The 288,358-nt window shown below is 41.8% G+C and overlaps 2 protein-coding genes across 12 annotated transcripts; one reads left to right on the top strand and one right to left on the bottom strand.

The window, feature by feature from the left end:
• The first annotated feature begins 105,247 nt into the window (after nt 1–105,247).
• Nucleotides 105,248–230,173, top strand: STX18 (syntaxin 18). Of its 9 annotated transcripts, none has more exons than XR_002302292.3 (12): nt 105,248–105,752; nt 138,468–138,535; nt 160,937–161,052; nt 161,140–161,217; nt 171,674–171,740; nt 174,386–174,498; nt 211,452–211,543; nt 218,994–219,052; nt 222,130–222,199; nt 223,238–223,318; nt 226,882–227,036; nt 228,554–228,845. XR_002302292.3 is itself a non-coding variant. In XM_020813302.3 (11 exons), exons 1-11 carry the CDS (start codon nt 105,576–105,578, stop codon nt 226,975–226,977), a joined length of 1,017 nt encoding a protein of 338 aa, XP_020668961.1. In that variant the 5' UTR covers nt 105,248–105,575; the 3' UTR covers nt 226,978–230,173. The 9 variants fall into 9 exon arrangements, 6 of the variants coding, with proteins under 6 accessions (XP_020668961.1, XP_072857138.1, XP_072857137.1 ...); XR_013545562.1 differs by having other exon boundaries at nt 223,205–223,318; nt 228,554–228,691; XR_013545561.1 differs by having other exon boundaries at nt 223,205–223,318; nt 226,882–228,845.
• Nucleotides 227,509–257,027, bottom strand: NSG1 (neuronal vesicle trafficking associated 1). Of its 3 annotated transcripts, none has more exons than XM_020813312.3 (5): nt 256,729–257,027; nt 256,004–256,155; nt 249,407–249,523; nt 233,638–233,748; nt 227,509–230,466 (listed from the first exon to the last, which is right to left on the bottom strand). In XM_020813312.3, the coding sequence occupies exons 2-5, from the start codon at nt 256,130–256,132 to the stop codon at nt 230,266–230,268; spliced, it is 558 nt and encodes a 185-aa protein (XP_020668971.1). In that variant the 5' UTR covers nt 256,133–256,155; nt 256,729–257,027; the 3' UTR covers nt 227,509–230,265. The 3 variants fall into 3 exon arrangements, with proteins under 3 accessions (XP_020668971.1, XP_072857142.1, XP_020668972.1); XM_073001041.2 differs by having other exon boundaries at nt 256,631–256,970; XM_020813313.3 differs by having other exon boundaries at nt 256,596–256,872.
• Between the last annotated feature and the right edge of the window lie 31,331 nt (nt 257,028–288,358).

The following is a 288,358-nucleotide window of genomic DNA, read 5'->3' as shown; positions in this document are numbered from 1 at the left end:
TGTATGCCATATTTTACTTGTGAATGCTTGCAGTGAGAGATCTTGGGCTTTTTTCCAATTTTTAGCTATTTCAGATCTTGCGGTGCCTATGAGATTTGCAATTAATTCTTTATATTGTAGTTTCTCATTTCCCCCCGTGAATAATGAAAATAACAATAATGTTTCATTAATCTCTATTTTTTGATTAGTCAGTGTTTCTATCCATTTAATTACCTCCAGCCAAAAAGTTTCTATTTTGGGGCAAGAGATCTACATATGTTCCAGAGTTCCCTTTTGTCCGCAGTTCCTCCAACATTTATCAGATATATCTTTATTAATTCTGTGTAGTTTTGTAGGGCATAGATGCCATTGGTGCACTACCTTTAGAACCGTTTCTTTTGCACTTGCTGAAATAGATTTATATGGATATTTTTTCCAGATTCCTGTCCAAGTTTCTTCAGGTATATTAATATTTAAATTTGTTTCCCACACTGTTTTAGATCCTCCACCTTTTCCATATTCTTTTTCAATAATACTTTTATATATCAGTGAGGTTAATCCTTTCTTTTTATTTTTATCTTTTTGTATACAATATTGTTCGAATTCGGTTCATAATATTCTCTCTTTAAGTAGTTCATAGCTGTATGAACCTTTGCAGTATCCAATGCTTCTAACTCTGCTCTAGTTTTTGTTAATTCATTAAGTATATTCTTGGTTCCTAGTTGTTTATGTTGTTCTGTTAATTTTTTTATTTTACTTTCTAATTGTTCTTGGAGCTTATTTCGTTCTTTCTTTATTCTAGAGGTTTCCATAATAAAAATTCCTGTTAGGTAGGCTTTTAGGGCATCCCATAGCAATGCTGATTTTATTTCTGCAGTATCATTTATTTCATAAAATTTTTTAATTTCTTTCTTTATTTTTCCAATGATTTCTATATTTAAACACACATTAGGGCTCAATCTCCAAATTCTAGATTTACTCCTTACTTCACTAACCCAAGAAAGTTTTAATGGTGCATGATCAGAGGCTATTTCAGGGGCAAACTGTATTTTGTCCAGATTTGGGGCCAAAGTCTCTGATATAAGAAAGTGATCAATTCTTGAATAAGTACAATATCTTTTAGAAAAATATGTATATTCTCTCACTTTAGGGTTTAAATACCTCCAGCCATCAATTAAACCTGATCTCTGTAATAGCTTCTTAATTTTATTACCATCATTTGATACCTTTCTATTTTTTTATGTTGTATCGATTTTGTTTAAAATACAATTTGTGTCTCCGCCTAGGATAATTTCTCCCCAGGCAAATTCTTTCACCCTTCTTAAAAAGCTCTGCATAAAATTTGCTTGACCTATATTGGGGGCATAATAAGAACCAATAGTTAATAATTTGTCTTCCAATTTTCCTTTTACTATAACATATCTGCCTTCAGGGTCTCCCATATAATCAGTCACTTCAAATTTTGAGTTCTTCATAAAGATTATTGCCACCCCTCTAGCCTTATTCGTTCCATTTGCTATATATTCTTCACCTATCATTGGGTGCTTAATTATCCCTTTCTTGTTCTTATTTTGATGAGTCTCCTGTAACAACAACACATCTACTCCTAATTTTTGAATAGTCTTAATGACTCTATATCTTTTCACTGGTGAACCAAGTCCATTCACATTATAAGATAAAATCTGAAGATTATCTATCATTACAGAGGTACATTCTATATGCTTTCTTTACAAATATATTCTTTATCAATATATGTCTAATAAATTTTATATATGTTGTGGTATACAGTCTATATTCGTGTTTTACTAAGCCAGATTGTCTAATTCGTTCTGATTTTCTTTTCAGTGTCACCAATTTTACTGTGCCTAATTCCCTCCCACCCTTTTCCACCTCCCCCACCCTCACCCTGTTCCAACAATGGTCAGCGAGAACAAGTCCCCAGCTCTTGTTTGAGCTGTGCCCTGTGGAACTATAGGGAGCCAGAAAATTTAACATTCCCTATAAAAGATCAGATCTTTCCCCATGCCCGCTTGTAAGCAGCCCCTTATCTCCAAGAAGATTTATGGGGGTGCCGGAGACTGGGATGTGTATGAAATCCAGACAAACCTCTGACTGCTGAGCAGAGCCACTTAGATCTCAGCCAGGTCCTGTCTAGACCTCTTCCTCAAAAGCCAATCTCCTTTATTAAGAAAGCAACACACACAGACAAATCCATGAGCTATACTCAGAATAATCTGGCTCTGAAACTTTGGTAGCAAACACACGTGGCCAATTAGACATTCAGCTAGTCTGTGCAAGAACTAATACATGCAGATTTAATCATTACTGCTTTATTGAAAAGAATTGCTTTAGAAAAGAATTCAGTTGATAGTGAAATAGTTTAGTAGGTACATTTTCATATCAAGGCAAACGGAATACTCCACTCCCCCACTCCAGCTGGAAAAATAAAGAAATAGAATTATGCTAACTAACAAAAAGCATAACATAGTCCATCTCACGTGTCTTGGGTCTTCATAGGTTGATGCTAGATGAAAACCAGTTGACTTCCATCAGTCCATGGTAGGAAAAATAGTCCATTATGGGAAAAGCACGTGTCTACCCTTTCTCAGTCTAACTCCATCTTTTACCAACTCCTCACTAACTTCCTTCTTCTTCCCAGAATTCTTCATAAGGAACACCCCCTCCTGGGTCTTGTTGTCCCGCCTAACTTTCTCATGAAGCTTCAGTTGTTATCATACTTTGTGGCAGAATTATTTTGACTACGAAAGTCTCTGCTCTCTGCTCATCTTAGCAACGAGATAACCAGAGAGCGAAGCTTCTCTGAAACAGCATGAAAAACTTTCCTACTACAGAGCAGACTTTAAATCAAAATGGATGCTATTGGGACAATCTTAGGACTACATATCCCATTCTAATATACATAAAAACACAAACACCCTTTTTATCTATACATATATTAATATAACATATTACAACTTATCTATGTTTGTAACTGTTGTATCTCTTACTTGTCAATACATTAAAGTGTTCTAAACATATATTCTAAACATTCTTAAATTTATATGCTTCTTATCTAAAAATTCTAAAGTACCTTCTATCATACATATTTATCTTAAATAGCATTTTATAATATTTTACCATCATATAAGCGTGAACTATAATAATACATTACACTAGCTTGTTTTATATTTTTAAATGAGTTTTGATAGCTAGAAGTCTATATATATATAAATCCTTCCAGCTCTTTTACTAAGTTCTGGGAGTAACTTAATTATCTTCCACAACAGATAAGCTCCCATTTAATGACCTTGGGCATGCAGCTGTATGACTTATTTCGCCTTTCTCTTCCATTGCAGCTGCATTTTTTCTGTGTAATCTGTTTGATTTCTCTGTTCATCTTTAGTCTGTTCTCCTGGAAAGGGAACATTCAAATCTTGAAAAAGGTGTTGCAATTCCTCTATATTTGTCGCTGTTCTTTGTTTATTTCCCATCATAACCAATAGTCCAAACGGATAAAGCCATTTGTAGATTATTTTCCTCTCCTGAAGAGCTTGTGTGTAACTCCTCCATTGTCCACGTTTATATATTGTCTCTGCAGCAAGGTCTTGAAAAAGTTGAACTTTTTCCCCTTCGTATGTTAACTCCTGCAATTTGTTTAGAGCACGGAAAATGTCTGTCTTTATTGTAAACAATACAAATTTCTCCAGTATGTCCCTTCTCCAGTTCTTTGATCTTCTCCCGACCCGATGAGCTATATCCAAATCCTTTGGAGTGATCTCGAGGTCTGGGCAAAATCCTTGAATCCAATTTAAGATTATTTGTTTTAAGTCCTCCTCTCCTGTCTCAGATTCCTTAAAGTGTCTCAGACGGATGTTATAATGTCTCCCGCGATTCTCCTGCTCTGTAAGTTTGTCTGTTAATTGCTGCACTTGCCTTTCCAATAGTTCATTTTTTGTTTGTAAATTCTGTACCAGTTCAAATGCTGCATCTGCTGTTTCTTGTATTTTGCTGATATTTGCCTTGACCTCCATTAAAGTTCGTTCTAGAGGTGCAATTACTCCCTTCATATCGCTTTGTAAGTCTTTCCTTAATTGTTTCATTAGCTGCCTCATCTCATCCTTATCTTTATTAGGTTTTTATCGGCCTCGTCCCTTCGCATTCGCTCTCGGAACCTGATGAGCTGGATGGCTTTCCGTCTTCATCTGAGGAGACTGCGCCTTCAACAGGGACTCCCTTTGATGTCTTCTTTTTTGTCTTCCCCATATCTAGGCAGCTTAGAATGTTTTAACTCTCAGTTTATAAACATTCACGCTTAATTGTTTATTTTCTCAGGGCTTTGAGCGGAGCTGATCTATGCAGCCATCTCCGTTGGCTTGCAGACTGTGACGTGTGCCATGACGTCACCTGCCTGTCTTGGCTAAGGCTGGAGTTTCCTGGCCTATGGCAGGGCAGGAGGTGGGTCTTAAAGGGGTGGAGTTTGTGTATATAAGGGGGGTGTGCTAAGAGGGAAAAGGTTGGGTTGTTGGGGAATTAGAGAGTGAGAGGGTTAGATATAGGTTAGGTAACTGTGTGTTAAGTAACCAAGAACTGTGCAGGGTTAAGGTCTGAGAAATATAGTTTGACAAGTGATTCTTTCATTCATTGATTTACATTTTATTTTATGTATTCAATAAAACACAATTTTTATTTTAAAATCCATACATAGTCTGAAGTGTCAGGTTTATGTGTGGTTGGTGGCAGCGAAGTACTGTGTGTGTGTGTGAAGGATCGTGACCTGTCATCTCGTGTGGTGACGTAGAAGGAGGTGGCAGTCGCGACAAAACTGGTGCCAGCGTGTGGGATACGAGTTGTCCAGTTGCCCAGTTGCCCAGAAAAGCCTTGGCTAGTGTGACCAGAGCAAAAGGATTTCAGTGAGGTGCACCTGAAGTGGGTGTGGGTAACTCTCTAGGATTTGTCTCCAGGGGGGAGCAGATCTAGTAGAGAGGCACCTAAACTTCAGAGTGAGGGAACTGACTTATGAGCTCTAGAAGGTCCATTTTTGTGAGGGAGATTGGCCCAAAGTAGGAGGCTGTTGTGACTTGGTCTGAGAGTCCAGAGTTAGGAGAACTCGGAAGGGACAGACAGACCAAGGGCAGCAAAGATTTGGGATCTCTCTAGTGAACTACAGAACCTGAGAGAAGGTGAAGCTGTGGTGGATTTTGAAGTAGAGCCAAGGGCAGAAAATTAGGTAAAAAGGTAAAGGTTCCCCTTGACAATTTTTGTCCAGTCGTGTCCGACTCTAGGGGGCGGCGCTCATCCCGCTCTTCAAGCCATAGAGCCAGCGTTTGTCCGAAGACAATCTTTCCGTGATCACATGGCCAGTGTGATTTAGACACAGAACGCTGTTTACCTTCCCACCGAGATGGTACCTATTTATCTACTCGCATTTGCATGCTTTCGAACCACTAGGTTGGCGGGAGCTGGGACAAGCAACGGGCGCTCACTCCGTCGCGTGGATTCGATCTTACGACTGCTTGGTCTTCTGACCCTGCAGCACAGGCTTCTGCGGTTTAGCCCACAGCGCCACCACGTCCCTATGCAGAAAATTAAAGTAGCTCTAAATCTGGCAAGAGGCCCAGTGAAGGGGCAGAAGCCATTAGAGACTACAGTAACAAGCCTAGCCATATCTGTTTGTATACCCTGTTAGAGAGTGTCAGACCTTAGCACAGGAAAGGAAAAAGTGACGTTTTAAACAGAGGCTTGAAAATATAAAAGAGCCTTTTGTGTGATTAAAATGCCTCTCACGGGCAGTCAAATGGCAGAAGTGAGTGAACAAAGAGACCAAGCAATGTCAGACTGGTCTGGGGATGAGTCAAATGGTGAGGGAAGAGTTGCCTCAGTGCAGGAAGAAGCCAAGGGTGAACAGTTATCAGAAATTAAGAAAATTCAATTAGCCCAGGAACATGAATATAGGATGAGACAAATAGAAAAGGAGGAAAGAATAGAAAGGGAAAGGATTGCCCTAGAAAAAGAGGAAAGAGAAAGAGAGAGACAAAGACAATTTGAACTGGAGAGGGAGCGTATGGCTTTTGAACTTAGGAAATTGGAATTACTGAACCAAAACAACAACAACAACAGAGATTCTGGTACTGAACCAAGCCAGTTATCAAAATCGGATTTGAAGAAATTTCCTACATATAAACAGGGGGATTGTCCTGAAAACTTCCTTAAAATCTTTGAACGAAGTTGTGCTGATTTTTCTGTGAGGGAAACAGAGAAAATGATAATTTTGAGGTCTCTCCTGAGTGGAAAAATGGCTGATGTGTATGCTGATATGCCAGTTGAGCTCAGTAAAGATTATTCAGAGTTCAAAAAAATGGTTTTCAGTCGATTTGGCATTAATTCAGAACATCTTAGGCTGAAGTTCAGAAGACTTACTAAAAGATCAGATGAATCTTATACCCAACTTGGTTTTAACTTAGAAAAGTGTTTAGATCGGTGGCTTGAACAGGAGAATGTAAAAACTTTTCAGGAATTGAAAAATGTTGTGGGCCTGGAGCAGTTTTATTCCTTACTCCATGGGGAACTTAAATTTTTAGTTCAAGAACGGAAACCAACTGATGTTAGAAACGCTGCCCAAATAGCTGATTTTATTTCTCAAATAAGGGGTCCTAGTTGTTATGAGGGGAGAAGTGTGAGGAAAACATGGGACCCAAAGTTCTCTAAGGAACAAGCACAGAGACAGACTAAAGTGGGCGGCCATTTTAGTGAAAAGCCCTCAGAACAGGGCCAGAACAGTAAACAGATTTTGGAGGGAAAAGAGAAACTTGAAAGATTTGATGGGAAAAGCTCATGGGGGGAGAGAATCTGCTTCATTTGCAAAAAGAAAGGCCACATTGCTGCACAATGTTTTAATACAAGGCAAAATAAAGAAATTCCACCTCAGAAAGTTAATGTAAAAGAAGCAAAGGCTGTATTTTGTGTTCAGAGTAAACCTCAAGCTTCTTCTAATGAAAGTTCTGTTGCCATGGAAATCCAGGCAGAGGCAGTTAGGAGCTCTGAATTGGATACATTGAAGGAGCTACCTCTCGCTGAAGTTGTCCACTGTTATTACATAGAGACCAATGGTGCTTTATTGGAATCTGCTGGGGACAGGATAAAAGTCTTTGAAAATGACTATACAGCTTTGAGAGACTCTTGTTCTCAAATTTCTATATGCCACTCAGACATAGTACCACAAAGTTGTATGATTGCTGACCAGACTCTATCTGTGAAAGGGATTGGGTCAGAACTAGTTTCACTACCTGTAGCTGACTTGAAAATTGAATATCAAGGTTGGAAGGGATTGTGGAGAGTAGGGGTGTCTTCTGAGATTCCTACCCCTTTTCTTATTGGTAATGACTTAACAAAGCATGTCAAGAGTGCCCTGGTGGTAACACGTTCACAATCAGTACAAAGTGAAGCCAGTAATGAGACTGACTCTCAAGAGCCAGAGAAATTTGTACCCCAACCTGAGGCATTCTCAGTTGAGATACCTCAGAAAAGCCTCTTTGTCAAGGAACAAACAGCAGACCCCACCTTAAAAGACTGTTTCGGAAAGGTGACTGATAAAGATTTATCACCTGAGTGCCCTGAACGTTTTATTATTAAGGGTGGTTTACTTTATAGGGAAAAACTGAATAATATTTCAAAAGGGGGGCCTGAAATTAAGAGACAGTTGGTGGTGCCTGAGAAATATCGCCCTATGATTCTGGAAAAGGGACATGCAGACATTTTCTCAGCTCATATGGGGATTAACAAGACCAAACAAAGAATAGCCCAAAACTTTTACTGGCCTGATATGGGTAAACATATTAAGAGTTTCTGTCAAAGATGCCATATTTGTCAGAGACAGGGCTCTAACTGTGATAAAACTAGAGCAAAACTATGCCCATTACCAGTGATTTCAACTCCTTTTACACGTCTAGGGGTGGATATCATAGGTCCATTGCCCAACGCCACTAAGCGGGGGAACAGATTTATTTTAACTATAGTAGACCATGCCACGAGATATCCAGAAGCGATCCCATTACGTAATATAGAGACCCAGACGGTAGCAGGAGCCTTAGTAAATTACAGGAGTAGGATGGGTTTTCCTTCTGAGATAATCACAGACTTAGGAACCTCTCATACATCCAAACTTATGAAAAGGTTAGGCAGGGGGGTCATTCACATAAATGCCCTGAAGCCTTATTACAGAGAGACCATCCATGTGCAGTTTGCAATAAAAGAGGCTGATAAGGAGGAACATGGGTTGCCCTTCGGGGAAGGGAGGGGCCCACAGAAGTTCAATCCACAAGAAGTGCAGATCAGCCCTGCTCTATCCAGAGAACAACAGAATAGTTGTAGAACTCTGATTACAAAACCTCAAGAAGTGTTCTCAAACAAACCTGGTGTTGACAAGGAAGTGCTACCCAGGACTGACACTGGGAATGCTTCTCAGTCTGTAACACCATATAGAGTAAGAGGTTATTACTTTGACAATATTCACAGAACGCTAGACGAAATGCTAAACGATCAAATTATTGTACACTCATCTAGCGCTTAGTTAACCCTTGTAGTTTTAATAGACAAGCCGGATGGCAGTGTCAGGTTCTGTGTGTACTACAGCAAGTTATATGCAGTAACTAAACCTGATGCTTATCCTAGGCCTAGGCTTGATGACCTAAGTAAGATGATTGGAGGTTGCAGAGTCGTATCCTTTTTAGGTCTAACCAAAGAGTGTTTGCAAGGAAGAAGTGATCCTAAGGCCCAAGAGAAAAGCACATTTGGTAGTCCATTTGGCCTGTTTGAATTGCGAGTCCTTAGTTTTGGCCTGAGAAACTCACCAGCAACATTTCAAAGGCTCATGGACCATACTCTGAAAGGGCTTAGTGACTTCACAGTAGCTTATATCGATGACATAGGGGTCTTTAGAAACACCTGGCAAGATCACCTACATCATCTAGAATTAGTGCTACAAAGATTGAAAGATGCTGGCTTAACCGTTAAAGCTAGTAAGTGTCAGCTAGGTAACTCAGAGATGAAGTACCTAGGCCACATGGTGGGAGGAGGCCTAATCAAACCTTTAGAGGCCAAGGTAGAAGCAATCCTGAAGTGGCCCAGACCTACCACTAAAAAGAAAGTGAGGTCCTTTCTAGGTCTGGCAGGGTATTACAGAAGGTTTATACCCGGTTTCAGTGAGATTGCTGCACCTTTATCAGACCTGACAAAGAAGCAGAGCAGCAACAGCGTTTCCTGGTCGGAAAAGTGCGAGATGGCGTTTGGACAGCTGAAAGATGCTCTAACCAACCATCCAGTGCTGCATGCTCCTGACTTCAACAGAGAGTTCATCATCTACACAGATGCGTCTAATGCCGGTGTGGGAGCGGTACTGTGCCAACAGGATGACAGCGGAGACCAACATCCAGTGGCGTACCTGAGCAAGAAGTTGCTTCCCAGGGAGAAGAATCTTTCTATCATCGAGAAAGAGTGTTTGGCGATCATCTTCGCGATCCGGAAGCTGAAGGCTTACGTCTGGGGTCGACATTTTACCTTGTGCACTGATCACTCACCTCTATCGTGGTTGCGGACTATGAAATCACAGAACAGTAAACTGATGAGGTGGGCGCTTCTTTTGCAGGACTATGATTTCGAGGTTAAGGTGGTCAGAGGGACTATAAACTGTGTGGCTGACGCCTTATCCAGAAGACCGGAAGACGACATCTAAAGGACTTATGGACTCTGTGTATGGTATATGGCAATGTAAAGTGTTTGGAAAGTTATGTATTGTGTTATGATAAATGTTTGCATTGCATGTTTTTATTTACCTGTATGGAGGAAGTGTAAGTATATTTGTAGTTGTGTTAAACTGTGTAATAAATGTAATGCTTTATGTTTGTTGCAGTTGTTTTGGGGAAAAAGCACCTTAGCTTTTCCCCACAAAACAACTTATTAAAGGGGGAAGGTATGTGACGTGTGCCATGACGTCACCTGCCTGTCTTGGCTAAGGCTGGAGTTTCCTGGCCTATGGCAGGGCAGGAGGTGGGTCTTAAAGGGGTGGAGTTTGTGTATATAAGGGGGGTGTGCTAAGAGGGAAAAGGTTGGGTTGTTGGGGAATTAGAGAGTGAGAGGGTTAGATATAGGTTAGGTAACTGTGTGTTAAGTAACCAAGAACTGTGCAGGGTTAAGGTCTGAGAAATATAGTTTGACAAGTGATTCTTTCATTCATTGATTTACATTTTATTTTATGTATTCAATAAAACACAATTTTTATTTTAAAATCCATACATAGTCTGAAGTGTCAGGTTTATGTGTCGTTGGTGGCAGTGAAGTACTGTGTGTGTGTGTGAAGGATCGTGACCTGTCATCTCATGTGGTGACGTAGAAGGAGGTGGCAGTCGCGACACAGACCACGCCCCCATTCTTTGATCTTCCTACTCTGCTTTAAAGTCTGTCAAGTTCCAGATGATCCAGCCAGAATCTTGTCCACTTTTTGGCTTAGTTTGGCACTAGCTAACGTAATGCATAGGTGAGCTAGTGCTCAGAGGTTTTCTCCTAGTCTGTCAAAGCAAGATCTTCAAAATAGATTTAACTCCTGGAATATGAAAACATCACTTAATCAGTTGTGTACATTTTAAAAAGTAATAGTGCCAGAATGCTACCCTGTGAGAGACTGTCCCTTTGGCTTCTCAGGGTGTTTTTGATAAGAAAATGTCTGTAAAAGTGATAGGCAGAAAGCTTGGAAACTGTTACCCAGAGAATAGCCCTCATTCTAAAGAAGAAAATTTTGGTTCCTTTGGATATAGTTATATATTTGTAGACACTCAAAGCTACATTCAAGGTAACAAAATAAAATGGATAGGCATTCATAAACAATCAGTTGAAAGCAAAAAGCTAGCAGTGATTATGGAGGGTGGAGACAATTCATTTGTAGTAACCTGCAAAGTTTGGGCTATGCTTGTCTTTCTTCCTGACTGTAATGTGGCATACATATGTAACAAGTGTGAACTAGCGGCACTGTTAGAAGAAGAAAAAGTGAGAGAACTGGAGCAGCGAGTAGCCACACTCAAGGTTATTATTATTATTATTATTATTATTATTATTATTATTATTATTATTATTATTATTATTATTATTATTATTATTATTATTATTATTATTATTATTATTATTATTATTATTATTATTAATAATAATAATAATAATAATAATAATAATAATAATAATAATAATAATAATAATAATAATAATAATAATAATAATAATAATAATAATAATAATAATAATAATAATAATAATAATTTATTGTCATTGTAAGTATATACACAGTATACCCATACAACAAAATTCACAGACACCCAGAGACCAGATACATGCACACACATAAAATTCCCCAAACACTCCCCACCCACTAAAAGTCCCCCACTAAAAATACAAACATCTACACCGCAGGCCAAGTAACACAGTCCAACTAATTATTCACTACTGGTGGTCTTTAAGCTCATTATTAATTGCAGTTATAGCTCTGGGATAAAAACTATTGAGAAAACGTGTGGTCCGAGTCTTAATTGTTCTATATCTTCTGCCAGACGGTAAAGGAAGATGAAGCACATATCGACAGAATTCTTGAGCAGCAGGTGCTGTCACAGGGGGCACTGGAGATAGAAGAAAACCAAAGGAAAGCAGTGGAGGAGAGTGCTGAGAAATGTACAAACATAGTGGAGGAACCACCATGGAAAAGAGTCACAGTTAGCAGCAAAAGAAGGAGAAGAAACTCTTCACCAGTGGAACTACAAAACTGTTTTCAGATTCTTGAAGAGGAGTCAGCCAGATAGTATGCAGAGGAGACCCCACAGGAGGACATGAAAAGGGCCCAAGCACAGCTAAATACAGTAACTGAAGCTGGACCCTACCAAGAAGAAGAAGAAGAAGAAGAAGAAGAAGAAGAAGAAGAAGAAGAAGAAGAAGAAGAAGAAGAAGAAGAAGAAGAAGAAGAAGAGTTGTAGTAGGAGACTCCCTACTGCATGGAATTGAGACTGAAATATGCTAGGAAGATCCATGGACTCGCCAGTTATGCTGTCTCCCTGGAGGTCAGATAAGGAGTTTGGAGGAAGGACTACCATCACTCGTAAAACACACAAATACATATTCCTTTTGTCTTGTCCATGCTGGAACAAATGACACTGCCAAGAGGAACTCTGAACAAATCATGTCAGACTTTGAAGTTCTGGGAAGGAAACTCAAGGGCTTTGGGGCCCAGATAGTTTTTTCACTAATTTATTTTTTATTCCTTTTCAATCGGGATAGGATTGGGGATAGTGGGGTGGGGGAGTGGACTTGGGTAAAATTCCAGAGAGCAAGAGGGTACCAAGCCCTATGAGGAAATACTGAAAGAACTGGGCATGTTTAGCCTTGAGAAAAGAAGACAGAGGGGTGATATGATAACACTTTTCAATTACTTAAAAGGCCATCAAGTTCAACGCCCTGCTCAATGCAGGAATACAATCAAAGCATATCTGCCAGGTATCTAAGTGTGGCGATCTCCTCTGAAGCCCCTATTCTCCCAGGTCTCACCATTCTTGTTCCTTCGTTGCTACCAGGTATTGCTGCCTCAATACCATTCAATCAAGGAGATGTGTGTGCTTTTAAAACTTAACTCATTTATTAGATCTGGGAAGTCAACATATGATTAATATTCAATAGGAATTCACAGGTTGCTAATCACTTGTATTTGAATCAGTTCTACTTTAACTTTAAATCTCCATTAATTCTCTGATCCATTCAGCGTTCTTACAGATCTCTAACTCACTACCAGTTCACTTTTTAAGTTTCACACTCTCTCACTACCAGAATCTCTCTTCATACTCCATACACCAGCCTTTATATCTCACCCCCTTCCCCCTTAGCTCTTCCTTCCGCCCTCTCATTGGCTCCCACTCCCCTGTTCAGCTGTGACAGACAGGTGAGGGCGGGGCTGTTCGCTTCACACCTCCCCCCTTAAAAAGTTGTTTCATGGGGTAAAAGCTATAGTGTTTTACCCTCATGAACAACGAGGAGCTTTACAGTAGCTAACCATCCACTACACAACATTACAATCAAAACTTACCACCTTTGAACGTAAGTAATAATTAAACAACTTATATGCATGCTATACATTAACTTTGTAATCCAGTTACTACACTCCTCACCACTTCAATCATTTACACAGCTGCTTACCCAACAACAACACATAACACTTTTAATATTTACCCACATTTTTGAACACTCAGCATATAACATTTAACAAGGTGCAAATCAACATTTTATCACTTTTGCTATACTAACAAAATCCATTTCCTTCTTCTTCAATCTTTGGCGCACTTCGCCAGGTTGTCTGCCACACCATTATGAGTCTCTTTCATCCGCACTTCAATCTTTCTCAGTCCAAGCTGTATGGCCTAAGAGTTCTCTCTCAACTGCAGGTTATCGACCTCTTCGAAAGTCCAAAACCGTAGTCATAGTGGAGTAGTAGTGCTCATACAGGAAATGTCCTACCCTCCTGTGTGGCTTGAGACATGGTGAAGTCCACCTCCCTCTGCACCTTTATGATATTCACGACTTCTTGACAGCTGAGGTCCCTCACCAACCTGCAGCTTCCCTCTCAGGAACAACCTAGGATGAAGGATCTTGCAGTCATCCACCTGGTTCAGCACGACCCCTATCTCGAATCCGGACCCCTCCATGATGGTGACACCTCTCCAGCACTCGGACCCTCTCTGTACGTGGTCAGCCCCTGGCGCAGTCTTCCATCTCTCTTTCTTCCGTGTAGTTTTAGCAGCTCTACAGAGTTTCACCTCTCCCTCTGGAGCTGCTTTTGTGATGTTCTTGGATAAATCCTTTAGGTAGGGCCTAGCAAGATTGAGCCTAACTTTCAATTCTTTTGCCCTTTGCACCACTGGCAGGGTTAGGCTACATTTCAACCTATGAAGCTTTTGATAGGTCACCCCTCTGCCTTCCCATTATGGCCATGCATGTTTTCTCAGGGTCTTTCTCCTTCTCTTATCTTGAATCAACTTTGCTTTCTGGTCCCAAAGTTTGGATAGATCGGTTCATCCTTTATAAGGTGTAACCACCTGTGGGCGTGCATCCCCGGTGTTAAACCCGTGCACTACACCCTTGGCTACTTCGGGCTTGTTGGCGAAAACCTGCTTGCACTTCATAAGCATGTCTCTAGCTCCCCTTTGTTGTTCTGGGGAAACTAAGGGACTGATTTGGTCCTCCTCTGAGGTATATTTGAGTTCGCCCCACCTTTCCCCATAAGGTAACTCAAGGCTTTCCTTGACTGCTCCTTTCAATGCTAGCAAGACAGCATCTTTCTTCCCATAGAAGGGCTTGATTATTTTCCCCTGGTCCACTATTTTGCTTGTCTTTCCCTTTAACAGTTCAGTGTAATCTCCCTCGTTCACGTGGGAGGTTACTCTCACCATCTTGGACAGGAAAGAGGTTCTTAAACATGTGAAGAACTCAGAAGCAAACCTCATGCTATTCATTTGCTTCAGCAGAGCATCTACAATGTTCTGAGTCTCAATATTACTCGGGGAACTGCTTCGGGATAATGTGTTGCACATTCAGTGATATTCAGAATGATTCTGTTTCCCCTCAGGGTAACTCTGGGCAACGGTCCAACTATGTCCAAACCACTGTGTTGGACTGAGTTGGACTGCCCTGGGAACCTTTCTCTTCTTAGGGTTACCGGATTAAATTTGAATCCGGTCTCTGGTCACCACTTTTGTGGCGATCTCCTCTGAAGCCCCTATTCTCCCAGGTCTTCACGAGGTTCTCGCCCTTCTTATTCCTTCGTTGCCACCAGGTATTGCTGCCTCAATACCATTCAATCAAGGAGACGTGTGTGCTTTTAAAACTTAACTCATTTATTAGATCTGGGAAGTCAACATATGATTAATATTCAATAGGAATTCACAGGTTGCTAATCACTTGTATTTGAATCAGTTCTACTTTAACTTTAAATCTCCATTAATTCTCTGATCCATTCAGCGTTCTTACAGATCTCTAACTCACTACCAGTTCACTTTTTAAGTTTCACACTCTCTCACTACCAGAATCTCTCTTCATACTCCATACACCAGCCTTTATATCTCACCCCCTTCCCCCTTGGCTCCGCCTTCCATGCACTCATTGGCCCCTTCTCCACTGCTCTCCTGTGACGGACAGGTGAGGGCAGGGCTGTTCGCTATAATCTTCTTTCACCTTTCATTTCTCTCCAAATATCCTTCAATTATTTTTACCTTCTTGCTCAATATTGTGTTTCTTTGATGAATATCATTCTGACCATAAAAAGTTTTATCTTTTATCTTATCCATAACCATATTAAAATATTAAAATTTCCTGCCATAATAACATAACCTTTCTTTACCTTTTCCATTTCTTTAAAAACCATATCATTAAAATGTCCCTGTTTATTATTAGCTGAATAAACATTAACCAAAGTATATTCTTCCTGTGACAAACCCAGACCTACTGGGATATGCCACAGTTTCACTAAGCTGCCACCAACCATTCCCTGTAAGAAGTCACACAGACCAGGGATGGATTTTTAACAAATAAAAGAACAAGGTTTATTAAATAACACACAGGGAAAAATAAAAGGATCCAGTGATTAAGATACAGTAACGTGGCTTAGTCTCAATCATACATACACACAGTTTGGTTCACACAGAACACTTAACTTGAAGCACAGACCCTGAACCTATCAGTTCTGGCTAACCATACAGACACCTGAACCTATCAGGTTGGTACTGACTGACACACAGTAGTACCCTGTCTGACACACAGACTCCCACTCAAGCTTCTTCTCTCAGCTCTTCTTTCAGCTCTCCTCTTTCTTCTCCACACACGCTCCACATATATACAGTACAGCCCCTCCTCCTGATGTCCCGCCTTCCACTCCCCATAGGATGGAACTTTCCCTCCAAACCCATGACAGACAGGTAACATCAGTGCTGTATGTAACACTTCCAATCCCATTTTAACTTGTATTATTATATATCTATCATTACAATCTTTTACTACCTGTTTCACTTTAAATTTAAAGTTTTTAAAAATTGTAATTGCCACACCTCTAGATTTAGAGGTTCCAAGAATTTTTTCATATATGTCTATATTGTTCATCTTTTTGTAAGCCGCCCAGAGTAGACAAATGTCTAAATGGGCGGCATATAAGCTTAATAAATAAATAAATAAATAAATAAATAAATAAATAAATAAATAAATAAATAAATCATTGACTCCATCTTCTGATTGATGTGTCTGCTGCAGAAAGACAATGTCCAGCTTATTTTTCATCAGTAGAGCTTCTACTTTTCTTTTCACTATTGATCCTAGGCCTTTCACATTTAAAGTTCCAAGTCTTATCCTTTTACCCATGTGAATTCAAAAGTTCTCCTTCTAATATGCCATGTGTGCAACCTCTCCTCCCACCAAACTAACAAAAATAAACTAAAACATAAAATTGACATAACAACATACAATACTTGACCACTACCAATCCTGTGAACATATATGTTTTCTCCCACTCCACCATATTTCCACATCATAACCACTAGTGTGGACAAAAGGTGGGGGGGGACGTCACTGCCATCCGGCGGAACTACAACTAGAACCTCGCCTCTGATCTTTTTATATGTTTCCTGCATTTCTACTTAATGTTTAATAAAACTAAAGCCCCCTTCTCCACCCCTCTTTCCCTTTAATTATAAGTCAAATAAAAATATTGAAACCCACTTATTAATATTTTTAGTTCTGTTATTACTTTTACTATCTAATATTAGTATATTTAATATAATTATATCTACAGAGTATGTTAAAAAGGTTCAATATAGATGAATAATAAAAAGAGAAAAAGTTGCAAAAATGAAAAATAATAATAAAAAGATTAGAGATTTAAAAACAGGGGGAAATGTTGATCCATTTTCTGCCAAAAATCTGGTTGTTTCTGGTTCAACTTTCTATATTGTTGCTTGAAGTTGGGGTTATCTCCTGACTTTCTTCTTCCTTCCATTGTTTCCAGGCCTTCAGCCGTTCTTTGCCTTCATCGCAAGAGTAGATTTTGAACAGAACCCTATCTTTCCAGATTTTCCAAAAAATATATATATAGGATGACCCCATTGATATTTGAAATTGTTTTTAATCAACACTGCTGTGACAGGTTTCATGGATTTTCTCCAATTCAGAGTTTCATTACATAAATCCTGGAAAATCTGTACTTTGCTGCCCCGATAGACTAGCTGGTCTTGTTTTTGTTTGATTTCTTTCATAAATTGGTCTTTCTTTGTGTAGTTAAAAAACTTCACCACCACTGGTCTTATTCTGGGGCTTTTTGGGTTACCAAGCAAATGAGCTCTTTCTATGTCCTCTTCAACCAAATGCTCTGTACCCATTATGGAGTTAACCCAGGCTATAATCCAACTGATAAATGATTGTTACTCTGACATCCATATCATATGGTCTGATCTCCTTGTGAGATGGACATGCAAGGGGGTCAGGGTCCCCAGGAGGGTGGATATTCCTCGGCAGAAAGTGACCAGGGCAGTGGGTCAATTGGTGATGGCTTGGCAAAGATGGACACTATATTCTGCCCAGATGGAGTGCACTTATCAAATCAGGGTCACAAAGTATAGTTGTACGATGTCAGGAAGGCCTTAGGGAATTGGTTGCAGCAGCAGTTGTCTGGTGGTGGTTTTTGGCATTGGAATGTATCACAACTGTTAGAGGACAGTAAATAGGGGCCTGCATGTCATGGTCAGTATGGAAACCCTAAATGGGAATGGGGGGTGGGCTGTCCCAGCTCTGGTGAGACAGTTTGCCCCTGCCCCTGGTTGGTGAGGACCCATGGAGTGGCATACGTCCGTGTGGGCTCACAGGAAGGATATGGGTGGTGTTTGGGTTCCCTGATGAGAATGATCTAACCCTGTCATGAGTGCTTCCGAAGACCTGGACCCAGAAGGGTTAACTGTGACTGAAGAGAATGTGGACAGATCAGAAACACCTGAACTGCCTCCAGATTCTCCCTCCACAGCAGACAGGCTTTGGGGCAGGCTTCGGGAAAGACTTAGGACAAGGAGATCAGAGGATCGCTCAAAGGCTTTCCACAGAGACCTACGTTCATCTAGTCCTGAGTACTAGCAGAATAGAAAGCTTTCCAGCAGCTGAAGGAGCTGTTTCATTACAAAACAAGCTTCCAGTGAAGCCAGAAACTTCGTGGAAGCAAAGAGTCAAAACCTTGGCTTGCATCCACGTTTCTTGCATCTTGTTCCTGTCTCTGAACTCTGGACTTTGGCCCTGGACTACGCTGTGTATCAGACCCTGGACTTTGACTTCATTCTGTAAGTTGGTTTCTGGACTTTGGCTTTGCATTCTTGATATCTCTGACCCTGGACTGGTTTATCGGACTTTGGCTACTGTAACCACCCGGGAACGTGACAAACCCATTGCTTTGCCAGATTAACTGATGCTGTAATTAATAAAGTTGTGGTCCTGTTATTTTGGAAAAAGGACTAGGGCCTGCTTAGCAGTAGGCCAACAAATACTTTAGCTAAAATAGCTGTGCAATCAAGCACCATTTCACTGTGACAACTCCATTCAATGCCATCCCTAGTTTTCCACAATCTTCAGTAACAGTAAGTCACTGAGCAAGTATGCTCCACCCTGTGGACCCTTTCCACTGAGGATTGCTTCCTACAAATTCTTATACTACTGCAAAATTTGCTGGTACCTCCGTCTTTGGCATGGAGGATACCATTTTGGAGGGATTTGGAATCTGGTTATTCTCTTCCGGATGCAGAGAAAAGCATGGAGAGATCTGCCAAGTCTCACCTCCTACCGTGGAAAAGGAAAATGGTCCATCTGGATATTTCTTGGTTAAAAGAAGCAAAAAATAATATATATATTTTAAAACCCAGTACATGCTTGTGTTCTTTATCAGCTACCATTGATAGTGTAGAGGGCCTATGATATGAGACTGTCACAAGTCAGGGTAAGAAAGAGAGCATGGTAAAGAGGTAATGAGTTTTTGCAGCACCTCCATGCTTAGTATAATGCACAGTCCCACATTACTATTGGCCTGTCATGCTGAGGGACTTTAACATCCATGCTGAGGCAGCTCTATCAGAGGTGTCCCAAGACTTCATGACTTCCATAATTATTATGGGTCTGTCCCAAATAGTATCTGCCCCCACCCATGAAGCAGTTCACACTTTACACATGGTCTTCTATACCAGTGGTTCTTAACCTTTTTGAAAGAAACGCCCCCTTGAGCCATTGAGGAAGTTATCATCGCCCCCTCTTATTTCTTATTATATCTTGTTTGTTTGTTTGTTTGTTTGTTTGTTTGTTTGTTTGTTTGTTTAAGACACTTAAATCCAATGACCCCTGAAAACAAAATTCAATTCCAAGAAAATGAAATGCCCCCAAAAAGTAACATTTAATGATGTAGTTGCAAGCGAATTTTAAGACTCAAAAAGAAATATAAAAAGGGCATAAAATGCAGGAACTAAAAATTTCAAGATGAAAACTCTGAAACTAAATTAAGATAGGAGGAAAATATATATTCATGCACATTGTAAAAAGGCTGCAGCCTTCTTCAGAGGTTTGGCTTGCTCCAGCGCCCCCCTACCGCCCCCTTCTGCTCCAGCGCCCCCACACCGCCCCTTTTCGTTCTACCACCCCCCTGAAAAATGAAATCGCCCCCTGGGGGGCATTATCGCCCAGGTTAAGAACCACTGTTCTATACCAGTGTAGATGTTGATGACTGGAGTCTAGAAGGCAAAGGTAAAGGTTCCCCTTGACATTTAGTCCAGTCATGTCTGACTCTAGGGTGTGGTGCTCATCCCCATCTTCAAGCTGTAGAGCCAGCATTTGTCCATAGACAGTTTCTGTGGTCACGTGGCCAGCACGACTAGACACAGAACGCCATTACCTTCCCACTGTGGTGGTACCTATTTATCTACTTGCATTTACATGCTTTTGAACTGCTAGGTTGGCAGGAGCTGAGACAAGTGATGGGAGCTCACTCCGTCGCGTGGATTTGATCTTACGACTGCTGGTCTTCTGACCTTGCAGCACAGAGGCTTCTGCGGTTTAGCCCACAGTGCCACCACATCCCCTAGAAGAACTATCTGTAATTCCAGTATCATGGGCAGACCATTATCTAGTATGATTTGGTCTCACCGAACCTCAGAGCCTTTACAGGTGTAGGAAAATCCACCCCAGAATGTTGGTGGATCCAGATGGTTTTGTGGATGTCTTTGGGGAGCTTCCTGTCACCTTAACAGGTAACTCTGTTGAATCTCTGATCTCTGAAATATTAAAATGGCAAAAGCCATTATTGATACGATTGCTCCTAAACCTCTCCTCCCTCAACTGGCTCCCTGGATCACTGGGGATGGAGATGAAATGAGTGGGCCGTAGATTTGAGTGACGGTAGCAGAAAACCCAGAGTGAATTTGATCAGAAAAGAGATAGGGCCCATTGGAAGGCCTATTCCATAGTAGTGGTAGCAGCAAAGTCATTCTTTTCTGACACTATTGCACCTGCACAGAATCAGCCAGCTGAACTTTTTTGAATGGTTAGGGGCCTACACATGCTATCCGTCAGGTAGATAATGCAGACAACACTGTCGCTCACTGTGAAAAAATTGCACAACACTTTGCAGGCAAAATTGCTCAAATCTGCTTTGACTTGGATGCTGTAGCTGTTTCAGGCCCTGTGAATGAACCTGTGCCTCCTGTTTCCCCTGTATCGATGGATGAGTTTCAGCTGCTGGGGAGGTGAGGGTTATCACATGCCTGCGGGATCCTGGGGAGGTGAGGGTTACCATATGCCTGTGGGATCCTTGCCCTTCCTGGCTCGTAAAAGCCTCAAGAAAGGGACTGGTTGATTGAGTTGGAGGAGTGGTCAATGCCTCCTTGCAACGGGTTGGATCCCTTCATGCTTAAAGGATACAGTATTAAGACCATTGTTAAAAGAGCCCTCTTTGGACCCCACAATACTGAATAATTACCAACCAGTATCTAATATCTCATTCTTGGGGAAAGTGCTAGAGTGGTTTGTGGCCTCTCAGCTCCAGAGGTTCTGGAGAGTATCTCCACCCATTTCCTTAGTAACCAGCTACCTGAGTGTGATTTTAAGATAGATTGTTATGCATTACTGTTTTGACTGGATTTTTACTACTACTGGTGGTTTCCATTTTATTTATTATAAATAAATAATAAATAAATAAGGGTCTGCCTTTGAGGCTGCTGCGGAAATTGCAGGTGGTGCAGAATGCGGCGGCCAGATTACTCAGTGGAGTGAGAAGATACCAACATATTTCACCCACTCTGGCCGCACTGCATTGGCTGCCCATCCGTTTCCGCATCGACTTCAAAGTGTTGATGCTTACGTATAAAGCCCTAAACGGTTTAGGACCTCGATACCTGGCGGAACGCCTTCTCCCACCAAGGTCTACCCGTGTCACCCGCGTGAGCCAGGAGGTGAGACTGAGGAGCCTAACGCCGAGGGAGGCCCGGAAGGAGAAGACCAGAAATCGGGCCTTCTCGGCGGTGGCTCCTCGTCTCTGGAACAACCTTCCCCCTGAGATCCGCGCTGCTCCCTCGCTGGGTATTTTCAAGAAACAATTAAAAACATGGATGTTTGGGCAGGCCTTCCCAAAAGATAACTCCTGACGATTTTTCCCTTTTCCTATAGCTCCCCATTTTGTTTAGTATATATGTATATTTTTTTTTTGTTATGTAAAATGGTCTTGTGTATATTATTGTATTTCTTTTATGTTGTTAGCTGCCTAGAGTGGTCCTCACACGACCAGATAGGCAGGATATAAAATAAATAAATAAATAAATAAATAAATAAATAAATAAATAAATAAATAAATAAATAAATAAATATTTTTATCCCTTCTTTCATCTTAAAAAGAACCCAAGGCAGTCATATCATTAAAAAGACAGCATGCAGAAGCTAAAAACAGTAGGTATAAAAATATTTAAAAATAATTAAACAAGTATTATATTAAGAACAGTAATAAAGTCAATACTAAAATACATTTAAAACAGAGCACAACCATTCATTAAAAAAAAAAAAAAAAACGCCCACCAGTTATTAAGGGAAAGCTTGCCTGGGATTGACACTTTTTTGGATTTTCCATTTCTCAGGGTGACATTTTTTAAATTTTGTATATTTATTGATGTTTGCCTTAATATTGCCTGTTAATGATGCAAGATGCCTCCTTACTCATTGTTCGTAGTTTTTAAATATCATATTTTAATGATTTTAACTACCATGATATGATCATCGTTTTCAACTTTAAATATTTGTCTTTCATTGTTGTAAGCTGCCTTGGGTCCTTTTCAAGGAGAAAAGAGGGGTAAAATATTTTTTAAATAAAAATAAATAAATACTGTCTTTCAAATATATCCCCTTTTATATACATATAATTCAGAACATTGTGGTTTAATCTGAGCACTGACTGCAACATCTTTGTTACCCTGTGGTGCAACCTGTCAAGCACTGCAGCTACATAAAATATTTTATTTTAATGGGATGATCAGTTCCCCAACACTCCATTCCATTTGAACATGAAGTTTGCAGCATTGCCTTATAGACAGAATTGCTTGCTTCTTTTCTTTTGTTTTATAACATTATTTCTAGGTTTAATACACAACCTTAATAGAGGCAGAGGTTCAATGCTGCTTACTCTTACTAATGAACTTATAATTAAAATATTTAATATTGTTTCAATATGGATTTTTTTTCATGTAAATAGATTTTTTTACATTATATAAATATTTACATTTTTGTAAAAGAAAGATCAAATCCATTAATGTTTGACTCTAAGGCCATGAAGGAATATAATATGCAATAAAATTAGCTTTAAATCATGTAAATATTCCTTAATTCCTTTTGCTTCAGGCAAAAGATAGAATCTCTGAGGAAGAAGATTTTTCAAGCTTAGGGACTCTTATTTACCATCTCAGCTGTAAAACCCACTAAAGCATTGCCATTACCTCTGCATTACTATTTACCAAGAACAAAGGCTTCTCTTAGACCCAAAACCATATTGGTGCAATTAAATTCTGCTAATAACAATTGAGCGTATTTTCATAAGCCAGTGCAAACTGGGGTTTTGATCTTTGATGAAAAGATTCAATCAGGAATTTCTAACACACTGTAATTGTTGTAAAAACTGCTAACTCGGTAAAAGGGCTAAAGAATTCACATCCTTTCAATCGGTCTCCATGAGATCAGTCTCTAGAGCCAACTCTTCAATTACTTTATATATAATCCTTGTTTGATTGTCCTGCTGAGCTCCATGAAGAAAATTCTTTTCAGGTTCTCAAAGTTCATTTGCAGTCTTCTTGAGAAACCCTGTTCATAAATGATTTGTGTTGTAAATGAACCTGACCTAAAATGGAAATGAAAACATATATGGGGGCAGAAGATAAAGCAGAAGCCATGCAGCAACAGGAGTTGAAAGTGCTTATACAGTCTGCTTTCATTCAAATTCTTCACTACAGAGATAACCATAGTTTTCTGTATTTCTGATGGAAAACCTGAAGACTTTGGTGTATGTACAGAAGGGCCTGATGTCATCTTGGAAACTGCTTGCATATCAAAGCCAAATAATGATGACATGACCAGACCGCCTCATTGAACAATTTCTTGGCTTGTTTTAAATTTCCGTTTTTAAAAAAAAGGTTAAATGTATAGGCCGAAAAAAATCCTTAACTTTAACAGCATCTCAGCTGTCAACCCCTGAGCCATCCATCTGGAGGGTGTTGTGCAAGACCAGTATTTCAAGGTTTTTAATTAGCATATAGAATTCAAGAACTCAGTGGGAAAAACTGAACTGCTCTAAATTAGAGAAGTTAGTTGGTTTAGGTATTTTCAGAGTTTTTTGTTTGTTTGTTTTGTTTTGTTTTTTAATAAAGGAGTGCTGCAGTTCTAAACACTTGTCCTAAGCAATGGCCTGACATGCTGAACACAAGGTTCTTTGCTCTATTTTTTTTCCTTTCTCTTGGTTTAAACTATTGTTATGTACTCTTAACTTTCCTGGGTGACAAGATGGGTAGGCTCAATGCTGCAAGGATTGGTGTGCTTGGTTGGGAAAGCACAGGGAGACTGAGACAATTGCAAAATTGAGCACTAATGGAAGTTTTCCCAGGGAGGGCGAAAAAGATGCATAGTGGTATGTTAGTAAAATTTGTATATAGTATGTGGTGCTACAAATCAGTCTGTGCACATTAGAACAGTAGATAAACTTAGGATTTGGAAGGGAGACATGCATTCCCAATGAGAATGTGTGCATTCCTTTAAAAGTTTCTCAACCGTCAACATCAAGCTGGATAGTTCTTACTTCTAAACTTAGTTATTTATCCAGCCAAGAGTATATCCAATTTGTTAAAATTAATCTGAATCTAATGGTCTGACTATTTTCTTTTCCACCAAGCAATGTGTTTTTAAAGGAGCACCAAAATATCATAATGTGCTCTGAATGGAGGACTTTGAACAATGTCTAGTGTGGCTGAGAAGGCCAATTCGAGAGTGACAATGCCTTCCACACTGAGAACAAATACAATCAGTCCCCTGTCCAGCTCCCTGATTTTGCTGGTTTCGGGGCTGCCTCTTTGCCTCGGTCTGCTGGACAAGTGTCTCTTCGAAATGGGGGAAGCCATGACACACCTCCAGGCTGAATGCTCAGATGTCAAGGTTTCCCATCTGTTGAGGTCTATTCCTAAGGCCTTCAGATCCTGCTTGCATATATTCTTGTATCAAAGCTGTGGTCTCCCTCTGGGGCGATTTCCCTGCGCAGGAGATCTTTTGGAATCCAACAGCCATTCTCACAACATGCCCAAACCAACATAGACGATGCTGTTGCAGTAATGTACACATGCTAACAAGTCCAGCTCATTCCAGGACTACTGTATTTGGAACTTTGTCCTGCCAGGTGATACCAAAAATGCATCAGAGGCAACGCATATGGAACGTGTTCAGCTTCCTCTCCTGCCGTGCACAAAGGGTTCAGGACTCACTGCAGTACAGGAGTGTGCTCAGGACACAGGCTCTATAGACCTGGATCTTGGTCTATGCCGTCAGCTTCTTATTAAGCCATACTCTCCTTGTGAGCGTAGGGAACGTGGTAGCTGCTTTGCCAATGCGTTTATCCAGCTCTACATCTAGAACATGACAAACAAATTCATTGAACTTCCTAGGTTTGCACCCTGTCCTCAATCTTGTGCCATTGCTTGAGGTACAGTATGAACACACACACACACCATTGGTGGGATCAATATCTGCAGATTCACGGATCCACTGCCTGAGAATATTAAATTTAAAATTGATTTATTTACCAGAACTGGCAACTAGAGGAAGTAGAGACCATGCTATGTACAGTGTTCACTATTTCCACATTTTCCAGCATCTGCAGGGTGGGGCTTGGAACTGATCCCTTCAGATATTATGTTCCTACTGTATTTTGTCACTGTAATATTGGCAGCCACTGGTGAAGACACTGAATTACACATTACACACTGTCTGCATCCCTTCAAATATTTAAACATGGCTACCATGTCCCCTCTTAACCTTCTTTTTGTACGGCTAAACATTCCCATCTCCCAAAGACACTCCTCATAGGACATGGCTTCCAGACCTTTGACCATTTTGGTCCCCCTCCTCTGGACATGTTCCAGGTTGTCAACATCCTTGTTGAATTGAGGTGCCCAGAACTGGACACAATACTCCAGGTGAGGTCTGACCAAAGCAGAATAGAGTGGTACTATCACTTCCCTTGATCTAGACCAGGGGTCTCAAACATGCGGCCCAGGGGCCATTTGCGGCCCACCGGATGATAGTTTGCAGCCCCCACCTTGCCTGCCCCCTGAAGCGCCCATGTATCCTCTGCTGTCAAGAGTAAAAAAAAAGCCTCGCTTCACTCACTGTCTCTCTTCCAAAACAGCGCCTCTTGCACCCTCCATCCGGAACTGCAGCCTGCCGGCCAGTCCGCCTGTCTGCCGGCTAAGGAAACTCCTGGGTGGCTCCCTCGGGCTCTTGTTCCGCTTGGCGGAAAATCTGATGCGGCCCAGCCTGACCCAGATTCTGCCTCCAGCGGCCCCCAGGGAAATTGAGTTTGAGATCCCTGATCTAGACACTATACTCCTATTGATGCATTGGCTTTCTTGGCAGCCGCATCACACTGCTGATTCATGTTCGGATTGTAGTCTACCAAGACTACTAGATCCCTTTCACAAGTACTGTTGTCTAGCCAGGTGTCTTCCATCCTATATCTATGCTGTTCCTTTTTTCTGTCTAGGTGTAGGACCTTACATTTCTCCCTGTTGAAATTCATTTTGTTAGTTTTGGCCCAGGACCCTAATTTGTCAAGGTCATTTTGAATTTTAATCCTGTCCTCTGGGGAATTAGCAACCCCTCCCAATTTGGTATCATCTGCAAATTTCATCACCATACTCTCTATTCCTTCATCCAAGTCATTGATAAAGATGTTGCATAGCACAGGGCCCAGAACAGAACCCTGAGACACCCCACTAGTTACCTCTCTCCAGGGTGAAGAGAAGCCATTGGTGAACACCCTTTGGGTTCAGTCAGTCAACCAATTACAAATCCACCGAACAGTAGCACTGTCTAGCCCACATTTTACTAGCTTCCTTGCAAGAATATCAAGGGAAACTTTGTCAAAAGCCTTACTGAAATCAAGATATGCTACATTCACAATGTTCCCTTCATCTATCAAGCCTGTAACTCTATAAAAAAAGAGATCAGATTAGTCTGGCATGACTTGTTTTTGAGAAACCCATGTTGACTTTTAGTGATGAGAGCATTGCTTTCTAAGTAATAACAAACTGTCTGTTTAATGATCTGCTCTAGAATTTTTTCAGGAATTGATGTTAGGCTGACAGGGCGATAATTATTTGGGTCTTCTTTTCCCCCCTTTTTGAAGATATGAACAACATTTGCCCTCCTCCAATCTGTGGAGGCACACAAAATTCATAGGCTAAATTAATGTAACACAATTTTACCATTATTTGATCACCTGTAATTTTACACAAATATACTATTCTATTACTTTTTTATAAATACAGTGGTGCCTCGCATTACGGTGTTAATTCGTTCCAGCGAAATTGCTGTAGAATGAAAACATCGTAAAGCGAAAATAAAAAGCCCATTGCAATGCATTGAAACCCCTTCAATGTGTTCCTATGGGCTTGAAACTCACCGTCCAGTGAAGATCCTCCATAACGCGGCCATTTTTGCTGCCCGTGCAGTGAGGAATCCGTCCCAGAAAACAGCGGCCATTTTTTTTACTCAGCGGCCATTTTGAAACCGCCGATCAGCTGTAGGAAAATTGTTGTTTTGCAAGAATCGGTTCCCGAAGCAGGGAAATGATCATCGCAAAGTGAAATTCCCCCATAGGAAACATCGTTTTGTGATCGCTTTTGCGATCACAAAAACTTCGTCGTTATGCGATTTCGTCGTAAAACGGCGTGCCCGTTAAGCGAGGCACCACTGTACTTGTAATATAGTATTAGCCTAGGCTATTCGGTCATAGCCTACCTTCTGTTGATCTCTTCATAAAAACAATAGCTTAGGCTAATCTAACACTGAGGGATGTGGTGGTGATGCAGGTTAAACTGCAGAAGGCTCTGTGCTGCAAGGTCGGAAGACCAACAGTTGTAAAATTGAATCCACACGATGGAGTGAGCTCCCGTCACTTGTCCCAACTCAACTAAGTTACATCTTAGTTTAATTCTATATTATTCAAGCACTATCTGATGACTCAAGCCATTTATATAGTAAATCCCATGGTTCAGTTTCCTTTTGTATTAGACAGTCTTTCTGCACTTCTGATAGAATATCCATTTCTGCCACTTCCCGTATTTTCTCAATGAGTTCCTCTTGTTTCGGTATCTCCAATTTCTTCCAATTCTTAGCATAAAGAATTCTGGCTGTAGTGACTGTTTCGCTATTGTACAAGTCCACCACTTATGGTAAAAACTTCCATCTTATGTTCCACACTTCCAACAGACATTTGACACCTCTGTATAAATCTTTGACAATTTTTTCGGAGTCATATGCCACCTATAAAACATCTTATATATGTTCTTGAAATTTACCAATTTTGTGAGCTTCATGTTATTTTTCCATATTTGAAACCACTGATTAATATTATGTCCTATATTTTGTGCCCACCTAATCATACATTCTTTTTCCATCTCATCTTGCATTTTAATTTCAAGCAAGTAATCATATATTTTCTTAATTACTTTATCTTTGGGCCCAGCAGAAGTTTATCAAATATCATTTGTTCTGAGTAAAAGCCGTCTATTTTATCTTTTCTATACCTAGATTCCACTTGTGCTCTGGACCACCAGTCTAGATATATGTTTTGTGTTTCTAACTCTTCTTTGGACCTTAACTCAGTTAAGGACGAAACATTCTTCTTCTTACACTCTCAACCACCAACCTTCTCTCTCTCTCAACTCCAAACTCCCAAACTCAAACTCTCATCCTAAACGCCAATCTAATCTCTCTCTTCCCCCTGCAGAGATGCTTATATCTTGTGACTCCGCCTCTCCAGCACTCCCATTGGTCCATAAAGATAGGACATTAGTATTCATGACCTGGGCAGACGCTACACTCCTCCCCCCTTAATATGTTTGTGATAGAAGGGGAAACTTAACAGTTTGCCCTCATAAACAAATGAAAATACCTGGAAAAATGCAAATATTAACCTCTTACATTACTTATGTTTCTAAGGATTGCATCACATTACTCTTACATTACTATGGATACTTATTATTTTTACCATCACTATACATACTTCTTAGTTTATTAATATCCAAGCAAATTTTGCACTTTAAACATATTCCATAACTATTACACAAACAGAACAGTTACTATTGAACTCAGATAAAAGCAAATTTTCTCTAGTCATTTGGCCTTCAGGAAAAGGTGTCAGCAACGACATTCTGGGTCCCATTTTATGCTGTGGATTTTAAAGTCAGAGTCCTGCAGAATCAGTGCCCATCTCATCAATGTGCTGCTGTTGGCTCGAATGGGTCTTAGCCATGGAAGAGCAGAGTGGTCTGTGCACAGGACAAATCTTCTCCCCCAAATGTACGGCTTCAGCTTTTGCAGCATCCATATGATAGCTAGACACTCTTTTAGTTAATGGTAGATAAATATTTCTCACCAGGTTGGAGTATCTTGCTGATGTATGTTACTGGATGTACAAACTCGTTGTCGTCTGCTTGGCACAGCATGGCTCCCAGTCTCACGTTCGACACATCCGTGTAGACGATGAACCCATTGTCAAAGTCCACTGCAATAAGGACAGGTCCTGAAGTCAGCATCCTTTTCAGACGATTGAAGGCTACCTGGCACTCTGAATTCCACTGGATGTTTTCAGCTTGCCTCTTTCGGGTTAAGTTTGTTTTCTTTTTGGTTAGTGGCTTCACCATTTTCTCAACCGTGGGGAAGGTAGGCAGTTTCTTCAACCCCTGCAGAACAGCTATGGCTGCGTTCTTCTTTGAAATCTTTTTGCCCTTGCCTTCACCCTCACCCATAAAAATTCGACCGCAGGTACTTTTGTCACAAAGCTCTTCATATGAGGGGGACCACTTTCCTGAGTCACCTCAAAATTCACAGGCAAGTTCCTTTTAAATGGAATCTCAAACACTTGGCTTATTTCAGATTTATAGAGATTTTCATCATCTACTTCTCTCCCATTAATCTCTGGTTTCTCAGGTAGGGACTCATTTTGCAGGATATTCCATGCTTTTGCAGCTGCATGTTGAGCCTTCTCAATTCTAGTTCCTTCAGCTTCCCAGTGCTGTCGTAACAAATCTACAGGTCCTGACCATGCTATTATTCCCCTTTATGGGTATCAGGATCAGTACTTCATCCTTGGGAAAGAATGTTCTTTCCTGGGCCTTTTTATCATTAAGTTTACTATTTCTAAAGAAAAACCCATTTGGCACATATAGTTAACTAAGGCATCTGCCACAGTTTCGGTCTCTATATTTCTTAGGGGTACTGCTTCAGAGAATCTAGTGGCATAATCTATAATCAATAGGAAGAATCTATTTCCTTGTCTAGTCACTCTGGGTAAGGGTCCCACTAGGTCCAGCCCCAAGTGTTGGAAAGGGGTTGAGATCACTGGCAATGGGCATAGCATGGCCCCCGTCTTGTCATTTCCAGTACCTTGTTTTTGGCAAGTTTCACAGCTTTGACAATATTGTTTAGCTTACTTCGCTATCCCTGGCCAAGAAAAGTTCTGTGCAACTCTTTGCTTAGTGCGAGAGATGCCCATGTGTGCTCCAACTACATCTTTATGTGCGTTTTCCAAAATCTTTTCTCTCTGTTTAACCGGTACAATTAAGAGTTTGTGGGGTCCTTCTCCTCCCATATGATAAGTCATTAAAACCTCTCTATACAATAAATCTTTTTCCACACAATACCTCTCTGGATGTTCAGGGCTCAGTGGAATGGGATTCTCCTTAACTTTTTCGAAGCAATCAGTTAAGAAGCTATCTTCTTTCTGTTCCTTAATAAAGGAGGAACTCTTAGGTTTTCTCAACAGCACTAAATTAGCTGTCTCCCTCATTTCAGGATGTTCCCCTAAAATGGGTCTTTCAACTATGATTTCAGTGCTTTCCTCAATCTGCCTCCCCCAAGACCGGGTTACATGCTTAGATGGATCTAAATCAATCAGACAAGGAGCTGGGATTTGATATGACACTGCTACTTTCCATATACCAGACCACTCATGGTACTTCAGTGCCACTCTAGCCATGGGCAGAACTACACTTATTTTACTTTTTACTTTTACTTGATTTATACCCCACCCCCCTAGACAAAGTCTACTTGGGGCGGCTTTTATACATAAAAACATAACAAAAAAATCTTAAAAAACATTTAAAACATCAAAAAAATTAATAATTATATAAATCCTCGCCAAGATGGAAAGATTAAAGAAAAGTAAAGGTCAGTTTAATTGACTGGAGGAAAAGCCTGCCTGAAAAGCCATGTTTTCAAACGGTTTTCAAAAACATCCGGCGAGGGTGCCAGACAAATTTCTGTCGGGAAGCTGTTCCAGAGCCAAGGGGCCACTGCCTAGAAGGCCCGGTTTCTGGTTCTTTCTTTCCAGGCCTCTCTTGGCATAAGGCCCCTCAGCTGTCCCTGCTGGCTGTGTCAGGTGATTCGGGTAGAACTAGGTGGGAGAAGATGCTCTGCCAGATATCGAGGTCCCAAACCGTTTAGGGCTTTATACGTCATCATTAATACTTTGAAGTCAATGCGGAAATGAATGGGCAGCCAATGCAGAGCTGCCAGAGTGGGGGAGATATGCTGATGTTTCCTCACCCCACTAAGGAGCCTGGCTGCCTCATTCTGGACCATTTGAAGTTTCTGCATCAACCTCAAAGGCAGCCCCATGTAGAGAGCATTAATCTTGAGATTACGAGCGCATGGACTAGAGTGGTGAGAGCCCCCCCATCAAGATACAGTCGCAGCTCGGCAATCCGCCATAGATGGAAGTAGGCGGAGTGGGCCACAGATGCCACCTGGGTTTCCACGGTAAGCGCCGGGTCCAGATGTATCCCCAAGCTGCGAACTTCACTCTTTGCGGCAAGGGTTGTCCCCCCAAAAGAGAGGGAATCACTCAAACCGCTGACGGAGGAACCACCCACCCTCAAGACCTCTGCCTTGTCCAGATTCAGCCTCAACCCATTCAGCCGCATCCATTGCAGTACGGTCTCCAGGCAGTGCTGAAGGGACAGAACGGCATTCACTGAAGTAGGTGAAAAGGAGATGTAGAGCTGCGTGTCATCAGCGTACTGGTGGCACAAAGCCCCACACACCCTGGTGACCCCGCCCAGCGGCCTCATATAGATATTAAACAGCATTGGGGAGATGATCGACCCCTGCGGAACCCCACAATTGAGACTCCACGGGGCCAAAACACTCTCCCCAAGCTGCACTCTCTGGGGACGGTCCTCCAAGAAGGATCAGAGCCAGGCAAGTGCCAGGCCACCAATTCCCAACTCAGAGAGCCTCCCCAGGAGGATACCATGGTCAACAGTTGTAGCATTCAGCCCTGCCCTCACCTGTCCATCACAGCTGGGCAGTGGAACATCAGCCAATGAGGGGACGGAAGGTAGTGCAGAAGGGGGAGGAGCTGGAATATATAAAGGGGTGTATGATGAGGGAGAGGGGAGATTAGGGAGATTTTGAGAGAGTGAGTGATAAGTGTGTCTATGGGCCTGTGAGCCAAATAGTCAGTGAGGGAAGAGTGTGTGTGTATCAGTGAGTGAGAGATTTTGATTAACTTTTTGTGATTACCTTACTTTATTTTGTTAAACCAATAAGCAAGTTTTTGTTTTGAAACAACACTTGTCTTTCTAAATATTGGATAAAATTGGTGGCAGCAACTGAAGAAGAAGAGTGAGCACTCCTGGAGGCCTGAGTTGGTAGAGGCTTCAGCATGCTCGCTACAACGGTATCGAAGGTGGCTGAGATATCAAGGAGGACCAACAAGGACACATTGCCCCTGTCAGCCTCCTTCAGCAGGTCATCCAACAGTGTGACCAGTGCCGTCTCTGTGCTGTAGCGTGGCCTGAAGCCCGACTGAAAAGGATCCAGGGCATTGGTTTCATCCAAAAGCGTCTGAAGTTGGTCTGCCACCACCCTCTCCACCACTTTGCTCAAGAAAGAAACATTGGCGATGGGCCTATAATTTCCAATATCATCCGCCGCCAAATTTGGTTTCTTTCTAACGGGCCTAATGAGTGTCTCCTTGAGGGCAAGAGGGACCTTGCCCTCTTGGAGAGACCCATTAATTATTGCTGTGGCCCATTCCGTTGTTATAGGCCTGGCTGCTTTGATTAGCCAGGCCAGGCAAGGGTCAAGGGAGGAGGTGGTGGCCTGACAATGATCAAGCGCTTTGTCCACCAAGTCTGGCATCACAGGCTGAAAGGTTTCAAGAGTCACCGGGCAAGACAGAGCGTTGGACATCTCTGCTCGATCCAATGTATTTGAAAAGGGAGAGAGGTCACGGTGGATGGCCTTCACTTTTGATTTTTAAAATGCTGCAAATTGGTCAGGTGAGATATTAGTGAGAGGCCCATCACCCAGACCAATTCCGGATAGATCGCGAACTATACGGAAAAGTTCCGCCTGCTGATTGGAAGCTTCGCTTATCCGGTCAGTGAAGTGTGATCGTTTGGCAGCCCTTACCTTAGCCAGATTACGCTTAGCTGCGATCCTGACAGCTATCTTATTATAATCCGTCGGTTCCTTTCTCCAAATGCACTCTAGCCTTCTCCTAACTTGCTTCATTGCTTGTAGGTTCCGATTATACCAGGACCTTGGCTGAGCTCTGCGCCTGAGAGGGCGTTTAGGAGCGATCGTGTCTATGTCCCTAGTGGCAGTGGTGAACCAGCCATCAACCAGAGCTTCGGCAGGAGTGCCAGACAGATCAGCTGGAATCCCTCTCATGGTATCCTGGAATCTCAATGGATCCAGTAACCTTAGAGGGCGGACCTTTAAAATAGATCCATGCTCCCTGCGAGGGGGGAGTGCCACTGCGAGGTTACATTTTATTAGGTGGTGATCTGACCATGACAAGGGGACTGACACCAGGTCAGTCACCATCAGACCACACTCACTCCGCTCAGTGGAGAAAACCAGGTCTAGCATGTGGCCGCCCATGTGAACGGGTCTGTTGACATGTTGGGACAAATTCAAGGAAGCCATGGATTCCAAGAACTCAAGAGCCGGACCGGAAACCTCTGCCTCCACATGGATATTGAAGTCACCCAGGACCAAAAGCCTCTGGGACTCCAATAGTGCCATGGAGACAAAGTCCGCCAGCTCCGGTAGGGAGGTGGCTGGGTCGCAGAGAGCGCGGTAACCCAGCAAGATCCCAATATTATCCCTGGCCCCAATCCACACATGAAAGGCCTTCAAGCCCGTTTTTTCCACCGAGGAGCACCTTGTAACCTCCAAGGTATTTCTATAGACAATGGCTACTCCCCCCCGCCCCTCCAGTCTGCCCTGGTGCTGGACTGCATAACCAGGAGGGCAGGAAAGGGTCAGAGGAGAGAGATGTTCCTTGAGAGTGATGTTCTGTTCCAACATATTCTCTTTAGGAATGATGTCTGGGTGACAAATAGTTATTTGGGAACATGTATCTCTAATATCTAGATATTATGTTTATGTTGTCAATAAAAATTGTTTCCCCAGAGCTTTCTGGTAAATCTTGATTGCACTTGATAAAAACACACAGTATCACTTTAGCCTCTGGAAGCTCTGGGCTCTCTGCCAAGTCTATTCCCTTAGCAACAGGGCTGGGATTGGTGCCTTCAACTGCCAAAGGCTGAAGGAGAAATACTTTTTTAGGCTGATTGTAATTACCTTTTGTTGTTGTTTAGTCATTAAGTCGTGTCTGACTCTTCGTGACCCAATTGACCAGAGCATGCCAGGCCCTCCTGTCTTCCACTGCCTCCCAGAGTTGGGTCAAATTCATGTTGGTTGCTTCAATGACACTGTCCAACCATCTCGTCCTCTGTCATCCCCTTCTCTTCTAGCCTTCACACTTCCCCAACATCAGGGTCTTTTCCAGGAAGTCTTCTCATGAGATGGCCAAAGTATTGGAGCCTCAGCTTCAGGATCTGTCCTTCCAGTGAACACTCAGGGTTGATTTGCTTCACAATGGATAGGTTTGTTCTCTTTGCACTCCAGGGGACTCTCAAGCCTCTCCTCCAGCACCACAATTCAAAAGCATCAATTCTTCAGCGGTCAGACTTCTTTATGGTCCAGCTCTCACTTCCATACATCACTACTGGAAAAAGCCATACCTTTGACTATGCGAACAGTTGTTGGCAAGGTGATGTATCTGCTTTTTAAGATGTTGTCTAGGTTTTTCATTGCTTTTCTCCCAAGAAAAGCAATGGTGGCTGTCACCATCTGCAGTGATCATGGAGCCCAAGAAAGTAACATCTGTCACTGCCTTCATATCTTCCCCTTCTATTTGCCACGAGGGGATGGGACCAGTGGCCATGATCTTATTTTTTTATGTTGAGCTTCAGACCTTTTTTTGCACTCTCCTCTTTCACCCTCATTAAGATGTTCTTTAATTCCTCCTCAATTTCTGCCATCAGAGTGGTATCATCTACATATCTGAGGTTGTTGATATTTCTTTCGGCAATCTTAATTCAGGTTTGGGATTTATCCAGTCCTGCCTTTTGCATGATGTAGATAGATAAGGTGGTCAGGCACTCCCATTTCTTTAAGAACTTGCCATAATTTGTTGTGGTCCACACAGTTAAAGTCTTTTGGGTAGTCAATGAAGCAGAAGTAGATGTTTTTCTGGAACTCTCAGGCTTTCTCCTTAATCCAGCGTATGTTAGCAATTTGATCTCTAGTTTCTCTGCCCCTTCAGCAGAAAAATCCAGCTTGTACTTATGGCAGTTCTTGGTGCACATACTGCTGAAGTCTACCTTGTAAGATTTTGAGCATAACCTTGCTAGCATGTGAAATGAGTGCAACTGAACTGTACTTCTAGCATTCTTTGGCAATGCCCTTTTTTGGGATGGGGTATAGACTGATCTTTTCCAATCCTTTGGCCAGTGCTGAGTTTTCCAAACTTGCTGGCATATTGAGTGTAGCACCTTAAAAGCGACGTCTTTTAAGACTTTTTGTCAGTCATGCTTTCTAAGGCCCACTTGACTTGGTTTTTGTTGCTGCCTCTTGTACAATGTTACGAGTCTCCATCCATAGTTCTTCAGGCACTCTGTCCACCAATCAGCTCCAGGTCTGGTTTTTGCTGACTGTATAGAGCTTCTCCATCTTTGGCTGCATAGAACATAATATTGGTGATGTCCATGTGTAGAGTCGCCTCTTTTGCTGTTGGAAAAGAGTGTTTGTGATGACCAGCTTCTTATCTTAACAAAACTCTATTAGCCTTTGTCCTGCTTTGTTTTTAACTCCATGGCCAAACTTGCCTTTTGTTTCTTTTATCTCTTGACTCCCTACTTTAGCGCTCCAATCCCTTATAATGAGAAGAACATCTTTCTTTGGTTTCAGTTCAAGAAGGTGTTATAGGTCTTGATAGAATTGGTCAACCTCAGCCTCTTCAGCATCAGTGGTGGGTCCATAAACTTGGATTACTGTGATGTTGAAAGGTCTGTGTTGGATTCGTATTGAAATGATTCTATCATTTTTGAGATTGTATCCAAGTACAGCTTTTCCCACTCTTTTGTCGACTATGAGGGCTACTCTATTTCTTCTATGGAATTCTTGCCCACAATAGTAGATATGATAATTGTCTGAATTGAATTCACCCTTTCCCATCCATTTTAGTTCACTGATGCCCAGGATGTCAATGTTTATTCTTGCCATCTCCTGTTTGACCACATCCAGCTTACCAAGGTTCACAGGTTCCTGTGCAGGGTTTTTCTTTGCAGCATCGGACTTTCCTTTCACTTCCAGGCACATCCACCGCTGAGCATCCTTTCGGCTTTGGCCCAACTACTTCATTAGCTCTGGAGCTACTTGTCCTTGTCCTCCATTCTTCCTCAGTAGCATGTTGGACACCTTCCGACCTGAGAGGCTCATCTTCCATCCTCATATCTTTTAGCCTTTTGTTTCTATCCATGGAGTTTTCTTGGCAAAGATACTGGAGTGGCTTGCCAGTTCCTGCTTCATGTGGATCACATTTAGTCAGAACTCTCCACTATGACCTGTCCGTCTTGGGTGTCCCTGCACAGCATAGCCCGTAGCTTCTCTGAATTACTCAAGCCCCTTTGCCACGACAAGGGAGCAATCCATGAAGGAATCTGTGAATTACCATTTTTTAGGCCGACTTAAATTTCTATATATTTTTTTAAAAAAATTCACATTGGGCAAAAAACATGCCCTTGTTTACTACAAGCATAACATCGTTTATTTGTCCTATGTTCAGTGTAAAGGGATCTACTATTTTTTCCTTCAGAACTATTTGATTTCAGGGGACTTTGCTCTGGGAACGAATGTTTGGCTTTAAAAGGGATTTTCTTCACTTGAGTATTACTGAGGTAATTTCCACTGGGTTGGGATGCTGTCCTACTGTTCTCCCAATCTTTTCTGTCAGTTTTTACCTCAGAGAATCGAGGATCTTTGATCCCACCAATAGAATTCAGACACTTGTAACACATTGTAGGATCCTTGTCCCTGTCAAGATAACGTAACTTCCCTGGTAACATTGTACAAAAAATTCTAACCCAAACACATTTTTCATTTGGTCTAATGAGGTGGCATGTGTGATGATTTGTGTTTTTATGTGTATTAGAATGGGATATGTAGTCCTAAGATTATCCCAATAACATCCATTTTGATTTAAAGTCTGTTCTGTAGTAGGAAAGTTTTACATGCTGTTTCAGAGAAGCTTCGCTCTCTGGTTATCTCGTTGCTAAGATGAGCAGAGAGCAGAGACTTTCGTAGTCAAAATAATTCTGCCACAAAGTATGATAACAACTGAAGCTTCATGAGAAAGTTAGGCGGAACAACAAGACCCAGGAGGGGGTGTTCCTTATGAGGATTCTGGGAAGAAGAAGGAAGTTAGTGAGTAAGGCGTTGAAAAAAGATGGAGTTTGTCTGAGAAAGGGCAGACACGTGCTTTTCCCATAATGGACTATTTTTCCTACCATGGACTGATGGAAGTCAACTGGTTTTCATCTAACATCAACCTATGAAGACCCAAGACACGTGAGATGGACTATTTATGCTTTTTGTTAGTTAGCATAATTCTATTTCTTTATTTTTCCAGCTGGAGTGGGGGAGTGGAGTATTCCGTTTGCCTTGATATGAAAATGTACCTACTAAACTATTTCACTATCAACTGAATTCTTTTCTAAAGCAATTCTTTTCAATAAAGCAGTAATGATTAAATCTGCATGTATTAGTTCTTGCACAGACTAGCTGAATGTCTAATTCGCCACGTGTGTTTGCTACCAAAGTTTCAGAGCCAGATTATTCTGAGTATAGCTCATGGATTTGTCTGTGTGTGTTGCTTTCTTAATAAAGGAGATTGGCTTTTGAGGAAGAGGTTTAGACAGGACCTGGCTGAGAACTAAGTGGCTCTGCTCAGCAGTTAGAGGTTTGTCTGGATTTCGTACTCATCCCAGTCTCCGGCACCCCCATAAATCTTCTTGGAGATAAGGGGCTGCTTACATGGTCGCAGCGGTGGGATGAAACACGGGCTTTGATTTATTGTGTTTACTTTGGCTTAAGTTGAAAGCAGCAAGCATCTCGATGCATGTGCTTTTCACAGCTGGAAAATCCCAAGCCTTGGCAAAGGGGTTTCTTCCACGCTATTTACTTTGAAGAGCTATAAATTAGCCAAATTGCTTTTTCTTTTAAGCTAAGGGTCTTAATGAAAAGACTTAGCTTTAAGCCAAGTCTGTAAGAACTAATGCTTTGATTATGTAATTGGGCTGTTTAATGAGTGGGCATTTTCATGCAAGTAAACGGTTGCCCTTCTGAAGCTCCAGGATAGGGCTGTTTTCTGCCAGAGTGTTTTATGGCTTTGCCCTCGCCCTACAGTTTCGGCTACAAGGGCAGGGAGAGATTTTTCCTTTTGGGTCAGCTTGACGTCTGCGTTAGTTGCAGCTTGCATGGAGCAACACTTAGAAGGAGAAGAATTTTTGAAGTTGCCTGGAGAACAGTTTGTGACTCAGAGGACAATTAAGATTAAGGGATTGCGAACAGGTGGAATTAAGTACAGTCTCACAACTGAGGATATCCAGGACCTACTTAGATCTGATCCAGATCAGACTTGGTCTAAGTTGCAACAGATGGATCAGGCAGAGGAAATGGCGAGTGCCAGCACTCCAGTAGGGAGGGGAGTGCCGGTCAGAAACATTTCTGATGGGACAGCAGGAGCAGCAGCAGCAGCAGCCGGTGCTGAGGGCCCTGATCCTAACAAGAGTCTATCACCAGTGGATAAGTTAACCCTTATGTTTGCTGATTTTGTTGCTTGTCACACTCAATCTATTCATAATCAGAACATTGCTGATGAGTTATTGAAGCAGTACAGAGAGAAAAAGGTGGAGCGTTTGGTTAATGAGCTGAAGGAAAAAGAGGAGTTTAAGAACTCAATAGCCAGTGTTGATAGAAGCAATCTACCTTACTACCATGATGGCGATGATATCTTATCATTTTTATCGTTATATGAACAAGCGTGTAGAGATCTTAAGATACCGGAGGCCTGGTACCTCAAGCTATTGCGTACTCAGTGTTCTGGGCAACTTGCCAACTTAGTAGCCAAATTATCTGATGAGGACCCTGACTGGCCTATTTTTAAAGAGGTGGTAAAGAGAAAATTTGGTTTTACTTCGGAAATACTGAGGCAGAACTTCAGAAAACTGAAAAAGCAGCCTAATGAGTGTTATTCTGCACTAGCTGACAAAATAGAACATCTAGGTGATCAGTGGTTGAGCTCCTTCGGCGCCAGTACTTTTGAGGATTTAAGAACTGTGTTGTACATGGAGCATTTTCTTAATTTAGTGCCTTCAGAAATAAGGAGTACTTTGTTGGAGAGAGGATACAAAGACTTGCAAACCCTTGCTTTAAAGACTGATGAAATTCTCTCCTTTAAAACGCATGAACCTGCCGTTAGGGCAAAGACTGCACCAGTAGTACCTAAGAGACAGAGTCAGCCTGATTTTAGAAAGTCTTTTTCTCAAGAGCCCAGGCAAAGTTCATTTGAGCAACACAGGAGCCTAGCTCCTAGCCAGAGTAAAACACCTCTTAAATGTTTTGAATGTGGTGGCTCTCATCTGCGACGAGATTGCCCAAGGTTGAATGTGCCAGCTAGCCAAGTTAAGTAGCCAGCTAGAAAAACACCTGTGCCAGCTCCACGCAGATCTAAAGCATGGCGTATGTAAGTTCTGTGCCAGCGGGAACTCAGCAAGTGCCAGCTGCCAGTAATGCAGTTTCTGTGCCTCACCAGTCAAGCATTGTGCCTTCACAGAGTCAGGAAGGAGTTAACTTAACTGTAACCCCTTCGCAAGCCAGTGGAATGCAGGCAGCAGTAAACCAATATGTGCCTAGAGTTTTGGACTTACAAATTGCTTCAATTTCCTCAGAAATTGTAAAAGAGACTGCATCAGGAGAGAAGTTTTCTGTTATGGATCCTGATTGCATAGTACCAACTACACAAAGGGACTGGGCAACCCGCACATTTTCTGAGGTGGTTTTTCTTCACACACCTGGAGGTGATATGGCTTTAAGTGCTTTTCGTGACTCAGGTGCCGACATTTCTTCGATAAGCAAACATTTTCTAGACCCCACCTTGATCTTGAACAACCTGAGGTGTCCAGTAAAAACCTATGGGTCTATAGAGACTGAGCAGAAGTATGTCGCTCTAGCTTATGTAAAAATTACCTACAAGTCCTGGTCAGATGCAAAACATATTTTAACCCATGAGGGAAAACCTGATTTTCTGCTTGGAAATGATCTTGCTTTTTTGGATCACATGCAGAGTCAAAATGCAACTTCGATGTCGGTAGTTACGCGTTCTCAAAGTAGGGAGATGCATAATCCTGAACTGGAGCAGGAATCTACTGAGGATAGCTCAGATGGAGACCTTACCCAACAGCAGCCTCTTGTGACCGAACCTGATAACGCAGCTACAACTGAAACTACAATAGAGGAGGTGATACCTAAGGGATCAGAGGACTTTAGACTGAAGCAACTTAATGATCCCTCTCTAGCTTCTTTGAGGTCACAAGCAGACAACTATGCTGAACGTCCTGCGCATCAGCAAGTTAGTTTCCTGTGGGGAGAAAATGGACTTTTGTACAGAGAATATTTCCCCAAATCCAACTTGGATGCTCAACCTGTTCAACAGTTAGTCGTGCCTACTGAATATAGACTGAGAATACTAGAAATGGCTCATGACCATCCGAGTAGTGGGCACCAGGGAATACAAAAAACCCTAAAGAGAATTTCTCAACATTTTTACTGGCCTGGTATTTCAAAAACTGTAAAGGACTATGTCAGTTCTTGTGACTATTGCCAACGCACAGGCCATCAAACTGACAAGGTAAAGGCCGAAATGCAGATTATGGAAATTCCTTATCAAGTGTTCCAGTGTTTGCAAATGGATGTGCTAGGACCTTTTGTTCCTACTAAATCTAAGAAGAAATACATCATTTCTTTCATCTGTTCTGCCAGTAGGTGGATCGAGGCCTACGCTATTAGCAACCTGACAGCTACCACCATAGCTAGAATAATCGTGGACTTGTGCTCGCGTATTGGAGTACCATCCAAAATAATTTGTGATCAAGCAGGAGCCTTTACAAGTGAACTTATGCGTAAGATCTGCGAGATAAGTGCAATAACCATCAGTTTTAGCACGGCCCATCATCCTCAATCTCATGGTATGGTGGAAAGAGGTCAACAAACTTTGCTTAGGATGATTAAAACTTTGACCCAAGAATATGGAAACATTTGGGATGATCTTTTGCCTTTTGCTTTATTTGCTTACCGTAGCTCAGCTCATTCTTCACTAGGTGGCTTTTCTCCAAGTGAGGTGGTGTTTGGAAGAAATCTACAAGGACCATTGGACTTCTTGAAATCCGATTGGGAAGGTGTGGTTAAAAGTAGTACTGTGCCAGTTGCTGATTTTGTTAGAAAACTTCAAGAGAAACTCTTGGCTGTCCAGGAGTTGGCCAGAGACAATTTGTTGGAGGCTCAAGCAAGTCAGAAGTTCTTCCACGACAAGAGATCCAGACACAGGGAATTTTCTGTGGGTGATTTGGTACTTGTTCTGAACCCACTCAGACCTTCTAAGCTAGAAGTTGTCTGGGAAGGTCCAGGTGAAATTGTTCAAAAGTTGGGAAATGTCAATTATCTTGTCAAAATGTTGGATTCTAATAAGAAACCTGTTCTTTACCATGTCAATAGTTTGAAACTGTACAAAGATAGATCTGCAATGGTTTTTCAATGTCATGCTGAATATTTTCATGCTGCAAATGAACCTATTGATATGTTGTCTGAATTGCAAGATGCAGGTACTTGGTCTGGCAATCTTGTTTTAACAGGTACCGTTGATCAGAAAGAAAGGTTGTTCCAGATCTTAGAACAACACCAAGATGTGTTCTCAGATAAACCAGGTTACACCAAATTGATCAGTCATGTAATAACTACTGAGAACAATGCCCAGGACATACGGTCTAGCCCATATAGAGCAATTGGTAATCATGCTATCCAAATTGAACAAGAGATACAAAAGATGTTATCTTTGGGGGTGATTGAACCGTCATTCTCCCCTTGGGCTTCTCCGGTGGTTCTGGTGCCAAAATGTAATGCTCTGGGTGAAATTCTCAAGGAAGTAAGATTTTGTGTTGATTACAGAAAGTTAAACAGTGTTACTGTTCCAGATCCATACCCATTGCCTAGAATGGATGATTTAATTGAACATCTTTCAAAGGCTAAGTTTATCAGCATTCTCGATCTAAAGAATGCTTATTGGCAGCTCGATTTAGCTGAAGATTCACGAGATAAGACCGCTTTCATCACGCACGTGGGAACTTTCCGTTTCCGAAGATTGCCATTTGGTTTGAAGAACACCGGTGCGTCATTTCAAAGGATGATAGACAAACTTTTACAAGGTTTACCTTTTGCAAGTGCTTATCTTGATGATGTTGCCATTTTCAGTTCTGATTTTGATTCTCACATGTCTCACATTGAAACTGTTTTGTCCAGACTTCAGCAAGCAGGACTGACAGTCAAAGCCAGCAAATGTCAATGGATGCAAGGAAAAGTCATGTACTTAGGTCATTTGATTGGGCAAGGAGAAATTCAGACTTTGCAAGCTAAAGTACAATCTATTAATGATTGGCCTATTCCAAAAACTAAGAAACAGGTACGCTCGTTTTTGGGCCTAGTTGGCTACTACAGAAAATTCATTCCTGATTTCAGTCATTTGGCTTCACCTCTGACAGAGCTCACTAAGAAAAGACAGCCTGTCAAGGTAAAGTGGACACCAGAGTGTCAAGGTGCCTTTGATGCTTTAAAAGCTAAGATTATGGATGCACCTATACTGAAATCCCCTGATTTTGACAAACCATTCATTTTACAAACAGATGCCTCTGAATTAGGACTTGGAGCAGTATTGTTACAGCAAGGAGAAGATGGGAACCTTTACCCTATCTCATACTTCTCTAGAAAACTCTTGGATAGAGAGAGAAATTACGCAGTACCTGAAAAAGAAGCTCTTTCTATATTTTGGTCTCTCAATTTACTTAGACCTTACCTATGGGGGCGTAAGTTTACACTCCAAACAGATCACAGAGCTTTAGTTTGGTTACAGAAGATGAAATCTCACAACCAAAAATTGTTGAGATGGAGTCTAGCATTGCAAGATTTTGATTTTGAAGTTCAACACATTCCTGGAAAATTGAATGTAGTGGCAGATGGTCTTTCTAGAATGTACTGTGAAGATTCTTATGAACCTGAACGTTGAAACAATGTATTCAATAGTGTGCTATGTTTCAGTATTGTAATAGTTAATCTGTAGTTGAATTTTGAGATATAACCAGTTAATTACTTTGAATTACTTTTTAGTTACTTTTACTTGATTTCTTAAAATTAGATCAGATTAACTGCTCTGAATTTTAACGATAATCAGGGGGGGCATGTGATGATTTGTGTTTTTATGTGTATTAGAATGGGATATGTAGTCCTAAGATTGTCCCAATAGCATCCATTTTGATTTAAAGTCTGTTCTGTAGTAGGAAAGTTTTACATGCTGTTTCAGAGAAGCTTCGCTCTCTGGTTATCTCGTTGCTAAGATGAGCAGAGAGCAGAGACTTTCGTAGTCAAAATAATTCTGCCACAAAGTATGATAACAACTGAAGCTTCATGAGAAAGTTAGGCGGAACAACAAGACCCAGGAGGGGGTGTTCCTTATGAGGATTCTGGGAAGAAGAAGGAAGTTAGTGAGTAAGGAGTTGAAAAAAGATGGAGTTTGTCTGAGAAAGGGCAGACACGTGCTTTTCCCATAATGGACTATTTTTCCTACCATGGATTGATGGAAGTCAACTGGTTTTCATCTAACATCAACCTATGAAGACCCAAGACACGTGAGATGGACTATTTATGCTTTTTGTTAGTTAGCATAATTCTATTTCTTTATTTTTCCAGCTGGAGTGGGGGAGTGGAGTATTCCGTTTGCCTTGATATGAAAATGTACCTACTAAACTATTTCACTATCAACTGAATTCTTTTCTAAAGCAATTCTTTTCAATAAAGCAGTAATGATTAAATCTGCATGTATTAGTTCTTGCACAGACTAGCTGAATGTCTAATTGGCCACGTGTGTTTGCTACCAAAGTTTCAGAGCCAGATTATTCTGAGTATAGCTCATGGATTTGTCTGTGTGTGTTGCTTTCTTAATAAAGGAGATTGGCTTTTGAGGAAGAGGTTTAGACAGGACCTGGCTGAGAACTAAGTGGCTCTGCTCAGCAGTTAGAGGTTTGTCTGGATTTCGTACTCATCCCAGTCTCCGGCACCCCCATAAATCTTCTTGGAGATAAGGGGCTGCTTACAGCATGTTCTTGCTCTAACCATCTATTAAGATATTGATTCAAATGTGCTCCAAGCTGGGCAAAAGACTTCTCAGGTTTCTTTGAAATTGCACTAAATTTTCTTCTGAAGTGCTCTGAATTAATCCCAAATCTGGAATACACCATCTTTATATAAGCCTCAAAACCTCTAGCTTGTTCAAGAGGCATCTGTGACTAGATCTCAGATAAATCTCCTCCTATCTGTGACCTTAAAATTATCATCTTCTCAACATATTTAACCCCAAAGTCCCAACAAGCTCTCTCAAAAGAAATCAGGAAAGATTCAGGACAATCTCCATTCCAATACTGGGGAAATTTCTTTAGGTCAGTTTTTGAGGGATTTACCACACTGGAATTATTATTTTGAGCAACGAATTCCAATTTCTTCATCTCAATTTGGAATTGCATTTCTCTTTCCCTTTCCCTTTCTTTTCTCTGATTTTTTCCAATTTTAATTGGTTTTTCAGAGCTCGTTCCTCTAATTGGTTTTTCAGAGCTCGTTCCTCTAATTGGTTTTTCAGAGCTACCTTCTTCAGTTTAAATCCTTGTTCTAGCTTCCATTTTTCAATGGGAGCTTTGGCTATTTCCCCCCCTCTGAGGCAATTATTACTGAGCCCTCAGTTTCTTCTTCAAATTTGAGGGTTCCCATTTCCCTCAGCACCCTGGGGCTCAACTTGTGCATCCATAACCAAGTTTTTACTTCATTTGGGCGGCATAAACAACACAATTTCTTATTACTAGACTGGTTCTTTTCCCTCACAAGAGCCAAAAAGACCTTTCAGTGGCTTTCCTTATAACTAGTTTGCTGCGCTTTTCCAAGCAGCTCACCTCGGCTACTCCCAAGCTCAACACCTTTGCCACAATATTTCCCTGTCTGGGTGATTCTTGTCTCCAGACACCAGAACAACGTTCTGCTTAACTTTTCTTTACTTATAGCTTTTATTATCATCTCATATCTGTATTGATATGTGTTTTTGAAGTTATTTGTGTGTTTATTAGAATGGTTTATGTAGTCATAAGATTGTCTTACTGGCATCCATTTTGAATTAATGTCTGTGTCTGTGACGGGAATTCCACATGCTGTTTTCAACTGCCTAGCTCTTAGCCCTTATCTGGTTGCTAGGATGAGCTGGGGAGCTGAATCTCTCGTAGTCATAATAAATCTGCCACAAACATCATAACACCTGCAAATTCTCATGAGAACTTGAGGCGGGACAAGACACTAGTTGCTTGTTCCTAATTGGTCATTCTGTGGAGGAAGGAGAGGGAGAAGAGAGTTGTAAGATGGCGTTTGGCTGAGAAAGACAGAGAAGAGCCTTTTTCCCAAAATGGATTATAACTCCTGAAATAAAGCCTTTTTCCTAACCTGGATTATAATGGACTGTTGGATTACAATTGGATTCTACCTTTCCTGATGGACTATGGACTATGGAATCCCTGGATATGTAAGAATGCCTTTTCCTTAAGAGAAGGATGGCTAAGCCTATACAGTGGTGCCCCGCATAGCGAGGTTAATCCGTTCTGGATTAACCCTCGCTATGCGGAATGGTCGCTAAACGGGTAGGGGAAACGTATTGAAATACCTTGCTTACTTACCGGTTCAGCGAGGATTCCCCTTGCCGGCAGCCATTTTCGCGCCCTCGCTAAGCGAGGGCAGGGCGCAAAAACGGCTGCCGGCAGCCATTTCCGGGCTTCCGGCGGCCATTTTGGAACCGCCGATCAGCTGTTCGGCGGCTCCAAAATGGCCACCACAATACCCGATCTTCGCAATGTGGGTTTTCCCCATTGCGAAGATCGGGTATGTTTCCGTATAGCGATCCCGAAAAAGGGATCGCTATACGGAAACATCGCTATACGGTGCACTCGCTAAGCGAGGCACCACTGTACTTTATTCTAGCTTAGTATGCATTTCTTGTTTTATTTTTCTTAGCTGGAGTTTGTGGGGTGATCTAGATGTCTTTGTTGGAAATGTTACTAAGTGCTTTACTTTGCAATAAACTGAATTCTATTTAGAGCTATATTTCTTAATAAAAGCAGTAATGTTTAATATCTTATGTTTTGGTCTCTTGAACAGAATAGCCTGATTAATTGGCCAAGTATTTTGCTACCACCGAGCCCATATTTCACCTGAGTACTAACTCATGGTTTGGTTGTGTTTCTGTCTTTTCTTAACAAAGGGGATGGACTTGAGGAAAGAGGTTTAGTGCAGTGGCCTGGCTGAGTTTTGGGCTCATCTTAGCCACATAGGGACTGATTAAACTCTGGAATCTCTCTATTCCCGGCTCATCTGATCTCCCTGGAGACTGGTGTAGCTTACAATATCTATCCTGACTTAGGCTTCCTCTCCATCCGCTACTGCTCTTCTCCCTCAGAGCTCCAGATTTTGAGCTAGCCACTTGGTATTTGTAAATCCTGAGATAAATGGTTTCTCTTGAGTATTTATTTTCCCTGTCTTAGGATTGCCCAGATCTGGGTTTAGAAGCCCCCAAACTAAGTCTTCACCAGGACTCTAATGGCTAACCACTTCTTACCACAGGCCCTAACCTCCCTTAGCTAGGAATACAGTGGTGCCTCACTTAGCGATCGCTCCGCAGAGCGACGAAATCGCTTAGCGATGGGGTTTTGGCCATCTTAAGAGCAATGGGAAAAATCACTTTGTGATGATCTCGGGGAAGCGATCATGGCAAAGCGACCCTTTTTAAAGAGCTGATCGGCAGTTTCAAAATGGCCACCGGAAAAACAAAATGGCGGCCCTCTGTGTGTCCTCGCTTTAGAGGCACCGAAAATGGCCACCGCTATGGAGGATCTTCGCATAAGGTTAGTTTTGAAGCCCATAGGAATGCATTAAACGCATTTTAATGTGTTTCTATGGGCTTTTAAAAATCGCTTAGTGATTAAATCGCTTAGCAACGTTTTTCCTGGAATGGACTAACATCGCTAAGCGAGGAACCACTGTACCTTCAAACTCAAGCCCATTAAATTTTTCACTGGATCGTTTCATATCCCGCCACTAATTTATCAAGTTCCTGCCTGTCCCTTGGTTGATGATGATGATGATGATGATGATGATGATGATGATGATGATGATGATGATAATAATAATAATAATAATAATAATAATAATAATAATAATAATAATAATAATAATAATAATAATAATAATAATAATAATAATAATAATAATAATAATAATAATAATAATAATAATAATAATAATAATAATAATGTTTTATTATGGTCATTGACCCTTGGTTGTTTCACCAATCACAGGGCACAAGCTATGTGTTGTGTCGCTGCCACCAGTTAATTAGATCAACATTGTTTATTATTAAAGATAGAGGTCCAGGCAATGTGTCACTTAAAAAATAACCAAATAGAAGTTGTTTATTATTAAAGGTGATGAAGGTATAATCAATGTCTTTAATTCTTCATAAAACATCCTACTTCATCCACTCTCAACCGCCAATCCTCTCTCTCCACTCCAAACTCTAATCTCTCAATCCTTCCAAAATCGCAAAACACCCATCCTCTAATCTCTCCCTCCTCCTCCTCCTGAAGAGACTCTTATATCTCATGACTCCACCTCTCCAGCACTCTCATTGGTCCATGCAGATAGCATATTAATATTTATGACCTGGGCAGACGCCACAGTTAGGAACACTGAAGATTGTGTTATATAGGAAGACAGTGGCCAAACAGTTTGTGATCAGGGGAAACACCCCTGAAAATTTGTACTAGGCAGGGCCAAGGGATTAAAGACTAACCCCATTTGAAATCTAGGCTCTGCTGTCGATGGAGCGCTTTCACTGTGTAGGTCCATCTGTGGGGTCAAAGGTCAATCAAGAAACTATTTGGATAATGCTATACCAACCTAATGTAGTAACCTAATGTAGTTGGAATGGTGACAAAGAAAATATTTCGCAATAAAAATTTGTTCAAATATCATTCTCATCTCTGTTGTCAAATTCAATCAACATTTCAGTTTGTATCTGATAGCTTTACATGATCTCTGTTATCCCCTCAGGTCATAATCTCAGTTATATTCAGTTATGACATGGAGGCAGGGTGGGATATATTTCATGTGCCGAGTTTGCATGTCTATGCTGGAATTTCCCTTGCATAAGGTTTAGGCCAAGGCAGGGAAAGATTCTTTCAGTTGTGGTTAATGGTGATTTATGGCATGGTGGCTGCGTTTGGATATAATTCACGTGCCGTGTTTACGTTATGGTGGCAGATGGGATCATAAACACGCGCTTTGCTCAAGGGCTAAATAGCGCTGGTAATAGTTTTAAGGAGGCAGACGTGTGAGCAGGCAGATACACGCTGCTAAATAAATGACCAGAGAAACCTCCCTAGCGTGAGGTTCAGACCGAAGCAGGGAAAGTTAGTAATTGTTTTGACTGGGGAAAAACTCCTATGCAAAGGCTCAGGCTAAGTGATGCAAGGAGAGATTCTGCCAGTGGTTTAAGTGTTCTGTGGGAACAGGCATTTTGCTGTGAAAAAGTGCCAGCTCGAGTCATCAAGGTGACAGAGTGGCAAAAATTGTTTTTGGTTGTTGAAGTAGCATGAGTCTATAAGGAGCCAACCAGGATAGTAAAAGAAATTAAAAATAATTAAAAATATAGTTTTAAAAGGAAAAATTTCCTGCCCTAAGCCAGAACCTAATGGACAGATTCCTGGAGGAAAAAGTAGTATCTGTCAAGCTGACAGTTTTATTATTTTATAGCTTCTCCCGGAGATAAGTGCTTCGGCTAAGGCTGCAGGGAGAGAGCAGGAAAAAAAAGGCTTTTAGTAGGTGTTTTTCACTGCCTGAATTAAGTGTGGATAAAGAAATTTTGGAAGCAATGGAGCACAGTACTCTACTGCAGAGTGGAGCCAGACCAAGAACTATTAGTAGTTCTTTACAAATACCCAAGGAATTCCATATGAGAAGTGCAGTTACAAAATTTACAGAAGAAGATGTCCAAAGGCTGAGGCCAGAGAATCCAGATGTATCTAAGCCTCATGGACGGCCGAGAAGGGCACAGCAGTACACTGGGGCGGAACAAGTTCCAACTCAGAAGGATCTGCTAACAGAAGAAATTCTTGTTGATGACCAGAGGTCAGCAGGAGCAGGAGCACAAGCTAGCAGCAGTCCCGCAGATCAAAAGGATGGAAGTTTAAAGCTGCAGGAGCAGTTTACCCTGATGATGGCAGACTTCATGGAGAACCAGACACAATGGGTGAATGCACATACAGCCAGTGAGCTCCAAGCAAAGAAATACCATGAGGTGAAACTGCAGATTTTACAGAGGAAGATTGCAGAGGAACAGCAGACCAGAGACTCTGTAGCTAATATTGACAGAAGAAACTTACCATATTAGGAAGGAGATGACTTATTTTCATTTTTATCACTTTTTGAACTTTCGTGTGCTGATTTGAATGTGCCAACACATTTATATTTAAAAGTCTTGAGGTCTCAAATTTCTGGGGAGTTAGCCACTCTTTTAGCCAGAGTTTCCAATCAAAACTTAACTTGGGAACAGTTTAAACTCCTAGTTTACCAAAGAAGAGGTTTTACACCGGAATTGCTACGGCAACAATTTAGAAAATTAAGGAAAACCCCTCAAATGAGTTATTCTGCTCTAGCAGATCAGATTGAGATGTTAGGCGATCGTTGGTTAGAGGCTGCCAAAGTCAACACATTCAAGGGTTTAAGAATGCTACTGTACATGGAACATTTTCTAAATTTGGTACCACCAGAGCTGAAAAGTAGTTTATTGGAGAAAAATTGTATGGATCTACAAACATTGGCTCTCAAGACGAATGAAATAATTTCCTTTAAGCAGAGTGAACCTACCACCAGAGTTAAGCCTATTCTGGAAGTGCCCAGACGGCAGAGCCAATCTGAAGCCAAGAAGACAGTGGTTCCAGAACCAAGACGGTCCTTACCTGGGGAACGCAGAAGCATGGGCCCTAGCCAGACTAGGTCACCCCTGACTTGTTTCCAATGTGGAGGAGCCCATTTAAAGAAGGATTGTCCAAGACTGTCCATATCAGCTAACCAAGACGGGAAGCCACTTGGTAAAACACAGGTACCTGCACCACGGAGATTCCAGCAGGCACCCATACCCACTCCACGGAAATTCAAGCCAACGACCCCTAAAGTGAATTATCTCAGTGCAACACCACTAGAAATACCAGAAGAAATACCAGAAGAACCGCAAGTCATTAATCAACCAAGGATTGTGCCAAGGATAATGGGCTTACGGGTAGCTCAAGTCTCAACGACAGTAAATCAACAAACACCCTCAGGGGAGAAATTTTCGGTGATAGATCCTAGTAGTATTCTACCTGAAGAGCAGTTTTATTGGTCGTTGCAAAGTTTTTCAGAACCCGTGACTCTACATTTTGCTTCAGGAGATATGACTATAAATGCCTCTCGAGATACCGCTGTGGACATTTCGTCTATTAACAAACGGTTTGTGGATCCGGCACTAATTTTGAATAACCTGAGATGTCCAGTGAAAACATATGGATCCGGAGAAGTAATCAAGCGATTCGTACCACTTGTATATGTGCAACTAAGTTACAAGAATTGGAAAGGTGCAAAATATCTATTAGTGCATGAAGGCAAACCTGATTTTTTAATTAGGAAATGATCTAGCATTCCTTAACCACCAACACACTTTAAAATCAGCTTCCGTACAAGCAGTGACACGTGCGCGAAGCAAAACAATAGAGCAAGTCCCAACTGAAGATAACTCTGAGGAGCATTCAGATGGACATGTAACGCAACATCAACCCCTTGCAGACGAACCGGATAGTACAACCGAGATAAAAACTGAACCAGAGGATCTACTTGTACCAATGGGATCAGAGGAATTCAAACGAAAACAGATGGAAGACCCTACATTGGATTCTTTGAGGTCTCAAGCCGACAGTTACACGGTACAACCGGTACAACAAAAAGTAACCTTTTTGTGGGGACAAAATGGACTATTGTACTGAGAATATTTTCCCAAATCAAATGAACAGGCGGAACCAGTACAACAACTAGTGATTCCACAGAGGTATAGAGAAAGAATTCTGCAACTTGCCCACGATAGTCCAAGTAGCAGACATCTTGGAATCCAAAAAACTTTAAGGAGGATTTCGCAGCATTTTTATTGGCCCAGCATTTCCAAAAATGTCAAGGACTATGTTAATTCCTGTGATTATTGTCAGAGAACAGGGAAACAGACCGACAGTACAAAGGCAGAAATGCAACTGACAGAAATCCCAGATCAAGTATTCCAATATCTTCAAATGGATGTACTAGGACCTTTTGTGCTGACAAAGTCCAAGAAAAAATACATTATCTCATTCATATGTCAAGCCAGTAGATGGATCGAGGCATATGCAAACAGCAACCTTTCAGCTCAAACGATTGCTCGAGTTGTGGTGGACTTATGCTCTCGAATAGGGGTACCTACTCAAATTATTTGTGACCAAGCCGGTGCTTTCAAAAGTGAATTGATGAATCGAATTTGTGAAATCAGCGGAATTAAATTGAACTTTAGTGTTCCTTATTGTCAGTTATTGGTCCCATAAATGAGATCAAAAACCACGAAACAGGAAAATCCAGGCTTCCTTCACTCCCGATTTAAGTTAACTGCTTGAGTCAGCACAGTTCCCGGGACATAAACTCTTGGCAAACCTGCATTTAAGGCTGTTTCGATTTTACTAAAAAGAAACCACTTAATACCGTATCTTTACTGTTCGATGACTCAATTTTGGTAACGTAAGCCAAATTTATTATCTATAGGGAAACTGTTCTGTTCAAAGGACTAGAAAGGCCAATTATTAAACAACATGAGTTTATTTAAGTGAACAAAGAAAACATTTCTCTACAGTTTCATTTCTAAGCAACAGCATAACGTTTCAGCACCTTCTATAAAAATTAACTATTAAACAAAACAAAATCTAAACTATAAACTAAGGAAAACAAACGATATTCTTACGCAGTCCATATTGTTAAATCAGGTTCCTTCGTCTGGATCAAAGAAATTCAACACCATGTTTTCAGATACCCAAAACTCTCTTCATCCTTCTCTCTCTCAGAGTTCCTTTTTCCAACCTCTTGTAAATTTCTCCAACCTGCCCCTTCCTGACATATTCAACCAATCACGAAGGAAAGAATTAGCATAGGGTACGCCCTACTTTCCCACCAACACCAAAGAATTATTTATAATTCAGGTTAGAGATATTTTGACTCTGCCGTGTTTTTCTCTCCAGCTGCAGCGATAAGGTTAGCGACATAAAGCTGAAAATAACTACTAGTAATTTTCCAGAACTTAGCCTGTGTCAGACTCAAAATGGATTCCTCTATGGTTAAGACATGACTACATAACCCATCTCTAATTAGAAAAATACACTTCATCACACTTATCATCCAGAATCTCACGGAATGGTGGAAAGAGGACAACAAACTTTGTTAAGAATGATCAAAACCTTAGTCCAAGAATACAGAAATATTTGGGACGAACTATTACCTTTTGTGTCATTCGCATACCGAAGTGCACCCCATGTTTCTCTTGGAGGTTTTTCACCGAGTGAGGTAGTGTTTGGGAAAAACCTACAAGGACCTTTAGATCTACTGAAATTGGTCTGGGAAGGTGTGGTCAGAAGTAGCACGATTCTAGTCGTGGATTTTGTCCGGAAACTACAAGAAAAACTCCTAGCAGTACAATTGGCTAGAGACAATTTGTTGAAGGCTCAAACAAAACAAAAATATTACCATGACAAGAAAGCCCGTCACCGAGAGTTTGTAGAGGGTGATATGGTATTGGTACTGAAGCCCCTCAGACCTTCGAAGTTGGAAGTAGTCTGGGAAGGTCCAGGGGAAATTGTACAAAAACTAGGAAATGTAAATTAACTGGTGAAAATGTTGGATTCGTCCAAAAAACCAATAATGTATCCTGTAAATAGTTTAAAAATGTATAGAAACAGATCTGCAAACAATTCTGATTGTAACAATGTGGGGAGAAAAATTGAACATAATGTAACAGATCGTTGAAAAATTGTATGCTGATATAATATGGTTACCTTAAATTTCTGTTTAAAATTAATTAACTTTTTTTCTTTTTCTGTATTTACATAGAGATGTACTTAGCTATAAGAAAAGATGTATTACTTTGATAAGTTTAATACTTGGTTAAGATAAATTTAAGTTCACATATAGTCTTGTTAACCTTGCATAATCAAATGTTAAGTTAGTATCAAAATAAGAACAATTGTTCTATATTTTGTATCTTTAGGGGGGCGTGTCATGAATTTGATTATGAAAATAGAATAGAGTTGTATATCATAGGATTTATTTAAGAGCAGCAACGAAAAAGCTAGAAATCCGCTTGTGTCCAGGTGCTAATTAGAGAGAAAAAATGTACAAGGTCAGTTCTTCTCCAGCTGAAGAAAAAAAGAAGGGCAAGATGACCTTTAGCTTATCTCAACTCCGACGGACAAGGACATAACCTGTTAATTTAAGAAAGATGGGAGAAGAGAGAAGGAGGAGGAGATGGACGGAGACACAGCCCGGACGACTGCCGGAACGCAGCATGAATTTCAGCAGAGGAAAAGCTACTAAAGGACTCTTATTTTTCTAATTAACCGTACGATAAAATCCTATTTAGAAATGTAGTTAGATTGGTTGTTATTTTCGTTTTATAGAGGAAATGTTTGTTGGTAACGGCTGGGGTAAATTGGAAATGATTATTTGTGTAAAGATTGGCTTATCTAAATGTGTTTCAAATTAATCTCTATCTTTTTAATAAAATATAAAAAGGCTATTTGTCTGTACGTTGGCTTCTTGAATAGACCGTTAAGCTACTCTAGTTAATTGGCTACTTTAAAATTGATTTATTTAATCAGGCCACGCGCATGCTGCCAATTTAGGGTCCTACATATAAGATAAAGAGGAGTCAATATTCTAGAATGACTAGAAGTTTTTTATTTAAAAATCGTAGCAGACGTGGGAGAAAGGGTGGAAAAGTTGCGTAGGGTAAAATTAAAGGACCCGGTTTTACCTGAGTAGGAACTGTTCATCCTGGACCCCTCTCTGTTACGTGTAAAAGCAGTTTCTTAGGAAGCTCGCTTTTATGGCATCATGTGCCTTCTGTTCACAGAAATATGTTCATATAATACAACACAAATATTGCCATGCGTGCTCTACTTTGAATTAACATTCCCTGGCAAGGCAGCACCATTAACATTATTCATTATACCCAACAGCTTTGAGGTTATCTGAACATAGCTTGCCTCTACTTTTGGAAATAGTGCACACTGGAGAAATTATTTGAGAACACAGTACTATTTAATTCCCATCATTTACAATATCACCGCAGACACCTAAGGCATTCTCCTGGACCTCACTGAAAATTGGGATTTCATGTCTTGATATCAACTTTTCTGTCTGGGTATCTGCAAATGACACAAGAAGGTCTGAAAAAAAGAAACTAGCAAAGACAGCTAACGTTCATTTAAAATGTCTTGCTAAATACCACTTTTGGTTCTATAATAAGGCACGGTGAGGCAACCAACCAGAGGCTGAGAAGTGGAAATTGCAGTGACTCCCCAAGCTGCTCCAGTGCATGCCCCAAATCTGCTTCTCTGAAATCACTTGCCATTTTGCTCTCCTTAAGAAGAAAGCCATATGTGCCACATATGGCTTAAAACATCCCCTGAAAATAAGCTCTAATGGGGTTTTTTGGAGCAAAAATTCATATAAGACCTGTCTTATTTTTGGGGAAACACGGTAATAGCATGATAAAAGATCAAGAAGCATATTTGATCCTTCTTTGAGGCAGACCAACCTCACCACCAACCCCAGGGCTTTTCCTGTCCTTTCCTTTCTCCTGGCAAAAGCTGCAGCCAACAGTTGCATCTCCAGGGAAAAGGCACTAAGGACTCCTTTACAAATAATTGCAGAACCAGGTTTGGCCTTTGTTATTTAATGTTTACACACACCATATGTATTTTCCATTTCGAAGAAAACAGGTTCCATAGGTTAAAAAAAAAACAAACCCAAATTCCTGCTGGTAGTTACTTGTGGGGATGGAAGCAGGGACAGATGAAGAGGACAGCAGGACGGAAGTACTTCTTCATGAACCCTGTAACCACATATGTCTTGTGCCCCCTGACAATTACTGTATCTTGTGTGATAAGGAGTGCCTGAATTCTCATAGGCATGGTCTGTTGTATCAATATCATGGCATCTAGCTGTTAATTCCTTTGAATTTTACCTCTCTGTTTTCACTTTTCTTGTGGGACAAGCACAAAATACCAGCACTTGAAAAAACCAGCCAGCACTGCTATGTATGTGGATGTTCGCACTAAGGTTTAAAGTAGGGATGGAGAAGAAAGCAAGTCCAGGTGGCAATTTATGTACAAGGTTCCAATGAGTCAGTTTGTGTAGGACATGTTCAGTGGACTCTTAAAGGTCCTATATATGTGCCCAGTTTGATTTTGTTTTCATTCCCGGGCTCAGCCTCTGCCATGCTCTCCATGGAAGAGGCAATGGCAGTGGACAGGGAGTGGGTGTACTGGTCCCATAGGAAGATGGAATTGATGCCTCGGGTGGTTCATCTCAGAATCTCAGCATCTCAGAAGCCACCCAGAGACCTTTGGGTAGTGTGGGCGGCATATAAATTAAATAAATAATAATAAATAATAACATCCGCCCCACAGGGGTCATAGATTTCTAGGTGGTTGGTCAGAGCCATCTATCTCCAGACACTGGCCCAGATCTGGTCAAAATTCAAAACACGTAGACAGGGCAACAAAGCCATGGTGCTATAGGGGAGTATCACCCCACAGGAGCATCCACCACCCTTCTTCTGCAAGCTACATGACCGGAAAGGAGGAGGCCCAATGTCTGATGCTAACCTAGAGTAGTCTTAATTGATTAGATAGCCGCCTAGAGTAGTCTTAATTGATTAGATAGGCGGGATATAAATTAAATAAATAAATAAATAAAATAAACCTCTTTATCTTCATGTCTATGCATGCAGGGAGAGTACCAATGTGGAATGACTCCATTTCCGAGATTGGCAGCCTGGCGGATCAAATCCCAGGGGGGCAAGATATTTCAGAGGAGTCAGAGGGAAAAGGTAGTGTTACAGTGGGTTACAGGTCGCTCTTGTGGACCACCTGAGCATCTCTAGTCAATTTCCAGTATTGGAAGTGAGAATCTAGTTACATCACTAACAATTACTATCCCCACCCAACCCCAACCCCAACCCCAGAACCCAGTAGCCAAAATATGAAAAGTTCTGGCTTGCTAGGCAGCACCCACAACCTGAACATCAAAGGTATAGGGCCCCTTTTTTCAAATAGCAATGTGGACATTGGACACCCTAATTTGTCCCCAAAACAAGGCATGTGTCTCTTGTATACAAAGCAACACAGGGAAACCAGTGATGAGGCTGAGGGCCAGCACCTGGCAGCAAGCCTCAATGCATCTCACCAAGGGAATGGCCAGGTGAGAGCCCTGCAGACCTTTACACAACAAGGTACAGGGGAATGTGGAAGGCAAGAAAGAGTAGGCAGAGAGATTGCAGTGACAGAGATGGCCATCAGTGGCATCCCTTTCACTAGTCAGTGATCTGTTCCAAAAGATCTGTTCCCTCATTCTTTACCTTGCCTTTTTTTTTTGTCTCCCACAGTTGATGAATTGGAGCAAAAGGTCAGCTCACTAGAGCAACAAGAACCACCACTGCACTGACAGCAGCTAAAGAGAAGGGGGTTTGGGGTGACGCCACGCTGGAAAGGGGGTTATCGAAGGGGGCAGGGAATTTTACACTCTATAAACATATTTATAAGAATGCTTAGTTTTGTTAATAAAGCCTGTTATTTTGAAACTGGAACTATTTTGGGGGCATTACATGTATAATCATGGGTCAAGACTCACCAGCAGAAAGGAAGAGGAAAAAGGAGAAATAAGAGGAAAAAGAGGGAATAGCCCAACTCAGGCAAAGCAGGGGAATTGGAACAACAATTCCTTTTAGGAAGCAGTCCAGTGGAACTCCAGGGAAGCTTTCAAGCAGTCAAACAAAAGTATATCTCCCAGCGGAAGATTGAGAAAGCAGGCAGTAGGGGAAAGGGGGGACGGGGAGATTTGCATAATGGCAGAAATCAGTTTTAAAAAGGAGAACTGTTGCAGAACCAACAACAGGGTTTGAGATTTTATTGACTAGAGACCTGTTATCTTCCATTTCTGTTTCCTATACTGCCTGTTTATCTCGCCAACCCCCCCCCCCCATTTCCCACTAAAATGGATAGATGACAGGTCATGTAATGTTGATATTTTGGCAACATATTATCAGCTGCCATTCTGCAAAACAGGTTTTCATCCTGCTCTCCATCGCAGGGTGGGTTGGGTTGTGAGAAACCTACTGTGGTACAGATTATTCTAGTACAACACATTAAAGTGCTGGCTTGTGGTCTTCCCTCCAAAAGTGTTAAATCTCAATTTGCCAGCTGTGGCTCTAGTTGATCATGTACAGGCTGCTAACCCAATAGTATATTACATGGTTTGGCAAAGTTACTCCTCATTCATATGTTGGTAGAGTGCTTTCTACATCACAAATTTGCATACTCCGTTCAATGTTTAACAAAGCAAACAAGATATGCATTGAAAGGAGTGTGCTGTTCCTTTTCTCCTTAGAATCAATGTACAAATCCAACCAGGTAAGGTAGGGAGGACTCTGTTGAATATTTCCAAATAGAAAGAGGGCTAGGCCTTTTCCTTTATTAAATGATTTTTTAAAAAGAAACGTAACTGTCCTGCTCCAATTTCCTTTTCAGGCACTTCAGTAGCATATATTAGAATGATTTTAGAATGCCCCTGCAGAATGGTGGTAATGGCTCCTGTAGGCAGGATAGCAAAGCCAGATCATGCCTTTGTTTTTTAATTTCATAGACTCATAGAAAAATCATAGAAGGGTCCTACAAGGCCATCAAGTCCAACCCCCTGCTCAATACAGGAATAGAATCAAAGCATATCTGCCAGGTGATTATCTAAGTTTCTCTTGAATGCCTCCAGTGTTGGAGCACTCACCAACTACTGAGGCTTGCTGTCACACTGCTTTAAAAGTTAGGAAGTTTTTCCTGATACTCAGCTGAAATCTGGCTTCTAACTTGAGCCCATTGTTGCATGTTCTGAGCTCTGGGATGATCAAGAACAGATCTTGCCCCTCCTTTGAATGACAGCACTTCAAATATTTGAAAAGTATCGTATCACCCCTCAGTTCTTCTTTTCTCAAGGCTAAACATGCCCAATTCTTTCAGCCTCTCCTCATAAGGCTTGATTTCCAGCACTTGTCGCCCTCCTCTGAACTTGTTCCAATTTGTTAGCATCCTTCTTGAAGTGTGGTGTCCAGAACTGGACACAATACAAGGTGAGGCCTAACCAGTGGTGAATAGAGGGGCACTAGCACCTTGCAGGATTTGGAAAATATACTTCTGTTAATTCAGCCTAAAATACCATTAATCTTTTTTGTTGGTTCGTATTTAGCTTTTGATCTACAACAATTCCAATATTTGTCTCGTTCATAGGTTACCTGAGCCAGGTATCCCCCATCTTGTAACTGTGCAATTGGTTTCTTTTTCTGAGGTGCAGTACTTCGCACTTATCCCTGTTGAATTTCATTCTGTTGCTTTTGACTCAGTGCTCCATCTTATCAAGGTAATTTTGAATTTTGTTTCTGTCTTCTCGGGTACTGTATCAGCTATTCCACCCAATTTTATATCATCTGCAAATTTGACAAGCATTTCCTGCACTCCCTCATCCAACTCATTAATAAAAATATTGAACAGCATTGGGCCAAGGACAGCATTGGGGTACCCCACTAGTTACCTCCTCCTAGTTAGAGAAGGACCCATTGATCATCACCCTCCAAGTACAAATCTGTAGCTAATTGTGTATCCACCTGACATTTGATCTGTCCAGCCCACACCTAGTTAGCTTGCTAATCAGGAGATCATGAGGCACTTTGTCAAAATCTTTCTTGAAGTCAAGATACACTACATCTACAGCATTCCCATTGTCTTTCAGGGAGGTGACCTGATCAAAAAACGAGATGTAATTAGTTTGGCAGGATTTGTTCTTGTGAAATCCATCTTGGCTTTATGTTATTACTGCCTTGTTTTCTAGGTGCGTGCACAATGATCTGTTCCAGAATTTAGCCTGGGACTGATATCCGGCTGACTGGCCTGTAGTATCCAGGTTCCTCTTTTTTGCCCTTTTTGAATATAGGGAAGATACTGGCCCTCCTCCAATCCTCTGGCACCTCACCCATTTTCCATGATATCAAGAAAATAATGGAAAGCAGTTCTGAGAGTTCTTCAGCCACTTCCTTCAGTACTCTTGAATGCAGTTCATTCAGCCCTGGAAACTTGACATTGTTTAAGGTGGTAAGGTATTCCTTGACTATTTGTTTATCAATCTTGAGCTGCAATCCTGTCTCCCCCACTTGCACTTCTGATTTGTTCGGAAGTTCATAGTCTGTATTATGGGGAAAGAATGAACAAAAGTACGAATTGAGCACCTCTGCCTTTTCTTTGTCCTCTGTTATCATTTTTCCATCTCCAATATGGAGCTGTGCCACTATGTCTTCCGCTTGTCGTTTGCTACTCACATACCTGAAGAATGCTTTTTTTATTGCTTTTAGTGTCTCTAGCTAACCTCAGCTCATTCTCAGCTTTTACCCTCCTAATGCCATCCCTGCATTTCCTTGCTTCTTTTCTGTACTCATCCTTGGTGGCCTGACCTTCTTTCCACTTCCTGTACATGCCTTTTTTGGTTTTTAGGTCCTCCCTGAGTTTTGTTTTGTTTTGTTTTGAAACTACACTATCCTTTTTTAATGCCTCCCCCTTTTTTCTTGTTGGAATTGTTTGTAGTTGTCCCTTTAGAATTTTTTTTTAAAAGACGCTCCCACCCTTTTGGACTGCTTTTCTTGTCCTGCCATGGGACCTTACTTATCCTTGTTCTGAGATTATTATAATTGGATTTTTTCAAAATCCTGCAGATATGTGTGGCTACACTCTGCTTTCTTTTCCTTTGAAATCAAGAATTCTAGAAGGACATGGTCACTCCTGCCTAAATTTCCTCTTACTGCCACTTCCCCCACCAAGTCATCTCTGTTGGTCTGAATCAAGTCAAGGATAGAAAATCCTCTAGTTTCTTTCTCCACTTTTTGTAGGAGAGAAGTATCAGCCACACAAGCCAGGAATTTCTTGGAAGGGCCACACTTGGCAGAATTTGCCTCCCAACATATATCTTGATAATTGAAATCTCCCATCACTACTACATCAACTCCCTTTGACGTTTTGCATTTACATTTTTCCAGTAGCTTTGCAGCAGCCTGTCCTGGTTCCTCAACAGGGTCTGCTGAGCCCTGTAACCCATTTGTCACCAGATGCCCAGGGGCTATAGCATCTGACACGGTCCTTGTTGGGTATCAATTTCTGTTTATTTCCTCTCATCATAATTGATGGTTGGTGGACACAGTTGGTCTGGCTTCTCAGCTGAGACCCGTCTGGCTTGGGAGACACTTCAACATAGCTCTCAACCTCACTGAAACACACAAGCCCCTCCGCCTCAACAAGGCATGTGCCCAAGGAGGGTATTATTATTATTATTATTATTATTATTATTATTATTATTATTATTATTATTATTATTATTATTATTATTATTATTATTATTATTATTATTATTATTATTATTATTATTATTATTATTATTATACCGTCCATCTGGCTAAAGGCCACTACTATGGGCGGTTTACAACATATATAAACAATGCACTTAAAATACAATTTAACAAAACAGAAAATAGAGATAATAAAATGCAAATGAACAGCAGCATCAAAACATAACATATATTTGCATAAAACATTCCAAATATGTAAAACATTAAAAATGCCAGACTTGATCAAGACGGCTAAGCTCAGAGGACTCCATAGTTATAATTGTTTGGAATGCCTGCATAAATAACAGGTTTTTAGTGACTTTTTAAAAACTGCCAGTGAAGGTGCCAAGCGAATTGCAGTGGGGAGTTCATTTCACAGCCCAAGAATGGCCACCAAGAAGGCCCAGTTTCTCATCTCCTTCCTCTGGGCCTTGGGGTTAGCATTCTGAGCTGGCCTGCTTGAGATGTTATTGTAGGACAGGCAGAGCCTGTTGGAAGTAGGCATTCTGCCAGGTAATGAGGTCCCAAACCATTCAGAGCTTTATAGGTTAGAACCATGACCTTGAAGTTGCACAAAAAATAACAGAAAACCAATGTAAGGCAGCCAGAATTGGGGTGATATATTTATTCACTCCACTCAATAATCTGGTTGCCCTGTTCTGGACCTGTTGAAGTTTCTGTAATAGCCTCAAGTAGAGAGCATTGCAGTAGACTAATCTAGAGATTACCAGTGCATGGATCAATGTGGTGAGAGATCTGGTGTCAAGATAGGGGAATCCACCTGAGATCGAAATAGGCAGACTGGACCACAGATGCTGAGTGTCTATAGACAGTGTTGAGTCCAGTATGATACCCAAACTACAAACATCATCCTTCACAGAGAGAGTAGCATCCCCAAAGTAAAAAGAGGCACCTTATCTGCAAACAACCAGAGCAACTACCCAAAGGACCTCCATCTTGTCCGGGTTCAGCCTCAGTCTGTTGGTCCCCATTCACTCCAATACCTCAGCCAGGCACCACTCAAGGGACAGGATAGCATCCACTGCAGAAGAGTGGAAGGAGCAATAGAGCTGTGTGTATCACCTCCCTACTGTTTTCACATAACAACCGTATGAAGCTCAACACCCTTAGGAGACCTTGGAGACTTGCAACCAACCACTAGTTTTGCCACTGACATCTCTGCTGTTGGACTGGCCCTTGAGGAAGAGGTGCTAATGCTGTAATTTTTTAGGACAAGACTAAAGTGTCTTACTCTTCCATGTGGTTTTACCACCCGTAATAGAGGATTGATAAATATGGTGTCAGTTCTACATAGATAAATTAAATATGCAAATACCTAAACTAAAACTCTAGGGGAAAAATAACGTTGTTTTCTGACCCTTAATTATGCTCCCTTTCCAAAAATTAATACTATGAAAAAGGTCTTTTCCTATATACCGAAATAAACACACACACCCTTTCTTGTTATTTGTTGAGATTCCTTATTGTCAACATCCAGGAATTCTTTTGGTTTCAGTAAAAGGAAAGGTGGTCTTTAGCTCGTGTCTTCTAAAATTGTCAGTTAATTACACGGTTGCTTTTAGAGTTTAACTTGTCAAAGGGGTTTTCATTACTTTCAGCAACCTCCCTTCACTAAACACTAAACAGAGCCAATATTAACTGTCATTTAATTATATACCATTTCCCCCTTCAGCTTTTCCAGTCAAAGGGGCAGGTAGACTGCAATCTTATTGGCTCAATCACTGTTTGCACAAAAGAATCAATAAAGATGAGTCACATAGTGTCACCTAGTGTCTGATACGCAAAGCCACCCATTGCTAATTGCCTTTAGAGATGAATGATAATGAAAACTTTGAAGTGATAATCAGTCTAATGAGTGGTCTTGCTGAGAGGGCAGATCATATGTCAGAAGGGTTTGCAGATGCTTACAGGGAAACAAAGCCCACTTTCCTTCAAGAACTGAGAGGACCCTGGCAAGTCTGGTACCCAGAGACCTGCACAATGACAGAGACTGGCCCACAGCAGGACACCATAGCCTGTTGATCACAACTGACTCCATCCATCTTGTTCCTTGTCTTTCAATCAACCCAGGCAGAAGAAGCCCTCCTAGAACTCTCAGTGGTGGCTGAATATTAGGATGTTTCCATCAGAACTATTTACTTGATAATTAATTTGTTCTATTTGGAAAGCTTAACCAAGGACTGAACTTGGCAGATAATATTAGGAAGCCTAAGTAAGACTGGTGTCATTAAATGTAGCAGAGGAGTCCAGCTGCCAAGTAACAATAGTAGAGACAATAAAAGATCATTCAAAGATCAGGGAAAACCAACACCAGCACCCAAAAATGAATGCTATGTTTGGTTTGCCAATAAGAGACTGGAGAGAGTCTGTATCTTAATATTTGAGATCTGACTTTATTTTGGTGCATCATAACACTGTTCAAGTGTTTCTAGTTTTTCTGAATGAGAGAATGGAAAGTTAGATAAAAATGCTAAACATTGGAAAGTTAGAAAGCAAAAACAATGTATATGCTTGCACAGACTAACATAGCTACCTCTTCTAAATGTTTAGAGGTTTCATATACAGATTGCTATAGTTTTAGCAATTATCGTATAGTTATAGGTATAATTGTTAGATGTTATTGAAACAAGTATTGGCAGATACCATCATGAAGGTGGCTCCATCATGAGTAATGGTGAACCATTTTGCTTATATATTTTGCTGATTGATGCTAATTAGAAGGGTCCTTTTTATTTCAAGGTGTGCACATCCTGTACAGAATGATACAAGATCACATATATCCTGAAAAGGAACTCTTTAGTTAGCAACAATCAGCCATGGTCATTGACATCATTTTTGTTCCACAAGTGAAGTTCTGCAACAGGATACTGGTCATTGATTCTTTTGTATGGGGCCCATTGCACATAGCTGTGTGTGATTGTGCCTCTGTGTATCCCCTGATTATTTCACTAGCCTGAGGCCCACGCCACGTTCCCTCCTTTAAGCTGCCACCAGTTGATTTCTGTCAACAATGTTTACTTAGAAAGATTGAGGTCCATAGTGTGTGTGAAGTTTAACAAAACAGGTTTATTGGATACAGTTCATGTAAACAGGTTCTTCAAAGACTTTGAAGTATTTTGTAATAACTTGTTTCACACTTAACTCTCTATAAGTTCCACACTCTCAACTGACCTCTCACTTCAGACTCCTCCAACTATCTAAATCTCACTCTCTAACGCTCAAACGTCTGACTAACTGACTCTAACTGCTCTTATCTGCCTCACCCCTCCCTTCTAGTTTCTCTGGCTCCACCTCCCAACAACTCCCATTGGTGCATGCAAATAACCTCATACATGAGCCAAAGCAGGGTGATCACTACAGTCCTTCCACTTTAATAAGTTTGTTTTATGTGGGGAAACTTACCAGTTTGCCCTCATAAACAAACAACTAAGTATATGCAAAGCCAAAACTCATGTTTATATGGACTACTTTGCGATTTTCATCCCCTCTCTGGAGAATGTAATTGACCAAACTCACTTTGGAGGTCACGGTGTACGGTCTTTCCCAAGCTAATTGAAGCTTATTCCCTTTTATGGTTATTAACATAAGTACTTCATCTCCAAGATAGAACGTTCTTCCTATAGTTTTCTATCATACCAACTTTTCTGTTTCTTTTGGGCACCCTTCAAATTCTCCCCTACTATTTCTAGGGATTTTTGTAAGGTATTCGTCAAATTGTCCAAGTGGGTCCGATGGCAATCTTATATATATTTTAATTGTATTTTAATTGTTACATATCTTTATTGTATTTTAAATGCTGTAAGCCGCCCAGAGACCTTTGGGTAGTGTGGGCGGCATATAAATTAAATTAAATTAAATTAAATTAAATAAATAAATAAATAAATAAATAAATAAACAAACAAACAAACAAACAAACAAACAAACAAATAAATAAATAAATAAATAAATAAATAAATAAATAAATAAATAAATAAATAAAATAAAATAATCTACCACGGAATCAGGGTCCATTTCTTTATAATCCTCCCAGTTCTGTCATAGTAGATCTAGCGACCTGTGTACTATTCTTCCAAATAGAAGTTCAAACAGACTGAATCCTGTGCTTTCTTGAGGAACATCTCTAAATACATAGAGTAGAGTAGAGATTGTAATTTATTGTCCCAATCAGTAGGGTTTTCTCCCACATATGCCTGTATCATCCTCATTAAAGTTCCATGGAACTTTTCTATTAGCCCATTCATTTGTGAATGTAAGGGGATTATGTTACATGGGGAATGCCATAGACTTGCCACAGCCTTTTCATTAATTTAGATGTGAAGGAGGTTCCTAGATCAGTGACTATCTCGGATGCAAAACTCATTCTACACATGTAACTTACTAAAGCATCCGCAACTGGTCTCAGTGCTATGTAAGGGTACTGCTTCTGGGTATCTACTGGCAAAATCAATAATGGATAGTAAGGGTCCTACAAGATCCAACCCTAAATGTTGGAATGGGGATGAAATAATGGGTAATGGGCACAGCTTAGCTTTAGTTTTGTCATTTCCAGTACCTCTCCTTTGGTACATATCACACATTTGACAATATTGCCTAATTTGCTGACCCATTCCTGGCCAATAAAAGTGTGAGCAACCCTTTGTTTCATACAGGAGACACCCATGTGTGCTCCAAACGCATCCTTATGAGCTTTCTCTAACATCTTCTCCCTATATTTCACAGGGACTATTAATTGTCCTGAGATGTCCATCTCCATTCCTATGAGGTGCTAATAAAACTTCCCTATATATCAGGTTTCTATCAACTTTAAACCTCTCTGGGTGTTCAGGTGATAATGGGAAGGGAGATTCTTTGGCTTTTTCTAAACACGGAATCAGGTGGTATCTTCCTTTCATTGTCTAATAAAGGAGGTTTTATTAGGATTTTTCAATAGTACTACTTCAGCCATATCTTCTATATCAGGATTTTTCCTCTAAGCTGAGACTTTCCAGGTTGGTTTCAAAGGCTAGGGATCCCAATCTTTCCTCAGGGACTGTAAACTGCTGACTCTGGGAGTGAGTTACTACATAAGCACTCTGCACATGTTTGGAGAGATCTAAGCTGATCAAACAAGGAGCTGGAATCTGATTGGATATAGCAACTTTCTATTCTACAACCCATCCCAGATAATTTATTTTTACACCAGCCATGGGTAAAGTTACTGAATCAGAACTAATGCCTTTGATGGTAATTGTCTCATTTTCTATCATCTGTTCTCTGGGAACCATGTCTGGGTGACATAAGGTTACATGCGAGCACATATCTTTGAGACCCAGATATTTTGTATCATTGATACCAAACCACTCCCGGGAGTTATCCAGCAATGCCTGGTCTGATTTTATAAAGAAACATTGTACTAGCCAGGCCTCTGGCAGTTCTGGGGTTTCTGCCAAGTCCATTGTCATGGCGACAGAGCGACCATTACTGCTCCACAGGCTTCATATAAAACACTTTTTGGGCTGTCAGTCAACCTTATTATATTTTGTTAATTTTCACACAATTAGTCCAAAAATGTCCCATATCTCCACAGTTGAAGCATTGTTTATTAGCCCTTCTTTCATAATAAAGATACCTATCCAGGTTTCCTTCAGGGTTAATTTGTTTTTGTGGACCTGGTTCTGGAAACATATGTTTAGGCTTAAGCTGGCTTTTCTTATCTGACTTTTGTCTGAGGTAATTTTTATTGTACTGCTGGCTGTTGTCCCAAACCTGTCTGTACAGTTTTAATTCAGAAAGCCTAGGATCTCTGATCCCACTAATAAAGTCAGCATATTCAGATGCTTGTTGTATATTTTTGAGTTCTTCATCTGTTACTAAATATTGAAGTTCCCTTGGTAAAACAGAATAAAATTGCTCCAATCCAACTACATTTTTCATTTGGTCTAAGTAGGTCACACCTTCCTGTTCCAGCCACTTGTTTAAAAATTGATTCATACATGCACCTAACTGCGCAAATGATTCCCCAGCTTTCTTAGTAATGGATCTGAACTTCCACTTGAGGTTTTCAGCATCAATCCCAAATCTGGAATAGATAAGTTTTCTATAAGCCTCAAAATTTCTTGCTTCTTCCAGAGGCATCAAGAATATATTTCTTCCAAAACTCCTCCTGAGACCTTAAAATGACCATTCTTTCCTTGTCTTTAATTCCAAAATCCCAACAAGCTCGTTCAAAAACGATTAGGAAGGCTTCAGGGCGATCTCCTTATCTATACTGAGGGAATTACTTTAAATCAATCTTGGGGGGACTTCCCACACTGGAATTATTATTATTATTATTATTATTATTATTATTATTATTATTATTATTATTATTATTATTATTATTATTATTATTATTATTATTATTATTATTATTATTATTATTATTATTATTATTATTATTATTATTATTATTATTATTATTATTTATTAAACCTCCATCTTTCAAAATCCTGGGGGCTTAGAACACTTAGTTTCTCTGAGACAATAACTAGTTCCTCAGGTGCCTCCTCTTGAACCATTTCCCTCAAACCTATTGAGGTTCAACTTCCTTTATGACTAATTTTTTTTTCCTTTTGGGGCACATATTTGAGTACAATGGACTTTCTTTTACTATTTTTAAAATGACCTCTCTTTCAGCTGTTTTTCTAGTAACTGTGTTTACTCAGCAGCTCTCTCCAGCTGCTCTCCAGCTCACAATCTTGGTTACGATGTTTACTTGTCTGAGCAATTCCTGCCTCCAGACACCAGAATAATTTTCTTTTTGGCTTCTTATTTTCCTATCACCTCAGATCTGTTTTGATTCTGGCTTCCACTCTTATCCACCACTGTTCCCTTTCTCTCACAACTTTGGACTTCGAGCTAAGCCACTGGGTCTCTCAAATCCTGAGGTAAAAAGAAGCTTTTTTTCTTCTGAGTCAGTTTCCTATCTTAAGTTCCCCAGACCTGGGTTCAGTAGCCCCGCTACTAAGCCTTTCCACAAAAGCTCTAGCAGGTTACCCACTTCTTTACCTAATTAAAAGTACCCATGACTCCAGAATATTCACTTTCCAATTTTGGCTTCACTGGATTACTTCAAAACCTGCTGCTGTACACCAATAGTGACATGCCTCTGCGTGTCCCCAGATTATTTCCCTAGCCCACGCCACGTTCCCTCCTTTATGCTGCCACCAGTTGATCTCTGTCAACAATGTTTACTTAGAAAGATTGAGGTCCATACTGCATGTAAAGTTTAACAAAACGGGGTTATTGGATAAAGTTCACTAAACAAGTTCTTCAGACTTTAAAGTATTCAGTAGTTTTGTAATAACTTGTTTCACACTTAACTCTCTATAAGTTCCACACTCTCAACTGACCTCACTTCAGACTCCCCTGACTAACTCTCACTCTCTGACTCTCCAACTGACTAACTGACTCTAACTGCTCTTATTTGCCTCCCTTCTAGTTGCTCTGGCTTTGCCTCCCAACAACTCCCATTGGTGCATGCAAATAACCTCATACATGAGCCAAGACAGGGTGATTGCTACACTGTGCTTCCAGAGGAATGTGTGGGAAGGTAGAACTTCTCTTGAGGAACTTCTGCCTGGCTATGCAAACATATTTAATGTTATATTGGTTTAATCTAAAACATGTTTTTGTGTGCATGAGTGGACCTGTGTGTGCATGATCAACGTAGACTATACCTGTGTTGAATGAGCTCATTGTATATGTAGAGATAGAACAGTTCCCTATAGGCGAAGCTCTCATACAAGAGTGCATTTATCTCTTTATCTGCTCAATCTGTATGCAAAACATTACATAGATTATGATGAAGGAGGAGTGAAAACTGATGGAAGAAACATTAGTAATTTAAGATATGAAGATGACATCATCTTTGCAGAAAGTACAAATGACTTGAAATGATTTCTGATGAAATCAAAAGAAGAAAGTGCCATAGCAGGACTGTAGCTGAACATTAAGAATACAAAGGTTATTACTACAGAAGAACTAGCTAACTTTAATGTTGATGATGAAGAAATTGAAATTGTTAGAGATTTTGTGTATCTTGGTTCATGTATTATTCCAACTGGAGACTACAGCCAAGAGATCAGCAGAAAACAGAGACTCAGAAATGCAGCAATGAAGCAAATCAAGTGTAAGGATGTGTCACTGGACACTAAGGTCAAGATCAGTCATACTCTTGCATTCACAATTACTATGCATGAGTGTGAAAGCTGGACAGTGAAAAATGCTGGTAGAAAGAACATTTATTCAGTTGAAATATGGTGCTGAGCTTTGCTGATACCCCTGACTACCAGAAAGACAAATGTGGCTTCTAGATCAAGTCAAACCTGAACTTTCTTGAAAGAAAAAAAAAGGCAAAACTGAGACTGTCCTACTTTGGTCACATAATGAAAAGGCAAGAACCACGGGGTGGGGGGATGTTGGAAAAAGTTGAGGGCACTCACAAAAGAGAAAGACTAAACATAAGATGGATTGATTCCATAAAGGAACTCACAACCTTGAGTTTACAAGAGCCGAGCAAGGCTATTGAGGACAGGATTTTTGGAGATCACTCATTCAGAGAATAGCTATAAGTCGGAGGCAACTTGAGGGCACATAAAAACAACATGAAGAACCTGTTTTTAATGATACTGTTTTCATTCATCATTTCCATTTGAGAAAACAATAGCATATATCATTTCTTATGCTTTCAAAATTTAAATCTAATGACAGTGTGAGTACCACTACATTTCTTCAGCTGTGAGTGATGAAACCATTGGTGTTATTGCCAGAGGCTTGCTAGAAAAGTCCACTTGAACCATAATATCAATGTTAGGCTGATGGGATTAATCAGTTCTTTTTAACACAATGATTATCATACAGCAAAGGAAGAACATTTCAAAAGGTAATCCAGTCAAAGTAAAGCAAAATCACTTTGGCTTCCAAAAGGGCAATGGTTGAATTATCACAAAACTATCTTTATTTGATGCAGATGTTTATTATGATTAATTTAGTGTGAAAAGGGAATCAAAATGCATATAAAAGACATTGCCTCTCAATTATGTAATAATACACCTCCTCATTACATCCACCAAAGTTGATTGTATTTTCCTACAGGCTATATAACTACAGTTTGTGCCCCCCCATCCTCTCAGAGTCATCTTCCAATATTTTAGATGTATCAAACTTCAGAGAATAAAGCCAAATGACCAGTGAACAGAAGAATTCAAATAAACATCAATTTTACTGTCTCTGTTATGTATATTCTTTCTAATAAGAAATGTTAATGTTGCTATACATATATGAAGGCATCTGTCAAGAACAACAGTTCATTCTGCTTTCTGTTCTTGCAGACTAAGTAAACAACAATCAACAAACATCATTTTTTCCTTTTTACAAAATTCTGCAATGCTATCAATGTTAAGAAGTTCATCTAAGAAATGCAATTAAATAAAATTGCAAATGTATCCCAAGCCACAACTAAAGATGCGTAACTGCCATCAGAAACAACTGCCTATTCTCTAACAATGTAAAACATATGGCATGCTGTTACGGCAATGTGAGTTTCTCTCCTCCAAAAGATGATATCAGTGAAATTGTGAAGAGAAAGAAGATAGTGATGCTGTTTTCAGTGGTAGGTATTTTCTGTGTTTCATAGGCCAAAATCTTCTTACAGAGTTATGGAAATGGTGTAACCTTCGGAAACAAATTGCATTAAACTAATAATATACATTATCATTTGCATGCTGTTATACAGCTTGGTATATCTCTGATGTCTACACTGGTTCCTTAATTTGTGACAATTTGCCTCCAAAAGTTATCTAATTGTGCTAATTATAAAAACATAGAACTAGAACTGGAAGGATCATTAAGTCCAATCTCCTGTCTAGGTGGGAAATCCACAGCTAAAGCATTTGTGTCAACTGGCCATCTGTTAAAAAACTTTCAGCGAAGAAGGGTCTGTCACTCTCCAAGGCAGTCCATTCCATTGCTGAAGAGCTCTCACTGTCAATGGGCTTTAATGGAGTTTAGCTGAAATCACCTTTCTCATTTGAATCCATTATTTTTTTGTCCTGTTTTCTTTAGCTACAGAAAACAAGTTTGCTTCATGACAAGCTTTCAAATACTTAAAGATGGCTGTCACCTTTCACTGCTCTTTTATCCAGGCTAAAGATACCCAGCTTCCTCAGATGTTAATTGCAGGGTTTGGTTTCCAGGTCTCTAACATCCAGGTTGCCCTCCTCTATAGACATTCCAGTTTATCAATATACTTCTTAAACGATGGTGCCCAAAACGGAACATAGTGTTCCTGATGAAGTCTGGCCAAAGTAGTTATGGCCTGCAGACTCCATAGATTAAACACTTCCTCGTCAGTGCAATGTTGATGGACTTCCCTGAAAGCATCTTGGAGTATCGCAGAAAATATAAGACTGAAAAGATTTGGAAGAAGAACAGAGTCTTGTTTTACACCTCTGGTAATGGAAAAAGGATCAAAGATGGTATTGTGAGCTTTCATACCATCATGGAATTCTCTAATGATTTGTTAGACATCCACACTTTTTCATGATTTTCCTTAAACCTTTTCTGCAAACCAAATAAAAAACATTAGTCATATCTATGAATGTTGTGTAGAGGTTGACATTTTGCAGCTGCCAAACTGCAAAGATCATGTCAACAGCTCCTTGTTCTTAATGAAAGCCACACAAAGGTTCTGATAAGAGGCTTCTCTCCAAGTGCCCCATGGGACAATTCTGAAGGAATCTTGCCAGAATTTTTCCTAGCAGGAGTGAGATGTCTCAGCGGCTGACACAGAGTTGATTGTTGCCTTCCTGTTTATAAAGGTAGACAATTGTTGCATCATTAAACTCCTGAAGAATTTTGCTTTGTGTTCATATTTCTTGAAATAAACACATCAATCGCTGGAGAAGTTTATCACTACTTTTTTTATAGATCTCTGCTAGAACTGCATTTGCCTCTGAGACTTTGCCACTGGAGAGCTGGTTTATTTTTGTGTTTACTTTTCTGCTTATTCCAGAGATGGGGGAAGGTTCATTGAACTGCTAATTGGCACTTGCGATAGCCTGCTAATTGTCTCCTCATTGATTTGAAATGTTTTATTCAAAACATTTTGAAAATGTTCAGACTATCTTTGCAAAATCTATGACCTCTTCATGATGAATATTGAGCCATCAGAGCTGAGGAAAAGCAATGTGCCCACAGGTTGGGTGCCACAGATAGTTTTGACTGCTTTGAAAAAAAATTTGTTTGTCTCCAAACAGCAAAGTTTTGAATCTCCTCAGTCTATTCAGTTCATGATTAACTGTGTTGAAAGCAGCTTCATTGGCAGGTGATTTGTTAATATGTTTTACACAGTTAATTTTTTTATCCAAGAAATTTTGCAGTTTCCTTATAGATCTAATCAAATCAATCCTGATTTCTTACATCCGAGAGCTTTTGTGACAGTGGTAAATACATCATAACAGAGAGTTTTCTACTAATTGTCAATGCTTCTACTTTCGGCTGGAATTACACTACACTTGCATTTCATTTTGCTCAATCCTTCATGGCTGAGGTTGGAGATATTCAGCTTCTTTGATGTTTGTTTTCCTTGTGAGTATCACGGCAATTTTATTTGTGTGTTCATTTTGGAGATGAGTAGCTAATGGTCCATCCAACATTTGCTCCCCACTTTGCTTTAGTGGTATGTACATTTTATCTGTCTCTATGCTTAATAATGACATAGTTTAACAGACACCAGTGTTGGGACAGTGGTTGCTTTATTTTGGTTTTGAAGTCAAAATAATGTATTTATCATAAGCAAATCATATTCTCTGCAAAAAAAATGCTATTATGATTTCCAGTGTCATGCTTTCCAATAATTATATTCTGCATCTGGTGATATGAGCCAGCTGAGGTATTAAAGTTGCCAAAGATAATCAATTATCTGATCTTGGCATTTTATCAAGTGGAGAAAAGCTCATCATAATAATTGTCTTTGATGTCATCATTAGTGGTCCTGATTGGAGTGTAACGGCTGATAAGTGTAGCATAACTCTTTCCAGAAAGTGGGACTCTAAAAGTCATCAGATGGTTGTGGATAACATTTCGAAATTGCTACATTTACTGATAATCTAGTTCATATAGCACTTGTGTGTCATGATGGACTAGCACCAACTTCATCTAGTTGTCCTGCTTTTGAGGCACATTTCACTAAATATGATGGTCTCAGCATATTAACATCCTGGCCAAAAGCATCATTTTACCCTCAGATCTGCTACTCCAGGTGTTATCCACCTTCCATGACCCAATCATAATTGGGATAGATTTCATTGGTTTATTTTGTAAGTTCATACCCCAAAATGTGAGATGCCACCCACTACAGTGAACCAGACAATATTTAGAGCATCTTTTCTACCCTCCCTCCTCCACAGAGCAGTTGAGCAATATGAGCCTAAAGAAGGCTGCTCAGACACTCAGTGGGCTGCTGAACTATGCTGCTGCATCAGTCCAGCTGAGAGCAATCCTATACCCTGAGCTACTGCATGCAGGTTTGCAGCTACAGCAACTACAGTATGCCTGCACCTGTTGCCTTGCTTCTCACCCATTGCCATAAGGCTTTTTGTGGAAAGTAGTAAGATGATGAAATGAAGTGAAATAACAGAGATGTCTTCTGCATGAATATGTTTAAAATGAAGATTTGTCAAGCATCAATCTCACTCTTTCCTCCCACTGTCCACCATAATTCATTTGCAAGATTAAGTCAAGACAGCCAAAGCATGGTAGTTGACCAGGATTTCATAAGTACCCTGACTTGGTCTGCACATACCACAAACCCATTGATAACATGGGTGATTTGGCTGGGTCCATAATGGACTCTTCTGCTTTGTTGTTGTCCATGTCAGTCTTCACATCCTGGAATAGGAATGTCTCATTAAATTAGGGCCAAGCTCATTGGCTCAAGTTTCATTTGGTTTAGCTTGCCTGTTGTGCATTGGCCACTGTGCTTGGAGCCACAGATAAGAGTTGAGTGTCAGGTGAAGCCAGTAATTATAGGAGAAGAATAAATGAGTCCTACATTCCAGTCATATACTGTCCAGTATATTGCCACCCAGATGTCCCTGGCTCCAACATGAAGGTGTAGCTTATGGCTATCTACCACCTCTAGTCCTCTGTAAAACAAAATATAAGGATATATGTCAAGTAGTGCAGAAGACATATTGGAAAGCCCCTTGCAGTGATGGAATCCATAACATTTGGGGGGGGGGGAAATAACTTTGACCCACTCTTACATATCTGAATTTTTTAGCTAAATTGTTGGCAATCCAGTTTTTGAACCAAATTTCTTCACACAAAGACTAACCCATCTCTTTTATACATCTAGCAACTGTTCTGATCCTAACCATTACCAACTGATCTGCCTGTTTACCCATAGCTTACAGTTTGTTTACATCAATTAACTTTCAATTTTTTTATAGTTTTCTCAAATTCAACTACATCCTGAAAAATCAATAAAAAGGCTACATTAAGACAACCTGTGGTTGCAAGGAATTGTTCACTATCAATTCCTTCATACATAATCAGACTCAAAAGAACTCTAGAAATGCATTCATTTTCTATATTGATTAACAAAAATGATTTCATTCTATGCTCCATTCATGACTTTGTGAGATTTTAAGGATTTACAAAATAAAAAATAGAATTATCACTTTACTCTCTGAATTCATAATGAAGTGAAGGACAAAATTCAGGTGCAAAGACCTCTTCTCCAACAATATTCGTATCAGAAGAAGTATATTTAGGGCAGTTCTTTGTGCTCTTTGTGGTTTTGTCTGACTTTAAAATCTCTATTTTAGACAGCTGAGTGATAGTACTAAAGCTTACAAGCCTATCAAAAATGAGCTTTGTGTTCACGCTTAATGTACAAAGTCAATATTTAGTTATTTGTAATTTCTCCTGACAGTCTCTTGAACATCATTGCATCTTACAGTATAGATAACAAAATGGATTTTGATGTTGATAAATGTGCTATTGTGTGCATCAAAAGAGACAAATTCTCAGGGGACAGTTACTATGAACTCACTAGAACACTTTATTCAATGCTTAATAATCATCATCAGGTGATGTCAAGTCAATTCTGACTTAGGGTGACCCTTTTCAGGGTTTTCCAGGTGAAGAATACTCAGAAGTGATTTACCATTCCCTTCTTTTGTAGGCATCCTAGGACATGCAGCTTGCCCAAGGCCACACAGGCTGGCTCTTTTGGGATGCACAGTGGGGAACTGAACTGCCAACCTCTGGCTCTGCAGCCAGATACCTAACTCAATGCTTAGAGAACCAGAAAACCTAGAGGTCTCTATGGGTCATCTGATGAAGAAGGACCATAGTTCCATGGAAATAGTTCAAAATTTGGCTATTTGACCCATATAGACGTGGATCAATTTGCCAGACATTGAAACTACTTCAATGGGAGTGTGATCCCACTTTATCAAATGACAGAAGAAAAATTATAAAGGTTGTGTACAAAAATAAAGAATGAATTTACGAGTTTGAAGTGAGAGCCAGCATACATTAATGAAAGACTCACAGTGCAGGGATGCACAGCTTGAGAAACCATAGACAGATAACACCCTAGTTACCTTTTGGATGATAATTTTAATAAACAGCAATCAAACCTGTGGCTTAAACAGGAGTCTTCAGGCTAAAATAGCAGGATTCATATGCACAAACCAATATCAAGTTAGTTGTGCTATCAGAAAATAACTTTCTTTGGGCTTTGAATGATATGAAGTAATGTGTAAGCGATATATTTATGGCTCATCACAAATACAAGGAAACAATACATCGTATCATAGCTAGATGCCCTAAACTAGAATCAACAAATTATGTGTGCAGGTATAACTGTTTCAAAAATAATTTTAAGCAGTTAATCCTGTTTGCCCTTTTCATATGCATTTGCTTTTAGCTCCCTCTAGTGACCTTACAAATAGATGGTTTATTTTCAGCTTTACACAGTTAAGGATAAAGAGGCCAGAGCATAATGCTTGTTTTATAATACACTAATACTCCACCTAAATTTCTTGTATATCTTTCAAACTTTTTTTAAAGAATCCTGATAATCCCAACTTTTATTTAAAGGAAGTAAAGGCATGGTCTACTGCAACATTCTTCTGTGCAGGGAAAGTGTTTTGAAGAGAGCTGTACAAACATGCCCAAGAGGTTCTGCTTCAAAGTCAAATTGCTAGGTGAAAAAGAGTGGAAAAATCTTTCTGATATTCAAGAAAGACACTGTTAGTTTTCTCTTGCTGAAAGAAACCACACCACAATGAATTGGAGCTTTGCATGGAATTGGATCACAAAATGGGGTGTCTTCTCTGGTCTAATATATACATGTTAGTATATATTTACTTTTGCTTTTAACAAAATTCTACAAAAAGAAATATTTACTTTGGTAGACACTTTGTGGGTGAAGATGTGCTTAAATGTCTTCAGTACCAGTTCTTAGTCTTTTCCTCTGAAAGGCGAGAGGAAAAATTGCAACTGAAAGCCATATCATAAATTAGTCCCTGAACAGAAAGGACTTGACATTCATAGAAGGACAAAAAGAAATGTAGAAATTATATTATTTCCTGGTCTGAATATGTGGATTAAATGTTCTAATAAATTTGTTAGACTTTTAAGTGCCACAAGACTCTTTCTCTGATTGAACTAGTACATAAAATGTGACACAGGCACAGACTAGAAACAGGTATTTGTTATTATTCATGTCCTTGTATATTTACTATTAATGTAGCTAATTGAACCAGATTTGCAAGAGACTAATGGCTTATTGTCTACTTAATAACATCAAGAAGTATTTTAGCACCTTTTAAGCTTCATTTTGGCATAAGAGAACTTGAGCATTTTGGAGTCCTGTCATACAAATAGGGATACAAAAGCTAGAACAGAAATGGAATGTAACTTCTTTTAGATCACCCATCCTAAATCATCAGTATTAATCTTGATTGAATCCCATTTCTGTTTATTTATTTATTATTTGAATTTATATCCTACACCGTCTGGCAACCAGGCCACTCTGGGCGGCTAACAACAATATAAGGAGAGGAAAAAAATAAAAACACAATAAATATAAGTTAATACATAACAATTGAGGAAATTAAAACAGATGGCAGTAAGGTGGTGGAAAGGGTGATGGAGAGGAAATTAAAAAGAATGGTAAAAAGGAAAGGCAAGATCCTAGTGCTCCGGGAAAGCTTGGTGGAAGAGCCAGGTCTTCAATGCTCTTTTGAATCCGTCCAGCAAGGGTGCCAGATGAATCTCAGTCGGCAGGTTTTTCCCTAGGCGGGGAGGTAACCATCGAGAAGGCCGGGTTTCTAGTTCTTTCCCTCCGGGCTTCCTTTGGGGTCAAGGCCCTCAATCACCCTGCCTGTGAGGAATGGGCATTACGAACAGATCTGGTTGGGAGCAGGCGTTCTGATAGGTACCTAGGTCCTAAACCATTTAGGGCTTTAAATGTTATCATCATAACCTTGAAGTCGATGCAGAAATCAACTGGTAGCCAATGAAGGGCAGCCAGAATGGATGAGATGTGCTGAAATGTCTTCACCCCAGTTATTAATCTGGCCGCTGAATTCTAGACCAGTTGAAGTCTCTGCATAATATATGGTGGTTTTGGTCTAGATGGGTGGGATAAATAAATAAATAAATAAATAAATAAATAAATAAATAAATAAATAAATAAATAAATAAATAAATAAATAAATAAATAAATAAGTAAATAAATAAATAAATAAATAAATAAATAAATAAACAAACAAACAAACAAACAAATAAATAAATAAATAAATAAATAAATAAATAAATACATCAGCCTCAAGGGTAGCCCCACATAGATAGCACTGCAGTAGTCTATTCTTGAGATTACAAGGGCATGAATCAGTGTTGTGAGTGTCCCCATATCTAGATAGGGACGCAACTGGGCAATTCTCTGGAGATGGAAATGGGCTGCCCAGACCACAGATGCCATCTGGGTTTCCATGGTGAGATCCGGGTCCAGGCAGATGCCCAATCTGCAAACCTCACTCTTCGTGGGAAGAGTCACTCCCCCAAAGGAGAGGGAGTTCCCCAACTCCCTGACACCAGGGCTGCCCACAGGCAAGATTTCTGTCTTATCCAGATTCAACCTCAGGCCATTTGCCCTCATCCACCCCGGAATGGTCCCCAAGCAGCATTCAAGGGACAGAACAGTATCCACCGCAGTTGGAGAAAAGGAGAGATAGAGCTGGGTGTCATCAGTGCACTGATGGCACTGAGCTCCACAACGCCGAATGAAGTCATCCAGCGGCCTCATATACTGTAGATTTTAAACAGCATTGGGAAGATGACTGACCCCTGTGGAACCCCACAATTAAGGATCCACAGGGTGGAAGTCATCTCACCAAGCTGCACTTACTGGGGACAGTTCTCCAAGAAGGAACAGAGCCACGCCAAAGCGAGACCACTGATTCCCACCCCAGGAGGATACCGTGGTTGATGGTATCAAAGGAGATATCGAGGAGGACCAACAAGGATATATTGCCCCTGTCAGCCTCCCTCAGGAGGTCATCCTGCAGGGCGACCAATGCTGTTTCTGTACCATGCCATGGCCTGAAGCCCAACTGAAATGAATCAAAGGTGTCAGTTTCCTCCAGGAGGGCCTGGAGCTGATCGGCCACCACCCTCTCAACCACTTTACTCATGAAAGAAACATTGGCGACGGGCCTACAATTCCTGATTTCGTCCGCCGCCAAATTAGGTTTCTTTCTAATGGGCCTAATGAGTGTCTCCTTGAGGGCAGGGGGAACCATGCCCTCCTGGAGAGACCCATTAATTATTGAGGTGCCCATTCTGTTGTTACCGGCCTGGTCACTTTGATGAGCCAGACTGCACAAGCACCCTGGCCACCTCATTGGACATCTCAGGTTGAAAGCAAGTTAATCATACCGGGCAAAATGATGCACTGGACATCTCAGCTGTCTGTAAAAAGGGATCAAGGTCCCTATGCGGATGGCCTCCACTTTAGATTTTAAAAATGCCACAAATTGGTCACAGGAGATACTAGAGGGAGGCCTATCACTGTGGCCAACTCTTGATAGATTGCATACTATATGGAAAAGTTCTGCCTGCTGGTTGTGAGCTTCACTTATCCAGTCAGTGAAGAATGCTCTTCTAGCAACCTTTACCATAGCTAGGTGAATATTAGACCCAACCCTGGTGGTTTTAAATTAGTTTCTGTTGGGGCCCTTCTCCAGATGCTCTCTAGCCTTCTCCAATTATGCTTCATGGCCCTCAGCTGCTGGTTAAACCAGGGAGCTGGTCTGGTTCGGCAACAGAGAGGGCATTTAGGTGCGATCATGTTGCCTGCCCTGGTGGTGGCGGTATACCAGCCATCCACCAGGCCATTGACAGGAGTGCCAACCAAGTCAGCCAGAATCCCCCGCATGGTATCTTGGAATCTGTCAGGATCCAGTAACCTCCGAGGGCGGAACACCTTAATGGATCCAAGCTCCCCGTGGGAGGGAAGTGCCACTGAGAGGCTGCATTTAATTAAGGTGGTGATCCGACCATGACAAGGGGGCTGATACCAAGTTGGCCACTATCGGAGGACCCTCTCTCTGCAGATCCAGCATATGGCCGCCCACGTGGATAGAACTGTTGGCTTGCTGGATCAAGTCCAAAGAAGCCATGGTTTCCAGGAACTCATGAGCTGGGCCGGAAACCTCAGCTTCCGTATGAATGTTGAAGCACCCAAGAACCAATAGTCTGGAGGAGTTCAACAATGCAGTTGTACCTTTTGTTAATATGCTGTTTCTCCATGAATTGTAGCAACATCATCCTCAAACTCAGATATTATCTGTTAGTCATGACTCCCCAGTGTTGGTACACAAAGCTGGAGTGCTTACTTCTATTGGCAAGAAGCTGATATACAAGCATTACATTTGTGATTCATACACATCAGCAGATGGGAAGACTACAATTTTTTTTTAGAAAATCTAATCTAATCTAATGGCAATTCAACCCCCACTTACTTTCTTCCTTTTGAGATGCAGCACCAGTAATTATAGCAAATGTTACATCAGCTTGTGGGACTAAGGCTGCAACTGATACTGAAAAATCCAAGACATTCAGAGATGCTGATTGTTATGGAATTTAGCACAAGAAAGTCTTTATATTCCTGAAAGGTAGTGTTATGCAGGCACCATTGCCTGTGATAGGCATCATCTTCCCATTATGATTGCTTACAGATGTTGCTGGGCTTTATAGTTTCAGGGGGAAACCTTACAAAATCTGTTTGATGACAGGGGGGAATGACTGCCCTATACTTCTGTTTTCATCGAAAGTAGAGGTGATGTCTTTTCAATTTTGGGTGTGTCTTGAAGTTTGATGTACTGTATCCTACTCTGTCAGTCTTTCCAATGTCCGCAGATAATTTCTAGAATTAATTTTGAAATCTGTACATGCACAGTTGTTATTTTTACTTTAAAATACTATTGAAACTGAAAAAATGTATATTTTGTGAATCTGAACCTCAGAATGAACTTAAACAGTTTTCCTTGATATAAGCATCCCAGCTGAGAGACATACATATTAAAATGTATATTAAAACACATTTTACAGCTGTTAATCTGTCCTCACATTTTAAAGCCAAGAGAAACATTCTGAAATTTAATTGGTGGCTTAAAAATTGCTAGTAAAAAGACAGTTGCAGTCCACAACATTCCTTTTTGATATATTTGTCAGGGATGCTTCTTTGTTGTTTAGTCATTTAGTTGTGTCCGGCTCTTCGTGACCCCATGGACCAGAGGACGCCAGGCCCTCCTGTCTTCCACTGCCTCCCGTAGTTGGGTCAAATTCATGTTGGTAGCTTCAGTGATACTGTCCAACCATCTCATCCTCTGTCATCCCCTTCTCCTCTTCCCCTCATACTTTCCCAACATCAGGGTCTTTTCCAGGGAGCCTTCTCTTCTCATGAGATGGCCAAAGCATTGGAGCCTCAGCTTCGGGGTCTGTACTTCCAGTGAGCACTCAGGGTTAATTTCTTTCAAAATGGATAGGTTTGTTCTCCTTGCAGTCCAGGGGACTCTCAAGAGCCTCCTCCAGCACCACAATTCAAAAGCATCAATAATTCGGCATTCAGTCTTCTTTATGGCCTAGCTCTCACTGGAAAAACCATAGCTTTTACTATGCGGACCTTTGTCGGCAAGGTGATGTCTCTGGTGCATCTGCTAGACTGCCTTTGGGTAGTACAGCTATGAAGGCCTTGCATCAAGAGCTTTTGGAGGCTGTTGAACACAGCGTCTTGACTCAAAGTGGAGCTAAGCAAAGGATTACTTATGGTTCTTCACAACTAAGAAGGGAATTACAAAAGGGCAGCATAATGGCTAAGCTCCCAGCAGAGGACATCCAGGAACTACTTGGATCTGACATAGATCCAACTTGGTCTAAATTGAGGCAAATGGAGCAGTCAGAGGACATGGAGGACACCAGCACTCCAATTCGAAAGGGTGTGCCAGCCAGGGACATTTCTGATGGGACAGCAGCAGCAGGCGCTGTGAGGCCAGACCCTAACCAGAGTCTGTCACCAGTGGATAAGTTAACCCTTATGTTTGCTGATTTTGTTGCTTGTCATACACAATCAGTTCATAATCAGAATATTGCTGACACTGTCTAGGTTTGTCATCGCTTTCCTCCCAAGAATCAGGCTCTGGCGGATGGCCCATGTCGGCAAACACGGGTTCGAAAACACACGTGTAAGCTTGGACAGAGAGCAATCAGGAGTTTGCACATGCTAAAATGGGCTGAATGAGTCCAAATTCAGCTAGCCTTGATACAACACTCCTTCTCGCAGATCTGCCCACATAAGAACACCCTGGTACTCTCAGATATTATTGTGAAAAGGTCAAGTGGGCTTTGTAGTCCTTAGACTTAACTTGCACCACTGACAGGACTCTAAGTAAGCTAGGCCGAGGCAGCACTCTCAGATGACCCTATGACAAGTGTACTGTTCAGGAAACCAAATGAGTTTTATAATCTTTATTTTATTAAAGAAAAAGCATGTTACTAGATATCAAAGCCAAATTAAATCAAAACAAATAAACTAGCATTGTGCTGTTTAGTTACACAGATGTAGTGAGGCAAAGAAAACATGAAAAATATAAAAGAGTTCAAAAACCTTACAAAAACACAAAAAGCCATTAAAAAGAATAAAAACAGTTCCACTCCAGTAATCCATTAGTAAAAACAAAATAATCCAAATAGGTTATAAAAAGGCTATAGTCCTCAGTGTTCCTGTGGAACAAAAATCCCTAAACAAAAGTAAAAATCCCTTATATGTCCCATAGTCCTTAGAAAAGAAAAATCCAGTAAATACACCATAGTCCTTACAAAATTACAAGAGCATAGTCCATATGGAGTATTCCAAGAAAAGAAGTCCATAAAGAATATTCCATAGAACAGTCCATAGAAAATAGTCCATGCACAGTCCTTAGGAAAAATCCCATAAGTCCAAAAGTAATCCAGCAAAGCATAGGAACCAGTCCATGTAGGTAGGCCACCAGTCCGTCTCGAAAGACATTAGGGTGAGTCCCAAATGGCTGAAGAGTAGGTCACGAATGACTGAAAGGTCGGTCTTGGAAAGACAATGTCCATAGGCAAAAAGTTCCTTTTTCAAGAGTAACTGGCAAGGGCTCATCGCACCTTCCCACGATGTCATCCAATCAGAGTTCGTTACTAGGCAAACAGTCCTGTTGCACCACATGACTTCTTTCTCATACACAGCAGATGTTATTTGGGTTTACTGTGGTTTATCAAAGAGTCACAACAATTCCCATCTATCTAATCACACAGAGTCCTTTCTCAGGCTTTCGGAATAACATTCTCTCTGCTCGCCTAGAAAACAACTTGTCAGCATAGCAAAGATACTTTATACAAAGAAACAAGATGGAACCTCTCTGGCTCATTTCTTAATTACAAAACCCATATGCCTTAAAAGATTTTAACTCAAAAACCCATCTCATCACAGCCCACACATCACTCCTGTCAGTCATTTGAGAGCTCTATTGCAGGAGCCTATGACAGGACAGGAGGGGCGGAGTCAACAGAACTTTGTGTAACAGAAAGTCAGTTAGGAAAAAGATGGTGAAGCATTTAGACAATTAGGGAGGAGATTGTGAAGTGTTTAGACAAGATATTGGACAGTTGGTTAGTTAGTAAAAGGTAAAGGTTCCTCTTGACAATTTTTGTCCAGTCATGTTTGACTCTAGGGGGCGGTGCTCATCCCAGTTTCCAAGCCATAGAGGCAGTGTTTGTCCGAAGACAATCTTCCATGGTTACATGGCCAGTGCGACTTAGACACGGAACACTGTTACCTTCCCACCAAGGTAGTCCCTATTTATCTACTTGCATTTGCATGCTTTCAAACTGCTAGGTTGGCGGGAGCTCGGACAAGCAACGGGTGCTCACTCCATCGCGTGGATTCGATCTTACGACTGCTTGGTCTTCTGACCCTGCAGCACAGGCTTCTGCAGTTTAGCCCGCAATGCCACCACGTCCTGGATTCCCACCCCAGGAGGGAATCAGGGACGTTAGTTAGAGAATATTAAAGAGTTAAAAGGAATTAGAATTACATTGACAGTCAGAATATAATGAGATCTTGATTGAACTAACTGAATACAAGCAAGTTTATAAGTAATCAACTCCATGTTTATTGAATGAATGATTATAGAACATCTATGATTTTCCTTCTATGATTTACTTACTACTACATAAATAAACCTGGTTATATTTGGCATCAAGCGTGTGAGAATCATAATTGATATGGTGAGGATAATATCCTCTGGTGGCAGCGAAAAAGGAGGAAAGAACCAGTCATGTCCAAAGGTGAACCTGGGTGAGGGGCAAAGCACACAGGGGTCACTGGGGGTGCACGACAAAAGTGGCGGCAGTGGTATGGGATTCTAAAGGAATGAATTCCAGTGAGCCTAAATAAAAAGAAACATATTCTGAGTCTGAGGAACCTGATAGCCGAAGGCTGTGGAAGTAGAGAACCCTAGGGCTCTTGGTGAGCAGCTTGAAAAGGGACTCCAGTTCACAGACCTTAGGAAAGGCTAAGGCAGGGAAAAGACTCTGAAGAAAAGTGTTGGTTAAAACGTTTACCTCACACTTAGAAAGGAAGGGCCTAGGGGCTAGCTTTAGATCCCCAAGCTCTGAGAAAAGGGAGCACTGAGGGGACCTAAGTGGAAGCCAGGGGCAAGAGAAATAATTGGTGTGAATGAACATAACTGAGGCTTACAGAAGAAATATTTCTAAAACAGCTGAGTGTCTGGAGGCAAAAAGTAACAGGGTCTCAGACACAAGAACAGCTAGGCCAGGTGCCTGAAAATATAAAGTAGCCATCTGAAGCTGCCAGTGGAGAGCTACTGTGTCTCAATCTCTCTCTAACTCAGAAAGGAAAAAAGTATTTTAAACCAAGGCTTGCCTGGCTGCCTCTGAAAAAAAAAAAACAACCAACTTGTCTAAAGAAACACATAAACACATGCCTTCTAAGAGAGGGGAAAAGTTTGCTACGGAGGGGGCTGCTGATGTGCAAAGTTTACCTCAGCTCTCTTGAAATGATAGAACAAGGGGAGGCTCAGGAAGAGGAAACGTCAGGGGGAGAAACTGGATTAACCTCACAAGAATTTGAAAGATGGAGGTTACAGCAGGAGTTTAAATTAAAAGAATTAGAAATAAGGACTAGTGCTGAAGCTGAAGCCCAGTTAGAAATAAGGACTATGGCTGAGGCTGAAGCCAGACAAAATGAGTTAGAAATGGAAAGGGAAAGAAAAAGCCAGAGCTGAGGTAAGACAATTACAGCTCAAAGCTGAGGCTGAAGCCAGACAGAGTTTGAAAGAAAAAAAGAAAGAGCTGAAGCAGAAAAGAGACAACTGGAAATGGAAATGAGAACAAAAGAAACTGGGATCTCTAAACAGTAACAACAGTAATAATTCAGCGGCTGAGGGGATCTCAAAAGTGGACCTTAAGAAATTCCCTCAATTTAGAAAGGGTGATTGCCCAGAAGCATTCTTAATCCTGTTTGAGAGAGCCTGCTGGGATTATAATGTGAGGGAATCAGAGAAAATGGTCATTTTAAGAATGCAAATAAGTGGGGAACTTGCTGAGATCTATTCCCAAATGCCCCAAGATCAAGCAAAAGAATATGAGGCATTTAGAAAACTGTTTTTCACAAGATTTGGAATCAATGCTGAACACCTCAGGAGAAAGTTTAGAGCATTGACAAAGAAACCTGAGGAATCATATTCCCAGTTAGGACCCAATCTAGTCAGATACCTGGAAAAATGGTTAGAACAAGCTAATGTTGAATCTGTAGAGGATATGAAAAATATTATAGGGCTAGAACAATTCTATTCGGTTCTGCCTGGAGAATTAAGGTATTTAGTCAGAGATAAACAGCCTAAAACAGTTCAGCTAGTGAGTGAGACGGCTGATTATATTTCAGAAATCAAACACCTGAAATTTTCTGAGGTAAAATTTGGTGGTAGAAGCTGGGAGGACAGAAAGAAAGAGCCCAGGGATTACCCCAGAAACAGACAACTGGAAGCCATTTTAGGGACAAACCCTCAGAGCAAAATCAACAGAAGTACAAAAGCAGTGAAGGGAAGGGAGATACACCCTCTTTCTTTGAACAAAGGGCCCTAAAAGCGTGTTATGGCTGTGGAGAAAAAGGGCACTTCATTTCTCAATGTCAAACATCAAAGAATAAAGACTTTAGTCTACAGAAAGGAGGGGGAAATGTGCCCAAGAAAGTGTACTTTATACAACCACAGTGGGAGAACACTGAGACGCAGTGACTACTAGAGCAGAAAGTCAGGAAAAACAGATGCCTTTAGCCAATGTTGTGCAGTGTTATTTTATTGAAAGCAACATGGAGCTGCTCCGTTGCTCTGGAGAAACTATTTATATAAATAATACTATCTAGCTTTGAGAGACTCATGCTCTCAAGTAGCTCTATGTCATTCTGATATTGTCCCTCAGGGAGATACCATGAAAAATGAACAGATAACCATAAAAGGGATAGGGGCTGAATTAATTACTCTGCCCATGGCTAAAATACACATGAAATATCAAGCGTGGGATGGAATGTGGAAGGTAGCCATCACAGATCAAATTCCTACCCCTTGTTTGATTGGGTTATATTTATCTGAGCATGTTAAGAGTGTTTTAATAACTACTCGCTCCAGATAGAAAAGATGGCAACACCTGAAGAAAAATGTGAGCTCTCTGATGAAGAAATAGGAGAAAATGAAGCAAATGAACTAGCTGAGATAGTGAATCTAAGAAATCCTCATGAAAACAGTTTTAAACAAAAACAAAAACAGGATTCTACATCACAACAATGCTTTAAGTTGGCCAGAGAAGGACCAATAACCCTTGAGTCCCCTGAAAGATTCTTTGTGGACAGAGATCTGTTATATAGGGAGGTCCTGTTAAATCCAAAGAGGGGAGGGGAAAGCATCCACAGACAACTGGTCATCCCATTTAAGCAGAGGGAAAAGATTATAGAAAAGGGACATACAGATACCTTTGCTGCACACTTGGGAAATCACACGTACAAAGCAGAGGATAGTGCAAATTTTTTACTGGCCTGGGATAGGGAAGCAAATAAGGTCATATTGTCAAAGTGGTGACATGTGTCAGAGGCAGGGTACTGGCAATGAGAGAACTATAACTAAATTATGCCCTTTACCAATAATATCAATCCCATGTCAACGCAAAGGCCTGGATATTGTGGGACCATTACCTAAAGTAACCGGAAGGGGAATATCAGTAACTTCCAGATTAATGAAAAAGCTGTGGCAACTTTGTGGCATAGCTCATATTACATCATCCCCATACCATACTCAGACAAATGGATTAGGGGAGAAATTTAATGGGACCCGAATGCGAATAATCAGAGCTTATACAGCTGAAAACCCCAATGACTGGAATCACAAAATATAACCCTTTTTATATTCATGCCGGTCTGTATCCTAGGTAAGCACTGAGTTCAGTCCATTTGAACTGCTATTTGGAGGGAAAGTGCGGGGACGCTGGGATCTACACAGACAAAATTGGGAGAAACAGCAGTGAGAATACCCAGAGACAGTGATCCAGTACATAAATAATGAATTCCTTACAACAGTCTCTGAAGTTAGCTGCAGAAAACTTGCAGAGCCAGCAAGGGAAGCAAAAGTTATGGCAAGGAAAAAAGCCAGAGAAAGATTGTCTAGTCTGGGAGAGAAAGTCCTGAGGCTGAGGCCTATAAAAGGCAATAAGATACAAATAAACTGGGCAGGTCCTTTTAGAATAAAATCCAAGATGAAGGAAGTAAATTATATAAGTCAGGAGGAAGGAGAGGAAGATCAAAGAGTGGTCCATGTGAACTCGATCAAGTTTAGAGAATTCCCTGTAGCAGACATCAAAGATGTAGGGATCTATAGCCAGACATGGACAAATCCCCTATACCCTAATGAAATAGTGCTACTAAGCATACATGAGGCTGGATTAACAATGGAGGCTAGCAAATGCCAGCTGGGTAACTCCAGGTTAGCAGAATTAGGCCATATTGTTGGGGCAGGCATAGTCAAACCCCTTATTTCAAAGATTAAAGAAATCAGTAGCTGGCCTAGACCAACAACAAAGATCAGATCTTTCTCAGGGTTAGTTAGCTATGAGAGGCACTCTATCCAGAACGTCAGTGAAATAGAGGCCCCTTCATCGGACCTAACCCATAAAAGGAAAGCTGGCGGGATCCAGTGGTCGAGTGACTGCGAGGAGACCTTCGAGAGGTTAGAGACTGCGCTGATGACCAGTCTTACCCTGAGAGAACCAGATTTCCATCGAGGGTGCACTGTCCTCACAGAGGCATCCCACATTGGACATCAAGCCGTGCTGAACCAGGAGGACAACAACAGGGACCTTCATCCAGTGACATTCCTGAGTGAGAAGCTGCAGGCTGGCGAGAGAAACATTTCCATCATAGACCATGAGTGTCTGGCAATTGTATGGTTTTTGCGGAAACTCGGACCATACATATGGTGAAGACCTTTTGTTCCATGCACAGACCATTCCCCACGATAAGAAGTTGAAGAGATGGGCCATACTCCTACAAGACTGTAACTTTGAGATCCAGAGTGATAAAGGGACTCGTGGTGGCCAATGCCTTGGCAAGAAGAGCAGAAGATTGACAAAAGGAACTGATGTAATGTGTAACTTTAATGTTATAAAAACTGCTCTAATTAAAAGTTCTAAGTGTGTATTCACTTGAAAAATAATTAAAAATGTAAGTTATATGTGAATTAATGGAAAGTAATAAAATTTTTGATATATGTAATGTAAATATAAAGTGATAATATTCATGTGCTTTAAACTGTAATCGAGTAAGTATACATGGTATATGTTTAACTGAACAATATTTTAAAGAAGATATTTAAAATATGGATAAGTTATCTAATGCGTTGTCCATGAGCGTAACCTACTGTAGAAGTTAGCCCATGATTCAAACTTTCCAAGGGGGGAGGTATGTGATGGACAGCCCACACATCACTCCTGTCAGTCATTTGAGAGCTCTAGTGCAGGAGCCTATGACAGGACAGGAGAGCCGAAGTCAACAGAACTGTCTGCGACAGAGAGTCAGTTAGGAAAAAGATGGTGAAGAGTTTAGACAATTAGGGAGGAGACTGTGAAGTGTTTACACAAGATATTGGACAGTTGGTTAGCTAGAGAATATTAAAGAGTTAAAAGGAATTAGAAGTACATTGACAGAATATAATGAGATCTTGATTGAAGTAATTGAATATAAGCAAGTTTATAAGTAATCAACTCCATGTTCATTGAATGAATGATAATAGAACATCTATGATTTTCCTTCTATGATTTACTTACTACTACATAAATAAACCTGGTTACATTTGGCATCAAGCGTGTGAGAATCATAATTGATATAGTGAGGATAATATCCTCTGGTGGCAGCGAAAAAGGAGGAAAAAACCAGTCAAGTCCAAAGGTGAACCTGGGTGAGGGGCAAAGCACACAGGAATCACTGGGGGTGCGTGACACAGGCGTCTTTTAAATTTGTGGCTGCTGTCATCATCTGCAGTGATCATGGAGCCCAATAAAGTAAAATCTGTCACTGCCTCTATTTGCCAGGAGGTGATGGGACCAGTGGCCATGATCTTAGTTTTTTTGATGTGGAGTTTCAGACAATTTTTTGCGCTCTCCTCTTTCACCCTCGTTACAAGGTTCTTTAATTCCTCCTCAATTTCTGCCATCAGAGTGGTATCATTTGCATATCTGAGGTTGTTGATATTTTTTCCAGCAAACTTTATTCCTGCTTGGGATTCATCCAGTCCAGCCTTTCGAATGGTGCATTCTGCATATAAGTTAAATAAGCAGGGAAACAATATACAGCCTTGTCGTACTCCTTTCCCAATTATGAACCAATCAGTTGTTCCATATCCAGTTCCAACTGTTATTTCCTATCCCACATATAGATTTCTCAGGAGATAGATAAGGTGGTCTGGCACTCCTATTTTTTTAAAGAACTTGCCATAGTTTGCTGTGGTCCACACAGTCCAAGGCTTTTGCGTAGTCAATGAAGCAGAAGTAGATGTTTTTCTGAAACTCTCTGGCTTTTGCTTTACTAGCCACATATCTCTCAGGCAGTATCCCACATGTGGAATGTTATGAATGCCTTATTTCTACTGGTTCCTTTTTTATTTCAAAAATTGACTCACCCTCTTCTGACTCAGACTCACTTCTACTAGCTTCAGCTTGCAAATGATCAGGGTTTTGGCCGTGCACCTATAGCTCAACGTGTTTGGCTGATTTGCTAGAACTGCTCAAAGGAAATATAATTTCCAAAGCTAGAAGATCTTACCAGTTTGTTGTTCTGGTCTAAAAATCTAAACCCCTTGAAAGTTGGATCATAACTCAGAAACTTCATCTTTCTGGCTTTTCCCTCCCCTTTTCACTGTAATACCTTTGAGATATTTACCCATGCACTGCAACCAAAGGTTTTCAAATGACCCAAACAAGACTTTTTGGTGTATAACATATAGTATGGGGTCTGGTCTATAGATGACCACAGCCTGTTAAGCTAATAGTTTCTCCTCAGAAACCATTACTCATCCCTGAGTCAGCTAACAGGGAGTCCTTCATGGTTTGCAATTTCCCAATATAGCATTCTGCAACCCCATTCTGATGTGGAGAATAGACATATGTTTTTTCTTTGGCTTATACTCCTACTCAGCTACTGCTGAAAATTTGCTGCCAAAAATTCTGATCCTCTGACAATCTGCAGATGACACACTTTGTGATTATATTTTCTCTCAACAAAATGTATTCATTGTTTGAACTCTTCAAACATTTCTGATTTATGTTGCAGCAGATACACGAAAGCAAATGTTGTGTGGGAGTCTACAATCACCAGTATGAAACATGAACCTCCCATAGAGGGCATTAAAGGACCAATACAGTCTGCATGCACAAGCTCAAAAGGTCGTTTTGCTCTTTGGCAACTCTTCCTGCTTTGTAGGACTGGCCTTAGACTTGGAAATTTGTATGTGGCACAGTCTAAATAGTTATCAAAACTCTTTACTATAAGACCTTTAGCCATTTTTGGCATTTTATCAAGCTCTTTAAAACAAACAGGACCTAATTTTCTGTGTAGCAGATGGATACATTGATTGTGCTGTGGCTTATCCAAGGTTGTGTTTGCCCTGATACCTTTTGTGTTTTCTTACATGACATAAAGACAGTGGTGGGATTCAGCCGGTTCGCACTGGTTCTACAGAAGCGGTACCTAAAGTACTATCGGTTCTGCAGAACCATTTGCTGGCCTGCTGAATCCCACCACTGGGCATGCCTGCTGGTGGGCGGGGGCGCACCTGGGGAGAAGAACTGGGCGCAAGCCGGGGAGGCGAGGGAGGGCCATCCCCAAATATGATTTGAAAGAAAGATGCTGGGAAGGCAGCCAAATTGATACAAATCCGCTCTGGCCCGCGACGGCTCTGAGGGGGGTGGCCGCTCCCGTCCCTCGCGACGCTCCACGGCTGCCGCCATCGCCTGCCCTGCCCTGTGCTTTTCCCTTGCCGCCTCTTTTCCTTTCTTACGCTGTCATCTTCCTTCCTTCCCTCCTGTAGCTTGTGTTCTCCCTGTCAAGTCTTTGCCCCTTCATTCTTCCTATCTTTTCTTTCCCTCGCTGTTTCGCGCCTGCTTTTCCTCTTCTCTCTGCCTGCCTGCTTACAGTCACTATTCCTCTGAAGGGAAGGGAAGCAAGTAAGACACAATTCCGTCAAAAAGATGGGGAGATGCAGGCAGGCAGAAAGACGACAGGAGTGCCCCATTTGCTGAGGGAGGAAATCTCGCTTGTTTTCCTCTTCTGATCACTCATGGTTTTTCCCACCGCATTGTGATGTTCCCTTGATTGACATGGGTAATATCCAAATACATGCTTAACCCAGGCACAACTTGGTGGGGGTAAGAGCAAAAAGTGATCCAACCAGGCCTTTAGGTTGGCTGGACGACATCCCCTTAATTGGCTGCTTGATCAGGAACCCCACTGAGTGAAGATGGCCCGAAGGGACCAGAAGGGACTCACCTTTTGGTCCTGGAATCAAAGTGTGCTGTTTATATATCATCCCATGGCCTTTCAGGGATTCCCAGTGTGAGGTAGTGGACAGAGTGATGGACTAGAACTCTGGGGAACTGTGTTCGAATCCTGAATAGGCCGTGGACATTCACTGGAGGGACTGGGACAGGTAAAAAAACCCACTTGGTCCTGGAATCAAAGTGTGCCGCTTATATATCATCCCGTGGCCTTTCAGGGATTCCTAGTGTGAGGAATAGAACTCTGGAGAACTGGGTTCGAATCCTGAATAGGCCGTGGACATTCACCGGAGGGACAGGGACAGGTAGAAAAACCATTCCTCAAATACCTCACACCATGAAAACCTTATTAGGGTAACTAAAAGTCTATTCCGACTTGACAGCACAACACACACACACACACACACACACACACACACACAAACACACCGCTCAAGGCACGCGCTGGGCAGTTTATGCAGGCTACATATTGCCCCCTCAGCCAACTGGGTACTCCATAGTTTTTCTGCCTGCACCTCCCCATCTTTCGGCTAGAACTGTATAGTACTTGCTTCACTTCAAGGTAGGGTCCAGCCAGCCCTGATTTTGCTGTGTGGGCTCTGGACCCCCAATTACACCATGGCAAAAACTGGCGATGAAAACGGGTATAAATCAGCAAGGAATGCAACCCTTTTATTATCGCCTTCCCAGAATGGAGTTGATGAGGTTGCTTTCTCTCCAACTGTCTGGTGATGAGATAGTGGCCACCTTTACCCTGTCTCAGGGTGCTTTTGGACCAGACCGAGAACTGGGACCACGGAGGTCTCCCCTCCCCGGGCTAAACCACGGAAGGCTAAACTGCGCAAGGAGGTGGCTTTGAGCTTCCAGAGGAGTTTTCTGCTGTGCAATCGCCTTGGTTCTCTCCTGAAAGCTTAGCAAAATCAAAGAGCGTCCTCTCCCATCGGCTGTTTGTATTTGTCCCTGCAGGACTGCCAAGCAAGACAAAGAGCTGAATCCAATGTTTAGTCCCACCTAAGGAAGACCTATTGAATCAGCAGGACTTGCATATGTGTTGCCTACATAAACCTCAATTATTCAATAGGTCTCTCCTCCGTGAGACTAACCAGCAGATTAAGCTCAGAGTATCTCCAAATTCCGAAAGTAAGGCATACTTGGGGGTTAATTCTGTTTAACACTAATGGTTTGTCTTTGGAAGAGGTGGGTGGGTCCTTATTTAGTTGTTATTGTGGCAAAAAAAAGGATGATTGTGTGGCAACAGTTTATGATTAATTATGGACTGTTTTATCCTCCCAGATGGGTCACAATCTTTCTAAAATTCAGTCAATTTTATACTGCAGTTTTATTATTGATGAAGCTTCAATGATATCTTGTTAAAATGGTCAGTAGAATATAGAACCTGTTGTTAATTTATTTGAATCCCACCACTGCATAAAGACCATTTGTTTTTTTACCTTGACCATAAATCTTGTCATTTTTCATATTCTACTATTTCAAAACCTTCGGTATCTAAGCATGAGACACTTAGAAAAATCTAGTGTGGGCACATATAAAACTTGCTTCAGAGACATAGTGAGAGAATAAAAAACACTGTCCCTCCTCCTTCCACTGGAGCATTCTGGCTGTCTGCCAAAGCCACATGGTCCTTTGGAGCTGGACCTAAAACAGAAAAAAACCCTCTTTATTATTGCAAATATGGTGGCTAACACTGCTGTCCAAGATCCACATTGAAACTTTACTGTCATCTGGAATTGACAAAATGACACTCTCTTCTGTAGCTTTCCTTTTCTCCTGGTCTCGGCTTTTTCTCTCAGCTTGCATTGCTTCAGTAAATGGTCACTGGAGTCACAACGAAAACATCTCCTGAGAGAAAAAACTTTCTCTCCTGGCTGCTCCCCCACATTCTTTGGTGCTGGTGCACTGTTTGCAGGCTGCTAACAGATATGCTTATCAGCTGTGATTTTTTTCTCCTCCCGTTTCTTTTCTTCATCAAGAAGCCTTCCAGTTATATAGTTCAAAGACAAATGTGCTTCAGACATTGATTACCACCTTGCCACCACTAAATAATGTGAGTCATATAGCGAGCTGAGAATCACATACACTTTGTGCAAATCTGGGAACTGCATCCCACTCTGTTCAAGCTCCTGAAACATCATGCCATCTAGATGAGCTGACACCTTTTCACCCAGTTTCAGTCTGGATCTGTACAATTTTTTGTCAATTTTCCCCCCCAAAGAACAAAAATAGCAAACATAGCCCTCATGGCGAAGGAACTTTTTTAAGGCACTCAGACCCTTGCCCCAAGAATAACACTTGGGTAAAATATAAAAGGTTTATTTAAAAGAGTAAAAAGTTATAAAACAAAAGAAATACAAAAAGATACAAATTGTACTATTAAATGCCAAGCATCTAAATATTAACTAAACTCCTGCAAGTCTTTCCCATAAAAGAATAAAATGATTAACTAACTAATAATTTTACTGCTGTACTTAATTACCATGCTATTGCTAATCATTGCAAAGTCTCCTAATCAATCAAGGAAGGCTCTTAACCTGTTACATTCTCCTCCTCCAATTTACACACACACACCTAACTCCCATTTCTATAACTTAAATCAATGTCTCTTTCTTGATGGTATCCAATCAGTATACAGTATACAGTTCACAAGTTCACACCCCTTTTGTAACTTTCCACCATCCAGTCTCCCCTTCCCAAGCTGGCAAGCAATTAGAATGGAATTCAATGTTTATCAGTCTAAAGATGGAGCTTTGTATCTTCTTGTCTGAATGACATAACAAGAATTGGCTCCCAGGCCAAGATTGGAACACCTGTGGAACTCTGAAAAACAAGTACTACAAAATTCATATCCATACAATATTAATCAAGAAAGCGGCAAATGTCAGGCTACAAAACAAAGAGGTTTGGAGCAAGAAGAGATGTCACCAATAAAGACTTAAAGTGTATATCATGGAGCTATTGGAGCCTCACCTAGAGTTCACTTGGCCAGCTGGGGAAGGAACTCTGTTGCAGGATTTGGTCTGTTGGTCTCCTAGGAGAAAAAGCTTTCCCTCAAAAAGATCCATTACTCTTAAGGAGGCATCTTCTCTGAAACGCATCTTTTCCTGCATTCAAGCATTTGGGGACTTCGACCCAGTGTTGTGTCTTTCTCCTGCAACGTTCTTATGGGTGGTCCAGCCTCTTCTGTTAGCTCAAGCAAAGAGCTGCCTTCTTAAAAGAATCATAGAATCATAGAATAATGAAGTTGGAAGGGGCCTACAAGGCCATCAAGTCCAACCCCCTGTTTGATGCAGGAATACAAATCAAAGGATATTTGCCAGGTGGTTGTCTAAGTTTCTTTTGAATGCCTCATGTTGGAGCACTCACCACCTCTCGAGGTAATTGGTTCCACTGTCATACCTCTCTAACAATTAGGAAGTTTTCCCTGATATTTAACAGAAATCTGGCTTCCTGTAACTTGAGCCCATTGGTATGTGTGTTGCACTCTGGGATGACCAAGAACTGATCCTGCCACTCATCTGAATGACAGCCTTTCAAGTATTTGAAAAGTGTTATCATGTCACTCCTCCATCCTCTTTTCTCAAGACTAGGTAAAGGTAAAGGTTCCCCTTGACATTTAGTCCAGTCGTGTCCGACTCTAGGGTGTGGTGCTCATCCCCGTTTCCAAGCCATAGAGCCAGCATTTTGTCCAAAGACAGTTTCTATGGTCACGTGGCCAGCGCGACTAGACATGGAATGCTGTTACCTTAAATTAAAAACCTGCAGTGCCACCACGTCCCTGTTTTCTCAAGACTAAACATGCCCAATTCTTTCGGTCTCTCCTCATACGGCTTGGTTTGCAGCTCTCTGATCATCCTTGTTGCTCTCCTCTCAACTTGTTCCAATTTGTCAGCCTCTTTCTTGAAATGTGGTGTCCAGAACTGAACACAGTACTAAAGGTGAGGCCTAACCAGTGCTGAATAGAGGGGAATTAGCACCTCATGAGATTTGGAAACTATACTTTTGTTAATGCAGCCTAAAATAGCATTTGCCTTTTTTATAGCCACATCACACTGTTGGCTCATATTTAGCTTGTGACCTACAACAATTTCAAGATTCTTCTCACTGTAGTATTGCTGAGCCAGGTATCCCTCATCTTGTAACTGTGCATTTGTTTCTTTTTCTGCGATGGAGTATTTGCACTTATCCCTGCTGAATTTCATTCTGTTGTTTTCAGCCCAGTGCTCCTGCCTATCTAGACAATTTTGAGTTTTGTTTCTGATTTCCAAGGTATTAGCTGTTCCACCCAATGTTGTGTCATCTACTGTACAAATTTGACAATCATTTCTTGCACTTCCTCATCTAAGTCATTAATAAAAATATTGAAGAGCACCAGGCCCAGGACTGAGCCTTGGGGTACCCCACTTGTGACCTGTTCCCAGTTAGAAAGGACCCATTGATCACCACCCTCTGAGTACAATTCTGTAGCCAATTGTGTGTCCACCTGATACTCGATCTATCCAGCTCACACCTTGCTTGCTAATCGGGAAATCATGGGGCACTTTGTCAAGAGCTTTGCTGAAATCAAGATATACTATGCCTACAGCATTCCCTTCGTCTATCAAGGAGCTTACCTGATTTTTTAAAAAACCCAAAACCACCCTGATAGCAAATTAGTTTGGCAGGATTTGTTCTTGACAATTCAGCGTTGGCTTCTAGTTATTATTGCATTGTTTTCTAGGTGCTTGCACAATGACCGGTTCATGATCTGTTCCAGAATTTTCCCTGCAAATGATGTCAGGCTGACTGGCCTGTAATTCTCAGGTGCCTCTTTTTTTTGCCATTTTTGAAGACAGGGACATTAGCCCTCCCCCAGTCCTCTGGCTCCTCCCCCATTTCCAGTGATTTCAAGAAAATAATGGATAGTGGTTCTGAGAGTTCTTCAGCCAGTTCCTTCGGTACTCTTGGATGTAGTTCATCCAGCCCTGGAGATCTGAACCTGCTCAAGGTGGTAAGGTATTCCTTGACTATTTGTTTATCAGCCTCTAGCTGCTATCCTGCCCCTGCACTTGGCATTTCCATTTTGTCTGTGTCTCTTTGACATACTTGCAATTTGTTTTTCAAAAGTTTCATCCGCTTCCTCTCCTTGATTGAATGGCCGGTAGTAAACTCCAACTACCATGTTCCTTTTGTTTTTTGCCCCAACTAGATTGATCCAGATGCTCTGAATGAGACATCCAGTCTCCTCCTCCTGTATTTCTGTGCAGGAATGCATATTTTTTTTACATATAGTGCAACTCCACCTCCCTTTCTATTCTCTCAGTTCTTTTTTAACACTTTATATCATTTAATTGCTGTATTCCAATGCTTCAGCCTGCTGGCCCTGCAAGGATCCAGTTCTGTAGGTTCAGCAGTTTCTCTCTCTGGTCTCTCATATATTTGAGGCAAATAACTTCTGTTTTCACCTCCCTGTAATGTACCATTTACTAATTTCTAAACCATCCCCATTTCCTTTTGGTCCTACTGGTGTTCTTAAAGGAGAAAACAGCCTCCAGATGTTTAGTCTGACATCTAGAACTGAAAGCTGTAGAAGTGAAGGCTACAATAGGCAAATAGATTATACGGTCAGATAAGAACTGTTTTCTGTTTTCTGCAGTGATGGAAAGTATTTATAGTGAAGACAAAGAGCTTGTGCTGCTTGGGGAAGGAGCTAGCCAAAATTGATTACTATGTTCCAGACTCGGGATCTGTCAAAGAAAAAAACTTCTCATTCTTCTGGCAGGGAAAACCATCGAATGAGACCAGGGAATATGGTGTTGGCTTTGCAGTCAGAAATACTCTGCTGAGATCCATTGTTCCACCTACTATGGGGAGTGAAAGAATCCTGTCTCTGCAGCTCCACTCATCAGCGGGACTGGTCACCCTCATTAGCGCATATGCACCAACACTGTCATCCACAACAGAAGCGAAAGACAAATTTTACGACGATCTGGCTGCTACTATCAAAAAAGTCCCTGAGAGAGAGCCACTGTTCATTCTTGGAGACTTTAACGCTAGAGTTGGTGCTGACAACAACTCTTGGCCCACTTGTCTAGGCTGTTTTGGCATTGGAAAGATGAATGAAAACGGCCAACGCTTGCTGGAGTTTTGCTGCTACTATGGTCTTTGCGTCACCAACACGTTCTTCAATACAAAGCTTCAACACAGAGTTTCTTGGAGACATCCAAGATCCAAGCATTGGCATCAGCTCGATTTGATCCTCACTAGACGTTCAAGCTTTCCTAGCACTACAATCACACGCAGCTACCAGAGTGCTGACTGTGATACTGATCACTCTCTGGTGTGTAGTAGAGTAAAATTGCAAACAAAGAGACTGTACTACACATAAAAGGAAGGAAGACCACGTATTGACATCAGCAAGACTCGCGATCAAAGAAAAGTGGAGAAATTTGCCCAAGCGCTTGAGGAAACCCTTCCAGGCCCAGCTGAGGCAAGTGCACCTGAACGTTGGGAACATTTCAAGAACGCTGTTTATAACACTGCCTTGTCCACATATGGCAAGAAGACCAAAAAGACAGCCGACTGATTCAAAGCCCACTCGGAGGAGTTGATTCCAGCCATCCATGATAAGAGAAGAGCTCTAGCAACATACAAAGCCTGCCCTAGTGAGTGCAACTTGCAAGCTCTTCAATCTGCTCGTAGCCAAGTCCAACAGACTGCCAGGAGATGTTCCAATGATTATTGGCTTCAGCTCTGCTCTCAGATACAGTTAGCAGCAGATGTGACAAACACGGTGCCCGAAAGCACGCGTGAATGCTCGGACAGAGAGTAATTTGGAGATTGGACACGCTAACACGTGCTGAGTGAGTCCTAGAACTCAGCTAGCCGTGAACAACTCCCCATCATACAAGTCTGCCCTAATAAGAACACCCTTGTACCTTTGAATCTTTCTGATAGAAAACCATGTGGGCTTTGTAGTCCTTAGACTTATCATGCACCACAGGCAGGACTCCTTAAGTATGCTAGGCCGAGGCAGCACTCTCAGATGACCCTAAGACAAGTTTACTGTTCAGGAAACCAATTGATTTTTATAATCATTATTTTATTAAAGAATAAGCATGTTCCTAGTTATCAAAACCAATCTAGGCTAAAGCAAGTAAATAAGCATTGTGCTGGTTATTTATAAATCTGTAGTGAGGCAAAGAAAACATGAAAAATAGACAAGTGTTCAAAAACATTACAAGAATACAAAAAGCCATTAAAAAGAATAAAAACAGTTCCAGTAAGGTAATCCATTAAAAAAATAGTGCAATTAGGTAAGAAAAAGTCCATAGTCCTTAATAATCCTGTAAATGAAAAATACTGTACAAAAGTAAAAATCCTGTGAAAGAAAATGTCCCATTGTCCTGAGAATAATCCAAGAGAATAGTCCATAAAAAGAGTCAAGAAAATTCCCTCAGTGCGTGTATGGGCAATCCATGTGTGTAAGCCACGAGTGAGTCACGAATGACTGAAGAGTAGGTCCCGAAAGACAATGTCCATAGGCAAAAAGTTCCTTTTTCAAGAGTAACTGGTAAGGTCTTATCGCTCCTTCCCACGATGTCATCCAATCACAATCTGTTGCTAGGCAAACAGTCCTGTTGTACCACATGACTTTCTCTCCCATGGGTAACAGATGTTATTTGGGTTTCTGTGGTTTTGCGAAGAGTCACAACAATACCCATCTATCTTATCACACAGAGTCCTTTCTCATGCTCTCAGAATAGCATTCCCTTGGCTCTCGCTAGCAAACAACCTGTCAGCATAGCAAAGATCCTTTATACAGAGAAACAAGATGGAACCTCTCTTGCACATTTCTCAATTACAAAACCCATGTTCCTTACAAGATTTCAACTACAAATTCCATCTCATCACAGCAGACACAGGTAACATCAAGGGAATGTATGATGGGATCAAGCAGGCTTTAGGTCCAGTACAGAAGAAAACTGCTCCCCTGAAGTCTGCTACAGGCATGTTCATCCAGAACTGAACACAGCAGATGGACCACTGGGTGCAGCACTACTCTGAGCTGTACTCCAGAGAGAATGCAGTAACTGAAGAAGCATTGAATAACATTGAGTGTCTCCCTGTCCTGGAAGAGTTGGACAGTGAACCAACTTTAGCAGAAATAGAAGAGGCCTTGAATTCCCTTGCCTCTGGCAAGGCACCTGAAAAGGATAACATCCCTGTTGAAGTGCTGAAGTGCTGCAAAGAGACCATCACCACCAAACTGTATGAAATCTTTCATCTTTGCTGGAGCGAAGGTAGAGTACCACAGGACATGAAGGATGCAAACATCGTCACATTGTATAAGAACAAAGGAGACAGGGGCGACTGCAATAACTACCATGGCATCTCTCTTCTTAGCGTTATAGGAAAGCTGCTTGCCCGTGTTGTGCTGAAGAGGCTCCAGGTGCTTGCAGACAGAGTCTATCCAGAATCACAGTGTGGATTCCGAGCAAATAGATCCACCACTGACATGGTATTCTCCCTCAGACAGTTGCAGGAGAAATGCAGGAAACAACAACAGGCACTCTAAGTGGCCTTCATAGACCTTACAAAAGCATTTGACTTGGTTAGCAGGGATGGCCTTTTCAAGATACTTCCCAAGATTGGATGTCCACATCATCAGGTCCTTCCATGATGGAATGAAAGGCACTGTAGTTTTTGACGGCTCAACATCAGATCCCTTTGACATCCGAAGCAGAGTGAAACAGGGCGGTGTCCTTGCACCAACACTTTTTGGGGATCTTTTTTGCTGTCATGCTGAAGCATGCCTTTGGAACTGCAACAGAAGGTGTCTATCTCCGGACTAGATCAGATGGACAGCTCTTTAATCTCTCTATACTGAGAGCAAAGACCAAAGTTCAGCTGAAATGCATGCGGGACTTCCTCTTCGCCGATGATGCAGCCATAGTTGCCCACTCTGCCGAGGACCTCCAACAACTCATGTAACGTTTTAGCAAGGCCTGCCAAGACTTTGGACCAACAATCAGCCTGAAGAAAACACAAGTCATGGGCCAGGGCGTGGACTCACCTCCCTCTATTACCATCTCCATGCAAGAATCGGAGGTTGTGCATGAATTTGTGTACCTTGTCTCAACCATCTCTGACACTCTTTTCCTAGACGTTGAGCTGGATAGACGCATTGGCAAAGCAGCTACCATGTTCTCAAGATTCACAAAAAGAGTATGGCTCAATAAGAAGCTGTAACGGTACCCAAAGTATGACGTCATTCCTGCCTGTCAATCAGGGGATGGAGCAGGAGGGGCGGAGTCAGGATGACAGTTGGAACAGCTGGGTGAGACAGTTAGGAGTTGGAATCAGAGAGAGATAGGTTCAGAGAGAGTTAGGGACCAGAAGTTATTGAAACAGTGCTAGGGCATAGGAGTAACAAAAAGGGTTAAGAAAAGAAATTGAAAGAATAAAACCTATTGGACAAGCAGGAATGATCTCATCAGTTTATCAAGAGAAATATTGACATGATCTGATATACGTTAACACCTGATTTGACACACATGAATATATAACACCGTTACATTTGATTATACTTATGATCCTGTTCAATAATAAAAGAATGTTTATTTAAAACCCTTGTCTCCTGAAATTGTATGACCCTTTGGGGTGACAGCTCCTGAGTGTGTGGGATTTGATTTGGTATTAGCATAATACCTGATGGCAGCGAAAAGGGCATATTTACCTTGGTGGAGCCCAGTGGTATACAGTGGGGTCTTGACTTGAGAACTTAATCCGTATTGGAAGGCGGTTCTCAAGTCAAAAAGTTCTCAGGTCAAATCTGCATTTCCCATAGGAATGCATTGAAAACCATTTGATCCGTATCTGCTATTTTCCGTCCATAGAAACTAATGGGAAGTTGCTATTCTGCCTTCGACCACTAGAGGGGGATATTTTGTTTCTTTTTTTCTTAGGTCAAGAAAGGTTCAGGGAAGGCAGGGAAAATACAGTCCAGGCAGTACAGTACCAGGCAGTCTGAAGACTGTCTCCCAATCCACTCTCTAAACGCTGGGAGGAGTGAGGAAGCAGACAGGCACCCTTTTCACTGGCCAACAGTTAACTGAAAGTTCACATTTTGCACTTTCCCTGCCTCCCACGTGGTTTTTTTTCAGTTCTTAACTCAAATCTAAGTATGTAAGTCAAGTCAATATTTTCCTATGAGAGTGGTTCTTAAGTCAAAATGTTCTTAACTCAAGCTGTTCTTAAGTCAAGACCCCACTGTAAAGGGCACAAAGGGGGATCACCACAGAAGCTGACAGCATACACCAAGATCTAGGTCTATAGAGCCTGTGTCCTGAACACACTCCTGTACTGCAGTGAGTCCTGGACCCTTCATGCACGGCAGGAGAGAAAGCTGAACACATTCCATATGCGCTGCCTCCAACATATTTTTGGTATCACCTGGCAGGACAAAGTTCCAAATAGAGTAGTCCTAGATCGAGCTGGAATTTTTAGCATGTATACACTACTGAAACAGTGACGCCTACGTTGGCTTGGGCATGTTGTGAGCATGGCTGATGGTCGGATTCCAAAGGATCTCCTGTATGGAGAACTAGTGCAGGGAAATCGCCCCAGAGGGAGACCACAGCTACAATACAAGGATATCTGCAAGTGGGATTTGAACGCCTTGGAAATGGATCTCAACAGATGTGAAACCCTGACATCTGAGCGTTCAGCCTGGAGGCATGTGGTGCATCACGGCCTCTCCCACTTTGAAGAGACCCTCGCCCAGCAGTCTGAGGCAAAGAGGCAGTCACAAAAGCAGCAAAATCAGGGAGCTAGACAGGGTACAGATTGTACTTGTCCTAAGTGTGGAAGGGATTGCCACTCTCGAATTGGCCTTCTCAGCCACACTAGACGCTGTTCCAAGTCCTCCATGCAGAGCACGATACCATAGTCTCTCGAGACTGAAGGATGCCTATGATGTTCCAGTATTAATAAGTGATTCAATTCTGCAAAATACCCCTAGTTTATGAATGTGGGATATAGTGCTTCTGTGACCGTAGTTTAAAAAGCCAGGAAATAGCCCAATACTGTATGTGCCTGTGTTGCCAGCAGGAAAAAGGATGCCAAGCTTTTCATAGTAAAGGACAGCCTGAATGTTGTCAACACTAATGTCAGCAGTCAAGATTGTCCCTAGCAGTGTTTCCCAGGCTGGGGGTCCTGACTGAAAGGGGCTGAAAGTGTTTTCTGGCAGGTCACAGGTTGCCTTATATGTGCTGTAGCAATTGTTAAATAATTTCTTCCTTGATCTTTCAGTGTGGAATATTAAAGTTAGTGCAGATATGTATATGCAAGAAGAAGGCCCTTTGTGGGAGAAAGAAACAAGTACTTCCTGAGAAGGGTTGACTTCACCCTATTAAAAATGCCTTTTTATGCAAAAGTGGTGGGGGAGGTGTCACAGGTAAGGAGGGCTTGACCCAAAATGTTGGGAAGCACTGGTATACAGGATACAGTCTTGTCCTCACTATCATTCCCAAAGTGACATCATGCCAGAGAAAATCCTATGTGACTCATTTCTCCATTAATTAACCACTTCTCACCCAAACACAAAGCAATTGTGTTTCAACAAGTGTGAATGGTAGTGAGCAGAAAAGAGTAACCTGTAGATCATCTCGTTTGCTGCCACTCGTGTTGTCAACATTCATGTAAATCTTGGTATCTTTTTCCTGATGGCAACCAGGACACCATATTGTGCAGCAATACTGGATCATTTCCTAGCTTTTAAAATCATAGGAACAGAGCCATAACATTCCACATCTAATATCATTAGCGCCTGACTGGCAGGGTCAAAAATTCAGACCTACCTTCTCCTGTTCTCAGGCTTATAAGAATGTTTATATTTAGTATGTTTGTGCTGATAAGAGATCTACAAAGTCAATTTTTCCCTCTTTGAAATAATTTTCTCAGATTCACCTCCCTGTCCCCAAAGCTTGGATTCCTTCCAAATGTTTAAAAAAAAAAAGGGGGGGGGGAAGCTAGGACCAATACTGTAATTCTTTTTTCAAAATAGGCAAGTTTGATTTCTTTTCAGTGGATTAAATCTATTTTGAATCTGCAGACAGAAAAGGTTATTGATGTCTGCAGAGGGGGAAGGGTAAAACAGTTTTGCTTTTTAAAAATCATAACCTGAAAACCGTTTGCCCAAATGTTCCAAATGAAAAGTGGACCATCTGCTACAGCTGTGCCAAATTTGGTGCTGATCCAAGGTCCCATTTCAAAGTTAAATTTTTTTGTTTGTGGTGCCTCCATTTTTTGAATTTCCTTATGAAATGCTGATTTGCTTTGTTGCACACTATTGCTGTGCTCTCATACAGCAATAGTCCATCAGTGTTTTGGTAAATGTGAGAGCAGTATTACGACTGATGAGTGAAAGAAGCATTACACTTCAGTAAATTGCCACCTGGACTTGCTTTCTTCTCCATCTTCTCTGTATGAAGATGCAGAGGTTGTTGCGTGTGAAGCTTCAGATGTGAAAGTCCAGAAAAGTGGGGGCGGGGAGGGGGGAGGTTGGCCCTTTTCCCACAGAGATGTGTAATTTCCAGAAGTTTTGAAGCATTGGGGGCAAACATTTTTTGAGTTTTTTTCCTCCTGGGGAAAACAAATAAAAGCAAAGCTAAACAAAACAAAAACACACCACCACCCTGGAAAGCAACATATTTTTTTGCCATGCTTTGACTCTGTTGCTACCAGCTTGAGTCCTGCATTGTGTGGATACAAGGATGTACTACCAGTATCATTGGTTCAAGGAAAGTTGTACAAGTGCTCAGTGTAAACAGCCTCTACATTTTAATGTTATGAGTGTGGTTCACAATAAACTTACTCATTTACAGTACGAGGCTACTGTTGGTTTACAGAGAATAGACAGGCAGCAAGTAGTGAAGGAGGGAGGAAAGAGATGGCACTGGGGCACATGGGAGAACAATCTGGTGGCAACTTGAGATGAAATAATAAACCAAAAGAGAATGAAGGAAAAACTAATGGTGCAGTATAGTATTATAACAAATGGTAAGGAAAAGACCGCAGCATGACAGTGGAAGTACGGAGCCATCACCAGAGGCACGTGTCTCACGCTGCCTAATGAAAGGGTCTACTCCGGCCATTGTGCTTAATAGCTTACGCACATTAAAGAATTTAAACACAGTACAGGCAGTTTCAGGCATGAATATTATCAAAACATCATCCCACTTCATCCACTGCATTTTACAGAGGTTTTATATGACGACATTGCCCTGCCCTCTTAATTCTTCTTTAGCTTATCTGGAAAAATTACTAAAGGGTAATAGAACAGCTCCAAAGCGCCTTGTGGCGTGGTAAAAAGCCACGTCTCCAACCCTTCTGAATGCGCGGCCCACGAGGCGCTTGGCGGAAACAGAACCTTCGCGCACGGCTCCGTAGTGAAGGGGAAGGTTTGCTGGATGGGACATGAGGGCGGCGGTTTGCAACAGGAAGCATATCCCCATCAGTCATGGCTGTGGACATTACGCTGCTGTTCAAAGCCAGTGTGAAGACGGTGAAGACCCGGAATAAGGCGCTGGGGGTCCCGCTAGGCGGCACCGAGAGCTGCCGTGACGATGTACTCTTGCTCAAGCGAGGAGGCAGCCCCCGGTCCAGAAGCGATTTCACCGGCAAGGCCCGCGAAGTGGTAAGTGGAGGAGGGGTGGAAGGGCTACTGCGTCGTGGCTTTGAGTGTCTTCCGCCTCCAAGTCTATGGACAAACCGGTCCTGCCGTCACGGCACCATTCGCGGCTGTGTCCGGATGAGCTAGCAGCTAATGACAGCAGCAGCAATGCTGGCTTCAGCCCGAGGCACTGGTGCAGCTGTAAGAAGGAAGCCTATTTTTGAGTGCAGTAAACTTCAGTTCTGTGAAATCGCTGGAATTTCACATAAACTCAATTGAATTAAGTAGGATTTACCTATGACGAAAAGTGTTAGAGACTGGACTGTAAGTGTCTTAGTGGAAGTGAGTTTAATTCATTAAATACAAACCATAAATACAAAAATACATAATGAAGAACGTTGAGCTCAGTGATTTAAGGAGCAATACTTAAGTTCTTAAATGATGCATGTTGGTGTAGAGGACTGTCCAGCTCCTTCTCAATCATATTAATGTTCAGACATGTCTTATTAATAAATTGCAGCTATCTAATCTGCTCCAGTGAAATACTTTGTACTTGTCTTTTTCTTTCATCTTTTAATTCATAGGTTCTTAACCTGTGGTCTTAACCCCCCAGGGGACTGCAATGTCCTCACAAGGGCCCCCACAAAGGCTTGAAGAAATGTTATCTTTTGCAGTTAAAATAGAAAGAAAGAAAGAAAGAAAGAAAGAAAGAAAGAAAGAAAGAAAGAAAGAAAGAAAGAAAGAAAGAAAAGGAAACAAAGAACAAACACTTAATTTCCCTTGTTTGTGTAAAGCATGGCTTTTCTACCACTTCCATTTAAAACAAACAAAAGTAAAAATTGGTTATGAAAATAACTGATACTGCTCTACACATGGTGAGAACATATTCTAACTACTGTCATGCAAGTCAGTGGTGCTGAGTGGCTGAGAGACAACATGTGACATTTTTTGCTACTGCTCAGACACAAACCGGGGGAAGACAGAGTTGGAGTCAGTGTCAGTGTGCATGAGTGTTTGGATGGACTTTATGATTGTGTTTCTTCTTTGATTTCTGCTAATAAAACCATTTGTTATTGTCGGGTAAAGTGACTTTGATTTATCTTGGTGAATTTTGTAATGCTACATTTTGGCTGAGCCTCAAAATGTATTACTGACCAAGTTTGAAACATAAAAGAACTGATGATGTTGATGAAGATGCATCCTGTTCAAAGCAAAATGAAGCTTCTTCCAGTCATTTTTTTAAAAAAGTGTTGGCATTATAGCAAGGAACAACTGTTGATGAGACCTTCATCAGAAACTTTAAATAAATATTTGATGCTCTTTAGGATTTTCCATCTTGAGTTTAGTCTTGGTGGTGAACGGCAACAAAATATATTTAAAGGGAGTCCATGGTAAAGATAAATGTAAGAAACATTGCACTAATAGTTTATTTTTATTATGTGTCATCAAGTCATTGATGACAGCTATATGAATTAACAGCTATATGAATGACAGCTATATGAATTAACAGCTTCCAGAAGGTCCTACCAAACATATATGCTCAGATTTTTTCAGAACAAATGAGACTGTGGCTTCCTTTACTAAGTATGATGGAATGAGTTAAATTGTGGTCCAGGTTTTTTGCTAGGGCCAGTCTTTTCTACATCCAGTTGAGAAGTTTCCCCATCTCATGTGCTCTAAAGAGAGTTGACCAGGACTTCTTAAGTGTCTCATTCTGTTCTATGCATACCATGGACAGGCCACTAGTTTGGCTGACTTTCCATTGAATCCACAATCAGCTGTAATATTGTGTCATCTATGTCAGTCTTCACAGGGTGGAGTAGATATGTCCTGTAACGTCATTGAGGGCCAAGCTCATTGGTTTAGTCTGCCTGTCTTGCAGTTTATCAGGGTGTGGCCACTGCTTATGCTACAGCTTGCTTGGAGCCACAGATGAGAATTGAGTTCCAGTAATGAAAAGAGTGCTTATACAGAGACTGTCAGTTCAGTCATTAGAGATATTTTTCCCACATAGTCACTCCATACCCACCAGACATTATTTATAGCAATGGTTCCAAACCTTGGTCTCCAGTTGCTTTTGGACTACAGCTCCCAGAAATCTTGGCCAGCACAGATAGTGGTGAAGGCTTCTGGGAGTTTTAGTTCAAGAACATCTGGGAACTCAAGGCTGGGAACCACTGATTTATAGGGATTGCACAAATACCAAAGACTTTGCATTAATATGTTTAAATACTTAAAGTCTTTAAACTTTTCTTCATTATAAAATCAGAGTTGTCTCATAAACTAGGTTCTTCATGTGAGATAGGCAATAAAACAAAATAGTAGCGGAAAACATGTTGCTTACATAGCAAGCCCTAGGCTGTCACTTTATCTACTATACCACACTGAGTATTGTTTGTGTTATTAGCTGGAGTCCCGGAGGCAGTTTGTGTTGTTCTGTCAACTCCTGCGACATCGCTGGAACCGGTTGTATTGGCTCTTGCCTTTCCATTGGACTATTTCAGCAACGTGGAGAGGGGGGATTTGCTGCTTGGGTAACAGCCTATCCTCCATATTATTTTACCCAGGCTTCATGCTCTGGAGAGGACACTCTCCAAGTCCTCCATACAGAGCATGTTACCATAGTCTCTCAAGACTGAAGTATGCCTAAAAAGATTATCTTTATTGAACTCACTGTCTGAAAACCTGTTGCTTAGCATAATAAATTGCATTAAAGTAGACCCACTGAATCAATGGGAATTTTGTTAGTGAGTTTCTTCATAGGTTCCATTGATTCAACTAGTCCTGCTCTAGTTGTGACTTACTTTAGTGTAGTAAGTCACAACTAAATAAGGGCCCTTTGAATTAATTGAGCTTACAGAGGAGTTGATTTCATAGAATCATAGAATAATAGAATGGGAATGGGCCTATAAGGATACCCAGTCCAACCCCCTGCTCAGTACAGGAACCCAAATCAAAGCAAAGCTGACAGACAGTTGTCAACTTTTCTCTTGAATGCCTCCAGTCTTGGAGCACTCACCACCTCCTGAGGTAATTGGTTCCATTGTTGCTCTGCTCTAACAGCTAAGACGTTTTCCCTGATATCATACCAAAACCTGGCTTCCTATAACAGGAGCCCGTTCTTACATATCCTACAGTTTGGGATGATGGAGAACAAATTTTGCCCCTCCTCTGTATGACTGTCTTTCAAGTATTTGAAAAATGCTAACCTATTTCCTCTCAAGGCTAAACACACGGGTTCTTCAGTCTTACCTCATCTTACCACAAGAAAAATTCAACTGGTTTTGATACCCAGAGTGAATTATGTATATATAATAATAATAATAATAATAATAATAATAATAATAATAATAATAATAATAATAATAATAATAATAATAATAATAATAATAATAATAATAATAATAATAATAATAATAATAATATAATTTATTGTCATTGTAAGTATATACACAGTATACCATACAACGAAATTCACAGACACCCAGAGACCAGACACATGCACACACATAACATTCCCCAAACACTCCCCACCCACTAGAAGTCCCCCACTAAAAATACAAACATGTACACCTCAGGCCAAGTAACACAGTCCAACTAATTATTCACTACTGGTGGTCTTTAAGCTCATTATTAATTGCAATTATAGCTCTAGGATAATATATGACTTGTTCTGAATATTTGCTCTTCAGATTCTTGTTTTACTCTGATCTGTTCCTTGCATGTTTGTAGAACCTAGCTTTCTTTTTAACCATAGTTTTTGCAAAGTAAAGTGTGAAGGCCACAGAGGGGTGTTGCTGTCTCTTATACTGTATAATTTGGGGAAGTTATCATGAAAGGTAGGCATAGCACTAAAAATACTATAGACCCTGACTGAATGTTTTCAAATGTGATAGATAATAACTTAGGATAAGTGAAGGATGTACTAGGATATCATTGTCAGATGTCAATTTATCTGCAAATTTTTCTGCTAATAACAGGGCAAACCAGCAACCCTGCAGAAGAGTCAGAATTGTGCCACAATGGTAGTCAGTGTCTAGTGAGAGACATCTTCCCTTCTGTACTTGTCCTTTGGCCACTTTCTCATGGCTTGGGCTGCATATCTACTTTCTTTCTTTCTATTTCCTGCATATCTACTTTCTGTTTTCCAGAATAACTAGCTTTCTTGTTTAATTTGCATACAATAACTTGTCCGATTGTATTTATTCTGTTTCTGGACCGAGCTACATAATTATTTCAGAGCAATAATGCGATTAGGTGATTTTTTCAAAAAGGATTAGCTTAAAATTTCCATGCTGTTTTCTTTGAAGTTCATTTTGTTGCAATTTAAGATTAAGGAGCAAGTTAGGGAAGAAATGATCCCTTCTTTCTTTTTTCTACTTACTCTTAACTGTAGGTTAGCAGTTTTCTGTGGAAAAATTCTTGCAGTCTTTATGCTTGAATTAAGTGTGCCTCGACATCACTGGGAGTGGGAACTAAATATGACCATTCTCAAAGTTCTTTCTTGGCACTGGTCTTGAGATTTTTAGTTCTTTGTTTAACTATTGCTCCCTCTACTTTTGTGGGAAGAACAACAAAACTGAGAACAATGAAGCAACATAAAAGAGAAACAGGAAAACAATTTAATGATTAGCACTGAAACAAATATTTAATTAAGATAAAAATTATGCCTAAAAGCCCTAATGCTGACTTTTGGAAACAGAGGCATGTTTGGAAAGCCCAATGTCCCATACAGTAGATATTCCAAATTGCTTGGGAACTGGAGCTTGCTTTTGCAAGCTTGGAATGTCCTGCAGATAATTAAGTTGTGGTTAGGCTTTAGAAAAATACAAAGTTCTCGAACTATGATTTTATAAACATGCTGCAATAACATTTCTTTATATTTAACAGTTTCATATAGAAAGCTGATACTCTCACAAGGCATTGATTAAAGGTAAAACATCAAGAAAGGAAAAATATTAAATTAAAACTTCAGTTAGGATGTTGACAGTTGGTTTGTAATATTAAACAGATGTGCATGTTTTTGGAATAGTCTTTCAAAACTTTGTTGCCAAGATTTAAAAAGCAACAACACTATTGTTTATTAATGGCCAATTCTTTTTTCCTTATTGTCTTGTTCAAGAAGAGTCCCATTGGATGCTGAGATATTAATAAGACCTTTGCTGAATTCATTTAATATCAGAACTTTTGAGGCAAAATTAAATGGTAGTCATTATTAATGTTTAGTTTGCAAATGTTGACAAAATTCTCTCCGTGTTAAATTCTTGTTTGTGTAAGTGATATATATGTGACCACAGGATCGGGTCCAGTTAAAGCCATGTGGATTGGAGGCAGCACACAATAGATAATAAAAATATGTGTTTTCTAGATTAATTTTATAGTGCTGCATTTTTTGATCAAAAGAAAAACACTAGGGAATGATATGGTAACAGTTATTTGGAAGTATCAGGTGAAACAACCTTTAGGGGTGTTTATGGGTTCACAAAGTCTTCTTACAATTGGCTTCAAAGTAACTGTTCTGGAATGTAACCTGCACTTTTTAATGCTGTGTTCTATTGATACGTTGACTGAAATTCTGTTATTTAACTTAGCTTATGGAGGAGTGATGCAGGAAGCAGTTTTTGATAATTAAAAAGTTACTACTTCTGTCCTGTGCTTTTTTCCAACTTCCATGTAATTGTTTTCATTGTGTGGGAGCTATGGGAAGAAAGGAGGAAGGCTTTAATGTCAGCTGGTGGTTGTGATTTTAAGTAGACTGCCTCCTTCCATATTGCAGTTCCCCCCATATCATCAACTTTCCACAGGCATAATTTACACAAAAGGTTGTAGATCATTTTATCAGACAGAAAATTTGATCTCTGGATTGTTATCACTTATTTTAATTATAAGGAAGAGAACAGATGAACAACAAGTAACATGACCTGAATGAGATATATGCATGTTTTTTCCTGACTTTGCATTAATATGTTTAAATACTTAAAGTCCTTAAACTTTTCTTCATTATAAAATTAGAGTTGTCTCATAACCTAGGTTCTCCATGTGAGATAGGCAATAAAACAAAATAGTAGTGGAAAACATGTTGCTTACATAGCAAGCCCTAGGCTGTCACTTTATCTACTATACCACACTGAGTATTGTTTGTGTTATTAGCTGGAGTCCCGGAGGCAGTTTGTGTTGTTCTGTCAACTCCTGCGACGTCGCTGGAACCAGTTGTATTGGCTGTTGCCTTTCCATTGGACTATTTCAGCAATGTGGAGAGGGGGGAATTGCTGCTTGGGTAACAGCCTGTCCTCTATATTATTTTACTCAGGCTTCGTGCTCTGGAGAGGACACTCTCCAAGTCCTCCATACAGAGCATGTTACCATAGTCTCTTGAGACTGAAGTATGCCTAAGAAGACTTTGTTTCCCCAAAAATAAGACGGGGTCTTTTATTAATTTTTGCTCCAAAAGGGCTTATTTTCAGAGGATGTTTTATTTTATTTTTTCACATACAACAATCTAGATTTATTCAAATACAGCTATGTCAGCTTCTTCTGGTTGCTGCACAATGGTGGAGGGAGGGGTTTCACTTAACTGGGGCTTATTTTTGGAGTAGGGCTTATATTATGAGTATCCTGAAAAATCACACTAGGGTTTATTTTCAGGTTAGGTCTTATTTTCAGGGAAACAGTATGTTAACTCATACTGCTTTGTGTTTCTCTTTTCTGTGGATCTCCCTTTTTTTATTTGAGGCAAGGATGAATGTTGTCAGGCTACAGTCACACCATCCAAATGTTCCCTAGTTATCCCCCAGTTACATCGGTGCATACATTTCTGGTCACACAATGCACTGACCATGTAACTGCAGACCATTTCCCCCTTGCTGAGAGGCTTCTGCTCTGAGAAAGAGAGGGAGAAATGTGATTGCGGTCTGAGTTGACTTGTTTTGTTTTCTTCTCTTCCCGACATGTGCTTGCAGAGTTTGTGTTTGGGTGTAGCACTTTGGAAAGCCAGTTGGGATTCAGTTGACTAAATGTGTCTCCAGATTGGGAAAACAACAACCACCCACAGTCCCTACTTTTATTATGCTGAGTGTTGGGTGTCCAGCTATAACTTTCCTGAATTTTTGGTTTTCCTGTATGTAGGAAGCTTTTATTCTTTCCTCCTATGAAGAATATTTCATCTGTAGTCTAAATGGTACAGTCTGCATGTAGGTTTACCTCTTTGTAAGGTCAATAAAATAAAGATCTATATTAAAGATAAGTCTAATAAGGATCTATACTTCTGATCTGTAAACTAAGGAACTATAGTAAGAATCTGGAAAGAGCAGCATATCCCAGATAGGTTCAGAAAATGGAAACTCACAGCATACTTTATACAGTATATAAGGGTCTATATGCAGTTAAATGGAATTGTCTTAATGGTTGTTTGTAGATTGTTACTCGTTATATTTAACTGAATATAACAATATGTGTGGTTGCAATAATTCATTATTAAATGTGCAGTCCTCATGGCAAAATGAATGACTTGGTGTGTGAGAGAGAAAAAGACAGAGAAGTTGATAAATTGCATTTTTTTAAAAAAGCAATTTTGAAAATATGTGAAATGTAGCAATTAACCCACATGCACATATATAATACTAGAAAATAGGCAACTTATTACAGTCAAAGACAGGATCCGATAGGCTCAAATTGCTTAAAACATCAGTTATTGAAGACCTACCCTGGGGAGCTTAAGAAAATATTTAACAGATGAAAGTACATTCTGAAAAGCTTGACCTTACAGGCAATCATAAAATAAATGCAAACAGTATTTCTCCCCCTGAAATGTATGAAGCCCATCTGTGTCTAATCCAGTAATTACAGATTGAGTTCAATTACCTTTTCCAACTTGTAGCAGACTGGAGACTAAGCAGTGAATGTGTATGGGGCTTTGTCTAGACCTTAGTTGACCAGGAATTTATATTTAATGTTATATTATTTTGTTGAGTTTGCTAGCTTTTAAGATCCATTTTACTACTTAGTTATCAGCTGAAAGAATTTACTGATGAGCCTGGTGTGTACTTAGTGCTGGACCTATGTGTGATGGCATATTTAAGGGAGAGAGAGAGAGAGAGAACCTGAAGTTTAGAGGTAAAGATTGTAAGTATATTATATTGAATTACAATTTGGAAGTTTAACAGTATTTTTCAAATGTACCTTATTTTAAACTGACACTTTTTACAACTGCTTCTAAAGATGTTATCTATTGTATTGCCATTGTATGGAATCTATTCAGTATATTGAATTGGCCTATAGTGTTGCCCCATGTTATTTTTAGTTAAGGTAGACCTTGGAAAGCAAAAGAAGATGAAACTGTGTAGTTTTGCATTATGCGTCCAAGTTAAAGTTGCCCTATAAATAGGTTGCAGATACTGCCACAAGCTCTGATTCACCTATTAAGACTGCATTGCTTGTTGATGAAACCTTGGGTAACTCAGGTGTTCTTAGATTAAAACTCTCCAAAGCCTTCACCACTAGCTGTGCTGGCTGGGTTTCTGGGAGCTGTAGTCCAAGAACATCTGGGGACTCAAAGTGGGGAATCACTGTGCTGGTGGAATAAGACAGACATATTCTCTTATTCACTCACCAAATAATTAATGTACCAATTAGATATTTAGATAGTAGGAATCTGTGGTGTGTGGAAGAGCATAATCTGAAATTGCATAATGCCTTGCTGAAGCAGGTCTAAGTCCAACAAGTGCCTGACCACGATTATGCTTCCTTGTGTTCGGTATCAGGAAAATAAGGAGCTACAGTAACGTAGCTTAGGCAGAACTGTACACTTGTGCTTAAAGAGGCAAGGTATGCTCACTATGCCATGTGCCATAATTGCCTCACAGGCAACTTTAATCTGCTTTAGGAAGTTTAACAGTGTTTGGGTGTGAGGTCTCAGTTGACAAATCACAGTTCCAGTCATTGTTCCTATCTTGAAGACTACTGTATATAGAAAGATAGGAGTGCTGATTTGATGATAAATCAAACCAGATCAGAAAAATAGCTCTTAGCTATGTTTTGTCTCATCATTTAGAAGCTGAGGCCCCAGTTTGGATTCTGTTTTGGTTAATGCAGACCATTGTTTGGTAAATCTCTGAGAATGTGATCTACGATTTCTGTGTAACGCTCCCCATGCCTCTTTTAGTCCTGAAGATGCTTTAAAAGAAAATGGAAGTGTAAGCTCCAGAGGTTTCTGGGACATAATTTTTCATTAGGGGTATTAAAAGGGGGTTGCAGTCCTCCAGGTTTCAGGGAAGAGGTCAGTCCATGGACCCTCAGAAATGTACCACCCTATACTAACAGTACATGGCTCCATGTTGTCAAGAATGCTTCCAAGAGACTAACATTGGATTGCATTTGAGTTCTGTAATAATGATAAAGGTAGGAGTCACTCTACATGCTAATCTAATTGCTAATTCCATCTTCATGGAAGTCCTGTTTTGATTGAGTGGGTCTTCTTTAAATGGGATTAACAGTTGCATTTAGCACTTTATAATTTTGTTCAACTTCATATACAGAGAATAGAAAGCCAGCGCCACCAGATTGCAACTGGACAGGAGATGGTGCTTAATGTTGCTATTTGACACTATATTCATTCTCTTAATTAACTAAAATAACCTTCAGTGAGACTCTGTATGATGATTTTTGCCCCTCTTTGGGATTCCATATTCTAGCATTTCAATCCCGCATACAAAAATATACTTTCATATAAAAGGAGTTTCATTTGTAGTAACAATATGTTGATTTTCATTAAATATTTTGTTTAAGCTTAGGATGAATTTCTGTGGTTAGAGATGAAATAAATCTGTTAGGCAATGGCTTGAGGCTTTTGCATTACTTTCAACACTTGCATTAATAGTTAGATATAGTTAATATAGTTACCAGCCAGTGTGAAGTTAATAGTTAATATAGATTTTTTTTATTTACTGTAGGGTGAAAAAGAGAGCAGTTCTGAAATGGTTTATTTATAAACTAATGGGATGGAATTCTTGGGTAGCCCTACATTGTAAATAAGGAGATTATGATGTCATATTAAATAGCATTACTGTTGAAAGGAATGCTGTTTGAATGAAAATCTGTATATAATTGTTAATTTATTTGCCAAGTGTGAATCCATAAGTAGGTAAAATTTCATCATCCACATAAAAGAGAGGAAGTAGGCTTGGGGTTGACTCCATGTTTTACAGAAGTATAGAATGCCTCCCGCAAAAAATCAAAAAAGGGTAGTCAACACCCCACCCCCAGGACTGAACATGCTCAATGAACATGGAATATTTGCTGCTGGACTGTGGGATGGAGAATTGGTGAAAAGGTGAGATGAATTGTAACGTGCTAGAAGAAAGCACAACTGATAAACAACTCCAGTTTGGTGGATAAAACATCAAACTGGAGACTCCACCTTAGGTGTCTGGTTCCACTTATTTCTGCGGGGATTACTGGAGATTGAAGACCATGCCACAGCCATTTTCTATAATTTGTTATTTAAAGCTTACATTAAAGTGGTTTTGTTGTATGAATTATATGTATCTTTACAGTTTTGCACTTTGTCTATGGTTTTATTATATTAATTATTTAATTGTGCATTTTATTGTGTACCACCGAAAGTAGTACTCTGGCATTAATGAGAATGATATATTAAATTGAAATAATAAATATAAATAATAAATTACTAAATTTTGAATGTAGAATTCATATTGTAAGGTGTTAGAAAGTAACATACCATATTAAATATACTTTAGAAAGATAAAATGCAGTGTGTATTGCAGAATTGATGTTCTGTGGGTCATACACACTCCCCCCCCATGGTTTTTCATAATGAATCTCAGGAAAGAAATTCTTACTTTGATCCTATGCAAAGTAAAGTTTTGCCAAAGCCTCTCAATGTCAGTGAACTTAAGTATGCTTAAAACCTATGGGATTAATTTTACCAGCCTCCTGCTCTCTGCATATGTGCTTAGGAGCACAAGGAACATTCTTTCAAATAATTGTCTATAGTATTTACATGATTGTTTCATGAAAACGGATTGTCACGAATATGAAAACGGATTGTCACGAATAATATAGTCATGAAAAGTGTTAAAAGATAGGCTGCACTAGTCCATCTTCAGTATTTTCTACGTTGTCCTAGTTAGCCTCTTCCCCAAGAAGCCCTGCATGCACAAAAATGTAACTTCAAAAAATCTTCATGGCTTTCCATAACTAGGTAGTGCTCAACACAGCTTATAATCATCATGAATGGCAGCAGCCTATGCAGAATGATAAAGATAAGCTCCATTAGTTGCTCAGATCTTGTGAATACTTCCCAAAAATTTAAAGGTCATTGTGAATAAAGGGAAAGGGAGAATGAGAAGTGAAGAGAGAGAAAATAGTAGAGAGAGAAAAACCCAGAGGAAAATATATTTTACGTAAGAAAAGGAATAAAATTTCACATCATTACTGAGAATGGTTGTAAAGTAGGTGTTTTTAATCAGCACAAGTAAAGGTCAGTTCATTAAACATGTATTTTGACCAGTTTCCTTGTATTTCCTAGCTGAAACATTCCACACGATTGCTGCGGCTTTTGTGTTGAATTTAGTGAGGTTTTGCATAGTTGTGTGAAAATATAAATATTGAAGAAAGTTCTGATTAGAGTTGGGCAATAAAATAAGAACAGATACTGGGGAATTCTATTAAAATCAGATGTTGTAAGCTGTGGTAAAACAAAATATACACATCAGAAAAACTGGAAGTGGTGTGGCAGACTTATATGAGACAGGTTCCTTTTTTAATGAACTAAGATTTGTCACTTAAAACAGATGTTTTGCTGGGTCTGTCTTGTTTTTCAGTTCCTTATTTTAAAATGCAGTATATTTATTATGATTATTATGATTATGATTAAGCAGATTTTGTGATTGCTTGACATATTGTGGATAATGAAATGATTACCTCTATCAGTATAGCAGTCCTGTCCATGTTTATTCATAATATGAGTCCCACTAAGTTCAAATGGAAATTAATTTGAAGTGGTTATTCTCAAAGTCTTAATGTTTTTTTGTTTCTTTTTAATTAATTGCCTTCTTAAAATGATGGCATTTCTAAAACACACAGCTGTCTAACATTTACATTAACAGAAGTTGATGCTTTGTGTTAGTATGCATCATCTCAGTGTGCTAAATTTCATAGAAGGCTAAGTAATTTGTGTAAGAAGTCCAGGAGTCTGAGCATGGCTGGGACTGCCCAGCGCGGCTCGGCTCTCAGCAGCGGCGGCGGCGGGGACCTCCGGATGCCTTCCAGGGCTTCTCCACCACCATGGGAGGCATCTCCAGGGCTTCTCCACCACCATGGGAGGCATCCCCCACGCCGCCGATAGTGGCTCTGAAGCACTGTCAGTGGTGGGGGGCCTCCGAGATGCCTCCCATGGCGGCGGAGAAGCCCTGGAAGGCATCTGAAGGCACGACCTATGGCCTATGGACTGGAAAGGGGAGGTGGGGAAAACGGCAAATTTGAATTTGCCGCTTTCCCCACCTACCCCTTCTGGTCCGTAGATTGATTTTCCAGCCGCAAGTTGAAGTGAAACTTTGCAGCCGGAGAGGTTCGTAGGTTGAAAAGTACGTACAGTGGTGCCTCGCTTAACGAGTGCCTCGCTGAACGATGAATTAGCATAACGATGGCCTTTGCTGGAAATTTTGCCTCCTCACCTAACGATGTTTCCTATGGGGGATTTTCGCATAATGATGCTTGGGACCTTGCTTCACTTAATGATGACAGTTTTAGGTCCCCTGTTTCGCTTAACATTTTTTTGACAGCCCTGTTTTCGCTATTTTAAAAATATTCTAAAATGTTTAAAAATATTTAAAATGCTTGGAATCGTTAGTGCACCTAATAAAACTTTCGTTAAAGTAATTTGGCTTCGTTCTGAGTCTTTTTGAATTTTTGGTGATTTTTTTTCACCATTGAAATGTATTGAATAGGCTCCTATTGGAATGGATTAACTGGTTTTCAATGCATTCCTATGGGAAATGGTGTTTCACTTAACGATGTTTTCACATAACGATGTTTTTAATGGAACCAATTAACATCGTTATGCGAGGCACCACTGTAAGTGGAGCCGACCGTAAGTCGAGACTCCACTGTACGAACTTTTCGACTTACAAACTTCCTTCTGGAACGGATTAACTTTGTAAGTTGAGGGTTGACTGTATACTGCCTCAGACTGATTCAGCAGGATCAAAAGGGCAAGCTTGCTAACGTACAGTACCTTCTAACTTTCAGCTCTGCTGGGCAGGCTCCACCTCTCTTGCATGTGACTTTACCCCTGTGTGTGCATACGACTCTGTCTCCCGTCACAACCAGAACCTAATGAGATTGATTGCTGTGCAGAGGAAGATAGCTGTGTGCAGGGAGGCAGGCACCCAGCTTAGAGGGAACCTTGAAACTTGTCCATCTGTGCTTCTCACAGCTATTATGGCACAATAGTTATTATCTGTTTTATCCCAGTTCATTTGATTGCCACGTCCTCTTGATCCTTGCTCATCTTGGCTTACTATGGCTACTGGTGGGCAGCACAGGGAGCTGGCTTTTAAAGAATCAGTTGTGTCACTACTCCTTTGAAAATGCTATTTCTGCACTCAGAAGTTTTATAATGTCTCCCATGTAGCTTGGATCTATCTCTTTTAATCATTCCACAATTTACAGTTGTTTTCCCTGAAAATAGCTGCTGTTTTGGGCTTTGTTTTCTCTGCAGCAGTATCAAACTCTGTTTTTTACTTTATAGTAACTCTAGAACAAAGGGAACAGGGTGGTGCACTCTGCCAGTTTAGAAACCCTCTTTGACAGAGTATTTTCCAGAAGTGTAGATTTAACCCCAGAAAAAAAAATACCAACTTTGGAGCAAAATGTTTGAGAAAATGGAATCAGAAGAGTATTTTTGTTCTATAGCTTTTTCACATCTCATAATCATGTTTATTTCTGTGTTGGCTGTTGAGTTTTTGAAAACAGATTTATTAAAGAAAATAGATTATGTGTTTGCCACGGCAGCATCAGTTGCTCAAGTCTGTTGTAATGTGTTAACAAGGCCTGAATTGTGGACAAGGACATTGTTGGTCTTAAAGACACTGAGCTCTTTAAAGTAATAAGCAGCAAGCCCACCAAATCTTTTTTCTCGTAAATAAATAACATTTTTTCTAAGATAAATGCTTTCTGATGTCATAGACCAATTTTCCATTAGGTTAACCTTCATTGCCAGTCTGTCATTAAAATATGTTGAATATTTAAACCCTAAATTATGGAGGAACAATAATTTCCCCAAATGATATGGTTTGCATGAAGCATATTGAACTCATATAAGCAGAATTTTGCAGTTTGAGTGTTGTGGCTGCAGATTATTCTTTCAAGATTTTTTTTTATCACTGGAGGTATTCAAGAGAAATTTAGGCAACGACTTGGCAGATATCCTTTGATTTGTATTCCTGCACTGAGCAGGGGGTTGGACTCAAAAGCCTTATAGGCCCCTTCCAACTTCAGGATTCTATGGTTCTATCACAGAACTATAGATCTCTTTGCTAGGATCTCTGTATCTGAATGAAAACCCCTCAGGGCCTATTAAAAACCCTTTGACTCCTTTTCAGTAACAAAAGGTACTTTTTCCATAATTGTCTCATTTATAAATTTGAAAACATTTGTAACGGATATGTCAGGTGAAGATCTGTCAGGTGAGCAATCTGTATGCTTCTACTCAGCTTTGGTCATATGAGAAAACTGCAAAGAGACCAGCCACATAAGCAAGGGAGTCCCTTTAGATCCATATGCCAAAGGTATTTCCATAGCACTCAACAGTTACAAGCTTTTAGCGTCAGTGTCACTCTCTTATCTGAGCACCAAAGGCTCCATAGGCCTCTTTGAGCTTGCATTGATATTTCCATTTGTCTTTCATTTTTTTTAATTGGAACTAGTAATGACATTTATTCTTTTTAAACATTTTGGATAACTTCAGTATACTAGGCCTGCCGTCACGTCCTTCATACATGGAGGGGAGCATCAGTGGGACTCACAAGTCCAGATATGAGAACAGCAGTTGAAGCTGCTTTACACAACAACTTTAATAACCAATGAAGTAACACTACCCTGTTAGTCCTCTGGTTCTGCCAGTCCGTTCTGTTTCTGGGTGCTGCTTATGTCCCAAGTTGGGAAATGGTCAACTCACCCTCCTGAAAATCCCTAAACTGGTAAATGTCTGCAATGCCCTCATTGCTGCCCTCTGCTTTGAGAGGATTTGTCCTTTTCTGGATAGCATGCGTAGGAGGCACGTGAACTGCCTGTGTATCCTCCACTTCTGTAACTGCATTGGAGTAATTACAGGGTTGCCACTTTCTGGAAAGTCAAGGAAGGCCAGGGAAATGGAAATTGGTCAGGGAAAGGCAGGGAAATTGGTCTGAAGTCAGGGAAACTGTGATTAAAATATATTCATCAGTCGATATATTTTTGTGGCAACTGGAATCGAGAAGTAGCAGAATACAAGTAAAACTTCATGATGCCCTTTCCCAGCTCCACCTTTTTCTCAGCTCCACCCCCAGCAACCAGACTAATGTGTTTGCTGAGCTCTGCCCCTGCATCATTTTCAAGGTCTGTTTGTAGCATTTGCAAAGCAAGGCTAGTTTAAACGTTTCGCAAGACACAAACTTTAAATATCTAACTGTTTTCATCACTATGTGCTAGTACTCTAACTCAGTGGTTCTTAACCTTTTTGAAAGAAACGCCCCCTTGAGTGATTGAAGAAGTTATCATCGCCCCCTCCCCAAGGTGATGATATCTTATTTTTCCTCTTTCTCCTCTCCCTTCGTCTTTTCCCCTTTTCGTCTAAGTTTTCCCCATATTTAAAATTGTCTTAATTTTATTGTAATTGCACTTGTTGTAAGCCGCCTAGAGTGGCCTTAAGTGGCTAGATAGGCGGGATATAAATAAATAAATAAATAAATAAATAAATAAATAAATAAATAAATAAATAAATAAATAAATTTATTTATTTATTTATTTATTTATTTATTTATTTATTTATTTATTTATTTAAGACAGTTAAATCCAATGACCCCTGAAAACAAAATTCAATTCCAAGAAAATGAAATGCCCCCAAAAAGTAACATTTAATGATTTAGTTGCAAGCGAATTTTAAGACGCAAAAAGAAATATAAAAAGGGCATAAAAACAAACCGCAATGCAGTTTTTCAAGACAAAAACTCTGAAACTAAATTAAGATTGGAGGAAAATATATATTCATGCACACTGTAAAAAGGCTGCAGCCATCTTCACAGGTTTGGCTTGCTCCAGTGGCCCCCTACCGCCCCCTTCTGCTCCAGCGCCCCCACGCCGCCCCTTTTCATTCTACTGCCCCCCTGAAAAATGAAATCACCCCCTGGGGGGCATTATCGCCCACGTTAAGAACCACTGCTGTAACGTACAGTAGATAAGCATGTTTTTGGGTCATTCTTGTGTATGGAATGGATGTTTTGTCTCCTGCTAAACCCAGCACAGAGTTGCAAATGAGTTTTGCTGCTGGTTGTTGTGGTTTTTTTGGACTCTTTGGCCGTGTTCTGGAGGTTGTTCTTCCTAACATTTCGCCAGTCTCTGTGGCCTGCATCTTCAGAGGGCTGGAGTAGGAACTCTGTCCATGCTCTGTTGGTGATTGTTGGATAGTATTTATAGCTGTGGGAACGGCTTTTGTCTTTTTTCAGGAGGTAGGGTGATCAGCATGTTCTTCGTAGTGGTCTCTGTGAATGCACACAAACGGGTTATCCTGCGCCTGCGCAGGAATGTCCGGAAGATTCTAGAGCTTAAGAAAAAAAGAGTCAGTTATCTCCCCCTGCAGGGTATATAAGCCCCGCCTCCTCCATCTTCCTTTCAGTTCCTCTTTTCCCGCGGTTCCTGTAGGACGGAGGAAGAGCAGAGCTATTGACCGTTAAGTACTAGCTAGCTAGCTACCCTTTTTTCTTGCTAATTATTTCTTTTATTTTACTTTAACAGTTATTCGACAGAACCTGCTATATTGAGTTGCTTATTTTTCTATTCTGTCGCGTTTCCCCCCCTGATAAACTATCCCCCCTTTTTTTCTTTTGTTTATGGCCCCTCAGGGCTTCAAGCAGTGTGTCGTCTGCTCTCAAAAAATCCCTTTATCAGATGGACACAATAAATGCTTGTTTTGTCTTGGAGAATCGCATCAAGATCAGTCTTGCCTTGCTTGCAAAGGTTTTTCAAAGCAAGCAATTAAGCTGAGGCACCAAAGACTTCGAGCTTTCCTTTACGAAAAGACTCTGTCTCCAAACATGGAAAGCGCCTCCCTCACAGCACTGTCCCCTCCGCGTGCTGAGGCTTCTAAACAGGACTCTTCAGCTGATCAACCGCTGCTTACCATCTCTGGGCAAGTTAAGGCTAAGGACACTTCCAAAACGCCAAAAGCCAAACCACCTTCACGCCCTGTAAAAAAGAAGGCTGCTGATAAACCCAAGAGAGCGAAGAAACTGGCTAAGTTGCCTGTTGTGCCTCCTCCCGCTCCTTCGATATTGCTCGAGGAGTCTTCGAGGAAAGCAATTGGACTCTCTGATGCAGAGGAGCACATTCCTTTAGCCCAGATGGCTCAGGAACGTATGTGCATGATACAAAACTCGGGCCGATTTGAGGCTGAGCCAGATGCCAGCCGGGCTGTTGCCCATTCAAGCCCCCGATACTCAGGGCGGGCTGATACCGAGTCTCCATCTGAACAGGAGTCTGATCATGAAACTCCTAGAAAGTGTACCGCAAAGCGCAAAAATATTGCTTCATACCAGCCTCGGGATGGAGGCGATGGGTACCGTCCGCAAGGACTACTACAGTTTGGCCACTCTTTTTATGCTCCATTCCAACCGTGTCCATACCCAGGCTACGCCTACCAGCTGGAGCCTCAGGCACAAGTACCATGGCACCATACCATGGCTTCCTCTATCCCGTGTCAGCCACATGCTCAACAGGAATTTTCTATGCCTCCAGCACCATCTCGTAAGAGGCAATTTCCCACGGTACCTACAGCACTTCCCAAGCGTGCTAAGTACAGTGCAGGACACCCTTTGGTTTGAGCCATGACGCTCTACTCCTATCCCGATGCCCACGATACCGTGCCCTTCTCCCAGTCCACCCAATCGGATGCGGAAATGGCACCAGAAGATACAGTACCGAGACGCTCTCCTTCGATCGCCTCGCAGTCGTCTAATCCATCTATGGTTTCCACCGACTCTGACGCTCCTGACACTGCTGCCCAAGGCTCTTCATCTCAGCCTTCGTCAGAGGACTTTTCATCTTATGCACAGCTCATTATGCTGATGGCAAAAACCCTACAGCTTGATGCACAAATCCCTCAACAAGAACGGGACCTTGTTTTCCATGATATGGAGCAGGACAGAACCGCTCCTCCTAGCCTCAGTCTCATTCCTGCTTTGTTTGAGCTGGTAAAATCTTCTTGGGACAAACCTCCTACATTGGTACAGGTGCCATGCAAGCTTGAACACCACTATTTAGTTAGGCATCCTTCAGTCTCGAAAGACTATGGTAGCGTGCTCTGTATGGAGGGCTTGGAACAGCGCCTAGTGTGGCTGAGAAGGCCAATTCGAGAGTGACAGTCCCTTCCACACTGAAGACAAATCCAGTCTGTCCCCTGTCCGGCTCCCTGGTTTTGCTGCTTTTGTGACTTCCTCTTTGCCTCGGCCTGCTGGGCAAGGGTCTCTTCAAATTGGGAGAGGCCGTGATGCACCGCCTGCCTCCAGGCTGAACGCTCAGATGTCAGGTTTTCCCATCTGTTGAGGTCTATTCCTAAGGCCTTCAGATCTCGCTTGCAGATGTCCTTGTATCGCAGCTGTGGTCTCCCTCTGGGGCGCTTTCCCTGCACTAATTCTCCATAGAGGAGATCCTTTGGAATCCGACCATCAGCCATTCTCACGACGTGCCCGAGCCAACGTAGACGTCGCTGTTTCAGTAATGTGCTCATGCTGAAAATTCCAGCTCGTTCTAGGACTGCTCTGTTTGGAACTTTGTCCTGCCAGGTGATGCCAAAAATCCGTCGGAGGCAACGCATATGGAAGGTGTTCAGCTTCCTCTCCTGCCGTGCACAAAGAGTCCATGACTCACTGCAGTACAGTAGTGTGCTTAGAACACAGGCTCTATAAACCTGGATCTTCGTATGTGTCGTCAGCTTCTTATTGAGCCATACTCTCTTTGTGAGTCTAGAGAACATGGTGGCTGCTTTGCCAATGCGTTTATCCAGCTCGACATCTAGAGAGAGGGTGTCAGAGATGGTTGAGCCAAGGTACACAAAGTCATGAACCACCTCCAATTCTTGTGTGGAGATGGTAATAGAGGGAGGTGAGTCCACGCCCTGGCCCATGACTTGTGTTTTCTTCAGGCTGATTGTCAGTCCAAAGTCTTGGCAGGCCTTGCTGAAACGATTCATGAGTTGTTGGAGGTCTTCAGCAGAGTGGGCAACAATGGCTGCATCATCTGCGAAGAGGAAGTCCCGCATGCATTTCAGTTGGACTTTGGTCTTTGCTCTCAATCTAGAGAGATTAAAGAGCTTTCCGTCTGATCTAGTCCGGAGATAGACGCCCTCGGTTGCAGCTCCAAAGGCATGCTTCAGCATGACAGCAAAAAAGATCCCAAAAAGTGTTGGTGCGAGGACACAGCCCTGTTTCACTCCGCTTTGGATGTCAATGGGGTCTGATGTTGAGCCGTCAAAAACTACAGTGCCTTTCATTCCCTCATGGAAAGATCTGATGATGTTAAGGAGACGAGGTGGACATCCAATCTTGGGAAGTATTTTAAAAAGGCCATCCCTGCTAACCAGATCAAATGCTTTTGTAAGGTCTATGAAGGCCACTAAGAGTGGCTGTTGTTGTTCCCTACATTTCTCCTGCAGCTGTCGGAGGGAGAATACCATGTCAGTGGTGGATCTATTAGCTCGAAAACCGCACTGTGATTCTGGATAGACTCTGTCTGCAAGCACCTGGAGCCTCTTCAGCACAACACGGGCAAGCAGCTTCCCTACCACACTAAGAAGAGAGATGCCCCGGTAGTTATTGCAGTCACCCCTGTCTCCTTTGTTCTTGTACAATGTGATAATGTTTGCATCCTTCATGTCCTGTGGTACTTCACCTTCCCTCCAGCAGAGACAAAAGACCTCGTACAGTTCAGAGGTGATGATCTCCTTACAGCATTTCAGCACTTCAGCGGGGATGTTATCCTTTCCAGGTGCCTTGCCAGAGGCAAGGGAGTCCAAGGCCGCTTTTATTTCTGCTAGGGTTGGTTCGCTGTCCAGCTCTTCCAAGATAGGCAGGCACTCAATGTTATTTAATGCTTCTTCGGTTACTACATTCTCTCTGGAATATAGCTCAGAGTAGTGCTGTACCCAGCGTTCCATCTGCTGTGCTCGGTCCTGGATGAGCACACCTGTAGCAGACTTCAGGGGAGCAGATTTCTTCTGTACTGGACCTAAGGCCTGCTTGATACCGTCATGCATTCCTTTGATGTTACCTGTGTCCGCTGCTAACTGTATCTGAGAGCAGAGCTGGAGCCAATAATTGTTGGAGCATCTCCTGGCAGCCTGTTGGACTTGACTGCGAGCAGCTCGAAGAGCTTGGAAGTTGTACTCACTAGGACAGGCTTTGTATGCTGCTAGAGCTCTTCTCTTATCCTTGATGGCTGGCATTAACTCCTCTGAATGGGCTTCGAACCAGTCAGCCATCTTTTTGGTCTTCTTGCCAAAGGTGGACAAGGCGGTGTTATAGACGGTGTTCTTGAAGTGTTCCCGTCGTTCAGGTACATTTGCATTAGCCGGACCTGGAAGGACTTCCTCAAGTGCTTGGGCAAATTCCTTCACTTTTCTTTGATCGCAAGTCTTGCTGATGTCAGTGCGTGGTCTTCCTTCCTTTTTCGTGTGATATACTCTCTTTGTTCGTAGTTTTACTCTACTACACACCAGGGAGTGATCAGTATCACAATCAGCACTCTGGTAACTGCGTGTGATCGTAATACTAGGAAGGCTGGAACGTCTAGTGAGGATTAGATCGAGCTGATGCCAATGCTTGGATCTTGGATGCCTCCAGGAAACTCTGTGTTGCAGCTTCGTGTTAAAGAATGTGTTGCTGACACAAAGACCATAATAGCAGCAAAACTCCAGCAAGCGTTGGCCATTTTCATTCATCTTTCCAATGCCAAAACGGCCTAGACAAGTGGGCCAAGAATTATGATCAGCACCCACTCTAGCGTTAAAGTCTCCAAGAATGAACAGTGCCTCTCTTTCAGGGACTTTTTGGATAGTAGCTGCCAGATCGTCATAGAATTTGTCTTTCACTTCTGGAGTGGATGACAGTGTTGGTGCATATGCGCTAATGAGGGTTACTGGTCCTGCTGATGAGTGGAGCTGCAGAGACAGGATTCTTTCACTCCCCACAGTAGGTGGAACAATGCATCTCAGGAGAGTATTTCTGACTGCAAAGCCAACACCATATTCCCTGGTCTCATTCGATGGTTTTCCCTGCCAGAAGAATGAGAAGTTTTTTTTTTGACAGATCCTGAGTCTGGCAGTCTTGTCTCTTGTAAGGCAACAATGTCCATCTGCAGTCTACTCAGTTCCATGTCAATGACAGCTGTCTTGCGCACATCGTCTATTTCTTGCAGATCGTTAGGAAAGCCGTAGTCAGGAAAGCCAGGGGTCATTGTCTGTACATTCCAGGTGCCCAGCTTAAGGGCAGAAATTTTCTTACGATTGTTGCATGGTGCACGGTTATCGATCTGCTTGTCGGGTTTGACCCTAAACCCCACGCACCCCGTGAAGTTAACAGACCGTGGCGAGGTATCACCTTACTGGCTGGGGGCTGCCCAGCTTAAGGCGGGCGGTATCTACCTAGTGAGGTGCAATGACCTCTCCCACCGTCAGAAGTAGCCCCTGGCGTCCTGCTCCACGCCAATTGAGCAAAGACTTATAACCGGTAACTGCTACTTCCCGTGTTGTTTCGACGCTGTATGCGAAGCTGGAGTGTCCTCTCCAGAGCACGAAGCCTGGGTAAAATAATATGGAGGATAGGCTGTTACCCAAGCAGCAAATCCCCCCTCTCCACGTCACTGAAATGGTCCAGTGGAGAGGCAAGAGCCAATACAACTGGTTCCAGCAATGTCGCAGGAGTTGGCAGAGTGACACAAAGTGCCTCCGGGACTTCGGCTCCGAGCACCACTATAAGACTCATGGTTCAGACTCTGACTTTCTGGACAAGCATCCTTCACCAAATTCTATTGTGGTCGAAACTACTCAGTATAAATCACATACCACACCATCAGTTACACCTGTTGACAAAGATGGAAAGAAATCGGACACCTTTGGTAAGAAGCTGTATTCGTTCACCGCAATGCTGATTAAAATTGCTAACTACCAGGCCGCCATGGGCGCCTATCAGAAGCATTTGTGGGACAGGATAGTTCCAGTACTGCAATCACTACCTGACCCTGCGAAAGCAGAAGCCCTTAACGTTTATGAAGAGGCTAAAACCTTTACCAGGCAGCAGCGATTTGCTGCAAAACACACAGCTGACATCGCTTCTAAATCTATGCTCACTGCCACTGCTGTTAGACGCCACGCTTGGCTTAGAACAGCCAATATCCTTGAAGAGACCAAAACCAAGATCGAAGAACTTCCCTTTGATGCTGCAGGACTATTCAACTCTAAAACTGATGAGACTATGGACAATATCCATAAGATGAGAAAGACAGCGAAATCTTACGTACCATACCAGCCGTATAGGTACCAAAAGTTTGCCTACAAAAAGCCACAGTACCAATCGTCTACTCAGTACCAGCCCTCTCGGTGCAGTAAGCAACAGCAGGACCGCACTTACCAAGTTCAGCAGCCTCCTATTCCGCTGTTCAAGCAACAACACTTTCGTAGCCCTAAGCAGTCCTTTCACAAGACTCAGCATAGGGGTAAGCAATTCTCACGAATCTACCTCCTATACAAGATTATCTCCATTCTTACAAGAATGGAAAAACATCACTACAGATAAGTGGGTCCTTAGTATAATTCAACATGGATATAGGATAGAATTTTTCCATATCCCTCCACCAAATTCAATTAGGCCTACTCCCATTTCCAAGCAGCTGCATTTGGAAATCCCATCCCTGTTATCTACAAAGGCTGTAATCCAAATTCCATCTGACAGTACCGTTGGATTTTTCTCACATTACTTTGCAGTCCCCAAGAACGATGGGGGCATAAGGCCCATCATGGACTTAAGAGACCTCAACCGGTACATACTTCACAAGAAATTCTGTATGCTCACCCTTGACTCCATTCTTCTCCTCTTGTCTCAGGGAAACTGGTTTGTCACCATCAATCTGCAGGACGCATATTTTCATATCTCCATCCACCCGTCTCATCAAAAATTCCTCCAGTTCCGGTTCCGTTCGGGCTTTCAGTGGCCCCCTGGACATTCACAAAATGCATGGCAGCAGTCGTCGCGTACCTACGGACCCAAAGGATAAAAATCTTTCCTTACATCGACAACTGGCTTCTGGTGGCCCGATCCTGTCACGAAGCGCTCTCAGCCACAAGATTCACCCTGTCCACTCTAAAGAAATTAGGACTAAAAATCAATGCAAAAAAATGCAATCTCATACCTTCTCAAGTAGTCTCTTACATAGGAGCAACCCTGGATTCTGCTCGCACAAAAGCCTTTCTTCCACAACAGCGAATTCGAAAGATCAAAAAATCTGTGAGCAAGCTCAGACCGTTCTACGGTTGATGGCATCCACCACAGCAGTGGTACCATACAGCAGACTCGAACTCAGACCCCTACAGTCTTGGTTCATCACTCAGTTCGATCCCATGACAGACAAGCAGTCCAAGAGGTTGAGAATCCCCCCTCTCATACCGCGGCATCTTGCCTGGTGGTCCAGAGCCAGCAATCTGTCATGGGGAAGACCGTTCCACTCCCCTTACCTGTCCATACAGGTCGTTACTGACGCCAGCCCCTCAGGTTGGGGCGCGCACTGCCGGAACCTCCGTGCCCACGGTCTTTGGACCCCAACCCAAAGGACCTTGCACATCAATCAACTAGAACTGATAGCTGTCATGAAGGCTTTTCAATCCTTCCTCCCTCGCATCCAGGGCCATGCTGTGCAATTGGTAACGGACAATATCACAGTAATGCACTACATCAACAGGCAAGGTGGAACGCGATCAACGCGTCTCCTCCAGCTGACCATCAAGTTCTGGAATTGGTGTCGCTTTCATGATGTTTTCCCACAGGCGATCCACATCGCTTCCAGGGACAACTCTCTAGCGGACCACTTGAGCAGGCTCCCTACCAGAATGCACGAGTGGACATTAGACCAGATGCTTTCTAGACATTTGCAAATGAGGGGGACAGCCACCTTGGACCTTTTTGCGTCCCATCTCAACACCAAGTGTGCCCGATACTGTTCCAGAGCGGGCATGGACGCCGCCTCCCTGGGAGACGCCTTCCTCATACCATAGTCAGGAGAACTAACGTACCTGTTCCCTCCAATTCCACTGCTTCTCAGGACTGTGACCAGGATAATGCGGTACGGTACAGATGCAATCCTCATCGCCCCTTGGTGGCCGATGCAACCGTGGTTCGCTCACCTATCAGAAATAGCACAAGACGTTTATCACCTACCTCAGATACCGTCCCTCCTGTCACAGGACAACAGGGCTCTCCTCCATCCCGATGTTCGGTCCCTTCGCCTGACGGCATGGAGGATAACCCCCACTTCCACAAGGTGCTAGACCATGCACGAAAGCCCTCTACCGTGCGCTTATACAAGGGCAAATGGAAAGCATTTACCAAGTTTGCCCAATCTAAAGGCATGACCACGGTACCAGCTTCTCTACGTACGGTACTTACCTTTTTGCTGCATCTCTTCAATATGGGACTTGCTCACTCCATACTTAAAGTTTACATTTCAGCGATTGTAGCACACCAACCTCCTCGTTCATACTCTGTGAGGCTTTTTTCCAACCCTACACTTAAAAGATTCTTGAAAGGTCTCCAAAACATACGACCACCCTCCCAAACCATTGCGCCCCAATGGTCCCTTCCGCTGGTCCTAGAGGCCATTACTAAACCTCCGTTCGAACCAATGGCTACGTGCTCTGAAAAACTTCTTTCCTTGAAAACGGCATTCCTAGTAGCCATTACTTCAGCCAGACGAGCAAGCAAGATTGCTACCCTCCGTACCTACAGATGCACCCAGATAAGGTTACCTTATACATGAACGTTTCCTTCCTCCCAAAAGTGGTGTCAGAATTCCATGTCAATCAGCCCATTGTGCTTCCAACCTTTTTCCCGTCTCCAACCGCACAGCTGGAGTGCAAACTTCATTCTCTCGACGTTAGAAGAGCCCTTGCCTTCTACCTACACTGTACCAAAGCCATCCGATGCTCTCCGCGTCTCTTTTTATGTTACCACGGACCACGCAAAGGTGCTCCTGCTTCTTCTCAATCAGTATCACAGTGGATTGTTCAGCTTATTCACCTTGCTTACCAGCTAGCCAAGAAACCTCTTCCAGAGGGCTTAAAGGCACATTCCACCAGAGCGGTTTCCACCTCGACAGCCCTATTCAAAGGTGTCCAACTGCAAAACATTTGCAAAGCAGCCACCTGAGCTACCCCTCTGACGTTTGCCAGACACTAACGACTGGACGTCAGAGCCAAAAATGATGCGGCGTTTGGACTTGCGATACTGTCATCTATGATACTGTGATGGCCCTCCTGCCGGTGAGTACAGCTTGCTATTCACCCATTTGTGTGCATTCACAGAGACCACTATGAAGAAAGTTAGGTTACTTACCTGTAACTTTGGTTCTTCTAGTGGTCCTCTGTGAATTCACACATCCCTCCCTCCCCTCTGTCCGTCACGGTACCGTTCTATGATACCATGCTTATCTAATTTACGGTAACGGCGGATTAGGGAACTGAAAGGTAGATGGAGGAGGCGGGGCTTATATACCCTGCAGGGGGGAGATAATTGACTCTTTTTTCTTAAGCTCTAGAATCTTCCGTATGTTCCTGCGCAGGCGCAGGATAACCCATTTGTGTGAATTCATAGAGTACCACTAGAAGAATCAAAGTTACAGGTAAGTAACCTAACTTTTTTGTTGTGATGAGGGGAGGAAGGGAGAGATTATCTGTCATTGTGATTGATGGGTGTCATTAACTGGTCTTTTTTGTGCAATGATCTCTGGCCCTTGTGACTGGGTAAGAGTTCCTTGACCTTTTTGCATGTTGTATTTTTCAGAATGGGGCGCCAGGCTATGTTTAGTTTCAGGCCTTCTTCTTTCCTGTTGAAGGTTTGTTTATGTTTATGGATTTCAATGGCTTCCCTGTGCAGTCTAACATACAGATTGCTGGTGTGCCCACCATTATTTTTGAGCACTGCCTTAACCCTCTTGGGCATAGAGTTCACCAGAGCTTCACAGGTTGTCACTGGAGTCCTCTTCCACTTCTCCACAATGACATCACAGAGCTGGTGGATGTTAGAGACCTTGTGCACCTCCACCTTCCATTTCAGGATGCCTTACACATGCTCAATAAGGATTAAGTTATCCTCAGCTTCTTTAGCAAGGCAGTGCTTGTTTTGGAGGTGTGTTTGGGATCATTATCATGTTGGAATACTGCCCTGCTGCCCTGTCTCCCAAGGGAGGGGATCATGTCCTGCTTCAGTATGTCACAGTACATGTTGGCATTCATGGTTCTCTCAATGAACTGTAGCTCCCCAATGCCGGCAGCACTCATGCAGCCCCAGACCATGACACTCCCACCACCATGCTTGACTGTAGGCATGACACACTTGTCTCTGTACTCCTCACCTGGTTGCTGCCACACACGCTTGACCATCTGAACCATATAAGTTGATCTTGGTCTCACCAGACCACATGACATGGTTCCAGAAATCCGTGTCCTTAGTCTGCTTGTCTGCAGCAAATCATATGCGGGCTTTCTTGTGCATTATCTTTAGAAGACGCTTCCTTCTGGGATGACAGCCCTGGAGACCAATTTGATGCAGTGTACAGGATATGGTCTGAGCCCTGACAGGCTGACCCCACCCCTTCAACCTGGCAGCACTCATACATCTATTTCCCAAAGCCAACCTCTGGATATGATGCTGAGCATGGGCACTTCTTCCATCGACCATGGCGAGGCCTGTTCTGAGTAGAACCTTTTCTGTTAAACCGCTGTATAGTCTTGGCCACTGTGGTGCTGCTCAGTTTCAGGGTTTTGGCAATCTTCTTATAGCCTAGGCCATATTTATGTGGAACAACAATTTGTTTTTTCAGATCCTCAGATAGTTCATTACCATGAGGTGCCATGTGGAACTTCCAGTGACCAGTCTGAGAGAGTGAGAGTGATAATATTTGCTCCCTCTTCACACCTGAGACTTGTGACACTAACAGGTCTCATGACACCAGGGAGAGAAAACGGCTACTTAGGCCCAATTTGGACATTGTCACTTAGGGGTCTATTCACTTTTGATGTCAGTGGTTTAGACATTAATGGTTGTGTGTTGCATTATTTTGAGGGGACAGCACGTTTACACTCTTGTACAAGTTGTATACTCACTGCTTTACATTGTGGGCAAGTGCCATTTCTTCAGTGTTGTCACATGAAAAGATATACTAAAATATTTATGAAATGTGAGGGGGTGTACTCCTGTGATATACCGTAAATGTTCACAATAAATATAATAGGTCAGAGAACTAAGAATGCTCATGAGTAAAGAGGACATTCTGGGGGCAGTAATAATATCTAAAATTGATGTTGATTTGGTTAAAATGATAGAATCACATCAGAAAGCATTATCATGTTGTTCTTGGTGTCTCAAAGCATTACTGGTTGGAAATTGTTGTTGTATGTAATGCATTTGCTATCTATTCTTGAGACAATTGATGTGTGCAGTGCAGTTCAGGAGTCTGTTATTGTTGAGATCAATTTTAAAGGGTGTTTAAATGCAAAGGATATGTGTAGTCCCTTTCCTGCAGAAGAACGGGGAGCAGAAGGTGAACTGTGTCTGGGAGGACATTTTCTTAGGTGTGTTTTTTTTTCTTTTGCCTTGTGGATTTTTAGGCTTGCAAGGGGGTGTTTGCTCTCACCTTTGTTCTCCCTGACCACATGGTCTGAGGAGGCGGGGTTTTAGCTTGAAATAAGTGTACCAGAAGGATGCACTTAAATTCTCTGATTTTATTTTTCATACTCTAACTTGATAAATAGGAAAGACAGATAGGAGTGTATACGCCTGGGGGAGCAGGGAAGTTTTAGGGGGAGCGTCAGACTTCCACTCTTTTTAATTCACTGATTAATCAGTTGACATGGAGAGCGCAGGATCTGTTGCACTTGTAACACCTGTGCCATGTTCGTTTTCTTGCCAAATGAGGTGTCTAGGTACAAATGATCTAAGTGTAGGCTGGTGTCCTCTTGGAAGACAAGGTCCGGCAGCTGGAGGCCTGTGTTTCTAATCTTCGCATTATTAGGAAGCAGCCTGGGTAGGGCTTGTCAGCCTTAGAAGGCAGCCCATTTAGGAGAATGAAAACTCTGATTTCAAACCTCCACTGCCTTGTGGCTATATCCACTGATGTCTAGGTTTCATATTACATCAGTATTTTCTGGTGAAAAATGGCTGGAATATATGATACTGTATTCCTTTACAGAAATGGCAGAAAACAAGTAGATATGTCATTTTGCAGCATTGGCATGTTGTTGTTTTGTTGTTGTTTAGTCGTTTAGTCGTGTCTGACTCTTGTTGAACCCATGGACCAGAGCACGCCAGGCCCTCCTGTCTTCCTCTGCCTAATGGAGTTGGGTCAAATTCATGTTGGTCGCTTCAATGACACTATCCGACCATCTCATCCTCTGTCGTCCCCTTCTCCTCTTGCCTTCACACTTTCCCAACATCAGGGTCTTTTCCAGGGAGTATTCTCCTCTCATGAGATGGCCAAAGTATTGGAGCCTCAGCTTCAGGATCTGTCCTTTCAGATCCTGAAGGTGATTTCCTACAAGATCCAGGGTGATTTCCTACAAGATGGTTAGATTTGTTCTCCTTGCAGTCCAGGGGACTCTCAAGTGTCTCCTCCAGCACCACATTTCAAAAGCATCAGTTCTTTGGTAGTCAGCTTTCTTTATGGTCCAGCTCTCACTTCCATACATCACTACTGGAAAAACCATAGCTTGGACTATGCGGACTTCGGTCGGCAAGATGATGTCTCTGCTTTTTAAGACGCTGTCGAGGTTTGTCATCGATTTCCACCCAAGAAGCAGGGGTCTTTTAATTTAGTGGCTGCTGTCACCATCTGCAGTGATCATGGAGCCCAATAAGGTAAAATCTGTCACTGCCTCCATATCTTCCCCTCCTATTTGCCAGGAGCTGATGGGACCAGTGGTCATGACCTTAGTTTTCTTTTGATGTTGAGCTTCAGACCATTTTTTGCACTCTCCTCTTTCGCTCTCCTCATGAGGTTCTTTAATTCCTCCTCACTTTCTGCCATCAGAGTGGTATCATCTGCATATCGGAGGTTGTTGATATTTCTTCCGGCAGTCTTAATTCCAGTTTGAGATTGCTCCAGTCCAGCCTTCCGCATGATGTATTCTGCATATAAGTTAAATAAGCTGGGGGAACAATATACAACCTTTGTCGTACTCCTTTCCCAATTTTGAACCAATCATTTGTTCCATATCCAGTTCTAACTGTTGCTTCCTGTCCCACATATAGATTTCACAGGAAATGGATAAGGTGGTCAGGCACTCCTATTTTTTTAAAGAACTTGCCATAGTTTGCTGTGGTCCACACAGTCAAAGGTTTTGCGTACTCAATGAAGCAGAAATATATTCTTTTCTGGAACTCTCTGGCTTTCTCCATAATTCAGCACATGTTAGCAATTTGGTCTCTAGTTCCTCTGCCCTTTCGAAATCCAGCTTATACTTCTGGGAGTTCTTGGTCCACATACTGCTGAAGCCTACCTTGTAGGATTTTGAGCATAACCTTGCTAGCGTGTGAAATGAGTGCAATTGTATGGTAGTTGGAGCATTCGTTGGCACTGTCCTTCTTTGGGATTGGGATGTAGACTGATCTTTTCCAATTCTCTGGCCACTGTGGAGTTTTCCAAACTTGCTGGCATATTGAGTGTAGCACCTTAACAGCATCATCTTTTAAGATTTTAAATAATTCAAGTGGAATGCCATCACCTCCACTGGCCTTGTTGTTAGCCATGCTTTCTAAGGCCCACTTGACTTCATTCTCCAGGATGTGGCATACTCATCAGATACATAATGCCAGAATTTGGGATTGTGGTGTAACAAGTGTAACCTTTATAAGGTTATAAACTGTAATCTTTATAAGCAATAAAATATTAAGGCAGATTGTATGCATTGATGTGACTTGCCTTTAGTATAGTGTCATTGTGATGTGCATTGAATGCTCTCGTTAGTGGAAGAAGCCAGTACAATTAAAAGTTACAATAAAAGCAAATCTTTTTTATAAACCTATGGCTGGAGTCTGTCAGTGAGAAGTTACTTTTAATGAAGAGAAAGATCTGCTGCAAACACTAAAATAGAGTTATGCAGCTGCAGGCCTAAGATTTAAAATATTTTGGCTATAGAAGAAAAGGTCATGTGGCTCTCTACATTCGAATGATTCCTCTTACTGTAGGTACTGTTGTATGGCTTCTGCTACTTGTGTCAAAGGGTTGTAACTGTAATCTGCTGTAAATCCTTTGCTTTGCTCTGCGACTCATTCCTTTCAGTGTCCAAAGGTTTCCTTTACATTTCATTTCCACTGACATCATTCCTTTGTCCCAGGGTTGTTTCTGAGGGGTTCCTAAGGCCCACATTTGTCATATTTCCCTTTCATTGACCGATGTCTCTGCCATCCACTCTTAACAACACTTTATCAGTATTAGTTTCTTGAGCCGCCTGGAACAGCTCCCTTCACATCTTCATAGGCTACCAGCTGTGTTCATTTCCAAACAATTCAAAATACTGATTATGAACGGTAGTCTTCTCTGTCTTGGGTCCCTGTAATCTAAAAGACTGCCGAGTCTCTAACATCTGCTGGAGAAGCTCTTCTTACCTTCAGAGCCCCTTTGATGGAGATATGAGAGGCAGGCTTCTTGCTGACCATGCCCAGGTTCTGGAACTCCTTACCAAAGGAAGCTGGGTTTGCACCCTCCCTGCTTTCCTTCTAGTGGCAGGCATTTGACAGTTGAGAGCCTCCAGTTATAGGATTTTGACTGAGATGTTGGTCCTCAACATTTTAAGGTAGGTTATAAGTATTACTGTTTTTAAGAGACTAATTGGAGGACATGCAATTGCATCTGGGCGTTTGAGCTTATGTAAAGCAGAACTGCCTCTTGGCCTCACCACTCTCTGAGATATATATCTTGTGTTGATCCCAGAAATTACATTCTCAGTGGTTGCTCACAAGCTGTGTGTGACACTTGCTTCGCAGTAAAGTAAGATAAACCTTTTCTTTTCTTCCTTCTCCTAACATGCAAATACCATATCATTTTTATTGTTACCTTAGTTGATTCCCCCTTTTGGGAAGACTGTCATGATAACAATTTTAAAAATGTCTGTTGTTACTTTTCATTGTTTTATTTTATTTGTAGAATTTGTGAGGCATTCTGTAATCATGGAATTCAATTACCAAAAGACTTGCCAGCTTAAGACTTAAATTAAAGCTATCTCATGTTGGCTCCTGCTGCCCAAAAACAGGAAATGCTGCAAAGACTTGTGCTTTAATGGAGATGCCTATGATCAGGAATGATGTTTTCAGTCACAAATTATATTCAGTTACAAATTAACCTCTGTGTATAGTGGTGCCTCGACTTAGGAAATTAATTCGTATTGGAACGGTGGCCGTAACTCGAAATTTCATAAGTCGAAGAACCATTTCTCATAGGATTGCAATGAAAACCAATTAATCCGTTCTGGCCGAAGAAAAAAAATCTCAAAGGAAAAAAAAGGATGCTGAGCTTTACATAGGAAAGGCCAGCCTGAATGTTGACAACATCCATGGAAGCAGTCAAGATGGTCCACAGGATATCCTCTTGCGTGCACTACCGTTCACACTTCTTGAAAAACAGCTTTGACAACTGGTGTTTTGGTGAGAAGTGGTTAATTGACAAAAAGGGGTTCAGCTTCTGGGATTTTCCCTTGTGTCATTTCACTTCGTGAATAGTAGTGGTGCCGGGGAACTCCTGTTCGATACCTTATCCATTAGCCTGTGGACTGTCTCAGGGTTCCATGATTCCCCTTGCTATTTCACATGTACATGAAAAACATGAAAGAGGCTGTCCAGAATTTTGGGGTCTGGTACCACCAGTATGCAGGTGACACCCAACTCCATCTGCTCTTTAAGATCTTCCCTTGGGTGTGAAGGTTGGGTGACCACACACTGGGGCCTGAGAGACTGAGAGAAGAGCTTCATGGAAAATCTTAAAAAAAAACAGATGGAGTTAGCTTTCATCAGACCGCAAAATTCTGGACAGCCTCTTTCCAGTTTTTCATGTATATGTGAAATAGTATGGGGTAACATGGAACTTTGAGATAATATCAAAGAACTGTTTCTCAGTGATTTACTAGTGCTGTCCAGCTATTTTAACTCAGGAAGATAAAGATGCTGTTCTCTGTTCATTCCTGATTGAATTTAATATTTCAACTTTTTTATTCAGGTCAATAATATCGGGAAATTGAAAGATTTCCTTCTGCAGCACAGGAAGGAATACATTAATGCCTACAGGTAAGTGTTACAATGGGAATAACAGAAAGTAAGTAGGTCAGAGGAAAAAGAAAATTGGATGAACATGTTGGTGCCATTTTAAAAAGTTCTAATGACAAAATCCCAGTCTGGTTGTTGAATATAGTGAACATGTCATGATGTAGCTAGTGGTCTTCAGTTGCTTTTTCCCCCAAGCAGGAAGAATAAACATTATGGTTAAAAAACTGTTGTGTTTAGCTGTTGAAAAGAATTTTTGAATTTGGTCTATTGTGAAGATAGCCATTGATGCATAGGATTTTTCTGGTTCCTATCCTTTACTTAGTGTACATTGACAAGCTCCATGGGAGACTTCAGAAACAAGACTTCTTAGTACACTACATATATTAATAACTCGGCTTTCCATATTATTTTTATGGGTATAAAACAGTTATCTCCTTTTGTTCTTTCAGCATCCCTAATTTGGCTTGAATTCCCCTTTGATTTCCTGACTCCTGTGAAACGGATTTCTGGGTTGTTGGGGTTTTTTGCTTTTTGTTGATAAATAGTTCTCTTTGTCTCTACCTGACAAATGCTGAAAAGTTGTTTTTAGGAATCTGATTTAATTTCTATCACTTTGCATTTTTGCTTCTTAGTAGTAGGCATCCTTCAGTCTCGAAAGACTATGGTATCGTGCTCTGTATGGAGGACTTGGAACAGCGTCTAGTGTGGCTGAGGAGGCCAATTCGAGAGTGACAATCCCTTCCACACTGGAGACAAATCCAATCTGTCCCCTGTCCAGCTCCCTGGTTTTGCTTCCTTTGTGACTTCCTCTTTGCCTCAGCCTGCTGGACAAGGGTCTCTTCAAATTGGGAGAGGCCGTGATGTACTGCCTGCCTCCAGGCTGAACGATCAGATGTCAGAGTTTCCCATCTGTTGAGGTCTATTCCTAAGGCCTTCAGATCCCGCTTGCAGATGTCCTTGTATCGCAGCTGTGGTCTCCCTCTGGGGCGATTTCCCTGCACTAATTCTCCATATAGGAGATCCTTTGGAATCCAACCATCAGCCATTCTCACAACGTGCCCAAGCCAGCGTAGACGTCGCTGTTTCAGTAATGTATGCATGCTGAAAATTCCAGCTCGTTCTAGGACTACTCTATTTGGAACTCTGTCCTGCCAGGTGATACCAAAAATCCGTCGTAGGCAACGCATATGGAAGGTGTTCAGCTTCCTCTCCTGCCGGGCACAAAGTGTCCAGGACTCGCTGCAGTACAGGAGTGTGCTCAGGACACAGGCTCTATAGACCTGGATCTTGGTATGTGTTGTCAGTTTCTTATTGAGCCATACTCTCTTTGTGAGTCTAGAGAACATGGTGGCTGCTTTCCCAATGCGTTTATCCAGCTCGACATCTAGAGAGAGGGTGTCAGAGATGGTTGAGCCAAGGTACACAAAGTCATGAACAACCTCCAATTCTTGTGTGGAGATGGTAATAGAGGGAGGCGAGTCCACACCCTGGCCCATGACTTGTGTTTTCTTCAGGCTGATTGTTAGTCCAAAGTCTTGGCAGGCCTTGCTGAAACGGTTCATGAGTTGTTGGAGGTCTTCAGCAGAGTGGGCAACAATGGCTGCATCGTCTGCAAAGAGGAAGTCCCTCATGCATTTCAGTTGGATTTTGGTCTTCGCTCTCAATCTAGAGAGATTAAAGAGCTTTCCATCTGATCTAGTCCGGAGATAGACACCTTCTGTTGCAGTTCCAAAGGCATGCTTCAGCATGACAGCAAAAAAGATCCCAAAAAGTGTTGGTGCGAGGACACAGCCCTGTTTCACTCCGCTTCGGATGTCAAAGGGATCTGATGTTGAGCCGTCAAAAACTACAGTGCCTTTCATTCCATCGTGGAAGGACCTGATGATGTTAAGGAGACGAGGTGGACATCCAATCTTGGGAAGTATTTTGAAAAGGCCATCCCTGCTAACCAAGTCAAATGCTTTTGTAAGGTCTATGAAGGCCACTAAGAGTGGCTGTTGTTGTTCCCTGCATTTCTCCTGCAACTGTCGGAGGGAGAATACCATGTCAGTGGTGGATCTATTTGCTCGAAATCCACACTGTGATTCCGGATAGACTCTGTCTGCAAGCACCTGGAGCCTCTTCAGCACAACACGGGCAAGCAGCTTCCCTACAACGCTAAGAAGAGAGATACCACGGTAGTTATTGCAGTCACCCCTGTCACCTTTGTTCTTGTACAACGTGACAATGTTTGCGTCCTTCATGTCCTGTGGTACTCCACCTTCCCTCCAGCAGAGACAAAAGATTTCATACAGTTCGGTGATGATGATCTCCTTACCGCATTTCAGCACTTCAACAGGGATGTTGTCCCTTCCAGGTGCCTTGCCAGAGGTGAGGGAATCCAAGGCCGCATTTATTTCTGCTAGGGTTGGTTCGCTGTCCAGCTCTTCCAAGACAGGCAGGCACTCAATGTTATTTAATGCTTCTTCGGTTACTACATTCTTTCTGGAATATAGCTCGGAGTAGTGCTGCACCCAGCGTTCCATCTGCTGTGCTCGGTCCTGGATGATCACACCTGTAGTAGACTTTAAGGGAGCAGATTTCTTCTGTAATGGACCTAAGGCCTGCTTGATACCATCATACATTCCTTTGATGTTACCTGTGTCCGCTGCTATCTGTATCTGAGAGCAAAGCTGAAGCCAATAGTCATTGGAGCATCTCCTGGCAGCCTGTTGGACTTGGCTACGAGCGGCTCGAAGAGCTTGCAGGTTGTACTCGCTAGGACAGGCTTTGTATGCTGCTAGAGCTCTTCTCTTATCCTCAATGGCTGGCATTAACTCCTCCGAATGGGCTTCGAACCAGTCAGCCATCTTTCTGGTCTTCTTGCCGAAGGTGGACAAGGCGGTGTTGTAGACAGTGTTCTTGAAGCGTTCCCATCGTTCAGGTGCATTTACATTAGCTGGACCTGGAAGGGTTTCCTCGAGTGCTTGGGCAAATTCCTTCACTTTTCTTTGATCGCGAGTCTTGTTGATGTCAATACGTGGTCTTCCTTCCTTTTTCATGTGATACAATTTCTTTGTTCGCAGTTTTACTCTACTACACACCAGGGAGTGATCAGTATCGCAATCAGCACTCTGGTAGCTGCGTGTGATCGTAACACTAGGAAGGCTAGAACGTCTAGTGAGGATCAAATCGAGCTGATGCCAATGCTTGGATCTTGGATGTCTCCAGGAAACTCTGTGTTGCAGCTTCGTATTAAAGAATGTGTTGCTGACACAGAGACCATAGTAACAGCAAAACTCCAGTAAGCGTTGGCCATTTTCGTTCATCTTTCCAATGCCAAAACGGCCTAGACAAGTGGGCCAAGAATTGTGATCAGCACCAACTCTAGCATTAAAGTCTCCAAGAATGAACAGTGACTCTCTTTCAGGGACTTTTTTGATAGTAGCTGCCAGATCGTCGTAGAATTTGTCTTTCACTTCTGGAGTGGATGACAGTGTTGGTGCATATGCACTAATGAGGGTTACTGGTCCTGCTGATGAGTGGAGCTGCAGAGACAGGATTCTTTCACTCCCCACAGTGGGTGGAACAATGCATCTCAGGAGAGTGTTTCTGACTGCAAAGCCAACACCATATTCCCTGGTCTCATTCGATGGTTTTCCCTGCCAGAAGAATGAGAAGTTTTTTTCTTTGACAGATCCCGAGTCTGGCAGTCTTGTTTCTTGCAGGGCAACAATGTCCATCTGCAGCCTACTCAGTTCCATGTCAATGACAGCTGTCTTGCGCACATCGTCTATTTCTTGCAGGTCGTTAGGAAAGCCGTAGTCAGGAAAGCCAGGGGTCATTGTCCGTACATTCCAGGTGCCCAGCTTTAGGGCAGAAGTTTTCTTATGATTGTTGCATGGTGCACGGTTGTCGATCTGCTTGTCGGGTTTCACCCTAAACCCCACGCACCCCGTGAGGTTAACAGACCGTGGCGAGGTAGCACCTTACTGGCTGGGGGCTGCCCAGCTTAAGGCGGGTGGTATCTACCTAGTGAGGTGCAATGACCTCTCCCACCGTCAGAAGTAGCCCCTGGCGTCCTGCTCTACGCCAATTCAGCAGAGACTTATAACCGGTAACTGCTACTTCCCGTGTTGTTTCGACGCTGTATGCGAAGCTGGAGTGTCCTCTCCAGAGCACGAAGCCTGGGTAAAATAGTATGGAGGATAGGCTGTTACCCAAGCAGCAAATCCCCCCTCTCCACATCGCTGAAATGGTCCAGTGGAAAGGCAAGAGCCAATACAACTGGTTCCAGCAACGTCGCAGGAGTTGGCAGAGTGAAAGAAAATGCCTCCGGGACTCCGGCTCCGGATTTTGCCTCGAGGTTATCTCCTGAAGCCCTTTCCATAAGTGGATATAGCCACAAGGCAGTGGAGGTTAAAATTTGGAGTTTTCCTTCTCCTAGATGGGCTGCCTTCCAGGGCTGACGAGTCCCACCTACCCGGTGGGACCCGGTGCTTCTTATCTACTGCTAATATCTTTAAGAGTTTATCAGTTACCCACTGAGGCATATATTTTCTTTTGACTAAAGGAATAGTCATTTTGCATTCTTTTCTCTGCTTTCAATTCACAGTTCTTTTGGATTCACAGAATTCTGAGTTTTTTCTTGCTTGAATTCTAACTCTCAGGCTAAATTCTCCAACAATATTTGTGTCTATTTCATTTCCAGCTATTGCATTATGTCGCTTACGATTAATCAATGAATCTTCCTTTGTGATCATATTTCTTTCTGGACATTTGCATGAAAATATTTAATTTCTTTTTCATCAGAGTGGTCACATTTGATCAGATAGGCGGGGTATAAATGAAATAAATAAATAAATAAATAAATAAATAAGCATCTGTAGTTGCAGCAAGAACTCGTGGATAGATTTTCTCATATATCTAATTGATATTATTTTGTCAGACTTTACATTATAGCCCATAAGTGCTAGTGCTGCATTTCACCTCACTATTAGATGAATCTTTGTGGTCTCTGTGAATGCACACAGTTGGGTTATTCTGCACCTGCGCAGGACCTCTTGGAAGTTGCCTGAAGTCCCCTCAGTTCCTTTTAGCCGCTACTTAGGTCAGACCTATCTCGACGACTAGAGCAACTTTTGATTGCGATTGCTATTTCTTCTTTGTGCATCTCCAGGCTTTTTCACTTCATTATTTGACATTCCCTTGTGAGTTATTTTTGTTCTAAAATTTTTCTCCCAGTGTCTCCCTCTAGTTTTGTTCCTCCCCATTTCCCCCCTTCTCTATCTTCCCGCTCCTTTTATGCCCCCCCGGCCCATTTAAATGGTGCGTGTTGTGCGCAAACAAGATCCCACTTTCAGATTGCCACGACCACTGTCTTTTTTGCCTAGGGGAGCAATATCAAACCCATTCCTGCCCAGAGTGTATAAACATCACCAAACTGGACCACCCACCGCCTCAATGGAAGCTACCTCGCCTCCTGTCCCTAGACAAGCGTGCCTAGGCCTGTGTCGAACCCGACCACTCCTTCTCCTAAACCAAGGGAGCAGTCTAAATCCTCCTTGATTTTGGCATTAGCATCAAAGACATCCTCAACACAGTCTCAGGGCCAGTCGCCTAAGAAGAAAAAGGGCAAAGGTGGATTGAAAAAGACTAAGAAAACATCTAAGTCTATGCAACTTACTTAACCTCAGTCAAACCTTTCTTCACCGATTTTGGAAGAGTCTTCCAGAGAGGTTCCTGACTCATTGTTGGAGGCAGAAGATTCACTCCTGCTACCTCCTGGCCAGGCTCTGGCTTCAGTGGTGAGCCTGTTGCCTAGTATTGGCCATTCAGCAGCTCTCTCCAACCTGGCCTTGGTCCATTCTAGACCTGCATCTTCAGGGCCAGCAGTTATGGTTCAGTTTTCTAACTCTGAGTCTTCTCCGCACCAGTCTCCTCCCCGCAAATATGTGTTGAAGAGGCATAATCTTTCACCTGATTTCCAGGATCCTCTGCATCAGGAGTTTTACTACCCCCAAGATTGCAGATATGAAATCAACCTGCATACTAGACAGTATTATTATGATGAACCAAAGAGAGCGCAATATGCATTCACTTATCCATCTGAGCCTTCTCCATCACCATCACCATCTCCACCCCAACATCGACATCTGGCTCATACATCCAAACTTCAGTCCTCTCTTCCGGCTCTTTTACATGTCAAATCAGCTCTCAAGTGTACTTCTTCGCATCCAACAGAGCAACCTACCTCCAAACGCTCCCATACATCTTTGGTACCGGTTTCTATTTCTCACTCGCACCTCCGTACCTCATCTTTTCAGGTCACTACCACCTACAAGGGACCTCCCCCTGCCCCTTCTGATACTTTCACAAAATGCCTTGCACCAGTCGTGGCACACCTCCACCTACACAGCATACCATTTTTCCCTACATGACTATTGGTTAATTGTATCTAACGCTTACCAAGATGCCTTGGGAGACACTTGTTTCACTCTCTCCATGTTAGCAGACCTCAGGCTCAAGGTCAACTTCATCAAATCTCAACTAGACCTCTCTCAAACTATATAGGTGCTTGCCTCAAATAATCTGTGGCCAGGGCATTTCTGCCCCAAAAGCGAATAACCAAGCTAAAATCTGCAGTATCGTCTTTTCATCCCCTCACCTCAGTTTTAGCGCATCGGGCCCAACATCTTCTCGGTTTCGTGGCCTCAACTACATCAGTTATCCATCATGCCAGACTCAAAACAAGATTCTCTTCAAGCCTGATACCTTTCCCTATTCGACCCGATGATCGACACCCCTCCCCCGCAAACAGTTGACAGTTTCCAGGGAATTAGCTCACCAACTTACCTGATGGACCTTCCTCCCACAACTTGCAGTTGGCAGTCCAGCTCACGACTCAGGTCACCACTGACGCCAGCCCCACGGGATGGGGTGCTCACTGTCAAGGCCACAGAATCCATGCCCCGTTGACAAAAAGAGAACAAACCATACGTATCAACCATCTTGAGCTAATTGCTATCATCAAGGCCTTTCGTACCTTCCATCCTCTCATCATCAATTGCGCCATTCAGTTGGCCACTGACAATATGACCATCCTATATTATGAAAACAAGCAAGGGGGTACATACTCCCTCTTTCTTCTATACCTCCCTCTTTCTTCTATACCTTAATATCATATAGATATTAAACAGCATTGGGGAGATAGGTGAGCCCTGTGGAACTCCACAATTGAGACTCCATGGGGCTGAGTCACTCTCCCCAAGCTGAACTCTCTGAGGACGATCCCCCAGGAAGGATTGGAGCCGCGCCAGGCCACCAATTCCCAACTTGGAGATCCTCCTCAGGACGATACCGTGGTCAACGGTATCAAAGGCAGCTGAGATATCGAGGAGGACCAACAGAGACATTTTCCCCCTGTCGGCCTCCCGCAATAGGTCATTTAACAGTGCGACCAATGCCATTTCTGTACCATGGTGCGGCCTGAAGCCCTACTGGAATAGATCCAGTCATCTAGAAATTCAAAAGGGATAAGTGCAAAGTATTGCACCTCAGAAAAAGAAACCAATTGCACAGTTACAAGATGAAGGATACCTAGCTCAGCAAAACTGCGAGCAAGAAGGGTCTTGTGTGATGTGGCTATTAAAAAGGGAAGTGCTATTTTAGGCTGCATTAACAGAAGTATAGTTTCCAAATCCCACGAGTGGCTAGTCCCCCTCTATTCAGCACTGGTTAGGTTTCACCTTGAGCATTGTGTCCACTTCAGGGCCCCACAATTCAAGAAAGATACTGGCAAATTGGAACAAGTTCAGAGGACGGCAACAAGGATGATCAGGGGGCTGGAAACCAAGCCCTATGAGGAAAGTCTGAAAGAATTGTGTGTGTTTAGCATTGAAGAAAGAAAACAGAGGGGTGATATGATAGCAGTTTTAAAATATTTGAAAGGCTGTCATACAGAGGAGGGGCAGGATCTGTTCTTCATCATCCCAGAGTGCAGGACACACAACAATGGGCTCATGATACAGGAAGCCAGATTTTGATTAAATATCAGGGAAAACGTCGTAACAGTTATAGTAGTATGACAGTGGAATCAGTTACCTCGAGAGGTTGTAACTCCCAACATTGGAGGCATTCCAGAGGAACTTAGACAAGCACCTGGCAGATATCCTTTGATTTTGATTCCTGCATTGAGCAGGGTGTTGGACTTGATGGCCTTATAGGCCCCTTCTATCTTCACTATTCTATGATTTTATGAATCTGTTATCCCTTTTTATACCCTCCTGCCAGAGTAGTTTCATAGAGTGTTTGAAGAGCATAGCAATAATGGAATTTATTACTTTGTTTAGAGTTTCATATGTTAGAAGAAACACTTCACCACATTCATCATATTTCAGAATGCCAGTAATAACATTAGCTATATATCTTCAATTTACATCACTTGTTTCATCTATTGAAAACTGCATCTTATTGTTGTCAACAGCAGATCTTATCTTTCCTATCACATCCTAGCAGGCAGAGATGTAATTTTTCATTAGACTTGATTCTTTTGGAATTGGGTGGCTGGAGTACTTTCAACAAGAAATGTCTGAGGCTACCACTACCTATTTTTAAGGGATTATTTGAAGTAATCATCATTGTATAGTGATACCTCACAAGATGAATGCCTCGCCGGACAAAAACCTCGCAAGATGAAAGCATTTTGCAATCGTGTTGGTGACTCGCAAGACGGCTTCTTCTATGGCCGTGCTTCACAAGATGATTTTTTTCCGCAAAACCGATGCCTCGCAAGACAAAAACAATTTGTTTGTCTTTCGAGGTTTCCCATATGCATTCCTATGGTAAACCGCCTTTAGCAAGATGAAAATTTTGCGAGATAGTGCTACTCATGGAACAAATTACTTTCATCTTGCAAGATCCTTACAAAATTCTTACTAGATGAACTTGCAGTTGAAAAAGAAGCTGTCTCAAAAAGTTGTTGCCCGTTCTTAGTGAAAATAAATTTTGCTAAACAACTTATATTTCATGACGTCACAGTTTTGTTGAATATGAAAACATTTTTGGGCCAAAATTTTAACTTTACATAATTTACAAGAGAAAATATCGCTATCACTACTGAAAATCTGCTCCCCGAACTTTTGAATAAAACACCATAATTTTACACTTGCTAAACATCTACTTGTAGGCATGTTTCCCTAGGAGGTTTTTGGCTGGGGATGAAGGCCAGGTAGGCTTTACATGTGTATTTTGCGGGGGGGGGAGTTGTTTTTTGGGCCCTCTCTTTGTTCTTCCTCATCACATGACCCAAGAGGAGGGCCTAGTGGTTTGAATTGAGATGTGCCTGGAGTCTGCTCTCATTTCCCTAGAAGGTTTTTGGCTGGGGATGAAGGCCAGGTAGGCTTTACATGTGTATTTTGCGGGGGGGGGGGTGTTTTTGGGCCCTCTCTTTGTTCTTCCTCATCACATGACCCAAGAGGAGGGCCTTGTGGTTTGAACTGAGATGTGCCTGGACCAAATAATCTAATTCTATTTCCAATCCTAATATGGTAAAAAGGAATGGCCTGAAGGAGGGTAGAGTAGCAACTTTAAAGGAGGATGAGCAGGAGAGCGTGTCTAATGGCACATGAAATTCTCTAATTCTATTTTTACCCTAATTTGGTAAATAGGAAAGCCAGTTAACATCCCATACACAGGGGAGGAGTATACTTTCAAAGGTCAGATCATACTTACACAATATTAGAGAGGGGCTCGTTAGCTCTGGAAGGCAGCCCATCTAGGAGAAGGAAAACTCCGATTTTAAACCTCCACTGCCTTTTGGCTATATCCACTTATGGAAAAGGCTTCAGGAGATAACCTCGAGGCAAAATCCGGAGCCGGAGTCCCATAGGCAGTTCATGTCATTCTTGCAACTCCTGCGACATCGCTGGAACCAGTTGTATTAGCTCTTGCCTTTCCATTGGACCATTTCAGCAACATGGAGAGGGGGGATTTGCTGCTTGGGTAACAGCCTATCCTCCATATTATTTTACCCAGGCTTCGTGCTCTGGAGAGGACACTCCAGCTTTGCATACAGTGTTGAAACAACACGGGAAGTAGCAGTTACCGGTTATAAGTCTTTGCTCAATTGGTGTAGAGCATGACGCCAGGGGCTACTTCTGACGGTGGGAGAGGTCACTGCACCTCACTAGGTAGATACCGCCTGCCTTAAGCCGGGCAGCCCCCAGCCAGTAAGGTGCTACCTCGCCACGGTCTGTTAACTTCACGGGGTGCGTGGGGTTTAGGGTCAAACCCGACAAGCAGATCAATAACCGTGCACCATGCAACAATCATAAGAAAACTTCTGCCCTAAAGCTGGGCACCTGGAATGTACGGACAATGACCCCTGGCTTTTCTGACTACGGCTTTTCTGATGTCCTGCAAGAAATAGACGATGTGCGCAAGACAGCTATCATTGACATGGAACTGAGTACAGTGGATCCTTGACTTACAGACGGCTTGACTTACATACTTTTTGAGTTACAGACTTCTCTGGTCACAAAATTTAGGTTTGACTTGCAGACTGAGATTTGACTTACAGACCAGAAAAAAACCAAAATGGAACAAAAACGGCCTGTTACGGGATTAATCAGTTTTCAATGCACTGTAGGTCAATGGAGACTTGACTTACAGACTTTTTGACTTGAGAACCGCCTTCCAATACGGATTAAGTTCTCAAGTCAAGACCCCACTGTAGACTGCAAATGGACATTGTTGCCCTGCAAGAGACAAGATTGCCAGACTCGGGATCTGTCAAAGAAAAAAACTTCTCATTCTTTTGGCAGGGAAAACCATCGAATGAGACCAGGTAATATGGTGTTGGCTTTGCAGTCAGAAATACTCTGCTGAGATGCGTTGTTCCACCTACTGTGGGGAGTGAAAGAATCCTGTTTCGCCAGCTCCACTCATCAGCAGGACCAGTCACCCTCATTAGTGCATATGCACCAACACTGTCATCCAGTGCAGAAGTGAAAGACAAATTCTATGATGATCTGGCAGCTACTATCAAAAAAGTCCCTTAAAGAGAGGCACTGTTCATTGTTGGAGACTTTAATGCTAGAGTTGGTGCTGATCACAATTCTTGCCCCACTTGTCTAGGCCGTTTTGGCATTGGAAAGATGAACGAAAATGGCCAACGCTTGCTGGAGTTTTGCTGCTATTATGGTCTTTGTGTCAGCAACACATTCTTTAATATGAAGCTTCAACACAAAATTTCCTGGAGGCATCCAAGATCCAAGCATTGGCATCAGCTCGATTTGATCCTCACTCGATGTTCTAGCCTTCCTAGTATTACAATCACATGCAGCTACCAGAGTGCTGATTGCGATACTGATCACTCCCTGGTGTGTAGTAAAGTAAAACTGCGAACAAAGAGATTGTATCACACGAAAAAGGAAGGAAGACCACGTATTGACATCAGCAAGACTCGCGATCAAAGAAAAGTGAAGGAATTTGCCCAAGCCCTTGAGGAAATCCTTCCAGGTCCAGCTAACGTAAATGCACCCGAACTATGGGAACATTTCAAGAACGCTGTGTATAACACTGCCCTGTCCACCTTTGGCAAGAAGACCAAAAAGATGGCTGACTGGTTCGAAGCCCATTCGGAGGATTTGATGCCAACCATTGGGGATAAGGGAAGAGCTCTAGCAGCATACAAAGCCTGTCCTAGTGAGTACAACTTCCAAGCTCTTCGAGCTGCTGGTAGCCAAGTCCAACAGGCTGGCAGGAGATGCTCCAATGATTATTGGCTTCAGCTCTGCTCTCAAATACAGATAGCAGCGGACACAGGTAACATCAAAGGAATGTATGATGGTATCAAGCAGGCCTTAGCTCCAATACAGAAGAAATCTGCTCCCTTGATGTCTGCTACAGGTGTGATCATCCAGGACCGAGCACAGCAGATGGAACGCTGGGTGCACAACTACTCTGAGCTATATTCCAGAGAGAATGTAGTAATCGAAGAAGCATTAAATAACATTGAGTGCCTGCCTGTCTTGGAAGAGCTGGATAGCGAACCAACTTTAGCAGAAATAAAAGCGGCCTTGGATTCCGTCGCCTCCGGCAAGGCACCTGGAAGGGACAACATCCCTGTTGAAGTGCTGAAATGCTATAAGGAGATCATCACCACTGAACTGTATGAAGTCATTTGTTTCTGCTGGAGGGAAGGTGGAGTACCACAGGACATGAAGGATGCAAACATCGTCACATTGTATAAGAACAAAGGAGACAGGGGCGACTGCAGTAACTACCGTGGCATCTCTCTTCTTAGCATTGTATGGAAGCTACTTGCCCGTGTTGTCCTGAAGAGGCTCCAGGTGCTTGCAGACAGAGTCTATCCAGAATCACAGTGTGGATTTCGAGCTAATAGATCCACCACTGACATGGTATTCTCCCTCCGACAGTTGCAGGAGAAATGTAGGGAACAACAACAGCCACTCTTAGTGGCCTTCATAGACCTTACAAAAGTGGCCTTCATAGACCTTACAAAAGCATTTGACTTGGTTAGCAGGGATGGCCTTTTTAAAATACTTCCCAAGATTGAATGTCCACCTTGTCTCCTTAACATCATCAGGTCCTTCCATGAGGGAATGAAAGGCACTGTAGTTTTTGATGGCTCAACATCAGATCCCTTTGACATCTGAAGTGGAGTGAAACAGGACTGTGTCCTCGCACCAACCCTTTTTGGGATCTTTTTTGCCGTCATGCTGAAGCACGCCTTTGAAACTGCAACAGAAGGTGTCTATCTCCGGACTAGATCAGATGGAAAGCTCTTTAATCTCTCTAGATTGAGAGCAAAGACCAAAGTCCAACTGAAATGCATGCGGGACTTCTTCGCCGATGATGCAGCCATTGTTGCCCACTCTGCTGAAGACCTCCAACAACTCATGAATCGTTTCAGCAAGGCCTGCCAAGACTTTGGACTAACAATCAGCCTGAAGAAAACACAAGTCATGGGCCAGGGCGTGGATTCACCTCCCTCTATTACCATCTCCAAGAATTGGAGGTTGTTCATGACTTTGTGTACCTTGGCTCAACGATCTCTGACACACTCTAGATGTCGAGCTGGATAAACGCATTGGTAAAGCAGCGACCATGTTCTCTAGACTCACAAAGAGAGTATGGCTCAGTAAGAAGCTGACAGCACATACCAAGATCCAGGTCTATAGAGCCTGTGTCCTGAGCACACTCCTGTACTGCAGCGAGTCCTGGACCCTTTGTGCACGGCAGGAGAGGAAGCTGAACACCTTCCATATGTGTTGCCTCTGACGGATTTTTGGTATCACCTGGCAGGAAAAAGTTCCAAATAGAGTAGTCCTAGAACGAGCTGGAATTTTCAGCATGCATACATTACTGAAACAGCGACGTCTACGCTGGCTTGGGCACGTCGTGAGAATGGCTGATGGTCGGATTCCAAAGGATCTCCTGTATGGAGAATTAGTGCAGGGAAATCGCCCCAGAGGGAGACCACAGCTGTGATACAAGGATATCTGCAAGCGGGATTTGAAGGCCTTAGGAATAGACCTCAACAGATGGGAAACTCTGACATCTGAGCGTTCAGCCTGGAGGCAGGCGTTGCATCACGGCCTCTCCCAATTTGAAGAGACCCTTGTCCAGCAGGCCGAGGCAAAGAGGAAGTCACAAAAGCAGCAAAACCAGGGAGCTGGACAGGGGACAGATTGGATTTGTCTTCAGTGTGGAAGAGATTGTAACTCTCGAATTGGCCTCCTGAGCCACACTAGACGCTGTTCCAAGTCCTCCATACAGAGCACGATACCATAGTCTCTCGAGACTGAAGGATGCCTACCCAAGAAGGCATGTTGAAATCATTGGGAAGGTTTCTAACAACCAAGACATGACCAAAATACATCATTTGTGACAGAATTAAGCAGAGATATGATACTTTAAAAAGGTCGAAATATGACTTTCCAGGCAAAATAAAAAGCATTAATTCTCAGCAGTTTACTCATAAACATGTTTTACTTATAAATTCAGATAAACATTGTAAGTAAAATGTGATGTCATAAAAATCCTCACTCAACTAAATCATTTTCAGTGGGAAATTACAGTATCTTGTTCCTGCATTCTTTGTAATCCCAGAAATCTTTAACCTGAAATCTGGCAGGCTGCCACTATATTTATTTTTTGTGTTACTAACATTTTAGAGTTTAGAGACAAAATTATACCATTAGGGATCTGTTGCATTGGGATAGTCACAATGCTAGACTGTTGTGAGCTCAAAAAATTAAAATTACTGAAAGAGGGCACTGAAGTATTTACAAATGCTACTTCATAAACAAGTTAATTATGACATAAACAGGTTCATTATAACCAATGACCTTCAGGTAGTGTGGGCGGCATATTAGATAGATAGATAGATAGATAGATAGATAGATAGATAGATAGATAGATAGATAGATAGATAGATAGATAGATAGATAGATAGATAGATAGATCGATCATCTGTCAGGAATTGTTATTGTTCAGTGACCTTGCTAGTTGTAGAGCCAGCTAACTGTTTTGAAATGACTATAATTATAATTATAATTCAAGCCTCAGTTTTGAAAGCATTTTCATTTCTGAGTTGAGTCTTTCATACCCACTTTATCATTTTGACACTCTGTACACACAGCAATTTGAAACCTTGACAAGCTCCCAACATTCAAGAAGCTTTGAGGGATATGCTGTAGCAGTGAAGCCTAACTACAGAAAGGCAAGGCCTGTTTGTCACAGACAGTGAGACAAAGATGATAGCAACACTGTAGGCTAGGAAGATGAAGAGTACAGTGGTACCTTGCAAGACGAATGCCTCGCACAATGAAAAACTCACAAGACAAAAGCGTTTTGTGATTTTTTTGGTCACTCACAAGTCTTGCAAAAATTTTCATCTTGCGAGGCACGGTTTCTCATAGGAATGCATTGAAATTTAATGTGTTCCTGCGGGCGACAAAAGGCAGTTACCAGTCCAGCTGTTCTATTGGATCCTGGCGCACATTCCTAAGGGGTGTGGGTGAGCAGAGCGCCGAACAGCTGAGAGGAGGCAACCAGCTGAGAGGTGGGCAGAGGGGTGCATGTTATTAATAATGTAGGTTTTAGGCATGCTACCTTTGAGCGGGGCCTGTTCACAGGGTGGCGAGTGCTCTCTCTGGCTCAGGCTTGGGCAGGCATGGCATTGCAGGACACGCTCCTCGGGAGCCTGCCGAAAGGTAAGCCGATCCTCCCTTTCCCTCTCTCCCTCTCTCTCTCTGCCTTTCTTCGCAGAGTTGGAACCTTCTGCATACCTGTGTCCCAAAGGGAGAGGGGGAAGAGAGAGGGGTATGTGATCATTTTGCACAGCCAGCCTTCCCCTCAACCCCCCTGCCACAGGGCTCTGTGACATACCCCTCTCTCTTCCCCCGCCCTCTGCGTCACATGTACGCAGAGGGTTCCATCTTTTAAATGTGGTAAGGGCTGGAAAGGAAATGAACCTCCCCCTTTCTCTTGCTGTGGGTCTCACATAAAAGAGGAGCAAGGAAGGGGCACTCTGGACACGAGGGGGTGGTATCCTCCTCCACCACCTCCACCATCTCCCCCACCTTCAGTGAATGAATGAATGGTTTTGTTGCCTATGCAGCTGTCCTTCCTTCGCTTGCTTTGCTGGGTTGAACAGCTGAGAGGTGGCAGCTAATGAGAACAAAACACCAGGTAGGGCCAAGACTTAGGGCGCTGCAAGGCAAGGCTGCATTAGCAGTTGCAGAAGGATGGTGTGTGTGTTAGTGGGGCCGGGGAAGAGATCTCTCCCGAAAGCCAGTTGGGGGCCCTCATGGCCCAAATGACCCAGCAAAGCAAGTGAAGGAGGGAGGGCTGCATAGGCAACAGAACCGCTCTTTCATTCATCTGTTTTTATTTTCCCCCTTCCCACACACACAACACGCCACATGCACGCATTTATGCAGTGCCTAAACTGCGAGAGCCAAAGGCTTGGCATTTCCTGCTGCCAGTGAGGACACAGCTGCTGCTGCAGAAGAGGGGCACCATCCCTCAGCCTGGCATGGCATGACACCCCTCGCCTCGCTGCCGCCCGACCCCCTCCCCTGCCATCTCCCCCTTTGGCTCCCTCAGCGCAGCTCATGAAGGAAGCGAGATCCCCTGCCACCAAGGGCCATTTCCCGAGGAGCCACCTGACCCATTCCCCATGTGGTGGCTTGTCGAGAGCAGCGGAGGAGGCGAGGAGGAGACTCCAGCCGAGAAATCAGAACACAACACCGCCAGCACCCAAGGGAGACCGGAGTTGGGGGAAGGTTGAGGAAGGCGGGAGTGGAGGGGGGAGTGAGAGAAGAGAGGACAGGGAGGGAGGCACCGCCACCGCCAGCACCATCTGCACCAGCAAGGCGTGAAAAAAGGCAGAGGGAGAAACGGCTTACCTTTCAGCAGGCTCCCGAGGAGCGCATCCTGCAACGCCGTGCCCACCTGAGCCCAAGCCGGAGAGAGCGCCCACCACCCTGTGAACAGGCCCTGCTCAAAGGTAGCATGCCTGGAACCTACATTTTATTATTAATAAAATGCCCCGCCTCTCAGCTGTTTGGCGCTCTGCTCACACACATCTCTTAGGAGTGTGCGCCAGGATCCAATAGAACAGCTGGACTGGTAACTGCCTTTTTTCACCCATAGGAATGCATTAATTAAATTTCAGTGCATTCCTATGCGAAACCGCGCCTCGCAAGATGAAAATTTCACAAGACGACATGACTTGCAGAAAGAATTATTTTTGTCTTGCGAGGCATGACTGTATGGCGTATGGCCCACACTCTCAGCCTAGTAGTTTAGGGTACTTTGCAAGGCGTGAAAGAGAAATACATGTCTAATATAATTTGAGTGGGTTATGAAGCTAGCAGGGCTTTTCACCACAATGGGCTGTTCCAATAGAAAAGTTGGGATTTTCACTGCACCACCTAATCCAGGATTTGGAAACTTCATGGAACTCCACTTTCTACCTGCTTGAAAGAGTGGTAGAGTAGCAAAGGGCACTCCATAATCTGGGAGTGCAACACAGGTCCTTAGCCAGGGCAGTTGGCTGCCTGGAGAGACCTGTCCGGTCCAGTCAGGCTCCTGCCCAGATTGCTGCACTGTCACTGAAGAAGGACCCTAGGGATGCTCAGAGCCTGTTTAGTGGCCTGGCCAGCCTAGGAGTGGGGGCAGGAAATCCAGACCACTTGTGATGCCGTGCTTCATTTGCGAAACTAATAACAAAGCACCCATATCTAGTTCCTACAGGCCATCTTCTACTCCAGTCTGCCTGCTAGTGCTGCCCAGGGTATTTGCCCAGTCCCCAGTGTGACATGTCCTCTGCTTCCCCAGTGCTGCTGCCATTCCCTGCTGCCATTCCCACTGTTTAAGGTTCAATCAGTATGCCCATTGCAGTCATTTCCTAATACCCAGGCACTGTTGCCTTTTGTTGTGCAATCTTTTTGTTTGGCATAATCACTGGGAAAGTGTTGGAAGACACAGAGAAGTCTTTTTAAAAAGTTTTGCCTGTTTGTATTTTTTAAAAGGGGAAATAATCACCATATAGTATTCCTATTGATGTAATGGAGTTCAGGATATCTGAAAATTCTGAATTTTTAAAATTTGAAATTCTAAACCCAAAGGGCTATAATTCTGAATTGCAGATCCAAATTTCAAATCCAAAGTTTGGTGCTAGTGCACATCCCTGATTAATTCCTGAAGAGGAATGGGTGCATCTAGATCTGTAATATCTAGAGATAACATGCTCTCAGCTTTCCTGACACACCCAGACCAGCACATTAAAGTGTACATCAAAAAAAAAAAGGGTAGCATGTTGGACGCCTTTCGACCTGAGGGGCCTATCTTCCCGCATCATATCTTTTAGCCTTTTGTTTCTGATCATGGGGCGTTCTTGGCAAAGATACTGGAGTTACATTGCCAATTTCTACTCCGGTTGGATTGCGTTTAGTTGGAACTCTCCACTGTCCGTCTTGGGTGCCCCTACACAGCATAGCCCATAGCTTCTCTGAGTTACTCAAGCCCCTTCGCCACGACAAGGCAGCAATCCATGAATGTGAACATCACTTTAGTGTAAAAAAAAAGCCAGTGATCAATATTTATTTATTTATTTATTTATTGGACTTATATGCCGCCCCATAGCGCTACAAGCACTCTCCGGGCGGTTTACAATTTTAATTATACAGGCTACACAATGCCCCCCCAGCAAGCTGGGTACTCATTTTACCGACCTCGGAAGGATGGAAGGCTGAGTCGACCTTGAGCCGGCTACCTGGGATTTGAACCCCAGGTCGTGAGCACAGTTTTAGCTGCAGTACAGCGTTTTAACCACTGCGCCACGAGGCTGTTAATATTTGAAAATATTTATTATGATCAGAATTAGGTAAAAAATAGGGATGTGGTGGTGCTGCGGGTTAAACCGCAGAAGCCTCTGTGTTATAAGATCTGTACAACTTCAGCTGTAAGATTGAATCCACGTGACTGAGTGAGCGCCCGTCGCTTGTCCCAGTTCCCACCAACCTAGCAGTTCGAAAGCATGCAAATGTGAGTAGATAAATAGGGGCCACCATGGTGGGAAGGTAACAGCATTCCGTGTCTAAGTCGCACTGGCCATATGACCACAGAAAATAGTCTTCGGACAAACACTGGCTCTATGGCTTGGAAACGGGGATGAGCACTGCCCCCTAAAGTCAAACACGACTGTACAAAAATTGTCAAGGGGAACCTTCACATTTTAGGTAATAAATAAAATAAGAACTCAAACACGTATTACTAAAAGAAGTTTAAAAAGTAGTTTCTTTCTAGCTTGGTCCTGGGTTTAGATACTTATAAGCAGATATAAGAGACATAAGTCTAACTAGCTATCAGCTTCATGAAAAAATGGCCCTCTTTTTTATTGGTTTGCACAGAATCCCTCTCATCATTAAGTGGCAATATTCATCTGCTGTGAATTAATGGTGATGGTCATTTTGTGAGCAGTGTGTGTTAGTTACAGCTGGTGGAAGAAAATAATAAACTTAGCAGTGTGTCACCTTATAGACTAAGAACTGCGTAATGGTATATGCTTTTGTGGCCATCATGCCCTTATAAAGAATCACAGTGTGGATTTCGAGCTAATAGATCCACCACTGACATGGTATTCTCCCTCCGACAGTTGCAGGAGAAATGCAGGGAACAACAACAGCCACTCTTAGTGGCCTTCATAGACCTTACAAAAGTGGCCTTCATAGACCTTACAAAAGCATTTGACTTGGTTAGCAGGGATGGCCTTTTCAAGATACTTCCCAAGATTGGATGTCCACATCATCAGGTCCTTCCACGATGGAATGAAAGGCACTGTAGTTTTTGATGGCTCAACATCAGATCCCTTTGACATCCGAAGCAGAGTGAAACAGGGCGGTGTCCTTGCACCAACACTTTTTGGGGATCTTTTTTGCTGTCATGCTGAAGCATGCCTTTGGAACTGCAACAGAAGGTGTCTATCTCCGGACTAGATCAGATGGAAAGCTCTTTAATCTCTCTAGATTGAGAGCAAAAACCAAAGTCCAACTGAAATGCATGCGGGACTTCCTCTTTGCAGACGATGCAGCCATTGTTGCCCACTCTGCTGAAGACCTCCAACAACTCATGAATCGTTTCAGCAAGGCCTGCCAAGACTTTGGACTAACAATCAGCCTGAAGAAAACACAAGTCATAGGCCAGGGTGTGGACTCACCTCCCTCTATTACCATCTCCACACAAGAATTGGAGGTTGTTCATGACTTTGTGTACCTTGGCTCAACCATCTCTGACACCCTCTCTCTAGATGTTGAGCTGGATAAACGCATTGGTAAAGCAGCCACCATGTTCTCTAGACTCACAAAGAGAGTATGGCTCAATAAGAAACTGACAACACATACCAAGATCCAGGTCTATAGAGCCTGTGTCCTGAGCACACTCCTGTACTGCAGTGAGTCCTGGACACTTTGTGCCCGGCAGGAGAGGAAGCTGAACACCTCCGACGCATTTTTGGTATCACCTGGCAGGAAAAAGTTCCAAATAGAGTAGTCCTAGAACGAGCTGGAATTTTCAGCATGCATACATTACTGAAACAGCGATGTCTACGTTGGCTTGGGCATGTCGTGAGAATGGCTGATGGTCGGATTCCAAAGGATCTCCTATATGGAGAATTAGTGCAGGGAAAGCGCCCCAGAGGGAGACCACAGCTGCAATACAAGGATATCTGCAAGCGGGATCTGAAGGCCTTAGGAATAGACCTCAACAGATGGGAAACTCTGACATCTGATTGTTCAGCCTGGAGGCAGGCGGTGCGAAAACACCGCCCATATCTCCAAGGAGACGTTCGCGGGGTTCCGGAGAATGGGATGGATCCGAAAGACAGACAAACCACAATACTGCTGAGTAGAGCCCAGGGGATCTCAGCCGGGTCTTGTCTAATCCTTCTTCTCCAAAAGCCACACTCCTTTAATAAGCCAAATAGCCAACACAGACATAACCATGAGATATACTCAGGTTAATCTGGGCTCTAGAAATCTTTGGTAGCGAACATATAAGGCCAATTAATATTCCTCAGCTAGTCTGAACAAGAAACAATGCTTCTAGATAGAAATCAATCATTACTGTTTTATTAATAAAAGTTGTTAAAGTAAAGAAACCAAATGTTTAGTTGGTACATTTTCAATACAAGGCACAGATAATTCCTCCCCCACTCCAGCTAGAAAAATAAAGAAATGAAACTATGCTAACTAATATAAAGGGTAACATAGTCCATCTCACGTGTCCTGGGTTCACAAGCTGTTGTAGATGCAATCCAGGTGTCTCCCCTCAGTCCATGGCAGAGGAAACTATTTGTAATCCATGATGGAACACACACTACTTTCTCTCCTCCATCGCTTCTTCTTCCCAGAGTTCCCAAGGGCCAGAAACTTCTGGACAGGTCACGCCCCATATTCCCACGAGAGCTACAGAAATGCTTTGGCTACCAGGAATGTTTCTCCTTAGTAACTAGATAAGAGATAGCCGCTGTGGCTCATCTCAGAAACTACACAGAAATCCTAATTTAAAATGGATTCTATTGAGACAGGCTTACCCATAAAAACACATCTCATCACAGGCGGTACATCAAGGCCTCTCCCAATTTGAAGAGACCCTTGTCCAGCAGGCCGAGGCAAAGAGGAAGTCACAAAGGAAGCAAAACCAGGGAGCTGGACAGAGGACAGATTGGATTTGTCTTCAGTGTGGAAGAGATTGTAACTCTCGAATTGGCCTCCTGAGCCACACTAGACGCTGTTCCAAGTCCTCCATACAGAGCACGCTACCATAGTCTTTCGAGACTGAAGGATGCCTACTACTACTGGCCCTTATAAATATATCGGTCTGGAAGTTGCCAAAGAATTTGTTCATTTTACTGCAAAAAACTCACATAGCATCCATTCTGGAATTAATTTATTCAGCGTTTGTAACCATCAAGATTCAAAGGTTAGAGAAACAGGACTTTAAAAATTTTAAAAAAGTAGTTTGGCCTTATAGGAATTCAATTCCACTATTTTCTTATTAAAAGAAGACTGCCCCATGTCCCTGTCGTCGCATATTGACAGTAGAGTAAATATTGGCTTTAGGCAATAATGGGTGGAAATATCTGATTAGTTATGACTCTGTGGCCCTAGTTGTTTACTGGAGTTCATTTCAGCTGCTCCGTGGTATGTGGAGTAAGGCCTTGATACCTTTGAAGGATTTGCCCCCGCCCCAGCTCCCTTCAATCCCATTTTCAGACATTCTGCAGTATTTTCCTAGATTTCACAACTGTTTGGAATAAATGCCTGTCAACTCTATATTGTCCCACATAATTTCTGCTACTGTATAATATCATCCTTTCCCTAGGATCCACAGATTATGCTAAAGTATTAGTAGTCTCCATCATATGGCCAGTGATCATGGGTAATTGTAGTTGTGATCCAGCATCGGAGGACCCTAGTTAGAAAAATTTAGCTTAAATGTTTAGCTAGGTCAGAAATAGTATGTTTTTGCATTTCTCAGTTTTAAAAATTCTGCTTTTTTCTCCTGTATACTGAAATGATGTATCTCACATTTAGCAATATCGAGGAGTAACTGAAATATATCAACTGCCTGTTATTTTGTAGTTTCAGCTGGGCGAGTATAAATGTGTGTTTGCTAGAAAAAATGGTTTTTAGGAATATATAAAGCACCTCATACAGTAAGTGACAGAAACTAGAAAATCATTCTAGGTTTTAAGTAGGTAATGAAGTTTGAAGTAGTGCTGGTGCAGGAAAGGTTTTTTTTCCGTTTTTTGTTTTGTTTTGTTTGTAAACAGAAAATGTATAAATGTGACTTTATAAAAATAGGATGTACTACATAGAAAATTGACATATTGACTGTTTCCTCCAGCCATGTCATGTCTGAATATGTGCGAATGACTGACAATGAGCGAGATCAGATTGACCAAGATGCCCAGATATTCATGAGGACTTGTGCTGATGCCATTCAGCAGCTCAGAACAGAAGGTAAATGGATTAAAATAATACCTACATTGGTACATGAGTGTTGAAGAGTTCTGAGAATAATTGTATTTTGCATTTTTTTTATTTTAGCTCACAAAGACATTCATTCCCCACAAGTGAAGCAACACAGAGAAGCTGTTTTGGATTTCATTGGAGACTATTTAAAAAGTAATGTGTGTCCTTTTTTATTTGCAATGGTACCATGTATGATTACAGTGTCTTGCCAGAGATTTTTCTCTTTTTTAGAACAAAACAGAAGGTGATGATGATGTGTCTTGTCATAGCTAATATTAGGTTATTAGTATCTGGCCATTATTAATAACTCAAATAGAAATTTGATCTCCATCTTTGTATGCAAGTGTTTTAGATATTTAGATATATAATGTTTCTGTCTATACCAGTGATGGCAAATGCAAGCAGAGCACTACTCATCCGCTACCTTCCACCCCAGCCGAACCTCAGACTGCACCATTGTCAGCCACCTCTTCCTGCTGTAAGCTTGCCCGTTCTCCAAAGAGATTCAGACAGTTTGGAATAGAGAGGTTCCAGAGTCCAGCGTACCCCTATTTAGGTTGAGATGAGTCCTTGTCTCACCCAGGCTGTATCACTGGCCCTCTTTTCCCAAGTCTATCCCCAATTAAAAACCATTGAGAAACCAAAATATAATCATGAGTCTTAGAGTCATTTAGATCTCTCAGAACTCAGGAAAATATTGGACTCATGGTAGCTTAGTTCATGGCCTAAAGAAATTAATTTAAGTATGGTAGCAGGTTGTCTGTTCAAGAGACCAAACAGAAATTCTTAAGTATAATTGTTTTATTAGAAAAATAAAGATTTAAAAGAATTCAGTTTATTGCAAAAGCATAGCAATCAAAAACATTTCCATCTCTAAGCAATCAGAAACTTAGCAAACCCCAGCTAGAAAAATAAAACAATAAAAATCACTTATCTAAGAAAATTAGGTAAGGCAAAGCCTACCCTCTATTCTCCTATTAAGAACTACATCCTACTGATTTCTGGAACTCCAAAGTCTGTTCAAAAATTCATAATCCAAGGCAAAGTCCAAAAACTCAAAAAGTCCCTCTTAAAATCCATAAGCTAAAAAGTCTCTCTCTCTCTCAGCAATCCTCCATTTTTCTCTCCTTGTGCTGGAAACCCCCCTCCTTTCTCTTCACTGCTATTAACCAATCAGGACGAAGGAAAAGTTGTCTCTCTCCGCCTTTCTTTCTCATGGAACTGCAGGTGTTATTTACTTTTCTTTGCAGGAATGTTTTGACTCCAGCGGCTCTTCTGCTGTGGTCGCCTAGCTACGAGATAGCACACTAGCTATCTGTGGAGAAAACAACTTCTAGATGTTTCTAGTAAAAATGACAGAGACTCAAAATGGATTCCTTCTACATAATTCCATGACTACAAATCCCATTTAGAAATTACATTCTAGCTTCAATAACCTATATCATGACACCTGCTACCTTCCTTGGTTCCGGCACTCCTTCTTTAAGAGATTGGAGATAAGATTGCTTGATTGGTTACAGCTGTAGAAGGGCCCCAGGGCAGTCAATCAATCCGAGGTTTGTGAATGACTGCTTTTGCCCAGAGGTGACTGAAAGCAGGAGGAGGGAAAGGCCCCAGTTAAGGAGAGAAGGAACGTGCAACTTCATCAAGCTTGTTTAAATGTATGTAGAAAATGGAGGATGTGTATGTGTATGTGAGAGATGTCACAACCAAGGGTTCCCTAGAGAACACCTGGAAGGTGGACAGAGAGTAATCAGGAGTTTGCACACCCTTAAAGTGCTGAGGGAGTTCCAGCAAGGCATGTACACAACCCCCTTTTATAAGTCTGCCCTAATAAGAACACTACTGTACCTTAGGATATTTCAGATAGAAAACCATGTGGTTTTTGTAGTCCGTAGACATACTATGCTCCACAGGCAGGACTCATAAGTAAGCCAGGCCAAGGCAATACCATCAGGTGACCTATGACAAGTTTACTGTTCAAGAAACCAATTGATTTTTATAATCATTATTTTATTAAAGAAAAAAAGTAAATTCTATAAAGAAAAATCAGTTTATGCAAAAGCATGCAAACAATCATTTTGCAGGTTAATTACAAAATTGTAGTGAAGTAAAGAAATCATGAAAAATATACAAGCATCCAAGAATAGTAAAAAGAATTCAAAAATCCAAGAAAACAAATAAAAGCTGGTTTAGAAGGCAAATAGGAAGATGCCTCTCCTTTAGTCCAATCAGGTAATCCATCAGGAAAAACAAAATGAAGAAAATCCAAATGAGTAAGAAAGTCCAAAGTCCATCATTATCCTGTAAAAAGAAAAATCCTGTACAAAAGAAAAATCCTGTAAAAGAAATATCCTATTCCATTAATTCTACTACTGCTATAAACTAAGCCATCTTGTTCCCAACTTACTCTTCTTCAAAAACCATGAATCACGAATCATGAATGAATTAATCAATGCCCACAGGTAAAAGTTCCTTTTTCAAGCGTAGCTGGCATATCCTTATCTTCTTCTTCTCACGGTGACATCCAATCACGGTACGAGGTTGGGGTAAACAGTCCTTCTGTACCTCCTGACTTTCTTCCCATGGGTAACATGTTATTTGGGTTTCAGTGGTTTGCAATGAGTCACAACAAAGTCCATCTATCTTATCATGGAATGTCCTTCTCATGCCCACAGAAAAGCATTCTCCCATCTCTCACTAGCAGATACTTTGTCAGCATTGCAAAAATCATTTAGGCAGAGAACCAAGATGGAATCCCTCTCGCATTATTTACCCACTACACAACCCATCTTCAGTACAAGATCTCAACCAAATACCCCAGTATATCTGGGGCAGATGACAACATTGAAAAAAGGGAACTGATGCAAGGAGGGAAACCTCCAGTTAAGGAGGGAAGGACCATGCAACTTCATCAAGCTTGTTTAAATGTATGTAAGAAATGGAGGCTGTGTGTGTATGTGAGAGTGAGAGAGTGAGAGAGAGTGAATGAGAGAGAGAAACTCAAAACTTCAAAAAGGGAACTGATGCAAGGAGGCAAAGCTGCAGTTAAGGAGGGAAGGAACATGTGACTTCAAGCTTGTTTAAATGTATGTTAAAATGGAGGCTGTGTGTGTGTGTGTGTGTGTGTGTGTGTGAGAGAGAGAGAGAGAGAGAGACTCAAAACTGAAAAAAAGGGAACTGATGCAAGAAGGGAAAGCTCCAGAAGGAGGGAAGGAACGTGCGACTTCATCAAGCTTGTTTAAATATATGTAGAAAATGGAGGCTGGGTGTGTATTTGTGTGTGAGAGAGAGAGAGTCAGAACTTGAAAAAGGGAACTGGTGCAAGGAGGGAAAACAGTTAAGGAGGGAAGGAATATGCGACTTCAGACTTGTTTAAATGTATGTAAAAATGGAGGCTGTGTGTGTATGTGTGAGAGAGATACTCAAAATTGAAAAAAGGGAACTGATGCAAGGAGGGAAGGACCGTGCTACTTCATCAAGCTTGTTTTAATGTATGTAAAAAAATGGAGGCCGTGTGTGTGTGTGTGTGTGTGTGTGTGTGTGTGTGTGTGTGTGTGTGAGAGAGAGAGAGAGAGAGAGAGAGAGAGTCAAAACTGAAAAAAGGGAACTGATGCAAGGAGGGAAGGACCGTGCTACTTCATCAAGCTTGTTTTAATGTATGTAAAAAAATGGAGGCCGTGTGTGTGTGTGTGTGTGTGTGTGTGAGAGAGAGAGAGAGAGAGAGAGAGAGAGTCAAAACTGAAAAAAGGGAACTGATGCAAGGAGGGAAAGCTCCAGTTAAGGAGGGAAGGAATGTGTGACTTCATCAAGCTGGTTTAAATGTATGTCAAAATTGTGTGTGTGTGTGTGTGTGTGAGTGAGTGAGTGAAAGATAGACACTCAAAACTGAAAAAAGGGAACTAATGCAAGGAGGGAAAGCTCCAGTTAAGGAGGGAAGGAAGGTGCGACTTCATCAAGATTGTTTAAATGTATGTAGAAAATGGAGGCTGTGTGTGTGTGTGAGAGAGAGAGAGAGAGACTCAAAACTGTTAATTTCCACTGCATTTAGCTCTGCAGTTTCTGCTGAGAACAGCAGAAGTCTAAAGTGTGTAGCAATTGCGTTTCTCTATTTCTCATCCCCAAAGCAGGCAAGAGTATCACAGTTTATTCCCAAAATCCGATTCCCAGTCTTTCTGCTCCTGGTCCTACTTTGACTGCAACAACAAACAAAAGATCCAATCCATCTCACATGCAGTCTTCCTCTTATCCCACTGCTTTGCATTTTTTCCTGCATGCTGCCTTACGATTTTCTTACGATGCCACTGTAGTACAGTACCCTTCGGTTAGTTATTTTAGCTTGTATTGAAAGTCCACACTTAATTTGCTTTACTTATCTTTCTGACAAGTCATGCTATATGTAAAACGTCCAACACTACATTTCAAATACGTGAAATGTGTGTATACAATTTATATAGTACATAAAATGTGTATTAAAAGTTTGCAGTCAGCCTCAGCTTCAGGATCTGTCCTTCCAGTGAGCACTCAGGATTGATTTCCTTCAGAATGGATAGGTTTGTTCTCCTTGCAATCCAGGGGACTCTCAAGAGTCTCCTCCAGCACCACTATTACAAAGCATCAATTCTTTGGCGGTCAGCTTTCTTTATGGTCCAGCTCTCACTTCCACACATCACTACTGGAAAAACCATAGCTTAGACTATGCGGACCTTTGTTGGCAAGGTGATGTCTCTACTTTTTAAGATGCTGTCTAGATTTGTCATCACTTTCCTCCCAAGAAGCAGTCATCTTTTAATTTTGTGGCTGCTTTCCCCATCTGCAGTGATCATGGAGCCCAAGAAGGTAAACTCTGTCACTGCCTCCATATCTTCCCCTTCTGTTTGCTACAGGGTGATGGGACCAGTGGCCATGATCTTAGTTTTTTTGATGTTGAGCTTCAGACCATATTTTGTGCTCTCCTCTTTCACCCTCATTAAGAGGTTATTTAATTCTTCCTCACTTTCTGCCATCAGAGTGATATCATCCGCATATCTGAGGTTGTTGATATTTCTTCCATTAGGTCCATTTCCTCTCATTCCATTTAAACCGGCAATCTTAATTCCGCCTTGGGGTTCCTCCAGTCCATCCTTTTGCATGATGTATTCTGTATCTAAGTTAAATCCTGCTTAAGTCTGCTTTGGAGACTTAATGCCTTGGATGTTTTTCTGGAACTCTCTGGCTTTCTCCGTAATCCAGCACATGTTAGCATTTTGATCTCTAGTTCCTCTTCCCCTTTAAAATCCAGCTTGTACTTCTGGGAGTTCTCAGTGCACATACTGCTGAAGCCTACCTTGTAGGATTTTGAGCATAACCTTGGTAGCATGGGAAATGAGTGCAATTGTACGGTAGTTGGTGCATTTTTTGGCACTGCCCTCCTTTGGGATTGGGATGTAGACTGATCTTTTCCAATCCTCTGGCCACTGCTGAGTTTTCCATTGATGATGATAAAAAAAGCACACTGGTCCTTTGTTGTTGGGCTGTGGCACCAGGTTGGGTGACATGACCTTTAGCCTGGTTTGTTCCTTTTTGCACACCACACAAAGAATGATTCAAGTGGTAGGGAAAGCCCCCCCCAACTCTGTGTTGGCTGTCTCTAGCAAGTATGTCATTGCTAGCACCACTCTGGCAGCCACTGATGATGATTAAATCCTCTGCGAGCTAGCAAAAATTTAATGCAACTTGCTCAGCACATTGGACACCTTACTTCTCCCTAAACCACCCCATGGCTGGTGTGCAGTGTGTTCCAGCAAAAATAGTCCACATTTTTATTAAATTTGGTGCATCCTGCTAGTTTGGTACACAGCCTGTGTAGATTCAATAAGATTTTGAATTCAAATAATGTAGGATTTCCTTCCTTTCAAACCAAGGGGGTAATGTCGGCATATATAAATATTTTTTTTGGGGGGGGGAGAAAGGTAAAAAAGTTCCCTGACCCCTGATCTGGGTTGTCCGGGTGCTGCATGTGTTGCTCTCAAACTAACAGCATATGGGCCAAGGTTTGACAAATTATCAGCATGCATACAACATCAAAAATCACATTGTGCAAAAGCATGCTGAGTATCCTTTATCAAAAATACATGCATATAATTATTTTTAAAGTTTGTATAAGTTACCTGGCTTGTATTATTTTAATATTTTCCATTTACTAGAATTAATGGTTATTTTTCAATAAAAATGTTTGTATCATTGAAAGTTCTGTTATGTTTTGAAGACAAAAGGTGATGTTTAGTTCAGACAACTGTATGAGTTGTTTTTTTCTAAACTAAAACATCAGTATTCAGATTTAATTGCAGTGTTGGCACTTTGAAAGAAATAATTTGGTTTTGTGTCGCCGTTTGGGCACTTGGGCTCAAAAAATGTTAGCCGTCACTGGTCTATACTATTCTATGTCCACATTCTTGTTAATGTAATTTACATGGTGACAGCCATCTATCAGATATGTTTTAACTTAGATTCTTGCTTTGAACAGGCAGTTGGACTTGATCTTCTGATAGTCTCCTTCAAGTTCTACGATTCTGTGTTTGTTTTATGTACATTTTCAATCAAGAGTAAATAGTAAAAGAGTAAAATTTGCAAATGATTTCACTTTGTTCAGGATGGTGAAACAGCAAGCACTCTCTAAATTGCCAATAGAATAGCAAACATTAGCGTAACTACAAAATAACAATTTGAAATAGAAATTGTGATTTCTTATCTGTTGGTGTTTATGTTACAATAATTACATAGACATTCTGCATGGACTATCAACATTAGAAGAGATTTTGGGTTCAGAATAATATCTTGTCATATTACATCTTCTCATCTACCAGGTCTCCCTTAGTGTAGCCACCTGCATAAGGAAGCTTGAGAAGAGTGGGCGACATGGGTATAAGATCTCAAGGAGATACGCTCTGACAAGTATCAAGGTCCGAAATAGTTCAGGGCTTTATAAGCCAATGTTAATACTTTGAATGTGGTGTAGAAGCAACAGGGAGCCAATGCAGGTGTGTCAGAATTGGGAAAACATAATATTTCAGTGCCCCTGAAACAAGCCTGGCTGCCACATTCTACACTTGCTGCAGCATCCATTAGCCTTCAAAGGTAGCCCCAAATACAGAGCATTGCAGTAGCTGATACTTGAGATTAGCAATGCATGAACTAGTGTGGTCAGGGATTTCATGTCCAGAAAGGGCTGCAACTGTGCAATCTGCTGGAGTTGAAAAAGGTAGACCTGGCCACGGCTGAAATTTGCTTCTCCATAGAGGGAGCCAGTTTCAGACGCACACCCAAGTTGCAGACCTGGTCTTTTAAGGGGAGTGTAACCCCATCTAAACCAGTCAAAGTGGCACCCAACCAGTCATGTTCCCCTCCCAACAACTTATCTGCCTTGTCAGGATTCAGATTCAGCCTGTTAGTCCTTCTCTAGTCCATTATTGAGGCCAAGGAACACTCCAGGGTCTATACAGCTTCCAATGCTGAAGATGTAAAGGAAAAAGAGCACATAGAAAAATAAATTTTAAACGTTATTTTTCATGTAGAGGAACTAATCAGATTTATTAAATTTTGAACAGCGTAGAGTGAATTTGTTGGAGCTCAGGCAATGAGCAGGCTGATGGGCTTTGTGGTGACCACCAGATAATAGGATAGCAAAGAGTCTCTTAGCAATAGATTAAAGAAGTCAGCCACACACACAGAGATGGATGTCTGCCAGCAGTACTAGTGGGCTACTCATCAAGGAAACAGAATGAGAAATCTTCTTCTGGCTCCCTCCCCCAGGAGACTGTCCTTTTATTAACATTACAAGGTCACAGGTGTAAGCAGCCCCTTATCTCCAAAGAGATTTACGGGGGTGCCGGAGACTGGGATGAGTCCGAAATCCAGACAAACCTCTGACTGCTGAGCAGAGCCCTTAGGTCTCAGCAAGGTCCTGTCTAAACTTCTTCCTCAAAAGCCAATCTCCTTTATTAAGAAAGCAACACACACAGACAAATCCATGAGTTATACTCAGAATAATCTGGCTCTAAATCTTTGGTAGCAAACACACATGGCCAATTAGACATTCAGCTAGTCTGTACAAGAACCAATGCATGCAGATCAAATCATTACTGCTTTATTGAAAAGTATTGCTTTAGAAAAGGTTTCAGTTGATGGTAAAATAGTTCAGTAGGTACATTTTCATATCAAGACAAACGGAACACTCCCCTCCCCCACTCCAGCTATAAAAATAAAGAAAAGGAATTTTGCTAACTAATAAAAAGCATAACACAGTCCATCTCACGTGTCTTGGGTCTTCACAGGCTGATGCTAGATGAAATCCAGTTGACTTCCATCAGTCCATGGTAGGAAAAATAGTCCATAGCAAAGTTATAATCCATTATAGGAAAAAGCACATGTCTAACCTTTCTCGGTCCAACTCCATCTTTTTTCAACTCCTTACCAACTTCCCTCTTCTTCCCAGAATTCTTCATAAGGAACACCCCCTCCTGGGTCTTGTTGTCCCGCCTAACTTTCTCATGAGAGCTTGAGAGTTGTTATCAAGTTTTGTGGCAGAATTATTTTGACTACGAAAGTCTCTGCTCTCTACTCATCTTAGCAACGAGATAACCAGAGAGCGAAGCTTCTCTGAAACAGCATGAAAAACTTTCCTACTACAGAACAGACTTTAAATCAAGATGGATGCTATTGGGACAATCTTAGGACTACATATCCCATTCTAATACACATAAAAACACAAATCATCACAACAGGTAGTGACAGCATTACAGATAGTAGACAGGGTTCAGATAGGACAATGGTTACATCATGTTATTAGGGTTGGTCTGGAGAAAGGCAATTAGTCAAGCCCTCTGATTGGCCTAAGGAAAGGCCTCTATGGCAAGCTCTCTATGATAATGAGAAAGAGGAAGAATGTTGGCAACTCCTCCCCTCAGAAGTAGCCACAGGATGCTAGGAGAGTTTTCTCTACACTACAACACACATGTGGCTTAGCAACTTTGGGAATGGCACCCCCACATGAATTATTCTGCACAGACTCTAAAAGAAACAAACAAACAAACAAAAAACCAACTCCACAACAACACCTAAATTGGGGAAGGGGGAGAGAACTCAGGGATCATCCTTCCAAGTAGACTTTGTTATATCTCAATGTTTTGGAATTTTTTGCTATAATATTTTAATGATCTTTTACAACATGTTCAGAAGTGGTATATGTCTGATAATCATATACTGGGGCTGTCAGCACCACGGCGCTCGAAAGCACGCATATATGCCTGGACAGAGAGTAATTTGGAGATTGTACACGCTACCACGTGCTGAGTGAGTCCTAGAACTCAGCTAGCCGTGAACAACTCCCCATCTTACAAGTCTGCCCTAATAAGAACACCCTTGTACTCTCAGATATTACTGTTAGAAAAACATGTGGGCTTTGTAGTCCTTAGACTTCTCTTGCACCACAGGCAGGACTCCTTAAGTATGGTAGGCCGAGGCAGCACTCTCAGATGACCCTAACACAAGTGTACTGTTCAGGAAACCAATTGAGTTTTATAATCATTATTTTATTAAAAAAATAAGCATGTTACTAGGTATCAAAACCAAACTAAGCCAAGGCAAGTAAATAAGCATTGTGTTAGTTATTTACAACTCTGTAGTGAGGCAAAGAAAACATGAAAAATAGAAAAGTGTTCAAAAACCTTACAAGAATACAAAAAGCCAATAAAAAGAATAAAAACAGTTCCAATAAAGTAATTCATCAGGAAAAACAAAATAGTCCAATTAAGTCAGCAAAAGGCTATAGTCCTCAGTGATCCTGTAGAATAAAAATCCTGTACCAAAGAGAAAAATCCAGTAAATGTCCCATTGTCCTTAGAAAGTATTCCAAAAGTAAAAGTCCATAAAGAAATAATTCATTGGAAATAGTCCGTAGGAAATAGTCCTTAAAGAAATAGTCCTTAGGAAATAGCCCATAGGTGCAAGGGTAATCCAGTATAGCATAAGAATCAGTCCATGTGAAGAATGGTCACGATAGACTTCAGGGTTGGTCACGTAAGACTGAAGAGTCGGTCATGAAAGACATTAGGGTGAGTCACGAATGACAATGTCCATAGGCAAAAAGTTCCTTTTTCAAGAGTAACTAGCAAGGGCTTATCGTACCTTCCCACGATGTTATCCAATCAGAGTCTGTTACTAGGCAAACAGTCCTGTTGCACCACATGACTTCTTTCCCATAAACAACAGATGTTTTTTGGGTTACTGTGGTTTAGCAAAGAGTCACAACAATTCCCATCTATCTAATCACACCGAGTCCTTTCTCAGGTTCTCAGAACAACATTCTCCCTGCTCGCACTAGCAAACATAGCATGTCAGTATTATACAGCTCTTTTATACAGAGAACAAGATGGAACCTCTCTTGCTCATTTCTTAATTACAAAACCCATATTCATTACAAGATTTTCACTCAAAAACCCATCTCATCACAGGGGCAAGATCAGTATACTGTATTAGCTTGTGAACTTTGCATGCGTACATGGGCGCCCCAATGGGTGTCATAATGTAAAATGAGATCCAATTCAGCAAAGACTTCATTTGTATTTTACAGGAGTATGTAAACTGTATTCAGAACAAAGAGCTATCCGGGTGAAGCGAGTTGTTGATAAGAAAAGATTGTAAGTAATACTCCTTTTAAATCAAAAACATCTGTTGTCTTCTGTTCCATACCCTAATCAAATTTGTGTGTGGACTGATTATTGTCTCTCTGTTATTTCTGGTCTGGGCAGATGTATAACTTAGGTTCAGTTTTCATCTATTTTAGTGCTACATACATGTCCAAATAATTGAAAATGTGACAGGTATTGTAAACGTTTGTTTGCCATTCCTACAAAGTAAAGTTAAAATAGCCTTCCAGGATTTTGATTGTCTTGTCCTGTTCCTTCCCTTCACTATAAATATGGCATTGTAACCTATAAGAGACTGCAGTCCTGTACTGGACTTTCTGCTGAGTAGATAAGTAAAACTAGCAGTGCTGTTAGTCTGGGTGAGGTGGTTGTCTCAGCTTTTGACTACTGAGGATGGTCAAAGTACCATTGCCATGACTGCCCTGGAACAGAAGCAGACCAGGACACAAGGAAAAGGGAGTAGTGCTGCTGCAGTGCTCCCAGACAAAGCAGAGAGAGGAAACCAGAGAGAATAAATGTGTGTTCATGGAGATTGTTCCCCCCAATCTCCATGAACACTCGTGACCAGCACTCATCTCTCCTTGAAACCAAGCTACCTTTTTCCTGTTTTCCCTCTCTGTCTGTTGGGGGTTGGGCAGGTGGTACAGCAGTGCTGCTCCTTTCTCCTCACATCAGGTCTGGTCACCTGCTTGATAATGACAGAGGGGGAATAGAAAAAAGTAGCTTACCTTGCTGCTGCTCATCTTCATTGACAGGCAGTGATGGCCAACTCCAGCTGTACATGTTACCTGCTGGGAGAAGGTTACTTGACCTGGTATGGGAAAGAGTTAGAAACTATAGTCTCCTATCCCTTAGCTAATGTTTCTAGTGGTTTTGGAGGCAGATTCCTGATGGCTGTTATTTCTCAAACTTGGGATGCTTCTGTTGAGCAGTGAGCCCTATGCCACTGCCCTATAAATGTGTTAACTTACAACTCACACCTTCCCAGTCAACTCTGGCATTGGCTATGTTAACTGGAGTGATGGTAATGCAGCACATCTGCATGGTCTTAACTGGAGAAAGTTGATGTGGAGGAGAAGTAGGCATCAGGTGCCCCCCCCAATGATTTAGCAGCTCCCGGGAGCACATCAGCTGACTGTTTTGAACAGAGGTCAGCCATTGTTATTTTAAAAACCTTTTTTTTCAAAACAGAAATAGATTTCTGCTTGAATTTCCCCAGCATTCTGGTTCTTTACTTGTTTTGTTTTTGTTGCAGCTCTCTTGTGCTCAGTGCAGGATCTTTGGATGGGAATTTTTTTATAGTGGCTTTTAGTTGTTTTTACACTATATATCTATACCCTCCCTACATCAATTCCAACATATAGCAGCCTTTCCAGAAATAAAGCACTGAAAAGGAGTTACTGGGCCCTGTTTCCGGCAGTGCCTACAAACTCTGTAACTTGCCCAAGGCCTGGAAGGGCTCATAATCCTATCAGACATACACAGTGGGTGATTTCAGCTCATCTCTCACCCAAGAGGCACAGTATGGATTCAGATTCCTAGTGTTTTTTCTCACTTGTTTTGTATTTTCTTCCCAACGTTATGTACTTCTTATGATTTGTTTATATCAGCTGGGTATGAAATAGGTTATTTTGCTAGGTTATTTTACATTGCTTTCAGACTTGGTTGGAGTGCTCATAGTAGTGTAGTGATTTTTAGTAAACTGCTATTAAAGCCTCATTTTTAAAGCACAATGTATATTTTTAGAATTGCACTTTATAAAGTCCTTTTAATTAACACCCTATACAGTGGTGCCTCACTGTAGAGCGAAAACGTCGTAAAGCGAAATAAAAAAGCCCTTTGAAATGCATTTAAAACCTTTCAATGCGTTCCAATGGGCTGAATAACTCACTGTCCAGCAAAGATCCTCCATAGGGGCAGCCATTTTCGGTGCCTGTAGAGCGAGGAATCCGTCCAAAAACACAGCAGGGAGCCATTTTGAGCAGCTGACGGCCATTTTGAAAACCCGATGATCATCTGTTTTGATCGTCGTAATGCGAAGAATCGGTACCCGAAGTAGGGACCCAATCATCGTCAAAAGAGAAAACCCCATTAAAACATCGTTTTGCGATCGCAGTTACGATCGCAAAAACATCGTTGTGAAGCGGATTCGTCATTATGCGGGGTAATCGTTAAGCAGGGCACGACTGTATATTCAAAACTTCAAACCTTGGCAAGTGCGTATTCATAAAACAATATTAACAAAAATATTATCTTAACCACTTTACATATTTCCAAAAACAAAACAAAACAGAAAAACGTAAACAGAATAAAATATCTTTCAAAGATTTGACAGGATAACTGATATGTAGTGTTCAGAGAAAGCAAGTGCTTACAAAGTTCTAGACAGCAGCATAATAGAATTCTGCTTGCGTAAAAGTACTTTGGACTTTACCAGTAGGGCAAAGGAGAACTTATGACTATAAGCTGCTTATAATGCAATATCCCAGTAACCAATTAGTGTGTATAAAACTGTTCCAGGTTTATGCCAGGAAGGATTGGAGTAGGGTATGGATAACAAATGAGTTATAAGTGTGAGTTGTCACCAGTATGACTGATCTTCATTGACGTTTTTTTTCTCCTTTTTGTTCTGGTAGATCCAGGCTTGAACATGAACAGAATAATAAATCCAAAATGGCTTCTTCTCCTGAAATCACTGTTCAGACTGCAGAAGAATTGGAGGAAAAACCTTTTTCTGAAGTCAGCAAAGGTGATATTTCAGACTTATACTGTCAATAGGCATGTGTGTATATGTGAGCATCTTGTTCGTTCAGTAGAAAACATCTATTACTTCAGTCTACTTGGCATTTTCAGTGTATTTTATGTAGATGGAAATACAAAACTTAGAATAAGACATTTTCAGAGCTCCAAATCTAAAGAATAGTATTTGGGGTTGGGGGCTGGTTTCAGTCAGCTTGGCAGACCTTCAATTCAATGCCTTGGATTTTTTCTGAAATCATGAATTGATATAGACATTTGACAAAGAATCTTCTAGATGCCCTTTGCATTTTGTACCTTGTCCTAAAGAGCTTCTGTGGATTAAATGGTTGATAATTTTCATATCAAGTGATAGAAAATGTAGAATAAATCATGAACCACATATCAAAGTCATTTGAACATCTGTTTCAGCCTTCTCTAACTAAGGTCCTCCTGGAAGATTGACCTGCAGGTCTTATCAGCACTGACCGTTCACTACATGGGTTCATGCTTACAGGAATTGTAGGCCAAAAAATGATCCAGATTAGGGAAAGCTGGTCTGCTTCATGGAGGCACTGGCTGCAAAGATGGTTATTTCTTTACTGACATTCATCAGCACAATCCTGTTTGGAGGAGCCCCTTAACGTAAGTTGTTAAAAGACTTGCATAGCCTTCATCTTACTTAAAAAGTATTTTGTAGATATTTGCAGCTGCTCCAGTTTGAGCACTTCGTTGTTTACAAGTTTACTGACAGAATCCCTTTGACTACTTCTCTTGCAAATGCTTGAATTAGTTTCAGTTGATTTCTGATTTGAGATTGCTGCAATGTTATGCAGTGAAATAATTGCTTTCTTTGGCAGAAAACTTAGAAGTCACAAATTTTCTTCTAAACCCAAGAATTTCTGGATTTGTAGGTGAGAAATTCTGGGGAAACATTTTCAGAGTGATAACTGGAATTAGGTTGTTGTTAGCTAATCTTTTGGGTAGGAAAAAAAAAGATAAATTTTTATAGATGCACAAGAGTACATCTCTGATATTGTGTGACCAGACAAAACATTCTATAAGCAGTACAGATAGAAAAGGGCAGTTCAAACATAATGTTATAGCTTTTCAGTAGGTTCTTGAACTGGGACCATATTTGACAGATTGATTGTAAACAGTATGATCTTGCTGTATGCCAGATTTGGAGCAAATTGAATTAGTACTTTTGAAGTTCTATTTTCTGTTTTAAAAAAATCTTTCCCACTCATCTCATGATCTCTTTTTAATACCATTTTGGTAGCTTATACCGAATTCTGTAGGTTTTTTTAAGGACCTACCTAGTGCTCTTGAAAAAGGAATGTGTCCTAGATCTGTCTGTGTAGCTAAGTGGCAGGGCTTGCTGAGGCATCTGAACTCAAATAGGGTGGCAGGTGCTTCCCCTCCATTTAAATAATTACTGTTGTTGCTGTGTGAGAATATGGGAGTCCTACTGTAATTGGTATGTGTTTGCTACTATCTGCGGTTTTCAATATCTGCAAGGGGGCTTGGAACAGATGCCCTACAGATACGGGGGTTCCTCTTGTATTCCAAAATTCATCAGGGTATGTTAAGTAAATGACTTTTCTTTGTTGCAATAATTCTAGACAACTCAAAACCTCTTACAAGCCAAAAATATTTTAAATATATACTTTTTGAGAAGTCAGAGACATGCCATTTCATCTTGCAGAATTCATCCTTATAGTAATAAGAAACTATAGACAGATATGCTTAAATATATATGAATACTTAAACTGTAGGCAAGTACTTACTTACGAAAATACATCTTAATTATAAGCTTCTTCTTCCTGGTCTCTGTGAGTGCACACTAATCGGTTTTAGTGTGCTTATGCAAAGAACCTCGGAATATTCTACAGCTTAAAATGCATGTTGCTAGGACCTCCCTCACATCACCCCTGGCTCCGCCCACAGCACTGAGTGCCTCAGTTCCTTTTTTGCCGCCACTGCAGCAGCACCTTGACTTTGGAGCTTCTGTTTTTTCCTTCTGGAAATTGTACTTACTTCAGCTTTTTCAACTTACAACCTTGGATTGTGGTCACTACGTTAACAGACTTTCCTCCGTGAGTTAAAAAAAGAAAGAAAACTATTGTTAGAAAGAGAGTTAGAGGAACCGCTTGCGAAAACACCGCCCATATCTCCAAGGAGACGTTCGCGGGGTTCCGGAGAATGGGATGGATCCGAAAGACAGACAAACCACAATACTGCTGAGTAGAGCCCAGGGGATCTCAGCCAGGTCTTGTCTATTCCTTCTTCTCCAAAAGCCACACTCCTTTAATAAGCCAAATAGCCAACACAGACATAACCATGAGATATACTCAGATTAATCTGGGCTCTAGAAATCTTTGGTAGCGAACATATAAGGCCAATTAATATTCCTCAGCTAGTCTGAACAAGAAACAATGCTTCTAGATAGAAATCAATCATTACTGTTTTATTAATAAAAGTTGTTAAAGTAAAGAAACCAAATGTTTAGTTGGTACATTTTCAATACAAGGCACAGATAATTCCTCCCCCACTCCAGCTAGAAAAATAAAGAAATGAAACTATGCTAACTAATATAAAGGGTAACATAGTCCATCTCACGTGTCCTGGGTTCACAAGCTGTTGTAGATGCAATCCAGGTGTCTCCCCTCAGTCCATGGCAGAGGAAACTATTTGTAATCCATGATGGAACACACACTACTTTCTCTCCTCCATCGCTTCTTCTTCCCAGAGTTCCCAAAGGCAAGAAACTTCTGGACAGGTCACGCCCCATATTCCCACGAGAGCTACAGAAATGCTTTGGCTACCAGGAATGTTTCTCCTTAGCAACTAGATAAGAGATAGCCACGGTGGCTCATCTCAGAAACTACACAGAAATCCTAATTTAAAATGGATTCTATTGAGACAGGCTTATCCATAAAAACACATCTCATCACATGCCCCCCGTGATTACAAATAAAATTCAGAGAAGTTAATCTGATCTAATTTTTCGTAATCAAGTATAAGTAACTAAAAAGTAATGCAAAGTAACTAACTGGTTATATATCAAAATTCAACTACAAAGCAAATATGATAATACTGAAACATAGCACACTGTTGAATACATTGTTTCAACGTTCAGGTTCATAAGAATCTTCACCGTACATCCTAGAAAGACCATCTGCCACAACATTCAATTTTCCAGGAATGTGTTGAACTTCAAAATCAAAGTCTTGCAATGCTAAACTCCATCTCAACAATTTTTGGTTGTGAGACTTCATCTTCTGCAACCAAACTAGAGCTCTGTGATCTGTTTGAAGAGTAAATTTACGCCCCCATAGATAAGGTCTAAGTAAATTTAGAGACCAAAATATAGAAAGAGCCTCTTTTTCAGGTACTGCGTAATTTCTCTCTCTCTCCAAGAGTTTTCTAGAGAAGTAGGAAATAGGGTAAAGATTCCCATCTTCTCCTTGCTGTAACAAAACGGCTCCAAGTCCTAATTCAGAGGCATCTGTTTGTAGAACGAATGGTTTGTCAAAATCTGGGGACTTCAATATGGGTGCATTCACAATCTTAGCTTTTAAAGCATCAAAAGCACCTTGACACTCTGGAGTCCATTTTACCTTGACAGGCTGTCTCTTCTTAGTAAGCTCTGTCAGAGGTGAAGCCAAATGACTAAAATCAGGAATGAATTTTCTATAGTAGCCAACTAGGCCCAAAAACGAGTGTACCTGTTCCTTAGTTTTTGGAATAGGCCAATCATTAATAGATTGTACTTTGGCTTGCAGAGTCTGAATTTCTCCCTGTCCAATCAAATGACCTAAGTACATGACTTTCCCTTGCATCCATTGACATTTGCTGGCTTTGACTGTCAGCCCTGCTTGCTGAAGTCTGGACAAAACAGTTTCAATGTGAGACATGTGAGAATCAAAATCAGAACTGAAAATAGCAACATCATCAAGATAAGCACTTGCAAAAGGTAAACCTTGTAAAAGTTTGTCTATCATCCTTTGAAATGAAGCACCAGCGTTCTTCAAACCAAATGGCAATCGTCGGAAACGAAAAGTTCCCACGTGCGTGATGAAAGCGGTCTTATCTCGTGAATCTTCGGCCAAATCTAACTGCCAATACGCATTCTTTAGATCGAGAATGCTGATAAACTTAGCTTTAGCAAGATGTTCAATTAAATCATCCATTCTAGGTAATGGGTAGGGATCTGGAACAGTAACACTGTTTAACTTTCTGTAATCAACACAAAATCTTACTTCATCGAGAATTTCACCCATAGCATTTCGTTTTGGAACCAGAACCACCGGAGAAGCCCATGGGGAGAATGACGGTTCAATCACCCCCAAAGATAACATCTTTTGTATCTCTTGTTCAATCTGAGTAGCATGATTTCCAATTGCTCTATATGGGCTAGACCGTATGGGCTGGGTATTGTTCTCAGTAGTTATTACATGACTGACCAAATTGGTGTAACCTGGTTTATCTGAGAACACATCTTGGTGTTGTTCTAAGATCTGGAACAACCTTTCTTTCTGATCAACGGTACCTGTTAAAACAAGATTGTCAGACCAAGTACCTGCATCTTGCAATTCAGACAACATATCAATGGGTTCATTTGCAGCATGAAAATATTCAGCATGATATTGAAAAACCATTGCAGATCTAGCCTTGTAAAGTTTCAATCTATTGACATGATAAAGAACAGGTTTCTTGTTAGAACCCAACATTTTGACAAGATAGTTGACATTTCCCATTTTTTTTAACAATTTCTCCTGGACCTTCCCAGACAACTTCTAACTTAGAAGGTCTGAGTGGGTTCAGAACCAGTACCAAATCACCCACAGAAAATTCCCTGTGTCTGGATCTCTTGTCGTGGTAGAACTTCTGGCTGGCTTGGGCGTCCATCAAGTTGTCTCTGGCCAACTCCTGGACAGCCAAGAGTTTCTCTTGAAGATTTCTGATGAAATCAGCAACTGGGGCAGTACTACTTTTAACCACGCCCTCCCATTCGGATTTTAGGAGGTCCAATGGTCCTTGTAGATTTCTTCCGAAGACCACCTCACTTGGGGAAAAACCACCTAGTGAAGAATGTGCTAAACTACGGTAGGCAAACAAAGCAAAAGGCAAGAGCTCATCCCAGATGTTTCCATAGACTTGGGTCAACGTTTTAATCATCCGAAGCAAAGTTTGTTGACCTCTCTCCACCATACCATGAGATTGAGGATGATGGGACGTACTGAAACTGAGGGTTATTCCACTTATCTCGCAGATCTTACGCATGAGTTCACTTGTGAAAGCTCCTGCTTGATCACAAGTGATTTTGGATGGTACACCAATACGTGAACACAAGTCAACGATGATTCTAGCTATGGTTGTAGCTGTAAGGTTGCTAATAGCATAAGCTTCTATCCATCTGCTAGCGGAGCAGATGAAAGTAATGATGTACTTCTTCTTGGTTTTAGTAGGAACGAATGGTCCTAGCACATCCATTTGCAAATACTTGAACACATGGTCGGGAACTTCCATAACTTGCATCTCGGCTTTCACCTGGTCGGTTTGATGGCCTGTTCGTTGGCAAAAGTCACAGGAACTGACATAGTCCTTTACAGTTTTAGAAACACCAGGCCAGTAAAAATGTTGAGAAATTCTCTTGAGGGTTTTTTGTATTCCTTGGTGCCCACGAGAAGGATGGTCATGAGCCATTTCTAGAATTCTTAGTCTATACTCAGAAGGCACCACTAACTGTTGAATAGGTTGGGCATCCATGTTGGACTTGGGGTAGTACTCTCGATACAACAGTCCATTTTCACCCCATAAAAAGCTAACTTGCTGCTGTGCAGGACGTTCAGCATAGTTGTCTGCTTGTGACCTCAAAGAAGCTAGAGAGGGATCATTAAGTTGCTTCAGTCTAAAGTCCTCTGATCCCTTTGGTATCACCTCCTCTATTGTAGTTTCAGTTTTAGCTGCATTATCAGGTTCGGTGACAAGAGGCTGCTGTTGGGTAAGGTCTCCATCTGAGCTATCCTCAGTGGATTCCTGCTCCGGTTCAGGATCATGCATCTCCCTACTTTGAGAACGTGTGACTACCTGTATCGAAGCTGCATTTTGACTTTGCATGTGATCCAAAAAGGCAAGATCATTTCCAAGCAGAAAATCAGGTTTTCCCTCATGGGTTAGGATATGTTTTGCATCTGACCAGGACTTGTAGGTAATTTTTACATATGCCAAAGGAACAAATTTCTGCTCAGTCTCTATAGACCCATAAGTTTTTATTGGACACCTCAGATTGTTCAGAATCAAGGTGGGGTCTAGAAACTGTCGACTTATCGAAGAAATGTCGGCACCCGAGTCACGAAAAGCGCTCAAAGCCATATCGCCTGTTGGTGTGTGCAGCAAGACTACCTCAGTGAACGAGCGGGTCGCCCAGTCCCTCTGTGCATCTGGCACTATGCATTCAGGGTCCATAACAGAAAACCTCTCTCCTGATGCAGTCTCTTTTACAATTTCTGAGGAAATTGAAGCAATTTGTAAGTCCAAAATTCTAGGCACATAGTGGTTTACTTTGGCCTGTGTTCCACTGGCTTGAGAAGGGGTTACAGATGTGCTAACTCCCTCTGGATTCTGTGGAGGCCTAATACTTGACTGGTTAGGCACAGAAGTTGCAGTACTGGTGGCTGGCGCCTGTATAGTTCCCACTGGCTCAGAACTAACATACGCCATCTTGGGAGTACTCGTTTTATTTCTGCGTGGAGTTGGGACAGGAGTTTTTCTAACTGGCTCCTTATCTTGGCTAGCTGACACATTCAACCTTGGGCAATCACGTCGCAGATGTGAGCCACCACACTCATAGCATTTAAGAGGTGTTTTACTCTGGCTAGGAGCTAGGCTCCTTCGTGGTTCAAATGAGCTTTGTCTGGGGTCTTGGGAAAAAGACTTTCTAACTTCAGGCTGACTTTGTCTCTTAGGGACCACTGGAGCAGTCTTTGCTCTAACAGCTGGTTCAGGCTTCCTAAAGGAAAGAATCTTGTCAGTTCTTAAGGCCAGGGCCTGCAGGTCTTTGAAGTCTTTCTCCAACAAAGTACTCCTTATCTCTGTAGGTACCAAACTAAGAAAATGCTCCATGTACATCACTGTTCTCAAATCTTTGAAGGTTCTCACGCCTAATGAGTCCAACCATTGATCTCCTAGTTGCTCTAACCGATCAGCCAATGCAGAATAACACTCATTAGGTTGTTTTTTTAATTTTCTAAAGTTCTGACGAAGTATCTCAGGACTAAAACCAATTTTTTTTTACACTGCCTCTTTAAAAACACGCCACTCCACTCTTTCATCAGGTAATTTAGCTACGATGTTGGCAAGCTGACCACTGCACTGGGTAGATATTAATTTTACATACCAGTCCTCAGGAATATTAAGGTCTCTGCACGATCTTTCGAATAGCTCCAAAAATGCTACGACATCTTGGCCATCGTGGTAATAAGGCAGGTTACTTCTGTCAACACTAGCTATGGATTTTTTAAAAGCTTCCTTTTCCTTCCTTTCAGCCTCTAAATTTGCAATCTTCATCTGTCTGTACTCCTTTAGTAATCTCTCAGACAGGTCCTGATTACGAATAGATTGAGAGTGACATGCAACAAAATCAATAAACATCAGGGTTAACTTGTCCACTGCTGACAAACTTTGATTGGGGTCTTGCCCTGCAGCACCTGCTGCTGCTGCTCCTGCTGTTTCATCAGGCCTTCCCCTGTCTGGCACTTCTCCTGTGCTGGGTATCCTCCATGTCCTCAGCCTGATCTGAATCAGAGGCAAGCTCCTCTCCCTCAGGTGGTAACTCAGCCATCAAATTGCCCTTTTGCAATTCCCTTCGTAGATGTGGAGAACTGTAACTGACCCTTTGCTTAGGTCTGCTCCGAGTCAAAACACTGTGCTCAACTGCCTCCAGAATTTCCTGGTTTAAAGCCTTCTTCACTGTAATGCCAGGCTGACCAGCAGATGTCCCTCCAATCTTAACTGTTCTCTGAGTCACAAACCGCTGACTAGGCAACTGCAAAAAGTCATCTCCTTCCATACAAGCCTCATTCAACGCCGACGCCAATCAATTCCAAAAGGAAAAATCCTCTCCCCACTCCTGCAGCCTAAACTGTAGGGTGTGGGCAAGCCATAAAACATCCCTACCTGGAGCTTCAAAAGAGGCAATCGCTACCTTGCCTGAAAATGCCCACTCATAGCCAAATTAAACAGAGTTTAATGTCTGTTAAAACCTAAGCGTTGTTTCTTATCAGACTTCGCTGTTGCAGCTAAGTCTTTCCGTAAGATCCTTAGCTGGAAAGAGAAAAGCAATTTGGCTAATTTACAGCCTGTCAGCATGCACGCACTCCCTCAGCCAAGGCTTCCGGAAGAATGCCCGCAGCTTCACTTACAAAGCAAACACCATAAATCCATAAATCACATTAAAGCACGTGTTCCGTCCCACGCTGCCGCCATGCGAAAACACCGCCCATATCTCCAAGGAGACGTTCGCGGGGTTCCGGAGAATGGGATGGATCCGAAAGACAGACAAACCACAATACTGCTGAGTAGAGCCCAGGGGATCTCAGCCAGGTCTTGTCTATTCCTTCTTCTCCAAAAGCCACACTCCTTTAATAAGCCAAATAGCCAACACAGACATAACCATGAGATATACTCAGATTAATCTGGGCTCTAGAAATCTTTGGTAGCGAACGTATAAGGCCAATTAATATTCCTCAGCTAGTCTGAACAAGAAACAATGCTTCTAGATAGAAATCAATCATTACTGTTTTATTAATAAAAGTTGTTAAAGAAACCAAATGTTTAGTTGGTACATTTTCAATACAAGGCACAGATAATTCCTCCCCCACTCCAGCTAGAAAAATAAAGAAATGAAACTATGCTAACTAATATAAAGGGTAACATAGTCCATCTCACGTGTCCTGGGTTCACAAGCTGTTGTAGATGCAATCCAGGTGTCTCCCCTCAGTCCATGGCAGAGGAAACTATTTGTAACCCATGATGGAACACACACTACTTTCTCTCCTCCATCGCTTCTTCTTCCCAGAGTTCCCAAAGGCAAGAAACTTCTGGACAGGTCACGCCCCATATTCCCACGAGAGCTACAGAAATGCTTTGGCTACCAGGAATGTTTCTCCTTAGCAACTAGATAAGAGATAGCCACGGTGGCTCATCTCAGAAACTACACAGAAATCCTAATTTAAAATGGATTCTATTGAGACAGGCTTATCCATAAAAACACATCTCATCACATGCCCCCCGTGATTACAAATAAAATTCAGAGAAGTTAATCTGATCTAATTTTTCGTAATCAAGTATAAGTAACTAAAAAGTAATGCAAAGTAACTAACTGGTTATATATCAAAATTCAACTACAAAGCAAATATGATAATACTGAAACATAGCACACTGTTGAATACATTGTTTCAACGTTCAGGTTCATAAGAATCTTCACCGTACATCCTAGAAAGACCATCTGCCACAACATTCAATTTTCCAGGAATGTGTTGAACTTCAAAATCAAAGTCTTGCAATGCTAAACTCCATCTCAACAATTTTTGGTTGTGAGACTTCATCTTCTGCAACCAAACTAGAGCTCTGTGATCTGTTTGAAGAGTAAATTTACGCCCCCATAGATAAGGTCTAAGTAAATTTAGAGACCAAAATATAGAAAGAGCCTCTTTTTCAGGTACTGCGTAATTTCTCTCTCTCTCCAAGAGTTTTCTAGAGAAGTAGGAAATAGGGTAAAGATTCCCATCTTCTCCTTGCTGTAACAAAACGGCTCCAAGTCCTAATTCAGAGGCATCTGTTTGTAGAACGAATGGTTTGTCAAAATCTGGGGACTTCAATATGGGTGCATTCACAATCTTAGCTTTTAAAGCATCAAAAGCACCTTGACACTCTGGAGTCCATTTTACCTTGACAGGCTGTCTCTTCTTAGTAAGCTCTGTCAGAGGTGAAGCCAAATGACTAAAATCAGGAATGAATTTTCTATAGTAGCCAACTAGGCCCAAAAACGAGTGTACCTGTTCCTTAGTTTTTGGAATAGGCCAATCATTAATAGATTGTACTTTGGCTTGCAGAGTCTGAATTTCTCCCTGTCCAATCAAATGACCTAAGTACATGACTTTCCCTTGCATCCATTGACATTTGCTGGCTTTGACTGTCAGCCCTGCTTGCTGAAGTCTGGACAAAACAGTTTCAATGTGAGACATGTGAGAATCAAAATCAGAACTGAAAATAGCAACATCATCAAGATAAGCACTTGCAAAAGGTAAACCTTGTAAAAGTTTGTCTATCATCCTTTGAAATGAAGCACCAGCGTTCTTCAAACCAAATGGCAATCGTCGGAAACGAAAAGTTCCCACGTGCGTGATGAAAGCGGTCTTATCTCGTGAATCTTCGGCCAAATCTAACTGCCAATACGCATTCTTTAGATCGAGAATGCTGATAAACTTAGCTTTAGCAAGATGTTCAATTAAATCATCCATTCTAGGTAATGGGTAGGGATCTGGAACAGTAACACTGTTTAACTTTCTGTAATCAACACAAAATCTTACTTCATCGAGAATTTCACCCATAGCATTTCGTTTTGGAACCAGAACCACCGGAGAAGCCCATGGGGAGAATGACGGTTCAATCACCCCCAAAGATAACATCTTTTGTATCTCTTGTTCAATCTGAGTAGCATGATTTCCAATTGCTCTATATGGGCTAGACCGTATGGGCTGGGTATTGTTCTCAGTAGTTATTACATGACTGACCAAATTGGTGTAACCTGGTTTATCTGAGAACACATCTTGGTGTTGTTCTAAGATCTGGAACAACCTTTCTTTCTGATCAACGGTACCTGTTAAAACAAGATTGTCAGACCAAGTACCTGCATCTTGCAATTCAGACAACATATCAATGGGTTCATTTGCAGCATGAAAATATTCAGCATGATATTGAAAAACCATTGCAGATCTAGCCTTGTAAAGTTTCAATCTATTGACATGATAAAGAACAGGTTTCTTGTTAGAACCCAACATTTTGACAAGATAGTTGACATTTCCCATTTTTTTTAACAATTTCTCCTGGACCTTCCCAGACAACTTCTAACTTAGAAGGTCTGAGTGGGTTCAGAACCAGTACCAAATCACCCACAGAAAATTCCCTGTGTCTGGATCTCTTGTCGTGGTAGAACTTCTGGCTGGCTTGGGCGTCCATCAAGTTGTCTCTGGCCAACTCCTGGACAGCCAAGAGTTTCTCTTGAAGATTTCTGATGAAATCAGCAACTGGGGCAGTACTACTTTTAACCACGCCCTCCCATTCGGATTTTAGGAGGTCCAATGGTCCTTGTAGATTTCTTCCGAAGACCACCTCACTTGGGGAAAAACCACCTAGTGAAGAATGTGCTAAACTACGGTAGGCAAACAAAGCAAAAGGCAAGAGCTCATCCCAGATGTTTCCATAGACTTGGGTCAACGTTTTAATCATCCGAAGCAAAGTTTGTTGACCTCTCTCCACCATACCATGAGATTGAGGATGATGGGACGTACTGAAACTGAGGGTTATTCCACTTATCTCGCAGATCTTACGCATGAGTTCACTTGTGAAAGCTCCTGCTTGATCACAAGTGATTTTGGATGGTACACCAATACGTGAACACAAGTCAACGATGATTCTAGCTATGGTTGTAGCTGTAAGGTTGCTAATAGCATAAGCTTCTATCCATCTGCTAGCGGAGCAGATGAAAGTAATGATGTACTTCTTCTTGGTTTTAGTAGGAACGAATGGTCCTAGCACATCCATTTGCAAATACTTGAACACATGGTCGGGAACTTCCATAACTTGCATCTCGGCTTTCACCTGGTCGGTTTGATGGCCTGTTCGTTGGCAAAAGTCACAGGAACTGACATAGTCCTTTACAGTTTTAGAAACACCAGGCCAGTAAAAATGTTGAGAAATTCTCTTGAGGGTTTTTTGTATTCCTTGGTGCCCACGAGAAGGATGGTCATGAGCCATTTCTAGAATTCTTAGTCTATACTCAGAAGGCACCACTAACTGTTGAATAGGTTGGGCATCCATGTTGGACTTGGGGTAGTACTCTCGATACAACAGTCCATTTTCACCCCATAAAAAGCTAACTTGCTGCTGTGCAGGACGTTCAGCATAGTTGTCTGCTTGTGACCTCAAAGAAGCTAGAGAGGGATCATTAAGTTGCTTCAGTCTAAAGTCCTCTGATCCCTTTGGTATCACCTCCTCTATTGTAGTTTCAGTTTTAGCTGCATTATCAGGTTCGGTGACAAGAGGCTGCTGTTGGGTAAGGTCTCCATCTGAGCTATCCTCAGTGGATTCCTGCTCCGGTTCAGGATCATGCATCTCCCTACTTTGAGAACGTGTGACTACCTGTATCGAAGCTGCATTTTGACTTTGCATGTGATCCAAAAAGGCAAGATCATTTCCAAGCAGAAAATCAGGTTTTCCCTCATGGGTTAGGATATGTTTTGCATCTGACCAGGACTTGTAGGTAATTTTTACATATGCCAAAGGAACAAATTTCTGCTCAGTCTCTATAGACCCATAAGTTTTTATTGGACACCTCAGATTGTTCAGAATCAAGGTGGGGTCTAGAAACTGTCGACTTATCGAAGAAATGTCGGCACCCGAGTCACGAAAAGCGCTCAAAGCCATATCGCCTGTTGGTGTGTGCAGCAAGACTACCTCAGTGAACGAGCGGGTCGCCCAGTCCCTCTGTGCATCTGGCACTATGCATTCAGGGTCCATAACAGAAAACCTCTCTCCTGATGCAGTCTCTTTTACAATTTCTGAGGAAATTGAAGCAATTTGTAAGTCCAAAATTCTAGGCACATAGTGGTTTACTTTGGCCTGTGTTCCACTGGCTTGAGAAGGGGTTACAGATGTGCTAACTCCCTCTGGATTCTGTGGAGGCCTAATACTTGACTGGTTAGGCACAGAAGTTGCAGTACTGGTGGCTGGCGCCTGTATAGTTCCCACTGGCTCAGAACTAACATACGCCATCTTGGGAGTACTCGTTTTATTTCTGCGTGGAGTTGGGACAGGAGTTTTTCTAACTGGCTCCTTATCTTGGCTAGCTGACACATTCAACCTTGGGCAATCACGTCGCAGATGTGAGCCACCACACTCATAGCATTTAAGAGGTGTTTTACTCTGGCTAGGAGCTAGGCTCCTTCGTGGTTCAAATGAGCTTTGTCTGGGGTCTTGGGAAAAAGACTTTCTAACTTCAGGCTGACTTTGTCTCTTAGGGACCACTGGAGCAGTCTTTGCTCTAACAGCTGGTTCAGGCTTCCTAAAGGAAAGAATCTCGTCAGTTCTTAAGGCCAGGGCCTGCAGGTCTTTGAAGTCTTTCTCCAACAAAGTACTCCTTATCTCTGTAGGTACCAAACTAAGAAAATGCTCCATGTACATCACTGTTCTCAAATCTTTGAAGGTTCTCACGCCTAATGAGTCCAACCATTGATCTCCTAGTTGCTCTAACCGATCAGCCAATGCAGAATAACACTCATTAGGTTGTTTTTTTAATTTTCTAAAGTTCTGACGAAGTATCTCAGGACTAAAACCAATTTTTTTTTACACTGCCTCTTTAAAAACACGCCACTCCACTCTTTCATCAGGTAATTTAGCTACGATGTTGGCAAGCTGACCACTGCACTGGGTAGATATTAATTTTACATACCAGTCCTCAGGAATATTAAGGTCTCTGCACGATCTTTCGAATAGCTCCAAAAATGCTACGACATCTTGGCCATCGTGGTAATAAGGCAGGTTACTTCTGTCAACACTAGCTATGGATTTTTTAAAAGCTTCCTTTTCCTTCCTTTCAGCCTCTAAATTTGCAATCTTCATCTGTCTGTACTCCTTTAGTAATCTCTCAGACAGGTCCTGATTACGAATAGATTGAGAGTGACATGCAACAAAATCAATAAACATCAGGGTTAACTTGTCCACTGCTGACAAACTTTGATTGGGGTCTTGCCCTGCAGCACCTGCTGCTGCTGCTCCTGCTGTTTCATCAGGCCTTCCCCTGTCTGGCACTTCTCCTGTGCTGGGTATCCTCCATGTCCTCAGCCTGATCTGAATCAGAGGCAAGCTCCTCTCCCTCAGGTGGTAACTCAGCCATCAAATTGCCCTTTTGCAATTCCCTTCGTAGATGTGGAGAACTGTAACTGACCCTTTGCTTAGGTCTGCTCCGAGTCAAAACACTGTGCTCAACTGCCTCCAGAATTTCCTGGTTTAAAGCCTTCTTCACTGTAATGCCAGGCTGACCAGCAGATGTCCCTCCAATCTTAACTGTTCTCTGAGTCACAAACCGCTGACTAGGCAACTGCAAAAAGTCATCTCCTTCCATACAAGCCTCATTCAACGCCGACGCCAATCAATTCCAAAAGGAAAAATCCTCTCCCCACTCCTGCAGCCTAAACTGTAGGGTGTGGGCAAGCCATAAAACATCCCTACCTGGAGCTTCAAAAGAGGCAATCGCTACCTTGCCTGAAAATGCCCACTCATAGCCAAATTAAACAGAGTTTAATGTCTGTTAAAACCTAAGCGTTGTTTCTTATCAGACTTCGCTGTTGCAGCTAAGTCTTTCCGTAAGATCCTTAGCTGGAAAGAGAAAAGCAATTTGGCTAATTTACAGCCTGTCAGCATGCACGCACTCCCTCAGCCAAGGCTTCCGGAAGAATGCCCGCAGCTTCACTTACAAAGCAAACACCATAAATCCATAAATCACATTAAAGCACGTGTTCCGTCCCACGCTGCCGCCATGCGAAAACACCGCCCATATCTCCAAGGAGACGTTCGCGGGGTTCCGGAGAATGGGATGGATCCGAAAGACAGACAAACCACAATACTGCTGAGTAGAGCCCAGGGGATCTCAGCCAGGTCTTGTCTATTCCTTCTTCTCCAAAAGCCACACTCCTTTAATAAGCCAAATAGCCAACACAGACATAACCATGAGATATACTCAGATTAATCTGGGCTCTAGAAATCTTTGGTAGCGAACGTATAAGGCCAATTAATATTCCTCAGCTAGTCTGAACAAGAAACAATGCTTCTAGATAGAAATCAATCATTACTGTTTTATTAATAAAAGTTGTTAAAGTAAAGAAACCAAATGTTTAGTTGGTACATTTTCAATACAAGGCACAGATAATTCCTCCCCCACTCCAGCTAGAAAAATAAAGAAATGAAACTATGCTAACTAATATAAAGGGTAACATAGTCCATCTCACGTGTCCTGGGTTCACAAGCTGTTGTAGATGCAATCCAGGTGTCTCCCCTCAGTCCATGGCAGAGGAAACTATTTGTAACCCATGATGGAACACACACTACTTTCTCTCCTCCATCGCTTCTTCTTCCCAGAGTTCCCAAAGGCAAGAAACTTCTGGACAGGTCACGCCCCATATTCCCACGAGAGCTACAGAAATGCTTTGGCTACCAGGAATGTTTCTCCTTAGCAACTAGATAAGAGATAGCCACGGTGGCTCATCTCAGAAACTACACAGAAATCCTAATTTAAAATGGATTCTATTGAGACAGGCTTATCCATAAAAACACATCTCATCACATGCCCCCCGTGATTACAAATAAAATTCAGAGAAGTTAATCTGATCTAATTTTTCGTAATCAAGTATAAGTAACTAAAAAGTAATGCAAAGTAACTAACTGGTTATATATCAAAATTCAACTACAAAGCAAATATGATAATACTGAAACATAGCACACTGTTGAATACATTGTTTCAACGTTCAGGTTCATAAGAATCTTCACCGTACATCCTAGAAAGACCATCTGCCACAACATTCAATTTCCAGGAATGTGTTGAACTTCAAAATCAAAGTCTTGCAATGCTAAACTCCATCTCAACAATTTTTGGTTGTGAGACTTCATCTTCTGCAACCAAACTAGAGCTCTGTGATCTGTTTGAAGAGTAAATTTACGCCCCCCATAGATAAGGTCTAAGTAAATTTAGAGACCAAAATATAGAAAGAGCCTCTTTTTCAGGTACTGCATAATTTCTCTCTCTCTCCAAGAGTTTTTCTAGAGAAGTAGGAAATAGGGTAAAGATTCCCCATCTTCTCCTTGCTGTAACAAAACGGCTCCAAGTCCTAATTCAGAGGCATCTGTTTGTAGAACGAATGGTTTGTCAAAATCTGGGGACTTCAATATGGGTGCATTCACAATCTTAGCTTTTAAAGCATCAAAAGCACCTTGACACTCTGGAGTCCATTTTACCTTGACAGGCTGTCTCTTCTTAGTAAGCTCTGTCAGAGGTGAAGCCAAATGACTAAAATCAGGAATGAATTTTCTATAGTAGCCAACTAGGCCCAAAAACGAGTGTACCTGTTCCTTAGTTTTTGGAATAGGCCAATCATTAATAGATTGTACTTTGGCTTGCAGAGTCTGAATTTCTCCCTGTCCAATCAAATGACCTAAGTACATGACTTTCCCTTGCATCCATTGACATTTGCTGGCTTTGACTGTCAGCCCTGCTTGCTGAAGTCTGGACAAAACAGTTTCAATGTGAGACATGTGAGAATCAAAATCAGAACTGAAAATAGCAACATCATCAAGATAAGCACTTGCAAAAGGTAAACCTTGTAAAAGTTTGTCTATCATCCTTTGAAATGAAGCACCAGCGTTCTTCAAACCAAATGGCAATCGTCGGAAACGAAAAGTTCCCACGTGCGTGATGAAAGCGGTCTTATCTCGTGAATCTTCGGCCAAATCTAACTGCTAATACGCATTCTTTAGATCGAGAATGCTGATAAACTTAGCTTTAGCAAGATGTTCAATTAAATCATCCATTCTAGGTAATGGGTAGGGATCTGGAACAGTAACACTGTTTAACTTTCTGTAATCAACACAAAATCTTACTTCATCGAGAATTTCACCCATAGCATTTCGTTTTGGAACCAGAACCACCGGAGAAGCCCATGGGGAGAATGACGGTTCAATCACCCCCAAAGATAACATCTTTTGTATCTCTTGTTCAATCTGAGTAGCATGATTTCCAATTGCTCTATATGGGCTAGACCGTATGGGCTGGGTATTGTTCTCAGTAGTTATTACATGACTGACCAAATTGGTGTAACCTGGTTTATCTGAGAACACATCTTGGTGTTGTTCTAAGATCTGGAACAACCTTTCTTTCTGATCAACGGTACCTGTTAAAACAAGATTGTCAGACCAAGTACCTGCATCTTGCAATTCAGACAACATATCAATGGGTTCATTTGCAGCATGAAAATATTCAGCATGATATTGAAAAACCATTGCAGATCTAGCCTTGTAAAGTTTCAATCTATTGACATGATAAAGAACAGGTTTCTTGTTAGAACCCAACATTTTGACAAGATAGTTGACATTTCCCATTTTTTTTAACAATTTCTCCTGGACCTTCCCAGACAACTTCTAACTTAGAAGGTCTGAGTGGGTTCAGAACCAGTACCAAATCACCCACAGAAAATTCCCTGTGTCTGGATCTCTTGTCGTGGTAGAACTTCTGGCTGGCTTGGGCGTCCATCAAGTTGTCTCTGGCCAACTCCTGGACAGCCAAGAGTTTCTCTTGAAGATTTCTGATGAAATCAGCAACTGGGGCAGTACTACTTTTAACCACGCCCTCCCATTCGGATTTTAGGAGGTCCAATGGTCCTTGTAGATTTCTTCCGAAGACCACCTCACTTGGGGAAAAACCACCTAGTGAAGAATGTGCTAAACTACGGTAGGCAAACAAAGCAAAAGGCAAGAGCTCATCCCAGATGTTTCCATAGACTTGGGTCAACGTTTTAATCATCCGAAGCAAAGTTTGTTGACCTCTCTCCACCATACCATGAGATTGAGGATGATGGGACGTACTGAAACTGAGGGTTATTCCACTTATCTCGCAGATCTTACGCATGAGTTCACTTGTGAAAGCTCCTGCTTGATCACAAGTGATTTTGGATGGTACACCAATACGTGAACACAAGTCAACGATGATTCTAGCTATGGTTGTAGCTGTAAGGTTGCTAATAGCATAAGCTTCTATCCATCTGCTAGCGGAGCAGATGAAAGTAATGATGTACTTCTTCTTGGTTTTAGTAGGAACGAATGGTCCTAGCACATCCATTTGCAAATACTTGAACACATGGTCGGGAACTTCCATAACTTGCATCTCGGCTTTCACCTGGTCGGTTTGATGGCCTGTTCGTTGGCAAAAGTCACAGGAACTGACATAGTCCTTTACAGTTTTAGAAACACCAGGCCAGTAAAAATGTTGAGAAATTCTCTTGAGGGTTTTTTTGTATTCCTTGGTGCCCACGAGAAGGATGGTCATGAGCCATTTCTAGAATTCTTAGTCTATACTCAGAAGGCACCACTAACTGTTGAATAGGTTGGGCATCCATGTTGGACTTGGGGTAGTACTCTCGATACAACAGTCCATTTTCACCCCATAAAAAGCTAACTTGCTGCTGTGCAGGACGTTCAGCATAGTTGTCTGCTTGTGACCTCAAAGAAGCTAGAGAGGGATCATTAAGTTGCTTCAGTCTAAAGTCCTCTGATCCCTTTGGTATCACCTCCTCTATTGTAGTTTCAGTTTTAGCTGCATTATCAGGTTCGGTGACAAGAGGCTGCTGTTGGGTAAGGTCTCCATCTGAGCTATCCTCAGTGGATTCCTGCTCCGGTTCAGGATCATGCATCTCCCTACTTTGAGAACGTGTGACTACCTGTATCGAAGCTGCATTTTGACTTTGCATGTGATCCAAAAAGGCAAGATCATTTCCAAGCAGAAAATCAGGTTTTCCCTCATGGGTTAGGATATGTTTTGCATCTGACCAGGACTTGTAGGTAATTTTTACATATGCCAAAGGAACAAATTTCTGCTCAGTCTCTATAGACCCATAAGTTTTTATTGGACACCTCAGATTGTTCAGAATCAAGGTGGGGTCTAGAAACTGTCGACTTATCGAAGAAATGTCGGCACCCGAGTCACGAAAAGCGCTCAAAGCCATATCGCCTGTTGGTGTGTGCAGCAAGACTACCTCAGTGAACGAGCGGGTCGCCCAGTCCCTCTGTGCATCTGGCACTATGCATTCAGGGTCCATAACAGAAAACCTCTCTCCTGATGCAGTCTCTTTTACAATTTCTGAGGAAATTGAAGCAATTTGTAAGTCCAAAATTCTAGGCACATAGTGGTTTACTTTGGCCTGTGTTCCACTGGCTTGAGAAGGGGTTACAGATGTGCTAACTCCCTCTGGATTCTGTGGAGGCCTAATACTTGACTGGTTAGGCACAGAAGTTGCAGTACTGGTGGCTGGCGCCTGTATAGTTCCCACTGGCTCAGAACTAACATACGCCATCTTGGGAGTACTCGTTTTATTTCTGCGTGGAGTTGGGACAGGAGTTTTTCTAACTGGCTCCTTATCTTGGCTAGCTGACACATTCAACCTTGGGCAATCACGTCGCAGATGTGAGCCACCACACTCATAGCATTTAAGAGGTGTTTTACTCTGGCTAGGAGCTAGGCTCCTTCGTGGTTCAAATGAGCTTTGTCTGGGGTCTTGGGAAAAAGACTTTCTAACTTCAGGCTGACTTTGTCTCTTAGGGACCACTGGAGCAGTCTTTGCTCTAACAGCTGGTTCAGGCTTCCTAAAGGAAAGAATCTCGTCAGTTCTTAAGGCCAGGGCCTGCAGGTCTTTGAAGTCTTTCTCCAACAAAGTACTCCTTATCTCTGTAGGTACCAAACTAAGAAAATGCTCCATGTACATCACTGTTCTCAAATCTTTGAAGGTTCTCACGCCTAATGAGTCCAACCATTGATCTCCTAGTTGCTCTAACCGATCAGCCAATGCAGAATAACACTCATTAGGTTGTTTTTTTAATTTTCTAAAGTTCTGACGAAGTATCTCAGGACTAAAACCAATTTTTTTTTACACTGCCTCTTTAAAAACACGCCACTCCACTCTTTCATCAGGTAATTTAGCTACGATGTTGGCAAGCTGACCACTGCACTGGGTAGATATTAATTTTACATACCAGTCCTCAGGAATATTAAGGTCTCTGCACGATCTTTCGAATAGCTCCAAAAATGCTACGACATCTTGGCCATCGTGGTAATAAGGCAGGTTACTTCTGTCAACACTAGCTATGGATTTTTTAAAAGCTTCCTTTTCCTTCCTTTCAGCCTCTAAATTTGCAATCTTCATCTGTCTGTACTCCTTTAGTAATCTCTCAGACAGGTCCTGATTACGAATAGATTGAGAGTGACATGCAACAAAATCAATAAACATCAGGGTTAACTTGTCCACTGCTGACAAACTTTGATTGGGGTCTTGCCCTGCAGCACCTGCTGCTGCTGCTCCTGCTGTTTCATCAGGCCTTCCCCTGTCTGGCACTTCTCCTGTGCTGGGTATCCTCCATGTCCTCAGCCTGATCTGAATCAGAGGCAAGCTCCTCTCCCTCAGGTGGTAACTCAGCCATCAAATTGCCCTTTTGCAATTCCCTTCGTAGATGTGGAGAACTGTAACTGACCCTTTGCTTAGGTCTGCTCCGAGTCAAAACACTGTGCTCAACTGCCTCCAGAATTTCCTGGTTTAAAGCCTTCTTCACTGTAATGCCAGGCTGACCAGCAGATGTCCCTCCAATCTTAACTGTTCTCTGAGTCACAAACCGCTGACTAGGCAACTGCAAAAAGTCATCTCCTTCCATACAAGCCTCATTCAACGCCGACGCCAATCAATTCCAAAAGGAAAAATCCTCTCCCCACTCCTGCAGCCTAAACTGTAGGGTGTGGGCAAGCCATAAAACATCCCTACCTGGAGCTTCAAAAGAGGCAATCGCTACCTTGCCTGAAAATGCCCACTCATAGCCAAATTAAACAGAGTTTAATGTCTGTTAAAACCTAAGCGTTGTTTCTTATCAGACTTCGCTGTTGCAGCTAAGTCTTTCCGTAAGATCCTTAGCTGGAAAGAGAAAAGCAATTTGGCTAATTTACAGCCTGTCAGCATGCACGCACTCCCTCAGCCAAGGCTTCCGGAAGAATGCCCGCAGCTTCACTTACAAAGCAAACACCATAAATCCATAAATCACATTAAAGCACGTGTTCCGTCCCACGCTGCCGCCATGCGAAAACACCGCCCATATCTCCAAGGAGACGTTCGCGGGGTTCCGGAGAATGGGATGGATCCGAAAGACAGACAAACCACAATACTGCTGAGTAGAGCCCAGGGGATCTCAGCCAGGTCTTGTCTATTCCTTCTTCTCCAAAAGCCACACTCCTTTAATAAGCCAAATAGCCAACACAGACATAACCATGAGATATACTCAGATTAATCTGGGCTCTAGAAATCTTTGGTAGCGAACGTATAAGGCCAATTAATATTCCTCAGCTAGTCTGAACAAGAAACAATGCTTCTAGATAGAAATCAATCATTACTGTTTTATTAATAAAAGTTGTTAAAGTAAAGAAACCAAATGTTTAGTTGGTACATTTTCAATACAAGGCACAGATAATTCCTCCCCCACTCCAGCTAGAAAAATAAAGAAATGAAACTATGCTAACTAATATAAAGGGTAACATAGTCCATCTCACGTGTCCTGGGTTCACAAGCTGTTGTAGATGCAATCCAGGTGTCTCCCCTCAGTCCATGGCAGAGGAAACTATTTGTAACCCATGATGGAACACACACTACTTTCTCTCCTCCATCGCTTCTTCTTCCCAGAGTTCCCAAAGGCAAGAAACTTCTGGACAGGTCACGCCCCATATTCCCACGAGAGCTACAGAAATGCTTTGGCTACCAGGAATGTTTCTCCTTAGCAACTAGATAAGAGATAGCCACGGTGGCTCATCTCAGAAACTACACAGAAATCCTAATTTAAAATGGATTCTATTGAGACAGGCTTATCCATAAAAACACATCTCATCACATGCCCCCCGTGATTACAAATAAAATTCAGAGAAGTTAATCTGATCTAATTTTTCGTAATCAAGTATAAGTAACTAAAAAGTAATGCAAAGTAACTAACTGGTTATATATCAAAATTCAACTACAAAGCAAATATGATAATACTGAAACATAGCACACTGTTGAATACATTGTTTCAACGTTCAGGTTCATAAGAATCTTCACCGTACATCCTAGAAAGACCATCTGCCACAACATTCAATTTTCCAGGAATGTGTTGAACTTCAAAATCAAAGTCTTGCAATGCTAAACTCCATCTCAACAATTTTTGGTTGTGAGACTTCATCTTCTGCAACCAAACTAGAGCTCTGTGATCTGTTTGAAGAGTAAATTTACGCCCCCATAGATAAGGTCTAAGTAAATTTAGAGACCAAAATATAGAAAGAGCCTCTTTTTCAGGTACTGCGTAATTTCTCTCTCTCTCCAAGAGTTTTCTAGAGAAGTAGGAAATAGGGTAAAGATTCCCATCTTCTCCTTGCTGTAACAAAACGGCTCCAAGTCCTAATTCAGAGGCATCTGTTTGTAGAACGAATGGTTTGTCAAAATCTGGGGACTTCAATATGGGTGCATTCACAATCTTAGCTTTTAAAGCATCAAAAGCACCTTGACACTCTGGAGTCCATTTTACCTTGACAGGCTGTCTCTTCTTAGTAAGCTCTGTCAGAGGTGAAGCCAAATGACTAAAATCAGGAATGAATTTTCTATAGTAGCCAACTAGGCCCAAAAACGAGTGTACCTGTTCCTTAGTTTTTGGAATAGGCCAATCATTAATAGATTGTACTTTGGCTTGCAGAGTCTGAATTTCTCCCTGTCCAATCAAATGACCTAAGTACATGACTTTCCCTTGCATCCATTGACATTTGCTGGCTTTGACTGTCAGCCCTGCTTGCTGAAGTCTGGACAAAACAGTTTCAATGTGAGACATGTGAGAATCAAAATCAGAACTGAAAATAGCAACATCATCAAGATAAGCACTTGCAAAAGGTAAACCTTGTAAAAGTTTGTCTATCATCCTTTGAAATGAAGCACCAGCGTTCTTCAAACCAAATGGCAATCGTCGGAAACGAAAAGTTCCCACGTGCGTGATGAAAGCGGTCTTATCTCGTGAATCTTCGGCCAAATCTAACTGCCAATACGCATTCTTTAGATCGAGAATGCTGATAAACTTAGCTTTAGCAAGATGTTCAATTAAATCATCCATTCTAGGTAATGGGTAGGGATCTGGAACAGTAACACTGTTTAACTTTCTGTAATCAACACAAAATCTTACTTCATCGAGAATTTCACCCATAGCATTTCGTTTTGGAACCAGAACCACCGGAGAAGCCCATGGGGAGAATGACGGTTCAATCACCCCCAAAGATAACATCTTTTGTATCTCTTGTTCAATCTGAGTAGCATGATTTCCAATTGCTCTATATGGGCTAGACCGTATGGGCTGGGTATTGTTCTCAGTAGTTATTACATGACTGACCAAATTGGTGTAACCTGGTTTATCTGAGAACACATCTTGGTGTTGTTCTAAGATCTGGAACAACCTTTCTTTCTGATCAACGGTACCTGTTAAAACAAGATTGTCAGACCAAGTACCTGCATCTTGCAATTCAGACAACATATCAATGGGTTCATTTGCAGCATGAAAATATTCAGCATGATATTGAAAAACCATTGCAGATCTAGCCTTGTAAAGTTTCAATCTATTGACATGATAAAGAACAGGTTTCTTGTTAGAACCCAACATTTTGACAAGATAGTTGACATTTCCCATTTTTTTTAACAATTTCTCCTGGACCTTCCCAGACAACTTCTAACTTAGAAGGTCTGAGTGGGTTCAGAACCAGTACCAAATCACCCACAGAAAATTCCCTGTGTCTGGATCTCTTGTCGTGGTAGAACTTCTGGCTGGCTTGGGCGTCCATCAAGTTGTCTCTGGCCAACTCCTGGACAGCCAAGAGTTTCTCTTGAAGATTTCTGATGAAATCAGCAACTGGGGCAGTACTACTTTTAACCACGCCCTCCCATTCGGATTTTAGGAGGTCCAATGGTCCTTGTAGATTTCTTCCGAAGACCACCTCACTTGGGGAAAAACCACCTAGTGAAGAATGTGCTAAACTACGGTAGGCAAACAAAGCAAAAGGCAAGAGCTCATCCCAGATGTTTCCATAGACTTGGGTCAACGTTTTAATCATCCGAAGCAAAGTTTGTTGACCTCTCTCCACCATACCATGAGATTGAGGATGATGGGACGTACTGAAACTGAGGGTTATTCCACTTATCTCGCAGATCTTACGCATGAGTTCACTTGTGAAAGCTCCTGCTTGATCACAAGTGATTTTGGATGGTACACCAATACGTGAACACAAGTCAACGATGATTCTAGCTATGGTTGTAGCTGTAAGGTTGCTAATAGCATAAGCTTCTATCCATCTGCTAGCGGAGCAGATGAAAGTAATGATGTACTTCTTCTTGGTTTTAGTAGGAACGAATGGTCCTAGCACATCCATTTGCAAATACTTGAACACATGGTCGGGAACTTCCATAACTTGCATCTCGGCTTTCACCTGGTCGGTTTGATGGCCTGTTCGTTGGCAAAAGTCACAGGAACTGACATAGTCCTTTACAGTTTTAGAAACACCAGGCCAGTAAAAATGTTGAGAAATTCTCTTGAGGGTTTTTTGTATTCCTTGGTGCCCACGAGAAGGATGGTCATGAGCCATTTCTAGAATTCTTAGTCTATACTCAGAAGGCACCACTAACTGTTGAATAGGTTGGGCATCCATGTTGGACTTGGGGTAGTACTCTCGATACAACAGTCCATTTTCACCCCATAAAAAGCTAACTTGCTGCTGTGCAGGACGTTCAGCATAGTTGTCTGCTTGTGACCTCAAAGAAGCTAGAGAGGGATCATTAAGTTGCTTCAGTCTAAAGTCCTCTGATCCCTTTGGTATCACCTCCTCTATTGTAGTTTCAGTTTTAGCTGCATTATCAGGTTCGGTGACAAGAGGCTGCTGTTGGGTAAGGTCTCCATCTGAGCTATCCTCAGTGGATTCCTGCTCCGGTTCAGGATCATGCATCTCCCTACTTTGAGAACGTGTGACTACCTGTATCGAAGCTGCATTTTGACTTTGCATGTGATCCAAAAAGGCAAGATCATTTCCAAGCAGAAAATCAGGTTTTCCCTCATGGGTTAGGATATGTTTTGCATCTGACCAGGACTTGTAGGTAATTTTTACATATGCCAAAGGAACAAATTTCTGCTCAGTCTCTATAGACCCATAAGTTTTTATTGGACACCTCAGATTGTTCAGAATCAAGGTGGGGTCTAGAAACTGTCGACTTATCGAAGAAATGTCGGCACCCGAGTCACGAAAAGCGCTCAAAGCCATATCGCCTGTTGGTGTGTGCAGCAAGACTACCTCAGTGAACGAGCGGGTCGCCCAGTCCCTCTGTGCATCTGGCACTATGCATTCAGGGTCCATAACAGAAAACCTCTCTCCTGATGCAGTCTCTTTTACAATTTCTGAGGAAATTGAAGCAATTTGTAAGTCCAAAATTCTAGGCACATAGTGGTTTACTTTGGCCTGTGTTCCACTGGCTTGAGAAGGGGTTACAGATGTGCTAACTCCCTCTGGATTCTGTGGAGGCCTAATACTTGACTGGTTAGGCACAGAAGTTGCAGTACTGGTGGCTGGCGCCTGTATAGTTCCCACTGGCTCAGAACTAACATACGCCATCTTGGGAGTACTCGTTTTATTTCTGCGTGGAGTTGGGACAGGAGTTTTTCTAACTGGCTCCTTATCTTGGCTAGCTGACACATTCAACCTTGGGCAATCACGTCGCAGATGTGAGCCACCACACTCATAGCATTTAAGAGGTGTTTTACTCTGGCTAGGAGCTAGGCTCCTTCGTGGTTCAAATGAGCTTTGTCTGGGGTCTTGGGGAAAAGACTTTCTAACTTCAGGCTGACTTTGTCTCTTAGGGACCACTGGAGCAGTCTTTGCTCTAACAGCTGGTTCAGGCTTCCTAAAGGAAAGAATCTCGTCAGTTCTTAAGGCCAGGGCCTGCAGGTCTTTGAAGTCTTTCTCCAACAAAGTACTCCTTATCTCTGTAGGTACCAAACTAAGAAAATGCTCCATGTACATCACTGTTCTCAAATCTTTGAAGGTTCTCACGCCTAATGAGTCCAACCATTGATCTCCTAGTTGCTCTAACCGATCAGCCAATGCAGAATAACACTCATTAGGTTGTTTTTTTAATTTTCTAAAGTTCTGACGAAGTATCTCAGGACTAAAACCAATTTTTTTTTACACTGCCTCTTTAAAAACACGCCACTCCACTCTTTCATCAGGTAATTTAGCTACGATGTTGGCAAGCTGACCACTGCACTGGGTAGATATTAATTTTACATACCAGTCCTCAGGAATATTAAGGTCTCTGCACGATCTTTCGAATAGCTCCAAAAATGCTACGACATCTTGGCCATCGTGGTAATAAGGCAGGTTACTTCTGTCAACACTAGCTATGGATTTTTTAAAAGCTTCCTTTTCCTTCCTTTCAGCCTCTAAATTTGCAATCTTCATCTGTCTGTACTCCTTTAGTAATCTCTCAGACAGGTCCTGATTACGAATAGATTGAGAGTGACATGCAACAAAATCAATAAACATCAGGGTTAACTTGTCCACTGCTGACAAACTTTGATTGGGGTCTTGCCCTGCAGCACCTGCTGCTGCTGCTCCTGCTGTTTCATCAGGCCTTCCCCTGTCTGGCACTTCTCCTGTGCTGGGTATCCTCCATGTCCTCAGCCTGATCTGAATCAGAGGCAAGCTCCTCTCCCTCAGGTGGTAACTCAGCCATCAAATTGCCCTTTTGCAATTCCCTTCGTAGATGTGGAGAACTGTAACTGACCCTTTGCTTAGGTCTGCTCCGAGTCAAAACACTGTGCTCAACTGCCTCCAGAATTTCCTGGTTTAAAGCCTTCTTCACTGTAATGCCAGGCTGACCAGCAGATGTCCCTCCAATCTTAACTGTTCTCTGAGTCACAAACCGCTGACTAGGCAACTGCAAAAAGTCATCTCCTTCCATACAAGCCTCATTCAACGCCGACGCCAATCAATTCCAAAAGGAAAAATCCTCTCCCCACTCCTGCAGCCTAAACTGTAGGGTGTGGGCAAGCCATAAAACATCCCTACCTGGAGCTTCAAAAGAGGCAATCGCTACCTTGCCTGAAAATGCCCACTCATAGCCAAATTAAACAGAGTTTAATGTCTGTTAAAACCTAAGCGTTGTTTCTTATCAGACTTCGCTGTTGCAGCTAAGTCTTTCCGTAAGATCCTTAGCTGGAAAGAGAAAAGCAATTTGGCTAATTTACAGCCTGTCAGCATGCACGCACTCCCTCAGCCAAGGCTTCCGGAAGAATGCCCGCAGCTTCACTTACAAAGCAAACACCATAAATCCATAAATCACATTAAAGCACGTGTTCCGTCCCACGCTGCCGCCATGCGAAAACACCGCCCATATCTCCAAGGAGACGTTCGCGGGGTTCCGGAGAATGGGATGGATCCGAAAGACAGACAAACCACAATACTGCTGAGTAGAGCCCAGGGGATCTCAGCCAGGTCTTGTCTATTCCTTCTTCTCCAAAAGCCACACTCCTTTAATAAGCCAAATAGCCAACACAGACATAACCATGAGATATACTCAGATTAATCTGGGCTCTAGAAATCTTTGGTAGCGAACGTATAAGGCCAATTAATATTCCTCAGCTAGTCTGAACAAGAAACAATGCTTCTAGATAGAAATCAATCATTACTGTTTTATTAATAAAAGTTGTTAAAGTAAAGAAACCAAATGTTTAGTTGGTACATTTTCAATACAAGGCACAGATAATTCCTCCCCCACTCCAGCTAGAAAAATAAAGAAATGAAACTATGCTAACTAATATAAAGGGTAACATAGTCCATCTCACGTGTCCTGGGTTCACAAGCTGTTGTAGATGCAATCCAGGTGTCTCCCCTCAGTCCATGGCAGAGGAAACTATTTGTAACCCATGATGGAACACACACTACTTTCTCTCCTCCATTGCTTCTTCTTCCCAGAGTTCCCAAAGGCAAGAAACTTCTGGACAGGTCACGCCCCATATTCCCACGAGAGCTACAGAAATGCTTTGGCTACCAGGAATGTTTCTCCTTAGCAACTAGATAAGAGATAGCCACGGTGGCTCATCTCAGAAACTACACAGAAATCCTAATTTAAAATGGATTCTATTGAGACAGGCTTATCCATAAAAACACATCTCATCACACCGCTAACAGTTTTTCCCACCCTTTTTTCCATCGGGCCTACTCTCATCTTTTATGGCCTCTTCAGGCCCCTTTAAGAGGTCTGAATCCTGCTCAAATAAGATTACACTCTCTGACAAGCATTCACAGTGCCTTTTTTGCCTGGGTGTCTATGAAACAGTGGTGTCCAAGGGAGGGATTTAGATTCATTAGGCACTGGGGAACATTTTGCGACAAGCTAGGCCTGTACAAGAGGGACGGGCTTAACTTGAACGAACGCGGAACAGGAGTGCTGCCACATAACATTAAAAGGGTAGCAGAGCAGCTTTTAAATTGAATCCCGGGGTAAGCCGACAGGAGCCGAGCGGCATCCAGTTTGGGACTCCTCATCCCTGTGGAATGAGGGTGGAGAGGGTAGAGAACCACAAAGTGATGACAGTATAGGAATTAAGACTGGGAGCGTGATGGGATGTGATAGTTGGTCCACTGGAATGAGATGCTGTGGGAAAAAAGAAACAAACAAGCAGCCCTTCTTGGGGGACCCTGTATGCAGGTGCTTTTACATAAATGCCCAAAGCATCCGAGTAAAGATGGAACATTTGGTGGCTAAGGATAACACTGATATAGTGGCCATAATGGAAACCTGGTGGAATTTGGAGAACCAGTGGGATACCACAATCTATAGGAGGGATACCACTATAGGAGGGATAAGGAGGGGCAGGTTGGAGAATGGATGGCGGGTCTGACTCCATCATAAAATCACCGTGGGTTAAACTATCAGGCCCAAGGAGCAATGTGGTAGTGGGAGTGTGCTCCAGATCAAAAACTTGAGGGGGACCTTGAAATGAGGAGACAAATCAGGGAGGTATCCAAGAGGGACAGGATTGTAATCATGGGGGACTTCTCTTATCCTCACATTGACTGAGTCAAGAAAGAGAAACCAGGTTTCTTGACATGGTAAATGACTGTGCCTTGGAGCAACTTGTTATGGAGCCCACCAGAGGACAGGTGACTCTGGATTTAATATTGAGTGGTACTCAGGACCTGGTTAAGGACATGAACATCACTCACCTGCTAGGGAATAGTGACCACGCTGTGATCTCTTTCACCATACATTTTAGGGGGAGAGTGTCAAGCAAATCTGACACAAAAATCCTTGATTTCTGAAGGGTGAACTTCCCTCAGATGAGGAAACTAGTTGGAAAGAAGTTGAAAGGGAAGGTGAAAAGAATCCAGTCTCTCCAGAGTGCATGGAGCCTGTTTAAAACAATGGTAGTAGAGGCCCAGTGGAAGTGTATACCGGAAAGAAAGAAGGGGTCAGCTAAGTCCAAGAAGGTGCCGGCAGGGTTAACGACCGGAGTTAGAGAGGCTTTAAAGGGCAAGGAGGGGTCCTTCCGTAAATGGAAATCCTTCCCAAATAAGGAAAATGAAAAGAAGCACAAGCTCTGGCAAAAGAAATGTAAGAAGATGATATGGAAGGCAAAGAAGGACTTTGAGGAACGTATGGCCAGCAATATAAAGGGGAATAATAAAAGCTTCTTTAAATATGTTAGAAGCAGGAAACCTGCCAGAGAAGCGGTTGGCCTTCTGAATGGTGAGAGAGATAAAGGGGAGGTAACGGGTGTCTTGATATTGAAGGAGAGTGGGACTTGTAGTCAATGAGGATGAGAGAAAATTGAGTCTGTTAGGTTTCAAAGTGAAATTGAAGACATGGGAATGTAGTAAAGGCTGAGACGCTGTTTTTCCTAATTTACAGCCAGGTTAGTACAGAGTGAATCCTGATAAGAGTGCAAGGTCAGGAGGAGCTTCGTCCTGGTGAAGCTAGCAGCTCTTGGGAATAGCTCCCGGAGAAACTAGAACCGCTTCAGTCTGGGATCCCCCTAGGAATGGGGGGAATTTTGGGGGGGTCAGGAGAGACCCTCCTGAAGCTTGTGTGAGCCGCAGAAGTTAGAAGATTGGGCAGCAACTCGATTTTTCTTTCTTCTGGAAATTCACATTAGCACAGACTGAAGACGGGCGCCATTTTTTGCAACAAGCCAGGACAGCTTCAGCGCCGAGAATAAGAGAACAAGAAGCACGGCGAAAGTATAAATAAAGTAAGTGGGAGCCCTTGTTGTATGAAAAACCCCATTAAAATGAAGAACAAGTGATTGTGTGAAAAATTTATGACCGAAATGAGATAAGGAGGAGCAGCGTATTTAGCATGTCAGCTCGTAATTAAGCTGATCAAGGTCGTGTGGATTTTAAGAGAACAGCCAGGCAGAAACAGCTTGTGTTTTTATTAAGGGAAAAACTTCTGGACACTGGACAGGCTTTGAGAGAATAAAATCTGCTGTAAGCTGTACACTTTGGACCTTCTCTCCTTTTGGATATACAATTCTTAGACTGTGTGGGACTCTGTTTGCTGTGGAAAACACATTTGCTAGGAGTCTGATTGTTGGCCCTCCCTGTTTGGGGGAGGAGAAGGAAGCCTTTGGAAATAAAAAAATAGACTGTGAGCTGCATTTGAACTGAACTAATGATTTAAATGGCACTCTGATAGCATAGCCTGGCTGGGTGAAGGTAAAAATAAATCTTGAGAAGAGAAAAGAACATCTTCCGGTTTGGCGGCTGGCAACGAGTTGGACCTTCTCTCCTTTTGGATATACAATTCTTAGACTGTGTGGGACTCTGTTTGCTGTGGAAAACACATTTGCTGGGAGTCTGATTGTTGGCCCTCCCTGTTTGGGGGAGGAGAAGGAAACCTTTGGAAGTAAAAAAATAGACTGTGAGCTGCATTTGAACTGAACTAATGATTTAAATGGCACTCTGATAACATAGCCCAGCTGGGTGAAGGTAAAAATAAATCTTGAGAAGAGAAAAGAACATCTTCCGGTTTGGTGGCTGGCAACGAGAAAAGGGATTGGACTATAAAAACACTTGAGAGACTCATGTTTTAAATTCCATCTTTTTGTTTGAGTTTCCCTGCTACTTTATTGTTAACACTGCAATAGTTTTAATGTAAAATATTGGTCTTGAGGGTTACTCATATAAAATGTATATGTGGGCAAAGGGGAGAGGGAATTCTAAGTGATGGATAAAAGAGTGGGAATTGAAGAGTATTTTATATATAGAGAGAGGAGATATATTGGAAAAATGGAACTTCTCCCTGGGGAAAATAGAGATCAATGGCTAGATTGGAAAATCTCCTTTCAAAGGACAGTGTTGGAAGGATTTGCGCAGGTAATTTATCATCTTGATCAGATACAAGATCTTATTAAAGATCCTAAGGAAGAGAAAATAGCAGAGGTTAAATCATACCTAAGAGAAATGCCAGAGCCGGGTATATTGAAAACAATACCAGATAATACAAATGGGATGGTGTGTTACCCACTAAGCTATGTAGCCATAACAGCTAAGAAAATTGAGGTTGAAAAGAGAATTATTGCTTTAGGGGTTGTTCCCCCTTTCAAAATACGGAAGAAAACAGAGTCACAGAAAAAAAAGAAGCACATGGAGAAAAAGGGAGAAGTGAACAGAATATATACTATTTTAGACCTGTCGAGTGTACTTTCAAGACAAAAGGAGGGTGAAAGAGAGGATATATTTCACAATTGGCCTTGGTGTTCTGATGGTATTGGAATAACTTAGATGTAAGCTGTGTTATAATTGTAAGTTGAAAGCTAAAGGGGTAAATACATAGACAAATAGCTAGAAGAAGAAAAAGAAGAAGAAGAAAGATGAGCTTTTATTGGAATATGAATAGATTATATGTTTATATATTTAATATGAAAAGATTGAATGATTATACATTTGATGTTCTCTTATACTCAAAACCCCTTTTTCCACCCTTTCCATTGCCCTTTACCTTCCGTATCCCTTCCCCATTTCCTAATAGTTTTGAAAACAAACAAACAAATAAATAAATAAATAAAAGAGTGCAAGGTCGAAGAGGCCCCAGTGCGAAGGCCCAACAAATTCCCATCTAATTGGAATAGAGATAACAACCTGCATCTCCATGAGAATTGGAGACGGAATGGACAGTTACACCTTTTTGAGTTAATTGGTTTATGGCCATGTAGAAGGAGGTCCCGGGAATGTTCCTGAATTACAGAAACAATACTTCTATATTTTACTGATGTAAAATATCCTTCATACCTTAAAACCCACCTTTCCTTTCATATCTATTATCAGTGGTCCCTCAATAAAATATTTTGTTTATTTAAGCCAAACTCTCCTCATGTGTAATTAAGAACTCAAGCAGACCATCAACAGGCTACAATACACTCATGTCAGGTGAAACTAAATGTTACCAAAGGGAACAAAGTGATTAATTAAAATAGAAGACTAGAGATGGGGGTATTCGTATAAGAAGGCCTTTTAATAGAGTTTGCTATAATCCATGTTTTTCAGCATCTCCAGAGGCGCTTGGAACCAGTCCCTCACAGATATGTGGGTCCCACTGTACAGGCCTACAAAGCTATTCCCATACATACCTGCTATTGTTAATTATAAATACTTACAAACATGGACGTTTAAAAAGAGCCCAATCATCACATTAATCAGATAAGTCATGAGCTGATTTCTCCTGCAAACCTGTTTTTTTTCCTTCAGCATTCACTTTAGAAAGAAGAAACTTCTCTTAGATTGAATGTAGTGGATGCTCTTCTATCTCACCCCAGCTGCCATAAAAGCGTTTATTCTATCTTCAGCTTTTGTTTCGATACTGAAGTGAATAGTCATATAAAAATGTATACTACGTGAGAGGCACCTTTATTGTACTTTATCTAAAACCGGTTTTAAATAGAAGGCAAGCATATGATTTATGTCAGTGGTTCTTAACCTTTATTAATCGGATGCTTTTGAACTGCAACTCCCAGAAACCCCAGTCAGGACAGCTGGTGGTGAAGGCTTCTGGGAGTTGCAGTCCCAAACTCCTGAGTAACCCAAGGTTAAGAACCAGTGATTTATGTGGAAGTATTACCAGTCTAATTGAAAATCTTCATTTGTAAGTACAGTGCTGCCTCAACTTATGAACGGCCCTACTTAACAACCATTTTGAGTTACGACCAGCTCCGGCCGCAAAATTTTGCTTCTACTTGCACCTGGACCTTCCAGTTATGAAATGAAAAGGCAGGGAAAAAAGGTGGGAAATTCAAATTTCTAACTGTAGGTGGCAACGAGGCTGCTTCTTTGTAGCACTTTCGCCCCAGCAGTTAGCAGTGTGCCTTGGAGGAGGCTTGGGACTTCCTCCTTCTGCTTCCGAGTGAGCGTGTGTGTGTGTTTTCAGGGAAGCTTCGGGCTGCCTGGTAAGGAAAGGTGCTGTTTTCTGCTTTTTAAAAACTGTTCTGGGTGTTTTTGCAGCATAGTTTTGAGCTGGGGGTTATGTTTCTGTGCTATGATGGGTCATGGGGGCTTGTTTTTTGGGTTCCCCCCCCATTTCTGATGGGTCTTGGGGATTTTTGTTGCTTTTTGGGCTTTTTTCCCAATTTCCGATGGATCTTGGGGGGTTTGTTTGTTTGTTGGCTTCCCCCCCATTTCTGATGGGTCTTGGGGGTTGGTTGTTTTTTGGTGGGTTCCCCATTTCCGATGGGTCTTTGGTTTGTTGGTTGGTTGGCTTTCCCCCCATTTCCAATGGGTCTTGGGGGGTTTGGTTGCTTTGTGGGTTATTTCTCCCATTTCCAATAGGTTCTGCATGCTTCCCTTGCTTCTTCCTTTGTTTTCTTTGCATTTCTGACCTGCCCACTTTGTTCTCTGTGCATTTCCAATGGGTCTTGCATGCTTGATTGCTTTTCCTCTCCCCTCCCCCCTTTGGCCAGAAGGGATTAATTGCATTTCCAATGCGTCTTGCAGTGGGTTTTTTTTTTGCTGATTTTTTTCTTCAACCAGAACGGATTAATCACATTTCAGTGCATTCCTATGGGAAATGGTGCTTCGACTTACAACCACTTCGAGTTATGTCCATCTTCTGGAACGGGTTATGATCGTAAGTCAAGGCACCACTGTATATATGCAAGCAGAGATGAAAAATAATTAATGGACATTTTTAGAGGCCTTCCTCTGGATACTTCCAAAGTTTGGCAGATGGCTTCAAGGAGCAATAGCCATCACTGTTGTAGTGCCCTATTTGTGGAATGTTCATCCTAAGCATGCTCACCTGGCACTTACTCTGTTACCTTTTCTATTTCAGGAAAAACCTTTCTGTATACTTGGTCATTTTCAATTTTTTTTTAATTTTGTGGGTAGTATATGCATTTTTCTGTGATCTTTGTTCTTCTTGTGTGACAACAAGAATGCATTGTAACTTCAGTATTTTCATTGTTTTAATTCTACAATCATGGTCAAACATATTGGCACCCTTGCAATTCTGTCAGAAAATGCAACCCTACTCTCAGAAAATTGTTCAATTCTGGACAATTCTGGTTTTGCCCTGAATAAAACATAACAAAGTGTCTTGGAAGAATTCATTGGCAAAATTCAAATACATAATAAAATGAAACAGTAACCTGCTTACTTTAGTCTTTATTAATTTATAAGTTGCTTAAGCAGAGGAGTGAGGCTAAAACGGTGGCTGAAATTCTGTCGTTTAGCATAGTAAGGCACAACTAGAGCAGGCCTATTTGACTATAGAACATATATAGGAGTTGACACACCAAATTCTCACTCAACAGACCTAATTCTAGTTCCTAATTACTATGCTGAGCAACAGGATTTCAGCCAATATGTCCCTGCAGGACATAGCAGAATGAATTTTCAGTACATTTGGGCCTTGACAGTGTTAAAAACCCACTCACTGAGAATAATGTCATATGAGTAGTAAAATACTTAGTAAATACCTTTTTAAACTTAGTACAGTGGTGCCTCGCTTAACGGGCACCCCGTTTAACGACGAATCCGCATAGCAATGGCTTTTTTGTGATTGCTTTTGCGATTGCATTGCGATGTTGCCTATGGGGAAAAATTGCATAGCCCCATTTTCCCCCAGCTGACCAGTGGAGGCTTGGGAAAGACCGCGGGGGAGCCCCCCCGTGGTCCTTCCAAAGCCACCACCGCTCAGCTGGGCAAAAATGCCGGCGGTGGCTTGGGAAGGACCGCGGGGGAACCCACCCCCGCGGTTCTCCCAAAGGCCCCATTTTCGCACAGCTGATCAGCGGTTCCAAAATGGCTGCCAACTGTGTTGCCTCGCTTTAGAGGCACCGAAAATGGCCGCCCCTATGGAGGATCTTCGCATAACGGTGAGTTTTCCCCCCATAGGAACGGGGTTTAATGCATTCCTATGGGGTTTTTTGCCCTGTATAGCGACGAATCCGGATAGTGACGATTTATCCGGAATGGATTATCGTCGCTATGCAGGGCACCACTGTATGCTATTCTCAGGGACAGTGATCCACTCATGTGGCCAAGTAATGTGATGAATTAGCATTTTAGAAATTTCCCATTGAATCCCAAGTTGCTGTAGGTATTTTTATTTGTTTTGTACTTGCAGCACACAAAATGCTCCCTCAAGCTTCGCTGCCAGTAATCACTCCCACAGGCATCCCAGTGGTATGGAAGGTGTGGCAAATTGTTTTAAAGGCTGGCCCCTCAATTGCAGGCAAAAAGAACTATGGAAATGTTCAGTTTCAGTCTAAGAGATGTAATATTTTGAATTTTTTTATTATGGATAAGGGCATAACTAAAATAAGCAGAGTAAGTATATTAGAAAAGCTGATATTCTGTTCTTTTTGAGTAATCAGAATAATATGAGCTGCAATAATGTAACTAAAAAGTAAAAAAGAGGAAAAATTATATTATGGTTGTTGTAATTGTTGTGTGGAATCATAAAACGTCCAGATTTATTTAAAAATCAAAAATTTCCCCACCCATTTTCCTTTCCGTATTCCCTACTCTTTTTGAGAAAATAAAAAAGTGTAAAAACAACAAGAAGATATACAATAGTATGAAGTATCTTGGCTTTGGTCTCCATTGACACATGTTTAGCTTACACTCAATGATCTTCTGTAATCCCTTGTTCCTTCCTGGTCTTAGTCTTCTGATTTCTTAGCTACAATCTCCATTGGGATTGAGGATTTTAAAAATGTATATACAGTCTTCGTTGTCAATATCAAAGTTATGCAGTTCTTCTATCATCATTTTATCTCTTTTTAATGATCAACTATAATCCTGCTTTTGCACTAATTATTAATTGTCATTAACAATTTGAACTCTTTCTTCCCTCTATCTAGGTAGGCCTTTCTCTTGACTAACAGAACTGGCTTTTTGCATTCTTCCCTGATAGTAGCTTTTGATTTTAATCCACCATTCTGATTCACAGTCAATTTAGTAAAGCAGAATAGTTCTTTATGCAAAATTTAAATTTGTGAGAAACGTTACTAACATTGTATATTGGCACTGTGATTCTTTTGGTGTTTTTTTTTTCACTTTACTCTAATTTTTTATACTAACAATTTATGGTTAGGACTACAGTCTGCTCTTGAGCTTGTTCAGTCTTTGGCTGCCTAAACCATGCATTTGCAGTAGACAGATAGTTGACTTCAGATAATTCTATGAGGTGTTGTTCTTTATTTCCAACTCCTAGGCTAGCTTCTCCAGCAATTAGTACTGCTTTGTGTATGAAATTGTTCACTTGGAATGCTTTTAATTCCGATAAATTTTAACTTTCTTCATATTTATGATTGCTTATGTTTTCTGTCTCATTACAGACAAGAAAATGATAGATGAACATGCTAATTTTGGACTTTGGGAGGATGGCAGAGGAGGAGAAGAAGAGCTTTCACCTGAAGAAATCCAAATGGTAAACTGATATTCTATTAGTTGACCTTTTTCTTCTAGCTGACCATGCCTTGCCACTGTTGAATGTGTAATAAGTAAGGGGGAGATAATGTTGCCATCCAAGGTTATTGTGGCTGCTTATTGTGACAGCTCCCTAAGGCCTCATAAAATAATCAATGGTATAACAACAATCATATTTATTTTATGGTCACAGATCTGATAAATAATTGATGTCTAGTAAAACCCTCAAATATATTTTCAAAAAACCTAATAAATATCAGGAGGAATATTAGGTTAAAAAATAAAAAATAAAGAAGACAAAAACATTAAAGACTAACCACTATATTTTAATGTGAGGATGTGAACTTGTCCACAAATGCTCACATTAAAAAATAACAAATAGCCTTTAACGTCCCACAATGTTTTTGTCTTTTTTTTCTTGCTGCCTGATATGCCAGCACAGACTGACATGGCTACCTCTTCTAAAGGAAATGCAGTCCTCAGCTAGTAATGCAAGATAAAAGAATTTAGTGACCTACTTTGGCCTGACTCTCAACTCAAATAAGTTATAAAGTGCTCTACAGTGGTACTAAAACAAGGTAGAGCAGGAAATTGGGAATTTTCTGCAGTTGATTGTTGAGATGACAGTTCAGTTGCACAAAAATAAATTCACCCGGAATCTTTCTTTCCTTTCTTTCAGAGCATTGCATAAATTAAAATTATGGACATACAGTGATGCCTCGCAAGACGAAAATAATTCATTCTGTGAGTAGTTTCGTATTGCGAAAATGTCATCTTGCGAAGCGCTGTTTCCCATAGGAATGCATTGAAATTTAATTAATGTGTTCCTATGGGCGAAAAAAGTCGGAACAAAGTCAAATTTGGTTTACAAAATGTTTATTAAGTGCTCTTTAAAGGCATACATGCTGTACAAAAGATTTCAAACATTTCAAGCACAAAACTTCAACTTTTTAAACATCATAGAAAAACATGATGTTTTTATGAAGCGGAAATCCTCTAACAAGTCTTCCTCAAGGCCTGGAGGATGAACAGGAGCATTGTCCATCAGAAACACAGCCTTCAGCGGCAGGCCATTGTCCAGCAGGTACTGCTTGACAGTAGGGCCAAAAGCCAGATTGACCCAGTTCACAAACAGGACACGTGTGACCCAAGCCTTAGCGTTGGATCGCCACAACACACTCAGCTGGCCTTTGTTAACCTTGTGCTTCTTGAAGAATCGTGGACTTGTGACCAAGCAGCTTGGTCTCCTCTTGAGTAAGGAAGGTCCTTTTGGGCATCCTCTGCCAAAACAGCCCAGTCTCGTTGCAGTTGAAGACCTGCTGTGGAAGGTAGCCCTGTGTAGTCACAACCTCCAGGAACTTCGTGGCAAAGTCCTCAGCCGCAGGAACATCAGAACTGGCAGCCTCTCCATGCCTGACCATGCTGTGGATTCCAGATCGGGTTTGGAATCTTTCAGACCGGCCTCTGCTTGCCTTGAAGACTTCTGGCTTGGCTGAGGTTCCTGGCTCTTGCTGTACGAGCTCTGCATGAAAGGCCTTGGCCTTCTCACAAATGACAGCCTCAGTCACTGTGTCCCCTGCATGCTGCTGCTCTTGCATCCAGATGAGCAGCAACTTCTCCACCTCCTCCAGAACATCTGGCTGATTCTTCACGATCCTGGTGACTCCCTTGTCGCAAGGATCTTCTCCCTCATCTTCACGATGGTCCCGATCGTGAATGGATTCCTCTGGTACTCCCTGGCAAGGCCTGTCACTCGCATGCCTCCGTTGGTGCTTCCTGATGACCTCCTTCATCATTTCTAGCGTCATCTTCTCCTTTGTCCGCTTCCCGGCCTCTGCAGGAGCAGCCTTCTTGGGACCCATGTCAGCACAGTTGCTATGTTCGCAAAAACAAAAGGCAGTGCTTCACATCCGCTTCGCACACACCTTCCCACCCATGGCCAAACCTGCCCTGGACAAACAAGTGGCATAACAGCCCCCCCCAACACAGAGAACAAATGCATATGGTAAAGCTAAGCTCCCTACCTCCCAACTGCTCAGAACAGTTGACCAGCACAGCCCATATTTGCTCCTTGAAGTAAATCCTGGAATTGCACATGGAGATGTGAGCTCAGGCTACATTGGGGAGGCTTTTTAAACCTCCAGGAACAATGCATCCTGGGTATTAACGGTTGTGCGATTTAAAACAAACCAAAACAAAAAAGCAAAAAAATCATCTTGCGAAGCACAGCCATAGAAAAATTTGTCTTGCGAGTCACCAAAAATAATCACAAAACGCTTTGCGAGTTTTTTGTTGCGCCAGGCATTCGTCTTGCGAGGCATCACTGTATATGAAATATAGGTAAAACTAAAAATAAAATTTTAAGATAATTCAACTATTTTTGACCTAAAGCCTTCATGAGTAGCATTATCCCTATTTAGTAGATCTTCTTTCGTACATGTGTGTGTGGGGGGGTTAAATTGCATGCATATAAGTGCTGCATTGATTGGGCATTTCTACAGTGTTACGGTCAGCCAGAGCATTAACTGTCCATCACAGCTGGGAGGGAAAATCTCAGCCAATGAGAGGGCGGAGGGTGGTGCAGAGGCGGGGGGAGCTGTGCTATATAAGGTGTGTGTGAGGTGTGAGTGGGGCAGATATAAGAGAGGGAATGAGAGATAGCAGATAGATGAGAGTTGAGTGTCTGAGCTGCGAGTTAAAGTAATCTTAGTGTCAGTGAGAAAGAGTCTGTGATAGCTAGTGCCTGAGAAACAGTGATTGATTTATTATTTATTTAACAGTGATTTACCATTCCTTTCTTTTTGTATTCAATAAACCAAGTTTTTATTTTCAAAAGTTATACTGGCCTGCTGCATGATTCTTTAAGGAATGGCTGGTGGCAGTAAAGAAGAGTAAAGGGTTTTTGAAGTGACGTGATGACCTCCCTTTGTGAGTCTTGCATGCATATAAGTGCTGCATTGATTGGGCATTTCTACAGTTATAGAAAATTTGTCCTGTATCTAAGTAGTTCTATTTTACTTGATTATTTTTTGATCTTCCTATTTCATTTTGAAGTCTAAGTGATTTCCAGATGGTCGAGCCAAAGTCTTGTCTTAGTAGGAAACACTCTTCAGCATTCATCCATTCAGTGTGTTGTTTCTGTTCTCCATTGGTTTAACCTAACTTCTTCTGGTTTCATATTTAGAGCTTGAGATCTGTGCAGAAAACTACCTTGTCTTCAGCTGTCATTCAGGGGGGTTGGCATTGACAAATTGGCTGGGTTTGGTGGTGTTACAGTGCAATGCTTCTGAAAGTGAAGGATTTGGCAGGCACATGCTGGATGCCCGAGTATACTCACAATATTTTTCCATTCTTCAGGGAGGCACCTTTTATGTTCCCACTAGTATATACCATGTTTCTGGAGTGAGAGTTGGGATGTAGCTGGTCCAGCATTCTCTTGAAATGGAGGAACAAGAACAGAATAGATCAGACGTAGAATACGTCTGTGCTGAGCATTCAGGATTGGATTACCTACACTCTTAATGCACTGTTGAGTTGTAGGCTCACTAAGAAAAATTAGATCTGGATTGTCACCTCTTTGCCACCTGCCACTGTTAAATGAAAAAAACACCAAAAAGAAGAAGAAGAACACAGCAAGTCCCACGCTGGGACAGCAAAAAATCAAAAACAAAAAACAAACAAATCCAAAAATAAAAATAAACATTGGAGCAAATCCCATACTGGGACAGCAAAAAACAAAACAAAACCACAACACAGAAACATAACCCTCCAGCCCAAACTTATCCTGTAAAACCCACCCTGAATAACTTTTTTTTTAATGGAGCACCTTACCTGTCCGAAGCCTCCCAGGGATCCACCGCCACCACAATCGCCACCTTTGGAGGCCTCCCAGGGCTTCCCCATCCCGATGCAGGCTTTCCCGGGGTAGACCGGGCTTGTCAGTGCTCAGACCATACACCGCACACTGCATCAAATTGGTCTCCAGGGCTGTCGCACCAGAAGGAAGCATCTTCCAAAGATGATGCACAAGAAAGCCTGCATACGGTTCACTGCAGACAAGCAGACTAAGGGCATGGATTTCTGGAACCATGTCATGTGAGACCAAGATAAACTTACTTGGTTCAGATGGTGTCAAGCGTGTGTGGCAGCAACCAGGTGAGGAGTACAAAGACAAGTGCGTTGTGCCTACAGTCAAGCATGGTGATGGGAGTGTCATGGTCTGGGCCTGCATGAGTGCTGCCGGCATTGGGGAGCTACACTTCATTGAGGGAACCATGAATGCCAACATGTACTGTGACATACTGAAGCAGGACATGATCCCCTCCCTTTGAAGATGCCACAGGGCAGTATTCCAACATGATTAACATCCCCAAACAAACCTCCAAAATGACCACTGCCTTGTTAAAGAAGCTGAGGATAAAGGTAATGGACTGGCCATACATGTCTCCAAACCTAAACCCTATTGAGCATCTGTGGGGCATCCTGAAATGGAAGGTGGAGGTGTGCAAGGTCTCTAACACTCACCAGCTCTGTGGTGTTGTCATGGACTCTGTGCCCAAGAGGGTTAATGCAGTGCTGGAAAATAATGGTGGCCACACAAAATATGGACACTTTGTGCCCAATTTGGACAGTCACGGGGTGTACTCACTTTTGTTGGCAGCGGCTGGCCCCTGGGCTTGCTGGAACTGGGCTGCAGATACGGATCTCCACCCCCCACACTTGTGCTGGGGGCGTCATGCTCGCACAGGCGGCATGCTGCTCCTGTGGGGGTGCAAGTTGTGCTTGCGCAGGGGTGTGTTGCACTTCTGCAGGAGGCGTGTTGCACTCCCATGGTCACACGCATGTGGGGGGGCGCAACACGCCCCCGTGAGCACAACACACACCCCACGAGCGTGGGGGTGCCCCGTCCGCACATGGAGTCCGCTCCCCCCAACCGGTCTGTGGCCCCAAAAAGGTTGGGGATCGCTGGTTTAGACATTAATGGCTGTATGTTGCGTTATTTTGAGGGGACAGCACATTTACAAGCTGTACACTCACTGCTTTACATTGTAGCCAAGTGTCATTTCTTCAGTGTTGTCACATGAAAAGATGTACTAAAATATTTGTGAAATGTGAGGGAGTGTAATCACTTTTGTGACATACTGTGTATATGTTCATGTCTACAACCATATATCAGTCTTTTGTTTAAATCACAAACCTGAACATAATGTATTTTAGCACAATCTGATCTATAAGATTTAAAGGGGTTTTTTTAATGAAATATTTCAAACAATGGCATTTTTAGCAATACCTGTACATAAAATAATAGTGTTCTGTCTTTGTATTTAATCAGTGCGGAATAGTTAACTTCTAATCTGCATGAGACTGAAGGCTTATTATTTACAATATTTGAGAAACCAATACAACTCGCAGCTGCCTTGGGCTCTTGTTCTTTTATTTTTGTTAAATCAGATTAGAAGGTGTCATATCTAGGTATTAAGGAACACACTGACTTAGAAAATAATTTCATGCATCATTTGCTTTCTACTCCGGAAAATGTTTCTGCAGCATCAGAAGGAATCTTGATCTCCTTTGTATTGGATGTAGAGACAATTCTCAAGTTATGCAGTTAGCTTTTAAAAACCCTTGGCTTTTGTTTTCTTTTGAAAAGAGGGAAAATTGTTCGTATGTGTAACTAGTGTTGTGTTGCTCCTATTGTTGGAGTTCAGATGCAAATTCTTTTTTTTTTTCAATGATCTGTTCTGTGTTCATTGGGTTATTGCTGCTTAGCCCAGCCTAAAAATAATACACAAGAATAATATGAAGAGAAAGAAAGGTGGAATAAAATGCAGTCAATTTGTGACTATTTGTACATAGATTTGCCCATATTGAGAACACATTTTTTGCAATAGTGTGTGTGTGGGGGGGGGGGTGTGAGGATCCCAAGGCGGAAGCCTTGGTAGGAGTGCCGCTGCTCCCGAAGAGTAACAGCCAGACTCAGACATCTCCCCCACCATCCCCACCGCGGCGGGAAGAGAGAGGTGTGGAAGCCCCTGATTGGGAGACAGAATGCGGCGGAACCCTCACCCTGAACAAGGGGGTAGATACCCGGGACCTAGAGGAGGCTGTGAAAGGGTTAAAAATTACCCGCGAACCGGGGCGAGTGCAGGCGGGAAAAAGAGGGGAGGAGATAGAAGCAGGGATGGGGGATATAAGAGAGGGGGCGAGGGACATTCCGGGCGGTTGGGAATGGGTTTGGATGGAGGATCCCTGGACCCACAAATGGGAGCAAGTCCGGGTCCCCCATGAGGAGGCAGAGAAACGTCGGCAACTGGGGTTGAAGCCTCGTCCCTCCTATTGGGGAGAAACAGAGGCTAAAGAGTGGCGAAGGAAGCTGAGAGAGGAACGAGAGGCGGTAGCCCGAGAATTAGAGCGTAAACGGCAATGGCATATCGCCGAGTTGAGGAAGCTGGGGGGTTACCCGGTCCATGGGGCGTCGAAGGAGGAGAGGGATCCTCCTGGGACGGATGGAGCGGCGACGAGGAGACCCTACCCTTGGTCTCCCTGGATGAAGAGTTGAACCCTGGACTGGGACCTGTGCCGCCTTCAACAGGTCCTTGGAACCCAGAGAACACCAATCCCTTTGTACATAGTTTGTGGACTCCTTCCAAACCTAACCTTGGTCTCCAAACCTCCCTGAACCCTTTCATGGGGGTAGTTCCTGATGATGTTAATGTTGAAATAAATACCGTTCCGTTTGATGTTCCTCCCGAGCCTCGTCTGTTTATTGGAGACAAGACAGCCCACCCCAGCGAACCCTCACAGGGGGAATTTACAGAGTGGGAGAACAGAAGAGGGGAAATATATTTTAGGTGGGCAAGTTTAATACATATTAAGATCTTTGAACAGAGTGACCTTTTTTTCTTTTTTAATCTTTATACACATATTGTTCCTAGGTTTAATATTGCCTTTTAATGATGTAAAATGCTTCATACTGATTGTTCCTAGCTTTAATTATTGTTTTTTGATGATGTTAACCATTATTGTCTACTCATTGATTTAAACTTTAAACATTGTCTTTCAGTGCTGTAAGTCACCTTGGGTCTTTTTCAGGGATAAGGTGGGGAATGAATGAATGAATAAACAAATAGATAAGATACATTTCAACATGATTGCAATCAAATGAATGCAAGGTGGATATAAGGTCTTCACACAACAACCTCTGCTACTGCACTGTAAGAACAAAAACCATGGTGATATATTAATATAATGTCCAGAGCATAAAATATCCTTGGACGATATGTGATGTTGACTGAAATGGCTAATGCTACTAAAGTTACTTAAGTTACCAGCAATAGGCATCAGCACAAGCCCGAACATTCTGTGTTTTCAGATTAGTCATTTTTGAAAAGCTGAATAGGACTGTGGAATTCCTAATATCTGAAACCTCATATCCTTTTCTTTCTTTCCAGTTTGAGCAGGAAAACCAACGCCTTATTGGTGAAATGAACAGTCTGTTTGATGAAGTCAGGTACACTTCTCCCTCAAGTTGCTGGGTTTTTGTTTTTGTTTTTTAAATGTTATGAGCCAGATATCCTCTGCTATAGCTCAATATAGCATAATGCATAACCTGGGGGGTGGGGAATAAAGCCACAGAGACAAAAATGAAGTAATGAGGTGATAAACTTTATCTAGCACTCTTAGGAAAGGGTAAACAGGACATTCCTAGTAAAACAATAAACTGCTAAGACTACATAACAAAACATATCAAAATAGTAAAAGCAGTTAAGGCAATGGCAAGCACACACCTTGCTCTGTCAGTCTGCATCAGTGTGGGAAGTTCTGTGTCAAGCAAAAACAATTAACCTCTTTTGTAGAGCCTTACCAGGAAGAGAGAGTGCGAGCAAACACGAGTTCGAAAACACGTGTAAGCCTGGACAGAGAGCAATCAGGAGTTTGCACACGCTAAAATGGGCTGAGTAAGTCCAAACTCAGCTAGCCATGCTACAACACTCCCTCTTACAAGTCTGCCCACATAAGATGCCCTTGTGCCCTTTCTCTATTACTGAAATAAAACCATGTGGGCTTTGTAGTCCTGAGACTTATCTTGCACCACAGGCAGGACTCTAAGTAAGCTAGGCCGAGGTAGCCCTCTCAGATAGTGTACTGTTCAGGAAACCAATTGATTTTTATAATCTTTATTTTATTAAAGAATAAGCATGTTTCTAAGTATCAAAGCCAAATTAAACCAAAGCAAATAAACTAGCATTGTGTTAGTTATTTACAACTCTGTAGTGAGGCAAAGAAAACATGAAACATAGAAAAGTGTTCAAAAACCTTACGAAAATACAAAAAGCCATTAAAAAGAATAAAAACAGTTCCAGTCCAGTATTTCATTAGTAAAAACAAAATAATCCAAGTAGGTTATAAAAAGGCTATAGTCCTCAGTGATCCTGTATAACAAAAATCCTGTACTAAAAAGAAAGATTCAGTAAAAGTCACATTGTCCTTAGAAAAGTCCAAGAGTATAGTCCATATGAAGTATTTCAAGAAAAGAAGTTCATAAAGAGTATTCCATAGGTAACAGTCCATAGGTAATAGTCCATGCATAGTCCTTAGGAAAAAGCCCATAAGTCCAAGGGTAATCCAGTATAGTAAAGGTTAGTCCCATGTGTCACGAATGAATGAAGAGTCGGTATTGAATGACAATGTCCATAGGCAAAAAGTTCCTTTTTCAAGAGTAACTGGCAAGGGCTTATCGCACCTTCCCACGATGTCATCCAATCAGAGTTCGTTGCTAGGCAAACAGTCCTGTCACACCACATGACTTCTTTCCCATAAACACCAGATGTTATTTGGGTTACTGTAGTTTATCAAAGAGTCACAACAATTCCCATCTAATCACACCGAGTCCTTTTCTCAGGCTATCAGAATAACATTCTCTCCGCTCGCCAAGAAAACAACCTGTCAGCATAGCAAAGCTACTTTATACAAAGAAACAAGATGGAACCTCTCTTGCTCATTTCTTAATTACAAAACCCATATTCCTTAAAAGATTTTAACTCAAAAACCCATCTCACTCATGGCTCTAAAATAGGTCATAATTCCAGGTGAGGTCCACTTCAGTTAAGACAAATAAGACAAACACATTAACCCCATAATGACTGGAATGTAGGTTTTGCCATATGCCAACATAAACAACCCACTTTATGCAGATATACTCTTGACTTCCCTTTTCTTTAGATATATTGACACAAACACGCTATTGGGTATGGCATTTCTATAGTATGAAGAGCTAATGTATAGTGTGCTGTGTCTTGCTATTATACCTGTCTAATCTTTTCCCAGCTAGATAAATGAAGCTGATAGAGCCTTCTGTTTTTATGTGCTTGTTTACAGGTTCATTTTGCTGCACTCTTGATGTTTGTTGTTCATTGCTAACTATATAATACAGTTCTCTGATTAACATTGTCTTATACTGACTGACAGCCTGTCCATGCTGCATCGATGTTGGCATTGTTTGGATTAGGGGGAAAAAAGACTACATCTGCATATGTTTTTTCTAGTTAGAACAATGTATCCTTCTCCTTTAAGTGTCATTGCAGACCTTTCTGGCCCAGTTGTAGGGCATACATTCTTTTTGGCACCATTCAGCATGATCCAAAATAGCTCTTTTGTTTAGCCTGTTTGACTGGCATTGTGGGTGGCATTAACTGCAGTGACAACCCTGTGATGTATCAGGTGGGTTGTGACATTGAGAGGGAGGGCAGAGAAACCTCCTCCTCTATTTTCATCATCTTTTAAAAAAAATAATCCCAAACTGACACGGTGAAATTCTATTACCATGTGAGGTTGGTGCATTGCCATTTCAGTGTGCCCCACCCCAGCCCAGCCCCTTGAATGACAGCCAAGAGAAAAAGCAGTCTTGGAGTCCATGAGCTCCACCCCACAAGGAAGATCCACAACAGACCCCAGTTGAGAAGAAAGGCAGGAAAAGGGTTACTTCCCTTCCCTCTCCCCGAGCTTCACTCCAATATTTTCTCCTCAAGCTGCAGCTGTCCTTGGCTGCTGTTTCTGCTGCCTCCTTATTTGCAAGTAAATTGGGTAAACATATGCATGTGTTAACTGGGTAAACCTTGCTTTCTAGTAAACTGTGTGAACCTTGCACTGTGTGGACCTGTAGTATGGGAGAAGAGGATCCATAGCACAATCTCCAATGTGAATGGAAGGTTTGCTCAAGTGAGAGTTAAAACAGATTGCACTTAAGATTCCTTTTAAGCATGGCACCAAATTTCCCGGTGTGGACAGGCCTGAGACAGATAAATTGGCCCACTCTGGTTTAGTTCATCTATTTAACTCTTCTTCTTGCAGTAATCAACCAGCTTCTGGAAGTTTATACTCCCTAGCACTTTTTTCCCTTCTAACTGCTTTTAAAACAAGAGACTGCTAAATGTTGTTCTGCTAATTTATAGTATCTTCTTGGTAATTAACTGTATTAATTTACAGCTTGTAAGTCTGTAAAAAATGTACCATTTTATGTGTGTATTAGTATACCAAGAAATGAAGAATGCTTGCATTTAAATAATGCAGATTTTGTTACTTTTTTAGACAAATAGAAGGGAAGGTGGTTGAAATATCTAGACTTCAAGAGATATTCACAGAAAAAGTCTTACAACAAGTAAGAACAGACTAACTCTTGTACTTTAGTACCTTTAGATTAATAAAAGGAAAGTATCTTTAAGAAATTTTGGATGACTGAGCACAAATAAGCAGACAAGTAAGGTTTGGAGAGAGAATAAGATAGCTTCCTTGACTTCTTTTTTGGTTCAAAGCTACTGTTGCCCCCTCCCCCACCCAGTTCTCTGGATCAAAACTATACAAAGGCTACTGCAGGGGAATCAAAAAGATAGATGGAGCAGGCAGTAATACAAAAAGGTATAGGAAGAGGCCATTTGCATTATTCCTAATGATGCCAATTATAAATGAAGTTTTGCTCTCCTCCATTTGAACTGAATTCTTTACTGACCATTCAATTTAAATAGAAGAAAGGGGCATTTAGCGAGAGGTTTAGAGTTCAGTTCCTCACTGTACCTTCTTAACAGGGACTGGACTTGATCCATGGGGTCTCTTCCAGCTCTGCAGTTCTAAGATGATGATTCGGATTCAAACCATAGTGTCCTTTTCTGTATTTGTAAAGTGGTTATGTATTGGGGCTGTGTCATGACACTTGAAACTGTTCGTATCCTTCCCTTCCATAAACATATATGGAAGGTGCAGATGTATATTGCTGTGTACTTCAAGTGTCTCTTTATGGGGAAAAAAATTGTTAAAACCTTTGAGGCCAGAAGTTGGGCATTAGTAACAGCTCTGTATACCCTTATCTGCTCCTTTTCCAAGTGACATCTGGAAATGCTCCTTTTCCAAGTGACATCTGGAAAGGTTCTTTCACTCCAGTCTGCTTGGCTGCTATGTGAAGAGAGAAAGAAACTCATAATACATACAGTGATATTGCCAAGGGATAGAGGATTAGGCATGGCGCTGTTGCTTGTGTGCAACTACAGTTGTGCCCCCATTTGTGCTCTAACACTTAGCACTGGTCTCTGATTTAAAGTAAACATTAAAAGATAACAGGCAATTTTTGTTTTTATCTCTTGTTCCTCTTCATTCATTTCATTTGCTATAGCTTGTCTGTGTTTTTCAACATTCATGTTAACAGGAAGCTGAAATTGACAGTATCCATCAGATAGTTGTGGGTACAACTGAGAACATTAAGGAAGGCAATGAAGACATAAGAGAGGTGATCTAACATATTTCTTCCTTTGTGTTAAATGTTTGTGAAGTCTAACATGAGTCACCTTCAAAGCCTGCTTACAACATATTATGAGAAAACATTCAATTTAATTTTTAATTGTACCTTCTGTGGAGATTGCACCCCAAATTATATACAGAGCTGTGTCATATTCCAGCAGTTTTTTCATCATGAGGTAACTGAGGATTCAGAGGTAGATGTGGGTACCAAAAAGTGCTGGAAATTGAACCACCAAATGACTCCATCTAAAAACAGGTGAAGCTGGAAGAAAGGGAACAGTTTTGAAGAAACAAAAGCTGATCCGGATCAAGACTGAGTCTCTGTAAAACTGAGACAAAGGCAGTTTAACCCTCATGCCTAGGCTGGAACTCCTTTAGTTCCTCAGAGTCACATTCAGCATGTAGAATCCAAATAGAACTAATTAGGCCTATCATAAAAACAATCTGTAACATTATCACCTGAAAAGTTGTAAATAGTGTCACCAGGTTTCAAACATGTGTCATGTACACATGGTTTAACAATAGCTTAAAATGGCTGGTTTAACATGGTTTAAAAATGGCTGAGAAAAGGCTGTTGCTTTTTTTCAGTGTGATCCTTTTTGTCCCAGCCAATGTAATACATTAGGACAAAAATATCACACACTGCTTAGGCACATGCCACAAACCATGATTCCAAGCAGAAATAACACACTGTGTGTATTGGTAGTAGGTTGAGCTCCAGAGACATTGGAATTCTCAGTGAGTGTAGGAAATAACAAGATATTAAACTCTAAACCTAATGGTAGCCCTCCATACAATAGAATTCCTGTGGTTCAGGAAGGTTAGTTGAAGCTTAAATAGTATTTGTTATTCTTCTGAAAAACACAATTCTCCAACGCAGACTCACTGCAGTGCCTCATTCTGAGGAACGGTCTTCCCCAGTGTGTGGCACTGAAGAGCAAGATGGTCCTTACATCCTTGGCTGAGAGTGGTTCTTAAGTTCATGCAGTACGTACTACTATGAGAAAATAAAACAGGCCCTTAAATCTTGCAAATGACCAGTTGAGCTGCTTCCCCATTGCTAGAATTTGGCCTTGAACTGCAGCAGGAAGTTTTAATTAGGAAGCTGGCTGCCAAGCCACGGTGTGGAAAAATCAATGTGAGGAGCTAAATTTATCCTCTCCCTATTCACCACCAGGACAGAGAGGCAGAAAAACTTTGGAGCCTTCTGTGCTATAATTCCTTTCTTAGAGGATGGCTGTTCTGCTCTAGCCATCTATCCAAAGAGATCTGGGATCTCAATCCAGCCCTGCAGAGGACAGCATTGTAGAAATCTTTTTGTAGGCTTGCCTAGTGTTAGAGATACATCTTTTGGGGAAAAATGAATATCTTACTTTATTGTGATTTTAAACATACGTATTTTTAGTTGTTGTACACTGCCAGTACCTTCAGTGGGAAAAAGGCGAGATATAAATTAAATAAGGAAGTTAGTAAATATATAAATAAATAAAGTGTCCTGGAGAAAGAGCCAAATTTCCCCAAAGTGGAAGGAAATTTGAACTTGTCTCAACAACTTAGAAGTTACTCACAGGCTAATACTCAAAAATTCATTAGAGTTAGGGGCTAAGCTTCGACAGTTACACATTATTTTAACATGTAATTATATTCATTAAGTTATTTGCAGTGGTCTGCAAAGCTTAGAGGATTGCTCCTTCCTACATTACAGGTTTAAATCTTAACTTGTAGCTGTCACTTTGTTTCCAATACGTTTAATCAAACGTGCTACCTTGAGTTCAACATGTGTAATCCTATCTGCTGCCTTGGGCCCAACGTGCAGTCCTTTAATCCATAATCTTTATGAATATTCTTTCTGAGCAATTCTTCCTTCCCCTTCGCTCTCCCTTCTCAGCAATAGAAGGCACTTTTCAGGGACATTCCCCTGTTCCACAGTTCAGATTGTATCCACAATGTTCCACACATCTATCTAAATGTTGTAACATCACTCATACCTGCCTTGGTCAACAAGTCAGCCTGTATTCCCTATTAGTTTCAGCTATATTCTGCTCTTAAAAATACATAATTCATGCATTACTAGAATGTAAATACCTACTTCTTTTTATCTCCTTAGCATTTGAGATCCATACTGAATTATGTTCTGCCCATTCCTGAATCAGATACAGTGGTGCCTCACTTAACGACGTTAATCCGTTCCGGAAAAAATGTCGTTAAGTGATTTCATCGTTAAGCGATTTTTAAAAGCCCATAGAAACACATTAAAACGTGTTTAATGCGTTCCTATAGGCTTCAAAACTAACCTTAAGTGAAGATCCTCCATGGGGTGGCCATTTTCGGTGCTTCTTAAGGGAGGCAAAACAGCCCCTGACCATTTTGAAACCGCCTATCAGCTGTTCAAGAAAAGTTCCCAGACCCTTTTTAAACTTTGCATTGCAAAAGCGAGAAGGAGCAATGTTCTCATCTGCTCTCCTTGTCGAGGGAGCTATTCCTTCTTCTCTCTTTTTTTTCTCTCCTGCCTGCCTGAGCCCACCACTGCTTTCCTCCACTGAGTGTGTGGTGTGTGTGTTTTTGCGTGTGTGTGTGTGTGTGTGTGAGTGCACGTTCCCCTTCCCCTCGCCCCAACGGAGCCCAAGGCCAGATGGCCGGGATTGGCCACCAAGGGCTCTGAGCTCCGCCCGCTTGAGTCTGGCTTGGGAGAGAGCGAGAAGGAAGGGAAGGGAAAAAAAGAGGGAAGGCAGAGGAGGTGAGGAGAGCGGGGCCGCGCTCCCTGCGCTGCCTAGTCTGGAGTGGGAGCCTGGCAGCGGCGGAGCACCAGCAGCAGGAACAGGAGCAGCCACGACCGGAGCCTGCTTGTCTGATGACGAGTCAGCCCCGGAGCCTTCTCTGCTCCGTGGGTGCACGTTCCCCTTCCCCTCGCCCCAACGGAGCCCAAGGCTGGACGGCCGGGATTGGCTGTCAAGGGCCCTGAGCTCCGCCCGCTTGAAACAGCCCCTTGAAAGAGAGCGAGACAGCGAGAAGGAAGGGAAGGGGGAAAAAAAGAGGGAAGGCAGGGGAGGCGAGGAGAGCGGGGCCGCGCTTCCTAGTCTGGAGTGGGAGCCTGGCAGCGGCGGAGCAGCCCTCTCTGCTCCTTTAAGGCAAGGCAGGCGGGGGGGCTCGCAAGAGGCACCCCTCGCGAGGAGGGGGGAGGACAGACTCCGGGCTAGAAGGCGAAAGGGGGAAGCCGGCAGAGGAGAGAGAGGCCGGTGGTGGTGGTGGTGGGGGACTCCCAGTGGAGGCTGGGCTTCCACGGGATCCCTTGGCCGGGATGAGAGGCTCCCCCTTAGCTCCCCACCGGGTGGATCCTCCCACCTCCTCCCGGACGTGCAAGGGTCGCTTTGCCATGATCGCAAAGCGATTTATCCCCATAGAGGCCATCGCTAACCGATCGCTCTGGCTATGGCCCAAACCCCATCGTTAAGTGATTTCATCGTTAAACGGAGCGATCAGTAAGCGAGGCACCACTGTACTGTGGTCTGTGCATGGTACTTGCATTAGATTTTTTTTCCCCTTTTTCTACAGGCAATCAAGAACAATGCTGGATTTCGTGTGTGGATCCTCTTCTTCCTTGTCATGTGCTCTTTTTCTTTGTTATTCCTGGACTGGTATGGTAGCTAACCTTGATTGAAGCTTGCTTGAAGCCATGTTTAATCTGAAGATGTCTTCCCTGCAACACTGTTAGTATTTCATAAAACATCATGGTGGAAATATCTTTTTTTTACTTTACTTTTTACTTTATTTAGACTTGTACCCCGCCCCTCTAAACAAAGTCTACTCATACACCTACATCATAAATCTACACACATCTGCATTCTTGAGGCAAATACTCGGGTTGCATTTATACAGCACTCAATAATTTCCTGGAACAGGACAAATCTTTAAACAGCTAACAGACTGAAACCGGGCAAGTGGCAGGGAAATCTCAATAAAAGTGTAATGACAGTCATTTCAACAGGACATCATGGAGCTAGTGAAATGTACACAAACAAAACTGTTGTGGTGAATGAGCAGGAGACACTTTAGCCATCTATCCAATATTTATTTTAATCCCCCGATTCTCACTAAATTTAAAAAAATGTTCATATGAATTGCATGTTATAGTCCTGTAATATCAGTCAATTAACAAGGCAGTGAGTCCCACTGCAAGAATTGTATTGAAGATAACACAAAATTTATTTGTCACAGTTTTGAAGTTGCTGTATGTGAAGCATATAATATACATATCATTGCAGTGTAATGAAACATGAACATATCTAATGCATTTATGTCCAAGAATTTTGGATACAAAAATCTGTTGTAAATTACAACAGTTTAACTGCTGGCCAAAGTGAACCTACCTGAAGCTATGCAGAAAGTCCAAAATTGCTTTGTTTTGTAAAGGAATGAGTTCACCCACAACTGACACTGCAATTTACAGTGGATGAGTTTTGCTGTCTTCTCTTAAAAATTAAAAAAAAACATTGTACACCACCACAAAGAACAAATAATCCAAATTCTTCAGCCATTGCTGTGTAGCACAATTATAATTTGCAATATGTCTGGGAAAACTAGAGGGAATTTTATTGCAAATGGAACAATGGAAATCCTTCAGTTTTGATTTCTCTTAAGTTCAGTATCCATGTATGCAAACATACTGAGTTTGAGAAACATGATCATATTTTACTTTACAGAGTGAAAATGTCAAAAATTACATGTGCATTCACATTCAACAAAGTACTGATTACTAGGAAATACAAACATGGTATTGTTGACTACATTCATACAGGGCAGAATTTTTAAAAATGCAAAAGAAAGATTTGGCACATAATTTATTGCTCTTATACATTCCACACAGCAATACTGACATACTAAAATATATTTTACAACACATAACTATGTCCTGTGCTAAAAAATTTCCAAATGGAAAAGCAACTGGCATTTTCTAAGTGGACTGTGCTGCTTAAATGTATTGAAAAGAAACATAACCTAGAAGTGGAACTAACCATGTTTGTTCTACTAAATATGTTGGGGAAAGAGAAATATTCATGTTTGCAAAACAAGTTTCTATGAAAATAATGAAACTTTTGACATGTCCACTGGAATATAGCAGTTCAGAACATAATCAAAATGACAGCTGTAGTTAGCTAAATGGTTTAATTACAGTGACATAAATTGAGTCCAAAGTCATTCTAGTGTGGTATTTTTTTTTAAACAGTGATGCTTTTGCAACATGACCACCACTGGTTGGAAACATTACTCTGATGTCTCTACAATACAGCCACAGCACAGTAGCACAACACTGGAGATGTGAGGAACAGGCCAGAGCCAACTCTAACCTGTTTTCAGTCCAGGCATGCTGCAGCATTCCACTACACATTGACCATCAATGCTTAAGCCACTATGCCCATGTTTAAAGTTAATGAAATGTATTTAGAAAGCTTTTTTTAAAAAAAAATGTAAGAATTTAGGAATCTGTCAACATAATAAAAGTTCAGCTACCATTTTAACACTGGCCTATAACATTTCTCTGTGCTCTTTTTATCTTGAGAAACAGCCTGCTTTTCATTCCACCCTTAAGGGACGTGGTGGCGCTGTGGGCTAAACCGTAGAAGCCTGTGCTGCAGAGTCAGAAGACCAAGCAGTCGTAAGATCGAATCCACGGGACGGAGTGAGCGCCCGTCGCTTGTCCCAGCTCCCACCAACCTAGTGGTTCAAAAGCATATAAATGCAAGTAGGGACCACCTCGGTGGGAAGGTAACAGCGTTCTGTGTCTAAGTTGCACTGGCCATGTGACCACGGAAGATTGTCTTCGGACAAAACGCTGGCTCTATGGCTTGGAAACGGGGATGAGCACGAGTCGAACACGAGTGGACAAAAATTGTCAAGGGGAACCTTTACCTTTACCTTCATTCCACCCTTACTCCTCACATGCCATATCAAACAGCAACGGGTGGCAAGTTGGAAGATTTAATGCAGGTATACACTTTTCTCCTCCATCCAGTTCTACAGATATGTATGTAAAAGTCCTGCTGAGTTCAGTGGAACATATTCCCTAGTATATATGCTTAAGAATGCAGTCTTAATATTTAGACATTAGAAAATGCCGAAGTATGGATTTCACAATATTTAAAAAGGGAAATATCTTAATATTATACAAAAAGAGAAAATTCTAAGAAAATTACTCCTGCTGTCATTGGACAAATTGCACTGTGAGTTACATCTACAGTGAAAGGCTTTTCTTCTCTTCCATAGGGCTGCACTACTCTTTAGTGTATTTTCTATTCTGAAAACATTGTCATGCTTAACATTCTTACACATTTTCTAAATATCACCATTCTAATGTACAGCTCCCTAGTGTATATTTTGTGTTTCAGTGCAAGTAAATATACATGATTCTCTAGGCATAGTGGTAATGCAGTGAAATAGTCACAGCTATAACAAATCAATGAGTAAGCATTCTTTTTGCAAAAACTTGATGCTGTCTTACTTGCTTGGTACAGTGAGCAAAAGTAGGCCAACTTTATTTCTTGATAATTCATTTTGGAGCTTCAAGCCAATTTTAGATACAGTTCCTAGCTAACTGTTATTTCTGCAAAACTGATTTTAAAACACAGAACACCAGTGCACACTGTAAAATGCAAATCTCTCTTGTCAAATTGCTCAATGAAATTTCTAAATTGCAAGAATGTATCAAAGTTTATTTTCATTGAAAGAGAAATTGGTATTAAAGCATAAGCAATGCCAATATGCACTTTGCCATTAATGGCCTAAGCTTTCGTTTTCTTTTTTCTTTTTCTTTTTGCAAAGCAGTTATCAGCAAACTAAGCAATTTGCACCATAAATATGAGTAACCTCTAAATTATCTGGAACCACGAGACATTTCATGAAGGCCCATTTGATACTTTCAAATTAAGAAGATTGATCATTCTAAGCTGATTTTTCAGCAGCGTCAGTCTCCTGCTCAGACAGTTTTTCTTCTGAAAGCACCATCATCCATGGAGATACAGATCGTGTGATGGTCTGTTTGGCCAGGTTGTAGTGGTTTATAACTGTATAAAATTTCCCTCTGGCACTAGAGTCTTGTTCAGAGTAGTAATTCTCTAATCCAGCTGGACTGCATTGATTGTTCTGAAAGACAACCATCATTTAAGGATAATTAATGTTATTTCTTGGCTACTTTTCGATTTCAAAAATATCTACATTTGAATGCAGATGTATTTTTTAAAAAGAGCATGTTAGAGAAAGCCAGGTAAGTAAGACCTGAATAGGGATCAAAACTGATTAAAGTGACTGAAGTAGAGAAGACTGCTCCATTGTTGTAGCCACTCAACTTGAGCCACAACCTTAGGGTGGGTGCATAGGCTGAGTGTGTTCTGGCTCACAGTAGGAGACTGTCTGGATAATGCAGACTCCACTTCTTCAGACAGTTGCTTTCTCACACATTCAGATAACTAATGAACAGGACTGTAGTCAAAGAGTTAGGCATACACAGAAAAGATTTATGATAGGAAATAAAAATGAAGATAGCTTGAAGGATGTGAGTTCTATATCACTCATGTCCACTCATGTCCAACATATGTATGCAGCACTGCTGTCTTCTGGTCTCTCCCTACAATTATACCAGCAGCATCTTATCATTCGTCCCCCTTTTCTCCCATTCACTCTAAGACAAACAAAATAAAGCTTCTCACCTCCATGCTACCTCTGACTGCTAAAGAGTATTCAACTTGATAATAAATGTGTGACTTCCTAGCACCTTCCCTCCTCAGAATTAAGTTCAACACTTGTCTCTTTTGAAATTATAAAAATAATCTATCCTTAGATGAATTTCAGATTTAAATGCCCATTTTAGAACCCCAACATTTAAAAGATGCACAGCAGTTTTTCACCAGACCCAAACTGGTAAAAATAGGAAGCGGAAGTATGTTAAGGCTTAGTGTGAAAACATGTCTCATTTAAAGAATTTTATTTACTCCTGTAACCATTTTTCAGTATCTTAAAAAACATTTTCAAAAGGTTGCTAGTTTATACCCCATAAAAGTAGATTCTGTGTCTTTATATATTGATACTGCAAGCTGCATCTTAAAACAGATTTTCAGTGTCTATAATATTTCACTGTGCAAGCAGTTTGGCTTTCTTCTCACTCACATAAGGAGTCATCAGATCACCTTGTATATGTGGATGTAAGCCTATTACAATGGCAATTTATACTTCTCTAATAGCAACAAGCCTTGATTCAGCATTGTTACCCTGGTGGAATGCTATGCTCTGCCAACACTTGACAGCTTCCCAGGCAGAATGTTAGAAAATGCACTCATCCTTAATTACAGAAGTTTTGTAGGTTTTTACAAAAAAAAAGTGAAACAATCAATATAATCCTCAGAGAATCAAAATGTTTCTTGCAATGCAATCTTAATAATCTCTACTTAGGAGTAAGCTTTATGGAGCTGAGGGAAACCCCATCTGGGAAGTGTGCATTGAATTACAAACTTGGGACGTGGGTATTCTTATTCAAGTGAAGCACCACTTCAGAAACCATTTTTTTACTTTTTAAGTTCCTTTTCCTATTTTCAGAATCAGCATTACTGGAAATGTCCCAGAATCTCAAGCTTAAAAACAAACAAAAGAATGATTATTTCTGATTCTAACGTGAGATATGAATGTCAACAGATCAACCATTCACATTTTAGGTAAACTCCATATATTCATGCTACAGTATTCTAATTTCAGCACATGTCCAGGAAAATAAAAACCCAGAGATATTTGTCTACTGAAATACCTGGTCAGCATATGCCTTTCAACACAAATACTAATTTGGCCTAATAACAAGCATTGCCTGGTACTCTTACTCTTGGCATTACCAGCCTCAGGTAAAGAAATACTGAATATTTTTTATTAACCCATATCCAGTAACCAACAATTGAATTAGAACCTCCCAGGTTTAAGGTGGAAAGAGCATATCAGTCTACTGTTGGAGACATGTATCCTTTCATGTTCCTTAACAGAGGCAGATACCACTATGGCATTTATCACTGCAGAGATAAACTATCGGTTATATGAGGTCTGTTCTAGAGAACAGAATAGACAGAAATCTGCACAATTTATTTAAATTCTATCAATTGAATAGGCAAAAGATTAATATACTGAACAGATTTTCATTAATTGATAGCACAGCCTTCCTCTCTCAGAAAATTTTACTGAAATGATTGGGATAGTACCAAAACATTGTCAAACACACAGAATTTCTGCCCCTGTTTTGTTTTAAATCATACAACAATTGTTTTATGACAAAGTTAGAAGTGAAAAGAAGAAAATTTCTAGTCATACTTTTCACACCTTTTATAATTTTATAAGTTTGCCATGTTACCTTTAGTTTTTCTATTCATCCATTACTGGCCAAAATGCTATCTACCGTATATGGAAGCAAAGCTGCAGAAGCCACCTTAACATGGCACCAAGTGTGTGCCAGGCAAGCAACCAACACCTCATCAATTAGGCCATGATCACACAAGGGAAATGTTCTCTAGTTCTTCCAATACGTTCCATACTTCTGTTGTACTGATTCTTGGTCATGTGTATATATTACCAGGGCAAACATCCCAAGAACTTTTAGTGGTAACAATTTATTTCCGATTTAATGATACATCGAAAAAGGTTTTCTATTTGGGAATATGTTTTCTGTTCCACTGGGGGTTCCTGTAGAATCACATTGGTCTGTCTGCTTCCCCCAGCATCTCCGCTGCATTTCAGCTTAATCTGTCATTTCCTTTTCCCCCCCCCCCTTGCAATCCCGACTGTGTCCTCACAGCGAGTGACAAAAAGCAGCATGTCAAAATGCCATACTGCAGCAATGGCTCAGTTGCTCTGTGACGTATTTTTACCAATGTATCAATGTATTAGGTGCAAATAAAAATTAATAACACACATGCTGAAATAATGGAGGCCACTTTCACCACTTCAATTCTGAAAAGAAGTGGGGCAATTCATGCACAGGCAATTCTGGTAAGGAATGCACTGATACAGCAGAAGTACAAAATAACACAACTCTCCCAGGGAGTGGAAAATAAACTGAAGTTACACTGCTGGCCTCTTGACTGTGTATCGTGCGACCAGAGGAGGGGGGAGCACGATACACTGGGGAATAACTAGAGAGCACATCCCTCATGTGACCAGGGCCTCAGTCACAGCTAATTTTGCTTCTCTGTGTAGTAAAAATCAATTGGATCTTGGCCACATTTTTTCTCGCAAAAAGATATACGAGCATCCCACTGTCTTATTTAAAGATATTATATGCTTTACCTTGAACACAAAACCTTCTGGACAGGTATGGTCATACTTGTAAACTTTGTAGACTACCAGAAATACAATGCAGGTGAGGAATGCCAGAGCAAAAAGGACCAAAACAGTTACCTGTAAGTGGGGAGAAAATGTAATTTTCCATTAATTTTATGTTGTCTACTAAAAAAAATAAATCAATACCTTCAGAAAAACAGACTGTATCTATGCTCCAGTGGAGAAAATTCCCAGGAATGCCAATACAAGTGATAAAAGAGAGTGTGTATACTTCTTTAACCATGTTCCTAATGTTAGCATATGGCACAGCCCCATTAACACCTCCCTTTCAAAAGGAAAGATGAAAGAGTGGGTCTCTGACTACGGACTCTGGATGGAAAACCCACATCAGCTGTTACTTGAAATGTTTTAGGAATAAAGGAACCTTGCACCTGCATTGTGGAATGGAGCAGTGGTACAAATTACTTGTGGTGATAAAGCCGCCACAAGATATAGTTTTGACAGTGTTCATGTAATGGCTCAAATCATAGACAAATGGTGACATTTCAGCTCACCATCTCTAAAAATTCTTCTGAATGTGAAATGAATAGGTGAATAATGGTTTGCACTTGTCTGTAACAAGTATTCAGTGAACAATCATCATGCTAAAAAAATAGCACCACAAAAACCTAAGTTTTATTTTTTCAGTTTGATGGCAGAGAAATTTTTTGTGTGATGTTTTCAACTAATGCAAAAACACCTTGAAAAACCTGAAATTGAATATATTTTCACATTTTTCCAATGAGAAAAGGTAAATAAATATGAATTTGATTTTGAAACATCACAACATAAAAATCCGTGCAAATTGTGAAATGAAAAAGATTTTTTTTCTCTCTCATTGAAATGCATTGGACGGACAGTTCAATAGAGTTCAATGAGGGAAAAACAAAAAATCACCAAAAATTAACGACGACTCAGAACAACACCATATTAAGGTTGCATAGGGTTCAGGAGGTGGGCTAACGATTGCAAGCATTTAAAACATGTTCCAAACATTGTAAGACACTTAAAAATGAGCGAAAACGGAAGAGCTCCAAAGCACTGTAGCCGGCTTCAGTGCTTTTGAAGTCCTTCCCGATGTCCGTTTTCGCTCATTTTTAAGTGTCTTACAATGTTTGGAACCTGTTTTAAATGCTTGCAATCGTTAGCCCACCTCCTGAACCCTATGCAGACTTAATTTGGTGGTGTTTTGAGTCGTCGTTAATTTTTGGTGATTTTTTGTTTTCTCCATTGAAAGCCTTTGAACGGACCATTCAAAGGCTTTCAATGGAGAATTTAAAAAATCACCAAAAATTAACGAAGAGTCAGAACAACACCAAATTAAGTTTGCATAGGGTTCAGGAGGTGGGCTAACGATTGCAAGCATTTAAAACAGGTTTCTAACAGTTTAAGACACTTTTACAGGAGCGAAAAAGGGACATCGTTAAGTGAAATTCCCCCATAGAGAACATCGTTAAACGATGGGGGAAATTCCTCAAAGAAACCCATTGCTGTGCGAATTCATCGTTGTATGAAGCAATTGTTGTGCGAGGCACCACAACCACCACAATCTCAACAACAGGTGCAGACATTACCTGCAGTGCAGTCCATGGAAAGTTTTCAAGAGCGGATAGCAAAAGAGCCACTTGTTGAAATGTCATGGCTAGTGTCCTTTTCTCTTCTGGCAAACTTTGCACGAGTGGTTGGATTTTGTCTCATATAAAGTGATCCTAGGTTCCCACTGCACCCTGATAGTTGGCCAATTTTTTTCCAAGAGCAAAAGTAAAATACACACACCTTCCAATCTGATCCATTTACATCCTGTTGAATAAGGTTTACTTTTAGACCTGGCTTGACAGACTTCAACAATTATTGAATTTGGCTGAGGATGCTTGAATAGGAAATATGCACGCTCTTCCTGGACTTTATACAGGTTCTCTATTCTCTTTGATGATGGTGGCAAGGAAGATGGCTTTTTCTAGGATTCTTTAATTAGGTAACATAATATTTGGAGTAGTTGAATCTCAATTGGCTGAACAATGTTCTTTTGTTTTGTTTTGTTTTCAAAAACTGGGTCTGTTTTTGGAGGTAATGGTATAAATACCTCAATCTTGAGTGATTTCACCATCCTCAATATCATATCTGAGTAGCTGCATACATCATCGGAATTATTTATTACTTTTTTATTTATATAACAGAAAAAAGACAATAAACATTCAAACATAAGTTACAATACACTCCTTAAATTCACTATCCTTCTACACTGTCATTCTTTACATTTCACCTCCACCCTGTGCCACCCTCCCCTTCAGGACCAGGTTCCAATATTTTAACTTTACAATTTGTGCCACCTCATAACTTTCCAAAAATACATTGATTCATCTCTTGGTATGTACCCCTTCCTTTTAAACAGATCATGTTCCAGAAATGGATTCCATATTTCTCTAATATTTTTAACATACCTCTTCTAATTTTCATATCACAAAATCTATTATTAGTTGCCATATTCCACATTTTTCTGTACCATTCCGCCATATTGATTTGATTGTCACGTTTCCAATTATTTGCAATTACTAACCTTGCCATAGTTACTATTATGGTGATTGACTATTTTTCTTCCCTATTTACTTGTTTAACAATGTTTAAAGGCAACCATAGGAGACAATTGTATATCAATTCCTATTGTATTTCTTATTTTATTAAAAACCCAGGTCCATTCTTTCCTTCTAATTTCACAAAACCACCATATATGCATATACGTCCCTTTCTCATTCTTTTACCTCCAATGTAGAGATAATATATACTTGTTTATTAATTTAAACAATGTTTAATACCATTTCCATATTGCCTTATGTAACGAACAGCCCTGACCTCACCTGCCCGTCACCACAAAACATTGATGCGGGAGCCAATGAGTGAATGGAAGGCAGAGCCAGGGGGGAGAGAAGAGGATAAAAAGACTGGTGGAGGGAGTTTGAGAGAGAAAGAGACTGTGTGTGGCTTAAAAGTGAGAGAAGAGTGAATTAGAGAGTGTCCTTTCAGCTTTGGCCCAGTCACTTCATTAGCTCTAGAGCTACTTGTCCTCTGCTCTTCCTCAGTAGTATATTGGATGTCTTCCGATCTGAGGGGCTCATCTTCCAGCGTCATATCTTTTATCCTTTTGTTTCTGTTCATGAGGTTTTCTTGGCAAAGATACTGGAGTGGCTTGCCAGTTCCTGCTCCAGGTGGATCGCATTTAGTCAGACCTTTACCATGGGTGTTTCATATTCTGCCTTTACTGTTTTTATATATATTTCACTTATAATATCATTCCTAATTTTTATTATTTCCCCTTTGTCTTTTTCTATATATTCCTCAAACTCTATCAGTCTTCCTACCTTTCCTTTCTTCCTTTTCTAGTCCTTTGTCCATTTTTCTATTACAGTATCTGTAACCATGAGATCGCCTCTTCTACAAACATTTCTCTTATTTGCTCATCTTGTATTCTTTCCATCCATTCCTTAATCCTTATATTCCCTTTATCTTTTATTAATGCCTTTACTTTAAGATTTTCTGGGAATTTTTTAACATTGACTATCTGGGTTACAGGGGAAATCAGTGACCTCAATACAGTGGTGCCTCACTTAACGACGTTAATCCGTTCCGGAAAAAACGTCACTAAGTGATTTAATCGTTAAGCGATTTTTAAAAGCCCATAGAAATGCATTAAAACGTGTTTAATGTGTTCCTATGGGCTTCAAAACTAACCTTAAGTGAAGATCCTCCATAGGGGCGGCCATTTTCGGTGCCTCTTAAGGGAGGCAAAAGAGCGGGTGACCATTTTGAAACCACCTATCAGCTGTTCAAGAAAAGTTCCTGGACCCTTTTTAAACTTTGCATTGCAAAAGCAAGAAGGAGCAATGTTCTCATCTGCTCTCCTTGTCGAGGGAGCTATTCCTTCTTCTCTCTTTTTTTCTCTCCTGCCTGCCTGAGCCCACCACTGCTTTCCTCCACTGAGTGTGTGGTGTGTGTGTTTTTGTGTGTGTGTGTGTGTGTGTGTGTGTGTGTGTATGTGTGAGTGCACGTTCCCCTTCCCCTCGCCCCAACGGAGCCCAAGGCCAGATGGCCGGGATTGGCCGCCAAGGGCTCTGAGCTCCGCCTGCTTGAGCCTGGCTTGGGAGAGAGCGAGAAGGAAGGGAAGGGAAAAAAAGAGGGAAGGCAGGGGAGGCGAGGAGAGCGGGGCCGGGCTCCCTGCGCTGCCTAGTCTGGAGTGGGAGCCTGGCAGCGGTGGAGCAGCAGCAACAGGAGCAGCCACAACCGGAGCCTGCTGGTCTGAGGAGGAGTCAGCCCCGGAGCCCTCTCTGCTCCGTGGGTGCACGTTCCCCTTCCCCTCGCCTCAACGGAGCCCAAGGCTGGACAGCCGGGAATGGCTGCCAAGGGCTCTGAGCTCCGCCTGCTTGAGCCTGGCTTGGGAGACAGCGAGAAGGAAGGGAAGGGAGAAAAAGAGGGAAGGCAGGGGAGGCGAGGAGAGCGGGGCCGCGCTCCCTGCGCTGCCTCATCTGGAGTGGGAGCCTGGCAGTGGCGGAGCAGCTGCCACCGGAGCCTGCTGGTCTGAGGAGTCAGCCCCGGAGCCCTCTCTGCTCCTTTAAGGCAAGGCAGGTGGGGGGTTCGCAAGAGGCACCCCTCGCGAGGAGGGGGGAGGACAGACTCCGGGCTAGAAGGCGAAAGGGGGAAGCCGGCAGAGGAGAGAGCGGCCGGTGGTGGTGGGGACTCCCAGTGGAGGCTGGGCTTCCACGGGATCCCTTGGCCAGGATGAGAGGCTCCCCCTTAGCTCCCCACCGGATGGATCCTCCACCTCCTCCCGGACGTGCAAGAGTTGCTTTCACCCATTGTCTCTGGCTCTCCATGAAGTCTGCCATCATCAGGGTAAACTGCTCTTGCAACCTGAAACTCGCATCTCTTTTATCTGCTGGACTGCTGCTGGCCTCTGCTCCAGCTGTTCCCCTCTGGGTGATTATTTCTCCTGTTAGCAGGTCCTGCTGAGTTGGAACTTGTTCCGCCCCAGTGTACTGCTGTGCCTTTCTTGGCTTCACTTTAGGTTTAACAACTTCTGGATTTGCTTCTATTAATCTGTGGGCATCTTCTTCATCCTCTGGGTTATCTACTTCCCAGTGTTCCACTGCTTCCAAAATCTCCTTATCCACTGATACTTCAGGCAGTGAAAACCGACTGCTAAAAGCCATTTTTCCTTTTTTTTTTTTTCTTCTCTCCCTGCAGCCTTGGCCAAAGCACGGGAGGAGCAATAAAACAATTAAACTGTCAGCTTTGACTAATCCTACTTTCCCTTCAGGAAATCCTTTTGGCTCTGGCTTGGGGTAGGAAATTTTCCTTTTTAAACTTTATTTAATTACTTTTAAATTACTTTTATTATCCTGGCTGCTCCTTATAGACTCCTGCTACACTCAAAACAATTTTGCCACTCTGTCACCTGAGTGAATCGAGCTGGCACTTTTTAAACAACACAATGCTTGTTCCTTAGAACTCTTAAGCCACTGGCAGAATCTCTCCTTGCATTTCTTTAGCCTGAGCTTTCTGCATAGGAGTCTTCTCCAGTCACAATAATTTACAACCTTCCCTGCTTTGCTCTGAAGCTCACGCCAGAGAAGTTTCTCTTGTCCTTTATTTAGCAGTGTGTATCTGCTTACTCACACATCTGCCTTCATAAAACAATTACCAGCGCTAATTCAGCCCTTGAGCAAAGCGCAAACCAAGCTGCAACTCTAAGCTGCCAGCATGACATAAACACAGCACATGGATTTGTATCCAAACACAGCCACCATGGCTTGTAAATCAAATCCCATCTGCCACTATACTGTAACTAAACACGGCACGTGAGACTCAGATCCCACCGCTGCCACCATGTGGTAAAAGCGTTCCTAAGAACTGCCTTTACACGAGACAGAGAGGGATTCAGAATGATTAGTCCCTAATGCCAGCAAAACCGGGTCCTGTAATTTTGCCCTAGGCGACTTCTCACTCCTTCACCCAAGTCTGTCTCGATTTTAAATAAACAATCTGGAAGGTCTGCTCTTCCTTTTTTAATACTCTAGGACCCTCATTTGGTAGCGTAATGTGGCCAGATCAAAACAATCTTAGTTCTAAAATATCCAATTTACTACAGTAGCTTGGTCTAAACAAGGAGACAGCTTACAGACAATTTGTCTTTTTATATTTTATTACAAAAGATAGCATTTCAACAAGCTTAGTTTAACGTCATTTAGTATTTCCAAAATAACCCCCAGCCTTAGCCACCAGTTATTTCCTCTATAAAATGAAAACAATAAAATGTCTAACTAGATCTTAAATAAGCATTCTTACGCAATCCTTTTGATTAAAGTTCTGTCGGCTGCATTTCTCTCGGTATGTCATCTCTTCTCCGTCCTCCCCCTTCCATCTCTTCTCCGTCCTTCTCCTTCTTCTCTGCCTTTGCCCATCTTCCTTAAATTAAGAAGTTATGTCCTTGTCCATCGGAGCTGAGATAAGATAAGGGTCAGCTTGCTCTTCTTAACTCTTTTTTTTTCTTTAGCTGGAGAAGAACTGACCTTGTACATTTTCTCTCTAATTAGCACCTGGGCATAAGCAGATTTCTAGCTTTTTCGTTGCAGCTCTGAACTAAATCCTATAAAATACAACACTATTCTATTTTCATAATCAAATCCATGACAGCCATGATCGCAAAGCGATTTATCCCCATAGAGGCCATCGCTAACCGATCGCTCTGGCGATGGCCAAAACCCCATCGTTAAACTATTTCATCGTTAAACGGAGCGATAGGTAAGCAAGGCACCACTGTACTCTTCTATAACTTCTCCAACTTTTTAGAAAATTTTCATAAAGGTATTTGCTATATTATTAATCTCTTCCTCAGTTTTTTCTTTAAAAAAATACTCTCCAAGCTTTCCTCATTTTTGCCCTTTTCATATCAATTTTTTATTGTTTAGTGTAATATCCAGAACATGCCTTAACTGATTTGCTATATAATATAGCTTAATGCTATACCTCAGCCTCCCTCTTTTGGTGAAATGTGCCACAGTTTATCAATCCTGGCTCTTTTGTTTCCATTACAATACTTATTTATCAAAATCTGCCATTCCTGTAATTGTTTTTCTGTTATCTTTATTGGTAGCATCCAGAATTAAAAATTTAATTTGGGGATAATTTTCATTTTGCAAATCACTATTCTGCCAAACCACTAAATCTTTAATTTTTTATATTTCTTTATTTGATCACTTATCTTTTTCTTCAGCCTCTCCAAGTTTATTTTAATTACACCCATATCCTAAGTTTCCCTAAATATTTGATTGAATTTTTAATGCTTCCCCTCAAATTTATTTTTCACACAGATCTTTTCTTGTTGATCGTAATTTAGTACTATACATTCAGACGTGCTCCAATTTACCGTTATTTCTTCAAAATGTTTTAAGTGTTATTTTATTTTCCCAATAGCTTCTAATGGATTCTTAATTATTAATAAAATATCATCTGTGAACAAGTTTATCTTGTTGTTCTCCATGTGCCCTCTTCCCTTTACAGTGGTGCCTTGCATAGTGATCACTCCGCATAGCGAAGAAATCGCTTTGCGATGCTGTTTTTGCGGTCGCAAAAGCGATCGCTTTGCGATGGCCCCTATGGGGAAAATTCGCTTTGCGATGATCGCGAGGAAGCAATCATTGCAAAGCCCCCATTTTCACACAGCTGATCTGAGGTTCCAAAATGGCCACCCGCTGTTTTGCCTCACTTTAGAGGCACCAAAAATGGCCGCCGCAATGGAGGATTTTCGCTTAAGGTGATTTTTGGAGCCCATAGGAACGCATTGAAGGGGTTTTTATGGGCTTTTTAAAATTGCTTAGCGACGAAATCGCTTAGCAATGATTTTTGCTGCACGAATTAACGTCGCTAAGCGAGGCACCACTCTATTTGTTTATCATCTCTAATTTCCTGTGCCAGTATTTGTATTATCAATGGAAATAAAACTGGAGATAATGGGCAGTCTTGTCTTGTTCCGTGACAATTATGTGATGTACCATAATTCACTATTACTCTAGCTCTATTTTGTGAATATCGTTGTTGCATTATATGCTTAATGTGAGTACTGAACCCTAATTGTTCTATCACCATCTTTAACATATTCCACTCCACTTAGTCAAATGTTTTAAAAAATCTACCCCAATTTTGGCTTTTGTTCCTTTTGCTAAATGCACTTTATTAAGTATTCTTCTCATTAAATCAGCCATTTGTCTCCCTTGCAAAAAACCATTTTGATCTTTATTTGGTCCCAATAAAACCATTTAATTTATTTGCTAGGATTGCAATAAATACCTTTGCATCTTGGTTTAACAATGATATTGATCTGTATCCTATCATATCCAAGGGATTTTTAATGGGCTTTAATACTAATACTACAGCTGACTCCCTCCAAGACTGGGAGATTTCTTCCTGTCTTAAAATTTTATTGTATAATATTTTTAATGTGGGTATTAGGGTCTTTCTAAATATTTTATAATATTCCATTTATTCCACAGTTTTTTCCTTGTTACAATTTATTTATAACCCGCTCTACTTCCTCTTCAATGATTAGTTGTTCCATTCTATTTCTATCCTCTTGTTATACTATAAAAGTCCTGGCATGCTTCAAGCTTATCTTTCATTTTATTGCATCTTAGTTAGTTAGTTAGTTAGTTAGTTAGTTAGTTAGTTAGTTAGTTAGTTAGTTAGTTAGTTAGTTAGTTAGTTAGTTAGTTAAAATATTTTCCCTGTCTTTCTCCTTGGTGGTTAAAGCAATGGTAGGTGACAAAGCAACAGTATCTCCTACATCTGACTAAGGAGAAGTAGATGAAGAGCATTTCCAACCAGCCTCTGTGTCACTGGAATCAATTTTGACCAGTACACTCTTCTGTCTTTTCTTTCTGTGACACATAAATACCCATTTCTTTAGGTTCAAGCATTCTTTGAACTGGGTTTTGGTGTTTTTGAGCTTAAGACTTTTCTTTTCCAGTATTTTCTTAGTAGTTAGATCCAAACTTTTAAAAAACATTTTATTAATTTTTCAATCTATCTACATTCAATTCGTGCTTGTTAAACATTGTGTTACATGGGGTGCTTATAATTATTTGTTTTTTGTGTCTTGGTGTCTTCTTAGTTGTCTCTTCAAAATCCATACATTTTTAGATATTTAAACCATTTGAGTGTGTATTTTAGCATATAATATTGGCTACTATCATAATATTGCTCTCAGAGTATACAATGTTCTCAAAATCCTCTAGAAGCATACCTAATAAAAGTAATTCCAGTTCCAAATCTATATAATTTTGTGGTGATTTAACCGACAAACTTAGTATTTTATATCAATAATAACTGAGTAGGTTCCTAACAGATAATAGATGTTATCTAAAGCAGCAGTCCCCAACCTTTTTGGGACCGTGGGCCATTTGGGGTGTGTAGGCTCCATGCATGGACCGATTGGGGGGCAGGGGCATCCCTGTGCTTGCGGGTGGACGTATCATGCTAATGGAGGGGCATGTCGCACTCGCGTGTGTGTTAAAGGCAAAACTCAGCGACAGCCAAATAAGTGCACAAAAGCCTAGAGGGGGTGGGGGCAACTACACATGGATGCCTGCCTCCCCACTCAACTGATACGTTCCCCCCGCCACCACCCCAGGCAGACCCACCAGTGTCGCCCGCCAAGACGCTCGGCACAACTTTCGCGGGGCTTGGGCAACCTTTTTTCTTTTCCGATTACACTCTGGTGGAAGGATCCCATCTAACTTGAGGGAGGGGGTACGCGGGTGTGCATGTGCCTGTGTTGGAGAGGGTATGGAGGCAGTGGTGCCACTGGCACTCCGGGGATTGGAGGCACACCAGCCCAGCCACAGCCCAGAGCACACCAAAGCCAGTGATGCTGCCGCTGCCCTCGCCGCCACTGGCTAGGAAAGATGGTGCAAGCTGGCGTAGGCTCCTTCCCACCGCGGCTCCTCCAGCGTGAGGCGGAGGTATTAGGCTGGCCTCCTAGAGTCAATTCCCACACCCAGCCGCCTCTCTGGCCAGCGACTGCTTGGTGCATGTGCACTTTGTGTGCCAGGGTGGCTGTTGTCATGCCTATGTTGCCGCCCCCAGCTTGGCTGTGGCTGGACAACTGGAGCAAGAGAGTTTGGGAGAGTCCTCGCATCCTGAGGAGGGTGGGTGAGTCCAAGGCTCTCGCTCATGGACAGCTGTCAGCCCTGTCACCTGCCTGCGGAGCCCATGGCTCCTCCCTGAGGTGGCTGCCCAGCACCTGTTGGCTCGCTCAGCTTCCTTCTGATCACCCTGGGAGCATGTAAGGGAAGAAGGACGGGGGCAACGAGTGAGCCAGCCAGCCAAGAAGCTAAGCGCAACCGTGACACACCCCTCCACAAGTGCAGCACGCCCACTGGGGGGGACAGATATCCATGTCCATGGCCCAGTTCCAGGAAGCCCAAAGCATTTTATACAGATTTTTTAATAATTGTTTAGCCATTTTTATCTCCACATTTTCTATCATGTCTTTATCAATATTATATCTAATGTATATATCTAATGTAATCTAGCTTCAATTTACCTTAAAAATCACCACGTTATGCCTTTACCCTTATTAATGATCCCTTATTTCAGTTTAATTCCCTTTTTAAATATATAAGATATGCCCCTTTACAATTCCAGAAGTTAAGTATATACAGTGGTGCCTCACAAGACGAATGCCTCGCAAGATGAAAAACCCACAAGACGAATGGTTTTTGCGATCGCTGTGGCGCCTCGCAAGACAGCTTCTTCTATGGCCATGCTTTGCAAGATAATTTTTTCCCCACAAGACCGATGCCTCGCAAGACTAAAATAATTCATTCATCTTGCGAGGTTCCCATAGGAATGCATTGCAATGCATTCCTATGGGAAACCACTTTTCGCAAGATGAAAATTTTGCAGGATGGCGCTACTCGCAGAACGAATTACTTTCGTCTTGCGAGGCCCCACTGTACATGCTTTCAACGTTAAGGGCCACCTTAATATTTTTCCTCTTTTCATCTTTCTAAGTAACTCCTCTTATTTGTCTTTTCCCAATTTTTGTTTCTGTCTCCCTAAATAGTCTGCCATCCCTTGTGTCACCTGAAAACATTTTATACACTTGATCTATCTCCAGTAGATCTTCCAGGCTATTTTTAATTAATTCTGCTGATTTCCTCCCCTTATCTTCCCTTGACACAGTTAAGTTTCGTTATATGGTCATAGACCCAAAACTTCAAAGATAAAAACATAATATAAGATATACAGAGTAAGTAAGTTGTTAGAATATATCGATGGTATAAAACTTGAGTCAGGTGTTTATCTTAGTATAACATACAAATTCTTAAAACTGAGAATAAAACCTAGCCACTGACTGTGTTATTAATTGGTTCTTTCCCAACAGCAGAAACTTCAGGTAGTCTGTGGAAGATATACTAGTACGTTTACACATTATTGGGTAGACATAACGGATACGTTTGAACCAATATAAGCTACAATTTAGAATGGTGTGTGCAAATTACCTATATCAAATCACAGTACCAAGGTATTGTTTTGTCTTCTCATTTAATTTAAACCAAAGTACATTGTTGAACGCCCTTTATGGATTGCTGATTTGTCGTGGCAAAGGGGCTTGAGTAATTCAGAAGCGATATGGGCTATGCCATGCAGGGACACCCAAGACGGCCAGATCATAGTGGAGAGTTCTGACTAAACACAATCCACCTGGAGCAGGAACTGGCAAGCCACTCCAGTATCTTTATCAAGAAAACTCCATGGACAGAAACAAAAGACAAAAAGATATGATGCTGGAAAATGAGCTCCTCAGGTCGGAGGCCGTCCAACATGCTACAGAGGAAGAGTGGAGGACAAGTACAAGTAGCTCCAGAGCTAATGAAGTGGTTGGGCCAAAGCCAAAAGGACACTCGGCTGCCGACATGCCTGGAACTGAAAGGAAAGTCCGATGCTGCAAAGAAAAATACTGCATAGGAACCTGGAATGTAAGATCTATGAACCTTGGTAAGCTGGATGTGGTCAAACAGGAGATGGCAAGAATAAACATTGGCATCCTGGGCATTAGTGAACTAAAATGGACGGGAATGGGTGAATTCAATTCAGAAGATTATCATATCTACTATTGTGGGCAAGAATCCCGTAGAAGAAATGGAGTAGCCCTCATAGTCAACAAAAGAGTGGGAAAAGCTGTAATTGGATATAATCTCAAAAATGATAGAATGATTTCAATATGAATCCAAGGCAGATCTTTCAACATCACAGTAATCCAAGTTTATGCATCAACCACCAGTGCTGAAGAGGCTGAAATTGACCAATTCTATGAAGACTTACAACACCTCCTAGAACTGACACCGAAGAAGGATGTTCTTCTCATTATAGGGGACTGGAATGCTAAAGTAGGGAGTCAAGAGATAAAAGGAACAACAGGTAGGTTTGGCCTTGGAGTTCAAAACGAAGCAGGGCAAAGGCTAATTAATAGAGTTTTGTCAAGAGAACAAGCTGGTCATCACAAACACTCTTTTCCAACAACACAAGAGGAGACTCTACACCTGGACATCACTAGATGGGCAATACCGAAATCAGATTGATTATATTATCTGCAGCCAGAGACGGAGAAGCTCTATACAGTCAGCAAAAACAAGACTTGAAGCTGATTGTGGCTCTGACCATCAGCTTTTCATAGCAAAATACAAGTTTAAACTGAAGAGAGTAGGAAAAACCACTGGGCTAGTCAGGTATAATCTAAACCACATCCCTTATGAATACACAGTGGAAGTGAAGAACAGACTTAAGGAACTCGATTTGGTGGACAGAGTGCCTGAAGAACTATGGATAGAGGCTCATAACATTGTACAGGAGGCAGCAACAAAAACCATCCCAAAGAAATGCAAGAAAGCAAAGTGGCTGTCCAACGAGGCCTTACAAATAGCAGAGAAGGGAAGGGAAAGAAAATGCAAGGGAGATAATGGAATGCTGACTTCCAAAGAATAACCAGGAGAGACAAGAGGGCCTTCTTAAACAAAATGAAATTCAACAGGGATAAGTGAAAAGTACTGCACCTCAAAAAAAGAAACCAATTGCCCAGTTACAAGATGGGGGATACCTGGCTCAGCAAAACTACGAGTGAGAAGGATCTTGGAATTGTCGTAGATCACAAGCTAATTATGAACCAACAGTGTGATGTGGCTACTAAAAGGCAAATGCTATTTCAGGCTGCATTAATAGAAGTATATTTTCCAAATCTCACAAGGTGCTAGTTCCCCCTCTATTCAGCACTGGTTAGGCCTCACCTTGAGGATTGTGTCCAGTTCTGGACCCCGCACTTCAAGAAGGATGCTAACAAATTGGAACAAGTTCAGAGAAAGGTGACAAGGATGATCGAGGCTCGAAACCAAGGCTTATGAGGAAAGGATGAAAGAACCGGGCATGTTTAGCCTGGAGAAAAGTAGACCAAGGGGTGATATGAAAGCACTTTTCAAATATTTGAAAGGCTGTCATACAGAGGAGGGGCAAGATCTGTTCTTGATCATCCCAGAATGTAGGACATGCAACAATTTGATACAATAAAGGTATCACCTGTTCCTGCATTAAAATCTTTAAGAATTCTTGGAGAACAGGGGAAATTCCTGCAAACTGGTAGCAGGCTAATATTATCCCCATGTTCAAAAAAGGGAGAAAAAGAAGATTGGGGCATCTACCTGTGATCTCTTTTTACTAGAATCAAAAACTTGATACCTGAGAGACGTGGTGTGAATGCAGCATATCTTGCTTTCAGCAAGGTTTCTGAAAAGGTGATACTATTGCGGCTAAAATGGTAAAACATGGGACTAAACAATGCTACTGTTGGATGGTTCTGTAGCTGGTTCATACACAATATTCAGAGAGTGCTCACTAATGGTTCTTTGTTATCCTGGAAAAAAGTAATGAATGGAATGGCACTAGTTTTATCCTGGGTATGGTGTTGTTTAATATCTTTGAATAGTTAGTATTTTTGAAGGCAGAATCAGAATTCAATATAACCTAAACAGATTGGAACATCAGTCCAAAGTAAGCAAAATGAGTTTAAACAGGGAAAAACATAAACACCTCTGTCGAATGCACAAATACCGGATTGGTGACATCAGAAGTATGTGTGAAAAGAATCTATGGAAGTCTTAACAGACTACAAGCTAAACATGACTCAACAGAGTGATGCACCAAGAGCAAAAAGCACTATTGTGATAGTAGTTCTGTAATGAATCAACAGAATCACAGCATCTAGATTATGGGAATGAATAGTACGTCTCTGTTTAGCCTCAGTGAGACTGCACCTTTGAGCAGACCTCAGTTCTTGATACCACAGTTTAAGGATACTGACATGCTAGGGGACAATAATGAAGATGGTAACAGGTTTGGAAACCAAGACCTACAAGGGACATTAAAGGGAGTTGAGTATGTTTAGCCTAGAGAGGATTATGCTAAGACATGATATGATAAGCTCCTTTAAATATATTAAAGGTTGTCATGCAAAAGACAGAACAAGCTTTATTGTGCTTTTATTATGTGATTTCTTAGTGTAATTCATTTAGTAGATTTTATATTTTGTTTGGTCATTGTTGATTATATCTTTGTTTTTATGTTATTGTTTATTCTGTTTTGCAAACTGCCCAGAGTGGCCTTAGCAACCAAATGGGCGATATAAAAATCAAACAAACAAACAAATAAGAAAGCTTATTTTCTTGGCTCCAGAGAACTGGACCTGAAGCAATGCATTCATACCACAAGAAAGGTGATTTCAACTAAGCATTAAGAAGAACTCATAGGAGAAAGAGCTGTTTGACAGTTGAATGAACTATTTCAGAAGGTGGTGGATTCTCCTTCACCGTAGGTTTTTACACAAAGGTTGGACAGTCATGTGTCAACAATGCTTTGGCTGTGGACTCCTTTAATATGGGTTGGACTCCATGAGCCTTAGGGTGTCTTACAGCTCTACAGTTCTATGAACATTGGAAATAAAGTTTTAAGTGTGTAAAAGAAAAAAAGGCTATAAAACGCCTTGAAAAACAAACATTGTGTGTTTAAATGAAAAAGGAAAAGTTCTGTGCTTAACTGTTTGAACAATTTTTCTTCATGTCTGTTATTATGATTTTTCTTTTGCAGCCAAGTTTGTATAGAACAGAAATGAAGGTCAGGCCATACAATCCTTGCTGAGGCATGGGACTGATAGAATATTCTAGTCTATGATTGCTTAGTAAATTTCATAATCTTTGTACCCAAAACACTGTGTACAGTTTGGAAAACAGGACACAAATATTATCAACAGGTTCATGAATTCTAACATGAAATCATGAAAGCTGTTTACTGATCCATCTGATACAAATACTGAAAATAAATTATATATGGACAAGAGAAGTGGAAGATTATTCAAAATCCACCAAAATTGTTTTGGTGTATTTCAACAAAACTTGTACGCCCTGAGCTTTAATGAACTTCCCCATTTTTACACATGTATCTGCAGACTCTTCCTTGAAAGAGTATCTCCGGACTCTTCCTAGGGCAGGACAAGTCCATGCCACTCCTCAGATGAGCCAACACAGTCTAAGTCCCCTTTTTAAATATTTTAAGTCATCATCTTTAGAAAAAATGGAAACAGAAGCTGTTAGAATAATGAAATAATTTTTCTGTTCTCCAAAATGAGTTTGGTAATACTCACCTTAACCCGTTCTGAGGCACCTTCAGTAATGTTGACTGTGAACTCAGCTACTTTTGGTGTACGGAATTTTCCCTTCTTACGGTCAGGTTCATAATCTGTTTTAGTCTTGACCATCACCTTTTCAAGGAACATTATCAAGAAAAGATAATCAACTACTAGGCAGATTGGAACAGCTGCAACCTTAGTCATGTAGTATTCATCAGTCTAACCTTAATATGGATTTCAATGTAGTCAAATAGCCCAAAACAGCTCTGATTAACACATAAAGGTTCCTGTATTCACATGTCATAGGTGTCTAGGAAATTCCTGAAACCATCCAACTCACTACATTTAATTCAGGGAAAAGAAAGCTAGAAGAATGATGTGTGAGGTACTCCCCAACACAAGCCCTGCTAAAATGAAGAAGAAATGCACAACAGAATGGCTGCTGTTCATTTCAACAGAGCAGAAGTTCCTACTGATGGTAATGATAATCCCATCAGTGACCTCAGGACAGCTTATAGCAATAAAAAATTTAAGCACCTGGGGCTGATGGGGGAAACGCAGAAAGCTACATATATGCAAAAACTTTTTAGCAGCAAGGAACACTAATGCCAAGGTCTTCTTAATAGTATGTTTGGGCAAGCTGCAATTACACCTGTGAATTTCTCTGAAAGTGTTTCACACCCTTGTGGAATAGTGCTATATTTTTACTGGCTACAGTATTTTTACTCTATTTTACCTCAGACCACTAGACTCAAACAAATCTTTATAACACAGGCTACCCTTAATGGATTTAATGTCCTCAATGTATCTTTGTTTTCTCAGTTCATTTAATAACTATGCATAACTTTTTAAAACCAGTTGCATAATCTGTGCTTTTCTCCGTCTTCACATTTGGAATAGATTAATTATGGCGTCACAGTAGTGGTGCCATATATTTTGTGGAAGCACAGTAAAAAGGATTATACAAGCAAAGTAAAAAAAAATATATAACTATGAAACTAGGCCTCAGATCAGCACCAAATGTAGCAGAAAGAGTTTTTGAGTTCTGGGGAAAAAACACTGTTTTACTCCCATGCAGAACCAAGTGATCCTTGTGAGAGCTCTTAGAAAACATGAAATATGTAGATAACACAATATTTGCATATCAAGGGGGATAAACCTTCTGTTTTAACCTCTTTCATTTTGTCCACAGGAATTAGGCCATGGGTGATTTCAATTTAGACCCTTTAATTACTGATTTTAACCCCTAAAACTTCTGAAATTGCTCCTTTTTTATAATCTCTGAGAATTCCGAAAGAATTATTTGCATAGCATAGCATTCTGGCCAATCAGAATGTGTCTCCAGTCAGCCCATAGTGGAGGTGTCTATCACTTTTAACATTTCCATGGGCTTCCTGGCAACATATTCTTAGCTCCTGCCTGTGAAAATATTCTAAAAATTATTTTAAAAAATAGATATTAATATACAGTGGGGTCTTGACTTGAGAACTTAATCCATATTGGAAGGTGGTTCTCAAGTCAAAAAGTTCTCAGGTCAAATCTGCATTTCCCATAGGAATGCATTGAAAACCATTTGATCCGTATCTGCTATTTTCCGTCCATAGAAACTAATGGGAAGCTGCTATTCTGCCTTCGACCACTAGAGGGAGATATTTTGTTTCTTTTTTTCTTAGGTCAAGAAAGGTTCAGGGAAGGCAGGGAAAATACAGTCCAGGCAGTCTGAAGACTGTCTCCCAATCCACTCTCTAAACGCTGGGAGGAGTCAGGAAGCAGACAGGCAGCCTTTTCACTGACCAACAGTTAACTGAAAGTTCAAATTTTGCACTTTCCCTGCCTCCCACGTGGTTTTTTTTTTCAGTTCTTAACTCAAATCTAAGTATGTAAGTCAAGTCAATATTTTCCTATGAGAGTGGTTCTTAAGTCAAAATGTTCTTAACTCGAGCCGTTCTTAAGTCAAGACCCCACTGTAGAGCGGCTTGCTCATTTAAGCTGTGAAATTACCATTTTTCCCTTTGAGAATAATCTCAAAGCACGGTTAACCCAGTTTATTCATGAGTAAGTTTACCCAGTTTATGGATCCACATGATTTCATATTATTTTTAGATGCTATCCTCCCTAAACCAACGCTAGATCATAGATCCTATTTGTACCTGCAGACTACACCACAGAAATCATGCACCTGTCAGCACATGGCTTTGAGTAGTGCAAGAACATAGAAATTATGCACGGAGCATATGGTTTTTCTGCAGGATCATCCCAAAATCACTGTCCATTCATAGGCCTCATTTCTGCCTATAGGCTACAACACTGGTTCTTAACCTTGGGTTACTCAGGAGTTTTGGACTGCAACTCCCAGAAGCCTTCACCACCAGCTGTCCTGACTGGGGGTTTCTGGGAGTTGCAGTTCAAAAGCATCCGAGTAACAAAAGTTAAGAACCACTGGGCTACAACACAGAAACAATGGGTCCCCATCCCATGGCTTTGCAGTGGCACAAAAACATGCATCTGAAGCACAGATCCTCATAGATCTACATGATTTTTACACAGGATCACCCTACAACCACTCTCCAAACATAGGCCCCATCTGAAATCATGGGTCCCTCAGTGTTTAGAGACTGACAGCATAAATGACCTTATGATTGTGAATCTAAATGGACCTCCACTACCACAGTTTAACCCTACTAAAGCCATCGATAAATGGTACTTCAATGCTAAAACTACCAAGCATCTTCAAGGACACAAGTGCAACACCTCTGACAGCAGTGCATTTTATACTAAGACGACATAGGCAAATACTGTGTACATAATACAATTTATTTTGCGTTTGTACACATTGTTACGTAGAAATAAAAGTGAACAAGTGCCTACTTTAAATTTGTTAACATAAATTGCAAGGCTATAGTGCAGTCATGCTGACTGGTGAAATTTCTGACTGACTGAAGAGACATTTTAAAATTTTTCAAGCCCTGTATATATGTGAAATAGTATGGGGAATAATGGAACCCTGAGACACGCTACACGTCAAGGTGTTGAACAGGAGTCCCCTAGCATCACTATTCTTCACAAAGTGACACCATGCAAGGGAAAATTCCAGAAGCTGACTCTTTTCTAGAAAAACCAGTTAACCACTTCTCACCCAAACACAAAGCAATTGTCAGTGCTGTTTATCAGAAAGTGTGAATGGTAGCGAGCAAAGGAGGGTATCCTGTTGACCATCTTGGCTGCTGCCATTGGTGTTGTCAACATTCAGGCTGCCCTTTGCTATGTAAAGTTTGGCATCCTCTTTCCTGCTGGCAACGCAGGCATAATGTTTTGCAGCAATATTGGTCCATTTCCTGGCTTTTTCAGTTGTGGGTACAGAAGCACAATATCCCACATTCATAAACTGGAGATTTTTTGAAGAATTGAATATATACAACTTTTGCATGCATATTAACTGCTTCTTGCTGGGCATCTGCACTTATCATGTTGATCATTAATAACTTTACATAAAGTCTTGTCCTTATTTATTTATATCATCTCTATGCTATCTTTCTCCCATAAAGGGTCTCAATGTTGCTCACGATAAAATACAACTTAAAAGCATAATAAATTTTCCGTTAAAATAATTAAGCATACAATAGTATAAAATAATCATCCATGAACGTTTTTAAGCTTCTAATTTAAAAAAAGAAAACTTTTAAAACACACTTTTAAATTACTCTACCTAAAACTGAAGAGGTCATTTTAAATGTCTTTACCTGTCACTGGAAGGACAAGGGGGTTGCAGTCTCCCAAGGGAAGGCATTCTGCAACCTTGGAACTATCACAGAGAAGGCTCTCTCTTCTATACCCACCAAATATACCTGAGGAGGACCTCCTGAGAAGGCTCGTATGGGGAGCTACAGTCCCTCAGATACCTTGGATCTAAGCCATGTAACTCACACTTCGAACTGGGGCCCGAAACACACAAGCAAAGCTGTTGTAACCAGCCCTGGTCAGCATAACGGTGTGGCATTCAACCTATGATTCAATATATTGATACAAGAGCAATTCAAGTTTCTGACTTTATTTATATTACAAACATTGAGACTTTAATTTATTCCATGTATATACACACGGAACTTCTGAATAGACACACATACTATCACAATGGCAACTGACAAGAAGTCCCAATGGTCTGCACTTCACCTAAATATGCTTAATATGCTGCATGACTTAGATCTTGAAGAATGCCTTCAAAAGTTTATATCTACATTAATATGTTATTACATCCAGAGCCAGGGGTTGGCTAGATACCCTTGTTATTTCTGCTGAATATGTTCACTGTACAACCATCACTAATATAGGAGGTTCTGATGGAAAATGAGTGGGATGCAACAGGAAAGTTACTAAGAAGAAAGTTACTGTTGGAGCAAGCAGCTGCAGCTCATCAGTTCTGTGCCACTAGCCTACACATGTGGCAGCTGGAAACAGCTCACAACCAAGTGGTGGGGTGCACTGGGAAAAATCCATGAGCCATCCTGGTTTAATCCTGCCTAGGGTTGAAACAACACACATCGTTTTTAGCAGTAGAAGAGACCTTTATGGTAAGCATGAATGTCAGAAACAAGTAGTAATTAGTGCTTATAGGTTACTAAGGTCTAATTCTAAAACTAACTGTAAGCACTAATTAATCTAACAGAAGCAAAGACTGTAAAGCTTGTGTAGGTCAAACACATATATTATGAATGGTTGCATTCCATGTGGCTTTCAGGGTGAACACAGAACTGAAATTACGCCAAAAAAGGACAATCATGAGGGGCAGTCATTTCTTCCTTGTAGAAGGGTAACAGAGCAATTTAAAAACTTTACTTTCCACATTTTCTATTGGCTGAAATCACATTTTTAAATTAAAAATATACAGAAAGATAAACATGAGAACTAAGTCCATAAAATGATATGAAGAAATAAAATTAGCCACAGTGTAGTTACCAAACATAGTTAATGCCAACATGCATTAAATTAGGCAATTAATCATTTCTAGTGATGAGGGACATGCATCAAAACATGTAAGTTTGAGAAAGCCTTTGCAAGCTATTCAGACTCAATAATACATTCCAAGGGAGGGAAGACATGCACATCCATTATGTTTATATAACTTAAGCTATATTATTGTATTCCTTATTAGCTCAGGCAATATTGTTTGGGAGCTTTTGTCTTTGCCATTCTGCATTTGCACCAACTGAGCAGCTGTGCTTAGTGTGCAAGTGGAAAAAGCCACACCCATACATGAACAAAAGCATATGGAACTGCTGGAACAAAGACTTGGAATGTCCTATTTGATAAAAGATACAGCTTTCAAACCTGCTCTCTGTAAGTTCCAGGCCATAACCCCATCTACATTACAGACTCAAAGTTCTTTTCCAACCTGTCCCCAATTTTCCTTTACAAAATACTTAGTATGCCAATATAGACTCCAGGTTTTCTTGCAAATAATATTTATTTCTCAGTTTTGAATGTTCTGTCCTTTGGAATGTTTCCAAGTCATTTGAGAGAGAAACAAAAGATACTACACTATCGAAAAACAATCCCAAGAGTAAATATATACTAATAAAAGGACAGGACCACATTAATAAAAACAACTAAAAAAGCTGGGGAAAATAAAAATGTTTTGTCTAGCATTAGAAAGCCAAAGACCTTCCTTGGAAGGGAAATCCACATATAAGGTACCACTAGACTATCTTGTTTCTATACCAATATAATTGTCAAAATCCTAGAAGTGTAGTTCATCAATGGTGCAGAAAATTCTCTGCCATAGTTCTCCCATCTCCCCCCCACTTTTTTTTTTTTTTTTTTAGTAAATTGTGTTATGAAGAGGACAGGGAATGAATATGAAATAAGGTCATGTCTGATTTGAGTGCAGCTGTGCTCTAAAATGCCATTTAGATGCTAGGAAACCAGTTACTCCACAATGTTCATAAGGAGATACTCAAACTGATTTAATAGGTTGTATTCAACACATCCTTCAACTCCTTTACAAATACGCATTCTATGGCTTGCAAAAACAGCCTCTGAATCAACCCCTAGCAAGACGTGTTGGACCTTCTTTTGGATTATCCGAACGAAGCCCTCTAGCCTAGGGAAACTTAATAGGATGCTTTGAGAACTGTTTTGTGTTGTTTTGATCCAAAAATCGTTTTCAAACTGTCCCATGCACTCTGAAAAAAGTGCAACCTCATTACTCAGAGTAACCTCCTCCATGCCCATAGAGATGACACAGACTGCAAGCCAGTCAATTTAGACATGGCAGGGGACAGATTTGACAACTGAGATACAATAATATAGCAACTAGAGGCAGAGAAATTGTCTGCTCTGTAGTTTAAATCATACATTGTGAATAATAACTAACCTAATTTTGAAGAAAAAAGTAACCAGGAATGTTTACCTGCTACATTCACTAACTTTTAAGGAAATTCACTGAAATTAACTACACAATAATTGTTTTCAATATATTTGCCTGAACAAACATAATGAAATTCATCTTTTAAAATGATCCGTTGCAAGCTTTCTGACAGGTATTACCCTATTCTTTTGTTGTTTGCCTGCTATCTGGATGCAATTGTTTGGGGTGGAATTTAAAATCTACTGTACCTTATCAGGAGGTGGGAACTGCAGCTGATTGACATCCAGGGGCGTGATCAAGGGGATGGTGTCAAATCCATCCTCTAAGAGGGGATGCTTTGTGCTCTTCTCGCTAAAATTATTTCCCAGCTTCACCATTTTTTCCTGAACGAAAGGGAGTCCTGAAAAATGCACACGTGCAGAAATGCAAAAGACGGATCAAAAGCACAATCTGATTGTACATAAATTAAATAAAATAAACTGGCCAAGCACCCCGGCAGGCCTCGTCATGCTGCTTTCCAAAGTGTGCCTAAACAGGGCGCAGAGGGGGAGGGGGAGGGGCGCGGGAGGGGCTTTCAGGCGCCTCAGACCTGCCCTGCCGCAGTGAAGCCCACGCGAGGCTGGCTCGGGAAGTTCCGAGGGCAGCCCATCCACCTTGCCCGTCCGGCGTTCCCCGCTGCCCTCCCTTCTCCTTTCCCCTTCTCCACGCTCTAGCCCCAGGAACCGCCTTCAGGACCCCCTCCGTCTCTCCGGCCGGTGGCCGCCCTCCTCCTCGTGCCTCCCGAAGCCTCGCCATCCCTTTTCCTTCAGCTCCTCCGCCTCCCTCGACCTATTCGCCCACCTGTCTCTTTGTTCTCCTTCTCCCGGATGCAATACCTCGGAAAAGCTGCCCACGCCTTTCCTCCCTTCACTGCAACGCTGGCGGCCGGGGGATGCCGCCCCCCCAGCTCAGGAAAATCCAAATCCGCACGTACCTTCCTTGCCTCTCGCGCTTCCTGACTTTCTCCGAAGGACGGGAGGGTCCCCCTGTCCAGAATAAAAGAATGGCTCGAAGCCTTTTCTTTTTCAGAAAGATCGGGCAGAAATGGCGGGGCTACCCCTTTAGACGCTCGCTCACTCTCTATGGAACAGCTGTTGCGGGCGGGGGGGGGGAGAGCAACGAGAAATGGGCAAGGACCAAAGGTAGCATCGGCGCAGGGGTTAATTCGGGAGCGGCGCAGCGCGCCCGCCGCCGCCGCAGCTCCTCAGGCGTGACGCAGCCGCTGCGTAGCTCCCTCCTTGTCTTCGAGCCCCAGTAGCATCAAAGCAGGCCTGCGGGAGTCTAAGCGCCCAGCGTCTTTGGGATGCGGCGGGCCACCGTGTGCACGTGTGCGTTTGTAGTTGCATGTGCCTGAATGGGCTGCAGGAGCTCCGGCTTTGCGTGAACGGATGAGCCCATAAGGCTGGTTCTTCCGCGAAGGACCTCCGCGTTACCCCGATGCGACAGTTAACTCGCCGGGAAAAAGCGCAGCAGGAGGGTCTGATAATGCCCTGTCGGACCCACTGCGAGTTGGCTGCCTCTGCGTAGGGGCCGACCAACCCGGAGACCTTTGGTCAGTCCCCAGGCTGCGACCACCGCAAAGCTCGAAGTGTGCTCAGCGACGGTGGGTGTCAGGAACTGGCCGCGCCGCGGCGATAAAGCCTCTCCCCCCCGCCGCCGCCGCCGCCCTATGCTGGTTTACAGTGAGGGTGATGTTTAAATCCCTCCGTTCAGTTTCGGATAGTCATGAACACTTCTCTACAGCGGGCTACGGTAAAAATATTAAATAATCCACAGTTGTGTGATGGGATACAGCGTACTCCACTCAGGTGATTTGATTACTGTCGAAGAAAGAATCAAAACTATACAACATTTTGTGACACTCGTTGGCGTTTGAAAAATCTGAGTGAATTTACAACTGTATAACTGCAGCTATTACAGAAGCCCCGTGATTGCTCTCCACAATCATTTATGGGCTGAGCTATAATCTATCTGGTGGTGGGAAAACACCCAAATGCAGGGCAACTAGCTGACGGTTTAACGCGGGTTAGAATACTAGAGATGGCTCTGCTGACTGTACAGTTTTAGTGACTATTGATACTTGACTTTTCGTTTCATACTTTTAGTTAAGTGAGCTTGCTTGCAGTCTGACACACACATGCAGAAATATTCCCATCCAAGTGTGAGTTCTGAGTATAGGATGTTTCTTCATGGATTCAGAGAAATCAGAGAAATACTAAGGTGGTGAAACATAAATATTCTTATTAAGTGTTGGGTTTTTTTGCAAGAAACTGCTCAAAATGGTTGCTCAAAAGCCTGTGTGAATATTTTCAAAAGAATATTGTAATTATTTTATAAAAATGTTAATTATTTTCAGAAGACACTACTGTACTCATAAACTCAGTGGCCAAAATCCTGTTATTTAAGATAGTAAACCACACTAGATTAACTCCATTGAACACTTGAGTGATTATACTAAAGGATCACTCCCATTTCTCTGTAAGCTTGTTTGTGCAGTTTGGTGCTTCTAGGATGATTCTCTGCTATGCACTACATTATAGTTTTGAAATATTGAAGTTTTGAGATGCATTAAATCAAATGAGCAACATCAATGTAATGTGATTGATCTCTATGTTCCATAGGTGATGGGTACATAAATAAGAACTTACTTTAATAATTGTTGTTACGTACATGCCATCATGTCACCTCCTCCAACTCATGGCAACCCTATGAACGAGTGATTTTGAAAATTCCTGCCTGTCTTCAACTGCCCTCCTCAGCAATTGTAAATTCAATCCTGTGGTTCATTTAGGGAGTCAGTTCATCTCATATTCAGTCTTCCTGTTTTCCTGCTGCCCTCAACCTTTACCGGCATTATTGTTTTTTCCAGAGAATCCTGCCTTCTCAAGATGTGGCCAAACTAGAACAGCCTCAGCATTTTTGCTCTAGAGATTGTTCAGGCTTGATTTGATTTAGGACTCATTTTTTCATCTTTCTGGCAGTCCAGGTTATCTGCAAAGCTCTCCTCTCCTTTTGAAAGAATCCATTTTTTCCAGTCCAGCGTTTATATCCGGAGATGATGATCAGAAATATAAGAGTGTGGATGATCTTGGTCATCCTTACACTTAATGATCTTTTCTAATTTCTTCATCACTGCCCTTCCTGGTCTCAGTCTTGTTCTGATTTTTTTGGCTGCATCTCCATTTAGGTTGATGATTGAACCAAGGTATACAAAATCTCTATTTAGTTTTCTTCATTGTCATGGCTAAAGACTCTTCTGTAGTCATGAGTTTTGTCTTCTTAATGTTCAACTGTAGTCCTGCTTTGGCACTTTCTTCTTTCAAGTCATTTCAAGTCATTGCTGCTTTCTGCTAGTAAGATGGTGTCATCTGCATATCTTAAATTATTGATGTTTCCTCAATCAATTTTCACTCCTTCATCTGAATCTAGCCTGGCTTTCCATATGAAGTGTTTGTTCTGTGTACAGATAGAACAGATAAGGCAATAAAATACACCCTTGTTTGACATTTTTCCCAATAGGAAACCATTCTGTCTCACTCCATATTCTGCCCTAACAGTAGATTCTTTTATAATAGGCCTGCAGAAAGGAAAAGAAATTTCCATTCCTTTGAATTGTGGTATTGGAAGAGAGCTTTATGGATACCATGGATATACATGTGCTAGATCAAATCAAGTTGCAAATCTCTCTAGAAAGAAAAATATCTGAACTGAGGTTATTATAGTTAGGATATATCAAGAGAAAAGAATTATTGTAAAGATAATAATGCTGAGTACATTCAAAGGTACTAGAAAAAAAGAACTTGCATGAGGTAGCTGGATTGACTAAAAAAGAAACCCACAGCTTTTGGTTTGCTAAACCTGAGCAAAGGGTCAATGACAGGACCTGTTGTTGGATGTCACTGATTCACAGGATCATCATAAGTCAGCTAAGAGCATATAACAACAAATACAAGCCACACGAAGGCTTTTGCATAGTCAATGAAGCAGAAGTAGATGTTTTTTCTGGAACACTCTGGCTTTCTCCATAATCCAGAGAATGTTAGCAATTTGGTCTCAAGTTCCTTTGCCCCTTTGATATCCAGCTTTTACTTCTGGGAGTTCTTGGTCCACATACTGCTGAAGCCTACCTTGTAGGATTTTGAGCATAACCTTGCTAGCGTGTGAAATGAGTGCAATTGTAAGGTAGTTGAAAGATTCTTTTGCACTTCCCTTCTTTGGGATTGGGATGTAGACTGATCTTTTCCAGTCCTCTGGTCACTGTTGAGTTTTCCAAACTTGCTGGCATATTGAATGCAGCACTTTAACAGCGTCATCGTTTAAAATTTTAAATAGTTCAACTGGAATGCCATCACCCCACTGGCCTTGTTGTTAGCCAAGCTTTCTAAGGCCCCTAGACTTCACTCTCCAGGATGTCTGCCTCAAGGTCAGCAACCACACTATCTGGGTTGTCCAGGACATCCAAATCTTTCTGGTGTAATTCCTCTGTGTATCCTTGCCACCTCTTCTTGATGTCTTCTGCTTCTGTTAGGTCCCTCCCATTTTTGTCCTTTATCATGTTCATCTTTGCACAAAACGTTCCTTTAATATCTCCAATTTTTCTGAACAGATCTCTAGTTTTGCCTTTCCTATTATTTGCCTCTATTTCTTTGCAATGTTCATTTAAGAAGGCCCACTTGTCTCTCCTTGCTATTCTTTGGAAGTCTGCATTCAATTATCTGTAACTTTCTCTGTCTCCCTTGCACTTTGTTTCCCTTCTCTTCTCTGCTATTTGTAAGGCCTCGTTGGACAGCCACTTTGCTTTTTTTCATTTCCTTTTCTTTGGGATGGTTTTTGTTGCTGCTTCTTGTACAATGTTACGAGCCTCTATCCAAAGTTCTTCAGGCACTCTGTCCACCAAATCTAGTTTCTTAAATCTGTTCTTCACTTCCACTGTGTATTCATAAGGGATTTTGTTTAGATTACGGTATACCTCACTAGCCCAGTGGTTTTTCCTACTCTCTTCAGTTTAAGCTTGAATTTTGCTATGAGAAGCTGATGATCACAGCCACAATCAGCCCCAGGTCTTGTTTTTGCTGACTGTAGAGCTTCTCCATCTTTGGCTACAGAAAATATAATCACCCTCTTGATACAGTGGTGCCTCGCTTAGCGAATGCCTCGTTTAACGATGAATTCGCATAGCGAGGGGGTTTCTGGGGGAAATTACTGCCTCGTATAGCGAGGCTGTCTATGGAGGAAACTCGCATAGCGATGTTTCCCTCATAGGCCCCCGGCGGGCGCTTCGGAGCGGCCGCGGGGAGACCTCTCCCGCGGCCGCTCCGAAGCGCCTGCCCCGAGAATGCCGGCCGGCTGGCCGGCGCTTCGGAGCAGCCGCGGGAGAGGTCTCCCCGCGGCCGCTCCGAAGCGCCGGACAGCCTGCAGGCATTCTCCGGGCGGGAGCTTCGAAGCGGCCGCGGGGAGACCTCTCCCGCGGCCGCTCCGAAGCGCCCGCCCCGAGAATGCCGGCTGGTTGGCCGGCGCTTCGGAGCAGCCGTGGGAGAGGTCTCCCTGCGGTCACTCCGAAGCGCCGGCCAGCCTGCAGGCATTCTCCGGGCGGGAGCTTCGAAGCGGCCGCGGGGAGACCTCTCCCGCGGCCGCTCCAAAGCGCCCGCCCCGAGAATGCCGGCTGGCTGGCCGGCGCTTCGGAGGGGCCGCGGGGAGGCCTCTCCCCGCGGCCCCTCCGAAGCGTCAGCCAGCCCCAGCTGGTAGCCTGCCCAGGCCGCCTACCCGAGCCGTTCTCGGACGCCTGGAAGTCCGAGAACGGCTCGGGTAGGCGGCCCAGGCAGGCTACCAGCAGCGGGGACAGAGGGGGGGTATCCGGAAGGTTTCCAGGTGAAAGCCTGGAAACCTTCCGGACACCCCCCCACCCTGCAGCCGCCGCTTGAAGCCTGCCCGGGCCGCCTACCCGAGCCGTTCTCGGACGCCTGGAAGTCCGAGAACGGCTCGGGTAGGCGGCCCGGGCAGGCTACCAGCAGCGGGGACAGAGGGGGGGTATCCGGAAGGTTTCCAGGTGAAAGCCTGGAAACCTTCCAGACACCCCCCCACCCTGCAGCCGCCGCTTGAAGCCTGCCCGGGCCGCCTACCCGAGCCGTTCTCGGACGCCTGGAAGTCCGAGAACGGCTCGGGTAGGCGGCCCGGGCAGGCTACCAGCAGCGGGGACAGAGGGGGGGTATCCGGAAGGTTTCCAGGTGAAAGCCTGGAAACCTTCCGGACACCCCCCCCACCCTGCAGCCGCCACTTGAAGCCTGCCCGGGCCGCCTACCCGAGCCGTTCTCGGACGCCTGGAAGTCCGAGAACGGCTCGGGTAGGTGGCCCAGGCAGGCTACCAGCAGCGGGGACAGAGGGGGGGGTGTCCGCTCCCAGCGACCCCCCACGGCTTGGATCCAAGCTGTGGGGGCAGGCTGAGAGGGTGGTGGGATTGGGATGCCTTTCAGGCATCCCGGGTTTGGATCCCACCCGCCGCCGGTTACCCTAACCGGCGGCGGGTGGGATCCAAGCCCGGGATGCCTGAAAGGCATTCCAATCCCACCACCCTCCCCCCGCGGCTTGGATCCGAGCCACGGTGGCTACCCCAGCCATGGCCGGACTCTAGGGAGTCAAGCCATGGCTGAGTTAGCCGCCGTGGGTCAGATCCAAGCCACGGGGGGAGGGAGAAAACCGGATAATCCATTCCTATTGGAACGGATTAACCGGTTTCCAATGCATTCCTATGGGAAATGGTGCTTCACATAACGATGTTTTCACATAACGATGTTTTGTTTGGAACCAATTAACATCGTTATGTGAGGCACCACTGTATTCAGTTCTAGAGATGAGCACAAACTCAAAAACTGATGGTTTGTGGTTCATTGCTAACTATAAGCCACCATGAGCCCACAGAAAAATGAACTCATACTTCATTTTTCCAGTTCATTCTTGGTGGGACCTACCTGCTCCTGCCCTCTGCCTAGGTTTCCACACCTCTGCCACTCACCTGTCCCTCTTACCTCTTTACCTGCTCCTGCCACTGCTGCCATCCTCAGAGGCAGCAGGCCTGGGTTCTCTGCCAGGAGCTGGCCACTGCCTCTGCACATTTGCCCACCTATCAGTTGGGCAGTAGGCAAATGATCAGAGGCAGCAGCCTGTTCTGGGAAGCCGGACTACTGCTTCTGAGTATGTGCCTGTCATCTAGCTGATTGGCGGGTGAACAATAAGAGGCAGTGATAGTGGCAGGAGTAGGGAGGTGTTTCATTTTGTTTTGATAAAATAGGCTCCCTCAACTGCATCACAAACCAAAGCACAAACATTGGTTTTTCTGGTTCATGGTTTAGTTCCTGCCCATCTCTATTCAGTTCCCTTTCCAGAAAGCATTTTTCAGTAAACAAGGACAATAATCGTTGGCTTAATTAATCCTAGGCTATAAATAACAAAGGGGAATGGTAATCATGTCTGATCCGGCTTGTGAGGTAGCACTAAGTAGTTAACAAGGAAATACAGTATACCTGGGAATTACAGCAGATGCAACATTTGATAATGGCCTTAGAATCTTTGGCTTATATCGTGTCCACTGAGATGGTTATTGTCACTATCCCCACATGGCCCCTGCTTGTTTCATCAAACTGGGTGCTCATGCTATGTGCCCCTCAGCTGTCATAAGTTGATTTCATTGACAATATCTATTATTAATAATCAAGGTCCAGGCCATACATTATTATAAAATAATCAATTAGAAATTGTTTATTGTTACAGATGTTGCTAGAATAGGCAACGTTGTTAACTCTTAAATATTCTCCTTTATCCCTCTCAACCACCACTTTCCCACCCAAATTCCAAAACTCTCCTAACTCTCAATCTCCTCAACTCTCTCAAAACTTTCTATCTCCCCCTCCACCTGCTGAATCTCTTATATGTTGTGACTCCACCCCTCCAGCAGTCCTATTGGTCTATGCAGATGACATATCACCTGGGTGGACACCACATTCTTCTCCCTTAATAAGTTTGTTTTAGGAGGGGAAACTTAACGGTTTGACCTCATAAACAAACAAAGGTTTATGGGAGAATATAAACACTAACCACTTACATTATTTACATCACTAAAGATATATTACATTACTCTTACATCAATAAAGTCTTATTAACCCCTTGCATTACTTACATTAATACAAATTACATTACATTACTTTTACATTAATAGCTATACTCACCATTATTTTTTACCATCACTATACACCTCTCAGTTCATCAACATCCAAGTGATCTCTGCACTTTAATCAGATTCCATAACTATACACAAATAGAACATTTAATACAATATTACAAACTTTTATCATTAGTCATTTGGTCTTTGAGACAAGGTGTCAGCAACCACATGGGGTCCCTTTTATGCTGTGTATTTCAAAGTCAAAGTCTTGTAGAATCAGCGTCCATCTTGCAAACTTGCTGCTATTGAATTTCTAGTTCATAGACACACTAAAGGGGAATGGACGGTGCAAAGGACGAATTTCCTTCCCCAATGTAGAGCTTCAGCTTTTGCAGCATCCATAAGATAGCTAGGCACTCCTTCTCAATGATGGACAAATGTCTCTCACCAGTTTGGAGTCTCCTGGTGATAAAAGTCACTGGGTGTAGACTCCCACTGTCATCTGCTTGGCACAGCACGGCTCCCAGTCCCACCTTCGACACATTCATGCAGATGATGAATTCACAGTCAAAGTCTGGTACAACAAGGAAATGTCCTGAAGTCCCTGCCCTCTTCAGATGATTGAAGGCTACTTGGCACTCTGATGTCCACTCAGCTTGCCTCTTTTGGGTGAAGCCTGTTTTCATTTTCTCAACTGTGGGAAGTGTAGGCAGTTTCTTCAACTCCTCCAGGACAGCTCTTGCTGCATTCTTGTTTGAAAGCTTATTGCTCTTGCATTCACCCTTACTCATAAACTCGCCCACAGGTACTTTTGTCTTCATATGTGGGGGACCACTATCTTGGGTCACCTCAAAATTCACAAATTTATTGAGATTTTCATCATCTGGTTCTCTCCCATTAATCTCTGGTTTCTCAGGTAGGGGCTTGCCTTGCAGAATTTTCAGTCCTTTTGCAGCTGCATGTGGAGCCTTCCCAATACTAGTCTCCTGAAACCTCCGGTGCTGCCGCAACAAATCCACAAGTCCTGACCATGGCAACTGCAATTCACTTCCCCTTATGGGCTATGTATCGGTACCTCTTCCTCAAGACAGAATGTTCTTTCCTGGGCCTCTTTATCATGCCAGCTTTTCTTCTTTTCTTGATCACCTCCCAAGCACTTATCTGGGTGTTCAGGGGTCAATGAAATGGGATTCTCATTTAACTTTTCCAAAGCAATCATTTAAGATAATATTTTCCTTCTGCTCCTTAACAAAGAAAGGACTACTAGGATTTTTCATTAGCACCAAATCAGCCGTCTTTCTCATTTCCAGATCTACCCAAATTACTTGGCATAGCCAGGAGGGTCGGTTGAGGGGCCTAACACCGAGAGAGGCCCCGAAAGAACAATAAACCAGGCCTTCTCAGCAGTGGCCCCTTGACTATGGAACAACCTTCCATCAGAGATCCGCCTGGCTCCCTCGCTGGGTGTTTTTAAGAGCCATTTAAAAACTTGGCTCTTCAGGCAGGCCTTCCCTCCTGTCAATTCTTGAATCCTATGTTTATCTTCTTGCATTCCCCAATCTTGACCACACTATATTATTGTTTAAATGTTTTAATGATTATGAATGTCGTTTATTTCGATTGTGATGTTTTATTGTCATTTAATGATATTTTATGATTTTGTAAGCTGCCCCGAGTAGACGCTGTCTAGGGGGGCGGGGTATAAATCAAATGAATGAATGAATAAATAAATAAATTTCAAGCTGTTCACCTAAAGTAGGTCTTTCAATAAGAATTTCAGCGCTTCCCTCAGAGGCTTCAATCTGCCTCCCCTGGGAGCGTGTTACTATTAAAATACTCTGCATGTGCTTGGCTAGATCTAAACCAATCACACAAGGAGCTGGGATTTGGTCTGACACTGCTACTTTCCATATACCAGACCACCCATGGTATTTCACTGCTACTCTAGCCATTGGCAGAACCACAGAGTCTGAGCTAATGCCTTTAGGGTGATGTTCTGTTCCAACATATTCTCTTTAGGACTGATGTCTGAGTGACAAATAGTAATCTGGGAACATGTACCTTTTAAACCTAAATACCTTATGTTGTCAATAAAAATAGTCTCTCCAGAGTTATCCAATAAATCCTGATCACACTTGATTAGGAAACATTGTACCACTCTGGCTTCAGGAATTTCTGGGCTCTCTGCCAAGACTGTTCCCTTAGCAACAGCACTGCCGCTAACTTCAGCTGCTGAAGACTGAAGAAGAAACACTTTTTTAGGCTGAATGTAATTTCCACCTTTAGGCTGACTACAATCCCTATTCTTTTGAGTTTCACATTAAGCCCAAAAATGTCCCACTTCACCACAGGAAAAACATTTCTTATTGGCTTTAGGTTCAGAATAAAGGGTTTTATTAACTTTTCCCTCAGGATTATGTGATTTCAGGGAACTGTGCTCTGGGGGTGAGGGTTTCACTTTAAAATGGCTTCCCTTAGCTTGAGTCTGTCTGAAGTAATTTCCACTGGATTGGGAATGTTTCCTGCTGTTGTCTCATCCTTGTGTATCAATTTGTACCTCAGAGAATCAAGGATCTCTGATCTCATTAATAGAATCAGCATAGTCAGATGTCTGTAGCACATTTTAAGATCCTTGTCGTTGACCAGATAATGCAGTTCCCCTGGCAAAATTGAATAAAATTGTTCTAACCCAAACACATTTTTCATATGGTCTAAGGTAGAGACACATTCCTGTTCCAGCCATTTATTGAGATACTGCATCAAACATGCCCCCGGGTTGGGTAAAAGACTCCTCACATTTCTTTGAAATTGAACTAAATTTTCTTCTGAGGTGCTCTGAATTAATCCCAAATCAGGAATACACCATAAGCCTCAAAATCTCTAGCTTGGTCCAGAGGCATCTGTGAATAAAGCTCAGATAAAACCACTTATTAGTGATCTTAAAATTACCTTCCTCTAATCATCTTTAACATCAAAGTCCTAACAAGCTCTCTCAAATGAAATCAGAAAAGATTCAGGACAATCCCCCTTCCTATATTGGGGAAATTTCTTTAGGTCAATTTTTCAGAGATTTCGCTCAATGGAATTTTACTATTATTATTATTATTATTATTATTATTATTATTATTATTATTATTATTATTATTATTAGTAGTAGTAGTAGTAGTAGTAGTAGTAGTAGTAGTAGTAGTAGTAGTATATTATTATTATTATTATTATTATTATTATTATTATTATTATTATTATTATTATTATTATTATTATTATTATTATTATTAGCTAATTCCAATTTCTTCATCTCAGTTTGGAATTGCATTTCTCTTTCCTTTTCTTTCTTTAATTTTTTTCTCTTTCCAATTCTTGCTCATACTCCCCTTTCCTTTCAAGTTCACTGTACTCAAAATTCCCTTTCCCTTTCTTTAAGTTCTAGTTCCCTTTCTCTCTCTTTCTTTAATTTCTAGTTCCTTCTTCAGTTCGAATTCTTGTTTTAACTTCCATTTTTCAAAATATTGGGAGCTTTGAATATTTTCTCCCTCTGAGGTAATCAATACAGGTCCCTCAGTTTCTTCTTCACTCTGAAATTGAGGTTTTCCATTTCCCTCAGTACTCTGGTGCTCAACTTGTGCCTCCATAAGTGACTTTTTATTTCTTTTGGGCGGCATAAACAATACAGTTTCTTATTAATCTGGACTAGTTCTTTTCCCTCACAAAAGTCAAATGTACAAGTTTTTTTCTCTCTTCCAATGGTTTTCCTTGTAACTAGGTTGCACTTTTCAAAGCAGCTTGCCTCAGCCACCCCCAAGCTTACAACTCCCATCACAACACTTTCCTGTATGGGTGATTCTTATCTCCAGACACAAAAACAACTTTTGCTTAGCTTTTATTATCACCTCAGATCTATCCTGAGCTAGGCTTCCACTCTATCCACCACTGTTGTACTTTGACTTTTGGGGGTGTCAGGATAATAGTTTATGGGGTTGAGACCTTGCACAGAAGATGGGTTATGTAGTGGTGAACAATGTAAAATGGATTCCATATTGCTTCTCTGTATAAATGTTTGCTGCAATACTGACAATGTAGTTTTGCCAGAAGGAGGGGGTATGTTTTTCTGAAGGCCTGAGAAGAACATTCCAAGATAAGATGGATGGACTTTGTTGTGGCGTATTGCAGATGGCTAAGCCAAACAACACCTGTTACCCATGGGAAAGGAACGGAGCAGGGAAGACAGAAGATAAAGAGGGATTGTTTACCAGACATCGTGCCGTGATTGGATGACATCGTGAGAAGTAGAAGATAAGGGATGTGCCAGCTAAGCTTGAAAAAGGAACTTTTGCCTATGGACATTGATTAGGATGATTAGCATGATTTGGATTATTGGAGCAAGGATGGAGGATACGGGACTCATGATCCGGAACTGGAATTAATTTTTCTATCTATCCCTTTGGACATTTATACTTTCTTGGACTATTTTATTATGCTTTTTCCTATGGATTACCTTCTTAGACTAGAAGAAGGGGGCACCTGCCTTTTTGCCTTTTCTTAAATAGCTTTTTACTTGTTTTCATGGATTTTTGCTATTATTTGTATTTTTATATTTTTCATGGATTCTTTACTTCATTACTATTTTGTAATTAACCTGGAAAATGATCTTTTGCTTGCTTATGCACAAACTGACTTTTCTTTATGGAACTTTCTATTTTCTTTAATAAAACAATGATTATAAAAATCAATTGGTCTCTTGAACAGTAAACTGTCCTAGGTCACCTGAGGGTAAAGCCTTGGCCACTTTACTTTAACGAGTCCTGACCTGTGGAGCATATTTAGTTCAAGTACTACAAAGCTCACATGGTTAACTATTTGAAAAATCCTAAGGTACAGCAGTGTTCTTATTAGGGCAGACTTGTAAGAGGGTGTTTGGCACAGGCCTTTGCTGAGGTTCCAGGACTCACCCAGCAGTTTAAGGGTGTGCAAACTCCTAATTACTCTCTGTCCGCTGATCAGGTATCCTTTAGGGGAACCTTGGATCTTTACAGGGGGCACCACTGGCTACCCTACATCAGTCAGCAAAAAGGCTTGGGCCAGGCCTGACAGTAAGGATCATGTTCTTAAACTTCCACTTCCACAGGTATAAATTGTGCCACATGATTGTCTTTGCCTGCTCAGTGTAATTAAAAGCTGTTTAGAAAATATGTGAGTATTTTCACGGAAGACCTCAGCAACCACTGCCTCAGGGTCAAGCCTGTAGTTATGCAGAGTGTGACAACTACCTCATTTCATGAAGTGACAGGAAATCATTAGTAACTTAGGGTTACTTGTATTTTTACTGACAGAGTTGAGGAGAGGTGCTTGCAGGATTTTCTACTACAACACTAGTTAATCTAACTAGAAATATACAGATTGAACAAGGAACAAGACAGGGATGTCCATTATCCCCCTTATTATTCATTTTAGTATTGGAAATACTTAACAGATCAGGGACAATGAAGCAATTAAAGGACTTAAAATTAAGAAGCTTGTGGGTTCTGCTCTTTTCCTCTTATTTTCGAACGAGTCACTTTTTCTTACAAAAGAATTGTAAAAACATGTTGACTAAGTACTAGGCTGCCAGGCAAGCATTTCCCCACCACCACTCCCCAATTCACCAACATTTAATCCCTCCCCATTCCAGCTTCTGTAGAAAAGTTGGAGGCAACAGGAAAAGAGGAAAACCAAATGTGAGATGGATTGACACCATCAGAGAACCCACAGGGTTGAGTTTGCAGCAGCTGTGCAGGGCTGTTGAGGACAGTGCAAAGGGGCAACGCTGCAACAACAGAAGCTTAAAACAGCATGCTGAGACATGGCTCTTCAAAGAGGACTGTCCCAATTAACAAAATTACGATCATCTTTGCAGACACCCTCGGCCTGATCGGATCGTATGGCAGATACCCTGGACTGCCAAAAAAGATGAGTAAGTGGGTTCTAGATCCAATTAAGCCTAAATTATCTCCAGAGGCAAAACAAACAAACAAACCTGAGGCTGTCCTACTTCAGGCACATCATGAGAAGGCAGGCATAGATTGAAAAAGACCATAATACTTGGAAAGGTGGAAGGCTGCAGGGCAAGAGGAAGACTAAATGCAAGATAGACCTACTCCCTAAGGAAACCACAAGCTTGAGTTTGCAATAGATGGGCAGGGCTGTTGAGGCCAGGCCATGTTGGAGATTGCTCATTCCTAGGGGTGCCCTAAGTAGGGGAGAATTTGACAACACATAACAATAACAGCAACCACAGGTTTTGTATGCATCTGCCAGTTCCAAAAAGTTGAAAGGTTATTCCCTTAATTGGTTGTTGTGGGTTTTTGAGCTCTTTGGCCGTGTTCTGAAGGTTGTTCTTCCTGAAAAACCCACAACAACCATCAGATCCCAGCCGTCAAAGCCTTTGAAAATAAATGCCCTTAGCTGCTTTTAAATTTTTTATCATCATCATAATAAAAAATAATACCATCCCCTCCTCCTGACCGAGCCTGGTTCCCCATTAGTTTTTCCATAGATCCTAAATACTACATTTCTGCATACCGATGGAAAAAAGTGGCATGTTATGCCCTCCCTCCCTCTCTGAAAATCTAAATGACTAATTAATCACCAACAGGCTTCTGACCTTTTTTCTCCAAAGTTCAGGTATTTATTTCAAAATTTAGAAGTATCAATTTTTCTAAACTCTGGCAGTTAGGGCAAGCCTGGAGCCTCGTTTTTTTGTTTTTTTTTAACCCATCTTTCTCCCTGCAGTATCTCCAGTGGCTCACAAAACCTGACACAATGATATATATTTTTTACATCTCACTATAAGGCAGCATAAAAATGCAATAACAAATACATAAATGCTAAAAGGTTCTAAAGGGAATCTTGTTGAAATAATTTTGAAAATATATTTTACATGATAAAAATTTTAAAAAGCAATTCCATTTCATTTCCCTCCCTCCATTTCTCCACGGCAGTTTACATGTTTAAAAGCCTACCACAAAGTCTTTGCCTGCCAGAGTCAAGACTGCATGGCAAACAGCTAAGGCAGGGAAATATTTAATAAAAAGCCGGCTTTATGCTCAGACACAGTTTGCCTTTTATGTATTATACTTACTTACTTGAATAATCTCAAAAATGAAAGCTTGAAAGCCAGTCTCAACACAGTCCTCTTGAAGATGCCGGTCACAGAGACAAATGCTTGATTAGTATGCTTTAGTCCCTCCTCCTCCTCGCAGTCCCTAAGCAGGAAATGTATTGACATCCCCCTATGGCCTCTATTAGGTTGTCTAATCTGGGCATCAGATATGCATCCAGCTTGGTTACGTGGTTCAGCTTCCTATAGTCCACACAAAATCGAATGCTGCCATCTGGCTTATCAACCAGAACTATAGGAGCAGCCCAAGGGCTGGATGAAGGAACAATGATGTTTTCTTTCAACATATCATCTAGTTCCTTGCGCACCTTATCAACATATGGCCCAGTAACTCTATAAGGAGTAACTGCTTGTGGGGGTGCATCTCCGGTATCAATCTTGCGCACCACTCCCTTGGCTAACCCTGGTTTGCTAGAGAAAACCTGTTGGTACTTCATAACCAAGGCCTTCAATTCACTTTGTTGCTCATGGGAAAGTAAAGGGCTAATTCTGAAATCTTCAGGGTTATATCTAGCTTTCCCCCTCCCTTCCCAATATGGTAGGTCATGTTTCTCATTGTCTGCTTCCTTCATGGCAAACAGCACTCTGTTCTCCTCCCTATAATATGGTTTGATCATATTTACATGGACCACCCTCCTGCCTGGTTGTCCATCTTCCTTAATGATATAATTAATTTCGTTCATTTTGGCAATTATTCTGAATGGTCCTACCCAATTTAGTTGTAATTTGTTCCCTTTGAGAGGTCTTAGCACAAGTACCTCATCTCCAGGATTGAAATTTCTTTCTCTGGCTTTCTTATCATACCAGACTTTTTGCTTATATTGCTGCCCTTGTAAATTTTCAGCAGCCAGCTCTAAATTTCTTTTCAAAGTGTTCATCAGGTTGTCTAAATATGATATCACATTCTCAGGATCAGATTCTTGTATTTTCTCCCAACTTTGTCTGAGTAAGTAAAGGGGTCCTCTCACTTTTCTCCCAAACAGCAACTCAAAAGGACTAAATCCTATACTTTCTTGGGGTACAGACCTATACACATATAACAGAAGTTGTAATTTCTGATCCCAATTGTAAGGATTCTCAGCAGAGTAGGCCCTAATCATGCGCATAAGAGTACCATTAAATTTCTCTGCAAGGCCGTTAGTTTGAGGATGATAAGGGGTAGTAGTTAAATGTTTGATCCCACATATTTGTCACAGTCTCTGCATGAGCTTTGAGGTAAAGGATGATCCTAAGTCAGTTACTATTTCAGACGCGAAGGCCATATGACTCATATAACTCAGCAAGGCATCAGCCTTGAGTCTCAATATCCCTCAGAGGAATGGCCTCTGGGTTTCGTGTGGCATGATCAATAATGGTCAGAATAAATCTGTTTCCCCTTTAGGTGACTCTAGGCAATGGTCCTATAATATCCATACCAATGTGTTGGAATGGGATAGAAATAATTGGTAAAGGGCATAGCTTGGCCTTAGTTTTATCACTGCTATTCCCCTGCCTTTGACAAACATCACATCTTTGACAGAAATCTTTCATCTGCTTTCCCATCTCAGGCCAGTAGAAATTCTGTGATATTCTTCGTTTGGTTTTGTAAATGCCTAGATGAGCAGAAAATACATCTGAGTGTCCCCTTTCTATTATTTTCTGGCGATATTTCAAAGGAACCACTAGCTGTTTTTGCAGATTTTCCCTTCCTTTCCTGGGGTTCACCAAAGACTCCCTGTACAATAAGTCCTTCTCAATAAGAAACCTTTCAGGTCTTTCAGGGGTTAACTGTTCTTCAGAAATGTTCTCAAAGCAGCGTTTCAGCGTGGAATCTGCTTTTTGTTCCTGAGTGAATATATTGCTTTGGGGACTATTAAGTTGAATTATCTCGGCTGAGTCATTACTGTCAGTCATTCCCTTCATATGACTTTCATTTCCTTCCTCAGCTGTCCCTGCATTCTCTTGTTGGGAATGAGTCAGAAATCAATGTGACAAACCCAGACCTACTGGGATATGCCACACTTTAACTAAGCTGCCACCAACCATTCCCTGTAAGGAGTCACACAGACCAGGAATGGATTTTTAACAAATAAAGGAATAAGGTTTATTTAAACAACACACAGGGAAAATAAAATGATCAAGGGAATAAGATACAGTAACGTGGCTTAGTCTCAATCATACATACACCAGTTGGTTCACTCAGAACACTCTTAACTAAAGCACAGACCCTGAACCTATCAGTTCTGGCTAACCATACAGACACCTGAACCTATCAGGTTGGTACTGACTGACACACAGTAGTACCCTGTCTGACACACAGACTCCCACTCAAGCTTCTTCTCTCAGCTCTTCTCCAGCTTCTCCTCAGCTTCCTAACTTCTCCACACCAACTCCACATATATATACAGTACAGCCCCTCCTCCTGATGTCCCGCCTTCCACTCCCCATAGGATGGAACTTTCCCTCCAAACCCATGACAGACAGGTAACATCAGTGCTGTATGTAACACCTCCCCTCTTTAGAAGTTGTTTTGTAGGGGGAAAGCTAAGGTGCTTTTCACCAAAAAACAACCTGGATAAAACACACAAAAACAGTTATATAATAACATACAATACCATACTTACTCTAGGATAAACATATCTATTAGGCATTTAAACATTTACCATTTTCAATACATCAAGTTACCTTTATTCATACAAACCAATCATGTTTACTAAACAGGTACATTTAACTTTTTGTCATCAAAATATATACATAGTCCATGTTTCTTTCGCCGTCTTCATTCTTCAGGTCTTCTTGACAAGGCGTCAGCAACACAGTTCACTGACCCTCTGACCACCTTCACTTCAAAGTCATAGTCTTGCAGGTTTAAAGCCCACCTCATAAGTTTACTATTGTGGGTTTTCATTGTCTTTAACCATTGCAATGGTGAATGGTCAGTGCACAGAATAAAATGTCTTCCCCAGATGTAAGGCTTGGCCTTCTGGATCGCGTAGACTATGGCCAGGCACTCCTTCTCCACGGTTGCCAAATGTCTCTCACCTTTCTGGAGTTTCCTACTCAGGTAGGACACTGGATGCTGGTCACCATTTTCATCCTCCTGGCAAAGTACTGCTCCTACCCCGCTGTTAGACGCATCGGTGTAGATGATGAACTCCCGGTCGAAGTCTGGAGCACGCAGCACTGGATAGTTGATGAGGGCTTCCTTCAACCTCTGGAACGCCTCCTCACAGTCACTGGTCCACGGGATGCGGTCATCAGTCTTCTTCCGCGTCAGATCGGTCAGCGGAGTCGCTATCTCGCTAAACCTCGGGATGAACTTTCTGTAGTAGCCCACCAACCCAAGAAATGATTTGACTTTTTTCTTGGTGTTGGGTCTGGGCCAATCACGAACTGCTTCTATCTTGGCCTCTAGGGGTTTGATCACTCCTCCCCCTACTATGTGACCCAAGTATTTTATTTCTGGGCTACCCAGCTGCAGTTTGTTCTCTTTGCAGGGCCTGGGCCAAAGCACTCCCTCCCCTGGGTTAAAGTGCCTCTCCCTGCCTTCCTGGTCATCCCAAGCTTTCTTTCTGACCTTTTGAGCTGGCAGGGTCTCTGCTGCTAGCTCTAGGTTTCTCTTTAGGTCATTCCTTAAAGAGTCTATACATGTCACAACGTCTTGTGGGTCATCCTGGGTGATCTGCTCCCAATCTTGCTTGATTAAATCAAGGGGCCCTTTCACCCTCCTCCCAAATAAAAGTTCAAACGGACTGAACCTGGTACTGGCTTGTGGCACTGATCGATAAGCAAACAAAAGGGATTGCAGCTTCTGGTCCCAATTGTTTGGATTCTCTGCTAAGTAAGCCCTAATCATGCGCATTAGAGTCCCATTGAACTTCTCAGTTAACCCATTACTTTCAGGGTGATAGGCAGTGGTTTCCTTGTGCTTAATTCCACAGATTTGCCATAAGCGTTTCATGAGCTTCGATGTAAACGATGCGCCCAAATCTGTGATTATTTCTGAGGCAAATCCCATCCTGGACATATACCCCACCAAGGCATCTGCCACTGTGTTGGTTTCAATGTTAGTCAAGGGTATGGCTTCAGGGTACCTCGTGGCATGGTCCACAATGGTGAGAATGAACCTGTTCCCCCTCTTTGTGGCCTTGGGCAAAGGTCCCACAATATCCACCCCTATGCATTTGAACGGAGTGTCAATCACAGGCAAAGGGCACAACTTTGCTTTGGTCCTGTCGCGGTTATTCCCCTGCCTTTGACACACATCACATTGTTTACAGAATTCTTTGATCTGCTTCCCTATTTCAGGCCAGTAAAAATTCTGTGTGATTCTCTGCTGTGTTTTGTTCACCCCTAAGTGTGCAGCAAACATGTCAGAGTGCCCCCTTTGTAAGATCATGGGGCGATACTTTTCAGGTACCACTAGCTGACTTCTGATCCCATCTCCCCCTTTTGAGATATTCCTCAGGGTCTCTCTATACAAAATTCCCTTTCTCTCACAAAATCTCACTGGGGTCTCAGGTGTTAGCTGGGCGTCTGTCACCTGTTCAAAACACTTTTGGAGAGTGGCGTCTGCCTTTTGCTCTTGGCCAAATCTGCTGTCCGTGGTCAAGGTTTCCACCACAGCTTCGGAACTCCCCCCACCTGCTTCCGTCTCGGGCTCATCATTACCCCCCTGAACTGTCCCCGTGGTGGCTTGTGAACGTGTAATCACTACCACCCGTTTCACGTGTTCAGCCAGGTCATTTCCCACGAGCACGGCTGCTGGCAGAGTCGATGAAATCGCTAGCCGCCAAACTCCCCTCCAGCCTTGAAAGTTCATAGGCACCTCAGCTACTGGCAGCGAGATCGCCTGTCCCTCAATCCCTGCCACCTTTATGCTCTCATTCGGGATTATATACTCCCTAGGAATAATATCTGGATGGCACAGGGTCACCTGGGAACAAGTATCCCTTAACCCCCGATACTGATGGTCAAGTATTCCTACGTCCACCCCTGCTGTTTCAAACAACTGAGAATCTGTTCTCACAAGTAAGCAGCGCCTGACCTCCACAAGAGGACCATTTTCCTCAGCCTGATCAGCAGATGTAACTGTTCCAGATTGAGTAGCCATGGCAACAGGCTCCCTCAGTGACAAGGAGCTTTGCTCTTTCTGGACACAGAACACAGCTTTTGGCTTGGTTCCACTCGAATCATGAGACACATTTCCTTTTAGCTGCTTTAATTTCTCACACTCTGAGATTAGATGGCCCTTTCCCTGACAGAAATAACATTTTCTGCTATATTTTGAGTCTTTCTCATCTTGTTTTGGTTTTCCCTCCAAAATCTGAGGTCTTGGTTTCATGTCTGAGGGCTTCCCTTCACCATGGGCCCCTCCCACTTGCTGGTTTTTCCCTGGTCCCTGAGAGTACTTGCTGTAGGTATCTTTGGGTTTATCTACAGATTTCCACTCAGCACCTAAGGGCTTCCTTATTTGGGAAATAAAATCTGCGATCTCGGCCGCTTCCGCCACAGATTTCGGTTTCCTTTCCCTCACCTGGAACTTCAGTTCCCCATGCAGGACTGAATAGAACTGTTCCAGCGCTATCAAGTCTTTGAGCTGCTGAAAGGTCTCTGTCCCCTCCTGAGATAGCCATTTCTCTAGCAGCCTCACCAGTTGGGCCCCCACTTGGGTAAAAGTCTGCTCTGGTTTCTTTGTGAGGGACCTGAATCTCTGCCTCAGCTGTTCCGCATTTATCCCATGTCTGGCAAACACCAGTTTTTTAAACTCTGCAAAATCTTTCATCAGTTCCTCTGGCATCTCTGCATAGACTTCTGCCAGGCTGCCACTGATTAAAGATCGCATGATGGTCATCTTCTCAGTTTCCCTTACTGAGAAGTCCACAAACGCTCTTTCCACTAGGGAAAAGAACACCTCAGGACAATCTCCCTTGTGGTACACAGGGAATTTCTTCAGGTCAGTTTTAGACAATTGGCCTCCCTCAGAATCCCTATTGTTATTATTATTCTGGTTCATCAGTTCCAATTTTCGTAACTCAAATGCCATCCTTTCTTTTTCCAGAGCAATTTTCTCTCTCTCCCATTCAAATTGTCGTTGTTTCTCCCTTTCCCTTTGCTCCATCTCCCTCACCCTCAGTTCATGCTGTTGGGCTATGAGCATTTTCCTGAGCTCTGGGTTCTGTTCTCCCGTGCTGTCACCCTGCACTGAGCCAAATTCATCCTCAGAACCTTGGTCCACCTGGGGGTCTTTCACTTCACCCATTTCTGCCATTTGGCTTCGAGTCAAGGGCATAATCCCCCCCCAGAACAGGCTGCTTTCAAAAGTCAAGCCTCAAAATAAAGCAACCACTTTTTTTTCTTCTCTTTTGCCTCAGAACCAGCTTTCTATAGATTGCTGCTGTTCTTCAGCACTAACTTGCAACTGTTGCCAGCCAGAGTCCAACCCCCTCTGCTAGGCCTCTCAGCAGACAAGCTAGATCACTGCTATTTCACACAGTTTTGCCTCAGCCTTTTTTCCCGCTAAAACAGGTTGCCTCAGAGCTCCCTAATCTAGTCCCGTTGGCACGTTCTTCCACTAGCTCACCTCCCCGTGAGGTAAGCCTAGAAGATTACCTACGCGCCCTCAGATTGTCCCTGACTAGACCCCCCTTGCTCTGGGCACACTTGCCAAGGCTTTGCTGGACCACTGGACAACTGGACCAGTCGTATCCCACACGCTGGACACCAATCAATGTGACAAACCCAGACCTACTGGAGGATGCCACAGTCTCACTAAGCTGCCACCAACCATTCCCTGTAAGGAGTCACACAGACCAGGAATGGATTTTTAACAAATAAAGGAATAAGGTTTATTTAAACAACACACAGGGAAAATAAAATGATCAAGGGAATAAGATACAGTAACGTGGCTTAGTCTCAATCATACATACACCAGTTGGTTCACTCAGAACACTCTTAACTAAAGCACAGACCCTGAACCTATCAGTTCTGGCTAACCATACAGACACCTGAACCTATCAGGTTGGTACTGACTGACACACAGTAGTACCCTGTCTGACACACAGACTCCCACTCAAGCTTCTTCTCTCAGCTCTTCTCCAGCTTCTCCTCAGCTTCCTAACTTCTCCACACCAACTCCACATATATATACAGTACAGCCCCTCCTCCTGATGTCCCGCCTTCCACTCCCCATAGGATGGAACTTTCCCTCCAAACCCATGACAGACAGGTAACATCAGTGCTGTATGTAACACTAAAAACCTCTTTACATGCTCAGAGAGGTCAGTTCCAATCAAAACCTCTGCTGGCAATTGTGAAGAAATCCCAATTCTCCAATGTCCTTCCCATCCCTAATATCGGATAGGTATCTCAGCCACTGGAAGAATGACAGCTTCTTCTCCAATCCGCTTAACAGACATGTTTTCCCCTTTCAAAATGTATTTCTGAGGGACTATATCAGGGTGTGTGACGGTAGCGATGATGTCATCTGCCTGGCATTGCTGTGGCTGGAGTTCATCTGCCTATAGCATGACGGGAGGTGGGACTTCAGAGGGTGGAGCCATGGTATTTAAGGGGGAGTGAATGAGGTGAGAGTTAGATAGGGTCTAAGATAGGGCTTAGATAGGGTCCAAGATAGGGACATGATATGAACCAGATAGGGCTTGGATAGGGTCTGGTAGGGACTTAGGGAGTTAGGGCTTGTATAAGTTATAAAGTACTGTATTAGTGAAGGTCTGAGAGAGAGTGTGTATGAGGGGATACTTTATTATTTCAGATTGCCTTTTATTTTAGTTGATAAAGTGATTTATCATTCCTTTTGTTCTTACAAATAAACATAAGTTTTTATTTTAAAAATCCATACAGTTGCCTGAGGAGTCGGTTGAGTGTATGGTTGGTGGCAGCGTGAATAAAGTGTGTGTATGTGAGAGTGACGTGACACCTCCTTTGTGACGTGTGAGGAGGCTGTCACAATAAAACTGGTGTCCAGCGGTTGGGATACGAGTTGTCCAGTAAAGCCTTGGCCAAACTGACCAGAGCAAAAGGATTTCAGTTAGGGTCACCTGAAGTGTAAAGCGTGGGTAACTCTCTAGAATGTGACTCAAGGGGAGCAAATCTAGTGGAGAGGCGCTTAAGCTTCAGAGTGGGAGAACTGATATATGAGCTCTGTGGTGTCCATTTTGTGAGGGAGAGTGGCCCAAAAGCAGAGGCTGTGGTGGTTTGGTCAGCGTGTCCAGAGTTAGGAGAACTCTGTGGGGACACAGACCAAGGGCAGCAAAGCTGAGGGATCTCCATTGTAAACAGCAGAACCTAAGTGTGTGGGTAGAGCTGTAATAAAATTTAAAGTTGTGCCAAAGGCAGAAATATAAAGTATCCTTAGTTGGCAAGGGGCCCAGTGTAAGGGACAGAAGACGCCAAAGAAGTTACACTGCAACTAAATATCACAGACCATAGCACAGAAAGGAAAAATAGTGATTTTAAACAGAGGTTTGGAAATAGAAAAGAGCCTTTTTTGTGAATAAAATGCCCTTAACTCGCATTATGAAATCTGAGATTGAGCTGAGAGCTGCAGAGATGGCAGCCAGTTCAGAGGAGGAGTTTAATGGTAAAGAGAAAAGATTTTCCTCAGCGAAAAAGGAAAGGTCTTCTAAGAAACATTTAACAGACCTAAGAAAATTTGAGTTATCACTAGAACATGAATTCAGAATGAAACAACTAGAGAAGGAGGAACAAATTAAACAGCTTAAAATAAGAGGAAAAGAAAGCAATGAAATCAGTCAGGTAGATGCCAGAAAAAAAGGAAATGGCCATGAGATTAAAAGAGATGGAACTGAAACACCAAATTAGTATGGCAAAATTAAATTTAAGACACATAAATCAGAATAATAACTATTTATCAGTTGAAGAAACTTCAAAAAGAGAAAAGTATGAGGCTCAGGCCAGACAAAGTGAGCAAGATCTTGAAAAATATAATCAGCAAAAAGATATTAAATTAAAAGAAATCAGAGATAAGACTGAAGAAAAAGTAAAAGAGATAAAAGCTAGGGCTGAGGAAGAAATTTTACAGATCAGGGATGAGTTTGAGGCTAAGCAAAAGGAACTGGATTTGAGAATAAAGGCAGGAAAAATTGAAGATGTCATTTCACAAATTAGAAAGCCTTTATATTCTGAGGGAAAAAACATGAGGAAAACATGGGAAGAATACCCTAAATATTCTCAAGGGCAAGTTAAGAGCCAGCAGAAAATGGGCGGCCATTTTGTTGGGAAGCCTTCAGAACAGGGCCAAGCCAAGATCCAGGTTTTGGAGGGAAAAGAAAATTTAGAAGAATTTGCTAGAAAAAGCTCATGTCATGGGAAGAAAAAATTTGCCTCAACTGCCAAGAGAGGGGCCATATTGATTCCCAGTGTCTTAAAACAAAACAAAATAAAGAAAATTTACCTCAGAAAGTGAATTTAAAAGAGGCAAAGTCTGTGTATTACATTCAGAACAGCCAGATGACTCCCCCTAGAGAAGGCCCTGTAGCCATAGAAACGAAAGCAGAGGCAGCTAAGCTCTCTAAAATTGATACATTTAGAGGGAAGATGTCAACTTATGATGAAAATATTCCTATTGCTGCTGCATCAGTTCTTATAGGCACTGATCTCTCAAAACATGTCAAGAGTGCCTTTGTGATTACACAATCACTACCAGAACAAAATGAGGCAGCAGGAAAGATTACTGATTTTTAAGAGGGAGTTAGAAATCTATCCCAAGCTGAGGCAATTTCTCTGGAAATACCTCAGGAAAATATGTTTGTCCAAAAGCAGCTAGCAGACCCCACTTTAAAAGGCTGTTTTGGAAAAGTGGCTGGCAAAGGATTATCCCTTAAACAAGGGTTGCTATACAGAGAAAAACAGTTAAATATTTTAAAAGGGGAACTTGAGATTAGAAGCCAGTTAATGGTACCAGATAAGTATTCAGTCATAGTTGATGCACATTTGTGTATAAGTGAAATCAACCAGAGAATAACCCAGAAGTTTTATTGGCCTGAAATAGAAAAACAGGTTAGAAATTTCTGTCAGAAAGTTGATATGTGCCAGAAACAGAGTTATAACAGTGACCAGACTGAGGTTAAGATGTGCCCTTTACCAGAAGTATCTACACCGGTTAAAAATATTGAAGCTGACATTATAGAACCATCTTTTACATCCAGGCTTATAACTAGAGTGTGGCAGATTTGTGGAGTAAAGCACTTAGAGAATTCTCCCTATCATCTGGAAAGTGATGGGTTGGCAGAGAGATTCAATGGAACCCTCATGAGGATGATTAAAGCCTATTTAACTGAGAACCATACTAACTGGGACCAAAACCCACAGTTACTTTTATATGCCTACAGATCAGTTCCACAAGAGAGTACTTGTTTCAGCCCTTTTGAGCTATTATTTGGGAGACATGTGAGGGCTCCACTTGATCTAAGTAAGCAAAATTGGGATCAGATTGTTAAAAGAAACCCCCAAAATGTGATCACATGTGTAGACTCTGTGGTAAACAGCCTCGAAAGAAATCTAGATTTGGCTGCTGAGAATCTAAGACCACAAAAAGTCAAACTGAAAATGTGGTATGACAAAAAGACTAGGGAACTTCAGTTTATTCCTAGAGATGAGGTCTTTCTGGTGAGGCCTGTAAGCAGCCCCTTATCTCCAAAGAGATTTATGGGGGTGCCGGAGACTGGGATGAGTCCGAAATCCAGACAAACCTCTGACTGCTGAGCAGAGCCACTTAGGTCTCAGCCAGGTCCTGTCTAAACTTCTTCCTCAAAAGCCAATCCCCTTTATTAAGAAAGCAACACACAGAGACAAATCCATGAGTTATACTCAGAACAATCTGGCTCTAAATCTTTGGTAGCAAACACACATGGCCAATTAGACATTCAGCTAGTCCGTGCAAGAACAAATGCATGCATATCAAATCATTACTGCTTTATTGAAAAGGCTTGCTTTAGAAAAGGTTTCAGTTGATAGTAAAATAGTTCAGTAGGTACATTTTCATATCAAGACAAACGGAATACTCCCCTCCCCCACTCCAGCTAGAAAAATAAAGAAATAGAATTATGCTAACTAATAAAAAGCATAACACAGTCCATCTCACGTGTCTTGGGTCTTCATAGGCTGATGCTAGATGAAATCCAGTTGACTTGTATCAGTCCATGGTAGGAAAAATAGTCCATAGCAAAGCTACAATCCATTATGGGAAAAAGCACATGTCTGACCTTTCTCAGTCCAACTCCATCTTTTTCCAACTCCTTACCAACTTACTTCTTCTTCCCAGAATTCTTCATAAGGAACACCCCCTCCTGGGTCTTGTTGTCCCGCCTAACTTTCTCATGGAGCTTCAGTTGTTATCATACTTTGTAGCAGAATTATTTTGACTACGAAAGTCTCTGCTCTCTGCTCATCTTAGCAACGAGATAACCAGAGAGCGAAGCTTCTCTGAAACAGCATGAAAAACTTTCCTACTACAGAGCAGACTTTAAATCAAGATGGATTCTATTGGGACAATCTTAGGACTACATATCCCATTCTAATACCCATAAAAACACAAATCACCACAAGGGGAACAAGTTACAACTGAACTGGAACAGTCCATATGGAGTTATTCATGAAATGAGTAACCTCAATGACATTCTTGAGGGAGTTGAACACCTAGACAAAAGGGTTGTTCATGTAAATGCCCTTAAGCCTTCTTATAGTGAAGAAAAAAATGTGCTGTTTGAAATGAAAGCAGCTGATAAAAGAGAACATGAGTTACCTTTCTGGAAAGGGAGGGGTCAGCAAAAGTTCATCTCAGAGGAGGTGCAGATCAGCCCTGCTCTATTCATAGAACAGCAGAGTGATTTAACATTAGTTAATAAGTATCAGCAGGTTTTCTACAGCAAACCTAATGTAGCCAAAGGAATGTTACATCAGATTGATGCAGAGCTGATGAAGAAAAGGAGCAAGGACCTCGTTCCATGGTCCAATGACTGCAAGGTGGCTTTTGGAAAGCTAAAAGAAGCATTTACCAACCACCCTGTGTTGCATGCTCCAGACTTAAAACAAGAATTCATCGTCCACACCGATACTTCGAAGGCTGGGGTAGGAGTCGAGCTGTACCAATGTGATGACAACGGAGACCAGCATCCTGTGTCCTACCTGATCTAGAAACTTCGAAAGAGAGAAAAGCACGTGTCGACCATCGGAAAAGAGTGTTGGGCCATCGTTTACGTGATCCAGAGAGTGAGGGCCTACATCTGGAAAAGACACTTCATTTGGTGCGTGGACTATTCACCTTTTATATGGCCAAAGACTATGAAAGCCCAGAACAGTGAACTAATGAGGTGGGCTCTCCTTTTGCAGGACTATGACTTGGAGGGTAAGGTTGTCAAATGGACAATGAACTGTGTTACTGACACCTTATCCCAAAGACCTGAAGACGGCGGCTGAATAAACATGGACTCTTAAAATATAAGTGTAAAGGTTGTAAAATGTGTTATTGTTGTTGCATTATTATTTGTGTACATAAATATGCAATTGCTTGTTTAAAAAGTAAGTATATTTGAAAAGATATGGTTATGCATAAAAGTGTTATATGGTTGTGCTAAGTGTTGTATTGGGGTATGCATTGTTTTATTTGTTGTGCAGTTGTTTTGGGGTGAAAAGCACCGTAGCTTTCCCCCCACAAAACAACTTTTATAAGGGGGGAGGTAATGTGACGGTAGCGATGATGTCATCTGCCTGGCATTGCTGTGGCTGGAGTTCATCTGCCTATAGCATGACGGGAGGTGGGACTTCAGAGGGTGGAGCCATGGTATTTAAGGGGGGAATGAATGAGGTGAGAGTTAGATAGGGTCTAAGATAGGGCTTAGATAGGGTCCAAGATAGGGACATGATATGAACCAGATAGGGCTTGGATAGGGTCTGGTAGGGACTTAGGGAGTTAGGGCTTGTATAAGTTATAAAGTACTGTATTAGTGAAGGTCTGAGAGAGAGTGTGTATGAGGGGATACTTTATTATTTCAGATTGCCTTTTATTTTAGTTGATAAAGTGATTTACCATTCCTTTTGTTCTTACAAATAAACATAAGTTTTTATTTTAAAAATCCATACAGTTGCCTGAGGAGTCGGTTGAGTGTAGGGTTGGTGGCAGCGTGAATAAAGTGTGTGTATGTGAGTGACGTGACACCTCCTTTGTGACGTGTGAGGAGGCTGTCACAGGGTGACCTAGGGTTACTTGTGAGCACGAGTCCTTCAGAGCTATGTATTTATTGTTAAAGACATAAATACTGTCTCCAGAAAATTTAAATAATTCCTGGTCCGTTTTAATTAAATAACAATGTTAATTTCTGCCAAAGGAAAATCAGGTTCTCTATTTTCAGCTTGTGTAGGGAGCTCAGCTTGTGTTGCCATGGTGCCTAACTCCTCCCTCTGAGTATTAACCTGTTCCTGCTGCACACAGTAAACAGCTTTAGGCTTAGGTGAATTTCCTTTTTGTGGCCCAAATTCTCTATTTTTACCACACTGTGTTGAAATATGGCCGTTTTCTCCACACTGAAAACAAGTCCTAAAATTCAATTGATCACTCTTAACTCCTTTTCCCTCCAAATTTTGGTTTCTGGTCTGGTTCTGATCTGAGGGCTTACCCACAAAATGGCCCCCAACCTTCTGCTGGTTCTTAAATTGTCCTCTGGGATTTGTGTCCTCCCATACTTTCCTCACAACTTTTCCCTCATAACCACTTGGTTTTCTAATCTGTGAAATAAAATCAGCGGCCTGTCCCGCCTCTTGCAGATTTTTGGGTTTCTTGTCCTTGACTAGATACCTCATTTCACTAGGTAGGTGTAAATAAAACTGTTCAAGACCAATGATGTTTTTAAGATCTTGTACTGTTTCAATTCCCTCCTGTTGGATCCATTTATCCAGGTATCTGGTCAAATTGGCCCCAAACTGCGAATAAGACTCCTCAGGTTTCTTGTTCAGAGACCTGAACCTCTGTCTCAACTGCTCTGCGTTGATGCCATACCTGGCAAAAACTAACTTTTTGAACTCATCATAATTTTTAATTAATTCTAAAGGCATCTCAGCATAGATCTCAGCCAGGCCTCCACTAATTTGAGATCTCAGCACTATCATTCTTTCAGATTCCCTTACTTCAAAATCTTCACATGCTCTCTCAAACATCATCATAAACGATTCTGGGCAATCCCCTTTTCTAAAGACTGGGAATCTTTTCAGGTCTGCCTTTGATAAACGTCTCTCCTCAGAGTTGGCTCTGCCATCATTGTTATTGTTATTATTGGCCTGAGCTGCCAGCTCTAGCCTTCTGATTTCAAATGCCATTCTCTCTTTTCCTAAGGCAATCTTTTCTTTCTCCATTTCTACTGCCATTTTTTCTTTCTCCATTTCTACGGCCAGTTGTCTTTCCTCAGCTTTGGCCTTCATTTCTAGCTCCATTTCTGAATTCTATTGGGTCCTCCCCCCTGGAAGTCTCCCTTTCTTGATCTGAGGTAAATTCTTCCCCAGAATCCCCATTTTCTTTATCTGACCCAAGTGCCATTTCACAAGGCACTTGCTCAGCTTTCTTTCCCCTGGTTAAAGGCATGTTCCTTTACTCAGGCTTCTGATTCAACTTTCAAGCCTCAATTTAAAGGTACACCTTTTCCTGTCAGTGAGAGTCTGTGTTACAACTTAGCTTTCCAGCACTCATCCACTGGTAAGCTAGCTACAGTGTCTAGGCCTCTGTCAACCAGGTAGGCCTGTCACCAAAGACAGAGTTTCTTTCCCTGCCTCAGGCACCAAAACCACTTAAAATCACAGCTTCACCCTATCCTAGGTTTAGCTGACTTTGAGTCCCCTCAGCTTATCTGCCCTTGGCCTCCGCTTTGTCCCCTTAGAGCTCTCCCTTGAACTCAGGACAAGCTAGCCAACCTGCCACAGATTCTGCTTTGGGTAACTCTCTCCAGAAATGGTTTCCACAGAGCCTCCCTATCTTAGCCTCCTAATCTGAGTTTCAGAGCCCTCCTACTAGACTTTCTCCCCTTGAGAAAAGTCCTCGGAAGTTACCCACTCGTCCACTCAGATTCCCTGACTAAAGATCTTCTCTGCTCTGGGCACCTTTCCAGTCCAAGGCTTTACTGGACCAAGCACGTACCCCACACGCTGGACACCAATTAATGTAGCGGGCACGCTGAAGCCTCTACCAACTCAGGCCTCCAGGAGTGCTCACTCTTCTTCTCAGGTAGCTGCCACCAGGTATTGCTGCTTCAATACCAATAAATCACTGAATCATGTGATTCTTCAAAACTTAAACTTGTTTATTGGATTAACAAAATAAAGTAAGTTAATCACAAGAAGTTAATCAAGATCTCTCACTCACTGACACACACAGACTCTTCCCTCACTGACTGTTTGGCTCACAGGCCCTTAGACACTCCCATCACTATCTCTCACAAAATCTCACTCTAATCTCTCCTCTTTCCTCATACACCCCTTTATATATACCAGCTCCTCCCCCTTCGGCACCACATTCCGTCCCCTCATTGGCTGATGTTCCACTGCCCAGCTGTGACGGACAGGTGAGCGCAGGGCTGAATGCTACAGGGGCGACTGCAATAACTACCGTGGCATCTCTCTGCTCAGCATTGTAGAGAAGCTGCTTGCTTGTGTTGTGCTGAAGAGGCTCCAGGTCCTGGCAAATAGAGTCTATCCAGACTCACAGTGTGGATTTCAAGCTAATAGATCCACCACTGACATGGTATTCTCCCTCAGACAGTTGCAGGAGAAATGTAGGGAACAACAACAGCCACTCTTTGTGGCCTTCATGGATCTCACAAAGGCCTTTGATTTGGTTAGCAGGAATGGCCTTTTTAAAATACTTCCCAAGATTGGATGTCCACCTCGACTCCTTAACATCATCAGGTCCTTTCATGAGGAAATGAAGGGCACGGTAGTTTTTGATGGCTCAACATCAGATCCCTTTGATATTGGATTGCAAAAGATCTCCTGTATTGAGAATTAGTGCAGCAAAATCGCCCCAGAGGTAGACCCCAGCTGCGATACAAGGATATCTGCAAGCGGGATCTGAAGGCCTTAGGAACAGACCTCAACAGATGGGAAACCCTCACATCTAAGCATTCAGCCTGGAGGCAGGTGGTGCATCACAGCCTCTCCAAATCTGAAGAGACCCTTGTCCAGCAGGCTGAGGCAAAGAGGCAGTCGGGAAACCAGGAAAATCAGGGAGCTGGACAGGGGACAGATTGTATTTATCTGCAGTGTGGAAGGGATGGTCACTCTCAAATTGGCCTTCTCAGCCACACTAGATGCTGTTCCAAGTCCTCTATTCAGAGCACATTACCATATTCTCTTGAGACTGAAGGATGCCTAATCAATCAATCACCCATGGGCAAAACACAAAACAACACATGAAAATGAAAAAAGGTTGCTGAGGTTTTTATCCAGTGGAAGTCCCTTTCAGAAGAGGGAAGGAGACATTTTTCAGTGATGCCCCTCTCTTGCACACCACTTCAGATGTGCTGTTAAGTGTGAGTTGGGTAACTGCGCTTGGTGTGGTGGCAATGGAGAATGAGGACAGCACAGGAGAAAGAAAATTGGGGTAGGGAAGCAGCCTAATTTCTCCTTCTACCAGCAAGATGATCCTTACTGGACACAAGCCTGTGTATTCCAAAGCTCAAAAATGCAGCTTGATAAAAGCTCCACTTTATCTTCCACAAACAACCTCTGACACTTCAATGTACCTAAAGAGTAGCAATTAAAAACAATATGTCTCCATGGCTTCTGGCTACATCCTGATGAAAACATAGCCAGGGCTATGTATTAATGGCCCATTCTAGTTTCATCAAAATACTTAGTCTTCATTATTATTGTTTAGTTGTTTAGTCGTGTCCAACTCTTCGTGACCCCATGGACCAGAGCACGCCAGGCCCTCCTGTCTTCCACTGCCTCCCGGAGTTGTGTCAAATTCATGTTGGGAGCTTCGATGACACTGTCCAACCATCTCATCCTCTGTCATCCCCTTCTCCTCTTGTCTTCACACGTTCCTAACATCAGGGTCTTTTCCAGGGAGTCTTCTCTTCTCATGAGATGGCCAAAGTATTGGAGTTTGAGCTTCAGAATCTGTCCTTCCAGTGAGCACTCTGAATTGATTTCCTTCAAAATGGATAGGTTTGTTTTCCAGGGGACTCCCAAGAGCCTCCTCCAGCACCACAATTCAAAGCATCAACTCTTGACTCCCTACTTTAGCAT

Source organism: Pogona vitticeps, chromosome 5 (genome assembly GCF_051106095.1).
Source record: "Pogona vitticeps strain Pit_001003342236 chromosome 5, PviZW2.1, whole genome shotgun sequence".
NCBI lineage: Eukaryota > Metazoa > Chordata > Lepidosauria > Squamata > Agamidae > Pogona > Pogona vitticeps.
The sequence above is the reverse complement of the archived record's forward strand: the minus strand, read 5'-3'. Positions and strand labels throughout refer to the sequence as shown.

Coding starts and splice junctions, on each gene's coding strand:
- NSG1 (XM_020813312.3), bottom strand. CDS start 256,132: ATGGTGAAGCTGGGAAATAATTTTAGCGAGAAGAGCACAAAGCATCCC. Junction 249,524..256,003: donor AGTTCCCACCTCCTGATAAG/GTACAGTAGATT, acceptor TTCCTTGAAAAG/GTGATGGTCAAGACTAAAAC. Junction 233,749..249,406: donor GTGCCTCAGAACGGGTTAAG/GTGAGTATTACC, acceptor CCCCACTTACAG/GTAACTGTTTTGGTCCTTTT.
- STX18 (XM_020813302.3), top strand. CDS start 105,576: ATGGCTGTGGACATTACGCTGCTGTTCAAAGCCAGTGTGAAGACGGTG. Junction 211,544..218,993: donor CACCTGAAGAAATCCAAATG/GTAAACTGATAT, acceptor CTTTCTTTCCAG/TTTGAGCAGGAAAACCAACG. Junction 219,053..222,129: donor AGTCTGTTTGATGAAGTCAG/GTACACTTCTCC, acceptor TTACTTTTTTAG/ACAAATAGAAGGGAAGGTGG.